Below are 276,616 nucleotides of genomic sequence, written 5' to 3'. Positions count from 1 at the left end.
CCAGCCTGCCCCCCCTCCACACACACACACTCACTTGACAGCGTAGGTCATGCGGTCGGGCCGCATGCACCTCACCATGCACAGCTTCTGCAGCGCCGTCTTGTTCTTCCACTCCTTGGGGAAGACCTCCTTCTCCGGGGTCTCCGACTCCACCAGCTTCTTCCACCGCTTGGCGGACCCTTCGATGTCGTTGTCCAGGTTTTTGAACTCGTCCATCTCTGAGAGGGCCTAGGCAGACCAGTGGTGGGGGTGACTGCCCGCCCGCCCCGGGTCATCCCTCCGTTCACTGAGGAGCAGCTGTGGCCTTGGGAGGAGCGGGCGGCTCTGGGGAAAGAATGACTTGAAACCAGGGGCTGGAGGAGGGTCTCGGGCAGTGTGTCTGGGCCTCGGAGGAGCAGCCTTAGCTTGGAGCTTTTGGGGTGTGTGTGTGGGGGAGGGTCCCCGCCCTAGAAGACCTGGGGCCTGTCCTGCCTCGCTGGGTGGGCCCCTCTCTGCTGGCTGCAGGTGGGCCCGCAAGGACCTAGTGGATGTCACACCCAACAGGAGTACAGAGCTTTCTGGGCCCCAGTGGCCGCCCCTCTGCTCTCCCCTTCCTTCTCTGGTCCCCAACTTCCCTCAGAGCCTGGTGGCTCAGCCCCAGACACCCACAGCCCGGGGCAGAGGGCTCCATACAGAACTTGGGCAGAGACCAACCTTGATCCCGCCCCAGCCCTGGTGCTGCAGGAAGTCCACCGGGGAGACCGCCCCGGCCTTGAAGGGGAACCGCAGCAGGAAGTCCAGCTCCACTGGGTTCAGCTCTCTCTTCATGGATAAGACCTGAGGGCACGCGAGGGCACGCCTGAGAGGGGCCGGCACTCGGAGGTGCTCCCCAGGCCAGGTCAGCAGAGCTCCCAGGGTCTTGCCCCTCGGGTGGGGGCCACACCTGAGTTTTTCAAACTGTGGTGAGATTCACATGGCACGAAGGTGTCATGCTAAGGAGTGTCATTCAGTGGCGCTTACTACCTTCCCAGTGTTGCACTGCCAACGTCACCCCCTAATCCGGAGCCTTCCATCACCCACAAAGGAAGGCCCTCCCCTCCCTCCCCGGCCCCCCGGAGAGCCGGCTACTGTCTCTCTTGGGATTGGCTTCTGGACGCTTCCTGTAGGTGGGCCCATCATGGTTCTTTTCTTAGCCTGTTCTGAGGCTCCTCCTGTGTGGGTGGTATTGGGATGGAACCCCGCCCTAGTGCGAGCAGGTGCCGGACCACGAGCCACACCCGAGCCCAGCTTCATTCCTTCCCTGTGTTGGAGGGCTCCCGCTCTCCCGCTGTCCCGCTGGTGGACGCGGGGCTTGTTGGCCCTTGGCAGTCGTGGCCTCTTGGCTCAGTGACAAGCCTGACCATGAGAGCTTACGAGAATCTGTTCGGACACCGATGTTAGTCCTTCTGGGTGCATGCCCCGGGCCTCCAGCAGGCTTGGTCATGGCACCCTGTCTCCGCTGGACAGCACGGGGCTGGGGTCACAGCTTCCAGTCAGGTGACAAAGGGCCCCTTTCTCTCCCCAAGTCAGACTTTCTTTTGGTTGAACAAAGGCTCCTGGAGCCTGAAGCCAATGCCTCCCGGCCTAGAAAGTGACACAGCCCTGAGGGGCCCTCTCCCCGAGGACAGCACAGCTGGAGAGGCTCAGAGCAAACCTGGGGTTCCAGGCGCAGGAGGAAAGAGGTCTGCTGGACCCACCTGGAGTTTGGTTTGACAGCTGGTTTGCCCTGTGCCGCAGCTGTCCGTGAAGCTGTTTCCGACCAGTGACAAGAGGATCACAGAGGGGCCTTGATCCCCAGGGCACCGGTGAGGAGCTGGGGCTGATGGGAGAGGACTGGGCCACCAGGGCGGAGTGAAGAGACACACTGTGCCCAGGGAGTGCATTCCCTCTAGCTCTCCAATGTGGCAAGAAGGCCGGGCCAGAGGCAGCACCTTGACATCTTGAACTCCCCAGCCTCCAGGACCACAAGAAATACTTTCTGCTGCCTCAGGCATTCTGTTATAGCAGCACGGGCTGACTAAGACTTCTCATTTTAGTCTGAGTCGTACTGTGTTGCCAACCTGGTCTTCCACTCCTGGGCTCAAGCGTCCTCCTGCATTGGCCTCTCAAGTATCTGGGCCACAGGCATGTACCACCGCGCCCAGCTAAGACAGGCCATTTGACCAACATTCAAAAAAAAAACTTTTTAAAAGTATTTCAGCAGGACTGACTGTACATGCAGGAGTACAAACATTCCTTCTTGTAAGTCATACATTTAACTTATTGAGAAATGTCCCCTACCCACTGCGCAAAGCCCAGGTGGCGCTATCTACTCAGCACCACTTAAATGTAACAAAATGACATTTCTCTATAAAGTTACCTTGTATCATTTCCCCCTGGGCATCTCCTGTTAGAACACAGGGGCTACTTCCTTGAGGCCCACTAAATAGAGCCCCCGTGTCAGGCTTGGACTCACGGGGGCCCCAGGACCTGCATTTCTAACAAGCTCCTTGGAAGGGAGTTGCCTGTTACGGTCTCGGGTGTCCCCAAAGAGTGCTCAGAGGTGGGACGACTGGACCGTGAGAGCTGCAGCCTGGTCAGTCCCTAGCTGGAATGGACAGACGGAGTGGTAACTGCGGGCAGGGGGGGGTGTGGCTTGGGGAGGGGGTCCCTGGGGTCATGCCCTGGGAGGGGGCATCTGCCCTGGCCCTCCCCTCTCTCTGCTTCCTCGCTGTCCTTCTACATCATGTCCCGCCTTGCTCTGGGCCCGACAGGAGACTGAGTCTCTGGAACCATGAGCCAAAGTGAACTTTCGTCCCCTCAGTAATTTATTTATTGTAGTACCAGGGGATGGAGCCCGGGGTGCTTAACCACTCAGCCACATCCCCATTCCTTTTTTATAATTTTATTTACAGACGGGGTCTTGCTAAGTTGCTGAGGCTGGCCTTGAACTCCCAATCCTCTTGCCTCAGCCTCCTGAGCTCTTGGGATTACAGGCGTGCACCACTCTCCCTGCCTGGTTATCCTGTTATTCCTTTTTTTTTTTGGTACCAGGGATTGAACTCAGGGGCATTTGACCCCTGAGCCACATCCCCAGGCATTTTTTATATTGTATTTAGAGAGAGCGTCTCACTGAGTTGCTTAGCACCTCACTTTTTTGCTGAGGCTGGCTTTGAACTCATGATCCTCCCGCTTCAGCCGCTGGGATCACAGGTGTGCGCCACTGTGCCTGGCTTTCCCCTCAATTATTCGTGTCGGGTCTTTTGGTCACCACGACTCAGAGCTAGCTCACACAGTGCCTACGGGGCCAGTCCACAGACCACACTAAGCAGCAAGGCTGGACGTTACCTGAAACGTCACTTGTGCCAGAAAAATGAGCTTGTCTCGCTCAAAGAGCCCGCGGGCCGTGTACATGTAGACGGAGTAGGTGATCTCGTCCGTCAGGTTGATCACGCGCTGCTTCACCTCGTCGGCCGGGGGCGTCTTCTGGATCGCCTTCTCGAACACCACATTGAAGGCCTGGGGGGCCACAGAGGCTCGCGGGGCTGACTCTGGCCCTCCCACCCCTGTGGTGGCCTCTGGTTTGTTCTGATTGGGGCGCTGGGGCGCAGGGACCCACATAGACCTCCCTGGGGTGCTGGCGCTGGACTGACCTGCCCTGGCTCCCGCCTATCCCCAGGGGCAGCCTGCACCTGGTCTGCGCCGTGGGTGCACTGTCCCCAGTGCTCTAGGCCCTGCCCTGGAGCCCCACCCCGGAGCCTGAGCAGCCGAGCAGCCAGCAGCCGACCTTGAGCGAGAACTGGTAGATGGGGTCGATCTTGTTGAGGTCATTCAGGATGAAGTAGAGCAGGGAGGCTCGCTCGGCCGCCGGGCGGTAGTTCTCTCTCGCCTCGTTGATTTTGCTTTCTGTGATTTTTGCCTCTTGAACCTCAACACCGACAGGAGGGGCTTGGATGAGACCAGCAGGTGGACAAGCCACCAGGAGCCACAGGCCACAGCAGGTGCTCCACCCTCTCCAAAGTCCCCCGCTCCCTCGGATGTCCCCGTCCCCTGCAGCAGACAGCAGGGTGCTGGGTGCCCTGGTGCTCTTACCCAGCCTCCCCGTTCTCCGGGGCTGCGGGGGAGGGCTCCCTACCTTCTCCTCGATCTCGCTTGCTGTGTGTTTGGTCGTCTCCAGGTTCTCCACCAAGGCCGTGTCTCCCAGAAAGTTCCCGGACGCAGCGGAGAGCCGGGCCAGCAGGGAGTCCTCCAGCTCCTTCAGGACGATCTTGAACTCATTCTGGGATTTGGTGAGGTTGGCCTGCAGCAGGAGCAGAGACTGGCAGCAACCCAGTTAGGGCCTGGCCTCACCCCTGCTGGCCCAGTGACTGCCCCAGCCTGGCCACGGCCACTGCCCAGCAAGAGGAATGGCAGCAGGCCTGCAGGGAGGCCGATGGAAGTGGGGTCCCCTGAGTGGTGGAGGCCTAAGGCCTCCTCTTCTGGAGACCATGGGGTAGAACAGGGAGATGGGGGCAGGACACCTCTGAGCTGTGTGTGGCTACACAGAGCTGGGGAGAGGCCAGGGCAGGAGGGCAGCCCTGAGCCTCAGAGCCAGCCAGGGACAGCTATGACGCCCACTCCTCAGGGAAGCGCTCCACTGATGGACAACTAAGTGTAGGAGCCAAGTGAGGAGATGCCATGGTGGGAGGGTGGACGCTACTGGACGAGAAGGCACAATCCAGTATTTTTGGGCAGCTTTGGAGAGAAGCAAAGAGACACTTGGGAACCCAGTGCCTTCAAAGTCCTGCCCCCCCTGCCCCCCAGCTCCTGGCCCATCTCTGTGCTGCTGTGTGTGACCAGCCATCGGGAATGTTACCTTGAGCTGCTCAAGATCTGGGCGCTCTTTGGCCACCACGGCGGCCAGGAGTTGGTCCTCGAGTCCGTCCCTGGTGACGAGGAAGTTGATGAGGGTGCACTGGGCCTGCATCTCTGGCTTGTAGTGAGGGTTGAAGTACTTGGTGTGTAGGATCAGGCGGAAGTTGGGGTGATACTCCACTTCCTTGTCACCGATCTTGATGAACCTGGCGGGGAGTGGAGACAGGGGTCAACCCAGCCATGGGGACCCAGCTCAGATGGCCTTTCCTACCTGCCCGGAGGCGTGCCCAGGCCAGCTGCTGCCCAACCGCCCCCCTCTGGTTGCTGGAAAAGTGCTGCAGCTCTGCTTGGCCTGGAACGTGGCCTTCCGGACACCTCTGTCCTTGCTCAGTGCCTTACGCACCCCTGGCTGCTCACGGGGCGACCCTGAGCCTTGGCAGAAACACTCAGGCCCAGTTCAGAACACCAGTGCACCCGGCCAGCCCCCTGAGGGGCAGTGGTGCGGGAGCCCCAGGGCTGCTGACCCACACTGTGGGGGGGCTTTCTTCTGGCCCCGTCTTTGCTCCCCCTCTTGCTGATGGAGCTCACTTGGCTCCCTGCCCACCTGCATCGTACCAGGCCCTTCTCAGAGCCTTAGGCCCCATCCTGTGGGCCTGCCCCCTCTGAGTTCTGCCTACACCCCGGTGTCAACGGCTAGCTTCTGCCAGCCCTGACATGGCACACGTACAGTTGAGTTACATGTTTGACACTCTAAGGAGTAGCACAAGCTCAACGCATCGGCCGGTGAGTGGGCAGATGGAACCCGAGAGATCCACAGAACAGAATATCATTCAGCCACAAAAAGGAACGGGGTACTGATATGTGCGACAACATGGAAGAACTTGAAAGCACAGTGCCGAGCGAACAGAACCAGATCCAAAAAGAGCAGCATGCATGGTTCTGTTTCCCTGGAGTGTCCACACGGGCAAATCCAGAGACAGGAAGCAGATCAGTGGTTCCTCAGGGCTTGGGAGGCAGGGGACCTGGAGAGACGCCCTGTGGGTATGGCATCTCCTTTTAGGGCACAGCGCTGTGGAGCTAGACAGAGGTGATGTCTGCACAAAACTGCGAGGGAATTAAAGGCCACCGCATTGCCCGCTTTACTAGGTCAGACTCTCCAGGGCTCCTAGAGAGGGAAGGCATTCTCCAGGTTTGCAAAATGCATAAGAAAAGAAAGAAGAAAACTGTTAAAGGGCCCCGTCTGGAGGGGCTCTCTAGTACCTGGGGTGCAGACTGTCCTCCCTGGACTGCTGCTCCTTCCAGCCTCCCCAGGCACTGGGCCTCCTTCACACCGGGCAGCGTCTGTGCAAGCCCCTGTCCACCCCAGGGCAGTCGTGCCTCCCAGGGGATGCTCCCCCAGTTAAACCTCAGGAGGGACACAACTTACTTTCCCTTTTTAATCGTGTTCCTGCCCAACAAAGGGTCCAGCACGGGGTCCACGGTCTCGCCAATGTTCTCGATGAGCAAGGTGTCCCCTTCTGAAATGGCCTGCTCAATGATGTCCAGGTAGCTACGGGCACAGCACAGAGGCACGTCAATGCAGAGGGGCCTGTGAGGGGGCAGCTGCAGTCCCTGAGAGGTGGCCCTGGGGGAAGGGTGCCCTGGAGGCAGCCTCCTCCTCCCAGCAGCTAACTCGTCCTTCCCTGGGAGGAGCTGGAGGCCGGGGAGCGGAGGGGAAGGGGCTGCTTAAGGCTGCAGGACCAACGCTGCCTGTCCCTGCCCCTCGCTGCCGAGCGCGTAGGAGGGTGGACAGGCCACTCATCATCAGCCGACAGTTACAGCCACTGACTCTCATCTGGGACAGGAACATAAACCACGAGATGAGAAATGACCAGCCTGACGCCTCCTCCCCGCAGGGGCAGCAGTAGTGGGCAAGAGGAAGGGGCCCGCAGTTTTCGCTGCTGGTGCTTTTCCCTGGCACTGGACACCAGGGCCTGTGTATCTGCATCCATGAAGGTCCCCCTGTGCATGTGACAAACACGTCCGGCCGGGCTCTTGGCTCTGGGCCACACACCTCTTCTGCCCCAGGCGGATGGCTTTCAGCATGCTCCCGTATTTGGTCTTGATCCACTTGATCCCTTGGAGCTGGGCGTCCACAATCAGGGGCCAGCGCTCCGTGTTGCACAGGATGGTGGCATTCTCGGTGGACATGCGGTCGCTGGGAAGGCCCTGGTTATTCCAGGTGGCCACATCTGCGTCATCTGTCAGCAGACTCAGGGGGTCCAGGCTTTCCGTGATCGGGATGGGGACCTGTGAGGGCGGGGGAATGTGCCCTGTGACTCACTGGACAGTGCGCTCCATGGTTAGACGCTAGTCGCGCCGGGCCAGCTGGAGGAGACGGCCCTGGTGTCACCCTGAAGGAGCAGCTTGGCCCCACGGCCAGAAGTGACGTCACCATGTCGAAACCCTGAAGGGCCCAGCCACCGCCGGGAAGTGGGGTGCAGAGGGCTGCGTCTGCCCGGGCCTCCCCAGTTCCCCGAGTCACGGACGGGGCTGTGTTTACCTTCAAGCCGTTTATAAAAGGGATCCAGAACTTCTCCATCAGCTCATTTCGGTATCTCTTGGTGAAGTAGCCCACGTAGGAGACGAAGGCAGAGATCAGCAGGACGTCCCCACACAGGGTGATCCCTTGGCTCTTGAAGTTCTCCACCGACTCAGCCCAGCGGACATTTTCAGATGCTAATCCACCGACCAGCCTGGAGTGGGGCGTGAGAGCGGGTCGGGCAGGGCTGCCAGCTGGCCCTCAGTGCTGTCTGTCTCCAACCCCTCGAGCCCTCACCCGGAACAGGGCTCCACCGTGAGATCGCGTTGGAGAAGCTAAAAACGGACCCTGGGGTGTGGTGTCCCCCCAGCACCGTGCCCTGGCCTGTCTATGCTGATGCCACCGGACCGTTTCACCCCCTCTTGGTTCATGGATGGTGAAGTCTGGGCAGGGACTATGTGGCTACAGGACCATGTGGCATTCAGAGGGCACCTGGCCCTGCGAGATGGGAGACTCAGCACACGCGTCACCTTGCAGGCCACCAGCTTGAGGAGGGTCCCCGAGCCTTGATGGCGCCCTGTGTGCCTGCCGCTGTGGCCTGTGTGTTCCAAGCCAGGTTGCCTGGTTGAGCAGGCTGAGGTCTGTTGGTGGCATCCTCTGGCAGCCCTCACTTCTCAGTGGCCCAGAGCAGAGGTCGGTCAGACCCCACGGGGGCAGAGTCTGTACTACCGTGGGGGGCTCCCAGGTCAGGCTGACCCTGGGCAGTCACTGGCCACTGGGCAGAACACAATTAAGAGCCTGGCTCTAAAGGTGACCACGGAGGCACAGGCACTCGAGCTCCCAAGCCACTCTGCCTGCCATGGCCACTGAGAGCCCCGGGTGGTGACTGAGTGGGGCAGGTGAGGCAGGGCCCACGGGGGACAACACACGTGGGGGCTCAGGGCTCAAGGTGGACGTTTCAGATATTGTGGGCTAAATGACGTATGATCAGGGTTAGTGTCACATGCTTCTTTGTGCGTTCCTGATGAGGCTGCTGGAGCCTTAATGTGATGGATGTGGGCCACATTTGCTTCCTAGTGGGCCGCTCTGCCCTGGAGCCCCAACCCCTGAAGCTGGCTGGGCAGGGCCCTGGAAGCTGGCCCACCAGCTCCTGGGGAGAGCGACCTGTAATGACGTCAGCCAGCCCCCCTGCCCCACAGGGTCTGCTTCTGCAGACACAATCAACCTCGGATGGAAAATGTTTGGGAAAAAAATAGTGTAGGCACCGAGCACGCACAGGCTCTTGTCACTGGTCCCTGGACATACAGCACAGTAACCACCTCTGGCTCTGGTACCCTTGGGGTGACCTAGGAGGGCCTCAACTCTGCGGGAGGACGTGTGTAGGTTATGTGCTGCACCCGCAGACTTGGGTGTCCATGGGGAGAACCACGGACCCGTCAGTCCCCTGAGGACCGTGAGGGAGCATGCTGCCCCAGAGCGAGCCCCCGTGGACACAATGTCCAGGCAGCTCTGCCAAAGGTCCAGTTTCCTCAAGGTTGCAGAGGGAAGGGGGGCGGCGGGCCGGCCAGCCTCCGCCAAAGTTCAGAAAGTCACAACATTTCCTCCCTCCAAGGCCTCTGAGGGCTGGTCCCTTCTGGGGGACCCAAGGGACAGGTGAGGTGTCCCTGGGAGCAGCCGCTACCTGTTGGCCAGTGAGATCACTCTGTTGGTGGCGTCAGCCTCCTGCTGACACTGGATTTTCTCCGCAGTTGCTTTCTCGAAGGCTGACGTCAGGTTGCTCAAGTTGGCATTGAGTTCCTGCCAAAACAGGTGGAGAGCTCCTGGCACAGGAGGACCACCCCCGAGGGCTAGGGCTGGCCGGAGCCCCCTGGAGCAGGTGACCCTGGCTTGCACCGGTCCCCCGTCCTGCTCCCAGGCCGTGTCCCCCATCTGAAGCAGGTGCGTTTCCTGCATGCTGGGGAGGGAGCCCAGGCCTGGCACACACCAGGCACCGCTTTACCCCGAGCTGCACCCCAGTCCCGAAACAGGGCCTGACGGACTGCGTGGGCAGGCAGCGTGGGCAGGCGGCGTGGGGCCTCGTGGGCCCACAGGGCGCTCACCGCGATCTTGTTTTTGATCCGGGTCAGCTTGTCCTGCGCCTCGGCCAGCTCCGCGTTGGCCTCCTCCAGGGCCTGCCTCTTGGGCGCCACGTCGCAGTAGACCTCGTAGAAGCGCACGATGTTGATGCACCAGGAGCACAGGCCCGCAGCCGCCGTGGACTTGGAGCGGATGAACTCGGGGTCGAAGGTGGGGTTGCCTTGGTAGGGCCTGTGGGAGCAGAGGGCGCTGGGCGCTGGGCGGGTAGGCCCCATGCCTGCTTCCCAACCCTGGTTCTGGGCGCGGGACGGCCACAGGAGGGGGCACTGTTTTTTTTTTGTTGTTCCTTAGTGATTACAGAGAAAAACATGACATCGGATCTGGCCTCTGAAGCAGCTTTTGGGGTGGAGAATGGAGAGAGGTGACTTGAGTCTCATATTCTAGGTGGAAAGGAAACTAGAGTGTCTCAGGTGTCACAGAGCTGATGTCATCTTAATTCTTCAACTGCCCCCACAGGTAAGAATCCTGGGGTTCCGCAGGACCTGCTGTGTTCACCTCATTTTTCTTAATTTCTTTTTTTTTTTTTTTTGATACTGGGGATTGAAACCAGGGGGTACTTAACCACTAAGCCACATCCTCAGGCCTCTTTATTTTTTGAGACAGGGTCTCACTAAGTTGTTGAGGCTGGCCTTGAACTTGCGATCCTCCTGCCCCAGCCTCCCAAGGGGCTGGAATTACAGGAGTGTGCCACTGTGCCGGCTGTTTTTCCTTCTTACACTTTAAACTATTTCAGACTGACCCAAGGGTGTACAGCAGCTCAACACCATCCCTCACCAGTGGGGGCTGGGAAACACTGGGGTCCCTTGGGGTCAGGGTGGCCTCTGAGGGGGCCCCTGGACAAGGAACATGGGGCATGGGGGGTAGAGAACCAGCCGGAGCGCTCACATAATGGGGCCACTTGTGAGCCTACTGTCTGAAATGATGGGTTTAAAGTGGGGTCCCAGGGCTGGGGCTGGGGTCAGTGGTAGAGCGCTTGCGTTGCATGTGGAAGACACTGGGTTTGATCCTCAGCACCACATGAAAATAAATAAAATCTAATGATTCTAAAATATTATAAATACGTAAGTCAAGTAGGGTCCCCAGGTCCTTGCGCCACCTGAGGGAGGCCACTGAGCCTGTGGGGGCCTCCCTCCTGACATGGCCTCAATAGGGGACAGTGGAAGGAAAGAGAGACACAGGGCACAGCCCTGCAAGTGACCACTCATGTGCACGTGCACCTGTGTGCACATTAGGCAGGTGTGTCTGTGCGTGAGTGTGTGTGCACCTGTGTGCATGGGTAACAGGCTTCTCTGGCAGGGATGGGCCTCTGTGGGCCTGGCAGCCAGACCCAGGGTCAGGCTGGGCCCCGGGGTTTCCTGCTGAATGGGGGGGGAGCTGCCTCCATCTGCCCCGGCTTCCTCAGGTGGGGGAGACAGAGTGGTGGGGTTCCCAAGGAGCCTGGGCCACGATACACCCCAGGACCCCTAACCCTCAGGGGTGGCCTCATCTGCCCAGAGGTCACCTGAGTCTTTGGGTTCTCCCTGCTCAGCTCACTCCAAGACCCCACCCCCAGATAAGCACATGCCTAGGGGCTGCTGTGCTAGGGCTGGTCTGTCCCCAGGGGGCTGGTCTGGGTCAGGGGCTGGTCTCCCAGGAAGTGGTCTCCCAGGGGCTCATCTCCCTCTCAGGGGCTGCTCTGTTCCCCAGAGGCTGTCCTCCCTCCCAGGGGCTGGTCTGTCCTCTGGGGGCTGCTCTGTCCCCCAGAGGCTGGCCTCCCTCCCAGGGGCTGGTCTGTCCCCCAGGGGCTGCTCTGTCCCCCAGGGGCTGCTCTGTCCCCCAGAGGCTGGCCTCCTTCCCAGGGGCTGGTCTGTCCTCTGGGGGCTGGTCTGTCCCCCAGGGGCTGGCCTCCCTCCCAGGGGCTGGTCTCCGAGGGGCCGTCCGGGGGGGGGGTGGCGTCCCTAGCAGGCGTGAGGAGGAGCTGCAGGGATCTGGGACTCACCTGAACGCCTTCAAGCAGGCCTCGGGGATGTGCTCCTTGTCGAACTTCTTGAGGGAGTCCAGGAACGTGTCCACTTTGCCCATCATGATCTTCGCTGCCTTCCAGCTCTTGTCCTTGGGGATCTTGCCTCCGGGGGCGGTCAGAATCATGACGGCAGCCGTGACGTTGACCACAGCGTCCGGCGGGGACCCAAAGGACTTCAGCTCGGTCAGGTTGTTCTGCAGGGGACAGATGGGCACGGGCATTGCCACCCAGCTTGGGGCCAAGGTGTCTCCTGCGGTCCCCTCACCCCCGCTTCCTTTCCGCTCCCTCCCATACCTTGTTCAGAGTGTCCAGGGCCTCCTGTGCGGCCAGCAGGGCTGGCTCCGCCTTCGCCAGGTCCGTCTCACAAGCCTTCTGTTTCTCGGTGACATTCTGGGAAAAATCAGGGGGGGTCCTGTAGGGTCTGCTCCCGCAGGGGGACCAACCCTGCCTGGCGTGGAGGTCTCGGGACCACAGTGTGATCCCCCAGGACGGCCCCCTCGGAAAGTAGGGCCTCCTCGTTCAGGCCTGAGTTTGTTCACGTGCGTGTGTGCATGTGCGTGCGTGCGTGCATGCGTGCGAGAGTGTGTGTGTGCGCGTGTGCGTGTGTCTACATTTGATCTCTGGGTCAGCAGGGACCCTGTGACCTTCAGATGCCCACTAGAGACCAGAGGAGCTGGGAGAGAACAGGCTGCAAGGTCTGTGTCCTGTCCTGGATCTCAGCTAGGCCACCTGCTAGTTTGCGACCTTGGGCAGGTGACTGGCCACCCGAAGCCTCAGTTTCCTGTCTGCCTAATAGGCTTGTGGTGGAGCTACTGACATGAGAAGCAGCCTGTCCTCCAGGGTGGACCTGCCGAGGGAGAGCCTCTGCCACGTGGAGGGAGTGGCCGCTGCTGGAAGACGACGGGAAACCCCTGCCCAGACCCGACCCTGACGACACAAAGGCGTGTGGGGAGGGCCAAGCCACAGTGCAGGACCCCGGGGCCATGAGGGTCTCTGCTGGAGACCCCTGGAGCCATAGAGTGGTCCTTGCCAGGCCAGGGACGCCCCAGGCTCCGGGGGTCTTTTCTACATCTTCAAGGAGCAGCAGGTCTGAGTACCAGGCTCCAGGGGCATCTTCTGCATCTTGTCCAAGTGCAGAGGGGACGCCACCCGGGACAGCTGGCTGGGGCCAGTGGCCTCCGTCTCTCTCAGGCGCCTGGCAATGCCACCTCAGGGGCCTGGCCTGGCTTCGAGGATCTCTAAAAGCCCTCCTCTGGGCCAGCTGCCCCTGGCAGAGCTGCCCCCTGCTGTCCCCTGCATGGGCAGCTCTTTCCTTGGCCGGGTCTCAAGGCCTTCCGAGTCTGCGGTGCGGTCTGGCCCCCGGGAGCCCCCGCTGCCCTGCGGTGCCCACCTTGTTGATGATCTCCACTTTGACCTCCTCCTCGTCGGCGATGGCTTTCTCTTTGCTGACCTTCTCGGTCTCCACGCCGACCACCTGGATCAGCTTGTCTGCGTTCTCGTTCTTCAGCTTGAGCTCAGCCTCCTGAATCGCCAGCGTGGCCTTCAAGTCGTCCACCTGGGGAAGGAGAGACCGGGGACGGCGAGCTGGGGCTGGGCCCACACACCGCCCTGCGTGGGTGGGCACGGGTGGCATCCACGGGGCCTGCACAGCAGTGGGTCGGTGGCTTCCGCCTCCCAGGGACTCGTGGGAAGTCTCAGTTCACCAGTCGTGCCGCGGTGTCACAGGGTCAGAGGCGCGAGGCACCCTGCTTCTCCAGGCACAGCCGAGGCGCCTGGGGAAAAATGTCCCCTAGGTCATGGTGTGGAGGGGCTGTGGGCGAAGGGCCCGGGTGCATTTTCCCTGGTCATGCTGGCCTTGAGACCCAGCCTCCTGGGCCGCAGGGTGGGCAGCTCTGTGGTGGGCCAGGCACCCACCGCGAGACCTCTGCAGCCTGTGCTCTCTGCTGGACCACACGTCTGTCCCTGGTCTTGGTCCTGCAGCACTTAGCCTGTGTGGGACTTTTCCCGGGTCGCCCGAGGCCCACTGCCCACCTGGGAGGCTGTGCTCTGCAGCTTCATGAGGCCATTCTCCAGCCGCTCGATCTTGGCCACCAGCTCCAGCCTCTTCCTGGCCAGCAGGTTCTGGTAGAGTTTGATCTGCTCCAGGAAGGTTTTGGGCGTGGTGTAGTTGTAGCGCCTCTCGGTCGCCAGGTACACCTTGGACATCTCGTTGACCGTGGTGTGCACGTAGGACATGAAGAGGCTGATGGAGGTCTTCACCTCCCGCTGTGGGGAGGAGGGGACAGGCTGGCACCCCCGGGCCCCATCCACATGTCCCCACTCCTGCTGGGTCCCCAGCCTTGCTCTGAGGGCCCAGGGAAGAGGGACAGCTGCTGGCCCCAGCAGATCAGCCAGGTGGGGCTTCCTGAACTCAGGTCCTGGGGGCTGCTAGAGGCCATTCCTTGCTCCTAGGGGGCCACATCTTGGGGACTGGAGACCTGAACCTGTGCCCTCCCCGCCTCACCGAAATGCCCTCCGTTTCCTCCAGGAAGCGAGCGCTGACGGACACCAGGGCGTCTTCCGGCCACTCATGGAACCAGTTGATGGCCGTGCAGTTGACCACGGCAGGGAATTTTCTTGCTCGAATACGCAGGATGGAGCCCACGGGGGAGAAGCACAGGATCACCTAGACGTGGGACACAGGCCGTGGCTCACTGGGGTGGCAGTGCCAGGGCTGTCCCTTCATCTTCCAGCGAGCTCCTCTGGAAAGCGCCGTGGTCAGCAGGCCTCGGTGTCCACAGGCCTGGGGAGCACGTCCTGGTTCTGGGTTGGCATGGTGACTGGGCACCACACTGAGAAGCACTCAGCGGACATCACGGCACTCACTGGCCACGTGAGGGTGCGGGCAACCCTGACCCCTCCCTGAGCACCTCCTCCTTCTGAAGGAAAGGCTGGGCCAGGAAGGGCCAGGGAGTGGCCTCCACGTTGAAGGGTGAGGACTGTGAACAGGAGGCCCGGTCCCTCCTGGGTCTGTCAGAGACACAGAGCTCCTGCAGGCCCCGAAGGACAGTGGCCTTTCCCAGACAAGATGGGGACTCCGGGGGCTCCAGCTGGGGAAGGGGCCGTCCCCCTCATCCTCTGTCCCTTCTCTCGGGGGGCGAGGAGGTTGGTTCTCTGGACGTGCCAATGAACACAGCTGGCTACATGCTCCTCTGACTTCCCAGCTCCCCTGAGGGGAGGGGTGCTCCTGGCCCTGGGACTGGCAGGCCTGGTCAGGAAGCCCGCAGCCTGCAGCACCAAGGGGACTCCGGCCCACAGCAGCCTCCGGTGCCGGAGGGGACCCAGAGGGGAGCTGGAGAACCTGGCTCTATTGCACCAAGCAGGGGAGAAGGACCACCAGCCGATGGTGCAGACTGTGGGTGGACCCTCCGCCGTGGCCACCCTGAGTTCCCAGGCAGAGGAAGCAAAGGCCCCTCTCAGTCTACGGCCCTCCCCTCGCGGTGTTGAAGGCCGCGGCGCGCTTCTCTATGTGGAGATGAAATACTTCCTCTGTCCCGGGTGTCTCCGCCAGCCCCCAGGAAACGAATCTCCAGCTGTCCCCTCCCTGCCACCTGCACATGGCTAACAGCTTCCCGTGGCCTGGGGAACAAGGACCCACCCTGGAGGGGACAGGGAGCGGGCGGCTCCTGCCCAAGGCGGCTCCTACCTTGAGATGCTTGCGCACTTTCTCAATGAAGAACTTCCAGCACGCCTCCCGCGTGTCCATCATGCCCAGGGACTTCACTTGCGGTCGCATGGAGGAGATGATGTTCTCCACTTCATCGTCCGCAAACAGCCCGGGGATCTCCCCGGAGGCCAGCAGGTCGTTGATCAGCACCAGGAACTGCTCCTCGGCCACCTGGGAGTCCGTCATCAGGAACACGGAGGGCACGTTCTTCACAGCAGCCTTTATGTACTGGGAGGCCAGGTCCATCTGGGCCAGACGAGGACATGCTGGGAGACCTTGACCGGCTGGGCTAGAAGCACCTCCAGAGCCACCCAGAGCTGGACACCTCCAGAGCCACCCAGAGCTGGACACCTCCAGAGCCACCCAGAGCTGGACACCTCCAGAGCCACCCAGAGCTGGACACCTCCAGAGCCACCCAGAGCTGGACATCCTCCAGAGCCACCCAGAGCTGGACACCTCCAGAGCCACCCAGAGCGTCCTGGGAAGGTGCAGGGCTCTGGAGGGACCCCTAAATCCATGACAGGAACACAGCCTGCTGCTGGGACAGCCAGGTGCCCATCCATGGGCAGGGCACACACACTGCATGGTCCTTGGCAAGGAAGGACAGGTGAATCCTTAGGAGGTCATGCCAAGGGAGCTGCTGGCGCAAGCCACCCAGGACAGAATCCGCAGGTCCCTGGCACAGAGATGGAAGCAGAGGAGGCGTGGCCGAGGGGGACATGGGGTGCGGTGTAGCAGGGAGAGGGTCTGATTACACGTCAGAGAGTCCTGCTGGTGGACGGTGGTGAGGTGACAGTGGGGGTGACTAAAGCCACCAAAGGGTGAATCATTTGTCACCTATAGGTTTCCACACACGCAAAAGGCAGGAGCCCAGCGACACCTCACGGGGAAACCCTGGGGGAGGCCCCCAGCAGGCACACCCAGGCTGGGACTGGGACCAGCCCTGCGACCCGTGGTCGGCCCTGAGTGGGCCACCTGCGGCCTGACGGGCCCCAGCCCAGCAGGTGTACAGCAGAGCAGCAGCTCGAGTCCAGAAGTCTCAGTGAAGAGAAAGCCCAACAGAAAGCAGGTGGCAGGGACGAACAACCCGCCGTCTTTGAGAAAATCTTGCCCGCTGGCCTGCGTGTGCCCACTGAGAAATGCCTGCCGGAGAACCCCAGCACCGGTGTGAATCTTCAGGGCTTCGCCGACTTGCTAGTGGGGATGGGCCCAGGGAGCTCCACTGCTGAGCTACGTCCCCAGACCTTTTTATTTTGGGGGGGGACACGGCCTCGCTCAGCTCTTGAGCTGCTGGGATCACAGCTTGGCCGCTGCCCCAGCCTTCAATTTTTTTTTTATAAGACCCACGGGCGTCTGTGGTGTTGAACGTGTCCATCACAGGCACCTGAGTGACCCGTCCTCTCCTGAGGAGCGACTCCCGCTCTGTTCAGAGCTCTTCTCGTGGGGCAGCTGACTGGGGCCCGCCTGGGGTCAAAAGCCAGCCTCGAATTCCACATCTCTTGACAAGCTAAAAATCTTAAAAGGCCTCGAATAACAGGCATCTCCTTTACATGGAAAGCTGAAGGCCCCCCGAAGGTAGAGGGCCAGGAGGTGGGAGCTGGGGTCACCCAGACGCGGCTGTCCCAGTGCAGCCTGCGCCTCGCCTCCAGACCCTGCACCCCACGTGGGCCCTCTGGCTGGGCTCCGACCAGCTCCATGTAGGCCACCTGGCCAGCGCCTGCCCCCTGGCACAGGGCAGGGAGATGGAGTCTAGCTCAGAGCAGTCCCGGGTCTCTTCTTGAGCACATCAACCATCCGCTCTGGACTGACCGGGTTTGCTGGGGCTCCCAGGGGGAGCAGGCCTGTTCCCACCGGGGGGGACACCCCTGGGTTACCCCGTGGAGGGCCCAGCTCACACCTCCTTGCCTTTACTACTTGTTCAGAGCCACAGTTCAGTCGGAATGACGCCTGGCATTTTGCTGGAGGGAACGGTTGAAAGGTGACCCTGCTCTGGGATTAGGGCGGATCCTGGGGGGGGGGAATAGGGCGGATCCTGCTGCCTGGGCCCCGCTGCTTTGGAGTTCCCGTTGAGTTGAGTTCTCGTGGGGTTCTGGGAGAATTGGTGTATGGAGCCCGGTGGAGGGAGTGTGTTCCCGGGAAGTGTGTGTGGAGTGCCGGCGAGAGTTGGGGAATAAAGAGTTGCTGTTTGAACCTACAAGGCTGTGTGGCGGCTCGGTTATTTGTGCCCAGCCAGACTGCGGCATTTACTTCCAAGGAGGACGGGTGACACTCCGAGGGCAGCTGGCTGCCAAGAACCCTCACCTTGAGGTCCGGGATGCCATAGCCCTTCTTGAGGGTGATCTGGAACACGTCCAGGGCGCTGATGTAGGCTGCCAAGCGCGAGAGGCTCTGCTTCCCGCTGCCACCCACCCCCACCAGCAGCGCGTTGCCGCGGGGCGACTCCAGGATGCGGTTGATCTTGCAGACGTGCGCCACGGCGTCTTCAAACAGCACCTGTGGAGGGGACCAGGCTCACGGAGGGTCCGCCAGATACGCAGACCCTCACCAGCCCCTGGGCGGCAGGTGCCACGCTGGGGTGCCCACTGGGAGTCACGCAGCCCCCCTCAGCTGTGGGTTCACTTTGCCACGGTTTCAGTTTCCAAAAATATCACGTGGAAAGTTCCAGACATAATCAATTAATGTTTTAAATAACTTTCATTACAGTATATAGTCACAGTGATTCTATTTTGTTGTTAGTTATTATTATTCATCTCTCATTGTGCCTAATTTATTGTTTTCTGGTGCTGGGGATGGAACCCAGGTGCTTCACCACTGAGCTACACCCCAGCCCTCTTTATCTCTATTTTGGGACAGAGTGTCCTTGACCTGCCCTCCTCCTGCCTCAGCTCCGGCAGCTGGGATTCCAGGGGTGCCACCGCTCCTAGCTCTGGCTCACACACGAGGCCTTGTCATCGGCACGCGGGGGGAAACCGGGGCGCACCCAGGGACTGGCGCTCTCTGCGGTCTCAGGCAGCCTCGGGCTCATGGCACCTGTGCATGGGGGCGCTGCTGCGTGGAGACAGGAAAGCCAGTCTCTGCCCTGCGTCCCTGGCTTGTGCCAACAGCCCTGGCACCACTCACCAAGTTCATGACGGCGTTGACTTCGTTGTAGCTGTCCAGGACGTCCACCAGCAGCTTGTTCAGCTGAGCCACGTCGGTCACGTTGAAGTACTTGGGGTCACCAATCCCATGGACAAAGTGGCAGAAGATATTGGGTTTGGCAAACATGTGCTCCTCACCGAGTTCCTGGAAACCAGAGACCCGATACTTGCGTTTCTGCCTCCGCGGCACAGGTATGAACTGGTGTCCTGAGGACGTGGCTAAGGTGGCCTAGAGGCTTCAGGATGCCAGGGACCCAAACCATGGCTGCCCTGGCCCTGCAAACCACGGTCCAATCCCCCATTCGTGGAAGGAATGGACGGTCCTAAGAAGCTGCCCCAGGGAGTGACCTTGGCCAGATGATACCGCTGGGTTGTGTGTGCGAGTGTGTAACAGCACTTCCGTCAGTGTGCACAACTAGGGTGCACCCATGAAAACCGGGGGTCCACATGGACACGGTACAGGGCACGCGGAACGAGGCCAGGGGGGATGGAGGGCGCCCTTCCACCCCAAGTGGTCAGCTCCTTCTCACTTGGGTCCACTGTCACATGACGGAGTCATCCTGTGGGACCACCCGTGGCCATCCCCACCCCAGGGGTCCTTCCCAGAGGACTGCAGTCCCCACTGGCCACAGGCACTCCCTGTCCCCCTTGGAGCCTCCCTGGGCTCAGCAGAGGGAGCTGGTGGCTTGACTTACATCAAAGAACTTCTTGGTGGAGGCCACCGTGACCCTGTGCAGCGTTTCCTGGTCTTTCTCGTCCACCATTTTGTCCCCATACACGCGCTCAGCCTCATGCAGCCAAAGGCGGACAAGGTCCAGGGGGACCTTCAGGATCTCTGCTGTGGAGAACAAGAGTCCCTGCCCCACAGCAGGGCGGTCAGCCTCTTCTGCTGCCTTGGGAAGGGAAACCTCGTGCTGGACACAGGTGGACTGTCAGCGTGGCTGCTTCCCGGAGGACGTGCTGAGCTACAGCACAGCTTCTCCCCGGCCCAGGGAAGCAACCTGCCCCTGAGGCCATGTACATCCCGGCCAGCGTGGGTCTGGCCCTGAAGATGAGGGAGTCTCCTCACTGTCGGGTCAGGGGCTCATTCTCCAGTGGGTGCATGATTGACAAGGAGCCAGATTATCAAAGGACAGTGTTTGGCTCCAGTCCTGCATCAGCCACGTGTTGGCCAAGTAGCTCCGGCAAGCTCAGCGAGGGCTACTCACCAGGCACCCTCTGGGCCCTGGAGCTACAGTGATGGCAGACAGACCCTGTGTTTGTAATGATCTAGAGAAGACACAGAGGCAGGTGAACTAAATAACAAGGGAGTGACCTGTCACGCTGTGTGCTGGGAATGTCATAGGAGGGCAAGGAGGTGGAGGTGTGGTCGCAGCGAGCTGGCACAGCGCAAGGAGACAGGCAGGACTTAGCCTCCTTGAGCCTCAGAGGCCCCTCTGTAGACCAGGAACAAGAGTCCCAGCTTTGCGTGTTGCTTGGAGAGAAAATGGAGCGTAAGTGACCAGACCTAATGCCTGACTCAGACCAAGCAGCCAATAAATGAGAAGGAACACGATCACCACCATCACCACCATCGTCATCCTCATCACTACCATTGTCACCATCACCACTATCCTCACCGTCACCATCATTGTCACCATCACCACCACCATCACCACCGTCCTCACTGTCACCATCACCACCACCATCACCATTGTCACCATCACCACCACCATCACCACCATCCTCACTGTCACCATCACCACCACCATCACCATTGTCATCATCACCACCACCATCACCACCATCCTCACTGTCACCATCACCACCACCATCACCATTGTCACCATCGTCACCATCACGATCATTATCACCACCACGCTCACTGTCACCATCACTGTCACCATCACCACCACAATCACTACCATCCTCACTGTCACCATCACCACCATCCTCACTGTCACCATCACCACCACCATCACCACTGTCCTCATTGTCACCATCACCACCACCATCACCATTGTCACCATCATCACCATCACGATCATTATCACCACCACGCTCACTGTCACCATCACTGTCACCATCACCACCATCATTGTCCCCATCACCACCATCATCAGCATCACCACCATCATTGTCCCCATCACCACCATCATCAGCATCAGCACCATCACCACCATCACTATCATCACCATCGTCAACCCAGCCACTGTCCCACCATCACCGTCACCGTCACCATCACCGTCATCAACCTGCACTCCCTTTGCCTTCTCTCCTGGGAGAGGCAGAGGAAGAGAGCACAGGGGTCCAGGACGTGACCAGTACCTGGAAGATGTTGGAGAGGTCCCTGAGGTTGAAGACATAATGGAACTTGATGGCCGTGGGAAGAAACGTCGAGGTCACTTTCTGATGCAAGGCTGTTAGGGGAAAAGACATGGCTTGTGACGTGCGCCTCGTGGCCTCGGGGAGCACAGAGCTTAACGTTTCTCCAGCAAGTGGACCATGAAATGGTGGCAAAGCTCCCTGAGGAGCAGGGCAGCCTGCTGCTGCTGTGCTGGCTCGTGGCCCCGTCCCGGACTTCTGTGCTCCGCGTCCCCTGAAGCACTTTAGTCACGTATCTCCTGCTGCAAACATTCACCGGGGGAAGTGTGAGGAACCGCCAGCCCCACCCAGCAGTGAGGGCAGGAGCTGGCAGCTTACCCAGGGCTGCAGCCACCAGCTGGCCGCTCATCCTCTGGACCACCATGGAGGCCGAGCGGTAGGACAGGTGCTGCATCAGGATCGTGCTGTAGATGGTCATGAGGGCGTCCTGGCCAGGGAAGCTCACGGCGAACACGCAGAAGTGGCGCTGTCCCGGGAGAACCAGGGTCTTCCGTCAGGCAGCTCTAGGGGACCAGCTGGTGGCCAGGGCCACCTTCTTGGGAGAGGAGACCCCGTCCTCACTGTCTTAACATCATCTAACTTTGGGACATGGTCAGGATGGACAGTTTTCCTCCTTGTGCCTTGCAGGTGAGGTCACATTAACGATTGATCGGATATGAAACAGCCCCACTCACTTCCTGCTGTCGAGAAGCATTTGTGGGGGCAGAGATGTGGCTCAGAGGGGGCCCGGGTCTGTAGCTCAGGTCTCCACATGCCTCCAGTATTTAGGGGTGAGAGCTGTCTGAGCAGGATTGCAGACAGGATGCTGGGTGTCCTACTAAATCCAAGCTTTAGATATGCCACAAATACAAAGGTCTTTTTTAGTCTAAGTATGTCTCATGCACTATTTGGGACATATTTATACTAGAAAGGGCATCTGTGGCCTGGCTGGAATTCGGACTTCACTGGGTGTCTGCATGTTTACTTGCTAGGGGGTCCTAAGGAGGGCTGGCCGGTCACTTCTCCTCCAGCCTCCCTCAGTCTCCTGACATTCTGAAAGGCTAGAGAGCCCCCGAGAACACCCCGAACCAATGCTTTTATTCTCAAGCAAGCCTCAGACCCCAGGCCGCGGCCAAGATGAGTTTGGTTCCTGCTCACCTGCAGTCTTGGATCAATGGTGAAGGATCCGGCGGTGGGGTTCATGCAAGCCACGTACTGACAGTTATGGACATCCTTCAGGGTCAGCTTCTGCCTGTCGTACCTGGGCCAGGGAGACCAGCATGACCACCCGGCCCCCAGGACCGCCGTGAATGGGTTGAAGAATCTCAGTAATACCAACTGGATGACAAAGAGCCAATTTACCTCTTGCTTTTAAGGGAAAAAAATAATATTTTTTTACACTGGGGATTAAACTCAGGGGTGTGCTACCACCGAGACACACCCCCCAACCCTTTTGATTTCTTATTTGGAGGCTGGTTCTCAGTAGGGTGCCCAGGCAGGCCTTGAACTTGCAATCCTCCTGCCTCAGCCTCCCGAGTGGCTGGGATGACAGGTGTGCACCTCCACAACTGGCCTTCAAGAAAAAAATCTCAAACAGGCGGCCGAAGAGTGTCCCGTAATACAGGCCTGGGGTCACATCCTTGCTCCTTACTTAGGTGCGGCAGGGTGCTGGCTAAGTTGGCTAACCTCTGAGGGCCTCGGTATTCTATTTTTGGGTACTGGGGATTGAAGCCAGAGGTGCTCACAGCCCCAGACTTTTTAATTTTGAGACAGGGTCTCTCTAAGTTGCTTAGGGTCTCCCTGAGTTGCAGAGGCTGGCCTTGAACTTGCAGTCCTCCTGCCTCAGCCTCCTGAATTGCTGGGCTTCAGGAGTGCACCATGGTGCCCGGCAAGGGCCTTGACATTCTTATCTGCGCAGTGGGTCCCTGTGGGGACTGCGAGAGCGCGTGCATGACAGGACACGGGGGCAGGCCCCTGGGACAGAGCCGTGAGTGATAAGTGCCTCCTGCCCGTGGACATTTTGGTTCCTGACAGCAGTGCTGCCCAGCGCTCTCCTTACGCCCCAGCTCTGACGGGTGTGTTCCGGGGCCAGCCAGGGCGGTCTTCCCCGATCCCTCTAACTTTTCCCTCCCCTCCATCATTCATTCCTTTCTGGGGTGGCGGTGCTGCCTCGTGCTGATCTACAGGAAACCCCTGTGGATCCGATGTGGACCCTCCTGTCCTGTTGGCCGTCCCATTTCTTCATGCCCTTCCTTGTTGAAGGAGCTTCCTCGGTTTGGATGTCAATCACGGCATTCACATTCCACCACTGGGCGCTGCCTGGGCCTTCCCTGCCCGCCTTCCCAGGGTCCCAGAGGTGTGTTCTTCCGTGGACCTTATACCTGACCTCCCGCCAGAGGGTCTGCACTCCCTGTTGTCCCTGAGTGTCTTTTCCTGCTGCCTCCTGACACCCACCCTGTCACCATGGAGCCACCTGGACCTGAAACTCCAGAGGAATCTTGTCAACCAAGCCTGACTCCCGCCCCCCAGGGTTCTTCAGGTTACACTCCAGGGAGGCGTGGACGCAGGCGTGGACGCAGGCGTGGACCCAGGCGTGGACCCAGGCGTGGACCCAGGCGTGGACGCAGGCGTGGACCCAGGCGTGGACCCAGGCGTGGACCCAGGTGTGGACCCAGGCGTGGACGCAGGCGTGGACCCAGGCGTGGACCCAGGCGTGGACCCAGGCGTGGACCCAGGCGCGGGCGCAGGCGTGGACCCAGGCGTGGACCCAGGCGTGGGCGCAGGCGTGGACCCAGGCGTGGACCCAGGCGTGGACCCAGGCGTGGACCCAGGCGTGGGCGCAGGCGTGGACCCAGGCGTGGACCCAGGCGTGGCCCATGCGCAGCCCCCTGGGGCCTCCTGCAGAACGCCATAATCTCAGCAGAGTTTCCTGGAGTGCTTGACCTTGTGGAGCCCCTTCAAGGGCTTTGAAGGGGCCTGGAGCCGGGAGGGCTGAGCCCTCATCAGCCTCATGGTGACCCCCCGAAAGCCTGCTGGCCCCAACGTTCCTCCGACTCTCCACTCCTGTCTTGGTGCCCTCAGATTCCCCACCGACACCACCTTCTGTTCGTCGGAGATGTTGTGCTCAGGGTCCACGTGGGGCGGCCACCTCGGGTGGCTGTGTTGGCTCCCCAGGCGCCATCCCTCTTACTCCCCTTGGCCACACAGGCCAGCCTGCAGCACCCACGGTCGGGGGCATCCTGCGGGTCCTCCAGCGGGTGCTCTGAGAGCCACTGCTGCTCTGCGGGGAAGGCAACCCTGGAATTGGCCCTGACCCTCGGGAGTGCAGGGACGGGAGAGGCAGCCCAAGCCCTCCGCGGGCTCCTGGGCTCCTTTGGCACCTGGGCATGGCCTGGGCCCCTTGCCCATCTTGAGAGACAAGATGAACTGCATGTCCGGATCTTTCCAAATCGCAAACCTAAGCATGTCGCGCTCTGTCCAGTCTGCCCCAAGGTCCTGGGGACCCCTCTGTGGCTTTGTCACTGCACCGTACCCCTCGCCTTCCATGCCCCTTGGCTGGGGGGGGCCCTCTGCCTGTGCCCAGGCTCACAGAGTCCCCCACAGGAGGCCTGTAGCTCCGCCCCCCCATCACTTGGCCCCGCCCCCTGTACCCCTTGGCCCCGCCCCACAGCCCCCTTACCAATGCCCGTGGTCCATGTGCTGCCGGATGAGGGTGTGCGGGGCCACTGTCCCATACTTGTCCACCTCAGGCATGTTCATGTCGTCGATGAAGTAGATCAGCTTCTTGGTGCCTGGTGGCCCATAGTTCCTCCCCGATTTCTTCTCCAGTGGCTTCTCGAGCACACCTGGGGGGGCAGAGGGTCGACCACTGCCCCAGGCCTGGGCCCTACCCACTTCCCAGAGGAAACGGGGTGGGAGCTGGCTAGGGTCATGATCGCTGAGTGCAGCTGCCCGGGGAGTGGCCCTCAGGGACCTGAGGGAGGCGGGCAGGGGTCTGCGTGCAGCCTCAGCTCCCCCAGTCCCAGAGCAGACAGAACCCTGGGAGGCTGGAGTGGCAGGAAGCTGGAGCCACCCCCTGGGACTGGCCCGGGTGCTCCCAGGGGGACCGGTAGCCTTCCCCTTGACCCCATGCTTGCAGGGAGGTGGGACAGGACACGGGGGGCAGCATGCAGAGTGCGTCCAGCGGGCACCTCACCCTGCAGCATGGCGGAGGTGGTGTAGAAGTTGAAGGGCACCGACTGCACCAGGTACTCGTCTGTGCTCAGCCTCTCCAGCTTGTCGCCCATCAGCACCGACTTCCCCGTGCCCGCGTTCCCCACCAGCATCACGGGCCAGGACTTCTCCATGAGCAGGTCCAAGAAGTAGCGGATGCGGATGGTTTCCGTGGTGTGGACCAGAGAGGCCTGGGGCGGAGAGGAGGGGAGCAGAGCACAGGGGATTGGTTGGGAGCCTGCCTCAGGCAACAAACCCAGCCAGTTCTACCTCTCACTAGCCTGCAGAGCTCAACAGTCTTCTTTCTTCTCTTTGGTACTAGGGATTGAGCCCAGGGCACTTGACCACTGAGCCACGTTCTCAGCTCTCTTTTTCTTTTTGAGACAGGGTCTTGCTAAGTTGCTTAGGGCCTCGCCAAGTGGCTGAGGTTGGCTTGGAACTTGTGATCCTCCTGCCTCAGCCTCCTGAGTGGCTGGGATCACAGTAGGGCACGCGGCTCTCAGACCTCTGAACTCCCGGTATCACGGGGCTGCTGGGGAAAACTGGTTGCGTTTGGACGGGCTGCCTGGGCATGTGTGGGGAGGGTCCGGGCGCCCTGCTCTCGGCCTCTGCGTGGGGTTACCTGCAGCGGGATGTCGGGATCCAGCTCAAAGGCAGGCACTTTGTCTGTCCACGGCAGGAACTTTTTAGTATCAGGATCAATGTAGTAGTCAAAAATTGTTCCCTGAGAGGGTAACTTGATGGTTTTAAACTCATTGATCCACCACCTGCTGAACTCGAGTCGGTAATCTATAAGCTGTTAAAAACCAAAAGCGCAAAAAAAAAAAAAAAAAGAAAGGCCCAGCTAAGAGGGGGGCTGGCCCTTGCCGGGGCAGCGGGGTCCCGGCACGCCCATCACCTGGTCCTGGAACATGGCCCCCCCGAAGGCCCAGAAGCAGGCGAAGACGAAGTACAGCTCGTAGAGCTCCTTGGGGGAGTCGGGCGGCGCGTTCTTCTCGGTGAGCAGGCACTCCAGCAGGTAGAGGATCGTCTGGATGATGGTGATCTCGGGCACCGGCGTGATCCTCTTGAAGCCAAAGCGCAGCTTGTCCAGGCACGTGGGCAGGTACTTGTCGAAGAGGATGGTCAGGTTGGCCTTCTCCGACTGCACCCGGCGCCTCTCGATCCAGCTGCTCACCACCCTGCGGAGACGGGCGGCCTGGGTGTCAGCAGCTACTGCCCGGGGCCCACCGGGCGGCCTCCCTGTGGGAAACGCACCACACCCTCCGTGGGGTTCTGCTGGGGTGGCCACAGTCAGGGCCGTGACCGTGTGTGGCAGTGGGTCTAATGGGGGTACCACCGAGGCTGCTGCACACCCTGAGGGGGCCTGAGGGGACGCTAGGCCAGGGGTCAGTGCTCCCCTCGACTGCTGGCTGGGGGTGCTCAGTCAGCCCTTAACAACCGGGAACACGCGAAGATGGTACCGAGGGCTGGACAGAGATGAGAGTAAGATGCCATGACATCCCTGCAGGGGACGGAGGGGTGGGGATGGCAAGGGAGAGAGGCGGGGCGCGTGTGTGCGTGGGGGACAGCAGGGACAGCTCATGGTGGTGTTTGAACTTCCAGATCCAGCCATGCCTGAAGCGTGCGCTTGGAGACCTGGGCATGTGGCTCTGCGTTTGGCTGCAGTTAGTTCAGAGTCCCCTGGGGAACCAGCGGGTGTCCTGGTACACAGCCCCTCCCTGCCTCAGTGGCGAGGGGTTTGGGTGCTGCAGTCTGCCTGCCTGCGCTTGAACCGGTGGGACTGGGGCCAGCTGCAGCCCGAGGCAAGCTTCTCCAGGGCCTGGATCCAGCTTCTCATCTGTGAGCGGGCAAAGCTCACACCACCCCCTCTGCGAGGACGCGAGGACGCGAGGATGCGTGGGCTGGTCTTTTAACACAGAAGGGAGCCTGCTCCGTGCTAAGTGCCAAATAAGTGTCTGCTAAGAGCGTAAATAGCTTCGGGCTCCCTGAGGTCCGTGAGCTCAGCCGGTGCGTCATTTCCAGGATGGTGCCCAGGGCATAAGCAGGAAGCTCACATTACAGAGGGCAGCGCTGCCCTCCGCAGCCCGCACCGCGTGCCTGTCCGTGGTGCGCTCCCGTCCTAGCTGCTCCCTGTCTCCCTGCACCTCCGCCAGACCCGGAACAGAGAGCTGGAACCTTCGCCCGCTGCACCTGGGTACCCAGGGCAGCGAGGCAGACATGCACAGGGCTGTGTCCCCAAGCCCACGGTGTCCCCCTGCATTCCTCGTCCAGGTGTCCTCGTGGGGGACACTGCAGCTGCACAGGGGGGCTTCTGCTTCCTGGCTGAGGGTGCCCGTCACACCGAGTGCCGTTAGTGCTGCTGGTGCGCACACTTGCTTGGGTTCTTGGGGCACGGCTCCCCCTCTCAGCTGGGTCCAGGCGCTTCCTGTCTTGCCCCGGGAGCTGCTGGGGCATGCCGGGCCCTGTGGCCAGGCAGCTCCTGGCCTGGAGTCCTGCCTCCCCCGCAGCAGTCTGGGAGGGCTGCCGCCACCATCGTCTGGCCCCGTGCCTGCTCCTCGCCCTCCTCGGGGCTCTCCTCCAGCAAGACCGGCTGCTGCCCTGCGCCCTCGGGTCCACTTCTGCCCATGCTGACTCCACTGTCTTCCCTGCCCCCGCCGTCCTGTTGTCCCCCTGCCACCTCCTGTCTCAGCAGCTCCTGCCTCATCATGGTCCTGATGCCCTGTCCACCCTGAGAACTCAAATGTGCCACAGGGACAGAATGGCAGTCCCTCCAAGGACACATCCACCAAACCTCAAGCCGTGAGCTCGTGTGGTCATCCAGGATTGGGGTGGGCCCCAGACCCAGCACCTGTGTCCTGGTGAGGAGGAGGGTGGGCACAGACACTGGAGAGGGCGTGGAGGCCCAGGCAGGGGTGGAGTGACAGCGTCTAAAGCCAAGGATGCCCAGGGCTGCGGTGGCCCTGGGGGCGGGAAGAGCGGCTGGGCAGAGCTCCCCAGAGCCCGGGAGGAGCCAGGTCTGCCTGCACCTTGCTCTGGGGCCGGCAGCACTGGGAGGGTGTGCACCTGGGGTGGCAGCAGCCAGTTTGTGGCCCAGTGACAGCAGTCTCAGTATGCTCCTGATCCTGGGCAAGGGCAGCTGGACAGGCTGGCACCACGGTGCCTCTCACTTGAGTCCTGCCCTGATAGGGCCACTCTGCTCCCCATCTCCTGGAGCCCTGGCCTCACCCAGCTGCCTCCCTGCAGTGGGTGGGGGAGGCGCCCGGGCTCCATCTCCCTCTGTCTCCCCCCGGGATGTGTGTCTGGGTGCTCCTGTGCCTGCTCCTGTGCCCGGCTCGGCTCTCACTGTGACAACGCTCCTCCCAACTCAGCCCCAGGCCTCCTCTCCAGAGAGCCTCCCTCCAGCGCCCCCCCACCCCCCCAGCCCCTTCCTGCTGCAAGGTGTCCCTGGAGTTATGGGGCCGTTCCTGGCCATCGAATCCTGGACAACCTTCCTGTCCTCAGTCCCACGTCCCTGGACACGCTCCTGTTGACCTCCTCCCTTAGTCTTCCTCCCCGGTGTGTGTCCTTTCTCAGGACCATGCCTGGACTCCTGTGCCTCCCCAGCACAGGCCGTGTTCCCCAGAGAGGGAGCGTCCCTTGCCCAGTCCTCGTCTCTCCCAGGGAGTCCAGTTCCCCGGCGTGGCGCAGGCGAGGGTCCAACATGGGGTGTGTGAGGGGTGTGGATGGAGGACTGAAGGGCCACTTCCAGCCAAGGCGCCGCACCTGAGCCTCTGGTTCCGGAACACACCCTGGGTCATTGCTCCGAGCTGTCACTTCTGGGTCCCTGAAATTCCACTGCTGTGCCCATCACTGGCCACATGTCCAACATTGAGTCCTCCGTTTTTCACGATTTCAAGCATTTCTTAAATCTGTGTCTTCCTTTCCCCTCCTGGCCACCCATCATCTATCGGCATGGCCACTCTCTTTTCCAGGTCACAATGGCCGTCTCTGCCTGCTCACCCTCTATGGCCCCACTCCCCTATGCTCAGGGGATGCTCAGGGTGCTGACCCAGCTTCTGTCCACCTCCAGGGCTCTCCTGCCTGGTGCAGCTCTGACTTCATCCTTGGAGGACTCCTTGGAGGCTGAGCCTCTCCCCCCCAGAGCTCGGGGCTCCAGGTCTGTGCAGACAGATGGCTCCACTGCCCACTTGGTCACTTCGTAAACACGTCCACGTCTTGCCCTTTCACTGCTGTGACCATGGAATGAAGAGCACGTCTTACAGTTATAATGAGACGATTCAAAAAGGAAGGAATCAAATGGCCCACTGTCCCGTGGACGGGCAGATGGGGGGCAGTGACATGGCCTGCTGCCCCATGGATGGACGGATGGAGGGCAGTGACATGGCCTGCTGTCCCATGGACAGATGGGAGGCAGTGACATGGCCTGCTGTCCCATGGGTGGATAGGAGGCAGTGACATGGCACTGTCCTATGGATGGATGGATGGGGGAAAGTGACATGGCCCACTGTCCCATGGACGGATGGAGGGCAGTGACATGGCCTGCTGTCCCATGGACGGATGGAGGGCAGTGACATGGCCTGCTGTCCCATGGATGGATGAAGGCAAGGGGCAGTGACATGGCCACTGTCCCATAGACAGATGGGGTGGGGACAGTGACATGACCCATAGTCCCATGGATGGATGAAGGCAAGGAGCAATGACATGACTACTGTCCCATGGACAGATGGGTTGGGACATGTCCCATAGATGGACTGATGGGAGGCAGTGATTTGACCACTGTCCTATGGATGGACAGGGTAGGGACAGTGACATGACCACTGTCCCATGGATGGGGGGGCAGTGACATGACCACTGTCCCATGGACGGATGGGGTAGGGACAGTGACATGACCACTGTCCCATGGACGGATGGGGTACGGGGTGGGGACAGTGACATGACCACTGTCCCATGGACGGACGGGGTGGGGACAGTGACATGACCACTGTCCCATGGACGGACGGGGTAGGGACAGTGACATGACCACTGTCCCATGGACGGACGGGTGGGGGCAGGTGGGCTACTCTGGCCGCCTCCCCTTGCTCTGCACGGGGGGGTGGGGGGGCCAGCCAACCCCACTCACGGGTTCCAGCCCAGGTCCGCGGGGTTGATGTAGAGGATGCCGGCTCTGGAGACGGTGGCCGGGGTGGCTGTCCTCAGGTGGCTGATCTCAAACACCAGCCTCATGGTGCGGTTCAAGGGGATCCGCTCGTTGCTGGCCAGGGTGAGGACCTGCAGGAGACGGGAGCCCGCCTGGGGTCAGCGCAGCTGCGTGACATCCCTGCTGGGTCCAGCAGGCAAGGAGCCGCGGGGAAGTGCGCACGCCCACCCTCTAGCCCTGCCTGGCCTCCACACCCCTCTCCCCTCCTGGCATGAGGACCCCCTGGGCAGCTCTGGACACAGGAGTAGAAATGTCCAGAACCGTGGCCCTTGCGATCCTGGAAGTTCTTGCATTCCCTCCACCGGGTGAGAATCATTTCCTTCCTGAGTGTGTGTGTGTGTGTGTGTGTGTGTGTGTGTGTGTGTGGTGCTGACACGGAACCCAGGGTCTCGTGCCAGCTGGCAAACACCTTTCCACTTCGCTGCACCCCCAGCCCTTTTTGTGTTTAGAGACAGGGTCTGGCTTAGTTGCTTAGGGCCTTGCTAAGCTCCTGAGGCTGGCCTTGAACCATGATCCTCCTGCCTCAGCCTCCTGAGCTGCTGGGGTCACAGGTGTGTGCCCTGTGCCCGGCGGAGGGGCACCTTAAACTGCTTCAGATAACTCTGAAAACTACTTCTCCTCCCAGGCTTCGGCTGTCCTTTCCATGTGCTGCCAGGGACGAGCTGGAGGACTGTCCCTGTCCTCCCGAGGGGCGTGTGGAACTGCGTCCAATGTCTGTGCAGTGACCAGGTGGCCTCTGGCCCTCGTGACGTTTGGGCCCATTCTGGGTCCCAGCCTTGGCCAGTGCTCAGTGTGCATGGCTGGCTGCCCTCATGGCCCCTCCTAAGGTGGCCTGGGGACAGTTCACCTTGTTGTCATCCATGACCGTGTTGAGAGACTCGATCCACATGGGGTCGATGTCCCCATCCAGGACGATCCACTTGGGGCCATCATGAGTGATGTTGGCCAGGTCCCGCATGACGGTGGAGAAGAGGCCTGCGAGGAGGTGGCCGGCTCACTGCCCGTCCCCTGCCCCAGGTGGCCCCCTGTCTGCCCTCCCCACCCCAGGTCCCGCTGCGCTCCCCCCACCTGCCGGGATTGGGAGGGCTGTGGGGACCGGGTACAGAGCCGCAGATGGTCACAGCCCTGTCGCTGTAGAGGTGTGGGCAGCACCCGAGGGGCAGAGTGGGCGAGAGGCGGAGGTGGGGAGGGCGCCAGGCAGAGTGGCTCCGGGCCTGGGAAGCCGGCCGAGGCTGAGGTGTGGGGAGGACCTGCTTTCCCAGGGCCCAGGGACAGAGGCCTGGCCACCAAACAGCCTGCCTGTCGGGCCGCGGGCCCTCGCCCGGCCTCGGGTTCTCTTCCTGCAGCCCCCTCCCCGCCTGGTGGTGGTCCACTGTCCTCCCAGGCTCTTTCCCTGCTCCGAGGGTGAGAATCATCCCACTGGGCACGAGCCTGCCGAGGGCCCTCTCCAGGCAGAGCCTCGGTGAACGGCACTGAGCCTGGTGACCAGCCCGGAGGACCAGGGCCCCCAGGCCGAGCTTCCCACCGCCCGCTCCCGAGGCCACAGCTCCCGTTAGTCACCGTCTTTCCACTCCCTGGTGGCTGGGTTGATGATACCAAAGAGCTCGTCACAGGTGACGGCCTTGGGGTCCAGGTCCACAGCCACCGGCTTCCTCTTCATGTTCTGGTAGGTTTTGTTGAGGGACTTGAGGACCTGGCAAGGGCAGACGTCACTCAGGCGTGCCTCGACACCCACTGCGCCCTCATCGGGGACACACGCAGCCGGTGCAGGGCAGCCTTCCTGGGACCAGTGGGGAGCCCCTCGCTGCTCCTGGCTTGCTCTGGAGTGGGGTGCGGGTGAGTCGGCCGCCCAGACAACGGCTGGCGTGGAGGTGGCCTGTTCACGGGTGCAGACCGCGAGAGCTCTCGGACCCTTGGAACCCGCTTCATTTCCTCTTCCTTCTACGAGTAGTGCAAGCTCACGGGGAAGCACAGCGGAACACGCAGCCTCCAGGGAGGAGACCACCCACCCCCCAGGCCCTCTGAGGGCATCCCCTGTGCGTCCCATAGGTGCAGGCCCCGCTCAGGAAACCGTTTCTAAACAGTTTCTGCCTTTTAAAAAGCAACTTTCCCTGAGGTCCCCCCATGTCATCAGTCTTTGGAAATGACTTTTAAATTCATTCTTACGTTTGCGACGCTGGGGATTGAACCCAGGGCCTGTGCGTGCTTAGGCCAGTGCTTTATCACATCCCAGCCCGAGAAATGAGTTGGACGGCCGCACACAGTTCATCCTGTGGACACCCCGCTGACCACCGGCCTGGGTAGGACTTCCAGGGTCACCGACACTGGTAATGTCACCCTCCCCCTTGCCTGGGCAAGGAACAGGGGGTGGGGTGGGGCTGCCGGGGGGCAGGTGACTGGAGTCAGCCGGGAGGGGCAGGTCCTCAGGGACCAGGGCCGTGACTGTGCCCCCCTCCTTCCTGGCGCAGGCCCCTTGCCTTTGGGGCCAGGACACCACGATGCACGAGGCGGGGTCCCTGACCCTTGGGCCCAGCCCTCCCCGGTGTGCTAGCTGTGTCCCTGCAGGCCACAGGGGCAGACCTGGGACTTGCCGCTGCCCGCGTTCCCGATGACGAACACCGAGTGCCGGACTTGCAGCAGCTCCTCCAGCTGCACCACCTTCAGCACGAAGCTGTCCTCGGCCTGCAGCCGGAGCTCCACCACACTCTGCTTGATGATCTGGGGCGGAGAGCGGGCTCAGCGGCCCACAGGACACCAGAGGAGTGCCCGACCCCCCACCGCGGATGTGTTCGCCAGCTCTGCCCTTGAGGCTGCCGAGGGCCCCCACGGCCGGAACCCCACCTCTCGGCCGGAACCCCACCCCACTGCCCAAAACCCAGCACACTGCCTGAACCCCACCCGGCTCCCCCTGGGACCTGGGCACTGAAAAAGGTGGGGCCCGCAGGGCAAGAGGGGCCGGGGGCCACCCAGGGAGGCAGGGGAGACACTCGGGCCACCCCCCCACCGGGGCTGTCTTTGCCAGGGACCTGCCGGCCAGCGTACAGCGGGAGAAGGGCCTGTCCAGGCGGCTCTCCAGGAGAGGAGGGCCCACCTACCTTCTCAAAGTTCAGGTCTCGCTTCCGAGGCACGTCCAGAGCTGGGAAGAGGTCCCCGATCAGCCCCATGAACACGGGAAGGTCGTCGGTCACAATCTTGGGGATGTTGAAGTCCCGCAGCGCCCTCATGAGCACCTGGTCTTCTGCCCGGGCAGGGTCCCCCCTCTTCAGGGAGCCGGCCACCACCAGCACGGACTTGATGGCTCGCAAGCCCCAGTCGTAGTGATCCTGTGGGGGCAGGAGGCTGAGGGGGCGCCTCCCCACCTGGCCAGCGGGTGCCGCCAGGCTCAGGGTGGCTCTGGGGCCAGTGTGGGGGGCAGGGCGGGGGTAGGGGCCAAGGTGGCCCCGGGACACGTGGAACCCTCCCGGGGCACACACCTGCTTGGAGAGCAGCTCTTTGCACAGGGTGTAGAGTGTGATGAACTTCCTGGCCAGCAGCCGGGCCTCCAGGAAGCCCTCGGCCACCAGCATGATCTCACAGATGAGCTCAAAGTCGGGGACCACCATGGCGCAGGGCCTGGGGGGATGGCGTGGGCTTTGGGCTTCTCCTCCCACCCGGCTCCTGCCCCCACCTGCCCCTTCCCCTGGCAGAGCCCACCTCCCCTTCCAGGCGGCCCACTGCGCTGGCCACCTTCTGGTGAGGAGCAGATCCAGCCCCACCCTACCCACCTCTCCTCCCTGCCACGCCCTCTGCCCTCGCCACCCACTCTCCGGCTTCCTCCCGTGGATGGGCAGGTATCTCCCCTGGGACCTCCCGCCTCGGCAGGACCCACAGCTTTGGAGGAGGCCTTTCCCGCTGCCTGCCTGCCAGGCCCGGACCTGCAGTCCCCACCGCCTCGTCCCCAGCTCAGCCCTGCTCCTCCTCCACTGCCTCCTCCGCTTTCCCCAGGGTCACACACCTGAACAGGGCCTTCAGGTTCTCGGGCAGCTCTGTGCGTCCCGCGTACCCGGGGTTCATGGTGATGAAGATGCCGACCGAGGGGATCAATCTTATCATCTCTCCCAGGAAGTTAAACGTCTTTTTCTTGGCCCGAATTGCATCCTGGACACATTTTACCTAAATGGTTCGTGCACAGACACGTCAGCATGGCAGTGCCCTAATTTGCCCGTCACTTGGAGAAGTGTCATGCAGCCTGTGACCTGAGGCAGCTCCTGTGGCTCAGCAAAGCTCCCCGGGGCGTCCAGGTTGCTGCGGTCGGCAGCTTGCTCCCGGCCCTTGCCAAGTTCTGTTCCAGCCCCAGCCCTTTTTGAATCTGTTCCCTTTGGAGGTCCTTTAGTGGCCACCTCCTCTGTGTCACAGAGCCTCTGAGGCCGTCTGCTGCCGTTGACCAGGTTAAATCCAGAACTCCAGGGATCTGGTCTGCGTTTGGATTTTTGCAGAAACTGGAGAAGGTGGCTGCAAACCTCCGAGTCTCCACTGGAGGGCACCCAACGCCCATGGCTGAAGCCTGGCTCACCCCAGAGCAGAGAGAGCCTTTGCCAGCCAGAGGCACTGGGGCTTCCTCCCTGTGGTCCGCACAGTGGTCTCAGGTCTGGGAACACCTGGCCCAGCACCAAGCCCCTCCTGCCGTTCTATTCTTGTTCCTGCTTCTGTTTGTGCCTCCATACACTCAGTACCTCAATCAGACTCTGCCTAAATATTCTGGGGTTTGTCTGCCAACTTGGGTGAGGGGCAGGAACACTGCTCAATGCCCCGGGGGCCAGGGGAGGGTCCCCAAGGAGGTGGCCAACCGTGCCAAGGGTCAGGTCTCTGCTGCCCATGTTCTCTGCCGGATGGCCTCCAGCCTCAAGGCTGGACACAGGAGCGGGGAGGAGGGGGCCTCTGCCTGCGTTCACTCCAATCCCACGGGCAAACCCACGTCATCAGCTCCTACAGATTAGGAGACGGGGGTGCAAAGACTTTAAATGGCCCCTGTGCAGAGAGCTGGGGTTCACTGCCCTGAGTACGAGCCCCGAGCGGCCCAGCCCTCTTGTGCTGGGGTGTGGGGAGGGGTCTCAGCGCCCTGGCCCTCCTTGCTTCCCCCTCCTTTTGGAATCTCAGCGTCGATCCTGGGGCTGGGGCTGGCCTCAGGTGGCCTCCGAGGGAGGGCGCAGTGGCTCTTGCATCCACAGCCTCAGGACCACTGGGGCTTCTGTTTATAATGTCTGTGGTCCGGAACCTTCCTCCACACTTGGGAGCCGGCCCAGGAAGCTGAGGCCACCTCAGGGACCAAGGCAGACGCACTCCGCGGCCTTCACTCAAGACCGTTAGTCACTAAAGAGGCACAAACACGGCAGGAGCCTGAGCCCCATTGTGCCGGGGCCTTCGAGGTGCCAGCCCTGCTGACCAGGCTCCTCACCCAGGCCTGCCCGCCCACCTGCGGCTCCTCTGCCTTCCCGCTTGGCTCTGCGCAGGCACGCGCCCCACTTAAGGACGGCCACTTTACAGACTGGTGATGCGGCCATCGCTGGGTTCTCCCAACCCGCCTCGTCCCTCAGCGCCAAGGACACCAAGGGAAGAGCGCAATGTCCTCGTCCAGGTGCCTGGAGAGACCTAGAGGTCCCCAGTCACTGCCCTAAACCTGCAGTCACGCCCTCCGGAGACCCCTGAGGCCCAGGACCATCACCCAGACCCCAGCCACCCAGCCACCCAGCCACCCGGGAAAGGCTGGCCCTCCCCATTGAGGGGGCAGCCTGGTCTCCCATCCTGGGCTGCCCCCTGGAGTGAACCCCCTCGAAGCTCGCCTGTGCTCCTGGTCCTGGGCCCGGCTTCATTTCACCGGCCAGAAGTTCTGGTCTCTGGCGTCACCCTGATCTGAGGACCCTGCTCTCTGCTCAGGCTCTGCACTTCCGTCCTGTGCTTTCCCGGGGCGTTCCCAAACACACGTTCCCTCCCTCCCTCCCTCCTCCTCCTCCTCTTCCTTCCCTGACAGGCTCTCAGCACACTTGTCTAACTAAGAAACTCCTATGCACCCTTCCAAGCCCAGCTCTTCGTGCCTGCACGGAACCCTTTGTCCCTCTCCCGTTAGATTGAGCTGTTGGCCCACGGCTGCCTCCATGTGCACTTTAAGTTTGGCTCCAAAGTGTCTCCCTGCATAGGTACCGAGAGCAGTGAACCTTAACATGATGCGTGACCTCGGTGACCTACTCCTGTGACAGGAAGCAGAGTCTCAGCCAGTCACCCTCAGTCTAACTGTCCAAACTGTTCAAACAAGACGGGCGCCAGCTGTGACCAATCCAGCGCCTCCACCTCCCTTCCTTTCCTCTGGCTGTAACCTGCCCATGTGGCAGGCGGGATGGGGACCATTGTGGTCTCCACTGCTGCCCTTTAAGAGCTGTAAAGCTAGATTCCTGGTAGCTTCCTCTTCCTGTACCCCCCCCCCCGGCCCCTGAGTGAAGACCCCTGCATGTCCTTGGTCCTCTAGGCCAGGTCTGTTTGCTGTGTCCATCTCCGCACGTCTCGGCGGGCTGTGGGTCGGGGGCCCAGGGTGGCCTTGGGCATCTTGCCACCCCGCCTGGAGTGCTGCACATCGGCAGGAGGGTCCCTCTGGTGGCTGAGACGCCCCCAGCTGCCAGAGCGGCCAGCTGCCCACCCGAGCAGAGCTGGGCCAGGGCCTACCTGCACCGCGATCACGGACAGGACTTCCACCGAGATCCGGTTGAACTCATCGAAGCAGCCCCAGGCTCCGGTCTGGGCCAGGCCCTTGTAGATGTTCCCACAGGACTAGAGGGCGGCAAGAGGCAGAGGGCAGGGCTGCAGGCCCCGCCACCACCACACGGGGCCAGGCTCAGCCTGGGGCCTCTGGAAGGCCACTCCCCACAACAGGCTCAGGGGCAGAGGGCTGGGAGCCGCAGGGACATCCTGCACCCCGGCCCCCAGAGAGGGCGTCCCTCCCCAGAAGCACGGCTGACTGGTTCTGCGATTCCGCTCTGCGGTGCCCCTCGTCCGGACCTTCCTTCACTGCACGCAAAGGAGGGGTCCCTCTGAGGCGGAGCAGGGCCCCAGCACTCCCAGGACTTCTCTGGACCCTGGGTCACTCTGGCCCAGCTGGATCATCAGGGTGACTCTTGGGGACACTGAACCATGGGATTCCCCTCCTGGGGCACTTGACTTTCAATTTCACTTCTCTAGAACCCGGGAGGCTGGTGACCGCCTTGATGGTCAGCAGGGCCAGTGGACCCTCCTCAGCCTCTGGATAGGGACTCCCAGCGGTAGGGCTCTGACCACTGCCCACCTCCTCTTGCAAGAGGCTGCTGTGGCTGGGCAAAAACTGAGCTCCTCCGCTCCTGTTTGGCCCTTTGAGCCCTGATGAGGCCCTGCAGTGTCCATGACCTATGGCCCTGCCCAGCTGGCCCCTGCTTCCACCCAGCCTCCTGCGCTGCCCACCAAGAATGGGCTGCTCCTCTGGCAGCCTCTGACCTCTGTTAAGGCTGCCTCTGGGGACAGGGGCAGGACATTGGGTCGTCAGCTCCGGGAGCCTCTTCCAACAGGCCACGCAGGGGACACTGTAGCACACGGGGCCCCCGGGGCCCCTAGGAGCCTCCTCCCAGGTCCTCACAGCTGCTGGGACCCTCAGAGCTGCCTGGGGGGCGGCCTGGGACCAGGAGCCCTTCCTCGGCCCTAGTTGGGCACCCGTGGCCACGGCTGCCCACCTTGTAGTCCATCTGCTCCGAGCAGTTGAAGACGTACACCATGGTGCCCAGCGCTCGGCCCAGGTCCTTGGTCGTTTCTGTCTTTCCAGTGCCTGCAGGGCCCGCGGGGGCTCCGCCCATGATCAGATGCAGAGACTGGGTCAGCGTGATGTAGCACCTGCCGAAGACCCCGTCCCCTCCTTGGGTGACCCTGCTGTCCTGCCTCACCTGGTGTGTGGTCTCAGCTAGCTGAGTGACAGCAGCACCCGCTCAGCCCCCGGGGGGTTAAAGGGAGTGGACAGGAAGGGCCTCGTGGAGCAGAGGTGCCGGGCCCTCCTGCACATCTGGGGAGCGCCCTGCGGACACCACAGTCGAACAGGTTTACGCCAAGCAGCTTCTGGTCCCAGTGACTTTGTAAGGCACTCGATCCTCGACAAACTCACCAGGACTCACGGAACACAGCACCCACCTTGCAGGCCCTCAGAGAGGCCAGGTGACTCCCCCAAAGCCACACAGCAAGGGTGCAGAGCCACAGCACCTGGCAGCTGGCGGGTCTGCCTGACTCCAGCCGAGCAGTGAGGAGCAGGGTGGGGCAGGGTGGTGGCCGCGGGCACTCACCTGTCTGTGAGGGGGGTGATGACCAGCCGCGGCGTGTTGCCCAGGTACTCGTAGGAATACTGGATCTGGGCGTCGCAGATGTTGGCGAAGCAGTGTTTCTTCTCCTCATCCCAGCGGTGGCGGAGCTGTGACTGCCACGTGAAGGCCTGGGAGCTCTCCACCTGCAGGGACAGCCCTCGGTCGGACCCTCCCGGCCATTTCCCTCCAGACCCACAGCCACCCTTGCCCTCGCTGCCCCGGCCGGCTCCCAACTGCTCTTGTGCTGCTGGTGAGCTCCTGGGGGAGTCCCCGAGAGGGCTGGGGCGGCGAGGACACCCCAGGAAGGGGCTGGGCCGCCCAGGGCGCGGCTGAACCTGCCTTGGCGAGGATCATCTTGGCCACCACATCCCGGGCGTGCACGTCGATGGTGCAGATGGTCATGATCTTCATCCTGTCGCCGGCGCTGAGGCTCCCGATGAGCAGCGTGATGAGCGCGTTCAGCTGGCTGATCTGCAGGGGGACCGGCACCTTCCCTGAGACCCGCGTGGCGCCCACCAGCGGCAGGCAGGGCCACCCAGCCCGGCTAGTGTGTCTATTTTTTTTTTTTGCATATAAATACCACTGTATGCAACCCAGAACAGGAGGAGACCGTGAGAAAAACGTGGACAGTGGTATCGCTGTGACATGGGACTGTGGGTGAATTCCCTGTATTTTATTTTAAAAATCATCTGCAGTTTCTAAGTATCTAACCATCTGTGGGCTGGGGCTCAGTGGCAAAGCGCTCACTTTGCAAGTGCGAGGCCCTGGGTTCCATCCTCAGCACCACGTAAATATAAGTAAACAAAATAAAGATATCATTGCGTCCATCTAGAACTAAAAATGTTTATAAAAAATATCTGGTGATCTCCAGAGGAGCTACTGGGTCCTGCACTCCCAGGTGGGACCCTGGGAGCAGGCCACTCTGACCCCTGTGTGCGGCCTTGGGGGACAGTGGCCCTGGGGCGGGGCCCACCTGCTTCTTGTTGTAGTCTTTGATGGCGTTTTCATAGCCCTCCTCCAGCCGCGAGAAGGCCAGGCCCACCTCGGTGGTCCACCAGATCTGGGTGCAGGTCAGCGCAATCTGGCAGCAGAGGGGGCAGTGGCCCCGCGGTGAGCGCTGGCGCCTGCGGTTCATCAGGACCCACGCCCCCCCCCCCCCCCCCCCGCTGGCTCTCTCCCATGAGCCTCTCTGCCATCAGCCAGGGGCTCGGCACCTTAGAACCCAGCCCTTGGGCAGAGCCACGGCACGCGCCCACCCTGCTGGGCCCCGGACCTGGGCCGGGTAATCGAAGATCCACTGCTCCCTCGGCTTCTCCTCGTAGGTCACCACGGCCTCTGGAATTTCGTGTCGAAGGGTGGCACACATTCTGTCCAGCACTCGATTGAGCCAGACCTCCACCTGGGGACAGAAGCCACCCTGACCTCAAGGAGCCTTGAGCACATCAGTTCCAAGGATTTGCTTTGGTGCAAAGAAAAAACTCCAGCAAGCAGCTGGTGCAGTGTCCTGTGCCTCTAGACCCAGCGGCTCAGGAGGCTGAGGAAGGAGGACTCCAAGTTCAAGGCCAGCCTCGGCCACTGAGTGAGAACCTGTCTCGAAGTGAAAAGGGCTGGGGACAGAGCTCTGTGGTATACACTTGACTAACACTCGCGAAGCCCAGTGACACACACAAGGAAAGCAAGAAGAAAGGGCCCTCTGTCCTCCTCCTCGTCCTGGGGTGGAAATGTCAAGGAGGCCACGGAGCACAAAAGTGCCCACCTCAACCCTCTGGCTGGCAGCCCGGCCGACTCTGACCCTGGCAAGCTCGTGGCACTAGCATCGAGGGCAGGCGGACTGTTTCTAAGTCAGAGAACAGGGCAGACAGCGAGGCTCAGCCTGCTCAGGGCTGAGCAGAGCTGAGGTCCCCCGCCAGCCGAGGGGCTCTGCCCTGGTGCTGCTGCCTGCTGGTTCAGGGACGCGGGGGCGGGAGGGCCGGGCCACAGGACATGCCGGCCACAAGGCCTTTGGCAAGTCTTATTTGTGTTTTGAAAGGTAAATGCTATGGCTGAGGTGCAGCTCAATGGGGGTGCTCCGCAGGCCTGAGGCCCTGGATTCCGATTCGGCACCAGGAAATCGGAACAGAGAAGGCAAAAATAACCCTTCAACCAACTGCTGCTGCGGGAAGGGTCCCCAGGGGGATCATGGCAGGCTTTCTGGTTGAGTGGTCAGTACAGGTCAGGTCCTGGGGGGAGTAAGTGCCTGTGGGACCGGGAACCAGCTCTGATTGGTGGATCTCTGGCCCGCCCTGTCCCGCCCTGCACCTCCTGTGTCCTTCAGGACAGTGTCCTGCACAGAGGCCCGGGTGCCTCACTGGGTTCTCTCTCCCTGGCTTGATGTGCCCCGTGTCACAGCGCCCTCTGGTTTTGATGGGCAGTTGGGCAGGGGGCCTGGGGAAGGGGCCAGCCGGCGCGTGGGTGGGAGAGGAGGAGGACCCCAGGTGCTCAGGCCCACCAAACAGTGCCGCCAGCGCTCTGGGCAGGCACGTGAAACCCGCGATTCTCATGATGCGGTCCCCCTCAGCATGGTCCCCTTGGCCACACACAAGTCCCGTGACCTTGAACAACCTCCCCCCTGCCCCTCTCCTCAAGCTCTTCTCAGGGCCGTGGGAAAGGCCGGGCTGGGCACTCCCCAGGAGCATGTTCCCGAGGGTGCAGGAGAGGGGCAGTGCGTCCCTCCTCCGAGGTGCAGGGGGCCTGCTGCCACACTCACGCCAGGTCCCGCCTTGGAAGCTGTCACTCACCTGGCCCGAGAGGTCACTCTCATGGTCAAAGTCCACATACTCGTCCTCCTTGCTGTACATCCCCACGCCCACCTTCAGGGGCTTCTCGTCAGCACCCAGTCGGAACTTGAGCTTACACAGGCTGTCGAAGAGCTTGGACAGGTGGCGGCTCACCTGGGCGGAGGGAACCTGCACTGGTCGGGCGGGCAGAGGGGCGGTGCCCCAGGCCCAGACTCTCCTGGGGCAGTTTTAAGGTCTCTACCCCTTCCCCCCCCTCCCCCTTCCTCCCCCTCCCTCCCTCCCCTCCCCCCTCTTCCTCCCTCCCTCCCCTCCCTCCCCCTCCCCCCTCCCTCCCCTCCTTCCCTCCCTCCCCCTCCCTCCCTCCCTCCCCTCCCCCCTCTTCCTCCCTCCCTCCCTCCCCTCCCCCCTCTTCCTCCCTCCCTCCCTCCCCTCCCCTCTCTTCCTCCCTCCCTCCCCTCCCTCCCCCTTCCCCCTTCCTCCCCCTCCTTCCCTCCCTCCCCCTCCCTCCCTCCCTCCCCTCCCCCTCCTCCCTCTCTCCCCTCTCCCTCCCTCTCTCCCCTCCCTCCCTCCCTCCCCCCCTTCCCCTCCCTTCCCCCTCCCTCCCTTCCCCCTCCCTCCTCCTTTCCCTCCTCCCCTTCCTTAGGCACCCTCCCCCATCCTGGTCAAGGCTAACTAGCCGTGGCATGGCCACCTGGAGGAGCCCTATGAAACCAGCTGCCAGGGACGATGAGAAGCCGGGTGGCGCAGTAGGCCCCCTGTGTGTGTCCCCAAACTCCAGGGCTGCGGTCAAGTGTGGTCACTTTTCTTTCCCCTAGTTAACGCCCCTGTCTCTCTCAGAGCCCTGGAGCCCTTCTTCCTGGCTCCCGGGTGGTTATTAGGGTGGTGACGAAGGGTGGTGACGATGGCCGGTGAGCAGTGTCCTTCTGGGCCACTGGCGTCACCCACTTTGCAGAACAGGCGAAGGAGGCCCCGAGGCAGGTCAACTTGCCCAAAGCCACACAGGTGAGTCCCGCCCGGGGGCTCCCAGACGTGGTCCCCCGGATGGTGGAGTTCAGCCCCTCTAGGCGCTGCCTACCTCCACGGGGTCGTTGCCGTTGGAGAGGATGTCCAGCAGGTCGGCCGAGGAGACAAAGTAGAACCGCGGGAAAGCCAGCCTTTTGGTCTCCAGGTACTCTGCCAACGCCTTCTCACACATGGCCAAGCTAGAGGAGCGGGGACGAGGCTGGCGAGCGCCACTCGTCGGGTGTCACCAGCCCACGCCGCGGCAGCTGGACCCATCCTGGAGCCGTGCAGCCTGTGGCTCTCGCGTCCCTGCCGGCCGACCTCGGCCTGCCCAGGCAGGAGGGCACCACCCCATCGCATGGCCGGGGCTCCCCTGGTGAAGGTGCTCACAACCCGTGGCTCTGCACCATCCCCACCGGGGCCTCTGCCACCAGTGCCCCTGGTCTGGCCGCCTGGGGACCCACCTCTTCTTCAGTGCCTCGAGTTTCTCGTAGAGACCTGGCTTGTTGGTGGCTTCCACCACGTTGGGAGTCTTCACGGCGTCCTCCATCAAGGCCTGGGGGGAGCAGGGACCAACCCAGGTGTCAGGAGGCCCGCGTGGCCCAGGCAGCAGCTCCTGGGGTGCCCTGCAGCGGGCAGGCTGGGCTCACCTTGAATTCCTTGTCGATGTCGTCGAAGCGCTGGGAGTCCTCTGGGAGCTGGGCCCGGATGTCTTCCGAGCCTATGAAGATGCTCTCCAGGTGGCTCCAGGTCCTTTGGACCTCAAACCAGATGGAGATGACCGAGTCTGCCATGGACAGCTTCTGCTGCCAGCTGGTCACCTCCTTGAGGAAGTGCGACAGGTACTTGGACATCATCAGGTTCTGCAGCTGCACCTGGTTGTCCTCCAGCGTCTCCACCAGCACCTCGTCCGCCTTGAGCATCATGGTGCCCGTGCGCGGGTGCGGCTCGTGCTCGAATTCCATGGTGGTCCACGTGCTGTCCAGGGCTCTCAGCACCTTTCAGGGACAAAGGGCACTGAGCGTGTGGCACGCAGGGCCAGGGGAGGACTCACGGTTCCCAGGCCACGGCATGAGGCCAGGGCGTCTGTGGTCAAGCCATTCACAGTCGCCATCGGGAGGGAGCACCCAGAGGCCCCCGCCTGCCCCTGATGAAGGGACACACCTGGGTGTCACTCTGCCTTAGGTGGGGAGGAGGAGGTGGACCTGAGTGAGGGAGGCTGGGCACAAGAGGCCACCCATGGTGAGTATGAGGACCCCACGTCCAAGGGACGCCCCTCTGGCACATGGGTGATTTTGATTTAGAAACGCGTTAAAACAGGGGGTGCAAGGTCACGCTGACCTTCCCTGTGCTCCTTAAGAGCAGGAGACGAATGCCCAGGTGGAGGGTCCTCCCTGCCTCGTGCCCACTCGACATTTCTGTCATGCCCGGGTGAGAGAGGGCTCCTGGACGCCCCTCTGGAGCTGGCATGAGCGGGTCAGCGCCGGCTGCCAGGCAGAACCGGCGCCGCGGCAGTGGCTGCCCACCTTCTCCATGCCGGACTCCTTCACGGCCTTGTCCACGATGTTGCGGACCTCGTCCTCATAATTGTGCAGGTTCAGCTGCAGGAGGTCGGCCAGGGTCGTCTCTTCCGACATCTCGAACTTCACCTAGGGAAAAGCAGCCGTGCTCCGCCAGGGGTCGCGCCCTCCAGCAGCAGGAGGGACGCAGCGGACATGCTTTGCTCGGCCCCCCTGCCCCTCGAGGCGCCAAGTCCCGCCTTCTTTCCCTGTGGAAGCATGTGACAGCAGAGTGCACCTAGGACTCTGAGTGTGACCTTGTCTGGAAACAGGGTCTTTGTGGGTGACGAGGATCCTGGGGCCCTGAGGGAGCTGTTTGCCTGCTCCCCAGCCCTGTGGACATGCATCCTACCACGAGGATGGCTGCAATATTTGCAGGGCCCAGTGCAGAACAGACCCTCGGAGCCCGCTGTTGGAAAACCACTGACTTTCAAGATGCTGAGAGCAGAGAGTGAATGCTGGTGTGGCTGCTCTGAGTGCAGGGTCCCCAGGACTGCAGGACGCCGCCCTTCCCACAGCTGACCTCAGCAGCATCAGTCCCCAACCCCTCAGCCAAGCAGCTCAGGCCAGCTGCCAGGGGCCGTCCCTCCACCCCATGGCGACAGTGGTACCTGGGTGGCCTGCATGAGCTGCTGCCAGTGGCGGTCGCGGATGGCGGGGTTCTGCAGCTCGCTCACGGCGCGCAGGGACGTGATGGTGTTTTTCACGGTGTTGTCCAGCCCCACGAAGGCATCCCAGGTTTTCATCTCCTTGTCCAGAGACCTGATGTCCTTGGCAAACTTCTTGCAGTCGATGTCCATCTGCTCCACGTTGATGTCTTTCCACTTGGTGGTCTTCCAGTCGTCCAGGCAGGTGTTCACCTGCAGTGGGAGCCTGGCTTCAGCTCCTCTCTCGAGGGACGCCCGGGGGCACCTCCGTCACCTCCCTGCACTTGCTGTTAGGGAGCAAATTCCAGCAAAGGTTTTTTTTTTTTTTTTTTTCCTGTCTTGAAGTGCTGAGGATCGAACCAAGGGCCCTGCATCTGCCACAGAGCTGCGTCCGCAGGCTCCAGTAAGGAAAGCTTAGAACTAAAACCAGAGTTTGGGAAAGTGGTTAGATGCAAAAAAACAAAACAAAACAAAAAGGATACAACAGTTACTAATAGGGCATTATGTAAAAATGTGGATGTGTAACTGATGTGATTCTGCAATCTGCATTTGGGGTAAAAATTGGGAGTTCATAACCCACTTCAATCTAATGTATGAACTATGATATGTCAAGAGCTTTGTAATGTTGTGAACAACCAATAAACAAAACAAAACAAAACAAAAGACCCCACCCAGTCGTATCATAAAAGCTGAAATTTAAAAGTTGGTCATTAGAAAGTATTTTGGCAAAAACCTGTGTTGGGGCCTTGCGACTGCTGAACGTGATCCAGCTTCCTCTTACTTCTGAGAAGGACCATGTAACTTGCCTTGGCCAGGAAATGTGAGCCCTCCTGAACTTCAAGGCAGAAGGTCTTAATCGGCCATACTTGGCTTGGCGTTCTCTGCCTGCCTTGGCCGTCACCAAAGTGCACCATTGATTCACAGCCTGGAATTCGGAGCCAGCTGGCCCTTGACAGACAGCTGCCCCAGGGACAGCTGCTTGGAATGAGGGTGTGGAGTTCACATGAATGAGAATGTACTTTTGTTGTTTGTAGGGCTGTTTGTTACTGCACAGTAACCTAGCCTATACTGACTGATGAAAGTATCTTAGAAGAAAGTTCATTCTTGACAATATGAAACAAAATAAGTAAAACCACCTGAAGAAAGCCCTACCAAGAGGGTTAACAGAAGATTATGAACCCTGCATTCTGAAACTTGGGGTGGGTTGAAGTTGATTATGAAGCTGGAAACCACCAGTCAGTGGAATTAGAGATGTTCTCATGGGTGCCTGAGGCGGGAAGGCCCGGCTTGCCCCGCATCCATGTTCCTTGAAGGTCAAACTGGGAGTGTCTGCAAGATGCTTGCCCTGAAGGCACCGAGTGCCAGCCCTCCCTCCACCCAGCGGGTTCAGGCTAGCGCCGTATCCTGTGACCCCGCGACGTCCTGGCTCATTCTTTCTGGAGAACCCGTTAATATTTACAGTCGTCTCCTGGAGAGCGCCCCTCTGCTCTCTCCCTGGGCTGGAGGGCTTCATGATGGGACAGGGCAGTGTCCCTTTCTCGCTGGCCGCAGCCGCTCACGAGGAAGAGGCTCGAGGTCACTTAGTGGTGAAGGAGGGTCAAGGGGCCTGGATTCGCACCCTCCCTTTAGGCCTGATGGCCACAAAGCCCCTGACTCCAAGGACCCTCCTGCATGAGGAGAATGGAGGCGCCTGCGACCGTCGACTGTGGTGTTTGTCAAAAAGGAAAGAAAGGAAGAGGCAGAGCAGGAGAGGGGTCTCGCCACGGGGTTGGCAGAGTTGGCCCATCTCCTGTCCAGCCGCCTGTCGGAGGAGCGGAGGGTTTGGTGACTGATTCTAAAGGTCATCAGAAGGATGAGAGGAGAGCTCCCATACTTGTGAAAACAGATGAGCAAAGAGGAGAGAGAATAGCGGAAGCCCACGGGCACACACACGCGGAGAACACGGAGAACGCTAAGAGGCCTCCAGCCGGGCCGACTCCCTCGCCTGCTGAGTCTCGCCTCACCGCGGCCTTCCTGCTGCCCATCAGCCCACAGAGCTGCCACAGGAGATCCCACCTGGACCTGCTCCTGTGGCGGGTTTCCAGGCTCCTGCATGGCCTCTCCCCCCCCAGTACCACCCCTCCCCAGCCGCACTAAATCCCGGCTCCCCTGCATCTCATGAAAAAGGCTGTTCATGGTTTTTAACAAGTTGCCCGTTCCCCCAGTTCCCCCAAGATGGAGCATCCCTGCGGGTTCCCTTCCCGTCAGAGAGCTGAGAGCCCCCGGGCGTGCCAGGGCAGATAAGCAGCGATCCCAGGCCACGAGAGGGCAGGCCACTTCCCCGGCCGCTCTGGGGCACGAGACCCAGAGAGCAGACAGGCAGCTTGTCAGCGGGGAGGGGGGTGAGAGAAAGGGTGGGGGACTTTACTGGAGTTTAGTGCGGGGAGCTCAAGGACGGCTGGGGACGCAGGAAATCGCACACAACCCAGTAGGGAAGAAGTCCCCATGCCACCTCCCTCCTGTGTGGCGAAGTGGCCCTGAGGGGTAAGGGAGTTAAAGGAACCACGCTGCTGGGAGGACTGAGGCACGTCTGGGGACAGACGCCTAGAGAGGAAGCACTCGCCTGGCTCTAGATCGACTATAGACTAAGTCCTACAACCTCATGAATCGACACAGAAAGCACATTTGACAAGATGCAGGACCTATTCATGATGAACACTGAAAATAACAGGGACAGAGAAGAACTTTCACGACTTAGAGAATTACAGCTAACGCCACACACAATAGTAAAGTGCTTTCCCTGGGGCTGGGGATTATGCAAGAATGTTTGAACCCAGCACTCTTATGCAACACAGCACAGGAAGCTCCAGACACCACAAAAAGGCAAGAAAAAGAAATAGGAAGCCATGAAAATTGGAAAAGAAAACCAACCTGTCCCTAGGTGCAGACGACATTATTGTCTATGTAGAAAATCCCTAAGGGATCTACCCAAACCCCTAGAACTGCAAAGTGAGTTCAGTAAGTTCCCAAGGTGAAGACAAACACAAGGCTTCATCCCGTTTGCATAGGCCAGATCAAAGAAGAGGGAGCAGACACTGAGGACACAGCGCCACTCACAGTCCCTTCAAAGAGAACATGAACACTGAGGTGTACACGTGACAGGACGTGTAGAGGGTCTCCGTGTCACAACCACAAAATGCAGATTAAAGAAATGAAACAGGAGCCAAATACATGGAGAGACATACCATGTTCAGGGACGGGGAGGCTCGGCACAGCCGACTGACTCCAAAGTTTCCTGGAATATTGAACAGCCTTGGCACAGAAAGTCAAGTGGGAGGACTTCCTCTGCCTGGTACCAAGCCTGGCCGGACGGGCACAGTGGTCAACCCTGGGTGGTGTGCCGAGGAACAGGCATGAAGATCAGCACGACAGAAGAGAGACCCCGTCAACAGCCCCACTCCAATCCGCCCAGCTGAGTCAGGACAGAGCTGCAAGCCAGCTCAGGGGAGGGAGGACCCACAGCCTTCACCAACAGTCCTGGGGCTCCAACCCATGCCAGCCTGTGAGGGTCCACCTACACCTGGGGCTCCAACCTAAGTGTAAGACGACAACTTCTTGGAAGAAGTCACAGGAGAACGCCTTTGGGGTGGAGGCAACGAATCAACCTATTGATCACCGAAGGCACGATCCGCGAAGGGAAAGGCTGATAAAATAGGTTTTGTCACAGTCAAAAGCTTCTGCCCTGGGACAGGCCATTGAGAGGGTGAAGAGGTGAGCAAACCACACATCCGACCCACGGCCAGTTTCTAGATTACACAAAAACTCTCAAAACTCAACAGAAAAAGACAAGGACAAAAAGGTCCAGTTACAAAGTGGGAAAACCGATGGCAGCTCATTGCAGAGAGGGCAGAGACGGCAGTGAGCGCACGCAGGTGGAGGCCACAGGTCTTTCCAATAGACCTGGCGTGCCAGGATCAGGATGTCTGTGTCCCGCCGCCCCAAACCCCAGGTTCAAGTGTTCAGACCTCAGGCCGAGGCCATGGTGGGTGGGCTAACTAACCACAGGGGGCAGCCCTCCTGAGTGGGATGAGTGTCCTGAGGAAGGACTCCTGAGAGACCTGGCCTCTTGCACCGTGCCGTGACAGTGTGCCATCTATGAGCCAGGAAGCCACCCTCACCAGACACTGAAGCTGCCCTGACCTTGGACTTCCCAGCCTCTGACCAGGAAGAACTAACTGTTGTGCACGAGCACAGCACTCCACCTGGTGTGTGGCCGCTGCAGCTTGAATGGACCAAGACATGCAGTGTTCCTTACCTTTACACCGTGTGAGACGTGAGAGATGTGAGGGAGAATGAGAGGAGGAGGAGGGAGGGAGGAGGGAGGGAGGAGGGAGGGAGGGGGAAGGGGGGAGGAGAAGGGGGAGGGGGGAGGAGGGAAGGGGGAGGGGGGAGGAGGGAAGGGGGAGGGGGAAGAGGAGGAGGGGGGAGGGGGGAGGAGGGAAGGGCGAGGGGGGAGGAGGAAAGGGGGAGGGGGAGGAGGGAAGGGGGAGAGGAGGAGGAAAGGGGGAAGGGGAGGAGAAGGGGGAGGGGGAGGAGGGAAGGGGGAGGGGAAGAGGAGGAGGGGGGAGAAGGGAGGGAGGGGAAGGGGGGAGGAGAAGGGGGAGGGGGAGGAGGGAAGGGGGAGGGGGAAGAGGAGGAGGGGGGAGGGGGAGGAGGAGGTGGCGGGAGGAGGCATAGCAGTAGAGAGAGGCTAGAGGACGCCCCACCCATAAGCAGCAGGGTGCCCTGGAGGACAATCCGGCCCAGGGACCCGGAGACCAGCTGCCAGCCCCAGAGCAGCCCCTTGGAGTCGGGCAGCCTCACGTGGAGCACCCCCCCCCCCCCCCCCCGCCCTTGGTGTCCCTGGGCCTGCCTCCTCTGCCACTCACCATGACGATCATGTCCCAGAGCTCCTTCAGCAGGCGGACCTCCTTGTGGCAGGCTTTGAGCGGCTTGTAGTCAGGGACAGTGACCTCAAACAGACTCCCGGATTTGCACAGCGCCTCCATGATGTCCTCCATGGCCGCGATGCTCTTTTGTTGCTGGGGAGGGAGGGGCCGGCGGGGGCCGTCAGGGCTGGTGCCAGCCCCCTCTCCTGCCCCTCTCCTCCACCGTGTCCTGACGCTGTCCTCCAGTGTCCTCCAGGACAGCGCTCCACTCAGCAGGGCCCCAGCAGACACTGTGCTCCGCTGCGAGCCCTGGCCCTTGCTCTGGAGTGCGGGAAGGGGCCACCTAGCAGGCCTGGCCCGGGCGTTAGGCCATCCGTGCAGGTGCCTGGTCTCCTCAGAGGTCCCCTCTGACTTCCCATACCGTGTTTTCATCTTATTAAAAAGGACGCACTGATGCTGGCTGGCTTTGACAGTCAGAGGTCCAGGTAGGCCAGGGAGGAGAAAGACTGCCCAGACCCTGGCACCAAGTGCCGACCGTCTTCGCCAGCCTCCACGCCCGCGGGTTTTTACCCTGGGATTCAACCAAGTGCAGACTGAAGATATTTGCAAAAAAGAGAGAGAACCTGGACATGCACTGGCTGGGTCCAGACTGACTTTTTCCTGGTCAGTTCTCTAACTACTGCAGTGTGACGACTATTTGAAGGCATTTACAAGGCATCTGGTTGATCCCTAGTCTAGAGGTGACTTACGGGGGTGTGCTGGGTTCTGTGCAAACACTGCAGGTTCCTACGAGGGACTTGGCCTTGTTGAATCTGGCATCCACAGGCCCTGGAACCCACCCCCCTGAGTACTGAGGGACGATCGTGTGTGTGTGTGTGTGTGTGTGTGTGTGTGTGTGTGTGTGTGTGTGTGTGTCCGCCACACATCTGCACGGTGCACAGCTCCATGGGACAGGTAGGGACAAAGCTGGTTCCTGACCTGGGCACACACCTGCACAGCCTTCCTGGCACATGCATGGCAGGGCCCAGCCTGCCCTGTCACTCACTGGAGGCCGTGGCTTTGATCACGTAGCTGTCAGTGCCCCCTCCCCCACATCTCTCCAGTGAGTTCCGCCTGGGCCCTGCAGATGGACCGCTCTGGGGTCGGAGGGAAAGAGTGTGAGCAGACGCCAGGAGGAGGGAGCGCCCCAGCTCTCTGGAAGGACGGGCCTCAGAGCTGGGCACCAGAAGAGCCGGGCTCAGGGCAGGGGAGGCGAGGTGACCACTGGACATCTTGGCGTTCGTGTCTGCTGTAGCTCGCGTTGCTGCTGAGCGAAGCAGCCGTCTGGGCCCTGGGCACCAGGCTGGGAGCAGAGGGACTGGCAGGGTTGCTGCTCTGCTCAGGGGCACCCCAGGCCCTGTGCACCTGACCTGCTCTTGCCCACAGAGCCCCAGTCTGAGTGGGTAGCCAGCCCCATGGACCTGTGAACTTCTACAGTGGACACTGACCATGGACTTGGGCAGTGGGAATGCATTGGGGACATGTAGGAATCCTGGCATTTGGCTGGACACGGTGGGCCAGAGCGAGGAAGGGGTCAGGGATGGAAGGTGAGTGTTAGGCCCAGGTGACGAGGCCCAGCATGGGACAGACACAGGACCAGCAAGGTGATGCCAGGCTGAGGGACAGCAGGTCTGTGAGACTGGGGCACGGACCTGAAGCACAGCTGTAGGCACTGCCACACAGCATGGAGGCCTGTGGGGGGCACGCCCGAGTTTGCATGTCCACATGCACATGTATGCACAATCGTGTGCACACGCACACACCTACACTCATGTACACATGCACACACATGTCCTCACATGCACACACCTATGTACGTGTACACATACGTGCACACACATACACACGTACACCCATGCACACCCATGCACACCCATGCACACTTGCATGCATGGCCCGAGGCAGGCCCTGCTGAGGCTCTTTCTGGATGTGCAGGAGTGCCAGCTGGAGGAGAGCTGGGGCTGGTCCAGGCCGGCAGCCGGCTCCCCGTGCACCTACCTTGTTGAGGGCCTTGTAGGGCTCGGGGCTGCTGAAGGAGAAGGGGGCCTCTCTGCGGAACTTCTCCCTGAACTCCTGCTGCTTGATCTGCAGGACAGCGGTGCAGAGACGTGTTGGCCCAGGCCCACCCCAGCCTGGCACCCCCGAGGGGGCCACAGCCACTCTGCCCCTGCCCCCGCGCGGCCCTGACCCCGTCACCATACCTCGAATTGCTGGCACTTGCGCCGCAGGATGCTGACCTCGTTGGCCTGCAGGGGAGCCACGTTCTGCTTCACCTGGATGGCCAGCTTCTTGGTGTTGGCCCACTGCTCGGGCAGCTCCTGCGGGGCGAGGGAAGGGGGTCTTTTCCTTTTTTCTAAACTTGCTGTTGTGAGATGATCTCTGACACATGAGAAGCTGCATAAGCGGCCCATGGACACCCTTGGCAATGGCGAGCCAGGACGCTGGGCCGTGCACTCTGCTGCCCACAGGTGTCGGAGCCTCCCCTCCCCTGCCCTTTCCTATCGGAATCACACGCACACACGTGTGTGTGAGCATGCGTGTTTGGGGGCGTGTGGTCCTCTGCAGTCTTGCCCCAGGTGGCGATCTGGGTGACCACCACCATCAAGGTAGGACTTACCCGTCCCCTTTCACCTGCCGCCTGGCACCCAGGAAGCTGCCCCCCTTCACGACCCCACCCCTCCAGGATGGCTGTTCTCTGTCCTGGCAAACGCTGCCCTTATCATCATCAAAGGTTTTAAAGGAAGCAAGCAGATTCCTGGCCTGTGAACTCTGCCTACAAACGGAGGGCCGCCCTGCTTCCCCGGGTGGACCAACTTGGGGTCTGCTGCAGCAGGGGCTCAGGCACCGCCCTCACATCCAGTGGCCCCACGTGTGGCCTAGGAGCCCCGCGGGGCTGACCGAGTGCTCCCGTTCACCAGGTCCCGGAGGGCCTAGGACATGATGGCAGAGCACCACGTGTGGTCCCAACCTGACAGGCCCATGGCAGGCTCTCAGCAGCACAGGGTGGCCCTGGCCACCAACCCCAGGGGGCTACAGGGTCCTTCCCCTGTGGCTCCTGGGAGCAGGCCTCGGCACGGCAGAGTTGGTGCCTGGCGGACGGGACACAGAGAAGAGAGAGGAGAGACACAGGCGGTCTGGGAAGGCCCGTGTCCTTAGTGGCCTCGGAGGAGGCTGGGCAGTGCCAGCCCCTGGCCCAGGCTGCCCACACCTTCTTTGATGCTGACAACTGACCACCACTCCATGGGCTGTAAAGTGCTGTGTGAGGGCAGCTTCTGTCCTTGTTCCCTGACCACCTCCTCTCCAGGGGCCTCTGTGACCTGGGTCTCCCCCCACCTCCTTGATGGTGGACCCAGTGTCAGGAGAAGGTGTGGGACACCAGGACCCTTTCAGCCTAACGAGACCATCGGAGGGGACCCCTGGACCCTGGAGGAGCTGCCCGAGGAGGCCCACCTGAAGCTGCAGGTAGGTGCCCTGAGCCCTGACCTCCAGAAGCCTCCTCTTTCCCCAGGGTCCGAGTGCCCCGCCTGCTGCTCCGGGACGCTGTCTCCACTGGGGCGGGCGGCCAGGGCCCAGGGCGCCTACCTGCAGCTTCAGGTGGGCCTCCTCGGGCAGCTCCTCCCCGTAGGTCCTGAGCAGCTCGATGGTCTGCTTCAGGGGCTCGAACATGCCGTCGGTGGCCGCCTGCCTCTCCTTGACCTTCATCAGGTGCCCCATCACCTCCACTAGCCCGTCGTAGTCTCCCTCCTTGAGCGGCTTCTTCAGGCCCAACTGGGACAGCTTCATGAAGGCTTCCAGGTCCGTGAGGCTGAGGGACCAAGGGAACCTCGGTGACAGGCCCCCAGCCCCGGGGCACCACACTGCACAGGGACTGGAGGCCCTCAGAGGAGGGGTCAGTGGTGAGGCCCTGCCTGGAGAGGGAGGGCCGCTGGCCCCCTTGCGTCCCCTGTCGTCACCCAGGCCTGGCCAACGTAGCTGGAGCTGATGTGGGAGTCCCAGCTGGGGGCTGGGTGGGCTGGTGTGGGACGCCCTCTCTGGGCAGCGTGCCCGTCACAGCCCGACTGCTGCCTGTACTTCAGTTCCGGGGCGTCTGCTGGGCTCTGGGCCCCCCAGGGTCTCCCTGGCGTCTGACGAGGACACTGTCGTGCTCCATAAACAGGGGTTGACGGCGGGGACACCACTGCAGGAACCTGCCCTTGCTGGGGGGCTCAGGGCCCGCCCGGGATGTCCTGGCTTCCTTCCCAGCCTCCCCACTGCGGAGCGCGGGTCGCGGAGGGTGGGCGCCTGCCCACCTGTTGACGACGTAGTCGCTCAGGTACCGCTTGAACATGAGGCTCCAGCGCTTGATGGTGTTGAGCAGGGCCTGTCTGAAGGGACGGCAGTCGCACTGCAGCCAGCCGTGGAACACCTTGGCGCTCTCGCACCTGGACACCTCCTCGTACAGCTTCTCGTACGAGTCGATCTGGAAAACCAGCCGCCGGCCGTCAGGATGCCGGCCGCCCTGGGCCTTGGGAGCCGGCGGTGCCTCCTGGTCGGGCTGCAGAGGGCAGCTGCCCGGCTGGCGTGCTCCCGGGGGGCCCTGGTGACAAGGTGTTTTCTCCCCAGGGGGCCTTCTAGCCCACGTTCACCCCGAGAAGGGGGTGGCCTGCCGGGACAGAGTCAGATACACCTGGAGCAGGCAGGGCCCGGAGCTGCAGAGGTGGTCACAGGCTCCCAGGGACCCCGGGAGGGCCAGGTGGCACTTGCTCACAGGCTGTCTCCTCGCTGTGCCTTGGGGTGGCCCGGGGAGGGCTCCTTGCTGGGCACGTCCCTGACCTTGTGCCTCTTGGTGCTCTGACCTCTGGGGCCTCCCTGGGCGCGGGGCTGCAGGCAGCCATTCCCGGGCTCTCCCAGGGCCTGGCTCTCGGGATGGGTGCCCTGCCCTGGCGGAGCGCTTGCCGAGGCCTGGGTTGGTCCCCAACACCACACAGGCACACTGTCCCCTGCCCTCAGCACCCCAGGGTGGCCCCTGCCACTCAAGACAGCCACCGAAGCCCTGGGCCTGTGGGGGACCATGCTGGCCAGCCCTGGGCCTGTGGGGGAACATGCTGGCCAGCCCTGGGCCTGCCTGTGGGGGGACGATGCTGGCCAGTCTTGGGCCTGCCTGTGGGGGACGATGCTGGCCAGTCTTGGGCCTGACTGTGGGGGACCATGCTGGCCAGCCCTGGGCCTGCCTGTGGGGGGATGATGCTGGCCAGCCCTGGGCCTGCCTGTGGGGGACGATGCTGGCCAGCCCTGGGCCTGTGGGGGGACCATGCTGGCCAGCCCTGGGCCTGCCTGTGGGGGACGATGCTGGCCAGCCCTGGGCCTGCCTGTGGGGGACGATGCTGGCCAGCCCTGGGCCTGCCTGTGGGGGACCATACTGGCCAGCCCTGGGCCTGTGGGGGGACGATGCTGGCCAGCCCTGGGCCTGCCTGTGGGGGGACGATGCTGGCCAGCCCTGGGCCTGTGGGGGGACCATGCTGGTCAGCCCTGGGCCTGCCTGTGGGGGGACGATGCTGGCCAGCCCTGGGCCTGCCTGTGGGGGACCATGCTGGCCAGCCCTGGGCCTGCCTGTGGGGGACGATGCTGGCCAGCCCTGGGCCTGCCTGTGGGGGACGATGCTGGTCAGCCCTGGGCCTGCCTGTGGGGGGACCATGCTGGTCAGCCCTGGGCCTGCCTGTGGGGGGACGATGCTGGCCAGCCCTGGGCCTGCCTGTGGGGGACCATGCTGGCCAGCCCTGGGCCTGCCTGTGGGGGACGATGCTGGCCAGCCCTGGGCCTGTGGGGGGACCATGCTGGTCAGCCCTGGGCCTGCCTGTGGGGGGACCATGCTGGTCAGCCCTGGGCCTGTCTGTGGGGGGATGATGCTGGCCAGCCCTGGGCCTGCCTGTAGGGGACGATGCTGGCCAGCCCTGGGCCTGCCTGTGGGGGGATAGTGCTGGCCAGCCCTGGGCCTGTGGGGGGACGATGCTGGCCAGCCCTGGGCCTGCCGACTGCTGGGTCCTTCCCACAGACTGCAGCAGGGCTTCTGCTAATGTGACCCGTGCTCCCCCACCTCCCGACCTGCCCTGGGGTCTGGGGCCTGGGGCCTGCGTGGTCCCCCCACCCCTCCTCTGCACAGTTCCCTCTTGGTGGTGACTGTCCCCTGATCTAGGGGCCTCAGCAGACCATGTCTTCAGGGGTGACACTGGGATTTACACCCAGCCCTGGCGTCCTTGACTGGGGCACTCGGCGGCCTGGGCACACCTGCTCCTGGAACTGCGTGAGGGCCGGCGGCGTCTTGGGCATGGTGATGTCTGTCCGAGTGTCCAGCTCCTCCGCCGTGGGCACGTGCCCGAAGATGAGGAAGTTCCGCATGAACTCCTGCAGGTCGTCCGTCCAGAGGTACGAGTACCGCTCCATGGAGTCCTGGTACTCCTCCGCCTCCTTCATGGCGTTGATGACCAGGCCGGACAGCTCCTCCCGCATCTCGATGAGGTCCGTCTGGTCCTCCAGTTCCGTCTGAAAGAGGGCGGGCGAGGCCGGGGGTGAGCCGCCTGCCGCCTGCGGTTCTGACAGATGCTCCCTCCCGGCCTTGGAAGCCGCTGTGGGTGGGGCAGTGGCGCCCAGCTCCCACGGCCGGGGACGGGTTTGACGCCAGTGTGGTTTCTGCCCCCAGGACCCGGATGACTCCCACGTCAATTCCCTCGTTCCATTCTACTCAGCCCTTGCCGTGTGCCCTGTGCTAGGGTGGACAAAGGAGGGCCCACAGTGGTGTGCTGTCCAGGTGCAGGGCAGACTTCCATCAAAGAAGCACAGAAACAACACCTGCTGGCTCTGACCCTTGCTCTAAGGTGTGATTCGGAGGAGGTCAGGGAATGCCCCTGAGAAACGACCGTTGGGAGAAGAGCTGATGGCAGGCAGACAGAGAGCCAGCAACCAGCCAGCATGTGCCAGGGCCCTGTGGTGCCAAGAAGCAGAGTGGGGAGTGGAAAGCCGTCTCCCCCTGGAGCCTGGAGCAGGGCTCAGGAGGCCTGTGCTGGACTGGATCTTTTCAGTTTTTTCAGTTTTAAGTGACAGATCCCACTCAAGTGGTGTGCAAAAAGAGAACGCTTGGATCGCGTGATTAGTGAGTCCCAAGGTGGTGCGTGAGTGTTCGTGAACCAGGTTTTATTTTCTGTCCCTTCTGGTGTCCTGCAGTGTCACGACCTCCCTGTGGAGAGAGGCTTCCTCTGGAGCAGTTCCTACAGCCACCGAGGCACGGCCTGGAGTGGCCTGTCCTGAGCCCACGGGCCAGTCCTCAGTCTGTCCTCGGGGGTGAAGCTCCACCTGGGCCCCAGGGCGGGTAGGGGGGCCCCGGGGTGCGTGTCTCAGCTTTGGGGCACCCGTCTTGGGTCTGCTTCTCAGTGACTGTGTTGGTCCCCGGCTGTACCTGAGCCTAACACTTTGGCCAGCACTGTGGACCCCACTGGTCAGCTGGGCCAGTGGGAGCTCCCTCCAGCAGCCAGGTGGCGCCAACTCCTCAGACAGACAGGCTTCTCCCTCCTACCGGTCCCCCTGCAGGGCCATCGTCCCCTAGGTCCCTAGGACTTTAGGCTGGCAGCCTGGACCCCACCAGGCTCTCAGCTCCAAGGTCTCCTGCTCCGTCCCGTCTGCCCTCACCCCAACTCCTCCAGGCTGTGCCATCAGAAGCACCCCTGGGATTCTCCGCCACCCAGGCCTGGGTGCCTGGGCCTGCGCCATCTGCCCCCCGTGTGGCACGGGTCAGACTCAGGCTGTCTCTGCCGCTAGCTGGCAGGCTTTGAGAGACCCTTGGCACACAGAGCCCTTCAGTTCTGCAACGTCCCGTCCTGGCGTCCCCAGGGTCTCTGGGACACCCTGTGTTGGGTGCCATGAGAGCCCTGGGTGGGGGCGGCTAGCTCTGTCCACAGCGGCTGCTGGTCTGGGGAAACTCGGGTGGGGGTGGAGGGCAGCCCCAGGCACCGCACCTCCAAGGGCACTTGCTTGTCTTGTGTGTGCCAAACTGTGGCGAGCCATTCTGAACTCTGGGACAGGTTGCTGGGCTCACGGGGGACAGGCATGCCACCTTTCTGTGACTCAGAAGTCACAAGCCCGACTCCGTCTGGAAGATCCTCCCGCCCGTCGGGAAGAGTTCTCAGCTGCACGTGGTAGAAGGTGCCCGAGACCTTCCCCGGGAGTCAGCGCTGTCCTCCTGCGTCCCCACTCACCTCGCCACCCAGGCAAAAATGCACACGCGCGTTCACAAACACCAGCACACACCAGACTGGAAATGCCCTTGTGCGGGGCCATCCCCAGAGTGGACCCACGGGCAGCGGAGACCACATTCCCCACATCCGTCTGGGAGTGACACCCAGGGGACCAGAGGCCCCTGGGGAAGGACAGATGCAGGGGAGGGAGGGAGGGAGGGAGGGAGAGAGAGTTTGCAGTCCTGGGGACTCCGGGCCACTGCTGTCACTGTGCTGAGCTGGGGGCGCCATTCTAAACCCCAGAGCAAGGGCTGCCCACACAGGGAGAGGGCAGGCCACAGTCAGCCACGACTGACCTTGTAGTTCACCTTGCCCTTGGCCAGCCGGGGGATGAGTCTGGCCACGTTGTAGATGTCATTGACCAGGCCCTCAATGAGCGCCAGGAAGCCACGCTCAGAGCCCACCTCCAGCGACGGGTTGAAGGTCAGCCCTTCATCGTTCAGCTCCATGCGGATCTCAAACAGGGGCGCCACACTCTCCTGAAACAAGGGGTCGCGGTCAGGGCCGTGGCTCTGACGGCCCAGCACCGTCCTGGGCACTGTCCGAGGTGAGGTTGGGGGAATGCCCTTCTCAGCAGGGGTCAAGCGCAGGCCCAGGGACCAACACCGCAGGAGCAGGCTGTGTGGGGAGGCGGTGCCCGGGGAGACGGTCACTTGGCCCCAGGCCCACAGCTGCTGACCATACGCTGTGTGGCCTCAAGAAGGTCACTTAAGCTTCAGTTTCCATGAATGTATAAAGCAAGGGTCATCAGTGTGGAGGGTGGGGACAGCTGCTGCCCGGTCTCCAGGTTACTGGGACAACCAGAGGACACAGCCCTGCTGGCTGCCCTCATGTTCCCCGGCTCCTGTTGCCAAAGCTCCCCGGTGGCCGCAGCCCCGTCTGCTCCTGGAAGCCCTGGTCTGGCACCCTGTCACAGCAGAATGGACGAGGAAGTCACGGACCCGCCCCTGGGACCTGCGCTCCTCCTGTCCCCCTCCGTGGCTCCAGCATCTCAGGGCCATGCTATTCCTGTGGGTGACGGGGTGCTCTGACCTGCCTCAGTGGCAGTCCTCAGAGTCACTTGGCAGTCACCATAACGCAGGGGAGTCGGGTGGGGAGAGGGTCACCCTCTTGGAGGGCCCGGGGGCCTCTTGGTGGAGTGAACCAGTGCTCCCTCTTGTCTGGCCTGGTTAGCACTCTGCCTAGCAGGGGATGGCAGGTTCCTGGCCAGGGTTGCTGGCGGGATCCTGGTCCCCACCAACACATTCAGGGGATAGCAGTGCCTGCTCCGCCCCTCCTGGCCACAGGTAGGACCATTCTCTCAGATCCATTTAGGTTTTTTCCAGCTGATTTGTGCTGTTGGCAGACTGAGGTGACTGGGAATTCTGATTTTAATAGGAAGATTTTTATAACTTTTTTTTTTTTTTTTTGGTACCAGGGATTAAACCCAGGGGCACTTCACCAGCGAGTCACATCCAAGCCCTTTTAAAATATATTTTATTTAGAGGCAAGTTCTCTTAAAGTTGCTTAGGGCCTCGCTAAGTTGCTGAGGCTGGCTTTGAACTCGCGATCCTCCTGCTTTAGCCTCCCGAGATGCTGGGATTACAGGTGTGCGCCACTGCACCTGGCACATCCGTTTATCTAGATAAAGAAACTCCACACCACGGTCTCCCAGCCAGACCTCACCTTGTGTTATGGGGAGAGCGTGTGCACGCCCCCCACCCTCTCACACCCACACCTCGGGCTGGTCCTGCCCTGACCACTTACATCCAGGACCATGTTGTCCATCAGGTAATTGAGAGACTTGCGGATGAAGAACTCGAATTCCTTCAGGACCTTGGTGTCGATGTAGGAGACGTAGTCCTTCCAGGGCTGGCTCGACGTGTCTGCTCTGAACAGCTCTGTGTTTTCCTGCAACCAGCGTGTTGGTGTCAGCTCACGGTTCAGTTCACAGGACTCCCTGGGCCACCTCCGTCCTTGTCCTCAGCCTCTCTGAGGTGCCTGACTGTGCCAGGCCGCTCCCTCCCCCTCCAGCCAGGTGTCAGGGATCAGCTTTGACACTCCCTCCCTAAGGCCCTCTTGGAGCAACCCCTACCCATCTCTGCTGGGTGTCCCCCTGTCCCCCACCGGCCTCCCTCTAGCCATCTGTTCATTCCCACAGTGGCACAGACGGCCACTCTGAATGGTTCTGTGCTTGGTGGGCATCCACTTTGAGGCCCAACTTGAGAAGAGCAGGGTTGGCTGTCCTCTCCAGCACCACCCCCCGGACCTGGCCGTGAGCATGGGTCAGCAGGAGCTGAGGGAGGTGGGTGGGCAGGGCTGGGGTTGATGGACAGAAGGACAGGCAGCCCAGCTGAGTCGTTCCCTGGGGTAGCAGCCCTCAGAGCCACACGGGCCATCCTCCCAGGGGACCTGCCATCAGAGCCCACACCGTTCCTCTGCACACTGCCCTGGGGAGCCCCAAGCTGCCCCCATACTGTCTGGAACTCCAGGAGGGAATTCTCTTTTCCAGCTGATGCAAAGCCTCAGTTTTCATGGCTCCCCCCGCCTGGTGCCCAGGCGGAGCGTCCCGTGGTGCCTGTGTCACCCCCTCGCATGGCCTTAACTGTGCTGGCTGGAAGCACCTCGTGCCTGTTCTGCTGCCCACCCTCACAGACGGGAAGCCCGGGGATGCAGCCTGACCCTGGAGAACAGGCTGGTGCAGAAGGGAGGTCACTTCCCTGTGCCAATTCTGTGCAGGGCGGGAATGGGTTCCGATCCCCCGGACAGAGGAGGGCGGACACACCAAGAGTCAGGCTTCCCAGCCCAGAGCCCCAAGGCCGGCTGTCCTAAGGAAAGTCTGTCTTAGGTTAAGGACAGGGGCTGTGGTGGCACTGACCGCGGGTGCTGCCCGCGGGATGAGCTCTCCACCTCTGCCTTCTCTCCGCCCCCCTGTGAGGGGCAGGCCCGTGGCTCCCCAGGACCTCGCGCTCACCGTGACCATGGCTTGGATCTTGGCGCCGGCCTCCTTGACGGCAGTGTAGCGCTTGTTCAGGTTGACCGTCCTCCCGTCCAGGTCCAGCAGGGCCTCTTTCTTGTTGTCCTTTCTCTCAAACAGGGGGTTGGCTGACCAGTCCTGGAGGGAGGGCGAGAGGGCGCAGGACCTGGAGAGGCTGTGACTCTGCCCCCCTTGGCAGCTCCAGGGGAGCCCAGGTCTCTGCGCCTAGTTGGGGCCCTGGGCATCTCGGCCTGACTTCTGACAAGGTTCCCTGAGGGCCTACTCCATCCAAAGGATGACTGAATCAAACACACACATAGCGGTGGGCAGGATGGGGGAGGAAGTGACAGAGGTGAATGGTAACAGAAAACAAGTCTCACAGCCAACCAACCACGGGAGACTTGGAACGGGAGCTGAGCTCCATGGCCGTCCGCGGGATGAGGTGGACGTCCTGAGAGTCCGGCCCACAGCTCACGGGAGGCGGAGTGCTACAGACGCTCTACTGGGCTGTGGCCTGTTCCCGAGGGCCAGAGCCTGTCCCATCCCTCTCTCTACTGCCAGGCTGGCACCGTCGGCCCGCACCCCTCTGCTGAGCTCAGCACTTGGGAACAGAATCCAGTTCCAGGGTGACATGCTGCATGTCCAGGGCCTTCCACAGCAGGGTCCCGTGCTTTCTGCCGCACACGGCCCTGCCCAGGCCTCCCTGCGCGCCCTGTCTCCTTCCCCGGTCCTACCCTTGGGTCCGCTCACCTTCATGGCCTGGGAAATCCCTTCAATGTTCTGCTTCGCCCTCTGCATCCTGTTCTGCAGGTCGTGAAGAACCTCCCGCATCTCTTGGATGTACTGGAACACATCTGAAGACCAGCAGACAGCAGTGTGACGGGAACAGCTCTCCAGGGGCCCTGGGCCACGGCCGGCTCCCCAGGCCCGTCTCCTGCTCGGCAGAGGAGAGCAGCCGACTGCCTTCCCCCCAGAACCCAGGACTCCTGGGTTGCAGCCCGGCCCTGGGCTCCGGTCCCTCCAGCCACGAGCAGAATCCCAGGGATCTGAGCCTCCTGACAGAGCCGCCTGGGCCAGAGCAGCCGGGGAAGAGGTGAGCCCTTCCTCTATCTCCAGGCCGCCTGCAGCGGGCTGAGACATGTCGGTGGGCTTGTTCTCTCTCCCCCGACAATCCCCAAGAGGCCTGTGCCCAGTTCTGCATGTGACAGCCCTGGGCCCTTTGGGACAGGGCAGTGGGTAGAGTGACCCTGGGCTCTGGACCTCAGCCTGACACAGCTGCAGCTGCTGCAGGAGGCCAGGAGGTGCCAGAGCCGCTCCTGGAGCGTCTCGGGACCCGCGTGGGCAGCTGGGACCCCGTGGAGCCCGGGCAGTGGGTGGCCTGGGTACCTTCACTGTTCCAGAACAGCGTGGTCTCAGCGCTGGACAGCCTGTCGTCGATGGCTTCCAGCTCTGACTTGATGAGCGGGTACTCCACGTCCATCACCGTCGCCTTGATCTGCAAGACAAGGGCCTGTTCCTAGCCGAGGGGGACTTGGACCCCAGGGGGGAGAGACAAGGCGAGGACTCGGGCTTCTCCACACCCGGCTGGTCACCAGCATGTAGTTTGGGGGGAATTATATGTAACTTATGTTTCAGGAGATTCCGGTTTTTACAGTGATTTTTGTGACAAAGGATTTGCATCACCATGGGAAGAGATGCGCCCTGTGACTAAGATGTAACTTCTATTTAGAAAACAAAACAACTTTGAGTATTTGTAATTAAATAATTGATGAAATTTCAGACCAATTTTTATTAATTATCATACTGACAGAGATAGTTTAAAAGAGAAAAATGGGGGGAGCGAAGAATAGAATAGAATAGACATCGCCTCTGCTCTCCTGATGTTGGGCAGGATGGACATCACCTGCCCCCTCTCTCAGGCTCTGGGCTCACACTGAATCACCACACTGGCCTTCCGGGCTCACAGCTCGCAGAGAGCAGGCGTGGGGAGTTCCTGGCCTCTGTCGCGACGGGAGACAATCCCTTGCCATGAATCTCAGGTCTAGCTCCCTGTCCCATTGCCCTGCTCTCAGGAGAACCCTCCCAGGGGACCACTGGCCAAGCAACGTGGCCACCCTTCAGTGCTGGAGAAGCCAGAGACACACACAGTCTCCAGAGCCACCTTTGGCCAGCACCTCGACTCCTGCCGAAGGTACAGGCTGTGGACTCCTGACCTCAGCCCCAGAAGACCAGGGGCCTGTGCTGTTTCAAGCCTCCTGCTTCGTGGTGCTGAGCTACAGCAGCGACAGCAAACCCACACTGAGTTCGCACCTGGCCGTCTGCTGTGGGGGCGGGGGTCAAACCTGGGGTCCAGGGGGCACCTGTGTTAGATGTGCCTCATGGTGACTACATGCCTGGGAAAAAAGCAACTAAAGAATATCTATTATTGTTGTTATTATTATTGTTATTTTGTGGGACTGGGAATTGAACCCAGGGGTGCTCAGCCATGGGCTACATCCCCAGCCCTCCTGAGTTTTAATTCTGGAACAGGGTTTCCCCATGTTGCTGAGGCTGGCCCTGAACTTGGCATCTTCCTGCCTCGGCCTCCTGGGCTGATGGGATTACCGGTGTGGGCCACTGGGCTCAGAGGAAAGGTTATTCCAGCTTATGGCTCCTAGGGTTGCAGCCCTGGGTTGACCTAGCTGCTTTGGGTCCGTAGTGAGGCAGGAGGCTGCTCACCTCGTAGCAAGAAGCGAAGGGAGAGAGCAAGAGGCTGGGTCCCACGCCCACTGCTTCAAGGGCACACTCCGTGACCCAGCTTCCTTCCCGTGGGCCCCACCTCCTGAAGGTTCCGTTCCCCCCACCCCCACCCCCACCCCCATAGCGCCACGGGCTGGGGATGTAGCCCATGGTTGACCAGGGGATGCTAAGATCCAAAGCATAATGTCCCTTTGCCACCCTGTGGTTGGGGTCTCTAAGAGAGGGGGTCCCCAGGACAAAGACAGGCGTGTTGCTCTGTGCCCCACCCGCAGGCCTCCCAGGCTCCCTCTGAATCCCTCTGGTCCTTCCGCCAGGAGGAAGGTGCTCTGAGCAAACAGCCTTGTCACAGCCCTGTCACCAGGAGGCACTGTCTGCAAGCCTACCGACTACCACAATGGCAGCCTCTTTGTGACTGTGTGCCCGCGACCCAGGTCTGACACCAGGGGTCCAGGAATTCTTGAACACAGAGCTGCAGGCGGACTGGCCACGTGTCCAGGCACCTCCCCGCTGGCCCAAGCCCCGGGAGACCGACAGTCCCAGCCTGGGTTCCAGAAGTCCCTTCCTCCCCCAATTTAAGAGAGGAATGGAAGTACGTGGCCTTCACGTTATCCAGGAGAAGTTCAGGAGAGGAAAGCCTCTCGGACGAAGTGTGCAGGCCTGCCGAAGCCCAGCGGAGGGACTGCTCCGGGTCCCCACCGTCCTCGCACACCTGACCGTGAGGGCTGGAACCCCGCGTGGTTGCGAAGACACACTGTTGGTCCTCTTCTGCGTCCAGAGCTCACCCCCTGCTTGCTCTCAACCAAAGCCGAGACTTGGCGGGAAAAGCACACGAGGTCGCGGCCTACCTCATTGTACCAGCCCACGATGAGCTCCAGGTTCCCCACGAACTTCCGGAAGGTCTCGTTTTCAGAGAAGAGGTGCTCCGCGCTGCCTGGAATCTCTTTTTGCTGCTGGAAATTCAAATACTTGACTTCTCTCAGGACGGCCACCAACTAAATGGCAAAAGAAGATGAAAGACCACGTTAGCAGGGAAGCTGGACGCAGCAGGAACAGAGGTGGCCCCGGGGCGTTGGCGGGAGGCTGTGTTGGCTCGCAGGTCAGGATGACTTCACCCTAACCGTGGGTCCCTGCCAGCACACGCTGACACATCCCCACCTCCCCGCTCTGGCCTCTTCCTCCCCTCGCCCACCCCAGGCTGTGTGGAGAAAGGCCTCCTTGAGGGCTTCACCTGGGTCCTCTAGGACCCTTCCCCTTCTCTTCCCACCTGGATTTGATGCAGGAGAGCAGGGTGACCCTGCCACTACTGCTCTGTCCCCCAAAGCCATCCCCATCAGGACTGGACAACACCTCCACGCTGCTGATTCATCCGCCATGTCACATGGCCTCCCAGCAGCGGGTCACTTCCACCATGGCTTCCAGGACACCAGACTGTCCTGGTCACTCTTATCACTCTCTTGAAAATCTGGGGATGTCCGTGTTGGAGAGCCAGAGTGTGGTCCTTCTCATCTGGTCTCATCTGACCTCGTGGCTTAAGATACGATCCGTGTGTCCATGAGCCCCACAGGGACGTCTCCAGCCCCAGCTTCTCTCCCCACCTCCAGACTCTCAGACCCCTGTCAGCATCTGCCCTCGAATGTCTGACCCCTCAAATTCCATGTGCCAAACAGAACAGCGAGCTCTCCCTCAGCCTGCTCTGCCTGCCCCTCCTGGTCCAGTCAGCTGATGGTCATTCCATCCTCTGGTCACCCAGCCCCAAACAAGGGCCTGACCCCTCTCTTCCTTCCTACCCTGTACCCAGGCCTTGCAGAACCTCGGGCACCACCGTGGGGTCTGCCACTCCTCACCACCTGCCTGGCTGCCATGTGCCCAAGCCACCACCCTCCGGGCTGGGCTGTCATGTCCCACCTGCACTGCAGCAGAGGACTCCAGGCTCTGTCCAGCCCTCGTGGAGAGGGGTCTTTCACAGATGTAAATCAGGCCCAGCCTCTCTGCCATCTGGCTCAAACCCTAGCCCTATCTTTCAGTGGCCCCTGAGGCTTCTCCTCACCTCGTCTCCACCGCCTCCCCTTTGTCCACTCTTCCCGACCCCACTGGCCACCTTGCTGGTCCTAGAGCATGCTGGACACACTCCCGCCTCTGGGCTCTGCTGGACCCGTGGCTCAGAGGCCCTTGGCTGTACCTCTCTTGGCCAGCCCCCGCACCTCTGGCAGACCTGGACCACACCTAACCTGCACCCCCCAGCCCTCCTGTACCTCTTCCCAGCCCCCTCCTCCAGCCCTGCGGACCCTCTTCACTGCCCTCCCCGTGCACCTGCTGTCACGGGTTGACACGCGGGTGGTATCCCTGCCTCTTTGTGCCATTCCCTCTCTCTCTCTCTTCCCCCACATTCCCTTCGCCTCTTGAAGATAAGCTCCAGGAGGGCAGGGCAGAGACCTTTGATTCTCTGGTTTATTAATTTTCCCCAACACATGCACACAGTAGGTGCTTAGTAAATGTTTGTGGAATGAAAGAACTAACGGATGTTAGTGAAGGGGAGTTTCCCTGCCTCCCTGGTGTTACCCCCACACCCCGACAGGACGGGCCCCAGGCGGCCTCCGCAGGAGCTCAGCGCCCCCGCTTCTGTCCTCTGCACACCCAAGCTGACCAGGTCACAGCTCACTCGGGTGACTTCTCCCCCCACCCTTTTGTTAAATTTTCAAATCGACGTTTTCCTCTTGGGATCAAATGAAAAGTGACCAAGCTTTAAAGAGGGGCATTTTTGAAAGTCTTTTCAAGGACACTACTGTTTTGCCTCGTGTCTCAAATAGATGCTGGACACACTTAAAAATGCTTCAGAAATAAAGTGGCCACCGCCAACGACATCAACAGCAACCTTCACAAATGAACGCTGTTGGTGGGATGGGCCACCTCAGAGCCACAGTGGGCCCTGGGCTCCTCCTGTCCCCCCAGCCAGACCCCTAGCTCCCGGGACCCACCGCCTTGCTGAAGTTGACTTGGAGCAGGCCGGTGGTGGTGTGTCGCTGGATGAGCGGCTGGCCCAGGTTGAAGTGGCAGTCCTCGTCCACCTTGTCCACCCACTGCCTGTAGACCCTCTCGCGGTAGCTGCGCAGCAGCTCCAACATCTCGTCGTATTTCTGGTAGATCATCTTGGCCTCCATGCTGGACATGACCCTGGAATCAGAGTTGGGTGGAGCTGGAAGTCACCAGGCTTCCCTGGGACGGCTCGTCTCGGCAGCCTCCGGCTGAAGCACCAGCCAGCCCCCTGCTTCTTCCAGGCTGATGGGCTGAATGTTCAGGTGGACCGTGGCCAGACCCCGGCATACCACCAGAACTCGGACCCACAGTCTGTCACGGCCAGCCCGGGGAGCCAGCCCCCCAGCTGAAGCCCCAAGTCCAGGAAGCCAACGGTAGCCCAGGTGGCAATCTCCGCGGAAGGCGAGGGTTGGACGGATAACCGCTTCCCTAACTGGAGAAAAGCCGTCCTCAGGTGACTACTTCTAACCAGCTGTACCCCCACCCCGCGGCCATCCTCCACTGCAGCCAGCCTTAGAGCCTCTGCCAAGGGCAAGTGGCCCTGGCTTGGTGGCTGCTTGGTCCTGGCCCACGGCAGAAATAGCCTCAGTGTGTTCCGTTTGGGCATCTTGGAAATCTCCCCAGGCTGGTGGTCAAGGGTGAGGACCCGCCTGGGAGGGCCTTTGGGGGAGGGGGGAGGCCTGCAGGGGCCTCTCTGGAACTTTGTTGTGGAAGTGAAGGCTGGTGGGCGGGCAGCCGGGGATGGCGTGGGCTCAGGAAGGGCCTCGTCCCCTGCGGATGAGGCTGCCCGGGGCCTGGCCAGCTGGCACTCACGGGTGGTCGATGTACTTCAGGTGCTTCATGGACACCTCCAGCCTCTCCTGCAGCCCCAGGCTCCACTTGAGCTGCCCGGCCACGGAGGGCATGTTCTTGTGGATGGGCGGGATGTCGCCCTCTGCAGACGCTGCCATCTGGGCATCGTACAAGAGCTTGGCATTGTCCAGCTCGGTGTCAAACATCTCCAGCATGGTGGAGTACCTGGGCACCACCTCGGCCAGGATCAGGGGCCGCTCCAGGAGACTGCCGCACATGTACAGGAGCTGGGGAGACAGCAAGAGCACGTCTTCTCCAGAGTTCCCGCGTCTTGCCCTGTCCCCAGCCCTGTTCCCAGCCCAGGGCTGTTGACAAAATGGGCAGGGCCAAGCTTTACGATCAAGAAAACACGGACTTTGTCCAAGCAAAAAATCCACTTGGACATTTCTCTGCCATCTGATTGTGGCACCTGCAGGGTCCCGGGTTTCTGTTTGCGGAGCCCCAACGTGCTCGGCTGACAGACCAGTGTGCCCGCTGGCTCTGAGGCCCAGGAGAGCTCATCCCAGGCCAGGGCGACAAGGGTGTGGGCAGGGAGACGAGAACAGCGGCCCAGGCCTGCACTCCTCTACCCGGGCAGCTCTGACGGCCAGAGGAGAGAGGCTTTTTCAAGGGTCCCTCCTCTTGGGAAGACCAGGCTCAGGCGAGGAAAACGACATCGACATCGGGAAGTTGGTTTCACTCTGAAAAGCAGCAATGGTGGCGGGCGGGGGAGGGACGGTGAAGGGGGAGGGTCCAGAGAGCAGGAGAAAGACGGCCACCCAGGGGCCCCTGCTCTCTGGGCTCACCCAGCTGCCAGCGGCCACCAAGGACCCAGTGGGGCCCTGCAGGCAGGCCTGTGTGAGTCCCAGTCAGTCCCAGATTTGGGCTTGGAAAAAGAACCACCACTGTCCCCAACAACGTGCTTTAGAACGGAAGACCTTCAGGCTCTCTACAAAGTCAAGTGGAACAGCCGCGGCTCCTGAGGACACTCAGGCCAGCCAGGCCCTGCTCTCCACGGCCACCTGCAGACACAGGTGGGCACCACCTTCACCTTTTAAAGTCCACCTGAGACAGTCGGGGGCAATGCCACTTCCTGGCTCTTCCCCCCCCCCCTTATTTTCCCATTTCTCTTCCTTCTCTTTTGTGCTCACAGATTTTTTTTTTTTTTTTTTTTTTGGTTTCTGGCTTCTGGGGGGGAAGTCCATCTTATTTCCTTCCAGGAGTCACCTGCACCCACAGGTGTTCTTCACAGGAGAACCTGCACCCAGGCCGCGCGGGCACAGGGGAGTGGAGGGGCTGGAGCGGAGCCCATCCTGGCAGGGCACGGGGCCGTCAAGGGCAGGAGAAGGCTCTGTGTGAGATGCCTGGGGACAGTTGGAGGTCGAGCCTTTTCTGACCTAGCACCATGACAAAGTGGAACTGGACAGTGACTTCCTATGAGAGCATGAAGCTGCATCTGGGCCCTAAAGGGCGGGCGCCTCCTCCAGGACCCAGGGGAAGGACAGCTCTGGGTGGTTCCAGGAACACTTCTAGGCACCTGGCTGCTTCTGAGACCTGCTCCACACAGAGAAGGCCAGGACTCCCGGGTGCTGCTCATAAAGGTGACCCTCCCTTCCTCCCCATCTGCCCACCCTAGGAAAAACGCCCTGGGCAGGGCTCAGCCCGCACCTGGACGGTCCTCCCTATCTGTTGCTCCTCTTGTTCTAAACCACATTTATGGGGGAGAAGCCTCCGGGTGCCTTTGGGGCTGAGAGACTCCCATCCAGGAGAGCGCCCTGCCCTGGCTGTGAGGGGAGCCGGCGGTCACTCCACGTTGTGCCGATCAGCAGGGCCCAGCCCTTGGCTACCCCACGTTACACAGCAACAGTTTGCCATGAGTCACTCCAGGCGACTCCCTTTCCAGGCGGAAGGGCTTGGAAACATGTCGGGGCAAGTAGGTAGCCACCAGGTATTGGACATAACTCCAGCTGCCCAGCGCAACCAGAAGGCACAAACCGAAACAAGTTCATTGCCCCGTCAAAGTATCAAACCAGAAGCACATGAGCGCATGGCTGTATCAAAGCCACATCAGGGAAACGAGGCCCGTGAGCCTGTCAAACAAACCAGACCACCCGGTGAACACATCCCCAGATCCTCGGGACTCCCGACTGTCCCCGGGACTGCAGCTTAGTCATGTCCTGAGTGACCTGGTCCACCCTGCCTGCTCCCCCAGCTCTGGCCTTGGCCCTGGCCATGTTGGAGTGGCCGGTCCTCCCCATGCCTCTGGAGTTCTCAGGCTGGGTTTGCCTCCTCTGGCCAGCTGCCGCCGCTCTTTGGCACCTGTCACCAACCCCAGTCCTTCTGCATCCGCTGTGTCCCTGTGTAAAGTGGGACGTGGGACGTGCGTGTTGCAGACAGAGGAACTGAGATTGGAGTGGGCTAACAGAATGTGTGGTCGCTGTGGTCTCCATACCAGGGAACTGCGAGGACTCGGCGAATTAAACCCGGTGAAAGCCCCGTAGCTGGTGCACCATCGTGATTCAATGAATTCCCATGTTGTGGAAAGACACAAAGGTGCCGAGTCTGTGTTGCTGGCAAAGCTGACGGCGGGGGTGGGGGGTGGGGGTGGTGGTTCCTATTCCCTGAGCCTGTTTCCTCCCCTGTGCACCGGGGAATAACTACTATAAGAGGGGACGTGCCAGCCACCTGGCCAGCTCAATCCTGCGCTCTCCTCCTTGCCCTTTTGTTTCGGAGACCCCGACCTCGGGCTCTCCACCTTGACCTCTTGACTCAGAACCTCTGGGTTAGTAACCGGATGCGGCTGCACAGCAAAGCTCTGCGCTGGAGTGAGCCACCTCCCCCAGCCGCAGCCCCTGGGTCACAGAGCCAAGGCTGCTGTTGTGTGCTAGGCTGGGTCCTAAGTGACCCTCAACCCCACACCTTCAGCAGGCAGGGGGCAGTCGTCCTATCCTGCTTGGGCGGTCAAGATCCCAGAAGGACGTCAACACACCACAGAGCAGAGCAGCGGGGGTGCCCCAAGAAGGGAAGCCGGCTCTCGGCCTCAGCCAGTGAGAGGGAGGAAGGAGCCCGGGGGAGGAGGAGGAGGGAGGGGCCGGGTGGTGTTGGGAGGGAAGGAAGGACAGGAGGAGCACTCCAGGGAGAGTCCCAGCACGCGGCACGGTAAGCCCCTCCTAGGTCACGTGTGCGCATCCCTGTGACAGCAGCGTGAGCTGGACCCCACCCTGGACATCCCATCAGGCTCCGCATCCTCCACCTGACCCCAGGTGGGGTCCGGTCCCCAGGCCTGGCTTTAGCAGGAATCCTGCTCAGGTGATTCAGACAGAGTCCCTTTCCCACCATGTTCCTTCTCTCAGTAGCTTTCATCTCCTGACCCCTCCTGCTCCTGGGCTGTGGGTTCCACTCACCCACGCTGTGTTCAGAGTTGACCCAATTTCTGTCCCCCATTGTCAGATCCTGTTGCAGGGGTCCCTGTAGCCATTGCTATGGGCCCCAGTGAAATCTGCCTTACTGAGATTTTAATTTTTTTCTTTAACCACAGCATGAGACAGCACTGATTTGCACTCGGTGGTATTTTGCTTGGGGTGCCAACCATCCAAGACTTCATTGGTCATTGTATTTGCAGAGCTGCCAATGCCCACGCATCTGCATCTTTACAAAGGATGGTTAAAAGACAAAGGCACATCCTGGTGAGATGTTTGTGCTCAGTCAGGGGCAGGGGGCTTCCTGGGTCCCCAGCCCAGCTCCAGGAAGCCAGCCCTGACGTGCCCCAGAAAGATGGCCAGTCCTGGGAGCCCACGCAGCCAAGCTCAGAGCTGTGGCCCTCCCAGGCCTGTCAGGCCCAAACTCAGGGAATCTCCCTGGTGCGGTGCTAATCAGCCCTCCAGTATGGAGCTCCAGCAAAGGGCAGTGTGATGTTTTGAGGAACCTAGGATTTAGGGGGCTTTCCAGTGCCATCTGCTGCTCAGAGAGAGAAGGCACGAGAGCCCGAGGATTCTGAGACTGACCAGACCCCCAGAAACCACCTTGAGATGCCCGGGCAGTGTCAGCCCACAAGTGACGCCTTGCCAAGTCTCCTTCAGAAGGGGAGCTGGGAACCCCCAAGCAGGTCCTCGCTCTGCAGTGGCCACATCCTCCCTCCAGTGAGTCTTCCTGGCTTTTCTAAAGGAACCTCTGCTGAGAGGTACTGAAATTCTTCTCTTCATGTGCATCAAGGACGCCACCAGTCCTCAGTGGAGGTCCCCAAAGGGGACGTGGGGGTGAGGGAACTCTGGCTGGGAACCCCTGGGGACCCTCTCCTGGAGAGCAGGGGAAGACAAATGAGCCCCCTGAGCATAGATCTGAATCGACCCTTCAAACACACGGAGAGAGGGACAGAGGCTGGACGTGGGGGAACAGACCACAGGCCTTCAAGAGCAAACATCAAAACCGTCTCGTTTTGTTAGAGTCACAGGTCTGGGACGACTCGGTGACCTCAAGTCGGTTCCAGAATCGGCCGTTCTCGAGACTAAAGAACCACCCGAGACCCACCTGCCTGAGGCAGATGATATCCCCACAAAACATGCTCTGCAGACGTCAGCAGCCCTGGGCAGGCAGAGCCAGGCGCAGGCCTCACCTTGGGACCTGCGGCTTGGTGCTGGGTACCCCCCTCCCCGTCACACTGCCTTTCTCTGGAGGCAGCAGATCAGCCTCAGATCAGCCCTGAGCCGGGCTCCTCGCGTGCCCAGCTGGGAGTCTGAGGGAAGGGGTCTGGCTGCGCCTGTCCTGCTGGCTGACGCGGCCCAGGCGGGACTCACGGTGGGCAGCGCCCAGCTCCCCACTCACCTTCGCAGAGGACTCAATGGAGCTGCAGTCGTCAAACGCTTGGCAGAAGATGGTGGCCAGCCTCCTGTCCAGATCTTGGATTTTCGTCTCAAAGTCGGCGTAATCATTGTCAAAACTCTAGAAGAAAATGGTGGGTAGTCGGCCCGTGAGGCCGGGCAGTGGGTGGAGCCTCCCCCTGGTGAGAAGGTCTCGGGTGAAGTCCAAGCCAGGATGCCCCTTGGTGTGGGTCTGCTCCTTGTGTGGTTTGTGTAACACTTTTTTCTGTTTTGGGGACAGTACTGGGCACTGAACCCAGGGCCTCCCGCCTCCTAGACTAGTGCGCTGCCTCGGACCCATATCCCCAGATTTTATTTTATTTTTAACTTTGAGACAGGGTCTCACTGATTTGCCCTGGCTGGACTTGAAGCTCACTCTTCCTGCCTCAGCCTGAGTAGGTGGGACTAGAGGTGTGTACCACCGTGCCCAGTTCCTTGACAACTTTTAAGGTGGTGGACTGCAGGTGGCCTGCTTCCTTCACACGCCTTTCTGCTCCTTGGGCCCAAGCGCACCCGTCCCTGCCCGAGGACTCACCAAGTCTCCAGGGTCCAAGGGATCGTATTTGCACTCGGCAAAAACCTTCACCAGCTCAAAGACCTCGTCGTAAATCTGAGTCACCATGCTCCCCAGGATGTTGCCCCGCACACCCCCGAGCTCGATCTTCTCCAGCTTCAGAAACTCGATGGCAGTTTTGTAGAGATCCTGGTGGGGAGAGGGAGACCCCCATGAGCTAGTCCTCCATCTCCAGCTGAACTCCAGGGTCCTGTGACTCAGCTCACTCTGACCCTAGCAGGGAGGGCCAGGGACCAAAACACCCTGGTGACAAGGCTTGTGTCCACCTGTGTGATGGGCTTTGAAGCTGTTTCTGGGACAGAGAGGGGGGGGGTAGAGAGAGTCGGAAGGAAGGGGTCTGCGCATCGGCTGCGTGTTAGGGATGCGGACAACAGGGGGAGGTGAAGTCTGGGGTCCGGTCCTGACCGTTGCTGGTGGAATACGTCACTCAGTCAACAGCACTGTTCAGAGGCCTCCGTCTGCCCCGCCTGGGTGGCTCCTGAGGCTCCGCCCACTGGGCTTCTCTGCTCTCAGGAACCGTCCACACTGAGCAGCAGCAGGTGGCCCTGGCAGGTGTGCACATCCCTCTTCCTCTGCGGGCTTCTGTCTGTGGACCTGCCCTTCCCCGCGGCCTGTGTCCTTCCTGAGTCTGGTTCCCTCTCTGCTCTAGGCTTTGCATCTCACCCACCCTAACCCTAACCCTAACCCTAACCCTAACCCTAACCCTAACCCTAACCCTAACCTGTTGGCAGGTGCTTCTGCGTGTGATGTTCCTGTTTCCTAAAAGAGGTCCCCAAGGTCCCTAAAGGACACCCAGGTGCCAAGCCCAGGGCCAGGCAGGGTTTAGAACGCAGATGCTCCTGTGGGGTTGGCGTCACTCCCCTGGGGGTGCTGCAGCTTGCTGGGGCCGCCCTTGACCCCAAGAGGCCTAGGATGCACCAACCACAGGGCCACAGGGAACCCAGGTGAGCGGAGAAACAGCCATGTCACCTGCTCTCAGGCTTCGACGGTCAACATGGAGGACAAGGTAGGGAGGCTGGCCCGACTGGCCTGGGCAGTGAAGCCCTTTGCCCCACTCCCAAGACCTCCTCACCCCCAGAGCCTTCATCCTGATTCAGAATCTGCGACACAGGAACCCACAGCCACCCGGCCAGATCGCCGTCTGAATGAACATTTCCATCCCGCGCTCTCAGGGGGCTTCCCCGCTCTGCCTCCCAGAGGCCTGGCTGAGAAAGGTCAGCGCTTTCCTAAAATATCCTATAGTTAACGCTCAGTGGCTCCAGGATTACTCCCTTCCCCATCTTTTGAGTCACATGTGCACAGTTAAAAAAAAAAATCAGCCATGCAGAAGATGGCAAAGCAGACAGCCAAGCCTCCGTACCCCTCCATCTGGACCCTCTTTCCCCAGGGAAAGCCATCCTGGCCCACTTTCAGGCTCTCATCTGCTGTGGGTCACTCTGCGGGTCCACCAGGGCCTCTCAAGTCTTCCTTTGTGATGATTTAGTCACTACCTGCCCTTGTCCTCCAGGCTGCCTGACTGAGTGGCCATTGAACTTGTAGCTACCTGCTCGCGGAGTGAACTCAGGGCAGACGCAACCCAGTGGGTCATTTCTGACCTTGGCAGACAGATCCAGCTGCCCCGGACACAGACAACTGGTCTTCCCCTGTATTTTCCTTACTGGCAGACTTTTCTGGATATTTCGTTTTTTATTTTTGCAATTCTGGGGGTGGAAGCCAGGCCCCCCCACATTAGGCAGGTGCTCCACCACTGAGCCACCTGAGGGTCATTCTAGAAAGGCCGGGTGGGAAGTCGAGGTGAGGCGGAACAAAGCTTCATTTTTACCTCAATGGTCTGGATGCGGTGGAAGAAAGAGTTCATTCTGGAGAAGGCGAGGGAAGATGGGAACTCCCAGGGCACGGGGTCCTTGTTCTTGGGGGGGGGGAGGAGAGAGAGGGAAGCCGTGTTTGCTTCAGACGCCCACCTACCCGACTGCCGGCCGGGGTGCGGTGGACGTGGGTGTTCCCAGGGTGACCTGCCGGGGCGGGGGGCGGTACCTTGAAGAAGAGCTTCATGTTGGAGCAGCAGAAGTCGTAGGCCTGGAAGACCCGCTTCAGGACGTGCACAGACAGCGAGATGCCACTCAGGACCTCCTCGATCTCGCCCTGCAAGCCCTTCAGGACCTCCTCGGGGCTCAGGAAGGTCCGCGTCTGGACAGGACAGAAGACAGACTCCTGGAGAGACGCTCAGGACGAGGAGCCATCCCCCGCGAGGCCGGGGGTCTGCTTCTTCTGACGGGGGACTGTCGCTTGGGCACTTGGCACCACCCAAATGCCAACTGCTGAGCCATTTTCAGGGCACTGAGTGGCTTCCCATACTTGTCCCCTCAGCCTGTGCCAAAGCTGCAGTCAGAATGGATTTGGGTCACAGATGACTAGGGACCCTCCGGGAGCGAGGACTGCAGGCTGATTTGCATGCACGCAGGCAGCCTAGGGCTGCAGCCTTCAACCCAGCACTGATGACTAAGGGCGTGTGTTGAGGGACACAGGAAGTGCCTGGGTCTTGGGGTGCAGGCTCCCTGGGTGAGTCTCCTCCTGCAGTGGAGTGGGCAAGGAATTCCCAGGCTCTGGGAGACCTCCAGGTGGCCACCAGAAGGACCCACCCCCAGGATGCTCAAGCCAACATCCCGGCCCTTTCTCGGTGGCTGGGGAACGGAGAGGAAGGGGGCCAGGCCCGGCCGGGCGGGCAGGCGAGGCTCACCATCTCAATGATCTGGTTGCACAACTCCCGCAGGATGACGATGACCCTGGAGGGCGTGTTGTAGTGCTCCGAGGTGGCCCAGATGAAGGCGATGGTGTCCAGCACCTTGGCAATGAAGTTCGGGAGCTGGAGAGAGACGGGCACAGGCACACGGGGACTGGCTTTGTCATACTGCCCCAGCTGGCCCTGGGCACCCAGGGGAGGGTCCCAGAGGACCTTGTACATCTGTGACAGAGAGAAGCCTGCAGCCCCCTGCCCCCAGGACACAGCCCCCATCATCACACACAGCGTGAGCTTCCCCTGCCAACACACCACGGCGAAGTCGGCCTGTTCCATCTCCTCCAGCGAGATCCGCAGGGGCTTCAGGTACAGAACGATGTCGTTGGCTTCCTTCAGCCCTGAGTGGAACAGGAACAAGCTCTGGTCATTGGGGGGGGGGGGAATCCCGTCAAAATGGCACCGTGCCAAAGTGGCTGGGCTTCCTGAGACCTGTTCCTTCAAGACACGGGATCATTCTTGGAAGGAGGGGGCCGGAAAAGCGGCTCGTGGGGGACATGTATGCCCTCTGGAGTCGGTGGGCAAGGGACCTGTCCAGCCCCTCCCAGGAGGCACGGCTGGCTTCCTCGGGGACTCCCGGGCGGTGTCCCGGGCGCACCTTCGGTGACGTTCATGTAGACGTTCTGCAGGGCCGGCCAGTAGCAGCTTTGGGCTTTCTCCAGGATCTCCACTATTTTGTTTACTTTGGGCCTGTTGAGCTGAGAGAAGATTCGGGCCCCTCAAGTGAACTTGCAGACCCTAAAACGGGGGCAGCCCGACTTGAGGCGGCTGGAGAGGGGGAGCTTGTGCAGGTCTTGGGAGACTCTGGGCAGCCAGCGCTGAGGGGCTGAGTACCGGGCCGAGCCGCCCAGCAGGGACTGGGCCATCGCAGCCGAGCAGAGGCCCTACCTGCTCGTGGATGCACTTGAGGTTCATCAGCCGGGCGTCCCAGAACTGGAACTCAACCTGGGGCAGGGGGTTCAGCCCGTCCAGGAGGGCCTGGGCCGAGTCCTTGCTCAGCACGTCCCGGATCTGGTGGGACCAGTCGATGATAATGGTTTCAATGGCGTGCAGGAGGGAGTTGTCCAGGGAGGAGGGGATCCTGCCAGGCACAAGGGAGGACCATGCTCTTCCGGCCACACACCTGCCACAGCCTCCACCTAGCCTAGCATCCACCTCTGGACCCCCCTGCTGCCTCTTCCTGTCCCTCAGCACTGAATCCTCAAGCCGAGCACGCTGGCTCCCGGCCGTGTGGACGCTGAGGCTTCGTTCACGTGCGTGTGCGGATGGCACTGGGGAGCCACAGTGTGTGAAGGGGTCGGGGGGTGGCTGGAGTCGGAATCCCAGGGACTCCTGTGCTCTTCCTTCCCTGCCCTGTGCCATCTACCCAACTTGGTGCCACCCAAGGTGCCCTCCTGTCCTTGGGTGTTTCAACAGCTGCAAAACACAAAACGCATTTGCCACAAAGCGCTTCCCTTGCCCCAGCTCAGGCGCCTCCCGTCCGGCCAGTACCTCTCCATGGACTCCAGAGCGCCATCCAGGTTCTCCAGGTTCTCGGGGATGGGCAGCAGGGTCTTCCCTTTGATCTTGCCGCCCATCACAAACATCTCATTCTTGAGCTTGTGGACTTGCTTCACGATGTCTTCGGAGACCACCCGCGGCCAGCCTTCCATGTTCTCGCTCTGGTTGAGCAGAGAGTAGAGGACCTGCACGGAAAAGCTGCTGTCGTTCACCCCAGCTGCCCCAGGAGGCTGGGCCTCAGCGCTGGGGAGACAGAGTCCTCCTCCACACCAGGCAGCGGGGGCCATGGGTCGTTTGACCTGGCAGTGACAGCCCAGCTGCCTGGTCTTTGCTGTGGCAAAGCCACCTCCAAAAAGGGAGGCCCACCTTGAAATGGTAGCATCTTGCCCGAAGCACTGTTCCATGTCGTCCAGAATTGCAGAGACGGGCTGAGCTGAGTGCCCAAGTCTAAGGCAGAGTCCCACCCCCAGCACTTTGGGATGTGACCGTAGCTGGATATAGGGGCCTTTGAAGAGGTAATTAGGGGTAAAATGAGGTCGGCAGGGTGGGCCCTAAGGTAAGAGGACCCGTGTCCTCACAAGAGGAGATGGGGACGGAGGCAGGCAGAGAAGGATGACCCTGAGAAATAGGGCAGAGGTGGCATCTACATGCCAGAAGGTGTCAGGAGCCACCAGCCAGCTCTGCCCCTCAGAGTGCCAGTCTTCAGGACCACGGTGGAGCGCGGCCTGCTGAGGCCCAGCCCAGGTGCGCCATGAGCTGGCCCTGCTGCCTGGGACAGGGACCGTGCGCCCCCGTCGGGCCGACTGTGCTCACGACTCTTGGACTCGAGGCTGGGAAGCCCTGTCCATCACCTTGTTCTGGGCCCTGCTGAGTGGCCACTGGGCATCTGATTTTCCCAGGGACCCAGGTTCTCATTCTGCAATGACTGCGGCAGGTCTGACCCCCAGGCATGCCCCGTGCCGTACTGCACCTGCTGACAGGGCCAGGGAGGCTGCAGGACGGCGGCAGAGGGGTACAGAAGATGCCCGCCCACCCTCCTAACTCGGAACGGGGGAGACCTTCCTGCTGGTCCTTGGTGGCCCACTCTAGGTGTCCGGCAGACTCTAACGTGGCCTGGAGAACCAGGGGGTGGGCAGGGCTTCTCAGACTGCACCACCCAGTCCTGTTAGGATGCAGGTCTGTCTGCATTTCTGACCAGTTTCCCGGTGCGGCTGCAGTGTCTCTGGGCTCCTCACTGTGAGTGTGAGGGACAGCGTGGGACCCAGCCCCTCCCGGCCTCCTGGACACACGCACCTCTTCCACCACCGCGATCAGCTGGTCCACGGGCAGAGGGCTTATGTCCCCATAGAGCAGGTTCGTCTTGTAGTTGAGCTTGTTGATGCTCTCTGGCTTCGTCTTGATAAAGTACACCCCCTTGGTCTTGAGGGACTCTGGGAAGCCCAGGCAGGGGACGATCATGCCGGTGACATTGAGCGTCAACACCAGCACGGTGACTTCTGGCTTTTCAAAGAACTCTGTGAACAAGGCCAAGTTCTCCTCGGCTCCCATCAGCTTGCTCCACTTGTCGGGCTTGAACTTGAGGATGAGGGAGGCGATTTCCTCCAAGTACTCGAATCTGACGTCGGGTGTAATGGTCATCTTGGTCCTGGCTCACGCCTCTGGCCTCTGCGCGGCGAACAGACAGGTGTCAGATGCGCTCCCAGGCCCCCCTTGCCCGCCCCTCGCTGGGCCAGTGGCGTTCTCCCACCAGCCCACGGAGCCTGGTTTAGCTGTGGATGGGCTGTGGCGGGGGACGGGCCAGGAAGTGGTGTCCGGGTGCTGTGGCTGGACACCGGCCCTGGCCCTGCTGTGGGGTGTCACCAATGGAGTAGTGTGTGCTTGAGTCACTTGTGGCCATCAAGTTAGTTGGTTAAGAAAGACAGAGAAGAACACTGGAGGAAGACAGAGGAGGTGACCTGTCCAGACATTCTGAAGGCACCGGGGGAGGAGAGGACAGAGGGTGGTAGAAAGGGCCCAAAGAAGGGACAAAAGACACCTCACCCCAGTGCTTATGAGAAGCAGAGGGGGAGGGGCGGCAGGCCACATGCGGGGTGCGGAGTCCAACTGTCCCCATGGGACCCCAGCCGCCGTGGGCCCAGCGGTGCCCTGTCCTGCACCCTGTCCCTTTGGACCCTGGAGCCACTGCTCAGATGCCCAGGGGTGACTCCCCTGTGGCTCCTCCTTTAAGAGGGTACTAGAGAGTTGGGGTGAGGGAGCTCCTTAAAGAACCTACCGGAGGCCCAATGGTGAGACATCCAGGGCCTCACTGTGAGCACGGTGTCTAAGGAAAGGCCAAAGCTCTCGGGCATCAATATATTTAGTATGAAAATATTCTTAAATATCAAAATTAGTGCAAACCAATTCATTTAAAAATATCAGAATTTCCCGTAAAGGGGCTGGGTCGGGGGTGCAGGGAGGTGAGGTCTGCAAAGGCAGAGTGGGGCCTGCCCTGCACCTGTGGACGGACCAGGAAGTCTGCCGCAGTCTTTCCACAGCAGTGAGGGGCCGTCAGCCCTCGGGGGCCTGGGGCCTGTGTTTGCTCTCTTGCAATTGCCACAGTGCAGCTCTGACAAATGGTGGTGGATCCCCCAGATCTGGGTCTCCAGTTTGCCCAAAGCTATTGGTTTCGAGACCGTTACTGTCTGCAGGTCCCGACAGGCCCACGCTATGGAAAAGGGGGTGTTTCACTCAGCTCCTGCCTCGCAGAGGACAACTGTGTCATAAGGGGCAGGAGCAGGCTCTTCAAATGGTCTGGGGTTTGCGTCACTGTGAGAGAGCACAGAGCCACACACAGAAGCAAAGCCCCTCCGATTCAGGCCCACCCATGACCAACAAGGGGACACTCAAGGTCCTTCGGCTGCGTAGGAAGAGCCACATGTGGCACTAACGCACCACGTGCCATCTGTGCGAGGCCCAGGAGGGCTTTGTGCACTTGCTCAATTCGTCTCCGCCGGCCTTGGAGACAGAGTGGCAGAGGGAAGTTGGGGGAGGCCCCTCCCGTAAGTCCGGCCACGTTGGTGGTGCTACTGGGGTTGGAGGAATGTCCTCTGGCTTTCTGATTTCATGGACTTGGACTTTGACAAAATCAACTTTTCTTCCAAGAGTGGGATCAGAATGGGGTCCCTCTCCAGCTCCTCTCTGTGTGGTCCCCCAAGTCCCTCTCCCAGTCAGCTGCTCTCATCCCAGACTGCTGGCCTGCCATCCCCTGGGGCGCAAACCCACAGGTGGCAGTTGGCAAGTAGGGCGGTCTCCCCTCCCGGGACCGAGGCTTCGGGAGGCAGGCAGATGTGGCCATCCTGGGGGCAGGAGCAACTTCTCAGGGAGGAGCCAGTGGGTGGAGGCGAGCCTTGCTTTAGAGCAGCTGGGGGGGTGTGTGCACCAGGGGTCCAGAAAGGGACTGGGCAGCCTGCAGGTGGAGCCAGACCCCTGACCAGCTCCAAACAGGAGCAGGGCCTCTGCTGGGGGAGTGGGGTCTGCTGCCCTCGAGGGCCTGGGCTCCACCCTGTGCCCCGAGGTCCCTCCGCTCTCCTAGACCACCTAACTGTCCGTGGCTGCTCACCAGCTTCTCACAAACGTTTGCTCCTGTCTTAAGCAGGACGAGCCTTTCCGCAAACCAGGAAAGAAAATGGCTCCCGTCCCTCGAGGGCTTCAACTGTCACAGAACTTCTGAAAGTCTCAGGTCACCTGGGGCTTCTAGAACTTTCTCTTTGGGACCAAGTAGCCAGTGGCAGTGCAGCAGATGAGTGACCAACCCCAGCCCACCTGACCCCCCAAGCAGCTTCCTCAAGCCCATTCGGGGGACCGTGGTACCACAAAATGACCACTCAAGGTCCGAGCCTCAGCTGGCACAGATAAAACCCCCAGTGTGCGCGCCCCGAGGGGACAACCAACACAGACCATCGACCGTTCTCAATTATCGGATTTCTCTCACCAATCAGGCAAGTCTGGGAGTCCAGTCTGCAGTGGGAAGGAATGGAATAGATCCCCTGGACTCCACGTGTCTCTGGACAGCTGTGGGACCTGCCCCGATGTTGCGGCCGCAGGATCGGCTCATCGTGAGACATCTCAACTGTGTCTCTGTGCGCGAAGATGAACGCCCTTCTCCCGGCCCCTGCAGGACCCTGCTCCGGGCACACGCACACCTTCCCGCCTTCTCCCTCAGGACGAAAGCTGCATCTCTCTGTGCAGCACCATGTGCTCCCGGGCAGCACCCAGCACAGCTGCTCGCGTCCACCACACCACTGTCAGGGGCGCCCACCTCCGTGTTAGGCACCTGGGAGGACGGGTGCGTTGGCTCCTGCGGCAGAGCTCGGGCCCCTGGCCCCTTGCTGTGGGGCCGTGGGGGAAGGTTACAGCTGCTCACCTCGTGGCAGCCAGGAAGCATAGGGACAAGATATAGGCCCGGGGACCCCCTCCCTTAAATGAAGTCCCACTCCCATTATTTCCACCACCTCCCAATGACCCGTTCAAACATCGACTCCATCCGTGGACGAATCCAGCGGTGAGGTCGGAGCCTCACCCCGTCAGCAGCCAAAGCTCCACCGGAACACTGATGTACTGGGGACCAAGCCTTCAACCCACGACACTCCCTCATTCCCGGTGCCCACCCCTTTTGATGAGCATGGTCCCTCCAGAGTCGGCCCCTGTGGCTGGCCAGTGCAGGCCTTCAGTGAAGGCCACTGAAAGAGCCAAGGCTAGACGTCCTGCTGAAGGGAGTCTGGGACAGCGCCCCCCACGCCGCGTCTCCCCCAAGGTGCGTGGCCTTGGAAGCCTGCCTCCCTCGGAGCCCGTCACTGTTACAGGGAAGAGGGACACATGGGACCACAGACTGTGCTGGTCCCACTTTCACCCAAACTGCACCTCCCAGACTTCTAAGTCCAAGAGCCCCAGACGCCAAGGACTGGACCCCTGGTGGTGAAGTGGCAGACTTGGGAGGGAGTGGGACAGGGCCCTGTGCCTTCTGTTGGAGGTAGGAGTTGGGGATACACAAAGAGAAAGCCAGACTGAGTCTCAGGAGGAGTGGCCACGGCTGCTGGGCTGCAGGGAATGCCCATGAACTCACCAAGTGCAGGTGGCCTCCCTCAGCCACCTGCCTGCACCCTTAGCCTGTGCCCTTGACCCTGACCCTTGCTGGCCAAAGGTAACAGGAGGGCAGTGCCCCAGCACTAGGGAAACCGGCCCCAAGCTCTCAGCTCTGCCTGACTCCTCTGGCCCGGGCCCCCACTGCCCTCTACAAATATTAACAGCCAGACCAGGCCCTGGCCGTCTCCCCCTCTGGACCCGGGCCACACCCCCCCTGGAGTGTGTGCTGCTGACTCTGCCCCCAGAGACGCCTCTGCCCCAGACCCACTTTGCCCTCCCCTGCATGTCCCTCTGCTTTCCTGAGTGAGTCCTGGCCTGTCCTGTCCGTGACGGCCTCGTCGGTCCTGAGTGGTGGTGACCTCTGCTTCCCCACTCCATGCTCGAAGATGCAGAAGCACTCCCTTTTCTAGGGCACCTCGACCTCTCCTTGGGGAGACACCCTCCACACCCTGGCAGAAACCCCGGGCCAGAGCTGCATGTAGGGAGCTGGACCATCTACCTTCTAACTGGGTGACCAGCGGGACAGAGTAATGGCTCCCCCCAGGGTCACAGCTGGGCTGTCATTCACTCCCTTCTTTGTGTCTGACATCATGGCCACATGGGGCAGAGCAGCTGAAAGGGCCCCCTGCCTGCAGCCCGGTCACTCCCCTGTGCTGAGAGGACTTGGAAGGCCAGTTCCATAAAGACACCCCCGTCATTAAGGAGGACGGCAGGACAATCTTCCCCTGCAGCGTCTGCTCGCGGTCAGCGGGGGCCGGGCCATCTGGGTCTCCTTGGCTCCTTCTGCAGCTTCCCTCTGTCGGTGTTGGCCAGGCCACAGGTCCTCATGCTGAGTTGGAGACCTTCGTCCTGTCCTTGCCCCTGGCCTTGGGCTGAAACGGGGGCAGAGCTGAAGCAGCTGGGCGGCCCGGCAGGTCCCCTCCCTTCACCAAGGCGGTCAGGGAGACTCAGCAGACAGTGGAGGCCTCTGGTCCGCACTGCTGCCACGGGAGGCCCAGCTCAGGTCCAGGACAGGTGACGGACAAGGTGCCGAGTGGAGGGAGGGTCCGTGACGGGCGTGATGAAGAGGAGACACGGGTCCTCCCTCGGGGCAGGCCCAGGACTCAGGGGGATGGCCAGGTGTCCAGGGTCGGGGAGACTTGGCAGGATTCTTAGCTAAGACAGGCAGGGCGGGACGAAGCCCGAGGACGGGCCTGGCCAAAGCAGCCCAAAGGAGTGAGCTTCTGTCCAGTCCAGCCTCAAGGAGGGGGCAGGGAGGGCTGTCCCCCAGGCCGAGGGTGCCCCCTCCCCAGGGTGGGATCTGCTGGGGTGGGGGCTGGCACCTGCATCCTCAGGCGTCAGTGGGACCCTCTGCTTCACACTGGGCCTCTGTGGCGAGAGAAGAGGTGGTCCTGGTGCCTGTCACTCCTGCCAGCTCCCCGCGTCCATCAGACCCGGCAGAGGGAAGAATCTGCCTCTGACCACTGAGGCCTCCGGCCCAGCTCTCAGGGCCTGCCGTCTTTAGTCCCCAGACCTTCCTGTCCTCTCAGCCACACACTCCACTTGTGCTTGGCTGTTAGGACGGTGGTCCTGCAACCTGCCTCTCCATTAAGCACAAGTTCCACTCTCCGTCATTCTCAGGTATTCATTCATTTGAGTGCAGGGGCTCCCACTCGGGCCTCCCGTGGCCAAGCCAGCGCTTTCCCCTGAGCTCCACCCCAGCCCTTGTGGTTCTCAGAGCAGGGTCCTGGGACCAGCAGGCCGGGCATCTCCCGGGAGAGGTCACGGTGAAGAGCCTCGGGCCCAGGTCTGCGGGGGCAGAGATTCAGGGATGGGGACAGCAATCCTATCTTAATAAGTCCCAGGAGGGTTAGTACTGACCTCAAGCCTGAGAGCCACTGAGAGAACTTTTTCTGTTTTAAGTAAATTCACTGAAGTTGCCCGTTGTCCTCAGCTGGCGAGACCCTCCTGCCTCTCCCGACTGGACGGCTGCTCACCCGGAGGAAACCCACCCAGTCCCAGTCCACTTCGGCAAGCCCACTGTCTGCCTGAGGAGCAGCTGCGGCCTAGTCCGATTGTTTGCTCCTGTGACTACCAGACCGGACAAGAGCAATGTCAGAGGAGGAAACGTTTATTCGGGGTCCTGTGGTTTCAGCGGTCTCAGCCTGTGGACAGCAGGCTCCATTCCTCGGGGCTGGAGGTGGGGCTGGACGACATGGTGGAAGAGTAGGGTGGAGGGAAGCTGCCCTCATGGTGATCAGGAAGCGAGAGAGAGGTCTCACTCACCAGACACCCCAGTGGCACGCGTCCAGGGTCCCTTCCTCCGGCCACAGCCCACCGCCTCCAGCCGCCACCCAGTTATTCCCTCGGGGGTAAGTCACCAACTGGGTCAAGGCTTCACAACCTGACCCTTCTCCTTGAACCTTCTCCATCGTCTCACACGTGAGCTTTGGGGGTCACCTCACCTCTAAACTGTAACTGGGGCCACGTAAAGCCGGGTTTCTTTGCTTGCCAGCAGTGGAACCACCTGAGAAGCTTCCAGAACTAACAGGGCCGGGGTCAGAGCCGGGGGTCAGGTTTCCCGAGCTCCCGCTGGGGTCTGAGTACCAGTGGGACGGGGCATTGCTGGTCCAGGGGTCAGTGCCTCTCCAGGGTGAGCTTTGCTGTCCTTGGCCTATTTAGGTGAGAAATCGCTGATAAAAGGAATTAGACATTTGGAAGGTTTAACTCAGAGACAAACGCTCCTCCGTGTGCCGCTGGATGCCCGCCAAGTGGCTTCCGAGGAACTCGGAATTCAGAACACCTCCATCCAAGCCCTTGCCGTGTGGGCTGGAGTCCTGGCCGAAGGACTCAGGAGGGTCCCCACAGACCAGGCCACTCGCCCTGAAAGAAAACCAGATGGTCAAGGAAAAAAGAGCTATTTTCAGGGTGGCCGCCCTAGGAGGACAGGCCTAAGGACAGATTTGGGGGGTCAACAATAGCCTGGAGTCACCTGGGGAAGGCAGAGCCATGGCCAGCTGCCTAGGTCGGTGAATCTGGCTCATCACTATCCGAGATGGCCGTGTGGGTCTGATCCTGGAAACGGCCGGTGCCCGGGTGGTTTTGACTTCTGGGGCAGGACATTTGTCTACCAGACCTGTGGCCTGGACTATGAGATAAACTGAGAATGGCTCAGAGAAGGACAGGTCAGAGAGACAAAGGGAGTCCGTCCCTTGGTGTTGGGGTCCTGCTGTAATTGGGCTTGTTCGTGGTGGCTGGTCGCTAAGGGAACAGCCTTGCTGTGGCCTCCAGTCCTAGCCCACGTGGGCTGATTCTGCTGCTGGAGGAAGGGCCACCCACTCCTGGCCTCCCCCTCCACGCCAGCTGTCCAGCCCACCGCCAGCTCCTGCACCCTTCCCATCTCGGGGCACAAACAGGCTTCAGATCAATGCTCCTTGCAGGCTTCACCCCACGTTACAGCTCAGCTCCCCCAGAGCTGGAAAGATCAAGTATTTCTTTCTTAAAAGCATAGACCCTGTGGCTGTGGCTCAGTGGCAGAGCACTTGCCCAGCATGTGTGAGGCACTGGGTTAAAAACATAGAGATGAGAATAAAAGAAAGCAAAGACCCTGTTTCAGTGTGGCGGTGCTGGGGACTGAAGCCAGGGCCTTGTGCATGCAGAGCAAACACCCTACCAACTGGGCTCTATCCCCAGCCCAAGGCCCTGTTTCTTGGGAATATTCTTTAAAGACCTACATTGTCATAGAATAATCTCATCTCAGGGACTTAATCCATAGTACCCCATAGTGCTGAGAATCAGTGCTCCATGGTATCCCAGTGGGAACCCTGGGTTTCCCAGCTCCCGTGAGTGGCTCCCTCCTGCCCCTGCCCTGCTACTGACCTTCAGGCCCATTTTCAGGGGGAATCCAAGTTTAATTCTGAATTTCAGGGAAGGGAGAGCAGGAGCTATGTGGCCTGGGGGCTGCCCGCCTCCTCCCAAGGCCTTCTTAGCTTTGTTTGCAAAACTAAATGTGCCTTGAATGTGATGAGCCAGGAAAAACGGATCTGAACAAGGTCTGGGAATGAAATTCCCTGCCTGTGGTTTGACTCATGAATGTCTGTCTCTAAATCTACCCCAAGGACATTCATTCCACTGGGACAGAGCCCCAACCTCATCTAGGGGGAGGGAAGATTGTCGGAGGCAGGCAGGAGGCCAGTGGGGCCGCACAGCCGGGGCTGCTGACCATGTCCCCTCACCACCGGATGCAATGGCACAATCCAGGTTCAGGGACTCCTTACCCAAGTCAGGATCCCACCCAGCCCGGCCTCCTTCTCCAAAGGCCTCGTTAGAAATGAGGGACCTGGGTCTCAAGGTTCTCCCTGTCTCTGGTCTTTCTTTGGTGATGGGGCAGACGAGTGCAGGCTGAGCCGCCAGCAGGACGGAGCGGTGCCTGGCGGGGGTTCAGGGTGAAGCTGGTGGGTGAACAGTTGGTTGCTAGCCGTGTGCTGAGTGGGGGCAGGGGAGGGGAGACAGAGGGTGGCCGTTTCCTGGGGACCTGTCAGCAAATAAGACCAATTCTCTTTTGAGCTCCGAGAGGGGACTTCCTGCGACCTGGAAACTGATGGGGTTGGTTTGGGACCTGATTTTTCCCGTTCACCAAATGCTTCCATTCAGTCCTCAAGGGTCACTTGGAGGGCAAAGTCTTTTTTTTTTTTTTTAATATTTATTATTTAGTTGTAGTTGAGCACAATACCTTTATTTTTAAATTTACTTTTATGTGGTGCTGAGGATGGAACCAGGGCCTCACGTGTGCTGGGTGAGCACTCTCCTGCCCAGCCCCAGCCCCAGGCCCAGCCCCGGCCCCAAAGTCTTACTTTGAGGTGCTCCCGTCTGGGTCTCCAGCCCTGCCTGGCCCCTGGGTGGGACCCACATTGTGTCTGCTCCCAGGAGAGTCGCAGGAGCGGTGGGAGCTGGAACGCTGCTGCGGAGGTACCGGCCGGTGCTCTAACAGAGCTAGCTCGGTTCTGGGCCCGGTAGGTTGTTACAGGTGTCTTTGGATGCGCAGGAGGACAGCAAGTATTTAGTACATGAAAAATATCTTTGAAAACCATCTGTTTTTTAAAAGTCACAGCCACGTGGTGTATGGTTCCATTTATAGGAAATGTCCCAACAGGTGTCCCACAGAGACAGAGAGCAGAGGGGTGGGAACTGCTGTGTCACAGGGTCCCCTGGGGCCACGGAAAGCTCTGGCCCTGAAAGGACAAGATATGGCTGCGACACCCACGAGAAGGGGGGAAAGAGTGGGTGGGTCTGCCCTCGTGTGCTCCGGCCCAGTCCTCTGAAGGAAGGGGAGCGGCCTTAGTGGAGGGTCTGCGGGACACTGACCCCGAGTCCTGGCGCTCCGGAGGCACAGTGGGGGCCTCGCCAAGCGGGCTGAAGCCTGACCCTGGCCCCGGGGCTCCACCCCCAGCCAGACCCCCAGCCCTCGGCGCCTCCTTAGCAGGTCAGTGTCCTTGTGCTTAAAACGGCTCGCAGGTGGCTGTCCCCAAGAAGGGGAAAGAGGCCAGATGTCCACTCTCCACTTCCGCTTGACATTGTGCCCGAGTTGCCACCGACCATTAAGAAAGAGAGGCCACAGCCCTCCAGGGGCTTTGACAATAACAAAGTGTCACTGGGGGTGTGAAAGAGGGGAGTGTCGTGTCCCTCTGGTGACCAGGAGCACAGAGTGGTGCCACCACCCTGGAGAAGAGCTGGCAGCCCCTGCAGACCCAGAGCTATCGCGGGAGCCCGCAAGGCCACTCTCAGGCGCACAGCCCAGATGCGTGGGGATAGACCCCAGGTTCAGAGACGCATTTTGCCCGGCCACCCCGAGTGGATGAACCCGCGTCGGTCCCGGGACGAGCCAGTAGATCAGAGGCGCTGCAGCCACACGAGGAAGAAGTTCACCCACAGATGAACACAGAGACACTCTGCTAAGCCAGTGCCAAACGTTGATGTCTGTGTGACTCCCTTTAGAGGGAAGATCCGGAATAGGCCACTCCATGAATCATGGCTTCTCAGGACTGTTGAGGCAGGGACTGAGTGGGAGCAAAGGCTTGGGGGCAGCAGGAATTTTTGAGGGATGAGAGAGATATTTTTTGTTGCTTGGCTGGTTGGTTGGTGCTGGGGATGGAACCCAAGGGCACTTTACCTTTGAGCTACATCCCCAGTCCTTTTTAAAAATCTGACTTTGAGTGAGGATCTCACTAAGTTGCTGGGGCTGGCCTCCAACATGCTACCCTCTTGCCTCAGCCTCCCAAGTAGTTGGATCACAGGTGTGCACCACAGCACCCAGTGAAATGTTTTAATATGATTATGGTGATGAGTTCGTGACTGTTCATATGCTCAAAACCATTGAGTATACACTTTCATTGGGTGACTTATGTGGTATGTGAACTCCAGCTCAATAAGACTGGTTATTGGGGCTGGGGTGTGGCTCAGTGGTGGGGTGCTTGCCTAGCAGGTGTGAGGCACTGGGTTCAATCCTCAGCATCACATAAAATAAAATAAAATAAAGGTCTCGTGTCCATCTACAAATAATAATAAAAAAAAAAGTGATCATTGAGGCACCCACATTGGAAAATAAACTGCTTTTATTCACAGATGACCTAATCTTGTCCCTAGAAAACGTTCAAGAATCCGCCAAAAGGCTCTAAGAACTATGGGTAAGTTTAGTCAATAAGTCAATATAAAAAATCAGTTACTTCTCTCTATATAACAATAAGCAGAGGGGATGTAAACTTAAAAATTCTGTCAATGCCAATGTTTCTTAAAAAGATGATAAAATATGTTGAGAGCCACAGCCGAAGGGGCCCCAGCAAATTTCCAGCTGCCAGCAAACTTCTAGCTGCCAACTGATTGGCTCCTCTGCGGTGATGCTCATTGGGCTGTTTCCCCGCCCTTTTGGACCACGGAGCTGCTCATTGGGGGACTTTTTGGCTCCGCCCACAGACCCAGCCAATGGGCCTCAAGAGCAGGAGGAGTTGGGGAGGTGGAGAGGCTGGTGGGAAGCCGTTGGTGGCAGTTGGGCTCTGAGGGGATTCCTGAAGAGCTGTGTGGTGGGGTGTGTGGTTCTAAAAATAAAGTTCGTTTCTTTTGACAAGTGGCTCCTGAATTGTGCCCAGCCAGACTGCGGCAAAAATATTTATGGACGTACGTAACCAAATATCTGCAAACCTCTGTGCTAGGGTCCCTCGACTTGGCAAGGTGGGCCCTTCCAGCAGGACGGTGCACCGTCCTGGGCACGGTGGGGGGCTTGGCGGCATCTTGGGCTCCGCCCACCAGCTCCCAGTAGCCCCCGCCCCCAGTTCCAGTTGACATCCAGGGATATCTTCAGACGGGGGCAAGATGGCCCTCCCTGGGAAGCACATTGTGGGACTACAGAACAGTGCCGAGAGGGAGGGAGACACGGGACAGGTGGGGTGCTGAGCTCGAGGGCTGGGGGGCGCCACGGTGTCCAGAGCTCAGCTCTCCCCAGATCTGGTGCGTCTGGGCCACCTCCCATCAGACATGCCGGGGAACCTGTGAGTGTGAGGCTGGTCTCATGTAGGTGCTCATCTGCTAAATGGTCCAGGGCGCTGGACTGGGAGCCGAGACCTGGGGGCCCTGCGCGGGCTCTCCACAGGGCATCTGTGCAGGGAGAGGCCTTCGGGGCTCCTGTCGGCCCCCCACCCGGCCTGGCCACAGAGCCGGGCACCCCCCCCACCCACACCTGCTCTCCAGGGTCCCCCTCAGCCTCCGCCTCCCGGCCCCACCCAGGGCCCTCAGGCGTGAGCGGGGAGAGGGAGGCTCTTCTACCTAACCCATTCTTCCTAGAAAATGGCTAAAACCGGAATTCCACCTTTAAGAGTTCACAGAAAAACCAAAGAAGTCCAAGTCGAAATGCTGCTTTCACGAGGCAGAAGTTGAAAGACGAGCGTGGGCTGGTCCTCCCTAGTCCCCTCCAGGACCAGCACCCTGGGGACGGGCTCACAGTCCCCTCTCACAGACAGCGCTGCTGAGGGCCGGGGGTGGGGGGTGCTGCCTGGGCCAGCCCTGGACAGGCGCGGCGACCTCAGCACCCCGTGCCCTTCCTTCCGGGTCCTGTCCCCGCCCAGGCTGTGGGCCCCCCCCCCGCCCCACAGAGCAGTGCCCTGTTCCTCTCCTACTTCCCCACTGTGGAGGGTGTGGTCAGGGTCCCTGTGGGGACAGAGCCGCTGCGTCACTGTGACTCACAGGCCTTCTGGTCACATCTGCTCTCAAGCAAATGAGAGGGGGACGCGCCCGCAGCGGTGGCAACAGCTGTGGCTGGCAGAAACCCTGAGCACAGGCTGCCCCCAGCCCCTCGGGGACTTCACAGGGACACCTGGCTGGCCTGCCTTTGGGTCACAGAGGTCGGCAGAGTTTCTGTCAAGGGCCAGAGGGTGTGTCAGACTGTGTGACCACCGTGGGACGCGGCACTGTGGTCAGCAGCGTCCACAGGCAGTGTGTCAACAAACAGGCCGTGTTCAGACAGGACTTCCCCTAGAGAAGCGGGCAGAGGCCAGATCCGGGGCTGCTTCCCTCGTCCTAATTAGAGACAGCGGCCATTCTCACCCATGCCTCCCCTCGGCTGCTCAGAATTTCTTTTCTAGAATCACCCTCCCTCCGCCAGCTGGTCCCACCAAGATGCAAATAGACCAGAGACTCTGCCGCCTCGAAAACAAGACAAAGCCACTCCCTCTAGAGGCCACCTCTGTCCGGCTGCCACCTTCCTCCTCCCTCCAGGTTGCTGACCCCACGAGGCACCTCCCCTGCCAGGGGCTCCCCATCCACCCCCACCTGCCCCAAGCCCCTCTGCCTGGGCAGCTGTGGAGCCAAGCCGGGGGCCATGGGGGCGGGCAGGGGTTCCCAGCACAAGGAGATGTGAGGAGGAAAACCTGCCCAGCGTCCACTGCCCTGCCCTGGGCCAGCTCCCCAGCCCGCGTCTAACCCCAGGCGCTCCTCTCTCCTGCCGGGTCTTCAGCCCCGGGGCCTAGGGACTTGAGACTCTCAGGAGATGCCAGGCTCATGCCTCCCAGTCCGTGGGTGTGCACAGCGGTGGCACCCTCCACCCCAGCCCCGTGGGGGGATGTGTCCTCATGAAGCAGGGAGCGCTCCAGCCTCAGCCCTCCCCACCTCAGCACCCCCTTTGGCCAGGACTCTGACAGAGCTGGGGCTGCAGGGACGCTCTGCTGGGCTCTGGGCCACCTCTCAACGAAGGAGACCCAGCAGCTGCCCACAGGTTTGTAAATGTGAACCATCTTTGTGTTCTGAAATGGACTGATGAAACACACAGTGGAAAGTTCAAAAAGGCGATTAAACAGCATTTCCTGATTTTAAGACCTAATCTGCTGCAGTGCAGGAGACTGTCATCAGGTGGGGGCTGGCGTCGTGGCTCAGTGGCAGAGGGCTCTTGCCTGGCCTGTGGGAGGCCCTGGCTTCAAGTCTCAGCACCGCGTATAAATAAATAGAGCAAAGGTCCACCAACAGCTAATATGTGTGTGTATATAGATGAGAGAGAGAGAGAGCGCGAGCGAGCGCTGAGCCCTTTCCGACTGCAAAGCCTAAGTTGGTTTGGGCCTTTTAGTTTAGGTGCTCTGAGGTACAGGCTGCACGAAGGAGCCTTTGCCCAGTTCGGGGAGAGGACACATGTGTACAGTGGCCACTTGCCGTGCCTGTGACCCCACTCCGCCAAGCCGTCAGTACTGGCACCTCCCCAACTCCCTCCTGCCCCTCTCAGTCCCCTCCCTCACCCACATCCCCTGACCACCACTGACCTGCTCTCTGTCCCTAAGTGTGGCCTTTTCCAGGATGACATGTGAGTGGACCTTGCAGCAGGCGGTCCTGGAGTCCACCTTCCTTCATTGACTGGTGCCGGGGAGCTCCGACCACGGCTGTGTCCAGCAGTAGCCCCTCCTCGTGCCTGAGCAGTGTTCTGCCCTTCACACCACAACTCACCCACCCAGTTGTCAGGTGACGGAGGCCAGGCGAGCGCTGTCCCGCGGAGCCCCACACCAGCCTTCCCCACACACTTGCCCAGGGTCCTGGGAGGGCCTGTCTTCGCTTCTAGGAGTAGGATTGCTGGGTCTGCAGAAGGGGCAGGTGTGACTTCAAAGAAACACTTTCTAAAGGGCTGTTCATTTCACGTTCCCAGGAACAGCCTCTCCGGGTACTACCCATCCTCCGGGCGTGGCGGGATCAGACCTGGTAGATGCAGCGTCTCCATGGGATCTGGTTTCCCTGGTGACCCACCCGGTGGGCCTTGTTTCCTGTGTGTATTCGCCACCTGCATCTCTCCTTGGTGAAGGGTCGGCTGGAGCCTTTTGTGCATCCAGAGTTAAGCTGTTTTCCTGCTGGTCCGTGTTGAGCGCTGTGTGCTCCACACCTCAGTTCTATCAGATGACTAATGGCCAAGCACTTGGCCCAGCCTGTGGCTTCACTTCTCATTCTTAATAGTTTCTTTCCAAGATCAAAAGTTTCTAATTTTGACCAGGTTCAATTTGTTAATTTTTCATATAGCGATTATCATTCAAAAATTTCTCTTAGTAAATTTTTGCAGCTTTTACATAACAAATCAGTACCTGGCATATATTTAAACACACTCACACACGCACAAACTCACAGGATCTCCTTCTGCAGTACAAAGATAACACTTCAACAGCGAATAAGAATATAACTGAATTTGAAGTAAAGTCTTCCTGTAGATTCTACTATTTTAAAAATAGATGTTGGGAATCAGCTACATGGTTCTGTTGATTTTGTTGCCAAATATAACATGACTGTTTCACCTACTAAAAACTCTCATATTTGCACATTTAATTTTCTAATGGCCCCTTAGTGGTGTTCTAACCAACTTGTTAATCATTCAAAAATGCAATGCCTTCCCTTGACTGACTCAGAGAGAGATGGATAGGAACAAGTTAGATTTCAGGGGAAAATGTACTATTGGTAGATGAGATTGAAAGTGAATAACATGGTTTAATTAACAGAACCAATGATGTGACTTCACTCATGTGGTCTTGTTGGGCTCAGTGAGCCCTGCGTGTGTGTGTGTGTGTGTGTGTGTGTGTGTGTGTGTGTGTGTGCGCACGCTCGCCTTACTGGGGATTGAACCCAGGGGTGCTCTACTACTGAGGTAAATCACTTTTTTTTTAGACAGGGCCTCACTATGTTGCTAAGGCTGGCCTTGTACTTGTGATCCTCCTGCCTCAGCCTCCAGAATTGTTGGGATTACAGGCCTGCACCATGCGCCCAGCAGGCTCAGCAAGTTCTGGTGAAACCGCATTGCTCGCCACTAGAGAGTTCTGTTCACTGAGATGCCTGATCGGGAGAGGTGGACGTGACCTCACAACCAGTCCATACAAGGAGCAAGTATCAGACCAGTCTGCCACCCAGAATGACATTCATCAGACGAGCAGGTGCTAGACTGTCCCTGTGGCCTGTGAGCCTGGTTGGCATTGCATTGTGGCTCCAACCTCTAGGTGCTCTGAAAGTGCACCTGAGCAGGTGCAGCAGGGTCTTGTCCCCTCTGGCCACTCATGCTGCCGGGAGTCCCCCAGGAGCCGTGGCTGTCAGGTGACCCCTTAGGTAACCCAGTTGCCAGGGAGCCTGCCCCTGGCGGAGCAGCTGTAGTGAGAAGGGCATCAGGTGAAGGACACTGGTCCAGCTAAGGTCATCTGAACGTGGGGACCAGCCTTGGTGCTGAAGACACCTGGCTCTGCGCGAGGAAGAGCGCCAGGCCCCCAGGACACTCAGGCGGGCAGCCCTCCCTGCAGGGCAGGAGGAAGTCACGGTCAGACAGGATTTCTCTGGACTGTAAGGCAGGGCACACTGGGTTTTCAGCTGGGCTGTTTGTGGCTGCCTTCTTGTGCCTGTTTCTTGAACTCGTGGGGCCAGCTGCCTGTGAGGTCCTAGGCGGGGAGGCTGGAATGTGGGCCAGGGGCCAGGACGCGTCTGGGCGAGAGAGGGCAGGAGCGCGGCTTCCTCTGCTCTTTCTTGGTGAGGAGTCCCGTAGGCTGGTTAGGAGGGTCATTTCCCTGGCCGAGGAAACCCCTGGCATGGAGAAGCTTTTCCTCCTCCAGTGACTCGAAGCCTGTCCCAGAGGGCAGAGGCGTGCGGCTCGGCTCACCCCCAACACACAGGCTGCACCCCAGACCTGCCAACAGCAGAGCAGAGCCGCTGCAGGCCCCCTGGTGCCCCCGCACAAGGGAATGGAGAGAGCTGGGACAGGGGCCACAGGGTGACCCTGGCCAACGTGCCGTGTGAGCTTCATGGGACAAAGCCCCCGGGGGAGGGGGGCTGCCTGGCATAGAATCCCCAGCCCAGTGCCTGGAACAAGAAGTACTTATGCAATAAATTACTGATTAATTAACAAACATAAGCAGAAACCATGAATGAAACATAAAGATTCATTAAAAAATGTGTCGGGCTGCTTTCCCAATCAGGGACGGGAGGGGCCAGGGGCTTTGGTGAGGCACGGAGATCCCGGCCTCGGGGCTGAAATTCATGTTCCTGGACCAAGATAAATCATGACGCTTTAATGCAAGTTTGAAGAAAATAGAGTTCATGCAAAAGATTCATCCCAAGAAAATATCCAAATTTTACATAAAGAGAGGATGAGCCAGGGTCCCACGCAGAGCCATGTCAGAGCCAGGGGCCAAAGAGGATTCAGAATCGGCACTTCAGACCCTCCCCCACCCCAGTTTTTCATCCAAGGAGAACAGCACCCCGCCTCGCCCTGGCCCTGATGGAAGGGGCTCTGAGGCCAAGAGGAAAGGCACCCCACCTCCCTCACATGGCAGGTGGTAGCCAGGGACCCCCTAGGCCCAGAGGTGGTGCTGGACCCCAGGGCTCCCACAGAGGTGAGAATAGAGGAGGGCAGGAGACGGGGTGCGTGCCGCGTATTCGTCAGCATTAGAAGTTCAGGTCAGAGAAGGGAGAAGTTCACTCATAAAGCCAGACGGTTAGCCCCGTGGACCAGCTCAGCCTCACCCGGGCACAGTCTCAGGGCAGTCATTTTCTGGCCGTTCTTTATGGTGTTTTCCAGGCCTCTGTCCCACAATGGGTTGAAATTAAAAACAAAACAAAACTGGTTCTTCAGCAGACGGTTGGAGAATACCAGGGCTGCAAACAAAAGTCAAAAGCACCTGAAAAACACGTTTCTAAGTCAGGCAAAATCCTGGGTGCAGGGTGCTGCGTGGGGCCAGGGAGGGAGGGCCCAGAGGGGAGTGGACCAGGTAAGCAGGGGTGCCTTGTCCTCCTACAGGGGATGGCACCTGCTCTTTCAGGACCAGGCCTCTCTGCACCACTGGCCGAGGGCCTTGGCCTCAGATGGACGTCTTCTTTCCCAGGGAACCTTCACTGGACATTGGCCAGCACCCAGGACTCCCAGCTGTCCCTCCCGATGGCCTGTCTGTGACTTCTGCCTGGCCCAGCCAGCCCTGCAGTCATGTCATCAGGTCTTTGCCATCAGTCTACCCAGGGTCCTTGTACTGGAGTCCAGAGGTGGCTTCAGGGGGTGTTGACGAGCCGGAGTCGTCTTCAGGGGTAGGAGATCCGGTGCTTACCAGCCCGAGGACCACTGGTTGGCCTGGCTGGAATCTCAGAAAACCATCAAGAGCCTGGACTTTTTTTTATCCAGATGTCACTGTGGGCAGGATACCTCCCTGTGGACACAGCGGCTAAGTGTCTGTTTCCTTGTCCCCTGGCAGCTGAGCCTGGTCTTCCTTTGTTCCCAGGACACATCCTGTGCGGGGGTCCCCAGCTGGCAGCCAGGCTGGCCCACGCCCACAGGTGGTACCTGGACCTGTGCATGGGCTGGAACCCTGGGTCAAGGGGCCCTGAGGCCACTCCTCAGCAGCTCAGTGAAAAGAGATGCCCAGATGCAAGGAGACAGGGAACCTGACCTTTCCCTTCTTCTCAAGACAAACGCCCTCTTGTCCCTTGAGTGTAAAGAGACCAGGGGGCACATGGGCAAGAGGACGCAGGAGATGCTGGCACCAGCCCAACGCTGCCAGAGCAGGACAGTGTCCCAGCTGAGGCTCGCCCGGTGCCCTTCACTCTGCCTTAGTTTTCTGTGAAGTAAAGTGACTGGGGACCCCCAATTTCCTCCCACTCGTGCATCCTGTGGCTTAATCTGTGAGACGCCAGGGTCCACCCCACCTAGCAGCTGTCTGGGCCCGTGTCTGGTTCTGTGAGCTATATTCTTGTGACCTGTCTCCTCTGGATGACTAAATGGCTTTGAGGACTCTCAGTCCCTGGCTTGGGGTGGGCCTACGGCCACCTTCCTACCTTGACCGGCAAGGTGAACAGCAGCCCTGGACTCCCTCTGATCCTTGGACACCCGAGGCCCCGTCCATGGGCCTCTCTGGGTTTGTCTAACACACAGGGGGGAGGTTCCACGCAACCTTGGCATCTGGCACTCCACCAGTCTGTGCCCAGGGCTGTGTGTGAGCGTGAGTGTGTGTGTGAGTGTGTGTGTTGCAATAACCAAAGACCATGGATGAGGTGGTTTGAAGCAGTGGAAATGTGTTGCTCACATTCCAGAAGATGGAGAGGCTGAGGTCATGGTACCAGCAGGATGGGGGGGGCGGGGGGCTGCCCTCTACTTCCAGAAGGGCACCTTGTTGCTGTGTCTTCTGGAGGGACAAAGGCTGTATCCTCACGTGGCAGGAATGATGGAGGGGTGAACCCGCCCTCCCGGGCCCTTTATAAATGTTCTAACCCCTCCAGGACTTGCCCTCCCCACGTAATCACCCCGGGAAGTCCCCACCTGTTCAGACTATCACATCAACAACTAAGTTTCCACATGAATTTTGGGGACACATTCAAGTCAAGGCATCCAAGAAACACTGGGAAATGTCTACCCACCCAAAAGGCTGGGGGAAATTGCCAGTGGCCAGGAGGGTTTCCTTGACCTGCAGAACCGCAGACCAGAGAAGTCTCGGAGAGCCACGGCACTGCCAGGACTCCCAGGCAGGCCTCCATGGTGTCCTGGGTGGAAGGTGTCTGGGGCCGTGACCTTACCCCATCTCCTCATTGGTTTTTGAGGGTCTTAGGTAATCGCTGCACCAACATCAAGATCAGGTGGATCAGGGCTGGGGTGGCGCTCAGGGTGCAGCGCTTGCCCAGCAGGCCAAGGCCCTGGGCTCCACCTCCAGCACCACTGAGAACATGGGGGACTTCAAGCTAGACAAGGAGTGTCGATGTGGACCAGGCTCTCCCCTGGCTTTCACTGGACCAGGCTGTCCCCCAGCTTTAAGGTGGACAGACACTTGACACAGCCCATGAAACGCAGAGGGAATCTCCAAAGCTGGGGAAGGAGGTCCAGGGAGGCGCCAGCCCAGCACCACACAATGCCTAGGAGGGGGCTGGGCTTCCAGGGAAGGTAGGAAGCCGAATGCCTGGGCCCTGGGGTACTCCAGACAGAGATCAGGTGGGAGGGGCGGGGGGCAGGACGACAGAGGGTGCTGGATGGCGCCCCGAGCCTGGAGGTACCTCCTGGTCTGTGTTTCAGTGAGGAGTCACCTTGAGGGCAGGAAGACAGGCGTTTGTCCACCCAGAGGACAGGGGAGGGCAAACCTCACAGCGGGGCCTTTACAACAAGAGCCCGTTCTTTCCCACCGGGGTCAGACTTGGGTCAAGGTCTGGGGAAGCCTCAAGTAAGATCTGGAAACCTAACTCCTGCCCCGCGGTTTCCTGGCCTGGTCTTGCCTGACGCTCTGAGGACCCCAGCTTCGAGGTCGCCTCCCCGAGGGCTGTGGCACTCCTTTGTGAGGCGGGATTGCGGGGAGAAGCAGAGCAGAACACGGCTGTCTGCAAAGCCAGGAGGAGGGGCGCCTCTGGCTGCCAACCAGGCCTGCGGGACAGCCTGCCGTCATCATGGAGGAGGGTATCAGGGCGCCCTCCTCCCATGAGCCCCGGGCTCTTGGTTCCGAATCACTCATGTGCGGAAAAGGAAGCGGTAGACCCCGATGGCGCCCACCAGGGTATCTCAAGACTCTGTAGTCGGGCTTCGCCTGCCAGAGCTGCGCCAGCCAGGTCCCGGGCCACAGCCGTGTCTCTGTGACAGGTGTCAGGGCCCCCACTTCAAGGGAGGTGCTTAGAGAGGTCACACACCCACCACAGGTCACACAGCACTGGCTGAGCCCGGGTCAGGGCTGGCTCCTCTGACCCCCAACCTGAACCTCCCGACTCCCCTAAAGCTGTGCGGCTCTTCCTGTCCTCCAGGAGTGTCTGAGACCAGAGCTGCAGTGTGGTCACCCAGGGAAAGAACCAGGGTCCCCTGGTTTCCTGAAAGGCAGGGTTCTCAGGGTGGCTGGAGACACCAGGGACTGGCTGATGGGGACTCCACACCAAGGAGGAACCAGCGTGTGAGCAGCAGGACTTGACGGGGGCTGGGGACCAAGGCTCCTCCGGCCCAAGAGAGGCCAACGGGGACGGCTGGAGGGTTATGGGGCCCTCCTGGGAGGTGGGCAGAGAGCGTGCAGTGATTGCCAGGCTCCTAGTAGGGGGAATCGCTGCCGTGACCCCATCCTTACACGGGTAAGGGTCCTGTAAGATGCACGTTTTCCATTTTGTGGGTGAGGAGAGGGAGGCCCCGGTGGCAGTCACAGGGGCTGTGGACAGAGACTGCGTTCCTCCTTCCTGGGTATCTGTGAGGATCACCCCCACACCCCCCAGGCAGGTGTGGCCACGTGACTCATCTTGTCAGTGAAATGTGATTCAGTGTGGGCGTCACTTCTGGGTGGAAGCCTTCGGAATCAGGTGTGATCCGCCACATTCCTCTGTGGCCAGGAAAGTCGTGGAAGCGCACTCCGCAATGAGCTCCAGTCTGGTTTAGTTTGTTACTGGGGCAGACCTCACCTATCCTGACTGCCACCCGCAGCAGAGTGCCCCGCCCCCATGCAGCTGAGCTAGGTCCTGTCCCGACCCCCTACCAGGTTTATCCATTTACTATCCAGGAAGCAAACGTGAAAAGCTAACATGACAGTAGAGGGCAGAACGCCAAAGTGGGAGAGGGAGAGGGGGCCGCTGGAGGACTTCTCCAGAAGACAGGGGCGCACAGGGCAGGGAGGAGAAGGAAGCCCGCAGGGCCGAGTGGTGGAAGGGCAGCGACAAGGGCAGACTCAGGAAGGAGAGGGCACAGTGTCCTGTGGCAGCTAGAAAGCCGGCCTTGGGCAGCGGCAGTGGACGTACGGTGGGAAGGAGGGGGCGGGAGGGACAGGACAGGCAGGTCTGGGTATTGAGGTCAAGAGTGTGCCTGCCAAGGGCTCAGGGCCCCGTGTCTGAGATGCCAACATACAGCAGTCTCCCAGCGGGAAGCAGGACTTGACAAGTAGGGTGAAGAAACAGGTCTCTCGCATCAGGGCTCGGCCGCCCCTCCCAACAGGACGCGGCATCCGCGTTCCTAGACCTTGACGCAGCCCAGCCTGTGTGACAGGAAGCCTCGCGGGCAGATTCCCAGCCAGGTCTCTGGCTCTCATTGCCCTCTCCAGGAATTCAGCTGCTCCAGCCTCGCTCTCTGTCCCGCGCTGGGGTGGGATGTTGGAAAAGATGAGATGACGTATCTCGTTGCACTCTGTGATGGCTGATCTAGACAGCCATCAGACTATCACAGAAATGCTCAGGGATAAGTATACAAAAATCAATGGCCTTCCTCTATACTCGCAAAACCCTGTTACAAATGGGGGATGCCCCCATGACAGCAGGCGTAAAAACATAATGGGGAAATCAACTCCAGCCCATCTGTGCCCCGGACATCTTGCAGATCTGCAGACGGTGTGCTAGATAGCTATAGCTTGTCCCGGTTAGAGAGGTGATGCTGTGCTGGATTTGGGTCACATGTGGCACAAAATAGTTTTGGTGGTTAAGGTGTTCAAGCAAGTCTGGACCCAAAACTTCAGACTCATCTTGGCTTGGTTTGGAGATCCCTCCCCAGAATCAGGGAGACACACTCTCCATACTCTGCCAGCTGAATCTGATACATAGTAACTGATCTTGTGCAAACACCTCTTACAGGGTGGAATTGAGTCGCAAAAGCAAGGATGTCTTGGAGCTTGTAATATGTAGCAAGTATACTTCACCATTTCAGAGTACATCCTGCCCAATGTTTTGATGTAGCCTTTTCCTTGAGGTCAAAATTCTATGCATATTTATAACTCACGTACTTGATGGTTAGATTAAGTAGCCTCCGAAAGGTTCTGTGTCTCCAAGTCATGCCTACGGACCTGAACTTCTTCCTAGTCTTTAAGAGTCAGAGTGTATTAATCTGTTTCTCATTGCTGTAACAAAGTACGTGAGGCTGAATACTTTACAAAGAGAAGAGTTTTATTTATCCTTCAGTTTTGCAGGACTGGAAGTCTAAAAACATGGCACCTGGTCCGGTGAGGGCCACCCCCAGCTGTCGCATCAGGGCAGATGACACCGTGGCCGGCTTGTGCAACATCAACAAGCACACGGGGAGCCTGGAGCTGGAGGCAGGGAGGCCAGGGGCTGTCTTTGGCAACAGAGTTCACTCTGAGAATGAACAAACTTAACCCTTCTGAGGTGGTCCCCCGACAACCCGAAGATTCCCCACTAGGCCCCTCAACATCGCCATCCTGGGGGTCACACTCCAACACCTGACCCTTGGGGGACCCGCTGAAGTCCTATCCCAACCACAGCAAGCCCTGAGGGGACGTGGCCCAGTGGTAGTGGTCTGTGAGCACGCACGAGGCCCTGGGCTCCACCCGGCACCAGGCAAGGATAAGAGCACAGGGCAGCCAGCCCCCGGGGGCGAAGGCCGGAGGCCCCTGGCCCCTTCCTTCCACAGCGCTCCTAAGGCTGCAGCGGTCAGATTCCGGGAGGCACTTGGCTCCCTGTGGGCTGATCCGCCGCACCGACCGGCTCTTGCTGAGTGGGGCGCCCAGGCAGCGGCTTCTCGTTGGGCTGGGAATCCGGGTTGTCAGCCTCATCTCTCAGGCGTCGCCCAGTCTCTCGGTGCTGGAGAAAGGGGGGTGACGCACGCCCTTCTAGAGGAGACGGGGGAGCAGAGCGTGGGCTTGGAGGCCCTGGCCTTTGCCTGTGTTCCCGCGGGTCCTCCTGCTCACCAGGGCAGACCTCAGCTGGGGGGCAACCTGCACGCTGAGGCTCCCCAGTCCTGCGGCGAGTCACTGAGTGTGGCTGCTCTTGGGGGGCCTGACCAACCTGCTGTTGGAGGGAACGGCACAGGCAACCAGAGGGTGCCAACCAGCTCGTAAGTAGCAGCAAGAGCAGGAGAACGCCATGGGGCGAGGCCTGAGGGGTGTGGGGCCTGGCACAGGCTGAACCTGGGGGCTGCCTCACCTCCCGAGGCCGGGCAGAGGTGCCCTGGAGCAGCTGGAGCTGTCTCTGCACAGCAGGGGTGACTCCGTGAGCATCCCAGCCTGGCCCCCTCCAGTGGAGTAGGCAGAGGCACAGCCTGGAGGCCAGCCAGCAGGTTCAGGGCGGCGGCAGTGCTGGAGGGACTTCACTACGTGGGGTCAGGGAAGTCAGCACCTGACGGTGTTCCCCAGGAAGGTCCCTAGGCCGCCCCTTACCGCCTTGGTGAGAGGAGCATCAATGCATCTGAGATGCTCAGGGTGGTTGTCCACTGTGGCTTGGGGTTGACATGAGGAGGGACAGCCATGCAATTTCAGGGTCCCTGAAGTTGACAGAGTAACAGAATGGAGAGGGCAGGTGCCAGTGGACAGGCAGGCACAATTAGTACCATGATATTTCACCAGTGTTCTTCGGGATGAGCAGAGAATGAGGGTGGTCTGACCTGTGTAAATAAATAAGAACATCCAGAGCTGGCGAGCGGGCAGCGGACACCTGCCTGGGGAACACCATGTTGGGCCAGTTTCACAGACAGACCCCATCATGGGAGTGGTGATGGGCATCCAGGTTTTCCATGGCCCCATGGCTGGGGTGGGCTGTTTGCTCTGGGAACCCCCTGTGCAAAGTCCAGGTTAAGATTGCCCAGTTGCTATGGTGACGACCTGCCCATCCATGGAAAGTCTGTGCAAAGGCTCAGAATTATCAGTCAACCCTGGAAGGCAGACACGAGCGCCCAGGGTCGGGGGGTTCTGAGCAGTGCAAGGTAAGTCCAGGCAGTGCTGCCGCTCCAAGCCTGCCTGCTTTGCAGAAATTTTCCTACAAATAACCTTTTGATGACAAAACCTATATAGTAAACGTGTGCAGCCAGCTCTGGGTCACTGATCTCCACCAGAGATCAGTGTCCCACCTGATCCCAGAGTTTTCTCCCAGTGTTGGTGTTTTTAAGTCCCCACCCGCTATCGCTGATATCTGAATTAACGGCATTCATTGATTGAAGGAGACCGGGGGTGTCCTTGAGAAAGAGCCCTTCAGTGACCCTGCAAGGCAGAGTCCCTACTCCTGCCCCACGGGACTGACAGATGTTCATTAGAGTCTCCTGGGTAAAAGGGACCCGCCTGGCCTCAGTCCCCTGGGCTCTGAGCAAAAAACTTAGACAAGGCAATTTATAGAAAAACAAAATTTAAAAAATCACATCTGACAGTTCTGGAGGCCGGAAGTCCAAGATGGAATTCCGGTTGAAGGCTTATGCTGGCTGCTCATGTGGAAGGGGCAGAAAGGATGCACCGTCCACCCATGGCAGGAGGCCAGAAACACTCACTGTCCAAGAGGACAGAGCCCTAGGGGCCTGAGGGTTTCCCGAGGCCCCACCTCCCAGCACCACCCCCCACAGCAAGCCCAGCTCCCGAGGAGGGAGGGTCTGAGGGGGCATGACACAGGAGGCCTGACGTCATGCTCGTTGTCATGAATCGACCTCGAAAACAGCAAGCAAAACCGTGACCTGAAGTGCAGTCAGAGAGGACAGGTTTGCTTCAACTGAAACGCACCAGGACCACAGCCCAGAGGACATGAGTAGTGAAGGATGGGGAGGGGCTGGACCCAGGAAGCCGCGGACCCTGGCCCAGTGGGACCCCCATCCATGCCTCTTTCCTGCCTTGGTTGGGACACACATCTGCTATCCAGTTCCTGTGGAGGTCCTGCAGCAGGCACGTGAGCCTAAGCAGAGTCAGGTTGGGAAGCGTCGGGAGAGAGCCAGCTGGAGTGAGCCGCCCCTCTCTCCTCTCACAGTAATGCTGTGGAACCCCCTGAAGGTCCACCCCCGACCCCGTTATCACAGGGACCAGAGGCTGCTTGTGCTAAAAGCACTGGCCCTTCACTTGGACCTACAAATGCCTGATGGGTTGCCAAACAAGACGAAGCTCAGCATCTCTGCCTTCACACTGCCTCTGTCTCCTTTTACCACCCTGAACTTGGGGCCCGATTCCTGCTCCACTCCGCACGTTGCCATGTCAGTCATTTAAGAAGTGCTTGTCTACACTGGGGCGCCTCCCCCAAGGCCGAAGACAAGGCCACGTAGATAGTGTCAAGGTCTGCAGGGACATTCTAATCGACAGGTTGTCAACGGGCAGCTTTGACAACTCTGTGTCAGCCAGAGTTCTCTGGAGGGGCAGACCCCAGGATGTGTGTGTGTGTGGTCATGAGAAGGGGACTCATCACACTGGCCTGCAGGGTCAGAGGCTGGATGGCCCCACCTGGCTGTCTGCAGGCTGGACAGCTGGAGGACGCAGTAGCTGCTCAGCCCGAGTGAGACCCCAAGAAGGGCCAGCGAGGCGGCCCCAGTGCAGGCGGCTTTTCTGTCTGGAGGAGGGAAGGAGCTGGAGTCCAGTGTCCTCTGGCCATGGCTGCAGCCGTCCCAGCACCCGCTCAGGAAGAATTGAGCTGGCATCTGCTTGGGCTGCCTCAGTTGTCCCATCCAGACCCCCGGCCTGTGGGACTGAGCCACCATGTTCTGTGTTTGGCAGCTTCGTGTCCCTGTGACCAAAATACCTGGCCACAAAACTTAGAGGGGATGTTGACTTGGGGTTTACGGCTCCAGAGGTTCTGTCCCCGGTTGGCCGGCCGCGTGGCTCTGGGCGCGAGGTGAGGCAGGATATTCCTGCCGAGGACACAGCAGAGGGGGGCTACGTGGCTCATGGCCCTGAGGAAGCAGAGAGCTGAGCAAGAGGCCAGGAAACCAGAGTACCCAAGGATGTCCCCAGTGGTCACAGCACCCCGTGACCACCCAGTGATCCATTCAAATGGTCAACTCATAAATGGAGTGGCCCACCCATGAGGTCATGGGACCCAGAGTCGAATCATTTCACCTCTGAACATTGCTACGTTTCCACCATATGAGCTTTTGGGGGACAATTCCCACCCAAACCGTCACACATGTTCTGCTCCAGACTGCTGGAGTGGCGCCCAACGGCCCTCCGCCTAATCAGTTCCGTCTTGTCCTTCCGACCGGTCCCTTCTCCGAGTCATTCTCTCCTGCCATCACCTTGGGTTCCAAGAACCACCGGTCACACTGACACACATCTTGTGATAAGGCAGCAGTGTCTTTTATCACCTCTGACAAGGCTCAGATGGCCACTCCCGAGAGAGTGACCAACCCGACCGAGGCCTGACCGAGACACCAGCTGTGCGGGTCCCCAGCCTTGCCTTGTTGTCCCCCGGGGTGTGCGCGAGTCCCTGTGGCAGGCGGACTTTCATTCTTCAGGTAGATACCAGGGAGTGCTGCAGCTGGGTCGGGCGGAGGGTGGTCCCCTGCCTAGCCCCCTGAGAAGCCCCCACACCGGTTTCCACGTGGTCACACGTGCTCCCCAGCCCTCACCGCCGTTTGCCTTCTGGGTGCAGCCATGCTGACTGGTGTGGGGTGGAATCTCAGTGTAGTTTTGATTTGTGTTTCCCTAATTGCTGATGGGGTTGAACATTTCTCATCTATTTGTTGGCCATTTGTATTTCTTCTCCTGAAAAGTATCCATTTAGTCCATCTGCTCATTTATTAATTGGGTTATTTATTTATTCATTTATCTCGACGTTAAGTTTTGTGAGTTCTTTGTCTATTCTGGACATCAATCCTTGGTCAGAAGAGTAGCCACCAATCTCTCTCCTATTCTGTAGGTTCTCTCTTCTCGTTCTTGATGGTCTCCTTTGCTGAGCTGCTTTCTAATTGAAGCCATCCCATTGGTGAACTCTTGGCCTTATTTGCTGAGCTTCAGGGGTCCTGTTGGAGAGCTGTTGCCTGGCCTACGTGCTGGAGTGCTGGCCCTCTGTTTTCTTGCAGGAGTTGCATGCTTTCTGGTCTCATTCCTAGGTCTCTGATTCATTTTGAGTTGATTTTTATATGGGGTGGGAGATAATAATTCACCCTCATTCTTCTGAATGTGGATGACCAGTTTTCCCAGCACCATCTGTTAAAAAGACTGTCCTTTCTCCAGCAGGTACGTGTTGGGCATCTTTGTTGAGGATCGGCTGCCCGTGTCTGGGTAGGTCTGTCTCTGTGCCTCCGCTCAGTCCTGTTGGTTGTGTGCCTGTTCATACGCCAGTGTCATGCAGCTTTGGCGCCTGAGCTCTTAAGTGTAACTTGAAGTCGGGTATTGTTATGTCTGCAGTATTGCTTTGGCTATTCTGGGTCTTCCATTTTTCCAAATAAATGTCAGGACTGATTTTTCTAGTTCTCTGAAGAATGCCACTGGTACTTTGACGGAGACTTCATTGAACCTGTGTATTGCTTTTGGTAGTGTGGCCGTTTTATGGTATTATTTCTTCCCGCCTTCCCGAGTCGTCTTCAATTTCTTCCTTCAGTCTTCTGTAGTTTTCATGGTAGAGGTCTTTCGACTCCTTGGTTAAAGTTATGTTTTATTCCTAGGGTGTTGTTGTCTTTTTGTTTTTGACTACTGTGAATGGGATAGTTTTCCCCCCTGACTTCTTTCTCAGAAGATTCATTATTGATTATTCATCATTCATTATTCATTATTGATTATTGATGTACAGGAAAGCTACTGATTTTTGTGTGTCGATTTTGTAACCTGCTGACTTTGAACCTGCCAACTTTATTTACTAGATGGAGCCGTCTTTGGGTGGAGTTTGTGGGATCTTCTAGGATAATATCATCTGTAAACTGTGATAATTTGACTTCTTCCTTTCCTGCTTTTATACCTTTTATTTCCTTCTCTTGCCTGATTGTTGTAGCTAGAATTTCTAGTACTATATTAAATAGGAGCGGTGAGAGTGAACCTCCTGGTCTTGTCCCAGATTTTAAAGGAAATGCTTCCAGTTTCCCCCGTTATTGCGAGGTTGGCTCTGGGTGTTTCATATGGCCCCTTATGGCACTGAGGTAGGTTCCTTCTCTCCCCAGTTCTCCACTGTATGTATGTATCTATCTCATGAAGAGGTGCTGAATTCTGTCAAAGGCCTTCTCTGCAACTATTGAGATGACTTCTATTTATGTGATAAATTACATTTATTAACCTGTGTATGATGAACTATCCTGGCATCCCTAGGATAAAACCAACGTGGTCATACGTAAAATCATCTTAACACACTGTTGTATATGATCTGATAATATTTTATTAAGATTTTTTGCATCTAAGTTCATCTGGGATATTGGACTGCAGTTTCTTCCCTGATGAGTCCTCGTCTGGTTTAGGGGTGAGTGTGATCCTGGCTCCACAGAGTGAATCTGAAGTGTTCCCTGCCTTCCTACACATGGGCCGTCTGAGGAGCCCCAGCGCGGGCCCTTCTTTAAAGGTTCGGTGGAAATCGTGTGAGACACCACCTGCTCTGGGCTTTTCTTTGTGGGAAGTCTTTCTATTACTGCTTCTATCCCAGGGCTGGTTATTGATCTGCCTTCTAGGTCCTTTTAACTCAATCTTGGCAGATCATAAGTATCTAGAAGTGTATCCGTTTCTTCTAGGATTTCCCATTTATTGGAGTATAAATTTTCAAAACAGTCCCTAATCCTCGGGCTTTCTGGGGTGATTTCTCCTTCTTCATCTCTGATTTTATTAATTCGGGTATTTTCTCTCTTCCTCTTTGGTTTATTTTAGTGCAGGGCTTATCCATCTTGTTTATCTTTTCAATGAATCAACTCTTCATTTTCATCCTTTGTATTTTTTAATTATCAATTTTAATTATTGATTTCAGCTCTGATCTTGACTTTTTCCTTCCTTCTTTTTTTTAAGAGAGAGAGAATTTTTTAATGTTTATTTTTCAGTTTTCGGGGGACACAACATCTTTATTTTATTTTTATGTGGTGCTGAGGATGGAACCCAGCGCCCCGCGCATGCCAGGAGAGCGCGTTACCGCTTGAGCCACATCCCCAGCCCCAACTTTTTCCTTCCTTCTACTGGTTTCAAAGGCCTTGAGATGCCTCCTTAGGTCATTCACTGGGACTCTTTCTGCTCTCCTAGGTAGGCACTCAGAGCTATGAATCTCCTTCCTAGAACTGCCTTCACAGTGTCCCAGAAGCCTGACACTTGATATCACTATCCTCATTTGAGACTAAGAATTTTTAAATTTCTCCCTTGATTTCACCCATCTATCCTTCAAAAGTATTATTCAATCTCCATGTGTTTATATAGTTTTTGTAGGTTTTCTGTGTTGATTTCTAATTTCATTCCATTGTGATCTCTTTACACACACACACACACACACACACAACAAACAGTTGCATGGCCTAAAATGTGGTCTATTTTGGAAAAAGTTCCACAAGCCACTGAGAATAAAATATATTGAGCTGTTGTTGGATAAAAAAGTCTACAGATGCCTGTTAAGTCCATTTGGTTTATAATAGTTTTTAGATCCAAACAATCTTTACAGAGTTTATGTCTGGATGACCTGTCTAATGGTGAGAGAGGTGTGTTGAAATCACCCAGTATTATTGTACTGGGGTCTATCTAAGTTTTTAATTCAGGTAGTCTCTTTTATGTAATTAGTGGCACCTACATTTGGGGCATGGGTATTTACGATCCTTGTATCTTCTTGTTGGATTTCCCCTTTATGAGTAGGAAATGAACTTCTTTGTCTCTTCTGATTAGTTCTGGCTTGAATCTGGCTTTGTTGGATACGAGAGTATCCACTCCTGCTTGTGCTGGGCTCTACTTACATGGTATATCAATTTCCACCCTTCCCCTTTCAGTCCGGCTGTTTTTGCCCGTGAGGCAAGTCTTTGGCAGACCACAAACAGCTGGGTCTGGTTTGTCAAGGCTCTCTGCCTTTTAATGGGGGAACCGATACCAATACACTCAGTGCTCCCACCTTGTCACTTCTGATGTCCAACTTGGCCTGGCTTCTCATCTGCTTGTCGACTCTTTAAATGCAATCTGTCCATTTGTGAGCTCCAGGGTTGGCTTTTATTTCTTTTGTGTGCAGTACTTCTCTAAGTTCTGGAGTGCTGGCTTGGTGGTCGTGAGGTCTTTTAGTTTCTACATATCTTGAAGGTTTTTATCTCACCTTAGATTGAGGGGGTAGCTGTGATGGACAGAGCAATCTCGATTGACAGGAGTTTTCTTTCAGAACTTGGAAAACCATTTCAAGCCCTCCTGGCTTTTACAGTTTGTGCTGAAAGATCAGAAGGGATTCTGACTGGCTTTCCTCTAGATATGACCTACCATTTCCCCCTTGAGACTTTAAAATCTCCACCTCTGTTCTCTATGTTACAGTGTAGGGTGGAGGGGTTCTTTCTGACCTTGTCTATTTGGGATTCTGAGTGCCTCCTCTGTCTGAGACTCCGCTTCATTCTCCAGGTTTGGAGATTTTCCTGTCATCATTTCCCTGAAGAGTTTATCCATTCCGTTAACCTCTATCTCACAACCCTCGTCAATTCCAGTGATTCTTAAGTCTGGTCTTCAATATTGCTCCAGAATTCCCATGGTCACTTCTTTTCTTTAACACTGTCTGAACGCTCGGGTCAGCCACTCTGTGGTCCAGCTCTGAGAGTCTGTCTCCAGCATAGTCTACTCTATTAGAGAGACTTTCAAACAAACTTATTGTTTTTTCTGTGTTCTCTTGGAATTCATGGATCGTATTTATAATCACTCTTTTGATTCTCTATCTGGTATTTCATCCACTTCATTATCTCTGGGTCGGTTGCTGGTGAATCATGAGCTTTAGGAGGCATTGTGTTACCTTGTTTTTCCCTATTTCTTATATTCCTGTGTTGGGTTTCATGCATCTGTTGGGGTGGATTTATCTTCCACTCTATGTGTGGGCCTTTTAGGGCATGGCCCTCTGTGGCATGGCCTTCTGTTGCCAAAGTGTCCTAGAGTGACCTAGATTGAGAACCCTCGTGGGTGTATGTCGCAGTCCGGCTGCAGCAAAATAACCGGGGGGTGACGAGCAACTTGTGTAGATTGGTACAGCAAGAGTGGGAGCCGTTTATTGTAGGACAGGAGGGGTATTTATACATTCCACACAGCTTATCTAATTAACATAAACTAGATGCAGCAGTCAGCCAATAAGGAATCTCCACACTTAATGGCTCGCTGGCGTTACTTCACAAACCACTCCCTCTGGCAATATGCCAGGCGCCATCCAGACTTGTGTAGTATCCATAGATTTTTAAATTAATTCTGTTTTTACCTGAGGGTCCATCCCCAGCCATTTCTACTTGTGACCTGGTGATTAGTTTGGGGTTTGTCTCTTTCATTCTCTGTATTAAAGTATAGCTGAACTGGGTGTGCTGGCACACACCCGTAATCCCAGCAGCTCAAGAGGCTGAGGCAGAATTACAAGTTCAAAGCCAGCCTCAGCAATTCGACGAAGGCCTAGGCGACTTAATGAGACCGTATCTCTAAATAACATATAAAAAGGGGCTGGGGTATAGTTCAGTGGTTAAGCACCCCTGAATACAATCCCTGGTACACCCCCCCACCAAAAAAAGGATATATAGCTAAAGTCTGAGTGTCAGCATTTGGTGTGGAGCAAGACACACTGTCTTTTGGCTGAGCAGCAGACTCTACCCTGTGAACCTGTGTCCCTGCAGACTCCCAGCTCTTCACAGAAGAGGGAGAGAAATAGCAACGACTAATGCAAACCACACACAGCATTCAAACAACTACCTGGGGTGCCTACTATGACATCTACAGCATAATAACCAGGAAACAGGAATGGGGGTCGGCAATCGCAACAGCAAAACAGTAAACAACCATAAACTAGATCTGCTTTCAAGTAACACCAGATGTCAACCGTGTCATCCACCCTACTAAGGACTACACGGGAATGGAGGGGTGGAGTGAGAGGAACCAAACGGTCTAAAAGGTGGTAAAATGCGGTTCACTAAGGCAAAAGAAAATGGAATAGGAAGATAGAAGAGATTTTTACAATGTTCAAAAAGTGAACAGAGAGAAGAATGCAGAAGAGATGTGGCAAGTGAGGGTTATAAAGACAGAGAGAGGGGCTGGGCTGGGGCCCAGGGGTCGAGCGCTTACCTCGCCCGTGGGAGGCCCTGGCTTGGATTCTCAGCACCACATACAAAGAAATAAAGGTCCATCAGCAACTAATAAAAATTTTTTTAAAAAGGAGAAAAAACAGGAAAACAAAGAGAGGGAACAAGAAATCTGACTATTCAGAAAAAAGAAGAGAAACAAGAGTAATAAACAAATAAAAACCAACTAAACAAATCACAAACCCTAACCCTGACAAGACAAGGCAAAGAATAATAGCAATAAAAAATGCCAAAAATGAGGGGAAAAGAAACAAATGTGTATTTGTAGATATATGTTCACAAACCAGTCAGCACAGGAAAAAAAAAGAAAAAGAAAAAGAGAAAGAAAGAAAAAAGAAGAACATTCTCGATGCAAACTGAAGGGACCATCTCCACGGAGGGGTCCGCAAGTCCATGAGCTTGACGGTCTGTCTGGGCCCGCCGTGTTCTTCTCCTCTTGGGCCACGTGCTGAGGGACAGCGGGGCTGTGGGTTGTCAACCCCTTCCTCTTTCCGCGTCCTTCACTGAGCTGCCACAGACGGCCACAGAAGCACCAGGTTAAAGATGGAGGGAGGTGAGCTCCCTTCACCTTCCGGACTCCATCCCCGGGCAGTCTTCTCCGTGCCCGTGCCCTGTGCTCTGCTAGCTGGACCCTAGGCCCCGTTAGGTACTTGCAGGGTCAGCTCCGCAGCGGCTGCTACAGCAAGGTCACCTCAGAGGCTCTGGCTCTGCCCCGTGCAGTCTGCTGTGCAGCTCTGGACCGGCTGAGTTCAGGCTGATTTTCGGATATCAGTTTTGTACTCCAGTTTTAATTTTTTTGAGATGGTTTTGGCTATGCTTCGTCCCTCGCAGTTCCACGTGAATTTTAGGCTTTTCATTTCTACCAAAAGAGGCAGCTAATATTTTGATGGGAACTGTGCTGAATGTGTGCATCAACTTGACAAGCATTATCTTAATACTAAATTTTGCAATTCATGAACTCAAGATCTTGATATTATTTAGGTCTTCAATGTCTTTCTATGATGTTTTATAGTTTTCGGCATATAGGTCATGTTACAATAATAAAAAAAGCTGTTTCTAAGTATTTTATTCTTTCTGATGCTTTTGTAATGGGATTATCAAATTTGGGGGGCTTGGTCACTGCTAATGCACCGGATACAACGGACTTTTTACAGTGCCTCGTGGCTTGCATCCTGCTGAATTCCCGCATCAGCTCCAACGCCTTTTGGTAGATCCCTGCACCAGCCGGGCTCCTGCAGTGGGGAGACCTTTCCTCCCCTTCCCCTCTGGACACTTTGCCAGAACACCCCAACTGGACTCACACCAGGCTGCAGTCAGCGGCAAGCATGGCGCCCTGGTCTGCTCCTGAGCCCAGGGAACTGCTTCCTACCTGAGATCTGGACATCTTTATGCTCTGAGGGAAGGAAATCAGAAGGGCATGGGATTAAGGGCATGTGCAAGAGAGGGAGTCACGGGCAGGCAGGACCTCAGGAAGGCGGGCAGGACCTCAGGAAGGCGGGGAGGACCCAGGGAGGTGGGCAGGACCTCAGGAAGGTGGGCAGGACCTCAGGAAGGTGGGCAGGACCTCAGGAAGGTGGGAAGGACCTCAGGAAGGCAGAGAGGACCTCAGGAAGGTGGGCAGGACCTCAGGAAGGCGGGGAGGACCTCAGGAAGGCGGGGAGGACCTCAGGAAGGCAGGGAGAACTTCAGGAAGGTGGGCCGGACCTCAGGAAGGTGGGCAGGACCTCAGGAAGGTGGGCAGGACCTCAGGAAGGCGGGCAGGACCTCAGGAAGGCGGGGAGGACCTCAGGAAGGTGGGCAGGACCTCAGGAAGGCAGAGAGGACCTCAGGAAGGTGGGCAGGACCTCAGGAAGGTGGGCAGGACCTCAGGAAGGCGGGCAGGACCTCAGGAAGGCGGGGAGGACCTCAGGAAGGCGGGCAGGACCTCTGGAAGGCAGGGAGGACCTCAGGAAGGCAGAGAGGACCTCAGGAAGGCGGGCAGGACCTCAGGAAGGCGGGGAGGACCCAGGGAGGTGGGCAGGACCTCAGGAAGGTGGGCAGGACCTCAGGAAGGTGGGCAGGACCTCAGGAAGGTGGGCAGGACCTCAGGAAGGAGGGGAGGACCTCAGGAAGGTGGGCAGGACCTCAGGAAGGTGGGCAGGACCTCAGGAAGGTGGGCAGGACCTCAGGATGGTGGGCAGGACCTCAGGAAGGAGGGGAGGACCTCAGGAAGGTGGGCAGGACCTCAGGAAGGTGGGCAGGACCTCAGGAAGGTGGGCAGGACCTCAGGAAGGCAGGGAGGACCTCAGGAAGGCGGGGAGGACCTCAGGAAGGCGGGGAGGACCTCAGGAAGGCAGAGAGGACCTCAGGAAGGCGGGCAGGACCTCAGGAAGGCGGGCAGGACCTCAGGAAGGCGGGCAGGACCTCAGGAAGGCAGAGAGGACCTCAGGAAGGCAGGGAGGACCTCAGGAAGGCAGAGAGGACCTCAGGAAGGCGGGCAGGACCTCTGGAAGGCAGAGAGGACCTCAGGAAGGCGGGCAGGACCTCAGGAAGGCGGGGAGGACCTCAGGAAGGCGGGGAGGACCTCAGGAAGGCGGGCAGGACCTCAGGAAGGCGGGGAGGACCTCAGGAAGGCGGGGAGGACCTCAGGAAGGTGGGCAGGACCTCAGGAAGGAGGGCAGGACCTCAGGAAGGCGGGCAGGACCTCAGGAAGGTGGGCAGGACCTCAGGAAGGCAGAGAGGACCTCAGGAAGGCAGGGAGGACCTCAGGAAGGCAGGGAGGACCTCAGGAAGGCAGGGAGGACCTCAGGAAGGCAGAGAGGACCTCAGGAAGGTGGGCAGGACCTCAGGAAGGCAGAGAGGACCTCAGGAAGGTGGGCAGGACCTCAGGAAGGTGGGCAGGACCTCAGGAAGGTGGGCAGGACCTCAGGAAGGAGGGCAGGACCTCAGGAAGGTGGGCAGGACCTCAGGAAGGTGGGCAGGACCTCAGGAAGGTGGGCAGAGAGCAGGTCCTGCTTCCGAGATAGGAGGAGCAGTAGGCAGAGTAGCATGGCCTTCGGGGCCAACAGCTGCTCTGTCTTTTGGTGACTTCTCAGCAAGGTGGGGTCACAGGGACGCTGGGGAGGACCTGGGCAGCAAGCGGCCCTCCTGGCTGCCTTGGTGGCTCCCTGGGGTCTGCTGCTCCTGGCACCACAAGGTGTCTGGGAGGCTCAAGTGACTCTGGAGACTTTGCTGACCAAGGGTCACTTCTCCTCTTTAAGGGTGGGCCCTTCGCCTCTATTTTTCCTTGGGAAAAGTAAGGGACAAGCACTAAGCGCATCCCTTTCCTGCTCTGCTCTCCTAACAGCGGACAGACCCCTCCCAACTGACCTTCAAACCACCCTCCTCCCGGGGGCGTGGCGTGCCCTGCCAGGAGCAGGGCTGAGGAGGCCCACCCCACCTCAGAAGCCGCAGGGGACACGTGCAGAGGCTGAGGTGGTTTGGGCAGGTTTGGAGTTTATTTGCTGCAGTTCCTTGGCGCTAGTTTACAAGGCAAAAACAAACAAGAACAATTGGAATAATAATTATTTTTTTAAAAACCCTGTCAACAACTTTCAGTCATTTCTTTATATTTTGACAAAACCTTTTTTTAAACAAATACAAAATAATCTAAAAGGCGAAAAACTATACATGATTATTTACACCTCTGATAAATAGACTAACACTGATCCAGGTGCCTGTCTGTCCAGGAAACACCTGTGAGAGCCAGTGCGGGGGACTGGGCCTGCGGGGGGAGGGGGGGTTCCAGCGCTGGCCCTGACCATCCCCACTTTGGCGGGCCCTGCCCGGTTCTCCAGAGAGCTCAGGTTTCCAGCCTGGACCCCTCTTGCCACTGTCACCTTCACAGACTCCTGCTGAAGTGCCTGGAGCTCCCAGCGGGGCTCAGGCCGGGCAGGCTGCCCCAGCCCCACCGACGCAGGGCCGCAGGGCCAGGAGCCAGGCCTCAGCCCACCAGGTCCCTGTCTCTGCCTGCTGGAGCGGCTCTGCACAGCCTGCCCTTGGCATCTGGAGGGGCATGCGGAGGGGCGGCCGCCACCTGCTTTGCCTGGACTGGCACGCTGGCCCTGGCCTGTGGCCGGAGCTGCCCTTGAGAGTCCCTGAGAGAACGGCAGGAGAGTGCCGAGGGGAGCCAGGGGCGCCAGGCCCACTCCCAACACGGGGAGGAGGAGAGGCAGGCTGGCCCCGCCGCTCCACTGCACCCTGCTGAGCAGACCAGGGGCTGCCCCTCTGGAGACCGCCACAGAGCCACCAGAATAGTCCAGTTGGGGCCAGTTTTGAGGCAGAAAGGCTGAAGGCCAACAGGGATCAGGTAAGACCTACTCCTTCCTCTAGAACGAGGAGCGGAGTTTGGGGAAGGAGAAAGAAAAAAGCGGGCGGGAACCGGCAGGCATCCAGGACAGATGGGACGACCTGCTCACAGTTTTGGTTATTAGGTATTTAGTTCAAGGAAAACGCAGACTTCCTACTAAAGCCCAGCAAGCCTCGGACTCTAGGGAGAAAGACAATAGGGTCCATCAGCGCTCTCCTCTGCTTGGTGCCCAGGCACTGGGGCCGCAGCTCGGCCTGCCCATGCCCGCTGCCCTGCACGCGCACTGCTGTGCCCAGGGCCCTCCTGCCGCAGCCCTCGCTTCAGCCCTGTCGCCCAGGGAAGCCACCAGGCAGAGACTCCCAGAGGCTCAGCAGGCAGCTGGCTGGCCCTGCCGGAGGACCCCGCAGCAGCACAGGGGCCCTCCTTGGGTGGGCAGAATGTAGCACTGTGTTGTTAAAAAAGAAAAAAATAGATCTTTGTAGTTCGTGGCTTCTCTTCCTGTCCTCCGTTCTTAAGCACTGACACATCCCTAAGTAGGTTCAAGTGCAGGCCGGAGCTGCTCCTGGGAAGGACTGACAGGAGTGGGCCTCTGCACTGGGAGGGAGCACCAGGGACCCATGCTTGGCAGGCGCCAGGCCCTTCCCCGCGACAGCCACCCACCCATCTCCCCTGAGAGAAAGCCGCAGAAGCTGAAGCCAGTCTGCAGGAAGGCGGGCAGGTGGCTCCCCTCGCCCTCATGAGGCGGGAGGAGGGCTGGAGCTTCGAGGGTGACGAAGGTGACGTCCTGGTAGTGCTAGTGTCTCTTCGTGGAGGAGACTTTCTTTTTCCGCGCTGCAAGCATCTCGTAGAAAGGGTCCCTGCTGATGGCTGCTCTGGAGAACAGAAAGGGCAAACAGACATGAGGTTCAGGGCCAGCAGAGCGAGCTGGTGCGTTCCAGCGCCCCGCTGCTCCATGCCTGGCAAGGCCAGGCCAGCGCCCACCTGCACCGTCCCCACAGTGGCTTAGGGAACTGGTGGACGCGAGCCAGTTTTCACTAATGATCAAGCTACACCCAGGAACGGAGCCCTTCCCTTCTCATAGCTGCATTCCAATTCAGAGGAGAAACCAAGTCCCACGCTGACCTCTGACGCCCTTGCAACCGTGAGAGCTGTACAATCAAATGCATCACGAGCAGCTGCCCAAGGTGTGGCGTGCCAGAGGCCGTCAGGGCCTGCACCACCCACGGGAGCTCAGTGCTGCTGCGGGGGCTGGTACCGTGGAGGCCCTGCGAAGGGCTGGGCAGGGAGGGGAGTGGGGGTCGCCCTGGCCAAGAGCAGGGCAGCACGGGACAGGCCCGAGGCGCAGGCCCTCCTTGCTGTCTTTCTCAAGATGCGATCCTCTAGTCCTGAGGCTCAGTGGCTTCCTACGGGTGACCAGTCCTGAGCTCAGTCCAGCCACACAACAGCAGGCACTGTGCTAGCGCCCCAGATGATGGTGCCAGGAGCCACCACGGCGCTGCTGAGCCGACTGGGAGCTGTTCACCAGAGTCGATGTCCCCTCGGTCTGGGAACATGTCCTGAGGGGACCTTGACACCCAGTGGCTTCATGAGGGAATCTGGTCATTCCAAACATCTGTCTCACTTTTGGGAGGTGCTGGTTCCTCCTTGGCTGGATGGCCTGACCCTTCAGGAAGTTGCTGTTCCTGCAGAGATGCCCGTGGCCGGCATGTCTACAGGGAACCTGCTGGGAATGGCAGAGGGCACCGGGCTGGCACCAGGGCCAGCGCCACGGCTGCCATCCCTCAGCTGCTCGCTGGCGTGGAGGAGCCCGGGTGGGCTCTGGGACTGTGTGTGACATCAGCGTGCCTAGCACACCAGCCCTCGGTGACGGTCACAGCACTACTGCACTGCGCTCCGCCATGGGCACACAGCCGGACTCTGTTGTGACAGCTGCATGCCAGTGCCACCATGAACTCAGGCTGCTGGGGACCCTGGGAACCCGTGATAAGAAACAAGCACGTCCCGCACCCAACCTTCCGCAGAATCGTCCCATGATATCAGGATCGTTCTCCAGGTCAGCCTCCTCCCTCCTCCTGCTGTCTCCACCATGTGCCTGGGAGAAGCGCCCGGTCCAGACAGAGCACAGACCTGCTGACCAGCGCAGGGCCTGAGCTCCCTGCTGGGCTGGACAGCAGCATGCCCTGGGGGCTTCGCCTGCTGGGTCTGAGGTCCTCACGTGCAAGGTGAGGGTAATGGTCCCCGGGCAGCCCTCCTGTCCTAAAGCACAGCTGGCTCTGGAGCCACCAGGAGAGCTCACAACCCTGGCAGGGGCTTGGCCTCCAAGTGAAAGGACTGGGGAGTCTGCAGGACTTTACAGAGTGCTTCACTTTCCTACTCCAGAAGCAAAAGCTGTGAACAAGATGGACAAACAGCCAGAACTGTCCTGGGAGAAGAGCTGGGGAGGGGGAGAGGAAGGGGTCTTTCAGGGCCCACTCTGGTGAGGAGCAGTGCCGTGTTCACACAGAGAAACACAGTGGTCAACACGGGCACTTGTACAATCTGTGAGAGCAGGCGAATGGGGGTGGGGCAGATCTGTCAAGGCTCCATATCCTGACAGTTAACCATTCACTTGGAAGAACAAAGTGACAACCCTGACCTCAAATCATACAATAAAAAAATTTCATAATGAAAGTTAAGTACTTCTGAAAACACACATTAAAAAGGGCACAAGATACGCAGGTTGCATCCACAACCCAGCTACAGGGGCAGCGTCCAGAGGCCAGGGCTCCAAGCCTCCTTGCAGGTAGGTGACTGAACACTGCTCAGCGGAGAGTTTGTCTGGCTCCTGTCCAGGGCCATTTCCCATACTAGCTGCCACCCAGGGAAGCCACCAAGTCTAGACAGAGTGATGGCTGCCCACCACACCACCCTCCTCCTTCACACAGGAGTCACGCTCAGAGAGACCAGGAGGACAGGTGCGCAGGCTCCACGCCCACCCTCTCGCTGCACCTGCCTCTGGGCTGCAGGAACTTGCAGAGATGACCCTCATGGGAATAGAGACCTCCCCCTCCTCCAGGCCACACCTCCCGTCCAGTCACTACTCAGGATGTAACCCTGGCCCACACAGGTTGAAACACCAAAAATAGACCTGAGGGCCCTCAGCTCCATTAGTGGGCAAGGACAGCACGTGGGCACACCCTTGGGTCCCTGGGGCACATCCTCCCACTCTCCAGGTGACATCACCAAGGCCCAGGTAACAGGGAGACTTTCTAAGGAAAACACGTGGGCAGACTGAGGGTGAGGCCTGGGGGCAGCCATGAGTGAGGGGGACGTGTAGCCGTGCTCGCTGGCAGCCCCCCGCAGAGGGTCAGGCCTCAGTCTCAGGAGAGAGGCCGGCAGGCCACATGAGGACAGGCCCCACACAGGACCTGAAGGGGTGGATGGTGGTGGCAGCGTCAGAGCCTGGGCCCTGTGGCCCTGTGCTCAGCGGGCAGTCTCCCCCAGGCCCACAGCTTCCTCCCGGGGGCAGGCTGGGGAGGGCCTGGCACTGCTGTTTAAGCAGCTGTGTGAGCCTCTGTGCCTCAGTTTCCTCATCTGTGGTTGCAAAGCGTCTCATGGGGTGAACCCATCTCCACTGAGACAATGCCAGCCTGGCTGCGCTCCCCACGGCAGGAAGGGCCCAGTGGGTGCCCCCGCTCCTACAGGCAACCTAGACTAAAACTGCCGGCGGCCAAGCGCCTGAAGGCCTCCGGGGTGGGCTGGGGTCTTGCTCAAGCACCTTGCTCTGGGAGCAGCAGGCACGTGGGCAGGAGGCAGCGGGCACCAGGCCTCACTTACTTCATGCACTTGATCCACTCCTCCTTCTCCTCGGGCGTGGGGGCCGAGATCCGGTACACGGTGTGGTTCCCTTCCACCACGCGCCCGTCGGCCTCCGTCTTACAGGCCTTGATCACCTGGTCTTTATTGTCAGGGATGTAAAGCTCAAAGCAGTTCTGAAACGAGAGGCACGAGAGGGACGGCCCTGCCTTTACCCTTCACCCCAGCCTTCAGGAAACCTGGGCTGGGTGTGTTTCCTATGGAGACGAGCAGCCCAGCGCAGGACGCCTCGGGCCCACTGCGCCACTCGGACTGTCGGGAAGACGGCCTGGCCCGCGCCTCTGCTCCTGCAGACGGGCTGCAGGGCTCCTAGCGCTCCATGAAGCCAAACCAGCAAAGGAAACATGCATGTAAGGCCCGCCAAGGTCACAAAGAAGTCGCAGCCCAGGCCACAGGTGCACGGTGCTGCCATTTGAGGGACGATTTCCACACTGCATGTGAGGGTGAGGGTGACACCCAGGCAGAACAAGACAAAGGAAGCTTAGTCCCCTGTGGCCGGACACTCAGGGGAAAGGGAAAGGAAGGCGACTGGAGGGCACACTTCTCGGGTGTTTCGCAGAAGGCCTCTGGGACTCGGTTCCTTGGCCCGCCCAGTACCTCATCAGGGATACTCACTGGCTTCTTGGAGTCCTCCACCTCCCGGATGCTCAGGTTCTCCAAAGGGATGATCCCCCGGGGCTCCTTATCCTGAGGGCAGGGCCAAGAGGAGGATGTCACCACCCGCGAGGACTCCGGGTCATGAAGCTCCGACAGCTCTGGGCCATCCTGAATCCCAGGGTCTGGAACCCTCTAAGTCCCTTGCAGGTAGACAGCCAGGAGGCCCACAGAGCCTCTGGGGTGAGCCTGGCAGTGAGCTCCTTCCCAGAGAGAGGACCTGCCCTGCCCTCGTCTTTGCTTGGCTCTCCTCCTCTTCTCAGCCCTAAGTCTGGTGCCAGCAGTTTCTAGAAGCCTCCCCAGCCTCGGGCTGAACACCCCCCAGCCTCCTCTCACCTCCCACCCCCTTAAGACCGCACAGCCCTAGAGAGACGTCTGCCGACAGCTACAGCCAGACCCATCTCCAGACAGAGCCGAAAACCCAGCCCAGCACACGGCTCCTCCCGGGGGTGGCCCCTCTGTTCTGAAAGGCTCCTGCCCAGTGCACACCCCCACCGCCAGCACCCGCTACTGTCCACACCTGCGTTGGATCCCAGTCACACAGGCACAAACTCCCAGGCCCACCAGTGCAGGCTCCCTCCCACGGCAGCTCTTCTCACCTTCAGCCAATCGGCTGGCGCTGGCCTCCAACCTCCCCTGAGCACGCCTCTGAATGGCTGTGGGGAGCCACCTGCAGAAGGGGCTACCTCCTCTGGCCTCGGCCCCAGCCACGTGGGGGCTGCGTGAGCACCACCAGGCTGTACCATGGAGTGACCTGCTCTCCCTTTCCAGAGCGAGTGGGGGGCTGCTCCTTCTGTTTACCTTCCCCAATGTCTCCCTCTTGTCAGAAGCTTCTCTCCTTCCACCTCCTGCAGGCCCCGCTGACTCGGCTCTAGTGAGATCCCTCAGGGGCCTCGCATCCTCCACCCGGGCACTTCCTCCTCAGGTGCCCTTCTCCCTCTCTCCTGTCCTCCCTCCCTCCCTGTCCTCCCTGTCCCCTCAAGACCCTGCTTCTTCCTGGAGCCACAGCGTCTCCTGTTCTTCCTGGGCACGCTTGGAACATCCTCCACTGGGCCCTGAGCGGGCGTGGGCCTCTGCTGAGGTGCCTTGGTGGCTACTGAACGGACAGTGGGCTGAGTGCAGCCGTCCAGGTGGTGACAAGACCCTCAGAGCTCTGAAGCATGGTGTCCCTGTCTTCAGCTCTCAGAGTCACTCTGTTTGCTGAGCTCTCCTCTCCCTCCTTGCTCTGGACTCCACAGGACGTGGCCCTAGGGTGGACCTAGTTCCAGCGCTGCGCAGGGCACTGGGTCAGTCTTTTTACCTGGAGGCCCAGCCTTCATCTTGGAGAGGTTTATTACACACCGTCTTGTTGAGGACCACCTCCACGTTGAATTCTTGTCCTCTCTGGAACACGTGGGGCCTCCTGGTCTAGTTCTTGTTTTTATTTTAAAAACAACAACAATAAAAAACACCAGAACTTTATTGTCTTTTTACTCTTCCTGGCAGACTTCCTCGATGCTGCCTCCCGTCTCCCTCCTGGGCTCAGGCGCCGGGCGCGAAGGCTCTCTCCCATGAGTCCTCTTCCCCTCGAGCTCCGGGTTCAGAAGCCTTCCTCAGGTCCTGGGACTCTCCGGCTGTGCAGTGGGGACAGGGGCCAAGCTGGTGGGGCGGTGGACTGGGGGCTCATCTGGGCGGGAGCCTGCACAGAGGGCAGAGGGCCTCTCTCTCCTCTCTCTCTGCCTGAGCAGCTGGACTCTGAGACGGACGGGGACGGGCAGAGGTCAGGTGCCCGGATACTCCTGCTTTTGTAGGCTGTCCCACCCTCAACTGTGCCCAGGGCCCTCAGTCCAGGGACACTTGGTGTCACCCTCTTGAGATGTGGCCCTGCAGCCGGGTATGGAGCTGGTGATGGCCGATCGGCCTTCTCAGCAGCTCTCAGCCAAGTGCCGCGACTCCAGCTCCCCCCCCACCCCAGTGCTCTTGCTTCTAGGGTTAGCTGGCGCTTGAGCCTCTGGAATATCCTTCTGTGTTCCCTGGGTTGGGTGCTGCCGGGGAGCGGGTGGGCAGGCTAAGAGCTGACATAATTTGGGCTTAATGGGGATGTGACCTCATTTTCCCTCTTAGACTGTTGGGCCCAAGTTATCAGAGACACAGTGGCACGATGTGTGTTCTGGACATTGAAGGATTCACACCTGCCTAGAGCGGTGGTCACTACTTTCCCTGTGCCCATCTTGTCTGTCCTAGCACCCTGTTCACCACAGACCTCCCTGCGCTCCTCCCCACAAGGCCAGAGCTCCTGAGTGGACTCGGGAGCACTCCCATCTGTAGGAGCTGGAGGCACGAACCGGGAACCGCTGATCCAAACACTGAAGGTCGGGCTCCTGGCCAATAGGGTGAGGTTCCGAGTACTGGAAGGCTCTTACCTCTAGGGTCCTCATCCCATAAACAGATGCCAGGGGCTGGGAGTGCAGCTCAGTGGTAGAGCCTGCATTCAAGGGGTCCTGGGTTTGATTCCCAGCACCAAAAATAGGTGAATAAATAAGTGAGCTGGACCACCAAGCCTAGGAACAGACACACAGCACTCCTCACAGAGGCCCACCTGGGCCCAGCAGTCACCCGTCCCCATGAAGACAGAATTAACCAGTGTTGACGTCTTTGGCTTATTTGGTTTTTCTTAAGTGCAAGTGCCTTTGTTTTTGTAAAAATAATATTTGCTCATTATAAAGAGCTTAAAATATTGCAGAAAAGAACAAACATCCCAAATCACTATAAATTATCACTTCTGACAGGAGCTGAAGCTATTTTGTGTGTGTACAGAGAAAGAAAAAGAAATAGAACAGGCTTCATGAAAGTGGGCTATTTCACAAGGTGTTTTCATAAAAAAATTCTAATTATACAGAATTTAGTAGGAAAAAAAAACCTGCAGCAAAAACTGAAGTGTTAAACGTCAAAGTAAAGTGTTCTTTGCTACAAGAGATAACTCCTAAAAAACCTTATACAAGTTTAAAAGAAAGTATGAAGAACCTTCAGAGGTGCTGGTCTTTCTTACAGATACAGATTTTTAACACTCTGTGCTCCGGGAGGCGGGGCACCTGCCTGCCGTGTGGCCCCGCCCCTCAGCAGGACCCCAAGCATCACCTGGAGCCCACAGCCTCCATGCAGGCCGCGAAGACCTTGCACGTGGACCAGCACCTGCAGCAGAGTGCTGACCTTGGCGTTCTTCTTTCTCTTCTCTTATTTCTTTTGAAGTTTCTTTCACCATTTTCTGTTTAAAATCCCTTCCTCCTCTGGGCCACCTTGGCCCGTTCTTGTGGCCCGGGGTGCAGCGCTCAGAGGGAAGGTACCACTGTATGCATCAAACAGCTCTTCACCAGGCTTGGTGCAGCCCAGCTCACCAGTGGATGCACTGTGGACAGCACCCATGATCGCTGTTGTGTGAGTTCAAAAGGAGAAGCTCCCCACGTCCAGCCCAAGGCAGGGCGCTCGCCTGGCTCCTGGACCGCGTGTGGCAGGGGCCATCCGTGTGCTGGCAGCAGGCATCCCAGCCTGGGCTTCCTCTTCTTGTGGTGGGCTCTCTCCTGCCCTGAGTGTCCAGCGCCCGGCACCGACTGGAAAGGGCTTACTGGTGCCTACTGACTCTTTGCTTGAGAGATAAGACGCACCCTCAGAGTTCCGGGCGTCATTTCTGGTTCCACCTCTGACTGTTGTTGCTTACTTCACTTCCCGTGGCCCAGGCTGATCCCACCCCGACTGTCCCGCAGCCACCATCTACAGTTGGTCCACAGCAGTTCCTTGTTTAAGTGAGTCCGTTCCTGCCCAGTGGACTTCAGGGCCACTCTATATCTCAGCACCAGTTCATGAGCGCATTTCAGCCCAGGGCTGTTTCTACCTTGGCATCAGGGCCCTGGGTGCGGGTCCCAGGTTCCCCACAGCTGGCACTCGCCCTGTCCCAGTGCCAGTTCTCAGCACCAGCACATGCTCTGGCTGTGCGGGAGTGGCCAGGTGCACCTTAGTGCTGACCGGCAGCATGCGCAGCGCGTGGCCAGCTGTCCCACACGCAGTGTGCAGCAGCGCCAGGCCACACTGAAGGGGTGCGCTCAGGGCCCCCAGGGCTCTTCTACACCCCACGCCCTCTTCTGGTCATTCTTTCCTGGTTGGCTTTTACCGTCCAGTGGCATCTTTCGAGGAGGGTCAGGTGTCCGTTTCCCACCCCTGCTGCTTGATACAGTCCCTGGTGAGCTCTGCAGGGATGGCAAGGTGGCTGCACAGCAGGTGGGGGCTGCCCCCAAGCCCCTCAGAGCTTGCATGCTGGGCCGGTCCACCTTGGCCAGGGAAGACTGCTGGGAGCGGCTGCTTTTCCAGCCAAGGCCGGTGGCCCATGGCTGTTGGCCCTGTGAGGAAGCTCCCTGGAGCTCTTGCTGCGATGCGGCCTGCCATCCTTGTCTCTTCCCTTACCCTTTAAGGGAAACAGACCTCATCTCCAGGCACGTCCTGCCTCTGCCTGGCGGGGCCGCCGTCCTAGGCTGTGCGCAGGCCCTGTCTCCCACATGGCTGCTGTTTCCCCAGCTGCTCCACTCTCTCAGATGGGTCTCCGGGACGGTGGCTGCGGCTGGGCCAGCAGGCTGACCTTCTGGAAGGACCCCTCACTCCTGCTCTGCATGCTGCCCTCCAGGTGCTCTGGCACGTCTGAGTGGCTCTAGATTCTCTTCCCCTCAAGTCTCCGACCTTTGTGTCTCCTTGGTCACTCCCCTGAACATGTGGTGGAGGCCCAGGTATTTTGAATTCTAGCACTTTCTATGCCATCACAATGCATGGCAGGCCAGCTCACATGGTGCAGCCTGAGCACTGCTCTCCTCTGGGTGGTGAATGCCAAGGGCAGGGCCTCCTGGCTGCCCATGACACCCAGGGCTGCGTCACCGAGTGCCACGAGAGTCCAGAACCGCATGACCCTGCAGGCACCTGTCCAGCACTTGTGCAACGCCATTTAACCAGAAGACAGTGACAGAGACCAACAGACGTCCAGACACTGGTGTAGGCACCTTCAGGAAAGAAGGCAACCCGGGGGCCAGCGGTGGACAGAACGCCTTCCCTGCTCGTCTGCTCGGAGGCCCTTGGCTCACCAGGAGAAAGCTCACTCTGTGACTTCACAGACCTGAGGGGCGCTGCTGATACCTGAGGACATCTTCAATGCAGAAAAGAAGCAGAGCCAGCTGCTGGAGCCCAGTCAGAGCTGTGCGTTGAAGGCCACCACCCGCCATTAAGAGAGCCCGTGGGAGGGCACTGAGGTAGCCCTGACCCACGTGTGCAGCTTGGCCCGGGGAGAAGCCACGTCTGCATGACGTTCTCAGTGACGGAGAGCAGGGTGAAGCCCCAGTTCCAGAGGGCAGCCAGGTGCTGCGGCCCAACCCATGAGCTGCCAGGCGGCGGGGCCCTGCTGCCCGAGTACCACCTCAGTGGGACCAAGGACTTCACGCAGTGACAGCCAGGGGAAGAACAGCAGGGAGCGTTCCCAGCTCAGCCACAAGACCCCACCTCACACTGCCGGGTGCCCACACTTCTGGGCATCCACCAGGAGGCCGGCAGAGTCAGCAATGCCAGGCCACTGGTGTGAGCTGCGGCCTGAAGACCGTCACCTGCGGGGCTCTCTGGCGCGTCCCCTTGCTTTCTGTCCCCACAGGCCACTGCCACAGAAGGGAGGAGACAGACGCAGAATGGCGGGGTCCTCCTCCACGGAACAAAGCCCACAGAACCTGTCTGGTTTAAGGAAACTCGAGCTTCGTAGAACTCCAGACGGTCTCAAGTCAGCTTTTACTGATTCGCTTCACTTCCTTTTCTCCATTGAATTTTATGCCCTGAGCTGTTTCAGAGAAACAGATCCTTCAGTTTCTGCTACCCTAGAAAACCTGAATTCTCCAGTTCACCACGCTTCCGTGTCCCCACACGTCCCTCTCAGCAAGGCCACCAACTCCTGCTTGGCAACTGATCTGAGTCCATTCTTTCTGGCCAGCTCCAAACCCACCCCAACACCGAGCACACTGCTCTCTCGGGTCCCTCCTGGAACCAGGTGCTGCTGAGCCATACTCCTGGGGCCAGGGGCTCCACATCCCTGTGAGGGCTCCCCTTTCTGGGGGTCCCCTTAGTTCTCACCTGTGGCTTCAACCCTTCCCCGACCCCAGAGGAGTTGTGGAAGGACAAATCCCACCACTCCCAGGCCCCTTGACGGAGCTTGGTCAGAGTGTTTAGAGGCCTGAGCCGTCCCGTGGACGGCGGCAGGTGCTCACCGTGGTGTATTCAAAGTAGTAAAGGCAGTTGTCAGTCAGGATGAACCAGCGCCTCTTCCAGGTCTTGACCCTGCCACCTACAGAGCAAAGAGAGAGGAGCTCAGAGAGGAGACCCAGCGCCTGGTCCACGACACACGGCACTGTCTTCCGGGGAGGGGCGGGGCAGGGTGTCGGGGAACATTTAGACCACGGCAAAGCTGACACCAGTGACGAGACACAGCCAAGACAAAGCACCTTTCACGACATGAAAGTCTATGGGTACGAGCAGAGCAAGCGTGTCTGGATGACTCCCGAGATGGGTCAGACAGCAGATGAGAGAGAGCATGGCTGGGGAGGACCCCAGGGGTGACAATGACATGTATCGCAAATGTGCCGCGGACAGGAGGAGCAGCCAAAGCCTGCGTGGTGGACACGGGCAGCGCGGAGAGGAGGCGGGGCCCGCACCCTGCACAGCTGGCTGCCACTGACAACCAGCCAGGCCCCGAGAAGGCTCCACGGAAGTGACAGGCGGCAGCGGACGGGGAGGAAGCATGGCAACCTGCCAGTGAGGTCCATTTCCCTGGACTCGAGCCATGTCCCTTCACCCTCTACCCCGCTGACCGAGGCGAACTCCCGCACCAGCTGGAAGCCCTCTGGCTGGTGTCCTGAAAACAAAGCCCTCGGAGTCCTGGGGGAGCATCAACGCAGACTCCCTCACCAGAAAGGAGCGACTGTGGGGAGTGGGGCTGTTGCCTGGCACAGTCTGCGTCTCCATGGAGAGTCTGCTGGGCCGGCGGCAAAAATGGCTGCTGCGAGAGGCTGGGGCCAGACGGGGCTCCCGTGGTGACCGAGCACTCAGTGCTCTCTACTTCCCGTGAGCGAGGGTGGGTCCTGGAGTCACACTGGGTCAGACCCAAGGAAGGGCAAGCTCACTGCCCGGCTGCACGGAGCCCTCTCCCAGGAGACCCTCGCCTGCAGCCTCTGGCCAGGCCTGTCAGGTGAAGGCTCATCTTGCGCCTGCTCTTTTCAGCTCCGCCCTGTCACTAAGTCCTGACACCCTGGGAGGGCCGTGTCCCCAGTGTGCCCCTGGCAGGACCTGGTGGGCACTCTCCTGCCCTTCTTGCCAATGGCCTGCAACAACGGGTCAGTTTTTTGGGGACTCTTTCCAATTGCCAGGACCTGTCTGTGGGCTTGCACAGGGCGCGGCCGGCGGGCCACTTCGGCTCTGTGTGGTCCTGAGCTCTTGCCAGATTCTACGTGGCACACCTGGGTTCCCAGAGGGAGCAGGCCACAGGCCCACAGGCCCCGCAGCCAGGAGGCCCCAGCCAGCAGAGGCCGACCCCACGCACTGGGTCAGTCATATGTAAACATCCCAAGGGTTATGTGGCAGGATGCCTGCACGCCACCGAGGCCGGGCAGACCTGGGTGCCAACAAAGAGGTCACAGGAGAGACCGTCTGCTTTTACAAAGGACCCCTCCCCCATTTCAGACTCAGGGGGGGCTCCAGCTGCCCAGGAGACTGTGCCCCTGGCAGGCCTCAGCACACAGGAACCACCAGCCCAGGCCACCGCCCGTGCACTGTCATAAGACACCACCCCGGTGACACTGGGACTTAGCAAACCATGAAAAAGGTGGGTCAGATGCCAAAAGGAACAGGATGGAAGGAGATCAAGGAGAGGAAGCAGAGCTGCAGGAGTCCCCTGCTGACCCCAGAGGGCTGCGTCACCCTGACCACGCGGTGTTCAGGGTCCTCACCAGGAGCACTGCTGCAGGCTCAGGGGAACGTGTCCAGTGGACAGAAAAACAGACATGGGACAAGCAGACAGATCGATGTGCGCTAGGACAGTCCCTGTGGAACTCACAGGACCCCCCCGCACGCTCCTGTCCCCTCCAGGGGCGCCTTCCCAACACGGAAGACAACCTGACAGGCCCCAGTCACGTGGGGAGGCCCACCCTGGGTCTCTCCCGCTGTGGCTCTGCTCGAGCCGGGCCAAGGCCGAGAGCTGAAGGGTGCCCGGCCTCCCCCGGCCTCCCCAAATCAGCAAATGGGGCGCAGATGCCCTCGACATAGCTCTGAGGCCAATTTGGGATTCTAAGGAGGACTCACTGGGAAAGGAGGAGGGCGGAAAGCACACACCAGAGTCGAGGCTGTGCCCTCCCGCGAGGAGAGGCCTCGGGGCTGCGGGCAGGGCTTGCAGCCCTGGGCATTAAGCTTCACCTGGCACCATTCAGGGCGAGGAGATAGTGCCTCCTTTTCTCATCAAAAGGCAAATGTCCCAGTGTCATCTGCTTCTCAATCCTGGGGTCTGAAGCACGTGGCTTTGGGAAGCCCAGGTCCCATTCTCTCCGTCCTCACTGCTGAAATGACTCCCAGCAGACTGACTCACGGACGTCAGTGGGGATTCACTTCTGTTTTCTGTGCCAGGGATTGAAGCCAGGCCTGCTTCACCACCGACACACACCCCAGCCCTTTTTATTTTTTATTTTGAAACAGGGACTCACTAAATTGCTTAGGGCCTTGCTAAGTTGCTGAGGCTGGCTCTGAACTTGCCATCCTCCTGCCTCAGCCTCCCAAGCTGCTGGGATTACAGGCATGCACCACCTGCCCTGCATCAATTTGAATTAACACAGCACACGCCTGCGGATAATTTCAAGAAAGTGCATTGGGAACCTCTGTCTTCACGAGCCCTCTCTGAGCACGCCCTCTCGCATCACTGTGCTGGGGAAGCTGGCCTGCACCTTGGCATCTGCTGTCCAGTGTACTTCATCCCCATAATGGGAACATGGAGAGCGACCCCAGCCCCGAGCCTGCCCCGTTCCCTAGGGACTGTGCGGTAAGTTAGAAGCAGCATTAACACTACCACCAGCGATTAAAACAAAAAAACCAAAAATAAGAAAATAAGAAAATGCTGCAGCAATGACAGTGGCCTGGGCAGAGCGCGAGCGGTGCAGGTTACATACCTCCTGGAGTTGGGGCGGGGAAAAGGAGAGCCAAAACCATGGGAACATACAAATGAGGGAGAAAAGAAAATTAACACAAAGAAACCAAACCACTTCCTCAACCTCAGAGTGCAGGCATCGGCTGCGCTGAGTCTTCCCGGGGAGGGAGCTGACCCTGCCAAGGGGGCAACCGGCCTCCTGCAGGCCCAGACCTGAGGCGCCACTGAGGACCTGGTCCCCAGGATGCCACAAATCCATTTTTGTAAGGCTAATGGTCACTAGTCTGCCCAGAATCCAGAGCAAAGAGGGAAAGTGACCTCAGGGAGAATCAAACAGCTTTCTTCAGATGCTGTCTCTCTTAAAAGGATGTGCAAGAATGCACACGTGTGTACCCATGAACACACGTGCACGTATGTGTGTGCACAACAATAGACATGTTTATGGCCACACACACACGGACATGCACACAGCCTCAGGGGCTGCTGGTCCCGCCTGCTGCCCCACGGACTCCAGGGAGTGACCACGTGTGCCACGGTGACAACTCCTGAGCACGGAGGGGGAGTGGGATGCAGGGCCCAAAAGCAAGCCTCAGGTCCAGGTAAATGGCTTTTTGGGGGGATGGGTCTCACTGTGCTGGCCAGGCCAGCCTCCAATTCGGGGGCTCATGTCTCCCAGGGGCTGGGACTAAAGGTGCAGACCACTGCACCCAGCTCTATTTTTTTTCTTTGTAAACATATGGGTGCCTCATGAATTTGCATGTCATTCTGGTACAAGAACCGAGATGATGTTTGTTCTAACTTTAGTACCTAAGCTGCCAGGGCGCACACTCAGTGTTAGCATTTAAACAAATCTCACTGCGGGGAAGTGAATCCTAAGTTTCCAGTATGATACCCTTTTACCTCCTCTAACTCCACCCGGTTGGTGGTTTGGAGATAGGGAAGTAGAGCAGGCTGCCTGTGGGGTTAGCGACTTTAGAGACTCTATGGCCTCAGGACTTGTGAAACATTGGCCAATTCAAGAGACACGCAAGGCGCACGCAGCCAGTGAGGTGGTGCTTGGGGACTTATGAATTAAGTCATTATGTCTGAACACAAGAACTTGGGCTCTCCCAAGGAATGTAAGTCCTGCTACCACCTGGACTGGTCAGAAACAAAAGCCCCTACTTCCGCCTTCCCCATGTGTGGGGTGGGAGCGCAGGTCCTAAGGCGCCCCACTGTTCCCGTGGGAGCCAACTCAGCAACACCAGCAGGAGGAAACAGCAAAGTGTCTCCAGAGGCCCACACAGGGACATGGTCATGTCGAGACCACGTGTGAACACGGACGTGTAGGAAACCCTGCACTTCCTCCCCTGGGTCTGCTTTCCCGCCGAAGGCCCTGCAAGCCCTCTGGGGCAGGGGAGAGGAGGACCACCAGCGGTGCTGAGAGCAGAATGGGCAGTGTGGCTGCGGGAGGGCCACTGTGCGAGGATGAGGAGGAGCGCTGGGCCAAGGGGCCAGGCCCGGGGTTGCCATGCACACTGCCTGTGGGAGCAGATGCAGCAGGAAGTGACGATGTGCTGGGCGGGCGGGAGTGCCATCACAACTCTGGGATGCGCAGTAGAGAGATGGACATGGCTGGTCACCCTCCAGGGTTAAGGGGGTGGGGGTGGGGTCCAGGTCCTAAGGCCACTGCTTCAGAGAACCCGGCCATCAATTCTAGAGCACAGGGCCAGACAGGTGTGGGCAGTGCCCTTGGGGCAGAGCCTGTCCTAGTGGCTCTGTGACCCTGGCCGTGCCAGCTGCCTCCTTTCTGGAGGGGGACTTTGTCAGAACAGAGCCAGGCGGACTCTCTGCAGGGTGCTGTGCCCACCCCGCCTCCTGTGGCCTGTCCTCAGAGTTCCTGCCGGGACCCGTGGCCAGGGCTGGACTCACCGAGCTTCAGCAGCCAGCCTTCTCGGTCTGGGTTGAAGAAGGTGTGAGTGAGGTCGTTCCCGTCATCCTCTGGGATCTTAAAGGGCTCGTTTTTTATGCTCTCGTACAGATTCTGGGATAAAAGATGACACTGTATGTCTCTGATTCTAGAAGGATCTCTCCCCCCATTCATTCCACAGGCACTCACTGTGCGCCTGCAAAGAGCACGTGCCCCCCAGGGCCCTGGGACGAGGGGAGCAAGACGGGCACTGCTATTTCCCACGGTGACAGGCAAGCAGCCCTCCGTGGAGGCTGGGGGAGAAAGGGAGGCTGCCTGCCCCTGCCGGAGCCCGCAGCTTCAGCTGCAAACCACCCCTCCTCACTCCTGGTGACATCCCCACCAACACGTCAGTGGGATTCACGGGAGCAAGGGAATGAACCGAGTGGGCACGCCACTCTGTGCCCTCTCTCCCTGTCCCGCCGAGGGCACGGGAGCCACCCGCTAGCTCACCCGGAGCAGCTCCTCAGGCAGGTCCCCCCCGTCGTTGATGCCCCGATTCATGGCGATGAAGCGCTCCACGGTGGGCTTGTCCTTGACGTTGGGGTTGTGCAGGCTGGTGTTGAGCATGATGATGGCGAAGGACAGGACGTAGCAGGTGTCTGGCAGGAAAGCACAGCCCCATCAGAAACACCCCCCAGGAGAGGAGCCAGCGCCACCCGGGGAAGCCCGGCGCCCAGGGAGCCATGAAGTGACCTCTGGGCACGGCCACCTGCAACATGAGGACACAGGTCCATGCCGTCCTTGAGACTAAAAGACACTGTGTTTCAGACTGAAAGGAGAACATGTACATGGCAGGAAAACCCAGCCACGTAGAAAACAGAGAACACACACATCTGCAGTCCCACTGGTTAGCAAACACCTGTTGCTTTACCTCCTCTACTAAATGTGCCTGTGCGTGATACTGCAAGTGCATCTCAGGGACCCAAACTGCAACAAAGTCTGACTCAAACTGACCCGTGTGCACCACCCCCACCCAAACACACGCGTTTACATAGTGCTTTTCTGCTAATCTGGTCATTTGCCATTATCAATAGAATTCTTCATAAAAATGTGATTTTTTTTTAATGGGAGGTTCCAATGTATTGCCTAGGCTGCCCTCAGACTCCTGGGCTCCAGCGCTGCTCCTGCCTCGGCCTCAGCCTCCTCAGAGGCTGGCACTACAGGCACATGTTCCCATGCCCAGTTTTTAAAAATCTGATTTTTCCCCCTTGGTACTAGGGAATGAACCCGAGGGTTCTTCACCATTGAGCCACAACCCCAGCCCTTTCTATTTCTACTTTGAGACAGGGTCTTGCTAAGTTGCTGAGGCTGGCCTTGAACTTGTGACCCTCCTGCGCCAGCATCCCAGGCACTGGGATCACAGGAATGGCCAACCATGCCTGGCTCACATTGATTTTTAGGAGCTATATGTCATAGTTGAGAGGCACCACAATTTGTATTCCCAGGGCTGTAACGCTGGACTTTAGGGTCACTTCAAGTATTTCCTATTATAAATACCACCAAAAAAGTGTCTGTCTGCATGAACCTTAGCCCTCTGTTCAGAGCAGAGCCTGACAGCAGGAGGAGGCCGCTCACCCGTGGACTGGAACACGCCCGAGTTGCACTGGCAGTACCGCTGGGCAAAGGCCTCCATCATGCGGTCGATTTTCTGCGCCTCTCCGGGGAGCCGGAAGCTCCACAGGAACTGCCTGCACGGCAGAGAGAAGGTGTCCAGGACAGGGCCGGGCCCCTGGGAACAGCTCAACTGCCCACGGCTTCCGACACCCCAGGAAAAGGAGGCTGGGCGAGGTGCCAGTCCTGTGCAGCTGCGGACCTCCCGTCCACACCACCGCCACTTCCACCCAAGGCCCAGTGCCCGGGAGAAAGGAGACCCTGGCCTTCCTGTTCCAAAGAACCACTCTCCTCCTCAGAAGACCCCGACTAAAACACAGATGAGCTCCTCCTAACAACTACAGGACAGGCCAGCACACCCACAACTGACCCCTGAAAGTCGGAGAGAAGCTGTGACCCTAGGTTTTTCTTTTCGGAATCTGGGACTTCTCGAGTGCTGGGCAAGGGCCCCACCACTGACCCGCCTGAGGCACCCCACCCAGGGCAGGTCTGGCTCTGTGCTCTTTTCATCCATTAAAGTAACAGGACAAACAATGACGTTATTAGTTCTGCCTATGGCAATGAAAATATCAAAGGACAATTTTGATGTCCCAGAATGAAAAATTTAGTGAAAAAGTGAGGTTTACTTTTTCCTTTCTAAAATGGAATGGAGCACACTGTCTATCTGGGCAAGATATCGAAGGGCTTCTAAACCAAAGAACAGAAAAGACTTCAAAATTGACGGGAGGCTTCCTCGGCTTCCCAGACCTCAAGTTGGAGATGCAGGGGGTCCCACATCCCCTGCCCCCTGAGCACATCACCCAGGGCCCGGGATGGGTGCGGGGCCGCCTGCCGCGAGCACACGCACCGCAAGGCCTGGACGAGGTTCAGGTCGGTGAACTCGTGCAGCTCCACGAAGGCGTGCAGGACCTGGAGGTTGAACTCGTCCCTGTCGGGAGCAGGTGAGAGATGGGCAGGAGCAGAGGTCAGTACCGACCCCGACCCCCCAGGCAGCGTTCCCGCACCAAGTCCTAGGGCCACCGGCTTTCCAGGAGGGCCATCCACACAGTCACTCTGCTTACTGGCTAAACAAGTGTCCCCATGCCCCCTCGACAGACCAGCTGCCACTCCCTAGAGCAGCTCCCTTCTTCGCCCACGTGGCCACTGCTGCCTCCCACCCAGGGCTCCCGCGGCACCCAGCATCACCTCTCCCCCAGGTAGTCGCCGATGGCCGTTTTGTTGAGGCCCTCCCCCTTGTACAGGAACTGGGCGATGTCCTCACAGGTGTCCTTCAGCAGGTCATTCTCTATCAAGAACTGGATCCCCTGGGGAGAGGCGTAGCAGTGTGAGGCCTCGGAGGAGGGTCAGGGTCAGGCTCAGGACACTCAGGTCAGGAGAGGCGGCTTGGAAGGACACCTGTGGTCCACCTGAGCCAGACCCGCCTGGAGGCAGAGGCTCTGCTGCTTCCTTCACCTACCTTCTTAGGGTCCATGTTGAATTTCTTCCTGCCCATGGCTACCTGTTTGTTCCTCTGCATGTTTTTCCTGAAAGACAACCACATGGCCCTCAGCGCTCTGGCAGAGGAGGTCTGAGAGGCACGACAGTCCTCATATGCGGTCCCCTCGCGCAGTGCTGCTGGGTGGCCCTGGGAGGGCAGCAGGCCTGCTGAGCAAGGGCAGGGGACGCCCTGACACAGCTCTGTGCTGTTTCCACCCCAGACCTGCCGTTCTCTTTTTGATGACATTTTTAAAAAAAACTTCATCAAGACACAACTCACATGTCATGTGACACACACACTTTAGGAGTCTGCTTGAGGCGCTGTAGGCTTACTCAGTGGTGTGCCCATCACCATAGCCAGTGCTAGACTGTGTCACCAGCCCCAGCATGTCCCCAGGCCCACTCCAGATACCCTCCCTCCCACCTCCACCCCGAGTAACCATGGGTCCACCTGCTGTCTCCAGTGTGCCCACTCTCGACTTTTGTGAACAGCACCTGGCACTATCTGACTTGGCACGGTCCTGCTTGGCGTGTTCAGGCTCACCCATGCCTGGTGTGCACCAGTGCTCTGTCCCTTCCACCCCACGCACAGACACAGTGTTTCTCCTCCAGACGGTGGGCACTGGGCATCAGCAGCAGGGGCCATTGCGTCTGAAATGCTATGAGCACCATGTGCACCTCTCTGTGTGCATGGACATTCCTGTTTCTCTTGGTCAGAGTGAACACCGGTGGGTCATAGGGCGCATTTGTATTTAATTTCTCAGGAACTGCTCAGATGAGCAGCAGTTTTCTTTGACTGTATTAGAACAAAAAGTGCAGACCTGCAGACACTCCTCAGACAGCCCACTGCACACACCTGCAGCCTGAGCCCGGTGAGCCAGGTGAGCACCTGAGCACACAGGTGTGAGAAGGCTGCTCTCACACACCTCTCCCCCTTGTGGCAGGCTCTGGGCCACTGAGTCACTCAGAAGTTCCAGGGTGGAGCCAAGGAATCTGAACTTTGAAGACTTCCAACAGAAACTTTGGTGTGCATGCAAATTTGGGAAGCTCTGCACTCAATGAGATGGCACTTTACAGTCTCAGAGACACACTTATAAAAGCTTCTGCCTTCAGGAGCACGTTTTCCCTGGCTAAATCCAAGGAAGGAACAGAGGTTCCTGTCTGGCGTGGTTTTAAAAGGGAAACAGAAAACTCTCAAGATGCTAGGAGGCCAGGACCTGAGGTGACAGGGTCCCCAGAGGAACAGCTGCAGAGGGCATGTGCAGCTTCACTCCAGCTGGAACTAACTGCCGAGTCCCAGTGTCTAGAAATTCCTACTGGATCTCAATAGTCCTCTCATCATTTTCCTAAATCCAGGAAGCTCACTTGGCCCTGTATTTCCACCCAAGAAAAACCCTGTTTTGTATTTTCCTGTAACAATGTGTGGCAGCCTCAGAGGCCCTACTGAGCCAGACACGTAACCATGGTGACCCTCAGGGTCCTGCGCCTGTTTGGTCCCTAGTTGAAGGGACCACGCCCCCCAGGCCTGTGCGGTACCGGCCGCTGCCCATGGCTATCTGGACAGAGACTCGAGGCTCACCAGCTCTCCATGACGTCAGCTCAGGCCCCCCGCCCAGCACTGAGACCGCAGCTCCCGCCCAGGCCCTCTGCCGCCCCTGGTCTAGGAGGCCCTCCCCAATCTCCATACCAGTGTCCCCCCCCAGTGCTGCTTCTGCATCACCTGAGACCATGGGTCGACCCCTGCACTTCAGAAGGTTAGGACCCTACAGCACATGGGCAGGTCGTTCTCTTTGATGAAGGACATTTAGGTCATTTCTACACAGTGCTGGCATCAGGCTTGTGCTTAGAACCTTGACAGGAGCAGCAGACCCTCTTTGTACCGATGTGCAGGACCTGCAGGGCAGCTCCCCCTAGGACTTCCGACACCAGAAAACCATTTTAAGTTCCAGAGTGAAAAACGTGTCACCACATCATGGCTCCCGGCTCGACTGCGTGCAGCTGTGGAGAGCTGCAGTCCCCAAGAGCTGGCAAGCTGACTGTCGCAGGTGCCCGGCCACTCGGGTCCTGGAGTCATTTCCTGGGTGCACCATGACCACCTGCAGGCACTCACCAAGCAGATGGTGCCCCGTGTTCTGAACATGCCTGTGCAGATGCCAAAACACACTGAGGTCAGGGGATCCTGGACCAGCACGAGGGGAAGTTTGCTCCCTCGGCGCTCTTCCGTGCTTACCAATGCCTGCGAGAAACACTCCTCTCCTTCAGAATCGGGAAAAAGCCAGTTTCCTCTGTAAACTCAGGCACACTCCACATGCCTGAGCACCCCGCTCAGGAGTCTGGACACGCGTGTGCAGCTGGAGGCCACCACTCCAGCCAGAGCCTGCTCTGCCAGCCCTCTACGTGCCCTGCGCTCTCTACCATCGCAGCTGAGCCTGGTCTGCCCTGGAACCTCGAAAGCCAGCGGTCTGCCAGCCCTCTACGTGCCCTGCGCTCTCTACCATCGCAGCTGAGCCTGGTCTGCCCTGGAACCTCGAAAGCCAGCGGTCTGCCAGCCCTCTACGTGCCCTGCGCTCTCTACCATCGCAGCTGAGCCTGGTCTGCCCTGGAACCTCGAAAGCCAGCGGTCTGCACGCAGGCTCTGCCTCACAGCGGCACACAGCATCTGGCTCCTCCGCATTCCTGAGCAGCCTGGAATCAACGTCCCCGACACTTCTTTTGGTGGACATGTCTCCATTTCTCTTGAGTAATTGTCCAGGAGTTGAGCTGCTGAGCCTCAGCAAGGGTGTGCACAGCTTCCCAGGAGGGCGTCCTCTTCTCTGGCTGGCGCTCATCAGGCCAAGTGCAGCGGTCTCATCCCAGCCGTCCAGGAGGGGGTGAAGGGGCTGCCACGGCAGCCTCCCCTGACGGTCCTACCAAGAGCTGAGCTCCATGGCTGCTGCACACGCAGCTTCTGTGTAGGGCATTCCCACCTGTGCTCACCTGTGCCTTGGGCATCTTCACTACTGAAGTGTGCGTGTGTTCTCTTCCGTGTGCGTGTGTTCTCTTCTGTGTGCTTGGATGGGCACGCTACAAATACCCGCACACTGTGACTTTCCTATTCATACTTTCATAGTTATCTTTTGTAAGAGCAGAAGTTTCAAACTTTGATAAACTCTAATTTATCCATTTCTTTTTTTTTTTTTGGTATTTATTTTTTCGTTGTAGTTGGACACAATACCTTTACTTTATCTATTTATTTTTACGTGGTGCTGAAGATGGAACCCAGGGCCTCACACATGCTAGGTGAGAGCTCTACCACTCAGCCCCAGCCCCAGCCCCTATCCATTTCTTTTAAGCTACAATTTTTCAAATGGAAAGTAAGAAACCTGTAATCCAAAACACCAAAATGACGATCCAGAGCCTGGCTGCCCTTCCTGGGGCCCTGCCCACACCAGGCTACAGCAGGGAGCAAAGGGCGGAGGAAGCCCGACAGGCAGACTCGGGCTCCGAACAGCACAGACGTGCAGGGACCTGGAGACAGCCCACGGGCCACATTAGGAATCAGAAGGCAGCCCAGGAGCCCACTCAGGACCACACCACCAGCATCATGTCGCTCAGAGCAAGACGGAGCGCCAACCCTGGTCAGACACCATGACCAACTTCTGTGCTCTCTCCCCTCTACTGGAGGGAGCTGAAGACAGGCTCAAAGCCTTGCTCAGGGCCCTCGAAACTCTTGGTGGCATTTGTTAAGCTTCCTTTGTACAAAGAAAGAGCGAGAATCCAAATACAAGTAGCGGACAAGAGGGGAAGCCGCATCAACAACGTGAAAGCCTCGGCGCGGGCGGGTCAAGCTTGTGCAAAGCTTCTGCAGGGAAGACTGGCCGCAGAGGTGCGGCCTATGGGGGCCCGTGTGGGGCAAGGACTTTCTCCTCCCAGAGGGCAGGTGGGTGTGTGAGAAGCCGAGCAATGTGGAGCCCAGAGCAGGGCAGACTCACCTCTCCTCTGTGGATCCCAGGTTTTCAATCTCATTAGCAACTTCTGCTATCTCCTCCTTCAGCCTCTGTGAAGAGATGGCCAGCGTTACCAGGAGGGACGCCGCAGACCAGGGATACTTCCCAAGCCCCGTACCTGCTGCCTTGGCCCGAGACAACACGGAACAGCAGGATGGAGCAGTCCCCGTGGGCAGGGCCGGGAAGCCGGCTACCCCAGGCCCGCCACGCCCCCCAGGCACGTACAGCAGGGAGACGCAGCTCCTGCCTCAGAGCTCAGGTGTCCTGGGGAGCACCCACCACCGGGAGGAGGCCACCTGAAGCACATTCTTAGGACAGATCTACAGCTCACCAAGCAGGGTGACAGAGGTCCTGGGCACACTCTCACTCCCAAGGCCTGGTGGCACTGACCCACCCCATGGCTGGCAAAGGGGACATTCAACCAGTTCTACCTTGACCAAATCCACCCTCTTCCCACCACCGTCCCCTTCAGTGGCTCTCAGGATGGAGGGCTAGGAGCACCATTCCACCTCCCCGCCTTCACCAGTGAACCAGGAACTAAAGAATCAGGCCCAGTGAGGAAGCCCCCAACCAGCGGAGCAAGGCGGCGACTGCTCTCACACTGTGGCCGGGCTTCAGGCCTGTCCTCTTCCCAGTCCTCGCGATGTCCAGGGAAATTCAGAAGGGAACACTTGCTGCCCCCGGGCAAGGTCATCCAGCTCTCAGGTTCTAAGGCCTTCCTTCCTCCAAAACTGGGACAGTTTTGAAAAGGAGCCAGGAAACACACTAAGACTACTGTCCCCGAGTAAGAGTTTCTAGGGACCTGAAATCACACTAAGTGCTCCATAAACATCAGCTCCCTCAGCCCTTCTGAGGCCTGGGAGTCCACGACAAGAAGCTCAAGTTCAAGGAACCAAAAGCCATCTGGTGTGTGGCCAGGCTGGGCCCTGCACCCAGAGCCAGCAAGACCGAGGCCACTCCAGGCAGCCACGAGGTGACAGCACAGAGGAACTGCCCGGGGCCACTTCCTCTCCGAACGTCAGCAGTGAGCAGACTTTTGCACACCTAAGCTTGCTGAGAGCCTGCAGAGGGGTCACCAATCCTAGGCTCTGTCCAGAGCTCCAGGTGACACTCTGCGAAGGACACACTTGTGCACAAATGGAGCGTGTCAGCCTCCTGGCAGCCCTCCTACCTGAATGTCCGCCAGCAGCTCCTGCTTCCTCCGCCGAATGTTCTCCAGTTCTTGACGCTCCTCTGCGGTCAGGTCGCTGGGAACTGCAAAGAGGAGGGAAATGTTACTGAGCAAGTTTCCACCTCCCCAGAAACACAGAAGGAGCCTGCAACAGAGCAAAAGAAAGACCAGAGGCCATCTTCAGAAACAACTAACTGCACGAAGCCACGGGCCTCCAGCTCTCAGCAGGTGTGCCAACAAAAGGCGGCCACAGGCACCCAGGAGAGCTGGGAGAGGACAGCTGGCAGGGGCCGGAGGGAGGAGCTGATGGTGGCATAAGGCTGGCTGCCTGGCCACCCCCATTCCTCAGTCCCTTGTGCCCAGGGCTGGCACTGCACCACCTGGTAGAGATAGCTGTGGCAGAGAGGTGGCGTGGGCCATGGGTGGGGAGCAGAGGCAAGCTGAGAAGCCACGTGGGGGGGGGGGTGAGGAGACCATGACTGCAGAGAGAGACACCACACTGGGCAGAGCTCTGCTCCAGGACCGAGGGGTGGTCATCTCGTCTGCTCCGCGCCCTCCAGGGTGGCTTGAATGTCCACATGCACCCTGGCCTCAGAGCAAGGTCTCTCAATTCCAGATCATAGCTCTCACCCGGAACACCCTGCCGGCCACCAAGGATCAAATCTCCTCCTCTGTGCAAAGAGTTGGACAGCTCTGGGTGAGCACGCCACACAGAGCTTTCTAGAAAGCCACAGTCAGCACCTGCATGACACGTCAGATTGAGCTTCCTGTCCCTACCTGCCCATGATCCGCTTCGAAACAGTAAGGGAACAAAAAGAGGACTCTGCCATGACCACTGTCCCAGAGGAGAAGGCCGGCAGCAGAAGGGAGGCTGACGCATTTCCAGAGCCCAGAGAGCAAAGGAAGGGTGCCCATGCCTTCCTCCAGGGCGCAGGCACCCTGCAGGCCATGGCCTGCCACACCCAAGGACTGGAGCACCCTTTATCCCGAAGCAGAACCGCACGGCCCTGCAGAGCAAGCCCCCGGCAGGAGCTGCACCCCACAGCCCTCGGACTCTGGCCCTGTATGGGGGCTCCTGCCCACCCGACTGCGCGTCCCAGGGGGCCGCCCAGGGCGCAGGCGAGGAGCAGGTTGGGAACAGACACCACCCAGCTGCAAGGGGACGGCTGGGAGCAACAGGACCTGCAGAAGAACACTGTGGGAAACACACTCTAACCAACACACCCTCGCCCTCAGGTTACCCCCAAATCAACAGTCAATTGAGGACTGAAAGGTGAAGCTGAGATGTTCTTGTAGAACAAAGAGCAAAAAGAAGAGAACTAAAAATACAAGAAACAAATCTACTCATCTGCAAGTAAAAACTGTCAACTGCCACAGAGACACAAGCGCTCACGACAAACCAGCAGTTCAAGGAGAGGAGAGGGCCAGAGGCCAGAGGCTTGAAGCTGGAGGAGAAAGTGGCCACCCACAGAGGCTGACGGGCAGGAGGACAAGGAGGGGCCTTTGGGTTCCTGTGGAAACCACCTGATCCAGAACCCCCTTGAGGAGAGGGCAAACCAGGGTCTCTTCAGACCCCTCAGAGCAGTGAGCCTCTCTCCTGCACCCTTTCCCAGGAGGTGACTCTGGGGGGACGAGGGACAGGGACAGGGGTCGGGGCTGACTCAGGGAAGCTGAGGCTTCCTCAAGCAGCCCACCGCGCAGAGCAGTAGAGGGGAGCAGGCACCGTGGTCTCCTCCCAAGAAGACAGGGAGTGCTTGGGAAGAGGGGAACAGAAGCCCGAGAAGACGGAAGGCAGGAGGACACTGTCCCAGACACGCACTCTGTGTGGACACCACCCCGTGGTGGACCCCGGGTGAAGGACAGGTGGGAACATGGAAGGGGGGAGGAGAAGGGGGAGGGAGGGCAGGGGAGGGCGGAGGCTGCCCTCTTACAGCATATCCAGGCTGGGGCTGGGCGTTCATTTAGGGAAGTTTGAAAGGTGACAGAGGAACCAGAGTCTAGACAAACCATCAAAAATGGAAGCCAGAAGACGTGCGTGTGCCCACCCCTCACAGGAGGAAGCGGGGAGGCAGTCTGTGACCTCAACACATTGATGAAGACCCCAGAAGATCTGAAACCAGGAAAGGTCTTTAGAGGACTGCCCGGGGAGGTCCAGGAAGGAGAAAGGTGGCCTTTGCGTGCGTCCCGCAGTCAGAGACCCCGCTGTCTGGCTACTGGAAAGGACAGCGCCAGACAGAAGAGGCTGGGCCAACTAGAGCTGGACGGAGAAGCCTCCCGCCCTGGCCACAGGGCCTAGCAGCCACTCCTCCCTCCACCCTCACTTGGTGACCTTGGCTCTCAGTGCTCCTCCCTCTTTGGTCCAAGAGGTCACCTGAGGACTTCTAAGCAGGCCGCTAGATCTCCCTTCTCTGATGGAAGTCACTCTGAGACGGGGACTCTCACACTTGGGCAGGAGCTGCCTGGGCACGAACCTCTCCGGGCAGCACCACACCGAGCTTCCCAGATCATGCTGCTGCACTGGGCAGTGGACACTGCTGCTGCTGGCGCTGGAGGTGGGGCTGCACCTGATGCAGATGGAGGTGGGCCAGCAGCAGTGACCTTGTCGGCTCTGGCCAGGAGGCTTGGCGGGGACTCGGCCACCAGGGTTAAACTGCACACGAGTGCGCGTGGCTGGGGCAGGCCAGATGGCAGGGACACACACAGCTCTGCCTCCCCCAAGGGCCACGTGCTGCGGCAGCTTCTGTGCCAGGGAGGCGGCTGGGAGCCACCAGCACAGTGGGGCAGACCAGGGAGGGAGCTGCGCCCACGCCCACCTGCGCCTGCCCCAGGGGCCAGGGATGCCTGCAGAGGCTAACCTGCAGGTGGGTGGCAGGGTCAGGCTGGGCAGCAGGCCCCCACCTGCCTCTCCAGGGCTCAGTGCAGGAGGGGATTAAAGTGAGGAACCACAGGGACCATTGTGCCTTGTGAATAGAGAGCACACAAGGGAGGCTTTCACCCATTTATTTATTTAAATATGGCTCTCAGATCCTAGCAGCAGGCAGAGCCCCAGAGTGAAATGGGTTCCAGCCAGCACACACAGGAGGGCTGTCTTAAAGGGACAGCGCCCTCCCTCCCAGCCAGGGGCGGGTAACCCAGCACAAGGCAGACTCGGCTCTGAAGCCCTGCAATCCCTGCTCCGCCGCCATGGCAGCAGACCAGTGAGGCACTCTGAAGTCCCATGTAGACACAGCTGTGGTGACAACAGGCTCTGCTCAGCAGAAACATGGCAGCTGCTGTTCAAGCGGAGGGCCCTGGCACCCGTTGGGACTGAGGCCTCCTACCCCCAGGTCCCACAGCCGGGCTTTAAAATATACCAGCGGCCTGACTTTTTTCACTGTAATTATTAACCGATTCCTTTTTATAGCCTCTGCCTCTCTGTGGTAAGAAGGGTCCCTGTCCAACCAGCACAACCAAGATGCGAGGTCAATGAGGCTAAAGGTGACCCAGCCAGAGCGCTGCACGGGGAGGGGCTTGCCCTCCTCTGCGGGGAGCCCCTGGCAGGCAGGGGCCTGGCGTTCCCTGAACACAGCACACGGGGAGCACACACCCAGGGAACCTGGGGAACCCTGCCAAGCACCCCTGCCTCCAGCAGCCGCAGCCTGAGCTCCAGCCCCCAGAACTGACCCCACTGAGGGCAAGGGCTCTGGGAGTCTGCCCACCACCAGGCACTACCCCAGGGCCCAGGACTCCAAAGGCAGGGGCTCCAGTTATAGCACTGGGCACTGACCAACCGTCCTCCTGAAGGACCGTGCAGTGAGGCCTCAAGGAGAGGGTGCAGGCTCACGCACCCCAGGGCCTGCGCCACGCTGTCTCCCAGGGAAATCCAGTGACTCGTCTTCTGACAGAGGCTGACAAACCCAGGCTCTGGCCAGGTCCCAACGCTGGGCAACTCCTCACCTCTCTGGGCCTGAGTTCCACGCCCTGGAAGATGGAGCTGCTGCTCTCCACCATGGGCACTGCTGTGCGGGCCGGGGCCGGGGAAGGGGCTCGCGGGAGACAACAGTGGGCACACGAGGTACCTGGCCAGAACCACGTCTCTCCTGGGGCATACTGAGACCAAGAGCCTTGCTCCTCTGCTTCTCAGCTGGACAGCACACCTGTCCCTTCCTATAGAGCGAAAGCCCCAGGAAACACCTACAGACAGACAATTTCAGGATGAGAGCCATGGCTCAGGCGCTTCACCCAACCTTTGAGACTGGCCTGGCTGGGACATGAGGTCACCTGGGGGTCCCAGGTCCCCAACCCAGCCCACAGTCACCACTGGTGCCTCCAGGCACACAGCAGGGTCGGCCACTTCCAGGAGGTGTGGGGGGCACCTGCATCCCCAGGAGCATGAGCTCTGGGAGGTCAGAAAATGCGAGTGAGGCACAGGTCATGTGCAGCTCTGAGCGGAGGGTGTCCACTGGTGGCGAGCTGGTGGGCTTGGGAGAGTGCCCTCGCTGAGAAATTGGTCTTGCCCTTCACAAAACTCTGGTCATGGTTGTGGGCATGGTCTCTGAGACAGCAAGAGGCAGAGCATCTCGCAGGTACAGGCCACGAGGATCCAAGCTGCGGCACCTGGGGCTTCCCACCTTACACCCACAGGCCCCCAGGACAGAGGTCAGGTCAGAGATTAGGGAAGTGGACGTGGACAGGGGCATGGTGAAGTCTGGGACCCCGAGACCCGAGTCACACTGCACCCTTACACTGCCTTCCTCTGTGGAGCCTTGGGACCCTCCCAACTCCACCATCAGACCCTCCACCTCAGGAGGGAGGTTCCACACCTACTGGATGGCAGGTGCCTGCAGACACACCTGGGGAGGACAGACACTGCCCATGTCACCAGAGCCTCGTGCGGTGGCCAGAGCTCCCGCGTAGCTCAGCAAGGCAGCCCTGGAGGCGGTCGCCCGCAGGAATGGCTAAGAATGGTGCGTCCTCTAGAAACACAGGAGGGTGTGACAGCCACAGTCTTCAGCTCCCAACTCTCCTCACTCTGGCCCCTTTTCCAGGAAACTAAGATCTGATTGTGAAGGGCATTTGAAAGTAAGATGTCACCCCCAACACAGCCTGAGACCCTGTAAAGCATGTTCCCAGGAAGAGTTAAACTAGCAGGCACGGTGCTGCTCAGCACAGGCTGCAGAGAGGCGCCTGCCAGCCGCCTGCCAATGCCACTTCAGGCCATCCTGATTCAGTGCCCAGCAAGCCCACCCAGGCCCCCGCCTGGAAATCAGCTGTCAAGGCTTTCCTGCCACACTCTGCATTTTTGAGGAAGACGGCAATTTTTTTTTGCAGCCTTGGAGATGTCTTCTCTGAGGACCACCTGGACAGCCAGGCCTCAGGGCTCAGGGGGTCCATGTCAAGGGCAGGAGTCCCGTGACACAAGGGCTCCAGCCTCCGTGGACTTCTCTGTGACCTTGGGAACCATGACCCTGTCCAGCACAGCTTCCTCACCACCCCAGCCCTTCTTAATCAGAGGAAGTGTGTGAAGGAGCCCCACCAACTGACTAAGGGAAGGAAGGTGTCTTATTGGGTCCCGTAGGAAGGAGACCCACACACACTCCATCTGAACAGCTCTAGAACTCGAGACTGGGCCTGCGTGTTGGTTTAACCAGCTAACCAAAGGGAAACGAAGTCAAATTCCAAGGTAGTAACAGAAACAAGTCATAAAATTTTATTCTAAAAATGTGGTTAATAAAAACAAAGTTAACATCTGCTTTCAATACAGCTAAGAGCTAAACACAATCATGCCAGGACTTCGTTCTTTCCTAAAACCTTGGTGGGGCAACATAGGACACATCTGGAATGCACCATGGCCCCTCTGAGAAGGAGGGACTGGACGCAGAGTTGGACAGGCTTGGGAGGGCCCTTCCTGCCCCAGCCCTGGAGCCCTGCTCCACCAGGTAGAGGGCTGGGCACTGAAGCTCTGTGCCTGCCAGCTGGGTCACACTGTCACACTGCACAGTTGGGCCACCACACCACTTCTGTGTCCAAGAGGTGTGGGGATTTTAAGAGGTCAGTTCTCTTGGGCTGGCGCTGTGGCTCAGTGGTGGAGCACTAGTGCATGAGAGGCCCTGGGTTCGATCCTCAGCACCACAAAAGAATAAATAAAAATAAAGGCATGTGGTCCACCTACAACTTTAAAAAAAAAATTTAAATATCTTAAAAAAATAAGAGGTCAGTTCTCTTACTTCACCCCATCCCTAAAGTCCACTTTATGTTGGCCCTTAATACAACCCTGAATTTTTCTGTACACTTAAACATTCTCCCTGACTCCCCATGGAAAGGACCCGTCATCAAAGCAGATGCCCAACTCGGACTCCTTCCCATATGTACCGCTGGAAGGGCTGCCCACGCCCAGGGAAGGCTCCAAGGCCCCAGCAAGTCAGCCTGAGCCCCAGCAGCTGTGGGTGGGCGGGCCTAGGGGGAGACTCGCCTTGAATTTGTTCCCCTGCTTTCTGCCATTCTGTTCCTGACCTCACCAAAGCTGGATCCCAGGAATTCGTTATTGGCCTGTTCCCAAGTCTCAGGTCAAGAAGAAACTACACTGAATGTGTGGACACCTACCCAAAGGTGCCAGAGAAAAGCCCTGGGAGAGCGCAGAGGATGGGAATCCAAGGGCGGGCATGCAGAGACTCAGCCGCACCCGTTGGCTCCTGCTGCCGGCAGCTGGGTGGGAGAGGCCGGCAGCAGAGCATAATGGGGGAGCTGCAGACCCGGCTTCTGGCACCATCCTCCCGGCCTCTTACCCTCAGCGAGTCCCCTCTCCTGCAGCCCCAGTATCCTGGCAAGCCGTGGGCAGCGACATCAAAGCCTTGGCCGGTGGCAGCTCTCGGCGTCAGAGGCCATGGTGGCTCTGTGCAGGGATCCCACAGGCCCCGGCTCCCCGGCGCTCCCCCAGCCCTGGGTGCAGGAGCGCTGAAGCAAGGACAGCGTGTGCGTGCCAGCAGAGAGGGCAGGGAGAGGCTCCGAGGAAGACAGAAGCCCACCGCCCAGGGGCAGGTGGAGCAAGCTGAGCCTGGTGAGGAGGCTGCGGAGGCCGGGAAGGCTGCAGCCTCTGCTGACACTCGGCGCGCGGCGCGCACCCGGCGGCTCCGGCAGGCTCATTTCCATGAATGCAACCGCGTGGCCCCGCCCCCGCCCCTTCCCGGCCTCCTGCGGGAGGGGAGGCGTCGCCAGCGCCAGCTCCACTCCGCGGCTGCGCTCGCTTCCCGCAGAGGCGAAACCCGAGGGCTGCGCACCGCGCACCGCGCACCTCGCACCGCACGGAGGAAGCTGACCCTCTCTCAGCACATCCTCCCCCCCCCCCGCAGGAGGCTGGGTCTGCGGAGTTCCGCCCCCTGGGGACAGCCCCAGCCTGTCACCAGGCCGGCAGGCACCCAGCCGACCCAGAAGCTCCCGGAGGGGCTCTAGAGGCGGGTCCACCCACTCGGGAGGCCGCCTCACTAAGAAGGTTTGCCCCACCCTGACTGCGCGCTGGGATCCGGGGCCAGGGCGCCCTGGTGAGAGCCCACGGGATGGCAATATGATATGGCTAGTGACAAGAAACGTGTCTCCAGCAGCAGCTTGCAGACTCCAAGGGCATAAGAGTCACCAAGGGCATTCTCAGACAAGCAGACTTGGGGCCCTCCTCCCCAAGCCTCCAATCCCCAGGCCTAGGCTCCATGCCGAGTGGGCTGGAGGTGCCACAGACCTCGAGGAAGGGCAAGGCTCTGAGTGTGGGGGAGAGGTCAGTGCCTTTTACAAGGACCAACAAACAACAAGAGAAAACACGAAGGAAACCACTGAGCTGGCCCAGGGATCCTCAACAGTGCCCTAGGCACTGTGTGCACTTGGGTGGAGCGTTTTGTGATAGGAGCTCCAGCCCCTCCACCTCCCGTTCACACCCCCCACGACCAAGAACATCTCCAGACATTGCCAGATGTGCCCTACTAAGAACCACCAGGGGATCCTAAGCCCCAACGCCCCTCCCCCCTCCATGGTCTTCTCTCTGGGGATCAGCCAGCTGGGGAATGTGGACAGATGTCCTCTTCACCATGGCAGTGTCCCTACACCTGACCCAGATACTCTGGCCTGAATTCCAGCCAGTGTCAGTGCCGGGGTGTGCTCAGGGCCAGCCCTTGCCCAGCGTGCAGCCAGCCCTGGGTCTGATCCAGGCAGTGTCAGGAGGTGGCCACAGCAGGAACCTCGCCTGTGTCAGAGTGGGGGAACTCGGCTAGTAAGAGCCACCGGCTCCACGTATGACAGGTCCGCCTCAAGCTGCCAGAGGACGCAGGCTTCCACAGACTGCAGGCAGGGCGTCCCTCCCGGGCACCCACTGCCTCCTGTCTCCCTCCCTCCTGCCTCTGGAAGCGCCAGCCTCTGGTATGCGGAGGTCTAGCTCTCTTGGGAGAGGCTTGGACAGGGCTGCCTCCACAGGAACACCCAGGTGCTCCCAGCTCAGCCGTGGAGGGTGGGCCATCCCTTGGGGGCCTCTCAGTCCACATGGTCTTCTCTGAATCTATCTGTATCATCACCATCTGGTCCCGCACCCACTGACCCCAGGCTCTCGCATAGGTGAGATAAAGCTGCTACTTCTCAGAGGTGTCTCACTTCGCAGTCCCAAGGGTCATGTCAGCCTTCTTTGACTTAACATCCCTGGTTTTTATACAAATACTTACACTAGGGACTGAAGACCCCAGCAGGTGAATCCTGCCCTGTCGCTTCCCTCGCGAGACTTGGTGTGACATGCAGGCTTGACACAGCTCTGCCTTCCCAGGGCCAACGTCCACCAAGCAGAGCGTGGACCCACCCCTGGGCTTACAGTGCACCACCTGGGCAAAGGCCTGCGCCTGAGCCCAGACCAGAGGCAGCTGGCAGCAAGGCCTGCCCAGCAAGCAGACAGGTTGGAGGGCGGCTGCGAGCACAAGGCCTGCTGCAGGCCTGCCATGAAGACAAGCCAGAACAAAGGCTGCAGGCATGCCCACAGTCCCAGGAGCAGAGCGAGTGGGCAGTCCACTCACAGAGAGGAGGTGCAGTCTTAAGAAGGACATTCTCAGACTTAGGATTCAGTGATCTTGTTAGAAAAAGTTGACTGCACATAAACCTGTTAGTCACTAAGGAGGACACATGGTGGACAGGACAGGCCTCCAGCCTCCAGGAGCTCCCTGAGAAGGGTAAGGGGCCCTGTAAAACCAATACCCATCAGTGTGCCACAAGGTGCACTGGGACAGGGCAGAGAGGAGCATGGCCCCCAACAGTCCAAGGCAGCTGCACACGAAGCTGGCCTCGCGTCCAGCCTCAGAGTGCAGAAGGAAGGGCAGCAGAGGTGAGGGCCCTGGTAAGAGGCTGGAAGGCAAGCTGGAGCCGGGCTGGCACCCGGAATCTGATACAGGGCTGCTGCACCTTGCTGCTGAGCTGGGGCTGACATGAGACAGCGGGACTCCTGGAGGGCTCGCAGCACGCAGGGCTGGAGAGGGGCTGGAACCAACAGGGAGGCTCCGAGTGGTGCAGAGGTGCTTCCTGCCTGAGAGGCTTCCCCGGCCGCTGCAGGACACTGTGTGTCCATCTCCAGCGTACTCAACAGGAGAGCCTTCAAAATTCAAACCAGAGCCGCCCTTCAACGCTATCACCACAGACGGCAACAGGTTTCCCATCTGATGTGCTTAAAAACACCCAACATGCTCCCACTTAAAAACAAAGACGCAGCCACTTTTGATTCTGCAGAATATAGACATGATTGACAAGAAGGCAGTGAGTGACATGGGCAGGGTGTTAACTACAGCCACCTTGGGTCTACCTGCTGAGACCCGTCTGAGCAGCTTGTCCAAAACCAGGCTGCATGGTCTCCAAGGACACAGTGACAGGTTACGGTGACACCAGGAGGGCGTTTTAGACACGGCCCGAGACCAACGTCCTGGTGAAGAGGCACTGTACTCCCTCCTGTTTGGCGTGTTTTCCCATAAATAACGCTTCTCTACACCCACGCGGTACCCATGGTTTCAAATGTTGTTCCATGTCCGCTTTCAACCTTGACAACAAAACTCAACTCTGAAGCCTCCGTATTTGCTAAGAGCTGAGGTGTGACGCTCCACTGGCACAAGCAACCACCCAAGGCCAGCTGCTTAGTCAGAGCCCTGGCCCCCTGGCCCCTGGCCCTTCAGTCCCCTGCTGAGATCTACAGACTAACTTCAGCCACCTGGCTAAGCTTCTGCCAGAGCCGCTGCCTGTGTCTCAGCTGGGGCTGAAACGGTGGCCGCCCCTGCCCAGCCAGTGGGCAGAGGTGTGCAAGACCAAGGGAGCAGCAACCTGGGCACAGTGGCCATGGCACCGACACACCAGGACACTGGAGGGGCCAGCCTCTGAGCTAGGACTTGAAAGACCAGCAGATTCCCCAAACAGGGAGGCAGAGGGAGTGTGGGTCCTAAGCCTGTAGGGAGCCTGAGAATGTGGGTGCACCACAGGTCAGACCCCAGGGCTCAGGGCCATGGGCATCAGCTTGTGAAAGGCCCTGGAGCCATCCTGAGGAGCTGGGTTCATTGCAGCCAGGGGGGCTCAGCAGCAAGTCACGGGGCATCATTAAAAAGGTTAAAAAAAAAATTGTGGCAATTAGAGAATAGTATCCAAGTAATGACACGGGCTTGTCCTATGTGCAGCACACGGTGCTGGAGCGAGAACTGTCGAGCCAGGTGCCAGGCAGGGTGGAGACAGAAAGCAGCATGTCAACAAGGACTGTGGGTTTGAGATTCTATAGTAGGACGGGATCCGACTCCTCCAAAGAACTCTTTCAAAACCCCCACTCAGCCAACCAGACGGGTCACAGGGCAGAGGGTCTGGCCCAGGCACACTGCTGACACTCACTTGCCTCACCCCTGGGTCTGGGGTCCGGCCAGGGGAAGGCCCACCCCTTCCCTCACCTTCGAATTTGCCTGACTGCCATGGTGTCTCCTGGGAGCATCCTCACTCACAGCCTCCATGCACGTGTGGGTGTGGAGTGGACGGGTGCTCTACAGACACAGGGCTCTGCCTGCACCCACTGCAAGAGGAAGGAGCACTCCTGTCCCCGGCTCCTGTTGCGCAATGAGGGGGGTGCACCACCCGGGCGCCCTGCTCAGTCCAGTCCACAGCGTCCCTTCCCAGCCAAGGGACAGTGCATGTGTGCAGCTGCCAGGGCTTCTGACCCTCAGGTGAGCAGACACAGGACAGCAGGCCTGGCAGGAGGCGGCGTGCCACCAGGGAATACCAGCCACCAGGTGACTCAGGGACAGCTGAGTCACACCGGGTGGGGCCCTGTGCCCTACTTGCTCCGTGTTCTCCACAGAATCGGGAGCACCTCGGCGTCATCACTCCGTCGTATCTCCCCAAAAGAGAAGGTACAACGCAGCCTGGGTGGGTCCCCAGGTCCACCCCACAGGACCACAGGCGGTCAAAGTGTCCCCGGAACTCGGCCCACACACTGGCCCTCCCCTCCTGGGCTGGGACTCACCCTCCTGCTGCGGGGTGTGAAGGACCATCTTCTCAGGCCTGCCCTCGCCTTCCAGGAAGTGGAGCTCACTCAGAGCGGAGCTTCCTGCGGCTCTGGCTGGGTGGCGCCAGAAACACTGGGGCTGTCCGCAATGCGACGGGTGGGAGCTGCTTCCTGAGTGACTGCCGCCGCCCAGGAGCGTCACAGCCACCACCCAGCTGACGGGGCTCGCCACTGCCTCCCTCCAGGCTCTCCAGGTACTGGGGGCAGAATCACTTACACTGCTGGTCCCCTGGCCACCAGAAGACAGCACGTTTCCCAAGAAGGTCACCAAGGTGGCACCAGCACCCTGTTATGAGGTCATGAGCTGGAGGGAGGGAGGCAGGTTTCGGAGGCAGAACCCCGTGGGCCACGTCCATCCTAAAGCCTTCATTAATCCTAACTGATACACGGCAAATGCACACATTTATGGGGTGGAGTGTGAGGATGCCACCCACGCCTACAGTGGCAATGATCCCGGGGTGACTGGGTTCCTCCCATTGCCGGGACCCCCCACCACAGTGCTTCATGCGAAACACAACAGACTGCTGCAAGCTGTCCTCGTCCTCTGCGCTGCCGCAGGCCAGGGCTGGCTCCTCCTGTGTTCTCTACCTGTCATGCAGTCTCCCGCCACACGTGGCCCCTTCCAGCCACTGGTGACCACTCCTGGACTTCTACGAAGCCAACTCCTTAGCTTCTGTGTATGAGGAAGAACACCCAGTATTTCTTTTTCTGTGCCTTGCTTCTTCACTTTGTCCTCCAATTTCCTGTAAGTTGCAAAAATCACAGGACTTTGTTCTTTTTGTGGCTAAGTAACATTCCATTGTATAAACATGTGACGTTTTCCTCACCCTTTGTTGTCAGGGCCACCTTGGTCCACCACATCTCTCGGCTGTTATGGACACTGCTGCGGTCAATATGGCAGTCCCAGCCTCTCCTCAGTATGCTGGTTTGTTCCTCCAATGTCCCCCCAGCGGGACGGCAGGCTCACAGGGCAGGTCTGTCTGTATAATCTGAGGAAGCTCCGTGTTCTTTTCCACGAGGACTGTTCTGCTTTACGTTCCGGCAACATCCCTGCGCGGCTCCTCCACAGCACAGCAGCCATTCTAACCGGGGAGAGGCAGGGCAGGGCACGTTTGGTCTGCATCTCCCTTTTCACTGTACTTGGCCATCTTTGCTCACTTCTGACGGGGTGGGTTTTCTGCTGTTGAGCCCGGCCCCGGGCTCTGCAGAGCTCCCCGCTGTTTCCCGGGCTGTGCACCAAGTCTCGGCTGACACAGGACTGAGTGTCTATTTCCGCCTGTTCCCTATGCTTCCGGGGTCTCGTCCCAGAAACCCCGTGTTAACCAGTGTCCAGAGTGTCCCGTGTTCTCCTAGGTCCGCTTAGGTCTTCACCCATTTTTAGGTGTTTTTACGTGGTGTGTGTGGGGGGGTCACCTTTCATTCTTGAGTGTGGACGGCCAGTGTCCCCAGCACCCTTTACCTCTTCCAGCCCGTGTGTGCCCTGACTGAACACCAGCTGGCTGAAGACGTGACTTTCGGCTCCCCTAGGTTCCCGTCTATGGGTCATTTCTGGGCCAGCACCACACTGCTGTGGTGCTCCTGCTCTGCGCTGTGCCTTGAAGCCCTGTCCTGCCGTGTGCTCAGGGCGGCGCTGGCTGTGGGTCCTCCCCCAGGGTGCCACAGGATGTGGCATCCAGGCCACACCCTTCAGATGCACACATCCTTAGGTGTCCTGTTCAGATTGCTTGTTGGTTCTCAGTCGGGTGGTTTCAGTCTCTCTGCTGTTGAGTTTGGTTTCTTAGGCACTCTGGGTGCCAATCCCCGAGTGGTACAAATGTTCCCTGCCCCCTGAGAGGTCAGGTTAAATTAGGAATACCCACAGGCAGATGGAATTAGATGACTTCCTAGGAGCAAGTCTTTGTAACTGAGGATAAGGGCCGAGGTGGCCTGCCTGGGTCACATGCGCCCAGGGCTGACTACAGACGAAGCCACGTGCCTTTCTCTACTGCAGGGATCCCCAGGAGCTCAGCAGCCACTGGGATCTGATGGTAACCACACAAATGTGAAAAACATTTTGGGTGGCATCCCCTTTCTAATTTCAAATGTGTTGCTTCAAAGGGTTTTATTCTGTGTAGTTTTATCTTGTTCACAAAACACGTTCATGGTTGAAAATCAGAAAACAGTAAGAAGAGTAACACGTTAACCCTACTCCCACCGTGCTGCCCACGGCCAGCGTCTCCCGGGTTCTGTCTTCCAGCTGGTCTCTAACCAGTCCCCACGAGCAGACTTGGTTGCCAATTTCCCTGCCCATCTCACGCCATGTGCACATGTTCTGCCCTCCCTGGATTCCTTCACAGCCTCCCGGGGGTCCTGGCAGGAAGTGGGGGGGCACCTGGAGCCTCCTTGGCGGCACCCAGCCTGGCAAGGCCCGGCCCGTCCAACCCGGGGAGTGTCTATGGGCTGGAGTCCTGAGGCGTGGACACCAGCCCCCACGTGGGGTGCTGCAGGGCAGGACTCCCAATCTCCTCTCCTCTCCAAAGGCCTAACAGGTCCCTGCAGAACTTTTTCAAGGAAAAAACTGTTGAAGCATGCAGGTGTGGCCAACAGCAGAGCACCATCCAAGTGTCCTCCTGAGCTGCAGTGGGCAGTGGCTTCGTCCCCCGCCACACCCTCTTTGCCTGACAATGGTGAAACAGTAACACATACCCCTGTGTTTAAAAACTGCGAGTCTTGCAGAGGCACCTGGAGATGGCAGAGCGCTCTGTCCTCTGTGCTGTCCATCACGATGTATCCCAGTGAATCCCCCATCTGCAGCACCTCCACACTGAGGTCCAGCGACTCCCACTGGACGTCCCTACTTCCTGGTGGCGGCCAACTCCAGCTGGTGACCTTTATGTGGATGGGGTGGGTCACCTGTGTTCTGACTTCTGCCTCCTGGGGCAGATCTGGAGGCAGAGCCCATCCCCATGTGGGCGCTGCAGCTCCGGCAGTCCCCGACACCACTGCACCTGGCTGCGTGTGCGCAGGCGGTTCCCTCCCGTGGAAGGCCATCTTGCCCTCTGCCCTCCTGCTGAGCGACTCTTCACTGAGCTGTATGCACTTGCTCTTAACTTGCGCCCGTCTGGTTGGTGTCTGTCAAACCCGCAACCCTGCCCTCTGCTCCAGCACCCCACCACTGCCCCGGAGCTCGCCCAGCCCCAGGCCCTGTGGAGAAGGGGAAGGTGGGACTCTAGCAAGGAGGCCAAGGCTGGAGACCTCGGGGAGGGGCCGGGCCTCTTCTGAGAGCTGCTGGGAGGAGGTGCAGCTGGGAACTGCAGGGGTGCAGCAGCCCCCAGGGCGAGAGGTGAGGCGGCTACAGGGGCTGCAGGGGGGGCGTGGGGGCTGCGTGGGCCTGGGGCTATTTTGAGGACTCTGGTATCTACTGTGGGTGAGGTGGTGGCCATGCCAGGGCTCTGGACGAAGCACAAGACCTGACTTCCTCTGTAGCGAGACCACCTGGCTGCTGGTCAGAGCAGACTGTAGACAGCCGGGGCAGAGGCTGGGCGGCCTGAGAGGCTGTCTTCACTTGTAAGGAGAGCCGAGGGCCCCTGAAGCGGGAAAGGGTCGTCAGGGCCTTGTGGCCTGGAAACCCAGCCACCTCCTGGGCGGGACGCGCCCTCTGCACAGAGCCTCTGCTGGCAGCCAGCCCCTCCGTCCCTCATGGCCCCCTGCTTTCCGGTCTGGTTCCACGGGTCAGTACCACACTGCTGCCTTCGCAGGGCACATTCTGAGGGGGTTCAGCATGGCCCACGCCAGCCTTCATTCCTGCTGGCCCGGCAGGCCACGGCACAGGCTCCTGGCTGCCCTCGAGCAGGCTGTACCCAGTACCCTCCGCCCCAGGCTCAAGAGCCGCCCGGTCCCCGCCTTGCTTCTCTGCTTCCTGAAGCCAGTGCAGCAAGTGACACTGTTTTCGACGAGGAGCCCCGAGGCACCAAGCCTCAAGCCCGCAGAACAGGCCAGTGGCCACAGAAGCACAGGTCCGCTTGACTCCCAAGGACAGGGATCACGTGGCTCACCATGCATAGGGAGACCTTTCTGAAGGTGAAGGTGGCATCATTAACAGTCCCATCAGCCGAAGGCACACCTCAGGTGCCAAGGCCAGAGTCATGGGAAGGCTGCACTCGTGGGACCAGCACCGCAGCACTCAGAAGTCGCCATCACAATGGCACGTATGCAGCAGAGTAGCCACCACAGCAAAGGACGTGGACAGGCCCGGCACACCCAGGAGGGCCCACACCCTCGAAGGGAAGGGAGTGCTCTGGGCCGTGCCTGCCAGGGAAGACACTCGGGGGAAAGGGCACACTGAAGCACCCGTGGCCAGCGTGAGCCCGTGATGGCACAGCAACCAGCTGTGGCCTCTCACTGACCAGCACACCTCCTGACCGCACACCCCACTGCAGGTGCGGGCGGCTCAGCTCGAGACGCTGTGTGCCTTAAGCCAATAAATGCCCTGAACAAGTGCGACCCTCTACTCCAGCCCCGCCCCCTCTGGCAGTGGATGTGGTGAGAACACACCAACGTGGAATGGCCTGCAGTGACACCAAAAGAAAATGTCGCGAGCATTTACGTGACACTCCAGGAGATATGTTCTTAACCGCAACTCCAGCGTCAGCCTTGACCCTGAGGAGACGGAAACCTAAGCCGCACAGGGCTGGGGCGATCCAGAGAGGCTGCCCTGCAGAGCTGAGACTGGTGGTCACAGGCTAGCGACAGCGGTCCTCAGGCGAGGGCACCTGCCCGTGCCACAGGCAGCTGACGAGAGAGCTCTTGTATGGTCCCGCTGGCCCCAGCTGCACACTCCCCCTGCCTCCCAGGCTCCTGGTCAAATCTGGTGGGAAGCAGAGGGCCAGGGTGTTGAGAGCCACCGCCAGCCACCGCCAAGTCAGGATGGCGCACAGCTGCCACCTGTCCAGGGCAGCCCCCAGCAGAGTGCAGACGCTGCAGGTGGGAGGTGGGTCAGGGCAAAGGGCACAACCTGCACAACCTTAAAGCAGGACACATGGCTGGCTTCCCAGAGTGGGAAAGGGATCTGAAAACACAGAGCAGGGGTCAGAAAGACCCCCAAGTTGTCCTGGAGTCAGAGGGCCGCACCTCTAACCCTCCCCAACCGCACTCGCACCCAGAGCCCTTCACAGAACTACCTCGGCATCCATCCCTCCCCCTCGCCCACTAACCCCGAAGCACCCTGCACCTCGGCCTCCGCCCAGCTCTGACTCGGTGCTGAGGCTGAAGGTCTGAGGTGGACCTAAGGGGCAGTCACAAGACACAGGCCATTTTAAGCCTGCCTACATGTGCTATAAAGTTGATTTCCAGACTAACTCACTGCACACACCAGCTGTCTTCAAAACGCTGCCCTGGCCACCGCTTCTGCCCAGCAGGAATCACCATGCGCAAGGTTCGCCAAACCTTGTCGGGGAGGCAGCCAAAACCCACTGAGGTCTCACCTCGCTCCTCCAGGATGGCAGGTGTCAGGAAGGCAGACAGCAACAGGGGCTGCTGAGAGGATGGGGCACAGGGACACACCTGGTGCAGGTGACTGTGCTCCAGCACGGAGCTTCTCTAGAGACCGGGCACAGAACCGCCGTGCCCACCCGCTCCTCCGAGGTCTTCCCGGGGAGCTGAGGCAGCAGCTATCGCCAGTTCACAGCAGCACTGCTCAGGGCAGCCAAGCCAGGAGCGGCCGGGCATCCATCCACAGCCACGCCACACAGAAAACCCGTCAAACACGCACAGCCCGACTTACGCCATAGTAAGGAAAAGCAAAAGGATGTGATCTGCAGGAAAATGGGTGAAACTGGAGAACGTAGGTGAAATAAGCCCGACTCAGGAAGTGGAGGGCCAAGAGTACGTGTGTTCTCACGGGAAGCTAGAGAGAGAAAGGGGAAGGAGGGGGTGTCCTGTAAACTAGAAAGGAGGTCCGAGCAGAGGGGGGGCAGGGTGAGGAGGGAGGGGAGGGAGGGGTAATGGGGACTGGGATCGACCGGACCTTATGCTGTGCACAGACGGACACGTGGACAGACGGACATGTCATGACTGATGCTCATTCACTTAGCATCGGTCTCTCCTGTCCGGTCTCCATGACCAGTTTCCCCATCGTCTCTTCTTCCGTGGGCTTGTTCTCCTGTTCACACTAGGAGCTTGCTTCGCACAGGTCCACAAGGCTCTGGGAACAAGGGGGTTCTGGCCTGGGGCTGGAGGGCGGCACTGTCCACCAGGATGGGGATGGGGACCCACAGGGGGTTCGTGGGCCCTCTGTGCGCAGGCTGCCTGTCAAAGAGCATCCTCCAATCTCCTTCCTGGGCACCATGGCCTACACACCTGGGGGACGGCATGGGGGTGTGGACGGAGCAAGGACACAGACTTCTGCTCACTGTCTTGGCCTTTGTGGCCTTCCCATGAAATCAAACCTTGGCATTTTTCCAGAGGCCGCCTGGCTGCAGGATGGCAGATCTGGGAATCCCAACTGGCCTCCTGAACACCCTGACCCTCTCTGGCCTCACTGCACGCACGGCTTCAGCCTGGGCCCTCCTTAGGCCTCTCTGGTCCTCTGCAGCTCTGAGCTTGCCCATGGGTTGCCGACAGGAGTGCCCTCAGAGTCACAGGCGTGCCCCCCCAGGCTGGCATGGGATTCAGACATGTAAAGACACAGGAAAGCTCCGAGGGGCACTTCCACCAGGTCACCCAGAAAACAAGGTTTGTACTGTTTCCTTACAGAATGAGGCCTTAACAGTAGCCTCCCCAGACCTGGAAAAGAAGACCCACGCATAAGGAACCAGAGTCCAAGGGATGCCACCATGCCCCGGCACTCTACCTCACGCCCTGCAAAGCCGCCATGCGCATCCGGATCCCCTCAGCCAGAGATGCCTTTGTCAGGAAGAATTTCAAACACTTTTATCATCAGAGAAAAGTCACAGCACATCAGACAAAGGGGGAAAGAAACCTGGACCATGTCCTTGTGTGCAATTGACTGGGTCTCCATTCTTTTTCTTAGAAGAGCCCTGGTGGGGGCTGGCTATGGCTCAGTGGTAGAGACATGCCCGTGTGTGCAAGCCCTGGGTTCAGTGCCCAGCCCCACAGTAGAGCTGAGAGGCAGTAGCCAAGCACAGTGCCCACAGAGGCACGCCACACTCACCCATTCTCAGGACCACTGGGTGCCACGGGGGGGGGGGGGGGGGGGGAGGGTGTGTCTGTGTTTCTGTGCACAGGGAAGGCCCTAGGTGGGCATCTGTGTGCAGGACCTCTCACAGATGCCTGGCTGGTGGCTGCGCTTTCCAGAGGCTAGGGGCCAGGGCTGCTGGTAGACAGCAGCCAGCCAACCGCAGTCCCTGGAAGGACCCTCCACCATAGAGGCAAAGAACAAGCAGCATAGTCCTCGGTAAGGAGCAGACGGTTCACTCAAGGCCAAAACAACCCTCGAACCACACCTGAAAGTGGGCTGTGGCAGTTTCACACGCTGTTCCAAGTCCAGGACTTCAAAACACTGCTTGTGAGTGAAGCTGCAGGAGGAGGCTGGGGCTGCACTGCCCTCTGCTGGCGAAGGGCGGCTGTGTCTGGGGCTCCAGCTGGCACCTCTGCAGGGACCAAGGCCATGAGCATGGGCGGGGCACTTCCGGTCAGCTAGGGCACAGGGCCGTCCACCAGCACTTACTTCTGAAAGGGCCTGCCCGGGTTCAACCCTCACCTGCCATCTAATTTGGCGGGTAGGCAATAGCCCAGAGGAGCTTACGCTACACAGAGGCATTAGCTAGACTGCATGCTGCACAGGGAGACCTAGGGAGAGGGAGCCGGGCAGGTGGCTGGGCAGGGACTGTGGCTGCTGAATGTAGGCAGCACAGCGTGGCCGAGAGGAGGAGGTCTGAGCCTCAGTCACCCCTTCCCATGGTGACTCTGCTGTGAGCCTCCTGCTTCTTTCCATTCCTAGCCATGTGGACGGATGACAGCAGGTGACATCTGTGTTGTCTCAATCATTCCTCCATAGGAGGCTGAGCTCAGGCCAGAGTGACTGCATGGCTCTTTTTAGGACAGTCTCCCATGTGACAGCCTGAGGCTGTCCCTCCTGAAACAGCCTCGTTCACTGACAACACCGTCCTCCCGGTGGTCCTCACGTCACCGTTAGACAATACCACCACGTGTGTGCCGAACACCGAATTCACCCCGTAAACACTGGTCGACGCAACGGCTCGCCTACATGGTGTCTGTCCCAGAGTGGTGCTGGGAAGCAGGCTGGGAGCATGGCACCTCCCCTTGAAGCCTACTGGAGGACACAACGACCACAAGGCACACTGAAGACCAGGCCACGAAGGCCAGGGTGTCAAGCTCACAGGGAAGAACACCAAAGAACCCTTGCTAGAGGAGAGAGGAATGCGGTTTCAAGGAGACCTGTGCTCTGGTAGCATCTGTACCCAAGGGGCACCCTGGGGAGGTTCAGACACCGTCCTCGGCCTCCCTCTTGAAGGATCTAGAGACGGACCTTGGAGTGAGGAGGACCATCTGGTCATCACCGGACAGCACAGCAAGACCAGCATGGCTGGCTCCCAAACCTCGACTCTTGAGACCACCCCACCAGGACGCCATTGTCCAGACACACCTGCACCTCACACTCAGGTAGTGGAGATGCATTTCCCAGGGGTCTGGCCTCCAACCTGATTCTGCTGAACAAATTCTTAGTCCAGTTATTCTACTCTCTTTGGAAAATGTTTTAAGGCCCAAAGTCACAGAATAAATGCTTGTGTTGACGGGACCACACATGCTCTCTCCAGCCAAGAAAGGTTCCATGACCAGAGATGGAAGAAATGCAGATCCAAAGATAGAATGAGCCAGGCCTGGGGATATACTCCTGTAATCCCAGAGATTTGGGAGGCTGAGGCAGGAGGATCACAAGTTTGAGGCCACAATAGGAAACTTAGTGAGACTCTGCCTCAAAATAAAAAAAATACAAAGAGCTGAGATGTAACTCTGAGGCACAGCATCCTAGGGTTCGATCCCCAGTAGGTGGAGGTAAAATAAAGAGATGAAGAATGGCAAGGTCTTAACAAGAACTGGGCTTATCATGCAGTTAGACAGGCTGGCAAGTGTTACGGTGGCTAGAGGGGCAGAGGGCACCACTTGAGAAATGATCCCGTAAGTTTTAAAAGCATATTATCAGTTTGCAAAGAAACAGAAAAACAATTTTGCAGAAATGCAGACTCTCTTTGGTGTCATGGTAACATGGCAGAGCAGGTCCCCTCTCCATCACCATCATCGTCCCTATTTCAGGTACAGCAAGCTTAGAACACCTGAGAAGTGGCTCTGGATCTCCTTCATGCTGCCTCCCGTAGGACCTGCGCTCTGGCCAGAGACCAGACAGACAGACAGACAGCTCACAGGCCTCGAGCACAGTGTGCCTCAACTCTGATATCACCCAAATGGCAACTCCTCTCTCAGAACAAGCTCATGAGCCACTAATGGGAACCAGCAAGAAAGTCCTGCTGAAGTCCGGCCCGTGGCAGTCCTTCACTGTCACCCAACTGAGCTGTTCTTAAACAAAGCTCGATACTGAGTGATCTCGCCCTGTTGTTCTTCAATGCCATGAAGAGGGTGACCCCACCCAAGGGTGAACATGCTGGGGGACTCTCCGCTTGTCTTTAAATCACACAGGAAATATGTGGTAATGGCACTTGTAGGGGAGGGGAAGCCAGAGTGTATAAACACCAACAGTGATGGCCGCCTCACTGCCACCTCGGGAGCCACTGGTGGCCCCAGAGGGACACTGTGTCGTGACACTGCTCCTCCAGGCCTTTTCCTTGTGTCTGCCTGCAATGTCCACATAGCTCCACGGTGCGCTTCTTCCGCCGAGGTCCCACCACGTAGGCTCTCTACCAGTCACCTCTCTCCTGGGTCAGCATCCAGCGCCACCTCCGCTGTTTAATGGGTGCACCCACAGGAGAGCGTGTGCCTGGCTTTGATTCCCGCTCTGCGCCGCAGGCCCCATTACAAAGAGCATCTCACCCCACCCTCCTGCGGCTGTGGAAATGTACCTGGGGAGGGCGTTCCGAGGGCGGAACTCAGTCAACCGGAATGGGCACTGATTTGAACTTCTTACTTTGAGTAATTTCAGACGGGCAGGAAAGCTGTGAGAACACTGGGTCTGGGTGAACCCCCCCAGCTTCCCGGGGTAGCCTCTAATGGAACCGCAGCCGGACTGTGCCCAGGAGTCGATGGGAGCCACACGTGCTCAGTTCTGGCCAACGCAGAGCCCCCTGAACCTGCCACTTTCCTCACTGATTCCCCTTAGGACCCCACCCATGCATCCGATTGCCTCCTTCATCCTTCCAATCTGTGACACTTCCTCCTGCTCCTGCTTCAGGGACCAGACAGAGCTCCGGCCAGGCACTGGAGGCCTGCACATTCCTCACTCTGGACCCGTGTGAGGTCTTCCGATTGTGCTTTTGGCTAGAAGAGCACCAGCAATGAGGGTGTGTGTCCTCCCCGAGCCCCAGGTCGGGCAGTGTGATGCTCGCCTTGCACCCTGGGTCCAGGGAGTCCCAGGCCTCAGCTGTGGCCACGTCTGTCCTGAGGCCAGCATCTTGTCAGGAGGTCCTCTGGGAACAGCACGGCCCTGCCTCTCCTCCCCCAAAACTTCCTGCTAATGTCAGGGTCTGGCAGTGGTGCTGTCCTTGCACCATCTCCACCACGTGTGTGTGCCGGTCACCGTCTGGTGTCACAAGATGTCCCAGGCAGGCTCCTTCAGCACTTCCCCTGCCTGGTCCTGAGGTCAGTCATTTCCACAGGATTCCCCGACCCTTTCACTGGAGAATGGAGTTAAGACCCGGGATCTGGGTGCTGTGTGCACTGCGGGCAGCTGTGCCTGGAGCAGCCGCCACCCGACCCCCCGAGAGCTGCAGCTGTGGTCGGGCCAGGCGCCCTCCAGGCTCAGGCGTCTGCAGGCCTTTCCTGCCCGTTAGGAAGGCTTGGCACACATTCTCCAACCAGGCTTCTGTCCTCTTTCCCACCTGACCTTTTGCTGGCTTGTGGATCCTCCTCATGCATCGTGGCGTGGCCTGCACTTTACTCACAGGGGGCTCCGTCACACTAAAGCCTGGGCTGTGCACTGCCCTCTTCTATGCTCCTGGGTCACGAGTGCTGCCACAAGCCCTGACACACCCACACACCTGAACCAGCACCTGCAGTGCTGTCCTGAAGGCACACCACCTGTTGAGATGCCCTGGCACACGGCAGCCGGCCTGCACCAGTGCTCGCCCTCTCCCCGCCCGTGGCCGCCTCACTTGGGAAGTGGAGGAAGCTTTCTGGCTCGACAGCGTTCCTGTGAAAGTGCCACAGGTGTGCAGCCAGTACTGCCTCTGCACGCTGATTGTTTTTACGCCGACCAATGCCACACCCAGGCATTGGTGCACCTGGATCAGTGCTGCTCCGAAACACAGGGTGGGAGCCACACATGGCGTCCAGGTGTCTGAGAAGCCACACAGAAGAGCCAGAGGAAACAGGCACATCTGCCCATCCAACCAGGGCATCAGAGACGCTGCCCGTCAACACGCCATCCTGTGGAAACACCTGTGCTCTGGGAGCATGTTGCCCGTGCACTGCAGGGGCAGAGGGCCACCAGGTGCAGAGGGCCGCTCCTGGACGCAGCTGCACATTCCCACACAGAAGCAGCAGAGGAAGCGTCCACAGAGCTGGGCGGCCACTCAGGACTGAGAAGAGCCTCTCACAAACCAGAAGCATAAGGCCTCTTCCCAAGGGATAAAGTGCTCCCAGAGCGACCCGCGGTACTCATCCCCTGGGCAGCTCAAAGCCTTCTTCTGGGAACAAGGGAGGCTGCCCACCATGAGTGACCACACTTAGACTTCCATGGGGGACCCCGAACACAATCTTTCTCTACCAAGGACCCCAGAAAGAACTGCCTAGCCAATTAAACAGGCAAGGACGGCATGTGGGGCTGGAGAAGGGAGAGAAGGGGACCGTGCCGTCCACCGTTGGCTTGACGGCCCTCACAGAGAAGGACCCAGGACAGACTGTTGGCCTTGCCATGGAACGTAAGGGACCCTGGCCACACAACCAATGCACAAAGCTCAGAGCGTGCCAATGACAGCAGCTGGCAGGACAGGCCCCAGCAGCAGAGCTAGGACCACAGGAGGCCTCTGTGGACGGAGTGCTCCAGCTCTGCTGAGAGTCACCAGAAACCAAGTCGCCTGGTGCTCAGACGCCAGGACTCCGCACACAGGGCGCCAGCTTCCTCCAGGTGGTGCACAGGAGCCCTGGCACTGCCACCACCACCCTAGCGGGCAGACCTGTCTAGGGATCATGAGACACGGTGGCCCTGGCATCCGACCACAGAGCAGGACCCGTCCCAGAAACACCTCTCCACGTGACGGAGCCAGCAACACCGACCAGTGGCACAAGGGCTGACGCAGCCTTGACCCAGGAGCCAGGGCCAGGAGCCAGCATGAGTGTCCCAGCTGCTCTCACGTCCGTCAGAGCCGGAACCGACGCCTTTCTTTTTGTACCAGGGATTGAACTCAGGGGGCACTCGGCCACTGCGGCACATCCCCAGCCCTTTTTTGTATTTTTATTTAGAGACAGGGTCTCACTGAGTTGCTCAGGGTCTTGCTAAATTGCTGAGGCTGGTTTTAAACTTGCAATCCTCCTGCCTCAGCCTCCTGAGCTGCTAGGATTACTGGTGTGCGCCACCGCCCCCAGCTTGGAACTGATGCTTTTAAATTGGGGTGTGTTCAAAGAGCAAGATACTGCACACTGGTACAAATGGACACGCAACACAGATACACATCAGGAACACGTATGGACCAGAAGACCCTTCAAAACAAAGAAAACTTTATACTAAATTTAAAAAAATGAAGAAGACAGGCTAAGAATTTTTTACTACACAAATTCAGAACACTAACTTCCCACGTGCCCTTTCCTGGGAAACTTCTAGACAATGAGCTCTGGTGAACTTCATGTGCACCCCAGAGCGGGGAACACAGGACCTGGGAACGGGACCCCCGGGCAGCACCTGCAGGGAGGCCCCAGGAGGACTCTGAGGGGAGTCACACCCAAGGCTGCAGCAGGACAGAGGCTGCAGCAGGACAGTGACAGGCGCGTGGCCCAGCAGGCAGAGCCATAGCAGAGCAGGAGGCAGGGCTGGAGTCTGCGGAGGACGCTGGTGATTCCAGAGAAAATGGGGCGGGCAGCAGCTCCAGGAAGAACCATGCTTTCTTTTCATCACCCCGAAAAGAAAGCCCAGGTGCGTTCCTGCCCTCCCAGCCCCTGCGACCTCCACCCACCGGGCACCTGGACGGGTGCGCGTGGCTCTCTGTGCCTGCCTTCTCTTACTTGGCACGGCTATTTGCAAGACCAGCCCCTGCGGCACAAGGGAAACCCACTCCCTTTATGCTAGGTGACCTCCTCCTGCAGGAGCGCACTGCGCCTGCTCAGCAGTCACGGCAAAAGGACACCTAGGTCTCCCATGGTCTGTCTGTGGTAAAGAAGGCCGTGGCATCTGTGCGCACTTTTATGTGGCACGTGAGCTTTAAAACTACATATGTGAATCACATTGACTGAAAAATGTTTTAAAGCGTCTTCTACTTTCCTGAATCCTACCTATTCCTCAGTCCAGCTCCAGGGCCTCCTTCCATGGCTCCCCACTGTGCCCACGTGCCCACGTGAGGAGCAAACAGGCTGCCACCCAGTCGTCCGAGCCTCTCTTCTAGATAGTCCGACTCTAGGAACTACAAGCTGAAAGACTTTGCCATTCTCCAAGGTCAAAGTGTCTCCAGGCACTTTCTGTGACTCCAGGTGACTCCTAAGGCCCACACGACATGGGTCCTGGCCACCCACTGGGAGATGAGGGAATGATTTTGGAAAGTCCTGGGTCAAAGCAAAGTGCTCAGAGATCCAACAAACCCCCAGTTGCTGCAGGGACACTGTGGCCAGGCCCCCAGGACAGCTGCTAGCTGGGCTGGGTATCGCATAGCTGGTGCCAGCACTTCATAAACAGTGTCCAGTCCTGACTGACCTTTCCAGTGCATCATTGGCTTTTCTCTGCACTTCTAACCAAACCCCATCCACAGTTTCTAGAGGAATCATCACAAGAGACTGAAGCACGTCTCTGAGACTGGCTCCAGCAGGACTGAGGCAGAGGTGGGGAAGGTGGCCCTGTACCCTTTCTGTGGACACACGGGATATGCAACAGTGCACGCAGCTTCCTGTTTCCTCTCTCCTGCGCACGCTGGCCACACAGCCTCCCCTTCTCTGTGAAACCGCAGGGCCAGTGTTATAAAACCCGTGTGCTCCACCCTCCTCTTACTCAGCTGCCACAGCAGCCAGGACCAGCAGAGCCTGCCACCCGACGCCTGTGTGACGCAGCAGAGTCCGGAGGCCGGCAGTGGGCCACTGTCTTAAAACAAACTAAACAGGAACCGTCGTCTGGCCTGACCATTGCGTTAGCAGGCGGGTGGCCTCAGGTACACAGCATGAGTCAGAACCCAGTTCACAGCCTATCCAGGCCCAGAGCTCAGCCCACACGCGGAACTGCTCAGTGCACGGAGGCTGGCCTACAAGGCAGGGCTGCCCCTCTGGCGAGGCTCGGGGGGCGACAGATGGAGTCGGCTCTCTCACCACTGAGCCTCGTGCACTGCGGACACCTGCAATCAGGCCCAGTGCTCCTGGTTCACAAGATGTCACTGACAGTCGAGGACGCTGCACGCTAACTTCCCGCATGCCCTTCCCTGGGAAACTTCTAGAGAATGAGCTCCGGTGAACTTCATGTGCACCCCAGAGCGGGGAACACGGGACCTGGGAACGGGACCCCCACGGGGCAGCCCCTGCAGGGAGGCAAGCTCTGGGGGCGGCACTGCCGTCGTCCACCCTTGCCAAGCCTGGCCTCACGTGTGCTGCTCCACCCGCAGTCGGGACGTACTGCTCAGCCAGCTCTGCGCGTGGCCGACAGCAGGTCGGGGTCCCAGGCCCAGCTGCTCTGGTAAGGGCCTTCTCCCGAAGGACTCTGTGCTGGCGGGAGGCCACTCAGACACCACACCACCCAGCGAAGCAGAGGCCCACACAGTGTGCTGGCAGGCCACCCATAGGACACGTTCCATGGGGTGAGAGTTGATTTTGTTTGTCTGCTTGTTTGTTTTTCTCGGTGCTGGGGACTAAAGCCTGGGCCTCCTGCCTCTCAGGACAGCTCCTCCCCGCCCTCTGGTGTAAATGCCAACAAGAGCATCGCCACCCTGCCCCAGCTCCAAGCATGGGGGTGGCCACAGAGTACAGTTTTCATACTGAGTAAGCGACAGGTGAGGGGCAGTGAGTGGGCAGTGCACGCATGGGGCCTGTGTGCGTGAGGCCCATGGATCACGGGGGAGCTTGGAGCACGGGCGGGCTTATGCTACTCGCCACGATTCCAAAGGTCTGGTGCAAAAACCTTATCACTGAGAAAGAAAGGGAGAAACTTAACCTATTCTATGACTCTGCGGCCTCTCCCCTGCCCCCACCTCAGCCGAAGGCAGGGGACACCATCTCCCTCTTCTCCAGTCCCAGGGGAGGCGGACCCCCACTGCCTGATTTCCCCTTCTATTTCTAGTGCATTCATAACTTGGGAAGGAAGGAAAGACGTCTCACTTATTGTCCTCCTCTCTGTAAAGGAAAGCTTTGTTATACCTATTTTATAAGATTTTTACAGAAATTATCTTTTTAGGGGGTTGGGGATGTGGCTCAAGCAGTAGTGCGCTCGCCTGGCATGCGTGCGGCCAAGGTTCAATCCTCAGCACCACATACAAACAAAGATGTTGTGTCCGCCGAAAACTAAAAAATAAATATTAAAATTCTCTCTCTCTCTCTCTCTCCCTCACACCTCTCTCTTTAAAAAAAAATTATCTTTTTAGGGGGCTGGGGATGTGGCTCAAGTGGTAGCACGCTCGCCTGACATGCATGCGGCCCAGGTTCGATCCTCAGCACCACATACAAACAAAGATGTTGTGTTCGCTGAAAAATTGAAAATGAATATTGAAATTCATATTCTCTCTCTCTTTCTCTCTTTAAAAAAAAGAAAAGAAAAGAAATTATCTTTTTAAAGTGCCTAGCAGCCAAGCACGGTGGTGCAGGCCTGTGCGTCCAGCCCTCAAGGGGCTGAGGCGGGGGACGCCCGGCTCAAGGCCAGCCTGGGCAACTTAGCAAGATGCTGTGTCACAAATGCATAAGGGGCTGGGGCTGTAGCTCAATGGCAAAGCACTTGTCTGGTACATGCGAGGCACTGAGTTTGATCCTTAGCACCGCATAAAAATAAACAAATAAATCGAAGGCATGCCATCCATTAAAAAAAAAAAGAGGACCCTAAGTTTGACCCTCCACACTAAAAAAAAAAAAAACAATGCACAAGGAGTGGGGTGTAGCTTGGTGGCAAAGCACCCCTGGACTCAATGCCCACTCCCAAATACACAAATGGCTGCTATGGAGGCAACCTATTCAGGGCTATCACACCAACATGCTGCCAGTGGCTGAGGTGGCACTGAGGACTCTGCCCACAAGCCTGTGCCCTGGCAGGCCAGTGTGGAGGCAGTCGCCACCCTCGCATCTCAGAGCCTGGCCTCCGGTTACATGGGGCACAGCAGTTGGTGCGACCCAACGCCACGGCAGAGCCTCTGGCTACTGAGAGCAGCCCATGCAGACAGACTTTCCACCAAGGTCTCTGAAGAGAAGCCACCAAGGTAACCCAGGCAGTCTTGCACTGAAGTCTCTGAGCAGAAGCCACAGGCCGAGCCAGGCTGCCTTGCACTGGGTCCCAATAGGCCCCCCTTTCTGTACAGAGTGCAGTAACTTACTGCCTGTCAAAGCTAAGTCATGGTCTGTGTGGACTCACTGTCACAGACGTGTATATAAAAGGCCGTGCCAGCCACAAGGGACACAGGAAACCTGAGAAGTCAGGGAAAGCCCAACTGCAGGCCTGAGTCCAACAAACAGCGAAAATCAGACAAAGTCATTTCCAAGGAGAAGCGCACAAGTCTCCCCATGACCAACTCAGGACACCCCACCTGAACTCCACGGCTGCAGACCGCATGCTGCTTGCTCTCGGAGGAATGAGCTTCCCTTCCTGCAAAAGTCAGCGCTCTCCTTTTCCACCCAGAATGGGGGACCTGAGAGCTTCGCCCAGGTCTGATCACCAGGGCCTGTGGAGAAGCTGGCTCACAGGGCTGTGCCTCCAGTGTGCTGGACAGGTGACTTCAAAGTCCAGAGGAGAAGCCCTGCAAGCTGCTCTGGCGCAGACTCCAGGCACGGTTCTCAGAGCAAGCTCATCCCACCAATAGCACTGACAGGGAGACAGCAGACATTTAAAACTGTATCAAAAAGCTAAACGATTAAACAGCAGCCAAGTGCTGGGAAGGGCAAATGAAGCCCGTCACAGGCTGCAGGGGGGCAACAGGACCTCCTGCACATGGAGGCCTCAGAGCCAGACCCCAGGGCCAGCACCCACGTACGGGAACCTGGCCTGGGAAAACAATGAGAAAGGCGGGCTAAGTCTCATCAATGAGAATTCCCGGGGCGATCTGCTCCAGAACCAGGCGGAGACCACTGAGCAACCAAAGGAGTGGCGACTGGTTATCAGGGCCGTCCACGCACAGCACTCCACCAACGTTCAGCTGTGGGCACAGCCCGCACATCCTTGCTGGGTGTGCCAAGCTGCAAGGCTGCCCATCTTTCTGCTGCTGGTGGCACTGACTGGGTCAAAGGGCATAGCAGGCTGGCTCACCACTAGGGAGGGCACTGCTGGGCTACTGCCCAACACAGGGGGCACAGCCTCAGTGTCCCAGTGCCAAGCCCCTCCTTTGCCTGGGAGGGATCCGTGAAGGATCTGGGCCACTTCCCGTCTGCTGCACAGACGGGGGCTCTCAGCTGGCACCTGTCCAGGGGCTGCCTAGCAACAGCGGCAGCTACAGGGAGGGCATCTCCTCAAAGAAGAAGAGAAAACCACACGGAGACACTTGGGAAGCCAAAGTAGGTGGGTAGTTAAACTTGGTAACCATAATAAAGGAGTAAAAAAAAAATCCCAGCTTGGTTATTTTTTACTTCTTTGATCCGTTGAGCCTCTTCTTAAGAACCTCTGAAAGCTCAGCCCTCTAAGGGGAATGCTGAGTAGCCCAAAGCAAAACCACGAAACTCAGAGGACCGCGCTGGGCCACGCACTCGACACCAGCCGGCTGCCCTCCTCGCTGCCCGCAGTCCGGTCCTTACCACTCGGCACCCAGCCTCCTTCCGCCCAGGCAGCCTTGACCTTCCCACCCTCAGCACAGGAGCAGGCCACTCCTATGCGCTCAGGAAAGCCTGAGGGTCCTGAAGGTCAAAGCCTTAAGTATCCAGGGCTGGGACAGGGCACAGGTGGAGCCCCACCCCACACCCAAGGCCCAGTCTTGCCGTGGAACCCCGGCAGGTGCACCTCCATTCACTACTCCTGAGTCCCCTGCAGGCTCCAGTTCATGAGAAACGGCCAAAGGGCAGACCCAGAAGAAATGGTTTTAAAAGATTCACCCAAGTGATTCCACAGACTGGTCAAGTGCTAATCCAAATTGGTCCTAATCCAAATTCGCCAGACCATCAACTTGAAAGAGGTCACTTAAACCCTGTGTGTTCACCGAGTGGGGGCACGTGACTCCTCCAGCTGCAGGGGCACCACGGGACCCGCGCACGCAGACGCCTGCACGCCTACTCTGAGGGTACAGGCGGCGTCTGCCCTCGCAGGCCGACAGCTGTGCTTCTCACTGCCTGGTGCTCTTTTATGCTAAAGGCAAAGAAAAGAAAATCCTGGCCTTGAACCCATGGGCTGAAGCCACCCTCCTGCCTCAGCCTCCCCAGCCGCGGAGGTACAGGTGCTCACCACGAACCTGGCTAGACCTTAACATCTTCAAACAGCAGTGAAATGTAATTTCAGTTTTCACAAAGCTTCAAGCACCTAGCTTTCTAAAAGTTACAGATGCCAAGTGAATCTGATGATATCACTTCTGGAAATCAAAGCCACCCCCTTACTCAGTCACCACTGCTGTCCAAGAGACTACGACGTTTGTCTTTGTACCCTCCCCAGATACCTGTGAAGTGGTTAGAGACAGCCATGCCCATGCCCCCTTCCCAGCAACTCCCTCCCAGTTTGGGTGCCAGGGTTTGATCTGAATCCTTACAAAGGTTACAGAAATGTTCCCCCACACATATAAATGTGAGCCGATAAAATACACGTTTCTTTTTTTTTTTTTTTTTTTTTAAAGAGAGAGTGAGAGACAGAGGGGGACAGAGAGAGAGAATTTTTAACATTTATTTATTTTTTTCTTAGTTCTTGGCGGACACAACATCTTTGTTGGTATGTGGTGCTGCTGAGGATCGAACCCGGGCCGCACGCATGCTAGGCGAGCGCGCTACCGCTTGAGCCACATCCCCAGCCCAAAATACACGTTTCTTAATAATGGATGCTGAGTGGCCCCTCCGCTCAGCCTCGTGTGGCCATCCATCCCTCCCCTCCCTAAGAGCTCAGCCACTGCTCTGAACGTGAGCTTACCCTCTCCTTACTGAGGCTACAGGTGGCTGGAGCTTGCTCCCCTGTAGGCTGGAGGAGACACCTGCTGCTGTCACCCAGGTCCCAAGTGTCCTGAAGTTCTGGCCTTCTCCACCAGACAGATCCCAAACATGGTGCCCCCTCCTTCCACCCTTCTTGCTCCAGGCTGGGATGGAGTAGTAAGGTGTGACCTGTTTTTTGTATAGAAATCAACTGGCCTTGGGGATATGATAACGTAGAGAATTAAAAGTGCTCCAACTTATTTTTCCTTTTTTGGACCAGGGATTGGACCCAGGGGTGCTTTACCACTAAGCCACATTCCTGGACCTTTTTATTTTGAGACAGGGTCTTGCTAATTTTTTTAGGGCCTCATTAGGTTTCTGAGGCTGGCCTTGAACTTGTGATCCTTCAGTCTCAGCCTCCTGAGTCACTGGGATGTAAGGGGTACACCCCTATGCTGGGCTACAAGTGCTCTAACTTCTGAAGTCTATTGAACCCTTTAAACATCACATGACTTTAACCATGTGCTTGTGCCTGTCAGCTGATGTTTTAGTATAACGATGTGTTACTTATGTAATATTTTAAAGCTGAAGTTCAGATCTCTCATTAGAATGCTATATTCAGACATTTATATGTGTAAGGAAATGGGAGATTAAAGCAACAGCAAGCAGAAAAGGGAAAGAACAGTAGTATTTAGCAGAAACTGATTTCTGTATCCTTGAAATCCACTCAGCATGGAAATTAAACCAAGGAACTTAGAGCACAACCCAGGGGGTGGTCGGGGTGGGGACTGGCGTCCAGCTTCTTCCTCCTCAGCCAGGCCCACCATGTGGCAGGGGAAGCCCATCACCAGACACTGTCCTGCCAGGACCTCCCTCTAGAATAGCTGCTCCTTTTCCCTATCCAGACCCATGGTGTGGATTCGCGTCCTCCATCTGAAAACAGGAGCGCTGTCCTTGCTCCCAAGCAGAGTGAGAAACACTCCCAGGGCTGGGGCAGCCACACAGCCTCTGACCCAGGGAACTTTCTAGCGGCTGCTGAGCAGCAGAACACAGGGCCAGGGCCAGGGCCAGGGCCAAGGCTTGCTGTGGCTTCTGCCTTGACTTCCCTGACCCTTGCATTAGGGACAGCGCTTCCAAACCTCGAGGCACTAGAGAAAGCCAGATGGAGCCCACAGCCTTGAAAAGAGGCAGGCCTACAGGAAGGACAGCATTGCTGGCCCCACCAGAAGCAAGGCCCCAGGAGCTCGCAGACTACGTAAAGGTAGCAAATGCATCAAAATGCTCTTCAGCTGACCACAGGAGAGGGAGACTGTCCTCATCACCCAGGTAGGTGCCAGGGTCCTTAAAAATGGAGGGTCCCTGTCAGAGGGACATGAGAAAGACTCTGGCTTTGAAGAGGAGGAAGGGTCTGAGAGCCAAGGAGTGGGAGGCCTCTAGGGCAGAAGAGGCCTCTCAGGGGCTCCAGGACAGTCCAGGCAGAGCCTCGACGTTAGCCCAGGGAGACCGGGCAGACCTCTCCAGAGCTGTGTGGTACTCAGTGTACATTGGTTCAAGTCACTACATCTATGATAGCTTGTTATAGAAGCAACAATGAAATGAATACAGCAGAGCCCCTCTTTTGTCTCTGATGCATGCTGGGGACACGTCCAGCAGATTCCCACGTCAAAGCAGCATTCTACCAAGACGTCCACCAAGACGTCCACCCAGCTGCTATCTTAACCACGTTTAGACACCAAAAAACCCACCTACCAATTTATTTTTTTATTATTTTGATTCCAGGAATTGAACCCAGGGATGCTGTGCAACTAAGCCATGTCTCCAGTTCTGTTTTGTGGGGTTTTTTTTTTTTTTGAGACAGGGTCGTGCTAAGTTGCTGAGGGTCTTGCTAAATTGCTGAGGCTGCCTCTGGGGTTACAAGAGTGCACCACCGCGCCCAGCCCAATGACTAAGTTTTAACCCCTTTCAGGATATATCTGTCAAATGCCTTAATACGTCCTGGATTAAAGTGGACACACACCATAGACCACCTTGCCACAGGCCATGTTGGCCCCAGTGGGTCATTTGCTACACTCACCTTTCACATACAGAATGATCATGGTTTTCAAGTAAATCCCCCTTTTTTAGGTCTGCATTGAAATCTGAAAGGCACAGAAAGTGTCTGAAACCCTCCAACAAGTCAACACGGAGGAACTCGCCTGTTCACCCTGCAGCCAGGGCAACAACCAAGCCTCCAGGTAAACCACAAACAACACAAGGGACAGGAAGGAGCATGCTTGAGGCCAGGGGCTCTGGTCTCATGGTCCGCGGGCATTCCAGGGACTTAGTTTCTCTATAAAAACCAGATGGTTGTGCAGACCTGACGGTTCAGTCAATAAAACGAGCACCATTATGCCAGGGCCTGTGTTAGTATGTGGGCTGGGTCAAATACCAGAGACTAAGCCGCAGAGGGCCAACCACACCGTCCCCAGCAGGATTCAAGGGATGAGCACCAGGGCACCAGGAGAGCAGGGAGGGCCCTGTACCTTCCTAGTGAAGTCCTGTTGAGAGAACAAGGACCTGGGCAAGGGCTGGCAAGGGGAGGGCTGCCAAGGAGAAGGCCCCAGTGGGGCTTCTGAGCACTGCCAGGCTCTGCCCAGGGCACAGGGCAGGGCATCAGAGGCAACAGGAGCTGGACCAGCTGGCCCTCCTGAGCTTCACGGGTGCTCAGGAGCCTCCCAGCTCACTGCAGGTCACTCTTGAAAGCCAGAACACAGGCCAAGGCAGACTCCTGCTGGACAGCCACCTCCCCGTCTCCTGACTCCCGCCCTAGCACCCAGCAGAACTTTCCCTCCCTGCTTGGGACTCTGCAGTCTGGATGAGCGCAACCAAGAGGCACTGCTGTCAGGTCAGGGAGTGAGGAAGTCCTGTTTCTAGTGAGTCATGGGCAGGGGAGGGGGAGACGGGCCAGAGGGGGCGGGCGGGGCAGCAGGCAGAAGCCCAGTTTGCACCTTGGCTGCGAGAAGACCTGGAGGGCCTCCACTGGTCCCCGGCGCAGCACCGACGTTACACGGGGCTCTGGAAGCACCAGCCGGCTCTCAGAGCTCACCGTGTGGGCTGTTGGTCCAGCTGACATTGCTGTGGGGTGGCACCAGCAGGCGTCCCCTGTCTTTGTTTTCTGGGTGAGCAAGCCACCTCACTATTGGGGTCGATGAGGCACTGAGGCCAAGCAGGGCTGCTGCTGCCCTACTCTGCAGTGGTAGCAGACCGCGGCTGTGCATGGCCTTCATTGCTGAGCATTTTCCCACGTAGCCCTCAGCTGCCCCGGGGGGTAGGACCAGACGCTGCGTCCATTTCACAGGTGGGAGAAGACGGACACCCAGGGATCCTGTTCTTCGGAGTCTGGGGCTCAGGACGGGGCTGACCTGCGAGGGCCGCAGGCCTAGGCCCTGGTTCCCTCTGCTGTCTGCCCCTCCTCTCCGTCCATGTGTGCTTCTGCTCTCAGCTCACAGGCTGTGCCTCCTGCGATGGTGTGCGCTCCATTTCCAGACCTCGGGACTTCTCCTGGGACATGGGACTGGGCTGCTGAGCCTGTGTGGGTGACCCCACTGGCAGTGTGGTATGAGAGTCCCCGTCCTCCAGGACCTCTGGGCGTCATGGTGGCAACCTGGCCTTCAGGGCTCTCTGGAGCCAGAGCACATTTTGTGGTCGGGTGACCAGAATTTGTGGAAGAGCCAGGTCGCTGGGTAAAGGCCAGCGCAGGGCAGCTGTGGTTGAGCAGAACTTGCACCTGGTTGTGAGGCCGCCCTGCGTGTGGGCAGGTGGAGTCTGGACAGACGATTTAGGCGGCAAGAAGGAGCAGAAGTGCATGTTTTCTCAGCATGGGTGATGGGAGGATGAGTGAGCCAGGCTGGGGCCCTCCATCGGCACCCAGGGCAGCGCCAGGGTCGAGCTGGCGGGAGTGCACCCAGACACACGGCTGCAGAGGACAGCAGGACATGGGGGGGCATTGGGCAGCAGCTGAAAGGGCCAGGACACAGCCAGATATCGGGCGACTCTCTGTTCCCATCGTGAGGGCAGCTGGAAACTACCTCAGGGAGCCGGAGAACACAGGAGAAGGTAACTTAAGCTGAACAGGCTGCCCGCACATGCGGTCTGCAGCTGCTGTGCACGGAAGCCAGAGAGACAAAAGGAAACAGGAGCCCGCTCCCTCCGGTGACCCCGGGCCCCCAGGAACACTGCTCAAGGCTGATTCAGGATAATTTTCAGAAGGCATATTTTTAAAAAGACTAACAGTCTTAAATATCCCCAAAATTAAAAACAAAGGGTTCCCCATCTGCAGCGCCCCCCAGCTGCTGTGCCTGTCTGCTGTCTCTCTCATTTTGCAGTCAGGTTACCTGAAAGGCAACGCAGCTCACCTGCAAGGTCTCCTCCAGACCTCTTCCTCCAGCAGCCCTCAGAGGGTTGTGCCAAAATGTCACCCTCAGCCACCATCCCTGGGTGCCCTCCCTCCATGTCAACTTCCAGGTGCAAATCCAACTGGTCCAAGTGGCTCCTTCAGGGGACTCTGTGAGTACCGCATAACACTGTACTGTGAACTCCTATCTCAAATCAGACCCTCGTGGAGTCATCCACAGACAGAGCCTGGCCTGGCCTTAGGTCCAGCGACACCTCCCAAGTACATAACCAAACCTCCCTACCTGCCTTCACTGTCTGCAACTGCTTCCTTCCTCCTGCACTCCTGCTGCCCAGGACCTCACCACGTGCTCCCCTGAGAGGTCATGGCAGTTCTGAGGGTCACCGCGCTGCCAACTGGGATGGCACCGTCATAAAACGATGGCTAGGCCCTTCCTGAGGTGTCTGGACCTCTCCGAGTGGCTCAAGCATAAGCAAGTCCTTGACCTCACACCTCGGTGGCTGTCCCCTCTCTGTGACCTGCTTCTGAGCCCCTCTCTTGCAGCTGCTCCAGGCGCAGAGCCACTGGCAGCTCCCGGAGGCCATACTGCTTCAGGCCTCGCCTCCCCTGCTCTCGGCCTATGGGGTGTTTGCTCGCAGCTCCCCTAGTTAGCACCTACTGGTCGGGCAAGGTCCACTCGAGTGCCAGCTCCCCAGGACCTTCCCTGCCCAGTCCAGGTCCCTCCCAACCCACAGCCTGCCACTGCCCTCTGCATCTGCCCAAGGTTTCCGTATGCATGTTGCCACGTCCACTCCGACCCGTCTTCTCAGTGTGCCCCATCTCTGCCTCCTGGAGGCTCAAGGCATCCGTGAGGACAGGGCTGGCATGGCCTAGGTGACGCTTACTGACTGAACAAGCAGTTTCAAATCGGTCCCAGACACCAAGCCCTGCACTGCTCACAGCCCTTCCCCAAGCCCAGCGTCCATGCCCACGTTACCAACGAGAGTACAGACTAACAGTGCCTGCTCCTCAAGCGGAGGCCTCCCTCAGTGAGGAAAGGGGACACATGAGCACACGACAGTCATCACAGGGAGGTGCCAATACCCACCAACGAGCCGCAAGAGCAGCAGACATGACGCGACACCCCGACAACGGAGTCGCGGAAACCCCCTGCCCTCCCCTGGGTGGTGTTTTCTGTAGTCAGTGCAAAGACAGAAGCAAAACAGCAGCACCAGCAGCTTGAGAGGATGTGGGACTCACTTCTGGAACATTCTAAATGACGTTCCACCTCCTCTAGGCCTCTGTTATTGCAACTGAAACTAAGCAACAACAATTACAGGCAACCAAGAAGCAGCGTGAGGCGAAGTGCAAAGCGGAGCGCGGGGCAGGTTCGGGCAGGGCCTCCTTCAGAAGCCCCGTCTTCTCCAACCCCTGCACCACAGGCCAGGCCTCCTCCTTCGCCAGGTGACCCTGCCCCCATGAAATAAGCTGGTTCCCACAGCAGAGGAAGCACCCCACCGGATCCCGGAACACGGGAAGTGTGTATGAAAGCGTTTTTCGTCTAACAGGTGGCACACTTAGAAAGGAGCAAGCGGCCCGCACGAAGGGCGGCCTCCCATAACCAGGCGCAAGTTCTGCTCAACCTACTTCCTCCAGAGCAGAGCTCTTGGCCAGAAGACAACAGATGGTGCAGGGAGCTTTGGTTTTAGGAGAAAAATCAAGGAAAGGCAAACAAGTGACTACAATTAGTCAAAACCTGGCCCGAACTCCAGTCAGAACTGCCTCTACTTCCCACACCTAAAACCTCAGGGTGAGGAAAGGGGCCATCACCCGAAGGGACCATAAAGTGGCTCACCTGCTGGCATGGTGGTGCACACCTGTAATCCCAGTGGCTCAGAGGCTGAGGCAGGAGGAGTGTGAGTCCAAAGCCAGCCTCAGCAATGGCGAGGCACTAAGCAACTTGGTGAGACCCTGTCTCTAATAAAATACAAAATAGGGCGGGGATGTGGCTCAGTGGTAGAGTGCCCCTGCGTTGAATCCTCAGTACCCCGCAAAAGGGGTTTACCTCAGTTAAGTAAATAAGTCATTGTCCCATATGAAAGAGCCAATTCATAATACACAAATAATGCAAAAAGTTCTTTCGACCTAGTTAATAATAAACAGGTTTAATGAGGCACTACTGGTAACCACTCGGTAAGAGTTTTCAGAAAGGCTTTTGCTCGAGCATAAGCAAGTACTGATAAAGTACACGTCCCCAAACACAGTCAGGAAGAGAGTACACTGTATGGTCCTTTTGCAAAGCAAACTGGCACCATGCATCAAGAATCCTAAAAGTGCTCACGCTCTCTGACATGCTAACGTCAGCCCCAGGAACACGGAAAGCCCCGGAATGCGTGACTGTGGTAACCTCCTGCTCTAGATCTTCTCAGAAAGCCCTCACTTCACAACAGTGTGCTCTTTAATAAAAGCGAATTGTTACATTTACAGTGAAGTTTCCAACAACGGGAGCCACCTGTTTCAGAAAACAAGAAGGGGTTGTGCATCAGGCTAGACACCTGCACAGGAAGCCTCCTGCTCCACTGGGGAGGGGGATGGGAGTCGCCACCCAGCCCTGCGCGTGGCCTCCCCCAGGAGGGACCTGCTGCCTTCTGCTGCTCCTCACCAGCCGCTGAGCTGCCTCCCCTGGGCTGGACCTCTCACTGCCCAGCAGCAGCGGCCACACCTGGCACCTCCACTCCATCACACCGAAGCCGAGCTCTTCAGGGCCAACTCCTCTCGTGTGGCGTGAGGGTGAAGTCTGAAGCTAAGGAAGCAAGAGCTCCCACCGAAGCTAGTCAAGAACCATGGCCCCGCGACCCACCCTGGGAGAGCGGAGGCTCTCCACCACCCACCCCAGCTGGGACCTGCGATGGCTGTCTGACAGCACGCTGAGAGGGGCCCAGGGCCCACACCTCCTGAGAGGCCTCCAAAACGCACAACACGGAGACTTGAACATGGGACTCCAGGGGGGTCCCAGAGGCCTGCCAAGAGCTAGAAGTCCCCAAGAAGCAGCACAGGCGTCATCTCCATGTCTTTTCAGGAGAGTGTCCTGTGAGGCAAACACACCTCTTCCTTTTGCCACTGAGAACTGGGAAGTCAGGAAGTACAGCCATGTAGTCGGGAAATACTGGGACTATCCAAAGAAGAAAACAAGCTCAGTGTTTTCAGAGAAAGAGGCCAAGCAGCTCTGGACAACTTGAACACCCTCCCTAAATGTCCAGTTTTTAGATAATCACCAATCCCAAACTTTAAAAAAAAAAAAAAAAGGCTTAACAATTATTTTTCTTGTTCAAACCTCACCAGCCCTCACCCACAGGTCTCCACGGTTCATGGTACAGCGTGATCAGGTCTTCCTGTGATCTTGATAGTCTCCTTTTTCCCAGGGCTTTGTAACAAACCCTGACCCAGCACACCTGCCTCCCCACCGTGGACATGTGGACACGGAGGTTCATGCCTACAGCACAGCTCCTTTCCCTCAAAACCAGGTCCGCTGCTGAAGCACCAACCCAGGCACGGGCACTGGGGTCAGGCCCTGCTCCACAGGTGGGCTGCCCTCCGCTCCCGTGCTTCACCCCACCCTGGGTACCCAGCCCTGCGGTGACCTCAGTGGGAAGGCCAGCCACCATCCTAGGCCACAGGGCTAGTTCTCCTGAGGTCCCCTGAGCTTCCTGGGCCACACCCAACCATGTCCAGACCCTTGGGGAAGGGGATGGAAGGACAGAAGTAACAGATGAAAGTGACCCTGAAAGCTTGGGACTGTGTCTTTGTGTCCTTTCTTCTCACCCTTGCCTTCCGCATCCCCAGACTTCTCCCTAGAGGGCCAAACTGGAGAGAAGAGGGTCACTCTTAGGCAAATGCACCTCAGTAGTCCAGGTACATGCAAATCAACCTCACTTGATGCCAGTCCCCGCTCTCCCTCCACTGGGAAACTCAACTCTGTTGAAACACTGATATTCTAACTTAAAACAGGTTCTATTTCGCCTGCATTCGATAATGAAACTACAACTGAATATGAAGATTACATGAAAGCTGAGTGTAAATTAAGGAAATTCAGAAGCTGAAAAAGTAAAGGACATTTTGCAGATCTCTCTCTTTTTAAGAGGCAACCTTGCTTTTTAGTTGAAAACTTACCTTAAAATTATAAATTCTGTTGTCAACTTGCCTAAATGAAGCTCAGTTTTTGAAAAGAGCAAAAATAAGAAATATGATATGCATTTGCTATGAGGAGTATAGCAGACTCCAAGTACTCATTTTAAATTTTATATAGAAATGATTCTAAAAAAAGAGGCCTAGAAATGAATTAAAGTGAAGGTGCAGTCCCAAACTGATGACACCAGTCCCGCAGGGTGGAGCACTCTGGACAGCCCCGACACGCCTCCCACTGACTGACAGCCTGTGACTTGTGTTTGCTGCCCCGTGCAGATCTACACAGAAACACACAGCGCAGATTCACATACGTGTCCGGCATAAGGACAAGGTATGAAAGACTAACTGTAGATTTTCTGTTTTTCTGAGCACAGATGAGCACAGGTGAGCAAGTCTGACTGGAGGTACTCCCCAGCACGTCTCCTCTCACACTCATCCAAGACACAGCCCATGCACATTCTGTCTAGGGTACACCAGAGGGGACTGCAGTCCAGAAAGGCCTTCATGTCTGCTTCTGAAATCCTCTAACTGGGCCACCTGAGACTGGCTCTCTTTCTTCAGCATATCATGGGTTCCACAGATGGGGTTTATTAATTTATTTACTTATTTTGTGGTTGTATGTGGAGGGAATGCTTTACTTTACTTGTTTGTTTTTATGTGGTGCTGAGGATCAAACCCAGTGCTAAGCAAGTACTCTTCCACTGAGCCCCAGCCCACGCCTATTCTTTTAAAATGCCAAATTCTGGGGCTGGGGTTGTGGCTCCGGTAGGGCGCTTGCCTCACACGCATGAGGCACTGGGTTTGATCCTCAGCATTACATTAAAAAAAAAAAAAAAAGGTTATCATGTCCACCTACAACTAAAACAAATATTTAAAAACATAAAAATAAAATAAATAAATAAAATGCCAAATTCTAAGGCATTTTCCCAAAGATACAAGCTGAAAACCGTGGTGGACTCAGGTAACTGTACCGACATAAAGGCAGGGACAGGAGGAAAAGCACAGTTAAAACATTAGTCTATTAAAAAAACTTAAAGGATGTGAGATTCTCATTATTACGGAAATCAAATATCAAGGAGTTTATTTAGAAGGAACAGTGACGGCCTGAGGGGCCACAGGCATGACACTGCATGGGCTCTCTGATCTGCAGCAGGTGGATCCCATGTCATCTGCCACAGAAAGGGACAGTCTGGAGACAAGCCAACTGTGAACCAGCAGAAGCCGTGGCTTCATGTGATCATCCTAGGTCAGGAGGTACTTTTTGTGGGGTGACCCTATGAGCAGGGAGTCTTTCGTTCAATCTTTTCGGTTCTTTCAAATTTTTAAAAACTGACACTCTAAAATTGTACAAAAGGGAAGATAAACTTCCTTCTCATCTCCCTGTGTGGTCAGCAGGTTTGAAAAAATGTCCACGTCCAGCTACTTGGAAGGCTAAGGCAGAAGGATCACATGCTTAAGCCAGCCTCTACAACTTAAGAGCCTGTCTCAAAATGAAAAAACAAAAAATGGGCTGGGGACTTAGCTGTGGGATACAGTGCCCCTGGGTTCAATCCCCAGCACAGAAAAAAAGGGGAAAAGTCCATGTTCTAATCCCCCAGGGCCTGTGTACTCATCACCACACACAGCAAGCGAGAGATTAAGGCTGTACAAGAAATGAGGCTCCATTCCTTTTCCAGATCCAGGTGGGTATGATGCACTCCAGAGGGCCTAATAAGCGGAAGGCAGGAGGGCAGAGGGATGGATGCTACCTGCACGGTTTGAGGAAAGAAGTGGGCCCCAAGCCAAGGGAAGCAGGTGGCCCTGGAGTCAGAGAGGGTGAGGAAGCCGACTGTCCTCTCCAGCCTCCAAGAGGAATGTAGCCCACATGAAACCTTGGTTCTAGCCCAGTGAGACTATTTTGTACTTGGATTTCTGACCTCCAGCACTGTAAAATAATAAATCTGTGTTGTTTTGAGCCCCTGCATTTGAGTTAATTTGTTAAAGCAGCAATAGGAAACTAATACACCCTGCTTCCATTTACCCCTTCCAAGTACATGACGAGTCATGCTTGGTGGCAAAGCAATCACTGTGTTAAAAGTAACCTGACCAACGGCTTCCTGCCTCACCCAGCGGGCCAGAACACCAGGGAGGAGACAAGAACAAAGCATGGCAGAACAGTGGGATCCCAGGGACGGCAGAGAGACTGGCAGCTGGCAGTACCAAGGAAGCTTCCTAAGAGTGGACAGACCCGGAGGAGTCTGGAGGGGCCAGCGGGTGAGTGCTCCTCCACCACAAAAGGAAAGCATACACTGCTTCTACCTGGAAGGCAAGGAGGGGAGCAGGATAGGCCTGTGCCACAGGGTTCAGGGAGGACAATACCCTGTCCACACATCTGAGGTTCAGGGTTACCAACCAACTCTCTTCAGTAAGCAGTTCCATTATTCACTTGCAGATAAACAGAAAACCTAACAACAAGTGTCCCTTGGCATTTTAACATATCCCTGTCAAAGTGTGCTCCTTCAAACATCAGAACCAGCCCTACCAGGTACATCAGTCAAGAGCCAGCCTTCCTCCCACTTTGCTGCCCCGTGTTCTAAGTTCTGTATTTGTGCTTCCCTATCAAACCCCCAAGTTCACCACTTATCCCACTTGCCATTCTTCAATTACTCAGGGAAACAATGTTAATAACTGACCTAAAGCATTTTAAACAGCCTCGTCCCACTCCTGAGATGTCCAGCTACGGCAGGGGCCAGTGCTCTGGCTGATGGCCAACTGCTACGATGCCAGGAAAATCTGAAAGGAGTTTCTGTCCAATTGAGGGCGACTGTAGGTGTCATTACCCTTCTCTCTGCAGACAGGAGTGCAAACTTGGTCTCCCCCTAGGCGCCCTCAGGCCCCAGGGACAGACGTGGGGACCAGGAGCTGTTTCACGACAGTAGCCAGCAGGAACACGGCCCAGGGTGCCCGGGTCCCAGGTCGGCGAGGGGCTCCCGTCCAGGCTCCGGGCCGCGCCGGCTCGTGTCATTTCGGAACAAAGAGCTGGACCGGGGCACTCAACTTCCAGCACCCGGAGGGCCGGAAACCGGGGCGCGGGCCCGGCGGCTGACAGCGGCGGCCAGACACTCGCCGCCGAGATCCGGGCGCCCGCCGCCCCGCGAGACCCTCGGGCCCGAGGACCCTAGCCCCTGCGACCCTGGCCCCGGCGGCCCATGACGCCGGCGGCGACCTCGGCCCTCCGCGTCAGAGACCCCGACAACGCGCCCCCCGCCCCGGCCGGCCCCGGCGCCACGGCCCCGGCCCGCCGCCCCCCGCCCCACGGAGGCCGGCGCACTGCCCCGCCGCCAGGGCTCCGCGTCCCGCACCACCGTCCCCGGGAAGCACCGGCCGCCGCAGCGCCCGGGGCGGCAGGGCCAGGCGCTCGGCGGCAGCGAGGACGCGCGGCCACACTCACCGTAGCTGTCGTCCTCCTCCATGGCGCGGCGCCGGGCTCCGGCCCGGGTCGCAGCTCTCACCCGCTGCGGCCCGCGTCCCGCCGAGCTCCGGCGCACCCCAGCCCGACCCGGAGCCCCGCCCCCCACGCGCGCAACCCAGCGCGCGCACGCGCGGACCCGGCCCCGCCCCGGCACGAGGCCCCACCCACCAGCCCCCCCCCGCGCGCGCGCGCACACCCCCCCACAGCACGCGGCTGCCTCCCAGGTCCGCCCCTGCGCACGCGCGTCCACCCGAGGCTCCGCCTGCCTCTGGCCCCGCCCCAAGCCGCGCCTCCAAAATAAGCCCCGCCCACGCCTGCCTCTGCGGGGACAAGCAGGTTTCAGGTTTCGGGTTTCGTAAGGGTGACACAGGCCTTAGAGGGTGGCGCACCGGACCTGGCCCACTGCCAGGCTGCCCACAAAAGCCCAAGGTCGTGAGTGCATGGAAGGGCATGGTGGTCCTAGGTGACATCCACCTGCAAAGTCAGGCCCCACCCCATCTTGCCAAGGAGGCCAAGCTATTTGAACTCATTTACTGCCATCTGAACAGTCACATAATGAATGTGAGTTCACTGCTATATTTCTTCACCTGCCCTCCGAATTTACCTGGGTCAAGTTTCAAAGGAGGACATCTCAGCTCCCAGCTTCAGGATTTTAGTGATCCTGAATCATACACCTCTTAGATTCACACGTGTCCGGACTGTTCCCTAGGTGTTTTATTTGCCTATTCTGGGCAGACCAGTTGAGTTGTCTGTTGAGCATTAGCTGGTCATATGAAGGTTACATCTATTCCCCAATAGGTATCAGCAGAATTGATGAACTAATGAACCAGCAAATGAATATCCTGGCCTGTGAACTGAAAAGGAAACTGATGCTGGAGACTGGGGATTCAGCTCAGTAGCAGAAGCTTGCCTAGCTTGAGAGAGGCCCTGAGTTCCATCTCCAATGCCTCAAAAAAAAAAAAGAAAGAAAAAGGAAAACTGAAGTCCAAAGGGGTCAAAGGATCCCATCACACACATAGGAGATGAGATATGATGAGGTGGTAAGTTCCTGTCCAGGATCATGCAATATACCATACAAAACCCTCCTAGCCAGCTGGGGATGTGACTCAAGTGGGCACTCGCTTGGCATGCATGCGCGAGGCTGAGGCATTGGGTTTGATTCTCAGCACCACATAAAAACAAAATAAAGATATTGTGTCCACCTAAAACTAAAAAATAAATATTTTAAAAAAAGAAAAAACCCTCCTAGCCCACCAAGCTCCTACTTGGCCCCTTCAAATAATTCTCTAATGACCAGATGCAGTGGCCTCCACCTGGAGTTCCAGCTACTATGGAGCCTAAGACAGGAAAATCACCCAGAAATTCAAGACCAGCCTGGGAAGGAAGAAGGAGAGGGGAGGGGAGTGGAGGGGAAAGAAATACTCAAAATAGAGGAAGAGAATGTAAAAAAAAAAAAAAAAGGACTAAATGAGACACTGGGACATTTGGGGACCTTTTTCTCTTTCTTTGTGATAAAGAAGAAAATCCCAAAGCTGCCAAATGGCAGCCACAGAAACAGCCTGGTCCCCCTCCAGTGACTCGTGGCTCCCACCCCCACACAGAACAGTGTTGGAGAGCTCCATGGGAATCCCTGGACTTCTGGGGGGTTTAAAGACCAGCCGAAAGTGGAGTAAAAGCCACAAAACTTGTCGTGAGACTCCTCCTGTTCCGAGCCAGTTTTCCTTCCTAAGGCTGCGGGCCTCACTTTGTTTCAGAGCCCCTGCAGTTTTAATGGTCTTAGTCCCCAGCACACCAGCTTACACTTGCCACTTGGGGAACCTCATGGATAGATACAAATGCCACTTGGGTGTGTGGGCTGCTGTCATGCATGTTCTGGAAGGAGACACAGGACAATTAACGGGAATCAACTGGGAAAGGAGAAGCTGGGACTTCCTTGTCACTCTGTGCTTACTTTGTCATTGTCTCTCTCCACCGTCTGGTTTTTAATCGTGCGAGCACATTACTTTTTTATTTTAAAAAATGCCATTCATGGTAGCAGTAGCTTTTGGTTTGGTGCCTGCTGTAAAATTACAAGAATCTTCATTGTAAGGGAGCTTCAAGGTCATGCGTCCACACAGGGCTGCCCTGAGCCTCCTGTGTGTGCCACCGGACAGTATGCCACACCCAGGGCTGCTGGAGAACTGGCCCAAGGCTCTGGCCATGTTCCTAAAAGGTATCAGGACCTCTCTGGGAAGTTGCCATCAGAGAAGGTGTGACCTTCCCACCCAGAGACCTATTTCATTACTGGCCAATCCTAAAATATGCCTTCCTTCTAGGACTCCCCTGCTGTTGATCTGGCTCTCAAAAACAAAGTGATTTCCTCCCATGGAAAAGAAATAAATGAATTGGGGGACTGCTTTTGATCTTCATCTGCTTTTAATTAGACTGTGACCTGGATAAGTATCCCATCTGGACCTGTTTCTCATCCATACATGCTGGACTCCACTCACAATTGATCTCATTACATGTCTATCATTGTCTTCCACTCAAACTCATCTACACTGCTGACTATTTCCAATAAATGACACTGATTCCAACCTATCAGCCTAATGGATCCTGATCTTTCCTTCCAGTGGGTGTGCAGCCTTGGCCCACGCTTCCTGGGCTCAGAAAACTATTCATGCACAAACGAAATTTCTCAGTCTTCTGAACTGCTTGACCCAGAACTTGACAGGCCTGCAATCTTTTGAACTTCTAGGAGAGCCCCTACTGTCCTAGGCATATCCTCCACATGTATGCTTCCTTCAAAAAACTCTAGAATATTAGATGCTTACCTTGTATACCCTATCACCCTCTCTTAAAAGACTGCTTCTGTTGCTTCATTTCCACACATGTGTGCATTTCCCCAATTTGTGGTTTGTTTTTGAGGTGCTGGGAATTGAACCTAGGACCTCATGCATGCTAAGCAAGGGCTTTACTACTGAACTATATACCCAGACCCAAGGCTGATTCTCTTGGATTCATGAACGTAACCTTCCCTGATGTCCCCAGATAGCCTGGTTCCACAGGCGACCCTGTGTCTGTGAGGTGGGCCCAAGTACCTGGTGGCCCCACTGCAGTCTATTCCTATGGGCTTAGATGCAGGACATCTGAATTGATTCTTTTGACCTTGTGAATCTCAGTTGCCTAACCCAGGTGCGGTGGAGCCCTGTGCCTCTGCCCCAAATTTATGTCCATTTGGTCCATTACTTCTCCTCCAGCCCGAGTCACAGGAAGGCTCCTGACATTTCTGAGCTGCTTTCCTCCCTAGCAGTGTACAGGTATGCCTCCCTCCTGACCAAGGCTGGGAAGAGAACAGAGACAGCAGTGTGTTAGAGTCTGTAAACAAGTCAGGATGGCGCCTGGCATTTTGCCAGATAAATGTTAGAGTTCGTAAACAAATCTAGATGGCAGCTGGCAAAATGCCAGAGGGAGTGGTTTGTGAAGTAATGCCAGCGAGCCAATAAGTGTGGAGATTTCTTATTGGTTGACTGATATATCTAGTTAATGTTAATTAGATAAGCTGTGTGGAATGTATAAATACCTCTGTTGTCCTACAATAAACGGCTCCCACTCCTGCTGTATCAATCTACACAAGTTGCTCGTCACCCCCTGTTATTTTGCCCAGCCAGCCGGGTTGCGGCAGCAGTGCTTGGTGCTCACCATCTGCACTGCAGTCCTGTCGGCTAAACCAAAACCCCACGGACCTGGAGACTTGGGGAGGGTACCAGCAGTGCCGTTCACAGCATCGGTGAGCAGGGTGGCTGTTGGAATTGTTCCCTGACATTGCTCCTTAGGACAGAATTTCTCAAACAGCAGGTCATGATTCTTAATAGTGTGAAACAAATACTTACGATTGGAAAACAAAATAAAACAAATACCTCGGTGGCTCTCCCATGTAATAAGGACAACGTTTGCTGGGGTTGCATGTGTGTCTGCTGGCCAGGGATGTGTTATTCCTGACCACAGGTCCCTGTCAAACACACTCATAAGCTGCTCCATTAGGCCCTATCATAATTTGGAAGGGATAATTTGGCTGTCTTCGTGGGACAGTTTAGATTTTCAGTTCTTGGCGGACACAACATCTTTGTTGGTATGTGGTGCTGGGGATCGAACCCGGGCCGCACGCATGTCAGGTGAGCGCGCTACCACTTGAGCCACATCCCCAGCCCGTGGGACAGTTTAGAAACTGAGGCTCACAGAGGGCCAGGTCAAGGGCACCTCCAAGCTGGAGCCGACTGTTTCATTCCTGTACCTGATGCTCACACCCCCTCTGCTGAGCACAAGGAGACCTCAAAAGAGAAGGAGCAGGAGGCAGGATAGTGAGGGACTGGGTGCCTCTCTGGTTTGCTGACACCGACCCAGACCACCACCAACATCCAAGTTCTCCTGAGGACCTTCAGCGTGGGTTTGGGCCTCTCAGGCTGCCTCTGGAGAGCATGTTTCCATGCTGCTGCGGGTCGCACTGTGTCCCACCAAGACACATCCAAGCCCTGGCCCTTGGGCCCCATGAATGCAACTTATTTGGAAGTTATGTCTTTGCAGATGTGATCGAGTTCAGAGGGTGGGTCAGACGTCAACAGCCAGCGTCTTTTCAAGAGGGAAATTTGAACCCGGAGACACATGAGAGAAGCTGCCAAGAGGAAAGGGAGACTGGACCGGCCCCGTGGCAAACCAGAGAATGCCTAGAGCCTCCTGGGAGCAGCAGCCAGGGTCTCTCAGAGAGTCTGGTGAGACAGAGGCCCTCCCCCAGCTGGGCTTCAGATTTCAGAACATGGAGGAAACAAATTAATAGTGTGAAACTTAAGCCATCCAGTCGTAGTGCTTTGTTACAGCAGCTCTAGGAAACTGACACACATGGCGTTAAAATCATATACCTCAGGTCTGCGTTATTGATTTAGGCAGTATTGGGGACTGAACCCAGGGCCTCACATATGCTAGGCAAGTGCTCTACCACTGAGCTACATCCCCAAGTCTCTTAATTTTATTTAGAGACAGGGTATTGTTAAGTTCCCAGGCTGGCCTCCAATTTGCAGTCCTCCTATCTCAGACTCCCAAATAGCTTGGATTATAGGCATGAACCATTGCACCCAGCTTGCATTACCAATTTTAACAAAACTTTTAGATGTTGCTTACCATATCAGATACTGCTCTAAGTACTGTCTTACAATCTCTCAATCTTTCCTAATGCTCATTTTATCTGATTCCTTTTTCAACAATAAATCGTTATTTTTCCTTGCTTTCCCATTCTCCCACTGGGATAAGTGAGGCTGTAGGGGTAACAAGCAGAGGTAGAGTAGACGACTCCTGAGAAGGGGACCCATGAGCACTGCATGAGAGCTCTGTACTAAAGGGTCAACTCGCAACCCACCCGAGCCATGTGCCAGAAGATCGGATGAAGGAAGAAGGGTCAAGGACAAAATGCAGAGGGACCCCCCAGCATATGCACCCTAGAGGAAGCCCAGACATATCTGAGGTCCCACTTGCAACACCCAATGGCCAGCTGCTGCCAGGTAGCCTAACCCACCCCTGCAAAGCCAGACTGTGGCCAGAGATGGCCGGGGAGGGACAGCAAGGGCTAAGAAGTGCATCAGGACACCTGCTTCATTGTAGAAGAACAAGCTCAGTGCCCACCCTGATGGACCGTCCATTCCCTGGAGAAAGCCGAGAGTGGAGGCCTGGGAGCAGCAGCAGCTCCCCCAGCAGCCAGCCTCTGACACTTCCCACTGGGTCGGGTATGTACAGGCCTTTAATCCAGTGTCCTCAGCAAGTTGCAAGGCAGGAGGACCCACAGCCCAGCAGGAGCCACCGGACCCATGTGTGCCAGTTCCACAGCAGGACTGTGAGGAGCCGAGGGGCGCTGGGGAAGAAGGCGCACTTGACCCGTGTGAAAGGCTGCACACACAACCACTTGCCGGCTCCGACGGGGCATTGTCTTGCTTTGAAAACCCCAGATTGTACTTTGCTAAAGCTTGCAATTTCTTCTATGTGTGAGTGGCACTTAAAATCTGTTTGTAATGGAACTTGATTGTATCCAGCTGTCACCAACTGTTCCCATGCCACCCAGAAGGCAGCTGGCCACATGCCACTGTCTGGGCATTTGTTTCAGATAGAATTCCCACTCGACTTCACACAGTGTTTCCACGTGTGAGAAAGACAAAGGGTGGTGGAGCTCCGAGTGGGCAACACAGAGCCGAGTCCACGAAGGGGGATTTCTGAGCTCGGGCTTTGGCGGGCAGTGGGCTGGCAGTGTTCTGAGCAGCATCCAAATGCCTGTCACAGCCAGGCTTCCTCCACGACCTTTTCAGGTTCCCTTGTTCAATAAATATTTCCTGGGTGGCTAATCCTGGGCCTGGCTAGACAACAGCCTTGGTCCCTTGCAGTGGAATATCCAAATGTGGCCACCTATGACAGAAAAGCAGAAGAAAACCCTGGAAAGGGAGAGGAGTTGTAAAGGGATCGTCTACCATCACAGGAGCAAAACCCACAGAAGGTACGTTATATCAATACTAGTTCTTAGCGTGGGGTAATGAGGCTTCACACCATTTTGAAACAGCCATGAAAAAGTCATTGGTGTGTGTAACACATTGATCCCTGCACACAGCTCACAGCAGGCACTTGCCAGGTCCTTAGGCTCTGTGTGCTGAAGCCTGGACCATCCATGGTAAGATGCACCGAGCCAGGTGTGGTGGTGCACGTGAGTGATCCCAGTGGCTCAGGAGGCTGAGGCAGGATGATTCCAAGTTCAAAGCCAGCCTCAGCAATCTAGCAAGGCCCTAAGCAACTTAACGAGACTCTGTTTCAAAATACAAATTTAAAAAAGGGCTGGGATGTGGCTCAGGAATTAAGTGCCCTTGGGTTCAATCCCCTGTACCAAACAAACAAACAAACAAAAAAGCCACCTATACACCCAGAGCCTGCCCAAGAAAGGGCACTGGTAGCCACCTCCTGCCAGCCCCCCTAACCACTGCCCTCCTCACTGAAGCAGGCAGGAGAGGGTCCAGATAGTGTAAGGACACAGCCACAGTTGCCCGGCACAAATCCAACCAGGCATTTCAAAAAACAGCACGGAGAGGCGGTACGACTGACTCCATTCATGAGGCCGACTCCTACGGGGCCCCGTCAGAACCCAGTCTGGACCCACACCCTGAGCTTTCTACAGCAAGCCATGAGTGAACCCCACTCAACCCTCATGGGCAGGCTCCACCTGCAGTTTCCTCTGGAGAAAGCAAAGAGCGTGAGCAATGCCTCGGGTCAGAGTCTACCGAGGGCCAGCACGCTCCTGATCCACCTGGCGGCAGGGGCGGGCCTCCCAGGCCAGCAGGGCAGGACCCAGAACCCTGAGGCCATGGGCTGCAGAGCTGAGAGGTGGGGGCCAGGGGCAGGGGAGCTCCTATGGAAGGCATTCCTGGGACAGAGAGCAGGAAGGCAGGTCAGGAACCTGGCAGGAGGCCACTCAAGCCCAAGAGGAAGATGCCAGGCCCAGGCTGCGCCAGGTGAGAGCAGGAAGCAGGGGGGGCTTCCAGGGCAGCAGCTGGGAAGGCCAACCTCCAGGACGGGTGTGAGCGGGAGAGGCAGGGGAGGCACCCAGGTGCTCTGGCTTCCGATCGGGTGCAGGTTCACCATGTGGGGAAGGAACACAGGTCTGATTTCTCCTGGGCCCCGAGTCTGCCAGTAGGATAGGTAGGGAAAGGCGTGTGGAGGGGTGAACCAATGGAGCCGGCCAGTTTGGGCCAGATCCACATACTGAGTGTCCATTGTTCCAGACTGACCCTCAGTGGGCAGGATAGGAGGCCATCTGGGAGGGGAAAACTGGGAGATCCTGGGAAGAAGCCAGTGACAAATGCCCACTGGGTTTGGGAATTAGGTCACGGAGTGGAGTGACGAGGACCGAAGCCAGCTCAGGGTGTGGAGAGTGAAAGGAGGGAGCGAGCTGAAGCCTAGTGGAGGGATGAGTGGTTGGGGAACCCAGCAGGCGCCAGGCTTCCAGGGCGGACACCCCGGGCCAGCTCCTAAGAGAAGGGGGATGAACCAGGGAGCAGGTAGGACGGAGGGAGGGCGGAGCGCAGCCCTGGAGGAGCACAGGAGTCCCGACCCCCACCAGGGGCTCCTTCCGACAGCTGCAGCCCACACAGGCCCCACAGGGGTTGGGGCGACAGTGCTTCTTCACTCGGGCACCAGACCCCTCCCCACACCCCCATCCCAACACCTGAGCCCCTGGAGGGCCACCGGATGAGGACAGCAGGTCTGTGCCCGGATCCTGCCAGCACAGCCACCTGGGGAGTGACCAGAACTACCCGTCCTCAGGAAGGCCCAATCAGAACATGGGGACATCTGTGTTGACTGGTGCCCTAATGACCCCTGGTGACTGGTGCTGGCTGGAGTCTGAGACATGGGCCTGACACCTCTGTCCAGTTCCACTGGCCTCTGTGGGCAGCTCTGCCCGGGGAGTCTGCTGCTCTGGGGTGCTGGGACCACCAGGCAGAGGGAGGACAGAGCAGACGGCTTCAGCAGCCAGTAAGAAACCATTCGCCTACCAGAGTCAGGCCCACGGTGAAGGGAAACCCTCAGAATAACCCCCGGGATTGGGAGGCAGCTGCAGAAGTCCCAAGCAAGATGGGCAGCGGGGCAGCCCCAGAGCCCTATGGGGCCATGCCAGAGGCAGAGAGTTGGATGGGGCTGTGGAAAGGTGCAGGTATGGGCTCTAGGAGGGGCCAGTGCTGGAGCTGGCCCTGGATCTGATGGGCAGAGGACACTGCACTCCGAAGCCCCTGTCCTGTGCTCACTGGCCCTCCTCCACAGCCACCCCTGCTTCTACTGACACCACCCTCCAGGAACACACTGTCCACCTGCCAGGACCCAGGGCCGGGGATCACAGCACACAGCTCAGCACTGGCCCAAGGGTCATGCTTGCTGCTGCTAACCCTGACCCCCTGCAGTGTGTCCAGGACCTCGCCCCCAGGAGCACCGACAGCTGGACTTGTTCTTAACTGGAAGACTCAGAGCTCACCTTCTGCCCATTTATATCGCCATTGTCTCAAACTGAAACTGTCACCCACCTACGGCCTCCTGAAACCAGAAGCAGCCTGCTACTCCCCGGCTACTCCCTTGACCTCCTCGACTGACTGCCCGGCCAGACCTTCATTGTATGTGCCCCTGACTCCACTTCATGAATGCCCAAGGGACCCTACTTGGCTGCTCACGGGACCGTCAGCCTTACCTGCCACCCTCTGCACTCTACCCCCCACCCCCACCCCCGTGGGGCTATGATGCAGACACTATCAGCCCAGGAGTCCATTAAGCAAATGAGATCCTGTTAACCTGGCCCTGGTGCCCAGCTTGCCAACCAGGACGACCAGGCTTTCTCTGTCACGCTGTGGCCCCCTGAGCATGCTGCTGCGCCCTGCTTTGACACACTGCCCGGCCTGAGGCTCATCAGGAGGCACCGGGCACCCTCCTGGTGACGGTGAGTCGCAGTGGTGCTCACCCAGGCTGGATCCCTCAGCCCCGCCTGCGAGGTCCCATGCACCATGCGAGACTCTCACTCGGCCGTCACACATCCCAGAGTGGTCAGTGTTCAGATAACAGTGACAACAGTGTGGCCTCCCCATAGCCACTGTATCCCCAGTGGTTTGGGGCCACTGGCCACTGCCTGGCTGGTCAGAGGGCTGCAGCAAGGCCCGAGAGTGCCCTTTCCTCCATCTGGAGGTGGCAGTCTCACCTCCAGGCGTCCTCTGCTCTCCTCCTTTGAGCTGTCTGACCCAACCTTGAGGTGACTGGGGCCAAGTCCAGAACTGGGTTTGAGGGACATCTTCGTGGAGAGCGTGGGAAAAGGCCCTGAAGAGGTGCGGGAGGTGAAGGCTGGTGACGGAGCTGCCAGGCAGCACTCAGCAGCACTCACAGGCTCCGCCCAGGCAGGTCAGCTCCTCTCCTGGTTCCCCAGGGCTGCTCCTGCCACTCTAGCCTCCTGGCCACTGGGCACCTCTGTATGACCCTGCCTGCTCCTCCCAGACCTGCCACGCTGGCAGCAGGGCTCAGGACCAGTGCTGTCCAGGAGAACCTAGATGAAGTTCCCAGGTGGTCACAACCCCAGTCCACATGGACACAAGTCTTACCACGCCTTCCAAGCTGTGGCCAGACACTGTTGGGTCAGAATGGGCTGCCAGCACAGCCCTGTGGCCACTCTGCCCGCCATCCTACCACATGCAAAGCAGGCAAGATTCCCACCGGATCTTCCTGCCCCGTTTTAGCCAACAGTGAGAAATGTCATTGGTCACTGAAATCCATTATTTCTCTCATCTTCCCCTAGAGATCCAAATATTAGTCAATGAAAAACCTAAAAAGCAATAAAGCTGGGCATGGTGGCTCACGCCTATAATCCCAGTGGCTCGGGAGGCTGAGGCAGGAGGATCTCAAATTCAAAGCCAGCCTCAAAGTCGAAGTGCTGAGCAACTAAGTGAGAGCCTGCCTCTAAATAAAATACAAAATAGGGCTGAGGATGTAGCTCAGTGGTTGAGTGCCCCTGAGTTCAATCCCCAGTTTACCCCCCACCCCCCCAAAATAGGTCTAATATCTAGAGTATATAAAGAACTAAAAAAAAAAAAAAAGCAACAAATAGAATAAACTGCAGTTAACGGACTGCTTCAAACATCCTTGGTAGAGTACTCACTAAAAACCACCCACAGAACTGAGTGGACCACTCAGTCTCAAACCCTCCTGTTGTCATTCTGTCCTGGACAGGACCCCAGACTGACTGACTTGGAACTCCTAGGCTTAGGCAATCTCCCACCTCAACATCCCATTAGCAGGGACCTGGGGCTGTGGGGGACGCTGGCACCCCACCCTTGACTTGGGAATAGGAGTGGCAGACACGCGCCTTTGTAAAAGTCAAAGGAAAAAGACGTCCGAGAAGGCTGGGGCTGGCTCAGCGGCAGAGCACTGCCCAGCTTGAGCAAGACACTGGGTCCATCCTCAGCACCACCTAGAAATAAAACAAATAAAGGCCTTGTGTACATCTTCAAAAAAAAAGACACACAGAAAGGACTCACAACAGCACATTATTTATTGCACCAAGATCTTGGCAACATCTGGGGCTCCCCAGGCCACTGGAGAGGAAGTACAGCGGGCAGGGAGGCCTGTACACACATGGGTGTGGCCACACAGCCAGGAGACAGCAGGAAGCAGCTCCTCACGATAGATAGGTGAATGGGGCAGTGAGGAACACTGGTGAGGGCCCACTGCACAGGGGCCGTCACCTGCACTCCCAAGCACGAAGGCAAGCTCTGTGCCGAGAGGCCACCATGGCAAGAACTGAGGTCACTAACATGTGCTTACACACCACGGGCACCCAGAACAGGGGGTGGTGGTGGCGGTGGCGGTTTCTGGGCCTCATTCTTCCTGGTCCCTGTTTGGCTGATGGTTTTCCGGGAAGGGAGGGGCTGGCTTCTGCCGGACAGCGATGAGCACCGCAAAAGTCAGGTCAGGCACTCCACCACCTGGGAGAGGGAGGCAGCCCCTCCAGGACAAGGGTTTGCAGCGTGCAATCCAGCGGAGAAGGAAGAGACCCACTTGGAAGAGGGGAGAGCGAGAGGGGAGGTCAATTCTGTGCTAGAAGACAACTAAATTTAACTACAGAACATTACGAAACAAACACAGCTGGGGACGCAGTTCATACAGGAAAGAACGTCAGCGCCTCAAGAGGAAAAGCAAGCCCTGCCCTCCCCAGACAACAGGTCACGAAGCCATGGCCCACTTCCTGCTGGGATGGGGAGCAGCCAACAGATCAGCCCTGGTGCCACTCTTCCTGCCACCTTCTTTTAAAAGGAAATACGAAAACAGGAAAAGAAAACAATCTTCTCCCCATAAAGAAAAAGTAAGTCTTCTTTCTACAGCAGGATCAAGTGAGGCCCCAAGTGTGGCAGCAGAGCAAAATAAAGGTGGCACAGGCCAAGGGCAGAGGTGGGCCCTCCTGGGGAGGCCAGCGCCCGGCACTGTGAGCAGCGCCTGGAAGGTGCCGTCCTCCTAGAGAGCACCTCGGCGAGGAGACCCAGGCCCGTCCAACCACACGTCTGAGACAGGGCTTGCACAGGGGAGGGGCGTGAACAGTACAATCAGCCAGACTCCACGGCGCTCCCTAGACTGAGCACACGGAGCCAGGGTTTGCGTATCAGGGAAACACACGGTACAGGAAGCCACAGGCCTGCTCGAATATAGATGCTCCATATTAAGTAATCAGCTCATGGAGACCTCATCCCCAAGATCACCACTTCTGCAGAGACCCACGGTCACTGCAGCTGAAGGGCAGCGACAGCCAAACCATCAGGAGAGGCAGCAGCCTTGGAAGCAGATGCGTTGGCATTAATTTCAAGGGTTCCCACCCAGCCTCTGCTCTCCACAGAGCCTGGAGTTCCTGTGAGGAGGAGATACTCCGCAAGGGCCAACCCAGGCAGGAAGGCGAAAGGCAGCGATGTGGTCCCTGCAGGACCTTCCTCTCTGAGGCAGACAGTAAGGCGTACAGACACAGGGCGCAGCACGAGGCAGCGCCACCTGCAGGGAACAAGGGGTGCTCGCCAGGAAGAGCCAAGGCACCCTCCACCCTGAGCAGAGGACAACTGCGGAACAGCCCCAGAGCTGGGGCAGACGGCTCTGCCCACCCAGACCCCGCTGTCCATGACCACAAGGTCACTTGGCCTTTCTGGAGGCCCCATAGTGAGCTGTCGGTCTGCGTGACACCACATGCCAGGGCTTCGCGTGAGAGGCCTTTCGTGAATGTCTCCACAGGTTCTGAGCCGTAGAAGCCCCTAAGACGGTGGGGACAGGAGTCCCCTGCCGTGGCAGGCTCACAGTGCAGCAGCCTAGAGGTGACAGGGAGGTGGAGTCTGCTGGAGGCCACTCTTCAGATTCAGACAGAGTTCCCAGGAAGTGACGGCCCTAGAGGGTATGGGACAGGCACATGTCCTGGTGAGGAGAGAGACCTGACACTCCCAGAACACCTTGAGTGAGTCCCGGCAGGACAGGGGTACAGCCCTCGAGGGAGCTGGAAAATGTCACTGGGTCCTCTCCTACAAGGGACAGGCGCATGCACACCAGACAGACACACAGACACACCATACACGCCACAGCCGACCCACAGACACCACGCCCAGAACACGCACACACAGACACACATCACAGACACCACCCCCACAACGGACCTCGACAGCTTGAGCTCAGCGGCGGTGGCTGAGGCTGGTGGCCTTGGCTGGATGAGTCACAGACCAAAAGTTCCGTCTACTCTGAAGCTTCTGGAAAGCATTGAAGTTTCTCTTCTTCTCTCTCTTGAGTTTTTTCATTTTCTTCTCCTACATCAAGAATCAGGCGTTACAATTCTCAGGAGGGCTGCCCTGAGCCCAGTCTCCTACGCGCGAGCGCCGAGGGCTCCCGGGCACAGGGGTGCCCCCACACAGTGAGTGACACCCTCTGCAGGAGGCCTGCCACCCAGCACTGAGAAGGTACCCCAGCAGCGTGGCCCACTCCTGCCCACGGCACCAGACACACCACCTGGAGCTGGCCGAGCCACCTTCTCCGAAGCTTCAAACTGCTATCAGAGTTCAGGACATCCCTGCCCTTGGCCCAAGGTGAGCAACACCATCCTACTGTCAGCCCACAGCCATGTCACGTCCTACCTTCCCTCGATCAAACTCCTCATCCCAGTGGTCAAGCACAGTCTGGGTGCGGGCCAATCTGCTGTCCTCGATGGCATCCTGACTGATCGCAGACGGCTCCCCACTCCAGCTCAGAACTGCACAACACACCCGCCATCAGCACATGTGGGCTCCCAGACCCTGTGGGCCACTCTGACCCTGTGCGCCAGGGAAGCCTGTCTACCCCCACATGTTCAAAACGTGTGAGTGCCACCTTTTGGCAGAGACAGACATGAGAGGGAAAAAGGAGGGGCACAGTGACCAGGACGGTCAACATGGGAACAGCATCAGTGAGTCGGTGAGTCCTGAGTTCTGCATCACCAATCATAGAGCTCGCTTTTTTTCCTTTTTCTTTAGGGACTGAGCCTAGGGGCACTTCGCTGCTGAGCTCCACTCCCAGTCCTTCGTAAAATTTTCATTTTGAGACAGGGTTTGGCTAAGTTGCCCATGCTGGCCTCACCTTGTGGTCTTCCTGCTACCCCCTCGTGAGCAGCTGGGATGACAGGTGTGCACCACTGTGCCCACCTGTTTTTGTAAATCTACGCCCATGTTTGAGAAACAATGTCTCATGCTTGCTCTCAAAATCTGCCTTACAAATGAGGTTCCGAGCCCAGCCTGCATTCGAGGTCAGGAGCTTTCTGCCCTGCCCTCCCCAGCTGGGACCTTGACTCTGCCCACCGTACCTAGAGCTGTGTGTGCGGCCGTCATGCCCACAGACCCCTGGAGCTGCTCTAGATTCCTCTAGGAACAGGACCCATGCTTGCCCACCTGCAGAGGACAGTACCACGTCCTGTCTGGACGTACCTTTGCTCCCGTAGGCCTTGTCAGAGGAGTATCTGAGCAACTCCTGGACCACATCGGGTTCTCGCTCTCTGTTCCAAGGTACAAGAGGAGCCTGTCCTGGCCCTACAGATAGGAGATGAGGGGACTGTCACACACCCCTCACTGACAGCCACCTGCAGAATTCGTGAGGGGTAAGTGCTCACCCACACTGCAGTGCCCAAGTGCTGGTAAGTACTCTACTCAACAGAGAAGGCTGCTGTCCACGTCAGTTCATGAAAATGACAAGGGCAGAAAATAAGAAAAGCCAAAAAGCACAGCCCTGCAGCCAGCAGGAGGGCACACCATGAGTGGACCCTGCCTTGTGGCCACAAACAGCCTGCTACAGTTTAGATCTTAGGGTTCCCCAGAGGCCCACGTCTGGAGGCTTGTCCTCAGGAAGGTGCTACTGGGAGGTGATAGAAGCTATAATAAGCAGGGCTAGGGGGAGGTTCTCAGGGCACAGTGGGACCCCAACTCCTTCCACTAGTTTTCCATGTCCCGAGGTGAAAGCCCTGCTCCGCCACATACTCCTAGCACTACATGCTGCAGACTTGGGGCTGGGCCCCCAGAGCTGTGAGCTAAAACACACCCTTTTCTCCTAATTATCTCAGGCATTTGTGCTAGTTAAAGACTTAATGCATGGGCCAGTGCTCAGCAAAGGCCTCACACAGGACAGGGAAGCACCCCCATCACTGTTGCCACCAGGACTCCTCGAAGCTGCCTGTGTAGTGCCTAGATGTGGAGCATCCCCCAGAGGCTCATGCACTGAAGGCCTAGTCCCCAAAATGGCACCGTCCAGAGGCTGGGCTTGGGCTGTTGGGAAGTCATGGGGTCTCTGACCTTGTCAGTAATCAATCCATTGACATCAAAGTGGACCCTTGGAAGACGGGGTAAGGGGCTGGCAGGTGGGGTGTGGCAGCAGGAAGTAGGTCACTGGGGGGCACACACTGGTACTTATCCTGTCCCTGGCCCCTTCCCCTCTCTCTGCTTTCTGGCTGCACAAACTGAGCTGCCTTCCTAAACCACACCTTCCACCCCAGGCCTAGGACATGGAGCTGCCCACCATGGACGGAGACCTCTGAAACTGTGAGCAGCCTTCATCAGGCATTTTGGTCGCAGTGACAGAAAGCTGACTAATGTGCCCAGAGTGCTCACCCAGACGGTCCCCAGGAACCTGGCCGTTCATACTCCACACGGGGACTGCAGAGACACTAGGCCTCAGCCTCTTGGGGCCCTCCGGATGATTGTTCTCTTCTTCCTCCCGCTGCGCCTCCCGCTTTCTTTTCCTCCTCTTCTTTTTCCTTGGAGACTCCATCCTGGCTGCAGGCTCTCTAGGATCAGGGGAGGAGCAGCTGCAGGAGTCGGAGGCAGCAGTCAGAAGTTGAGAGCAATGCACAAAGACGGGAACCCCAGCACAACAGGACCCCTAGGGTGGCACATCGCTCACTCTGCACTGGCTTAGAGAAGTGGCTGGGTACATGGGGGCTGGGCGCCCACAGCCACACCAGCGTGACGCTAGTGCAGCTGGGACAAGCCCTACTAACTACACATGCAGGCTGCTGTGGCCCCAGAACACACAACCACCCTGCATCTTTGGACATCCTGCTCATGCAGTGATGGCCATGGCTTAGAAGCACCTGTCCTCTCTGTTGTCAGTCACTCAAGGGACTGAGGTCCACCAACAGCCTCAGAGACTACATTTTTAGGATTCCAGAATAGCATATCTTTGTAGACTGCACCCACCTGGGGATGGATTATTTCACTTCTGATTTTTTTTTCTGAAAAATTTTTTGGAGCTGTATGCGGAGAGAATGCCTTTATTTTATTTTTATGTGGTGCTGAGGATCAAGCCCAGTGCCTTACACATGCTAAGTAAGCGCTCTGCCTAGCCCCAGGCCTGATTTTCTTTTTCCCTTTTTTGGCAGTAGGGATTGAACCCAGGGTGCTTAACCACTAAGCCACATCCCAGCCCTTTTTACTTTTTGAGACAGGGCCTTGCTAAGTTGCCCAGGTTGTCCTTGAACTTAGGATCCTCCCGCCTCAGCCTTCTGAGTTGCTGGATAATAGCATGTGCCACAACACCCAGCGTGCTTCTGATTTCTTGATGGAGAGACCGGGGCGTGTCTCTGACCTGTGCTCACCTGGGCCAAGGTGGGTCCTGGGGTAGCTCCACTCTCCCGAATCCCTCCACTCCTCTCCTCCTCCGCTTCCTGCTACTCGGGTGGTGGGCTTCTAGGACGTTTGCCTGTGGCCGTGTGCCCTCTTCCTCCTGTGGATCAGCTGCAAGCTCTGCCTGGTGCTTCTTCCTGCTCTTGGGGCTCCAGGGCTGCCCCCGAGTCTGACCCTCCTGAGGGGCTATGGTGCCTGGGTCCTCTGGACACTTCCTCTTCTTCCTTTTCCTCTTCCTGCGGGGCGCCACAGCTTCTCCCCTGAGGCACTGGGGCTGACGTGCCACTGAGCCTAGTTTCTGGGGCTCTCCTGTGAGCAGCTTCTTCTTCTTCCTAGAGGGGCTCTGAGGGGCCTTGCTGGCCTCCAGTGACGGCTGGTGTGAAAGGGACGTGAAGTCCCCATTGACCTGAGGCAGGGCAGTCCAGGAAGAGGAACGGCTCTGTGGCTCTGAAGTCCCTGGGGACTGGGGGCTACTACTGGTCAGTGATGTAGAGGGAGGGCTAACAGGCGGCTTTGGATGGCTGGATGATCGAGGGATAGGTGACACAGCCCTGTGGGGACAGAGGATGATAAAGAAGGTCATTCTGAAAAACCCACGCAGAGCTCTTCCTCCTGCCCACCTTCATCCCCTTTTCCAAAACAGTCCTTTCCTGTAATTCTCAGACACACATGAATCACACGAATGTGAAGACAGGCTGACGATAGAATCCAGAATCTCTTTAGATCAGAGTTAATGAGAACTGTACGTCATACTTCCTTGAGAGTAAGAGGTCACAGTTTTGTTTTGTTTTTTAACTCTATTGTTTCTGCTCTCTGATTCCAACTTGCTGAGCAACAGTTCAGGAGAGTCCCATCTGTAGGCACGTCTCAGCCCCAGAGCAAGGCAGACCCTGAGGACAGCAGCCTTCTCGGGAGGGCAGGCGCGGGCTGCACCCCGCAGTTATTTTCCTGACTCTGGGCAGTAACTCAGGACCACGACTTGTAAAGCTGAGCTGTCCTGCGAGGTGTGCAAGGGGCTCCAGACCCACAGTGCTCATCTGGCCAGAGCAGCAAGGCTGCCAACCTCAAAGGGTGACTGCACTCAGTAGGACTATCGTCATTGTCACTGTCACCTCAACCAGGGCAGACCACAGCACCATAGCAGTATACACCTGGACCCCAAGGCTGGGCCACCCCAGGTGTTCTCTGGAGTGGTTTTTTTGGTGAGGTGGAGTGAGTAATCAGGGATTGAACTCAGGGGCACTCCACCACTGAGCCCCATCCCAGCCCTATTTTGTATTTTATTTAGAGACAGGGTCTCACCGAGTTGCTTAGTGCCTCACGTTTGCTGAGGCTGGCTTTGAACTCGGCATCCTCTCAAGCAGCCGGGATTACAGGCGTGCACCACCATTCCCGGCTCCCCTGGAGTGTTTTCATAAAGGTTATGTGACAAAGAAACCAAGAGAAAATACCCAACAGATGTCTGGATACTTGTAGACTACCAAGTGCAAAACTACCAGGCTAGGGTCAGGGGTGCACACCCGAGTGGGGACGGTCCCAGGCTGCCTCCAGGGTAAGGTAGGTGGAGTCACGAAGGGAGAGTCCAAGAGGCCATGTCCCTCACCCGTGCCCTCTCTCACGCCTTCCCGGCTGCCCAGGGGTTCCGGTCCCCATCAGCCTCCACTGTCGGGGAGACACTGCTCTGCCCTGGGCGAGCTCCTGTCAGGGCAGCCCACTGGGAGGGGTGGGAGGACTGGGAAGCCTATCCACAGAAGGTCTGAAAAGCCCCAAGGCAGAATCAAGCCTCCCTACTCCAGAAGCCACACCCAGCCAATGGCCAGGAGCCCCGGGGGACCCTCTGAGGGTTGAGGAGGCAGGGCACACTGCTGGGAAAACAAGATGCGACCCTGGCTGGCAAAACGATGGCCCTGAAGGCCTCCAGGCCTCTGAGTTCACTCACAGCCTTTCTCTTCCCATTGAAGCTCTGACCTGGGGCTGGCCAGGGGCTTCAGGACAGGGAAGCCCTCGGCACACCCAGCACCACACACGGGGCAGACAGACAAAGACTGTGACAAAAACAGCAAGCCAGGACACAGAGACCCTCTGCCATCGACCAAGCAGGGTCTGCTGCCGAATGGAAAGGGAGCAGCAGGAGGGGACCCCATCCTGGACCCTCACCATAGGAGAGAACCAATGGAACCCGACAAATGCCTGGATTGGGGCCCCCGCCCCAGCTCACCTGGTTCTACTGACAGCCCAGGTGGAGGCAACGACGGGGTGAGCAGCTTCCATGGGGGAGGTGAGGTCGGAGAATGGTGAGGGGGGAGGTGAATGGAGGTCATTGCCGGTCGCCCTCCGCAGGGTGCTGGCCTGCAGTTATTGACATAAATAAAAACTTGGTGGTCTAAAAAAGGTTTCCATGAGTGAAGAGGGAAAACAAAACAAAACAACAAACAAACAAACAAACAAACAAACAAAAAAAACAAGAAACAAAAACAGAAAAACAGGGCCCAGAAAGGATAAGGGGGCAGGAAGAGAAAACAGGGGAAGGGAGAGGAGGGATGGTAGGAGAAGAACCAGAAGAGTGTTGTTGGTTAGAAACAAAAAGGAAGAAGGAAGGAACTTTAACAAAACCTCAGCACGACTGTGTCGCGCCCCAGCCCCAGAGGCACCCCGCCCCACCTGCACAAGGCCCCCAGGCCCATGCTGCCCCAGTGCCCCTGCCACCACACATGGCCGGGTGAGCCTGGCTCTCGCCCTGGGGCCCATTTGAGCTACTCCACCTGCAGCTGCGATGGAGACCCACCCTGAGCCCAGCCCCAGGAGGACTGAATGATGGACTCCCTCAACCCCCCGCCCCCAGACGGCCCTTCTGCAACCTGCAAATCACCAGGGACACCCAAAAGGCACTTGGTACCTCTGGAATGAGGAATGCCACTGCCTTCAACATCTCCCACTGCCCCGCTATGGCCAGCTGGCCTGAGACCCCTGTGCCCACCTTCCTGGCAGACAGGGCCAGCCTCTTGGCTGGCGGTGGAGACATGAGGTTCGCAGGCTCAGTGGTGGCGCTGCCCAGGGCAGGGGACTTCAGCTTCACCACTGCAGGATCGGCTTCACTTGGTGGTGCTCTGGAGGGACCGGAGGGACAGTCTGTTTCCTGAGAAGCACAGATGCGGACGGCCGTGCCCCCGCGGTCCTGTGGAGCCTTGGCGGGCTCACTGCTGGCAGAGTGCTCCGGGCTAGAGCTGCTAGAAGCCCCCTTCTCAAGGTCCGTGCTCCCGTCCTCCTCCTTCAGCCCATGCCCATTTGCAGTGGCGCTGGCCAGGAGCTTCGGTGAGGTAGAGGGGACAGTGTCTTGGCTGGCCCAGGAGCCCTGCCGATGGCTCCCAGATTCGCTGGTACCAGGGGAGCCCTGAGGAGTTCGCAGGGACGGGGAGAAGTGCTGTGGGGGAGTTGGCTTCTTCACCTTCTTCCCAGGCTCCTCTAGAAGGGTGGGGGTGTGGGGGGGTGTTTGGGAGAGTCTGGGGGAAGGTGACCCCAAGGGCAGCTTTGCAGGAACACATCCATTCTGTGACTTCAGGGCCGGCACAGAGCCGTTCCTGGAAACAGGCACGCCGATCTCCTCGGGGACCTGCAGCTTCCTCACCAGCACAGGGTCTGGTCGCTGAGGGAGAGCAAGGGGAGAGCAGTCAGGGCCTCTGCGGGCGCTGGCCAGGCCCCGCCTTGAGGACAGAGCAGCAGTCAGCAGCAGGCACGAGGCAAAGGCTGGAACGGGTGAGTGGTAAAGTGCTACTGTCCTGACCGGTTTTAGTATTCATGACCATCTTCACAGCAAAGCAGAATGTTGTCACCAAGTGAGAAAAAGTACAAAGAAAAAAGGTCCCAAAGAGTCAACACTAACAGCTACTTCTGAGTGGTCTGGTGCACAGGTGTGTCCCCCTTTGTCACAAGGCCACACCTGAAGCCTCTCCCCAGGTTCTGCTCAGTGATGGCTGCTGGTGTGGTCAGCGTACAGCCTGTGCTGTCTCCTGCTGTGGGGACAGCACACTAGTAGATGAGTCCTTCCTACATTCACTGCAAGTAGATGAAAATACTCTTAACTCTGTGTTTAATGCTTCATCTGGACCCTTCCCTGCTTGACCCCAAAGCTCCAGAAGGCCCCTCTCCACTCTGCACTGCTGTGGGCTTGCACCACTTTACCCTCGTACCCACGGCAGGTGCACTGCAGGGAGGTGCCACCATCTGAAGGAGCTTTTATGTTATAAATGTTAACCTTCTGGGGCTGGGGTTGTAGCTCAGTGGTAGAGTGTTTGCCTGGCATGTGTGAGGCACTGGGTTCAATTCTTAGCACCACATATAAATAAATGAATAAAGGTCCATCAACTTAAAAAAAATGTTAATTTTTCATTGTATCCATTGAAAAGAAAAATTTTGTGTTGGGAATCGAACCCAGATCATTACAACATATGCGTAGCACGCACTACGGCTGACTGTGCCCCCAGCTCCTTGTTCTATAATGTTTTAGTTTCTTTGTTTATTTTTAAGATTTTATGTATTGGGCTGGGGTCACACATAGCTCAGGGGTAGAGCCCTTGCCTAGCATACATGAGGCACTGGGTTTGGATTCTCAGCACCAATATAATAAACTAAATAAACGACCATCAACAATTAAAAAAAATTTAACAAAAAAGATTTTATGCATTCAGTTTTAGTTCAGCCAATTTATACTTTTTCTAAATTCTCTCTCGATTTTAAGCTTAGAATGTCTTCCTTTTTCTAGAGGTTTAATTAGAATGCACTTATATTTTCTTTTGAGATTTTTGGCCTAGGTTTTATTTTTTGTGTTTTTAGTGCTGGGGATTGAACCCAGGGGTACTCCCCAGCCCTTGTTACCCTTGTATTTTTTGATACAGGATCTTGTTAAGTTGCCAAGGCTGGCCTTGAGCTTACAATCCTCCTGCCTCAGCCTCCCAAGTACCTGGAATTACAGGCATGGGCTACCATGCCCAGCTGCCCATATTTTATAATAGTCTATGCTTTGCTGTTTTCTAACAGGAATAAGTCTTTCTATTGCACTGCTATTGAAATGTTCTAGAATACTAGAACTCGCACAATCCTATTTAAAGCAAAACAACATTTATGCAAGCAACTGCAGCATATGTGGAAAACTCTGTGTAATGAAAACACTAATGGTTAAGTGCAACAGCTTTGCAGATGTGCCCGCACAGGATCCCGGGTACCTGTAGCCACCCTCAGGTACAACTCCTCCGCCTGTGGCCCTCCTGACCCTGAGAGCTGTTGCTGATTCTGCAGTTAGATCATGAACTTCAATTCCTACATCAATTCCAATGAGCCTCATTTCCACTTCTCTTTTCTTGGATGCGGAGGGAAAGACAGCTGTCCACATGTAACTACCCCACCGCAGGCTGGAAAATCACTGCTGCCTGCCTGGTGTGGGCTTAGCTCTGGCCAGAAGGAAGAAGTCACTTGGTGACAGTAGCCAGAGCCATTGACTCTAAACGGAAACGGCTAATCACCTTGCCAAGAAAACTGAGTTCTCAACTGCTTCAACAGAAAACTTCAAGTACCCACAAAGATGGCTTCCAGGGACTCCCCGATGGCCAGCATCTTGCCACAGGGCTTCACTGTACTTTCCTTAGGCTGTGCAGACCAAAGTGCTTCCCTATTGCTAAACCACCTGGGCAAACTGCAGACACAACGTCCTTTCACCCTCCACGTGTCCAGCTGCTGGTGAAGGAGCCCCAGGATGGTTATCAGAATCAGGACAGTCGCCTGGCACACACTGTGCACTCAGTGCTGGACTTCAGCTTGGGCGATCAGTGAGCATGTCTGGACAATAGCAGGCCCAGAGAGCAGGACTGATGCCCCTGGGCATCAGAGAAGAGCTGCTGGCTCAGCCTCTCAACGTCCGTCAGCTGATGGCCGGTTGAGAAAACAAAGCTGACAGATACAAAACCACTACCTGAACTCCTCCACTCAGCTAAGCTTCCCCCATGAGAAGTCTGGACATCTGTGATGCATGAGACAGGAGCTCCAAGAGCCGCCCATCACCCCATCATCTTTTTTTGTTGTTGTTCCAAGGATTGAACTTAGAAGCACTTAACCACTTGTCTACATCCTCAGCCACTCCTTTTTTTTTAAAAAAAAACATTTTTTTAGTTGCAGGTGAACACAAAGCCTTTATTTTTATTTATTTATTTTTATGTGGTGCTGAGAATCGAACCCAGAACCTCACCCGCGTTCAGTGAGCTCTCTACCACTGAGCCACAACCTCAGCCCCATCCTGAGCCCTTTCTGAGATAGGGCCTCACTAAGTTGCTGAGGCTGGCTTTGAACTTAGATCCTCCTGCCTCCACCTCCCTAGCCACTGGGATTGCAGGAGTGCACCACTGCTCCCAACCCACCCCATCATCTCAGTACCTTTGCCATTGATGGGGAGGTAGCTACGCCGTTGCCCATGTTCTTCTTGGTATGATCTAGAACCACACTTGGGCGGCTGGGAAGGGTAGAGCCTGCCTTAGAGATGGGGCTCTCGGGACTTTTCTTAGAGCATGGAATTCTGCAGAAGGAAACAAGAAACTTGTACTGAAGTCCAAAGTTACTACAAAATGGATAGCAAGGGAGAATTGGGGTAACTTGAAGTTGAGGTCATGTTTCTTTTTCAGGAAGGGTGAGCAAAGGTAAAGTCAATCAATCAAGCAATCAATCAATCCCCCAACCCCCCGAGGGAACCTAACAGGTCTCTTGAACTCACTCTGCCCTTAACCAACAAGAGGCCAGACAGAGCCTCAGATGCGGCTATGTGGGAGGGCCAGGGCCAAGTCTGGGCAAAAGTCTTCCAAATTAGAGGCTCAAGCACCATAAGGCAAAAGACCCCTCATATGTGCATCCAAACCTCAGCAGGGTGGACAGAGCAGCAAAAACACCTCAGTCACCACACCCTTCAATCTCTAGGTCAGGGAGCAGGCCAGGAACAGGCCCCACCACCAGTGGCCTTCCACGCCCACAGGATTGCGTCCTCACAGGAAGGTGCGCTGCCCAGCTGCCACAGGGCAACAAATCATTTGGGGCGTCGTCACAAGACAATAGATAACTGTCCAGGGAGCTTCAAGGCAGCATCAACAGAAGGCAGAAAGAATCCCGTCCTGCCTCCCCAGGTCTGGCTTTCCTCCACAACCAGAGGAGCTCACTGAGGTCCCTCCTAGGGGTCCAGAAGCATGGCACCTGACTCAGGGACAGTATCTGTCCAACCAAGTTCCCTCCTACTCACTGAGGTCCCTCCTAGGGGACCAGAAGCATGGCACCTGACTCAGGGACAGTATCTGTCCAACCAAGTTCCCTCCTACACTCAATCCCCAATTTCTTCCACACAGGAAAAGTGGGGAGAATAGGGCTCCTCACCGCAGGTAGAAGAGCAGGTAGGCCTGCTGGTTGAGAACCACCTTGACGTTGCTGGAATGGACCAAGGAGTCGTTCATCTGGTACCACTGTCCATTGCTCGCCTGTGCAGCACGGGGTTGTAAGAAACAAAACAATCACTCCAACAAAACAACATGAGGCATCTTATGGGTACCCTGCTGCTGACTAACCAGTAACCATTCCTCAATACATGTGTACCACTTGGAGGCTGGGGGACATGGCTCAGACCTGCCTGGCACACGTGAGGCCCCAGGTTCGATTCTCAACACCACACACACACACACACACACACAGACACACACACAATGTAATGTCTGTACCCTCCAAATGGGACCCCAAATTGTGCTGAGTTCCAATTACTTCCTAATGTCCCTCCTAAAGGGGACTTGGCAGATCTAAGCACCACAGCATCTCCCTAAACTTCTCCAGGTCTAAGGAGACAAGGCAGCCAGCTCTCTAGCACCAGGATGTCCCACTGGCCCCAGAACACTACAGCTTCTATTGGAACTGTTTTGGTTTCTTTTTTATTTTTGGTACCAGGGATTGAACACAGGGGCACTTAACCACGAGCCATATCCCCAGCCCTTTTTATTTATTTATTTTTAATTTTGAGATAGGGTCTTGCTAAGTTGTTGAGGCTGCCTTGAACTTGTGATGCTCCCGCCTTCCAAGCTGCTGGGATTACAGGTGTGTGCCACGTGCCTGGCTGGAACCATTTTTAAAAACATCTTTCCATTCCTCGCACAGAGGCCACAAGGACCTGAACAAAACTGTAAAACATCACCACTTTCCAGAATAAATGTGCAGAGGCTAAGTGTGACTGACACAGCAAGGCCAGATGGCCCCCAGAAGGCAGCGCCAGCCCAGCAACCAGGGAACCTGGGCAGAGTGCAGTAGCACCCACCTTCACGTAGCAGTAGTAGTGCCCGGCATGGCAGCTGTAACCTGAGTGGACCAAGACGGCGTAGAGTCCATACATGACAGGATCGCCGTTACTCTGGGACATATATGGGCGGATGTTGAGGAATTCCGGATAGCCTACATCCTGTTTGAAAATTCAAGGAAGAAGTAGATCATCTTTATCCCTGAATCAATTTGCCTTTCTATGCACAACCACGTGAAATGCAACCTTGGCTGTCTTTAACAAACCGGGGCCCCACCCCACACACATACTGGTCAATGATCAGTGACACAGGTCAAGCAGCCAAGGTGTGAGCCAGGTGCAACTCACCTAGGGGAAATGATCTGATTGTGCCGTTTAATGAATTATAATTGTTCTCTTTGTCACACATCTAAGCTAGCTCTCACACTACCTGGCCCCCACCTATAAAATGAGAAGAGTAACTGGTTCCCTTCCCCTCTCCTCTACAGGAGCATGGCCGAGGGAAGAATAGGAGCACGTACTGGGATCTAGGTCTTCAAAAACAAAGATGCTGAATGGATTCAGCCACTTGCTCTGGTAAGTTATGGTTCTAATAGATTGGGTCAGAACAACACTTATGCCAACATTTAAAAAAAAATCTCCCCCAAGAATATTTACATATTTTAAATTAGATGAGCTTTACAAGCAACTTGAGAACTCTAGAAAAAATGTTTTAAAAAATTATCTTTCCAAAGACAAATGCCTTGCCCCAAACCACAGAGCCAGGCTCTAGCTAAGAACATAGACATCTTTCAGTAAATGCCATTGTGCAAAAAGTAGGTCTTTGCTCCACATGTCACAAAAAGCCACAGCATGCAACCACGCCTGTTTTAGACATGAGACAGAACACGGCAGACCACAGCCACAGTCCTGTGTTCACCAGACTTGCTCTTCAGGAAGCCTGACCTTCCCCACTGACAGCACCTGAGGACAAGCAGCAGCTATGGGGAGGGGTTGGTAAGATGGCAGCTCTTGACCTGGGCTGCGTGCGACAGTGACCTCAGGTTTTGATGAAACACAGGTCCCCGGGCCCTGGGGTAAAGAGCAGGCCAGCTGCAGAATGGAGTGCAGTGAGCACGCACCTTGGTGATCTTCCCCCCACTGGAGTTGGCAAAGCGCTTGAGGGAAAGGGTGAGCACGTTGGAAGTCCTGTGGATGGTGAAGCGCTTGCTGGCGGGGACCTTCTTCTTGCATCTATGGAGATGGTGAGTGAAAAGGTGTCAGTTCACACTCTGAAGAACACCTTGTTTGCACTATGTGAATACAAGAACGACGGACTGTAAGGGAGTCTTCTTAAGTGGGATTTATGCCTTCTACACTCCAAACACCAAAACCAACTTGCCCTAGGTAAAGGAAAGCTACTGCAGGGCAGCCAAGGCTGGAGGAAAGATGAGATGCCAAAGCAAAGATCCCTTACCAACCAGGAGGCCAAACAGATGCACAAGAAAGAACAACTTTGGCGCAACACAGGGAAGAACAAAGTAAAGCAAATGTGGCCAAAAGAAAATAGGCAAGCAGGAAATTACTGCAAGCAAAGCCAGAAGACAGGTAAAAGAAGGAGAGGAAATGGACACAGGTCACCAGCTCCCAAAGCCAAGGGCAGCAGAGCTGGAGAGGAATAAACTGTGCATAGAACAAAAAATTTGAAAAGCAGAATTAAGGAAATATTCTTTAGCAATCACAGCTCTAAAATAACCTACACATAAAGACATGTACCCAACAAGACTGTACAACACCAGAAGACCAGGCGGAGCCCTATGTGTGGAGCATGCCTCTTCTAAGGCTAGCAGGTGGTTCTCGGCCACACACTATCAGTGAGGCCTCGAGCCAGTCCCTTCCCTTCCCTGTGCCTCAGTTTGCCCATCCTGGGCAGTGGGGATAACAGCGGTCCCTACTTCACAAATCAGTACATGTGCAGATACAGGGCACAAGCCACTCTAGAACCAGGGCCATGCCTTTGTTTGTGTTACCGCAAAATTGTTCATGAGACAGCAGGCTACTTGAGAAACACAAGCAGGGGTCACTCTACGAGAGGACAACATGTGCCGGGTCAGCACTTGTCTACACCTTCTGGACAGCCAGGCTTTTCCAGGGGCAGAGGGAAACTTACTTAGCACACATATAGGCATTGTCTCCACTCAGGACATCTGGCTTCACAAAAAGTTCCAGAGCACGCACAATATTTGCAGCTTGCTGAGGAGGAGGAAAACAGGGACTCGAATCAACAGCAGGAAAAAGGCTGACTCAAGAAATGCTGGATTTGGTGTCTTCCAGAAAAGGCTGAGGCAGCAAATCACAAAACTTAATTTTGCATAGAACTGATGCACTAACTGCGCACTCCTGAGATGGGAAAGTCCACCACAAAGGAGCAGAGAGCCAGGCTGTGCCCTTTCTCTGGTGGTGACAGTGACATCTACGTCAGACGTGCCACGTGAATCAGTCCCTTTCAACCAGACTGCAGCGGGATCGGTTCAGACAACTGCAGTGAAGGGAGAGCCCAAGGCCTCGCAATTGCAAGCCCAGCAAACTGAAGGGCCCCAGGCATGCCCTGAAGTCTGCAGGTCGTGTGGGCTGACTACGCTGGCACGCTGCTGCTGGGCACCCAAGGCTCAGTTCACCACTTTTTTTTTTTTCAAATGAAAAGAACACACACAGGAGAAAATGGACAGACATGCAGATGCGCTGCACCCGCGGCAACCAGGGTTCTTTCCTTGCTCTCTCACTCGTCTGCTCTGGCGCCTGCCCCGCACTGCGCTCCCTCTCCTGATGCACACGTGAGCACAGAGCCCCCGTACCCGGATCTCCAGCGCGATGTCCAAGTAGGGGTCATAGGTGTCCGAGACGCTCTTGCACACGGCACACTTCACTGCAACAGAACGAGGAAGCGGTGGGTAGCCCACGTGGGGACCCAGGCTCCAACACCCAGGAGGAGGCTAAGGGCTACAACTAACTCTCCACTGGCTTTTTCGAAGAGGATCGCCATGCCAGTCCCTTGAGAGTCAGAGTTGTGAGAGCTCCCTCTCACCAGCGGCGCTGCAACGCCAGCCCCACTCCTGTGGGCCTGCCCTGACGCCGACAGGCCAGCCTGGTGAGCCCTCTCAGGAGGAGGACAACAGCTCAAGCCGAGGACCTAAAATAGCACCAGCACTCTGTGTGCGTGCTCCAAACTTTTTCGCTTAGAAGTGAGCAGTGGACCTAGCAGGTGACCAGGGCTTCAGAGCCCCGTGACTGCATGCCTGGAGGCTCAAGGTTCCTGAGTCACGCTCCAACCCAATAAGGCATCAGGCTGGGTGGAGAAACATCCCCACTTACCTCGTGACCTGAGGTACCCTCCAAATATCTGATGCACCAGGGTAGTAGCCTGTGTCTGACGATCCAATCTGCAAAGGAGGCCACATGCCCTTGAGCGCTTCATGACACACAGAGCTGTACTCACACTCAGCCCCACGGGACCCAAGAGGCTCTCCCCAGTCAATGCCCTAATCTGTGCCTGAGCTCCCAGCAGTGCCCAGGCTTCCCACAGAGCTCCCTGAATCAGTAGGCAACCCTGCTGCCTGCTCCTCAGGAAACCACAAGCTCAGAAATGCCCTGCATCCTCACCATCTCGCCTCTTCTTTTCAGTCTCAATAAGATAAGGAGGATCCAAACATGGGGTGGGTCTGGAGCCCAAGCCTCCCACACCCTCCCCTGGGCAGTGGAGCGATGGAATGGGCAGGAGCAAAGTCCTTCCATACCCTTCTTAGCTGAGGACAGCAGAGACAGGCCATCCTGCATTCTAATCCCCTAGCACTGCTTCCTCAGCAGAGCCTGGGCACTGAACACCCACTCCTGCCAGCAAAGGCAAGACTATGCACAGCACCCCACGTTGGATCTCTGCTCTTGGCTCCTCGCCCACCCTCTGCATCTGGCTATGAAACTATCCTCCTCCACTACCAAAGAGCTCTGCAGCACCAATCCCACAGCTTTGGAACCTTCTATAGAAGACTGGGGTACCTGCTCCCCTGACTAGTGCCCCCTTCTAGGCCCCTGGCTCCCTCCAGACTGCTCATGGGCATCTCACCCTGAGCCAGGTGCAGAGGGTGCTGCCTCCAGGGCTCCCTTCACACTGTGTCTGCACAGTTTTTGCTGCAGCTTTGCCAACTCCTACAGAGCATGAATTCCATGCCAGGCCTTCACTGACCTAATGCTTCCCAGACTCTGGGAGCTCCAAAATATTTGAGGGACCAGATTTTTGCATTGTTAGAAAGTTAGAATATGTAAAGTCAACTGCTACTATCTACTAGCACCACGATTCATCAAAAGAAGGTATGTTGGGGCTGGGGATGTGGCTCAAGCGGTGGCGCGCTCGCCTGGTATGTGTGCGGCCTGGGTTCGATCCTCAGCATCATATACCAACAAAGATGTTGTGTCTGCCGAGAACTAAAAAGTAAATATTAAAAATTCTCTCTCTCTCTCACTCTCTCTTTAAAAAAAAAAAAGATATTTTTTAAAAAAAACAGAAAAAAAAAAAAAAGAAGGTATGTTTTAACCAAAAACCAGCAAGGACACGACCTCAGAGCACATGCAAACTTGTGGATGGCTCTATGCTGGACAGTCATGGGGAAGGCGTCAGGAAGTTCCGAGGCATCCCATGAATACGTTCTGACCACAGTGCAAGTCACACTCAAATCATCCATGCCACCAAACCCAAAAGGGCCTTCCACCTGCAAGTTAAACAGAACACTGGGCTTTCTCTCCCTACCTCTCTCTAGACCAGTGGAAGTGAGCACCACATCCCACCTGGCACCTGATCTGCCTCCCTTCGTCCAGTGCTGGCCAAACCACATACCTGGACTCTCTCCTGGCCACATGAACCCAAACTACCCCTTCCCCCAGCCCACACCCCCCAGCCTCTCCCATACGCAGACCCTGGCTGAGTGGTCAGGCCTGGGCCCAGCATCAGCTCCTGTCTTGCGCTTGCCAAGTGACTACTCTGTGCCGGCCACTACTCCAGACCCCACAGCCCTTTCACCTGCTCTACAGGCTCTCACCCAGGCCCAGTCACACACCTCTCGACTTCAGCCAAATGAGTTCTAGGGTCACTTCTCCAGAGGAGGTGGCAGGGTGGCTCCCCATCATAAGGTGTGGTCCAGTCCCTGGAGACCACATTTCCCACAGGGTGATGTAAATGCTGGCTAACTGACTTGTCTTCCAACCACACTGGGAGCTCCTCAGACTCAGGATCTCATTTGTAACTTCTAAATTCCCAGCACCTGCTACTAGTTTGGCACTCAAAGGTATTAAGCAAATAACTAGTGCTTGAATTAGATTCCATGAAAGGAGTAGACCCTATCTGTGTGGAGGGAAGGGCTCAAGTCCCTCCAGCAGGGAGGGAAGAGCCCATGAGCAAACCCTCAGATAGTGAACCAGAATACAAGAATCTCACAAAAGATTACTATTTATAAATAAGACTCTCATCCACTGAAACCAGTGGTTTCCCCATTTTAACCACTGCTACAACTCAACTAACCCTTCTAAAGAACAGTCTAGATGTTTCCTACATTGTTTAGGTAAGTATTTTCAGAATATTCAGTTCTCTTTGGAGCCTGGTCTCAGGACCAGTGAACTCAGGGAGCACACAAAAGCACCTCCAACCAGTCGCGGTGGTGCATGCCTGTAATCTCAGGGGCTTAGGAGACCGAGGCAGGCTAAATTGTAAGTTCAAAGCCAGCTTCAGCAACTTAGCGAGGCACTCAGTGAGACCCCATCTCAAGGGCCAGGGGTGTGGCTCAGTGGTTAAGCACCCCTGGGTTCAATCCTTAGTACCCCCCCCCAAAAAAAAGCATTTCCAGATGGTGACCAGAACCCTCAGGACACATAAGAGGAAGCAGTCACTTGCTACAAAGGTGAAGATGCAGCGAACACAGTGTCAAACACTGAACACCAGAGCCCCACCCCCTTCCATCTTCACCCATGAACTGCCACTGTCTGCATCCAAGAAACAAAGTGACTTTAGAAAGACCAGAACTTCCTCCAGGAGACCTGAGAAAGCACTTCCCCTCCCCTGAGCTCCAGGACGGCACTGCTATGGCCTCGCCCTGCCACCCGATCCTGCCACTGTCAGGGGCAGGGGTGCTGGGGTGACAGTCTCGCCCTGGCAGCCCCCTGCTTGGGATCTGGAAGTCCGGTGTCCCACATGAACTCTGCCGTCCACAGAGGAAGGTCGGGAGGTGGAGGGCTGCTCCCTCCCCAGGCAGTGCCACGGAGCGGCACCCCCAGGAGAAGTGGGAGTGGAGGACCTACTTGGCACAGCCGTTCAAGCAGGCCTTCTGCATGGCGTCGATGGTGTAGCGGAGAAACTCATGCGCATCCTCTTGGTTCCCGAAGCGGAAGTGCCGGGCGATCTCTGAATGAGAAGACAATGGGTAGGAAGAGCTGCCAGCCCCACTGCCAATCACCAGGCGCCTCAGGGGAAATGTGCAGCTCTTTCCTTAGTGAGACTGAGGGCTTAAACCCTACTCCTTAGCAGGAAGCAGACGCCACTCAGATGTAAGAGCTGCCAATAAACCAGCTTCCCAAGGCAGCCCAGAACACGAATGAATCCAAACCCTGCTTCAGTGCCACAACCTACACAGGTTCAAACTGCCACTGTGGGTCCGTCTTTCCTGCCAAGTGAATGGGAAATCTGATTCCCACAGCATGCGCTCCTCTGACGCCCAGAAAGACTTGGCATGTCCCCACCTGCACCCCTCCCCTGCTCGCCTGCCAATACTAGACCCATCCTCAACAGGAGGACTTCTCCACCCACCTGACCCAGCCCCTCTCAAAGCCCACCCTTTGGTCCTCACTGCTAAATGCAGTATCTTTAGCATGCAAGGATTCCTAAGACCCCATGCGTGACTTTCTCGGCCGTCCAGCGGCTCACAGTGCCGACCAGAGCTAGTGTTTTGCAGGCATTTCACCATGGGTCCACCCTTACTTTTCAGATCACGGATGAAGGAGACGGGCTTGATGGCGTTGCCACTGTTGGCGAAGGCCTGGACAATGTGGTTCTGCATGATGCACAGCATGCAGAAGCTTCCATGGTGACCTGCCAAATGGAAGAAGCAATGTTAGGACAAGAGCTTTCTCAAGAACTTAGAATGATACCTCCAAATGAGGCCTCCCCAGACCTGTGAAGATCGTCGGCTGGGTGGCAGAGATCCCAGGGCTATGGACTCGGGATCAGAAGGAAAATGCTCCCTTTGCTGGAGAGTGCTGGGGGGTGGCCATGACTCGCCCACAGCGGTAGCTCTACACACTGCACACCAGCACTGCAGGTAGTCACTGGTCATGCCGCACCATTATCATTTATACAAAGGATAAGCTCAACTTTCAACAGGAAGCTCAGAAAAATATCTCCTTTAGTTTCTAAGTTATGTCATTTGGCCAACATTCTTAAGTATTTTAAGGCTTTCTGATGGTTCTTCAGTTTGCACCTCAAATGCAGGTACCTCGGCTCTGCTGTGTGCAGTAAATACCTCACTGCCATTCATCAGTGCTGAAAACTGAGGCTCAAAACAGCAAATATTTTTGGTCTTGTAAACTGTGCAATGTCCATCACAACGGTGCCCTTCTGCCACTGTAATGCAAAAGCAGCCACACACAATATGACAGGTATGCAAGTGCTCAACAAAACCTGACTACAAACCAGGTCCGGCCCACATCCACCTGCTGACCCCTGCTGGATGTAAAGAACTGGCTTCTCACTAGGAACAGACCCAAGTGGCACATTCTTACCTCTACAATTGAGATGTATTTTAACTACAAAAAGATGTACAAAGACTATCATACCACCCAACCCCACTCCATTTTAGGTGTCTTGCAACTAAAACACTAGTGTAAGAGTTGAACTCTCCCAATCCCATCTCTAGGTTCCTTCATCCAGGTGAGCACTACCTGGGACGAGGCCATTCCTGTAGTGTGCACATATGGTGTGTATCCATAAGCAATAACTGCTGTTTGCTTACAAACTCCATCGCTATCAGCAGCCTGGTTTTTACAATACTGCTGTAGACGCAGTGCTAGTCCTGTCACCACTATCTCCCCACGGCATAGCAATCCTGTGAACAGCTGTTTCACATGTCTCCAAGAACATTCACAAACCTAGTTTTCACCGTAGACTTCTGACCTGTCAAACCATATCCATTCATTACATTTTTTTTAAAAATGATAGCAATGGTTGGAGGACTCAAAAATTAGGACTCATAAACTAGAATTAGTAATTTAAAACAAAATAGGGACTTTAAAAACTGTTAAAAGCCCTTCTGTTCAAGATCTAACCTTAATGAGGATAGGAAAGGCGTATGGAAAGTGTGTGTCCCCTCACCATGTGGGAGCCCACTAATGCCCAGCCTCACACAACACCCCTTAAACAGAGCAAGGTATAACCTAAGGTGCAGTTTCCCCAAACCCTGGCAGTGTCTGAGATTAAGTCGTACAGGGACAAACACTTTTTCATGCAATTTATAAAACCATAACTCAAAAGTGACTCCCAGGACTTCAGGGACACTGCTGCTCAGGGCCTGCCTGTGTCCCTCTGGGGTTGCTCACGGGCTGGTCTTCCATCTCACTGCTGCTCAGGAGGCCCCTGGTGCAGTGCAGCCTCCACCTTCAGGGCTCCTCTAGCAGCACTGGGAGAGATAGCGCACAGCCCAGTCCCACGGGGCCCTCTCAGGTATGGGTGGGGTGCAGGGAGGAAGGACCATGCCTCTTCTCCATACATCTTACACAGAATGCCGGGACACTGCATGCATTAATACTTCAGAGTGGCAGTAGCCTCCACTAGGGCAGCCAGTGCTGCTCACAGGAGGAAGAGTGGGCAGTCCACCCAGAGGCACTGACCACAACACAACTGTTCACTCATAGGCCTGCTACCGATCCATGCCACTTACCTGTGCACGTCACCAGGACTTAGAGACGTGACCTACTTTAACTACATTCATCATCACAAAGCAGAAAAATGGCTCAAAAAATACTCGTGCAGAGAAACCCGGAATGGAAGACAGCTAGCTCTGTAGGGAGACAGCAGGAGGAAGATGGCAGCACGACCTCACTGTCTCACTGCCAGAGCCAGAGAGAAACACAAGGACACCTGCCAAAGCACACTCAGAAGGCCACCTGGACAACCTCCAAGTCACCAAGGAGACTACTGGAAACAGGGTGGGTCCCAGTGGGAAGCACCAGTTTCACCCTCGAAGGGCACGGAGTGGCCCCGGCCCTCCGTGGCTGTGTGCACTCACTAATGCTGTTTGCACCATACGGCACCTCCCGTTGCTCTCTTTCACAAGAGAACCCACCCCCTGCATTCAGCACACAGCCCCACAACGTTGCCCCAGCTCTGCTCCTGCCTTCTCCATGCCCCTGCCTCTGGTTCCACTCTCGTTTCCTGATTCTGAACTGTTCACCTATCCTCTTGGTCCCTTTCCTTCCACATACACGTGCACCTCAATGCTCCATTCCCGGTCTGCATGTCAGCGACATGAGGAGGAGTCACACCACCTGACTCCCGGGGATCTCTCCTGTGCAGGACCCTCAGAAGCTGCCTGTCAGCTCTGCCTTGCTCTGTGGTTGGGCTTTTGCTTGCTGTCTTTTGCTGCAGATATTTTTATGATGTTTTCTATTTTTCATTTTAAGACTTTCTGAGGTGGGGTCTCACTAGCAGACCTGAGTGATTCCCCTGCCTCAGCCATCAAGGAGCCAGGACTATACCAGCAGACATTTTTACACCCATGCTAGATCCTGGCTGTAGGAGCAGAATTGCCGGGTGATAGACTTTGTGAAAGTTAATGCCATACTGTTTCCCAAAGCAGTCATGCTAGTTCAGGCTGGGAGTATAAAAAGAATCCCTGAGCTTCATCCTAACAATCATACTGAACCTCTGAACTTTTATGACTCACAAAGGTGAGAGAAATGATACCCTTTGTGATTTTCATGACCTCCTCGAGGACTACCCCGCTGAACATCATAGCATGTGCTTCTTTGATACCTTGAATTGCCTCTTCTAATTTTATCTATTATTTTATTTTACTTATCTATTTATTTGTTTTGGTACTGGTGTTAAACACAGGGCACTTGACCTCTAAGCCACATGCCCAGCCCTTTTAATTTCTTATTTTGAAACAGGGTCTTGCTAAGTTGATGAGGCTGGCTTTGAACTTGTGATCCTCCTGCCTCAGCCTTCCAAGCTGTTGGGATTACAGGCGTGTGCCACCTCATCCAGCAATTTTATCTTTTTTTTGGCAGGCAGGGTGGTAGTGGTGGTGGTGGTGGGTTCCCGGGAATTGAACTCAAGGGCACTAGACCACTGAGCCACATCCCCAGCCCTATTTTGTATTTTATTTAGAGACAGGGTCTCACTGAATTGCTTAGCACCTCACTTTTGCTGAGGCTGCCTCAGCCTTCGGAGCCACTGGGATTACAGGCGTGTGCCACTGCGCCTAGCAATTTTATCTATTTTTTAACAATCTTTTATGTTGATTTTTAGTTCTTTATACATTCTTAACACCAATGCTTTGTTTGTTCATTTCAGGCTTGTAACTGGTCTTTTAATTTTCTTTAACTCACTATGTCTTGGCATTCCCTACACAGACTTTGTCAATGCCAAGATATATTTGTTTTCTGATAAACAGAAGTCCTTAAAGCTAATACATCTGAGTTTACCAATTTTTTTTTAATGATCCATGCTTTAAGTTTTAAGAAATCCCCTAAGGTCAAAAAACTATTTACCGGGCTGGGGTTGTGGCTCAGCAGTAGAGTGCTTGCCTAGCACATGCGAGTCTCTGGGTTCAATCCTCAGCACCACATGTACATAAATAAAATAAAGGTATTGTGTCCAAGTACAACTAAAATATAAATATTAAAAAAGAAAGACTTTAGATAGGAGACTCTCAAAAGATAACATCAGCAGAGTTTTAAAAAAAACTATTTACCTACATTTATTCTAAATGCACTGAGTTTTTCTTTTGATACTGTTTTTCATCCACTCTTCTCTTTTGCAAATGATTGATATCAAAACCCTGTGTCAGTGTCTATCTAGGTAAAGCAAAGTGTTTGTTTTGATTCCAGTTATTAAAATGACAGACCCAAGTACGATTATGTACAGTCAGTCTGCACCTCCACATATCCATGGGTATGTGGCCTGCTTCTGGGCTCTCCGTTCTACTCCACTGGTCAGGACATCCCTCCTACATCTAACACTATGACTGCTTCACCTCTGAGACTATACAGCAAGCCTCTATTTGGTAGAACATATCCCTTCTCATAGACGTCTTCTTCAGAAGTGCCTCTGAGGTCTGGAAATGTTACTTCAATGGTACAGCCCTTGCCTAGCATGTGCCAGGTCCTGGGTTTCATTCCCAGCAAAACACACACCACCAGCAAATAAATGGTATTTTGGCCATTTTTGGTCCCTTGCTTTTCTATTAAATTTTAGAACCAACTGGATGAACATTAATCTACAAATCTGGGGAAAAAAAACAACATTTTCATTAGTACTGGGGACTGAACCCTGGGTGCTTTATCACTAAGCCACATCTTAAGCCCTTTTTACATTTCAAGACGGTCTCCTTAAGATGTTTAGGGCCTTGCTGAATTGAACTTGGGATCCTACTGACTCAATCTCCCGAGTCTCTGTACTACCACACCCGTTGAAAACCAACATTTTTATAATGAGAAGTCTCTCTCCTGTTAAGGCAACTTTCTGTCCATTCAGGTAGGCTGTCAATTAATGTCCTTCAGTGAAGGTTTTCCAATGCACCTCACTAAATTTAGGTCTAGCCTTTATTGCTTATGTTGCTATTTTTTTAAGATAGTAAATTGTTTATTTGGTATAGAAAAATTCAGCTAAATTTTATATGTTGATTTTATGTCTAGTCACATTGCCAAATTCCTCTTGCTAATTTGTCTACATATTCTCTTGATTTCACATGTTTTCAAATTATTATAGTACTCTCCCCTCCTTTCCTATATGCCACTGCTCTGGCCAGGTGCAACACAATCTTTCTTTCTTTCTTTTTTGGCACTGGGGATTGAACCTAGGGGTGTTCTACCACTGAGTTTAATCCCTAGCCCTATTTTTTATTTTGAGACAGGGTCTCACTAAGTTGTTCAAAGCCTAAGTTGCTGAGGCTGGCCTTGAACTTGCAATCCCCAGCCTCAGCCTCCCAAGTTGCTGGGACTACAGGCCAGTGCCACTGCACCCAGCCAGGAGCACCACGGTCCTAAACAGAGGTGGTGAGGGCAGCCACACATGCCTCACCATGATCTGAAGTGTACACTTCCAGGACTTTCTTCTTTAGAATGGTGCTCTGTGCCTTTTGTGTTTTTTTTAGCACTTGTGCTTTTATCAGGGTAAGGAAATGCCCATGTATTACTACTCTGCTAAGAGTTGTATTTCTTTTAATTAGGAATGTTTTCAACTGACTTTTCTCTTTCACTTCATTAATAAAGCAATTAATTGCATAGGTAGCAAAATTAGCAGTCACTTATACAGCACTTTCTGTGTGCCCAGCCCTGCGCTCAGCATTTCACATAGCCACCTGAGCTTCGTGACAACTCTGTAAGGATGATGCTATTCTGCACCCTAGGACAGGGGGCACAGAGAAGGCAGGTAGACTCCCAGCAGGACTGGGAGGCAGGCCTGCAGGCCAGCTCCAGGTCCTCAGCTACAGTGCTGTGGCCCTGCAACTTCATGAGATTTCCTGGCAGCAAAATGCCTTCATAGTCCCCCGCTCATGTTCTGAAAAACCATTCAGTCTGCTAGTATTTCATCTAGAATTTTAAACCTAGTTCATGAGATTATTAATTTTCTTTCTCATATTATCCTTAATTTTGAAATCCAAGTTATAAGAACCTTCCAGAACAAGGAGGGGAATATTTTCTTTTCTGATTTTCTAGATGACTTTGTGAAGAATCGGCATGATTTAGTTCACAGAACTTACCTATAAGGGCTGGGATGTAGCTCAGGGGTACAGCATTTACCTAGCATGCATGTGAGGCCTTGGGTTTGATCCCCAGCACAAAAGAAAAAAACAAAACAAAAAACCCTTACCCATGATATCATCCTAGTCTGATGCTGAAGTCATTTGCTTCATTTTTAAAAAATATTTTTATAACGTTTATTTATTTATTTTTTTATGTGGTGCTGAGAATCAAACCCAGTGCCTCACATATACTAGGCAAGCGTTCTACCACTGAGCCACAGTTCCAGCCCTTTACTTTATATATAATATTATCTGTTTATGTGTGGTGCTGAGAATCGAACTCAGTGTCTCACATATGGTAAGCAAGTGCTCTACCACTGAGCCACCACCTCAGCCCCTTCACTGTCTTTAATAGTTAAAAAGACTCCTCGGACTTTTGATCCTTTTTTAAATCTTTTTTAATTTTGGTACTGAAGACTGAACCCAGGGGTGCTTAATCACTGAGCTCCACTCCTAGACCATTTAACTTTTCCTTTACAGACAGGGTCTCACTAAGTTGCTGGTGTTACAGAGGTACCCCCATCACACCTGGAATTTTTTTTAAGTATTTTTTTTAGATGTTGATGTACCTTTATTTTACTCATTTATTTATATGCAATGCTAAGAATTGAACCCAGTCCCTCACCATGCTAGGCAAGCACTCTAGCACTTAGCTACAACCCCAGCCCCAAGCTTGGCTTTTTTTTTTTTTTTAAACCTTTATTTTATTTGTTTATTTTAATGTGGTGCTGAGGATTGAACCCAGGGCCCCACCTATCACTGAGCTACAACCTCAGCCCCACACCTGGCTTTTGATGTCATATTTTAAATCATTTTAACTTCTACTTTGAAACTTTTTTTTTTAAATACTTTTTTAGTTGTAGATGGACACAATATCTGTTTATTAATTTATTTTTTATGTGGTGCTAAGGATCGAACCCAGTGCCTCACACGTGAGAGGAAAGCGCTCTACCACTGAGCTACAGCCCCAGCCCGAGACATGTTTTATAGTGTACGTACAACACTGGTATACAGAATTGAATATATGTATTTTGGGGCTATCTTTTGCAAACCTTCATTTCTGTTTGTGTAATCACCTTCAGAAGAGTTTGGAGAACACAAACAAACTTGCACATCCTATTCTACAGCAAATCCAATTAAAATGTGGGCTTTTTTAATTTGAGAGGAGGCCCTACGATGTCGTCCAGGCTGGCCTTAAACTCACAGTCCCCTTGCCTTAGCCTCCTGAGCAGCTGGGACTGCAGGTGTGCTCCCCTTCCAGGTGGGTTTTAACAGTTACTACACATCAGCAACTCCACCAGGGTGATCCAGGTGTTATCTTTAACAGTGCCTGAGTGTACGGGTTTCTCTGATGGAGACTGAATGGTTCCACTAGCTCAGTTACCCCGTAATGCCAGCCCCCACTCACAGTTCCGTGCATGCTCCTTGGAAAGCAGGTAGTTGGCCAGAGGCGGTGTGTAGGTCAAGCACTGTATGGTGGAGTTCAGGAAGCAGGTGTTGCCCAAGTTGTGTAGCCCTGCGCCAACTCGGAAAACCCGCTCCCACCTCAAAGACAGGCGCTCTGTGGGGAAGAGCACTTTCTGTGGGGCTGGGACTCCATCACTACCACACGGGCGCTCACTCCCTAAAGAAAAAAGGAACAAGGGAAGAAACGGAGACAAATAAGTCTACACAGGCAGACCCCAAAAGAACCCTAGACATTTTCTTAGCATGTGGTTGGTCAGAACAGCTCACTGGAGGGCACTAGTACCCCCAGGACTGGACACCCCAGGGAGCCAGCTCAGAGTGAGCAGTCACACCAGGGGCTTCCTGACCGCTCAGTTCTAGAATTCAGACCCCTGTGGAGATGAAGGATCTGGGCCTTGGCACAGGGCCCAGTTATGGCCACATGCAGTCTACCTCATTTCTCTACCTCCAAGCTTGGCTTTCAATTCTATTAAACCCAGGGCAAGAGATCACTGGAGGTGGCGGGGTGGGGGGAAAGGGGGAGTTTGTTATGAAGAACCCCTAGGTCACACCATCTTCCTAGAAACATCTACAACCGATGCCCATGGACCCCACGTGAAGTCCAGCACTCCCTGTGACATTCTAGTGCCCACAGTGGGCCCACCACTCAGCCAACACCGAGAGAGGCCTCCCTGCCTGTGCCCTGCATGTCCATACCCTGTCTCCTGGCCTGAGCCTCATCTCCACTCCTGGGGCGACTGGCGCCCTCCGTCTTGGGGTTCAGCAGCAGGTATTTGCTCTTCAAGGACTCTAGCTGGTAGGAGAAGCTCTTGCTGGCTGGCTCGAACTCGATCTTCTGTAAAAGGACCTTCTTGGCGGAGGAGGCCAGGAGTTTTCCCAGTTCCCCATCCTCAGCCGAGTCCTTGCGACCGGGTTTCAGGGCTTCCTTCAACTTATCGACTATTGGCATGGTGCATTCCTGTGGGGACTAGAAGGAACACAAATCTACAATCACTATGTCCAAGGAATAAGAGCTTCCGCTTGGTCATCATGGAATCTAGCCATCACAAAAGCTTCCCTGGTCAGCTACCATCCTACAAGGAAGCATGAGACAGGAAGACACAGACCCATGAGAGTCCGTACTTCACTTCTCAAGATACATGTACAGCCAGGCAAGGTGGCAAGCGCCTATAATCCCAGCGGCTGGGGATTACAAATTCAAGGCCAGCCTCACTAACTCAGCAAGCCCTGAGCAACTCGGTGAGACCTTGTCTCAAAGTAAAAAATAAAAGAGCTGGGGATGTGGCTCAATGGTTAAGCACCCCTGGGGTCAATCCCTGGTACCAAAAACTCAAGACAAGTGCACAAAGAGCTGAGAATGCCCAGGGATAGCATCTGGGCTGCTAGGCCACCCTGCCTCGAGCCCTCAATCAATATACACCAAATGTCTACAAGTCAGGCTATTTCCTTCAAAGGGACAACACAGGGCTCAAGAGCAGGGAAACACTTAGTTGCATACATGCTCTGGTTACTTACACACATATAGCCTTGTAATAAAGGATCAGCACACAAGGGGATGGGCACATGTCTGTAGACCTATGCTCTTCAGAAGAAGGCCGTGGACCACGAGTCTCCTGAGCACGGGAAATGAGGCTAGTCCCCAGCAGAAAACACGCCACCAGACTTAAAGGCTTAGTTAGGAATGCAAAACATCTCAGAAACTGGTTACATGTCAAAATGATAATATTTTGTATATATTGGGTTTAAAAAAATGAAAATTAACTTCACCTCCCTTTTTTACTTTTCCAATGTGGCTGCAGTAAAACTTTTACATTTGTGGCTCTCATCATATTTCTATCACTGTATGTACAAATCATCTAAAACTAAGGGAACAAAACCAAAAAGGAAACAAAGTAATTTTTTAAAAAATGAAGAAGTGAGAAAAGAACAAAGGATCAGACCTGGAATAGCATGTACAAGACACCTAATGTTAGACAAAGTTTCTCCCACCTCTTTCAAATAGCAAGGAAGGAGAAGTAGGCAGGAGGGGATACAAGTTTTAAAGGTAGCCAGTCTGGGTCACTCTGTCATCTTTAACTACCCATCCAGGGACGAGTACTTTTTACAAGATCTCCTGTTCTTGGATTGTAAAATACAGACAAAAACAGGTGGGAAGCTGGCTGCAGGGACTAGAGAGCGGGCTCGTTACACTGGGCCTGCCACCACTGGCAGGTGCAGACTCTGCAAGGAGGGAAATCCCTCCCTCACCTCAGCCAGCTCCACCCACATCACCCTGCTCCCCACCCCCTGTCCTAGCCAAAGCTTAGACTGAGTCAGAAAAACTTGTCCCTGAAACTGCTCACTCCCTCCAGACAAATGAGAGTTCCCAGGGTACCCCGAACTAGGAGTGCCTAGGGAATTAGCTAGTTACACCCCAAAGTCTGACCTAGTGAATCCATGGATCTCTAATTAAGTCTTTCAAATCTCTTACCGTGGGCCCCCTAATTCCATACAAGAAGAGAAATCCAAGGAAGTTATTCTTTAAAAAAGAAAGCACGGCGCTCTGGTGTCCTCACCAGAAACTGCCGAGTGGGGATTATCTGAGACTTCTTGCCAAAGCAACTAACTCAGCTGGGCGCACTCAGCAAACAGGCAAGAAAGAGGCACTCAAACCTTTGCAGGCTCACCTGGGATGCCTGGCCGAGGTGGGCTGCTCCCCCAACAGAGGGGAATCAAGTTCTCTGACTGGGCACTTCAATCCAGGGACTCCCAGAGGATGGCCTGTTCAGTCGCCAATGCAGCCACATGCAGAGTCCAGAAAGGGTGTCAGCACCTGTGGGCAAGCAGTGAGACCATGACCCAGGATGACTCTTCCCTGCTGTCTCTTCAGTCTTTCCATGAATGCTGTGTGGGAATTGCGACCTTTTACCAGGACAAAGTCATCATTAAGGTTAAAGGGATATCTCTGTGGCTAAGCTCAGGATACGTCCAGAGAACTGTGCTAACCAACCACAAATTATTGCAATGTACACACAAGGAGGACACTGTTACCTGCTCCACATCTTTACCCTGACACTCTCCACACCTGCCAGTCCACTAAAGTTTAAATCTTATCTCCAAAGAGTAACGGGTAATAATAAAGTTGTCAAGCTTTTACTTTACTAGGTATAGACTTTAACTTCTATCTATAGTTAATTAATATATAATTAAGGTGCTTAGAAATGTTTACAGCAAAAATTCAAACATACAAAGTATAGAGGGAACATGGCCCCAGTGCTCAGCTTCAGTAGCTGCCTGACCAATCCTGATTAGCTCTCCCCAACCCAGGCTGCTGTGCAGCAAATCTCATACCTTCCATCCCACCCTTAAATAAAACCCTATCAACATCCCCCACCAAAAAACCCCATAATGGAATGAACTCAGAATAAGGGACAATCTGCAAAGAGATGACATCCATTCCTCCAAAACCCTCCCCGAAACGTCACTGGGATTTTTTTGGGTCATGATTTCACACCTTACCATGGCCAGATGAGAATCCTGTCCTGGACCAATATGGGTCCACTAGCTCACGTTCAGAAGCTACCTAGCTAGAGGATTAAGCAAACACTCAGGAAATTTAATCAAATTCCATCATGGATAACAAACTATCTAATGCAGAGTCGAATATTTTCAACAATTTTTCAAGTTGTGGCAGAAAGATCAATATCTCCAACTCCACCTGAAACATTAAGTAATGACCTAAAAACTGCTCACTCTCTGAGGTGTAGGAACCAAGAAACATATTCTTGCAATCACCAGCCAGCCTCTGGTGTGCATCCTTCTTAGCACAGATGCTCTCTGCAGTCCAGACTTCTTGCAGTCCAAGAACAGCTTACAGCTTAGACACACATTTCTGCTTCTGAGATGACTCAAGTGCAGCCTCCTTGTAACAAAGCCTCTTAAATACATTCTCTCCCTCCCTCTTCCCTTTAAATTCACTTCCAAGATAAAATGCACTCAAGATTCACAAGACCAGCCCAAGACAAGAGGGCTGGGGCCTCCTTGGGGCCCCTTAGAGGGGCCTGCCAGACACCCCATGCATCCTGGGCAGAGCCAATGTCTCCTTGGAGCCTGCTTCTTGGCATCCACTGCAGAAACAGGACTATGTGTGCAGTGGGGTACTCTTCCCTCTCCTGTCTGTTTTAGGATAGTACTCTGGTACTAAGGGCTCTAGGGAGCATGTCATACAACCAACCCATCATAAGCAACTGGCACTTTAAAGCCACACCTCCTGCCAGGTCTCATCACTGCGCTCTTCCATGGTGACCATGAGGAAGGTTACCTTCTCGTATCTCACGTCTCTGCTCCACACACAAAACACTCTCAACCCACTTTGACCTAGCCCTGGATAAAGTCTGGTCCCTGGATAAAGGATACTTTTGTGGGTAAAGGCTGCCCAACTGGACACAGTCTGTTACTTTCTCCCCTGCCCTTGGCTCCTACCTGGGTCCAGTTGTGCCCTCCATCCCTGCAGGGTCACAGCAAATCCGTGCTTGGACTGCACAATCCAGGACCCAAGACTTTTCTGAAGACACCACCGACCCCTGATGACACAGCTCTCCCCGGGCCCACACCAATCCCTGCATGGACCATGGCCTCACACCTCTTCACTGAGGCTCGGCCTCGGGCCCTCCCTGAGGTTCTTCTGAAGTCCCTCGGAACCGCGTATCCCCTGCCCCCGTGCTCCCTGGGTCATCCCAAGACCTCTGTGGATCCTCTTGGCCCTCGGTGGGGTCACCCAGAGACCCCAGCGGGTAGCGCATCCCCTGTCACGCCCCACGTCACCCTGAGGCCCTCGTGGACCCTCATGGCCCTCCACTGGGTCACCCCGAGCCCCTCGGAGACAGCGAACCTCCTGGTGCTCCCTGGGTCGTGCCAGGACCTTGGTGAATCCTCGTGGCCATCGCCGGGGTCACCCCGAGACCCTTGTGGACAGAGCATCCCCCAGGCCACCTTGAGACACTCGTGGACCCTCATGGCCTTCCGTGAGGTCACCCCGAGCCCCACGCGGACAGCGCATCCGACAGCGCATCCCCCGGCGCGCCCCTCGTCACCCCGAGCCCCTCGTGGACCTCCGCGGGGTCACCCCGAGCCCCTCGTGGACCCTCACGGCCCTCCGCGGGGTCCTCCCGAGCCCTTCGTGGACACCGCATCTCCCGGCGCACCGCGGACATCCCGGACCCGGGCGGAAGCGCGCCCGCGCCTTCTCCGAGCGCCCCGAGTGCCCTGCGCCCCGCCACCCCTTCCCGCGCCCCAGGCCCGGCGGAAGCCCCCTCGTGGGCCTGCGCCGCGCCCCGCCCCGCCCCGCCCGGCCCCAGCCTAACCTGGCCCCCAGCGGCCTGCAGCAGGCCCGCGCAGCGCTGGCGTCTCCTCGGCCCGGGCCGCACGCGCACCATCCGGGCCTCCAGCGCCTCACACACGTGTCACAGGGACGCTTAAAGGAGTCGCACTTTGCGGCCGCTCTTGGCCGGCACCGAGAGGCCCGGGCTGCTTTAAGAGGCGGGGCTATCTTGGGCCCTCTCCCTGGATCCGCCCACCGCCGCTTGACGCTCCGTCAGCGTCGCCTCCCGGTCCGGAGGTCCCGCCAGCCTACGCAGTGACGCAAGCGCGCAGAGCCGAGACGCCCCGCCCCCGGGCCGTGGCGCGAGCGGTTTCCGCCGAGCTCTCGCGGCACCGCCACTTCCGGGTCCACGGCGTGCCTTTGGGCCGGCGGCTGCCGCTAGCCGAGGCGCAGAGCGGGGGCTCCCCGGGCCGGCCAGCGGAGGAGGGCGGCGAGCCTCTCACGCGCGGGAGGGGCTCCTGCCTGTCACCTGGCCTTGCGGAGAGAGCGGCGCCTGGCCGACTCGGGCTTTGTGCCATTGGGAAGGAAGGCACGCTCGCAGCTCCCCCGCGATGAGCCCGGTACCGGGGAGCTGGCTCCTGGGGTGAGGGATCGGTTTTGGTTTTCAGCTTTTGAAGTCTCTGGATACCTGAGCACGATCCTCCAACCCCAGCCGTCACCTCCGATCGTTTTTCCCTACACGACTGTACGTGGAGGCCTCGGCCGAAGAGTTACAGACGGGGATCGCCTTTGCAATATTTCTAAAACTTCCCTAGCCCTGGACCTGATGGGCTTTCCTGTCCCCTTCTCCAAGGCAGGTGGAGAGAGCGGCCCCTGGCCCGACTTCAGGAGCTACCAGAGCAGCACAGGCATAAACTGTTTTTTTCCAAAAGGTAGAACTTGCGTACATGATCCCTGTGTTCCTTGGCTGATAAGTAGAGTGATGAGCCAGGCGAGACCACAAGCGCATCGCCCGGAGCTGATCTCCAGTCCCTCCACACACCTATAAGCCAGGACTGAAGAGGGAGAGAGGGCATAGATGTGATTGAACAAAGTTCGCCTCACGTTTGTTACTTAGATGCTAGTGTTCTTTGGAAAAGCAAACAAGCAAAAACAAAACTGCAATAGTTTGAGATTAAAATTGTGTCCTCTGTGTAGGAATTCTTTATTTGCCCTGTGTGGTGGGTCACCCTCGTAATCCCAGCAACTCAGGAGGCTGAGGCAGGAGGATTGCAAGTTCTAGGCCAGCTTCAGCAATTTAGTGAGACCCTGTTTTAAAAAAAAAAAGTCTGCAGAGCCATCTCAGTGGTAAAGCACCCCTGGGTTCAGTCCCCACTACCCAAAGGAACAAACAAACCCCATTCTGCTAAAAGTTTTAATTTGAGATTTTACTCTTTGCTTCTTGACCACTCTCCTGTCCCCTGACCAGAGTGGGCTCTATTCAAGGACTCAGAGACAACTCTCCCTATTCAAGTCCTGATACATTGTATAAAACGGGTGATTCCCTGTATGTGTTCTGAGCTAGGAAGCCGGCAACTGGTGGGGAAATGAGGAGGCCTGGGTTTTATTCAGGCTAACTATTGCTTTGCATACTTTTTTTTTTTTTTAACCCAGCCCAGCCTCTTTATTTCTAGATAGATAGGCAGCATGACTTCTGCACCCCACCTCAAATCTACCTTCACACCCTTCTCTGATGTTGACCCAAACCCCACTTCTTTTGCAGGCTCAAACATGGATTTGTCTAACGTTTTATTTGGCTATTTTCATTAGAATACTCCTCTTGATTGTCACAGAATGAAAATCTCCATATCATTTTGTTTCTGAATGTCTTGTTTTCAACAGTCAATTTGTTTCTTGGAGGAGAAAAGTTGCTAAGAGACCAAAATAATTCCCCTATATCAAAGCTCTGCCTCTCACTGTAAAAGATTCAAGGCAGCAGTGAGGCGAGTGAGGGGTCCTCTCACAGCTGGACCCCAAGGCCACAGGCAGACCACCCATCCAAGAACTTCAGTGTTAAGGCAAAGTCTGTGGTCACAGCAAATCACCTGTGATAAAAACGAACACCTTTTTATTAAAGTTAAGTAAGGTAAAGATGTCCACTGGTAGGGTACTTTAAAGATATTTTTAGGGCATTTAAAGGACTGCAATCTTTCCCATCCTATAATCCTACTAATGGACAGAAATAGTGCTCTCCTAGGGTGTGCAGTAACCAGACTCAAGACTCTTCCACCAGCCGTCCTGGTGGCCCCTGACCCCCACCAGCCCCTTGGCTGTCTAGCCTGGATCTTGTATTTGCAGTTAGGACCTACAGTCTGCTGGCTGGCTGCTCCAGTTGTCCCCCTTACTTTCTTTCACAGGGTGAGCAAGTGTGATGGGGACTAGCAGCAGCTGGGCACCCCAGTGTGTAAATCCTCAGATGGATTTAAAATTGTTTACAAAGACCAACAAAACTTGGATTTTTTTTTTCTTAAACTGGAATCAGGGGCACATGGAATTTGTTATACCATTCTTTGTGGGATTTTGTTTTGTTTTTGTGTATGTTTGAAAATCTCCCTAAGAAGTTTTGCTGTTTTCTTTTAAAGTCATATTTGACCTAAATACATCCATAAATGAAATAAGTAGCCATCCTCTGTGTGTTGTTTGCTGAGACCCCTAAGGTGGCTTATAGGTTAAAGAGGCCACAAACTCCAGGCAAAGCCATTTGTGTGACACTGAAAGTCTCTGTGTTACTGTTATGTGCAGCTGAGCCACTTCCCTCAAATATTTTTTTAATATTTTAATTTTTAAAAAAATATTAGTTCTTTGTAGTGCCCCAGGTATTGTTTCACAGGGGAAAACCATCCAAATACCCTGCATGGGTGATGTTAAGTGGATGGTGTTCACATGTCTTATGGAAGAGATGAGGGAACAAACTTTGTTCTGCTGACTGCACTGCTTAGCTGTGTAGAGTGGGAAACAATTCTTCCCACTGCTCCAGAATAACAAATTCTGCATGAAGGCTAGAGGGTTAATTTGTAAAGAAAAGAGAGTTGTTTAGCTCACAGGGAGGCTGAAATTTGGGGAGCTGCATTAATGTGGCCTCTGGTGAGGGCCCCCTTGGCTGCATCCTATCATGCTGGAGGGCATCATGGTGGGAACTCAAGCAAGAGGGAGAGGTCAGAGAGCAGGGAGGGGCCAGTATGACCCTACTGCACCCCATGTCTTAATGTCCACACTGAGGACCAGCACACACAGCTTTGCAGGGCATGCTCAAACCAAACCTACACCACAGCATGAACTGATTGCAGCCAGTGAGGCTTATCTGGGTCCTGACTCAGAGCAATAGAGCTTCAAAAGGCATTCATGGATAATTGGAGATGTCAAAACACTGACTAGGTTACTTGACGACATTAATAAATACTAAGTAGGTGATTAAGGTGTGATAAAAACATTTTGGACATGTTTAAAAATAGTTCTGGCTGGGCGTGGTGGTGCACACCTGTGACCCCATTGACATAGGAGGCCGAGGCAGGATGATCACAAGTTGGAGGCCAGCCTGGGCAACTTAACCAGACTCTTTTTCAAAATAAAAAGGGCTGGGGATGTGGCCCAGTGGTAGAGCACCCTTGTGTTCAGTCCCAGTACCAAAAAGGAAAAAGAGCTGTCTTCCCTTCTGTCTGCCATGTCTTCAAAGCACGATAGCCTCACAGGTTTCCTCAGACACAGGACCCTGTGCCTGCCAGACAGTGCCTGGCCCCTCCTTGAGCTAGACAGTGGCAGTGCTGAACGTCCGAATCAGACACACAGAGCGAACCAGCAGTCTCTTTGATAATACTGTTTATTGTCCATTGACGGAGCGGTCACTCAAAAATGATACAAAGCAGCAGAGACATGCGCAGTCTGCAGGTTGACTCTCCACGACTCTCACGTGCTCCCAGCACAGGGGGGTCTTGGACTTCACATCCCAGCACGAAGAACACTTTGCTCCCCCCACAACAACATAAAAATCCAAACAAAAACAAATGAAATCAACAAAGCTTTAAATTACGGCAGCAAGTCTGATATTCCTTAATACTTATCAAGCAAAGATTTGAACACAACTACGATGTAAACTTCATTTTAAATATTTTGAGTTGCTTGCGTGATGAAAAGAATAAAGGGAGAGAAAAGCAGTGCTTAGAAGACACCATAAATTAAACAATGCCAAATGAGATCCTTCTTCACCTGTACAAATATCATGGCTGTCCACTGTGAGGGTGTGGAGCGGCCTGGCCCTCCGCTGCCACTGGGCACTTTGCTTGGCATGGTCAGAAATCCAAATATAAAGGCCATCTTTCCTGACCAACCTACTCAAAGATACTTTGCAATTATCCGAACCAGAGAATAGAAGCAAGGCGGTGGAAAGAGCAAAGATGCTCAGGAAGGTCTGAAGGGACCCTCCACCACAGGCCAGCTACACGCCACAATGTCCACTCTGGGTCCAATGCTTCCTCGATGCAGAAACCGTTTTTTTTTAAAAGTGCAAGTCTAACACCTACCAAGGGTAATTAAAAAAGAAATCATCATGGGGATGGTTACAGCGGATGTCAGAAACAACCCGAAACATTGAAGAAGTCAGCAGAAACAGGAGCAAATCTTACATATGATATCACCATACAGGAAGCAAACAGGGCGGGGTGTTCTATTGACTGCAGGGGTCTGGTGGTGGTGTATACACTGAAATCACACGGACTGGTCCATCGTGACATCTCACCAACTGGACATCACTGTACAGCATGAAAACGCCCCCAAGGCAGGGGCTGATTCCTGGATGCTCTCCCGGTCTGTCCTAGAAAGGGGAGTCGGCAAGTTCTGTGCTGACCAGGTCCCGGGTGGGCATGGGGGCTGCAGCCCCTCGGGGGTCAGGAGTCTTACGGTTGTTCTGGGGTCGCTGCAGAATAGAACAGGCTTAGATGGTGGTGACTTTGGAAGCATTTTGCAGAAGGACTCTCACGGGGGCCTGGGGCCAGGGTGGGGGGTGGCTGGCTTCAGCGTCACTCTGTGTGTGTGCATATGGTCTATGTTAGCATCATGTGTGTCCCCAGAAGAGCGTATCTTTACAGCATGGGTAGAAGGAGAAAGAAGGCCGACTGTATTGTGACTGAGAAAGTTCTGCCTACTTGAACCCCTATTTTATTGGCATCAGAAGACCATTTCTAGGGAATAAGTCGGCTCCCCAGTTCCCTCTGAAGGGTTTTAAGTGGGTAATCTGTGTGACATAAGAAAGCAAGCAGGCCTTGGCATACCTGCCACTTAGGTTCACATATTATCTGAGAATTCATCTTTAGAAAAATGAGATGTCTGTTAAAACAGGCCACAGTGCCCCGAGGGCCTGAACACAAGCTGCCTGGGTGCCCTGGTTGGGACATCTTAATAAGCTTAGCTCACATCACTTGGAGAAATCTGCACGGAATCATGATTATCTATCTTGGAGGGAGATTTCACTAAGCCTGCCGGGGCACAGCAAGATCATGTCCTCAGTTTGCACAAACAGGGAGCCGGGTGGCCAGCCATACACTGCCCTGGGGGAAGCAGGTGGGAAGGAGGCCAGAGCAACCCGAGAAGCTCAGGACAGAACTCTAAGAGCAGCCGGGCGCACCCCAGCCCTGGACCTGCCCCAGCTCAGGGCTTCGCAGGTCTGCAGTGCAGGACTGAAAGGCCTTGCCTAGAGCTGCAGCATGGCTCAGCGAGGGCCTCTCCCTCCAAGTCCCTGAAGGAGGAATTCTGCAAACTCCCAGGATCGAGTCCTCCAAGAACGAGCCACCAGTTCCAGGGCTACTCCTGGTCCCGAGGGAGTCACACGTGCTAGGAGATTGCGATGGGCCCGGGGAAGATGGGGGACACTTGCAGGGGGCAGGGACTGCCACCCTAGGCCAGAGGTGGACATGCCCCTCTCAGGATGACAAAGACCTGGTAGGCCTGCTACACAGTCTTGCAATGACCCTCAGGAGTTTCTGCAAAACGCACATTTCCAGGCTCTGCCCTAACCAGGCTGGGGAGACCCCTGCAGGCTGCCTGCCTGGCATCTGTGATGGGGACAAAGATGCCTGGGCAGGAAGTCTGTGGGTCCCACCCCTGCCTGTACCCAAAAATCAAAGACCAAGACACACGGTGCCCAGGTGGTGGATGGAGGGAGTGTGGGAGGGACCCTGGCCCATCTCTTCCTCCAGACTCACAAGTGTGTTCAGAGGAAAACGGGGGTGGGGGCAGAACCATACTAACGTGGACCCACTTGGACGACTGTTTTATTCATGCTGTTTCCAGGAAGGGATGTCAGAGCTGGACCAGTCTAAACCCTCGGAGGCTTTTCGCTTGGCCACAGGGCTGTGGTCACCCTGCCTACGGGTCCTCGATGTCGAAAAACTCCTGCTTGGGGGGTGCCGCCCCGCGGTACCACGCACAGGAGCCATCGCTCCTCTTGATGCAGGCAAAGAACTTGGCCTGGTGCCCGTTGATGTTCTTCTCCGTGACCCAGTCCATCCAGAGGCACTCGTCCGGCGAGGAGATGTAGCATGGGATCATGGGGCAGCGGGTGATCTGGAGACACATGCAGGCAGATTTAGTTGGGGACTGAAGAATCAGAGAGGCCAAGGCCACTCAGGGGACATCCAGAGCCCAGCCATGTGCCACCAAAGGTGTTCAAGGACAACATCTTACTGAGTCCCACACTCTCCATACAGGGCAGGCGGCCGCCTGGGGAAGGCCAAGACCAGTCTGCCCCCTCCTGCCTTCCTGTCCACCTTCATTTAACAATGAGACAACTACAGCTAGCCTGCCCTCCTAGAGGTACAAGGACAGCAGCGACAGCAACAACAGAAAGACCCTGTCTCTAAATAAAATACAAAATAGGGCTGGGGATGTGGCTCAGTGGTTGAGTGCCCCTGGTTCAATTCCCAGTTAAAAAAAAAAAAAAAGAAATTTCCTGGAGACAGATCCCTGTCAAATAAGAAGGTCCTTTCCTTACTCTCCAGCGTGAGCTCCGAGATGACAAGCAACTTGCATTTCGCAATGGAACTCTCAGCCACAAGAGGGTCACCACCTTTGTGGCTGTACAGAGATAAAGGAAGAGCTGGCTTTTGATGTCTGCTGGGTGCAGAGCACTGTGCTTGGTGTGCATGTAGCTGACATCATGGGTTTGCAATTCACACCTTGCACCTTGCCCAAGCTAAGGGATGGGCACCAGCAAGAAGGGGAGGAGGCCCCATGGCCAGCTCTGACCAGCACAGGCTACTCCTGCAGCCTGGCTCAGCCAGCACACTCTGGGAACATGGAGAGATGCCCCAGCAATGCTTCCTGTGTTGGGGAAGAGGAAGGGGCAGGGAAGTGCCAGGGCACTGGAGACAGCAGAATCCCAGCCCGGGAGCCCCAGGGAAGCCCTCCCCCGCCTTGGCTGCCTCTGAGGGCTTGCATGGCTACAGTTCTGCCCAGCACCCCCAGCAGCAGAAGGAGACAGGCATTCTCAATAGAACCCACGCATTCAGGGAGCTCCGTGGGGAACTGCCAGGGATGCTGGGAAACCCGCGGAGCCTGAGGCACTGGCTCCCCAGGCTCATGAGGGTCTGCACCTGTATGTGTGTAGGACCAGCCCTTCCCATGCCTGAGGCACTGGCTCACGAGGGTCTGCACGTAGGTCTGTAGGACCGGCCCTTCTCATGAATTCCTTTCCCTACAAGACTTGACTTGCTAGAGGCTGCAGGGACAAACTTCAGCATGCCCACCCAAATCCCCTTCTGCAAATGTCCCTTGTCAGAGATGCAACTCAGGGCTCTCTAGGGACCAGGGTCCAAGGCTGTGTCCCCAGCCAGCCTCTCTTCAGCTCTTCAGTCAGGACCCTGTGGACTGAGGGGCCTGGGTAGCTGGGGACCCATACCCCAGCTGTCCACTTGGAGACGCAGTGGAAGCCGAGGAAGACACAGGCCTGCTCACCTTGCACTCGCAGCCCATCTGGTACCTGTGGTTCAGGCTCTTCTTCTGGGTGGTGCTCAGGGTGTCCCAGGGCACAATGAAGTCACAGAGGGTAATGTGCATCTTGCCATCCCCCTCGGCCTTTCCTGTGGACAGATGGGAATCACGTGCTCAGGGAGAGATCACCTCCTTCCACCCATCTCCCAAATCTGGAAGCAGCTCTGGGTGCTGAGGTTTTTATGAATACACAGACTGTTATATTCTGAGTTTTAAGATGATACACATTCACAGTAGAAAACTTAAAAGCTGCAAGAAAAAAAACAAAGGAAAGAAACCTCCTGTCTTCATTATCTGCTGCTGCCCGGGTCCTCTTCCTCTCAACACTCTAACGCATGCTGATGGACACACCGAGGAGCCTGTGGTATTACAGGTCATCTTGCTCCCGGTTTTACTGTCACCAAGCCATATTTATTCATGAGCATTTCTCCCATTTGATGTCGAGTTTGTAATCCTGCATTTGGAGCAAATTCGTGGAATTTTTTAAAAATTAGAGATCTGCCCTAACTTCCCTTCCCAGGGCACAAGGAGGCACTGTTCCTTGCTTGTTCCTTGACTCAGGACTCTGCTCCCGCCCTCTGTTTGCTGAAGACATCACTGTTGGTGACAGCCTGGCATTAGCCACACAGGGGAAAAAGAACAAACAAGAGTGTTGCAGCGCACGACAGAACCTGACGGCGCCTCTGGAGGTCCTTTAGAAACTGTTCCAGCTCCGTTACCATGGCACCTTGTCAAGAGACACGCAGGCCCAGGGAGGGCGCAGAGCCTGGCAGAGCTGACAGAGAGGCCCTGAGAGGCAAGCAGCTGAAGCTGAACCCTGAGCACCTCTGCCCACAAAGCATCAGCATCAGCTTAAGGACCTTGGGCACAGCTAGCTCTGGAGAATCCACAGATAGAAAAGTACCAGTGCAGCTGGTCGGCCGCTCCCCATCCTGAATAGCGAGACTGCCGTCTGCACCCTGGGAAATACGAGGGGCTTGTGTGGGGTTGAGTGGGCACGGGAGACATCCACGGGGCTGGCATACTGCTCCATGCTGCAACCCCCCTGGGTCTGAATTCTCATGCTTTTATTCTGTGTAAGCTGATCCTCTTACTTTTGGGAGCTCAATTTGCCCTTTTATCTGTTTAGATTTATATGACATTCTGTGAAGGAGAGGGATCAGGAAGCAGTACTACTGCCAGGCTCAGTGGCACTCACCTGTCATCCCCGCTACTCAGGAGGCTGAGGCAGGAGGATCCCTAGCATGAGGCCAGCCTCAGCAACTTAATAAGACCAAGTCTCAAAATATGAAAAATACACACACACACACAAAAACCCACCCCCCAAAACACACACACACTCACACACACACACACAGAGCTGGGAAAATAGCCTGGTGGTAGAACATCCCTGGGTTCAATCCACAGGACCAAAACAAAACAAAAAGCATATTATTACTGTGTCATGTATGCTAAGTCCTATAACTTAAAAAGAAAACCATTTAGGGCTGGGGATGTGGCTCAAGTGGTAGTGCGCTCGCCTGGCATGCGTGCGGCCCGGGTTCAATCCTCAGCACCACATACCAACAAAGATGTTGTGTCCGCCGAGAACTAAAAAATAAATATTAAAAATTCTCTCTCTCTCTCTCTCTCTCTCTCTTTAAAAAAAAAAAAGAAAACCATTTAGGTGGCCTTGCACAGGTCAAAAATAGATACTTGATTATTTCCCCCTCTAGACCTGGGGCCATTTTTTATGAGTTGGGGGTAGAGAAGGAAAGAGTGAAGTAGAGGTGGCCAATGGTCCATCCCTGAGTCCCGGTGTCCTCTGGCACTTACCACCTGTACAGGTGTACCACCGCCCCTTCTCACCCAAGGTCCCCATTACCATAGACAGGCTGAGTTTCCTTTTCAGCCGTGCCCTCCAAATCTCTATGGTGGCTTCTACTGTCCACTCAGCTGGCACTCTTATCCCACCTTACAACAGCATTGGTCTCCTACGCTTCTAGCTCCCAGCCAGGTCACAAGCACAAAGGGTCAGGGTTGTGTTGTGACCCTTTTCGACCCACAGTTCCTTGCATGTGGTCATTTTCCACTGAAAGTTCTCTGACTGGGGTGTGGGCCCTGGCCACTATCTGCTTCTTATCCTGCATTCTGCAGCTGTCTTCCTCTTCCGTCTTGCCCTCCCATCACCCCTGCCTCGGAGGACCGGCAAAGGGAGAAGTGGAGGCGAAATGCAAATTCAGTGTTCAGTGGCCCTCGGGCTGGGCAAGGTGCACTCTTGGGGTGTCAGAGGACACCCTTTAGTCTGATGGAGACTCGGTTGGGCTTCCATGGCCTGGGCATCTCTTGCCACATTTAATTTATGTCTGTCTTGGAAAAAAGCAAAGCATGAGTCTTGGATACAGAAAAACAGGAATGAATTCAAGTGTGTAAGTAAGACTTGTATGTTTACTCTTCCTCTCAGAGAAGAGGACGGGAGAAGAAAATCACAGGCCCGTTCTGTAGGAGTTCCTGGACGCGGTCTCGTGGTGCCCGACTCGACACGTGAAGCTGAGTCACCAGCCTGGGAGGAGGTGGGTCCCCTCGGGCCCTGCGGTCGCTCCTGGGGCCACAGCCAGCCCTGAGTGGCTGACTGTGCCCCGTGATTTCTGGTTAGCCCCTGACTAAGGGACCCATCCTGACTCCAGAGAACTGGATTCGGTTCTGTGCCTCAGGAAGGAAAGGCCAGATTCGCCTGGAGTCACCTGACAGTTGTGCACGTGGCGAGTTGGATCAGAGAGTTTTCTCAGTCACGGGCTGAGTGAGCCGCAGCGGGAGATGGCCTCACTCCTGCTCCCTCCCATGGACGGCAGGACGGAGCCAAGAGCCCTGACTAAGAGAGTGACTGGGTTATGGGCTCAGTCTTGTCACTGAGCTGTCCCAAAGATGGTCCTCGGGGAAGAGACCCAGCGGAGCCCTGAGAGGGAACCTCGTGCTGTCCCAGACACAATCAGTCGCAGTTTTTCAAGGACATCTTCCTACTGAGGGTCCTTCCAGCAGACCCTTCCCCTCATTCTGCCGTGTTGCTACCCAGCTCCCTCGACACAGGGCCAGCGCTGCACCAGCTTTTCATTCGGTGCCAGGACACGCTCACAGGACGCCGCCACCTCGGATCTAAGAAGTGAATTATTAGCTGCCTCTGAGTAAGGCCCGCCCAGGGTGCCCATGCCTCTGTGACCCCCACCTTCTTCCTCACAACCACCATGGGGGCAGACACTGCTGTCATTGTCCCCAGTGCCACCCTAGGCCTGGGAGGCACCAACAGGTGAAGTCACCTGGCCGAGGTATCGGGGCCCGGCTTCCCCCTCTGCATGCACCTGCCCGCTCTGTCGTACCAGCCCCTGCGGCCACACAGTGCCATGGATTCTGCATCATCCTGGAAACCTCGGGACGCTTCTCTGAGATGCTGGGCAGCGCCTCAGTTAGTCAACGGGAATGGTAACAAGGTGAAACCGTGCACGGGGTCCCACAGAGAAGAGCATCACAGTTTTTGAAAACTTAAAAATGCAGGTTCATAAAAAGCAAGATTCCGACACACGCTACGACAGGGCTGGGCAGGGAGGACGCTGCGCTGTGTGAAACAGGCCAGTACCCAGGAACGGAGAGCAGAAGGCGGGAGTGGGGCGGGGAGTGGGGACCTCTTGGCTAATGGGGGCAGCTTCAGTTTTGGATGATGAAGAAATTCTGGAAATGGAGAGTGAGAGTCACACAACACTGTGATGTCCTTAAAGCCACGGAACGGTACACCTAGCAGTGGTTGCAATGGTCAATTTATATCACATAAACTCTACCGCAATTTTAAACAACATACAACGCATTTTAGAAGTGTCTTTTATCCATGGCCAGTGAGGAAATGAAAATGTGCTTTGGGTAACGTGCAAATGGAAGGCAGTCCAGGTGACAGGCATGCATTCCCTGCGAGACTGTCTATTCTAGCGCTTTTATCTTTTTTACAATTTGGACAGATTCAGGTTTTAGCAAGCCTATGAAATATGTGTTGTAGTGAGGTGGTGCACACCTGTGATTCCAGCAACTTGGGAAACTGAGGCAGGAGGATCACAAGGGCAACCTCAGCAACTTAGGGAGACCCTGTCTCAAAATCAAAAATAGAAAGGGCTGGGGATTGGCTCAGTGTAGAGCACCCCTGGGTTCAATCCCAGTACAAAAAAACAAACAAAAAAAACAAACAAGTGCGTTTTTGTACAACTATCTTCTTGCTGAGCCTGGGGACTATCTGATGGACCTGTGTGTGGGGACAGTGCAGGACAATTGGCAGTTGCGAAGGAGGCTCTGATGGACAAGGTGGAGGACGGGCGTCCGTGTAGCCATTGAAATGATTTGGCCTTCTGTCCTGACAGACTCCCAAGGCTCCGGTAGGACTCAGAGGCCTGTGTTCCTTCCAGAAAAGGAGTGAGCCCAACTGATTTTCCTCCCGTGTTCCCTGAGTAAGCAAAACAGAGGGATCACCAGTGGTGAGCCCCACGCAAGGCCCTGGCCTCGCCCTCTCTGTGGCCTGCAGCTCCTGGAAGCTCTCAGGGGCCATGGAACAGGGCAGGAGCCATGTCTGCAGCAGAGTCTGTGAGTCGGGGCTCCCAACCGCTGACCATAACCCAGCTCACCATCCCTCCCCAGGAACTGCCCCAAAGGGCCACGTGGGCTGGACTCTCCATCCCACACAATAGCGGGCAGTGGTCCATGCTCAGGACCACTGGGCAAGGGGCAGTACTGCCTGATCGCAAAGGACCCCAGGAGATGAAAATAGCATCACGAGGGTCCCTTTGCAAAGGAGGCATCTGTCCGAGCTGCCGAGGCACAGCCTCCCGAGCGTGTGCTGACCAGCTGTTGGCCACCTCTGGAAGGAGGCTCTGCCTTGGACTGAGAGCAGCGAGGGTTCTGGGTAGAGGTTGGCTCTCAGCCCTAGCCACACACCAGGCTCTCGGGAGAGCTGTGAAACACGGACACCTGGGTCCCTGCCCTCCAGGTCCTGCTCGGCTGGTCTGCGCACAGCCTGGGCCTCAGGGGTCCTACCAAGTTTCCTGGGCAATCCCTGTGGACGGTCAAAGGAGGGCCACGGGGCGAGGTGTGGGGGCAATGAGAATTCCAAATCTTGAACCAAAGGAGCAAAGCAATAGAAGCTGCTGATCGGGAACCTGGGCCCCACCCATGGGCAGGCAGCCCAGGTCACGTCCTTTGGCAGGGACGTCGCGGGGCTGTGCTGAGGAATGTCCAGCCACCACCCTCCTGGAGGAAAAGCTCAGTTTGGGGCATTTGCTGAGTTCTGGGTGGAAATGCTCCCACAACCAGCTCGCCTGACTGAAAACAGCAACCAGGTGCCCGGGCCACCTGCCGCACCCCGGTTTCCCACGTCTGTAACATGGGGACCACAACAGCACACTCGTGTGGGGAAGCTGTGAGGGTCCTGGACAGAGTGGGCCCCGTGGGGTGTGTGGAAGCGGGTGGTGGCCCAGAGCACGTGGGCACAGGACCTGGGTAGGAGGGCAGCAGTGAGTTGGCCAGACTGGCCCTGTTAGGGACTAGGACAAAAGGGACCCTGGGAAGCACTCCCTGCCACGCACCTGCAATGAGATATTCCTTCTTTCCTCCCACGTCCAGCGAGACCCCACACACTGCCGAGGAGGGGGCCGTGTAGATGAACTCTATGTCCTTGTCAGGGCCTTTGAACATCTGGAAAGACAAGGAGGGCACGTGTCAGACGGGCGGGGAATCCGCTCCCGCCGGCTGCCTGCGCAGACAAGGGCAGAAACGCGCAGGAGGGGGTCAGAAGCCCGCGGCCCTGCTGAGCCGCTCAGCCACCTACCCTGGCCATCGCAGAGCAGGGCCCATCTCAGTCACTTGGAAGGGACTTTCCCAGACAATACTTCTGGGCACCCCCAGAGGTCATTTCAGAGTCTCTGGGCACAGGCTTGCGTCAATCCTGGAGATTCTGGCCCGTCCTCCAGGACCACGACCTTTGTATATTTCCAGAAGTATTCAAAGAGATATTCTGGGCTTTTTTATATTAAGTCTTCTGGGTTTTAATGCTGGGGATTGAGCCCAAGGTTTTGATGACCTACAAACGACACACCCCCAGGATGTTTTGGATGCAGCCAGGGCTACCTGATGGGAACAAGAGCAGAGAGGCACCCCCAGAATTGGGATGTAACCCCAAGGACACGGGGGTTGGTTTCCTTGTGGCCTCAGGAACGCAGCTGCTGTGTGAGCATCTCCCAGAAGCCCACAGGGGGCTTTTTAAAGAGAATCTTAATAAGCAGTGAGCAAACCCACATGGAATGGATCTTCCCTAAAGTCATGGCCAAACAAGAAGTGCCCGGGGTGGAAGGCTCCAGGCGGCGTGAAGGACACTGGCAAGGGGCTGAAGGCCCTTCTTTGGTGTTACTATCCATTCCTCCATGAGACCATGAGAGTGGATTTGCTTTTCTGCTTCAATAACAGAGAGACTTGGGCACTAAGAGACTAGGTCACCTCCTTAAGGTGTGCCACATGTAACAATTAGGCATTCCATTGGTCTTCCGATAAACTTTATTTTCTAGGACCTTTTAGTTTTGTAACAAAGTTAAATACGGATGGCTACAGAACTACCACTATGTTGCAAACTGGCCCTCCGCCAGAGCCAGGAGTCTGCTTCTCTCTTGAGGGCCAAGTTGGTTGTTGTCAACCACGAGAGCATCACGTTTTCCTCCCAGGGCTGGGTTCTGTCTTTCTTCCCTCCGTCTCTCTCTCTCTCTCTCTCAAACACAGGTCTCTTCCCATATGCTCCTGGACATGGATGGTCCTTTGAAAGTACTAACAAACACCACCAACTTGCCCGCGGGCCCGCAGCCCCAGACTCAGGCCCCTTTTCCTGACATACCATCTTCTCTGAGCCGGTCCCACCAGAGTTTCCGTTTCTTTCCACAGTTGGGAGGCTTCCCTATCTACACCTGGCTGCAGGATCCTCTTTCCCCAAATCCTTCTGGGCATGCGGGGCTGCAGGCACGGCCAGGTGCTCAGGCTGTATCTCCTGCTTCAGCTGGGGCAGGAGGCAAGATCACGTCCTTACAGCTGCCCAGCCCACATCGGCCCTGGCACGGAGAGGCTCAGAGAAGGCTCTGTAGATACTACAGACCTGTGTGACGTGCGTGGAGGCTGTGCCACCAATTTGTCACCCATCAAAATAAAGGTGACGTGCTTCTGAAATGATGGAAGTTGCTGGGAACATCCGGTCTCTGCCCGGCTTTTCAGACATTTAAGGATTGAGGAGACTCAGACCTGCCTGCAGCCTGACTTTCTGCCCCACAGGCTGCTGGACTGAGTTCCAGGGTCGCTGACCTCCCTGGCCCTCCACGCCCCCGCGGTGGACCTGGGACGCTGGCCGGGCTGTTACCTTTATCTGTTTGATCTCGTACTGAATCCTCTTGATGGGGTTGCCATAGATGTCATTCCCAGAGTCCACCTCCTTCTCGCTGACCGCTTTGGCCCTAATCACTGCAAAACACAAAGACATAGAGGTGAGGAGATGTCCAGCGTCCAGGCTCTGACCAGGGGCCAGGTGTCCAGGCCTGGGAGGTGCTGAGGCAGGTGAGCCACCCCTGGCCCTGGCTGTAAAACAAGGGATAGAGGACCCCAGACCCTGCCTAGTGCTGGCTCCCTCCTGTCCTGCGGTCCTTCAGCAAGACCCTCCTCTGTTGATGGGCCAGAGGCTCAGTGTCCCTCGTGCCCAGGTGGCCTCTTCAACAGCAGGGTGCAACCACCCATCCTGCCAAAGCTCCCGTCGGTGTCACCTGAGTGCTTGGGGTTCCTCGCAGTCTTTCTGATGCCTAAGGACTGGCTGCAGCCCCTGTCATTCAGGTGGGCTCAGGCGTCCCCACCACCCTATCTCCATGCACTGTTGGCAAACAGCTTGGGGAGCTGAGGCAGAGGAGTAGTCTTCTACCTTAAGGGGCCCCTCCTCGACGTTTCCCCAGAGGGCCGGTGGTGCAGTGCTTATTCACTATGTGCAAGGCTCTGGTTCTGCCCCTAGTGCAAACACACACACACACTCACACACACACCCAAAACAGAAAAACAAGTTTCCCTGGAAATGTCTCTTAGGGGATGCTTGAGAGTGACATGTGTTCTGCGCTGGGGTATGACAGAGAAGGGGTCACGGTGCTGTAACTCACAGGGTACTGACTGTGTTAGGAAATGTCTGCAGGCGGGGCTGGCAAACCTAAGGGACAGATGCCCAGGAAGGAGGCCAGACAGGATGCAACAAGGACCGGGCTGGGAAGGCTCCAGAATGTTTTGGAGCTTGAGGCTACCGAGGGCCACCCCCTCAGGGCTTTCTATCAGCAATTGAGTCAGAACTGGGGTCCCTCCTGGAGGGCCAGAGCTCTGGGCCCGCAGTGCAGGTCGCTCGGGCAGGCCCCCCATTTTCATTTTAAGGTTATCCGTGGGTGGCATGGTCTGTTTTAATGACTTTAAGGGCTTTGTCTTCCAAAGTGCAGTGGACAGGTCACTCTGGGCCAGTGTTTGTTATTTTGCATGTCAGAAAAACAGAGAAACAGAGATAAGAGATTCGTCCACCCTCCAGGGGTCGGCTGAAGTGTCTTGGGAATTCCTGGCCAGGGCTGTCATCTCCCACAGAGGCAGGGAGGTCCAGCCACATGGGAGCCCCATCTGTGTCCGTCCCTCTGACCCCAGAGGTCTGCTCCAGATCCCAGTCTCACCCCAGAGCCCCGCACCACACCCGTGACCTTGGCCCTGGGATCGGGCCCCACTCTCCTCTTCTGCCGGAGCTGAGTCACGGCTGGCCCAGGCCGCAGGTTCCTGTTTCCCAGGCCAAGCCAGGCCTCGCCCTGAAAAGCCACATCTGGGAGAAGCCACCCGACAGGCCACCCCAGCACAGGGCGACCTGCCCTTGATCCAGGCTTCCTCGTTCACTGCAGCCGGACGACTAGAAGCGTGTGTCCCTCCCAGCTCAGACCTCTTCCTTGGCTCCCCACTGCCCTTGCCTAAAACACGAGACCTTTGCAACCTGGTGCCAACAAGTTACCTGGGCTGCCGCCACCCGAGAATCCCTGTGCTAGCCCTGCTGTGCCCCCGACCCATATTACTTCCCTGCCCAATCCCAGGTGTGTGCTTACCTCTAAACAGGCAAGTTTCTCTGCCCCCATTGCCATCTCCCCTCTCAGCCAGAGAACACCTGACCATCCCTAAGACCCAGCTACATCAGCCCTTTCCTGTCTTGCTCTGGGAAGGCCTGTGTCCTGCAGCACTTAGGGGACTCCCCATAGCTCATCCTTCTGCTGTAAACACCTGTCCGCCTGTCTGCTTGGGGCCCTGGGAGAGCCTACTAAGTAGAAGCTGGGTTCTAGATGTGGGACAGCCAGTACTCAGTACACACCCTTCAGTGGAACTGGGCTGAACCTGACCACCTCGGGCCAGCAGCCCATGTAAGGCTGCCTTTGGTCCCTGTGGCCACCTGCCTAATCTATATATCTTATTGCAATGCTGCACAAAAAGTGCTTACGTGAACCAGTAAGCACACCAGGTCGACTCTGTCACAGGGGGCCCTGTGTGTAGCACAGTCAGCTCAGGAACAGACCAGCAGAGTCCACAGGGAGCCCAGCACCCGACTCTGCCTGCTCTAGGTGCTTTTGAGAGCTTCTTTTCGGTGGTCCGCTACTCTGTCCAATGCTTAACACCCAAGGGTGCTCCATAAATGCACCACAGGCAGTCAGAAACAAGCCAAAGGCTGCGCAAACCACCAACAGGCCACATTCTCTCCCTGGTAGGAAGGTTCAAGCATTGGCCTCTTACAAAAGCCGCTGGGGTGTTTCAGGGGTGGATCCCGAGGAGGGACTTTTAGCTGTGTGACCTCAGAGAGTTTCTTTGACTTCCTCTAAAAGGGAGCTAACAACCATCCCTGCAGCTCATAAGGTTGTGGCGAGGGTTGACCGGGAGACTACATGAAAGTGGCCCTCCTGCTGCACAGGCACTGAGGGGTCTGGGCCACTGAGGGCCTGGGCTGCGGGTGCCAAATGCACTCCCAGGGTCTGGATGGGATGCAGCCCCCCCACACCGAGTGCTTGCTCCACTTGGGGCTGCAGATTACAACTTTTTAAATTGTCAGAATTGATTTCCAAGGTAAGACTAGAAGGCTAACCAAAGCCACCAGGTGCCTGCAGGGAAGTGGAGCAGATTGCAAGAATCTCCACTCCCAGCTGGGCTGCTTCTGCTCGTCCACAGGGACCCAGAATTCAGGTGCTTCAGGGTCTCTCTGAATTCTTGGTGGAAAACCATCCCCTCACCCACTTTGCAAAATGAGAGACCATGTGAGGGAAAGCAAATGAGGAACAAGCCAGGCCAAGACAACGCAGTTCTGTGGAAACCTTCCCCAGGCTCTGGCCGCCAGAAATGGGCGAGGCTGATGGCTTTGGTCAGCGAGGACCTGTCACCTGCCACACAGAGGAATCTCGATGGTGACCTGCGAGGGCAGCAGGCACCTGTCTGGGAACGACAGGTAGAGAAGGGGCTTGGTGAGGGTCTTGCCTGTGAAAAGCATTAGCAGCAGACCTGGCCCCAGACAAGCAGTCAGTCCAGAAAGGGCACAGGGAGGAAAACAGGGAAGCAGAGTTTCACTGCAGTGGCAGAAAGGGAAGGAGACAGAGAGCTCTCCAAAAGCCTCTGTCCACGTGCAGGCAGCGGTCATCACTTTGGGCTCCAGGACGGACCACCAAGCCGGCAGAGGAAAGCAGGGCACTCCAAAAGAGGGAGGTGCTCCCTGAGCCCAGGCCATTGACAGGGTAAGTCTGGGGAAGGAACTGCAGAGAGACCCCCACCTGGGCAGAATTAAACCCAAGGCAGGGACATGCTGTGTGCTGGGGTCAGCCCACGTCCTGCCCCTGCAGAAGCCTCCAACCGGGGGACAGGCAGCAGGAGGAGCAAGAGCCTTTGTTGAGATTCTTGTTCTAACTGCTTTGTGCCCCCAAATCATGCCTCCTCCCCACCCCACAAGAGGCTCAGATCTTGCTTTTTCTTCTTTCCCTTCTGCCGTCAACACAACATCTGGGTTTCAGATCAAGGGTGAAACACTGGCTGACGAGTTCGCTGCCAGATGCTGGCTACTGGAACATACAGCCATCGACTTAATTCAAAGCACACGCAACCGCAGGGCCCCTGCCCCCATCCCTTGGGCTGAGGACACCACATGATGTCACTTCCCCTCTCGAGGAGCCTGCAAAAACAATCCCCAGGGCGCCCGGCCAGACCGGGTGGAAAAGAACGGGTGATGGAAAGTCAAGTTTGCGAAAGAGTACCAAGAGGGCGGGCTGTAGGGCGAGCTGTATCCAGCCTCTGAGAGTCACCACCCCCAGACAAACCAGCCAACGCAGGCCTGTCCGAGATGCAGAGCGAAGGTGAGGGGCTGGCTGGAAACCTGGGGTGTCCCCGGCACATGCTATGTCCAAGGGCCACCAGGGTGCAGGACACTCAACAGATTCCAGTCACGACGAGGCCCGGCTGGGTGCCCAGGGCTCTGGGGCAGCTGTTCTCCCTCCTGCACATTCTCCGTCCTGTCTGTCCCCCCGGCTCCCACCATCACAGGGCCCACCGTGCCCGCCAGTCACTCACATACCACCCACGTCTTTTGAATCCCACTGTGTTCACAGATGCATCATGGAAGTTCCTGGAGAACATCACCCACCTGGAGTCAGACCCGAAGGAGAACTGCTTATTTCTTACTTGGCTCTTTGTATCTCTCTGGCAGAATCTCATCCCTTATAGGGGTAGGTACATCCGACGGGGCAGTTCCTGCCAGGGCGTGGGCTCCCCACCCTGGGCACAGGGGAAGCTGTGGGTGTGAAACCTGGCTGAGGCTGAGCCTCTGGGGAAAAGAAGGGACAGTGGCCCACAGTCCCTCCAAACCACCTGTCTACCCCATAAGTGCAGGATCTCCAGGACTCAGAGAAACACTTGTGCAAATGAAAGTCCAAGCCGGGCCCTGATCACCTGTCCACCTGCAGGTGCTGCCTGAGGCTGGATTTGCTGAGTGTCAGCAGAGGGTACTGTCCCCCCAGCCTGCCCACCCTCTACTTAATCTCCTGCTGCTCCCTAGGAGGGGTGCCCATGGGGACCCCTGGGAAAATACCGCCTCCCGCTCATGGCCCACTTGGAGGTGAGAGGAGGAGCCAAATGTGCCTTAGCACATTCGCCAAAGAACCTGCTGGCCCAAATCACCAACCCGTCGTGTCGCTCTGATGCTGGGCTGGGTGCGAGTCCGCCAGAGACCCACGAAACACCAACAGGGGGCAGCAGCAAGCCGCCAGGGGCCAGCCCTGCAGAGAACTCCCCACTCCTAGATGCAAATGCAGTAACCATGGGCCCAGCTGCAGACGTTCACCCCGGGCAGCTGGTCCATTTCCTTGCCCATGGGTAGAATTACATGCCAACCACTTCAGAGAAAGTTAAAAAAAATGTCTTTTCCAGATGAACCCTCACCTCCACTCGCTCCAGGTGAGGATTCGGTGGCCTTTGCAGTGTGGGGGTGCTGCTAGTTTACTGGGGGACTGCAAGTTTACACACCCTTTGTCTCAACTCTCCAGAGAAGAGAGGTGCCACGTGCCCTGCTTCAAACACACAGAGCTCACAGAACCCTGACACTTGGGATCAGTCTCATGTCCCTTTATGGTGGACAGCCACACCACTCAATGGCTGCCCAGGCGGGCCCAGGCTGATTGGCCTCCAAACCTGGACTCCTTTGTCCAAAGATCCAGTTATTTTGGGGGGTGTCTTGGATGCCTCTGCCCCAGCCACCTGCAAACCTCCAGGTCAGGGTCTGAGAGGGACACGGCGCCCCACGGATCACTCCTGGGCCCACCCCTCAGCTCGGGACAGAGGTCCAGTCACACAGCGTCTGACTTCACAGTAAAGTGGCCCATGGTTCAGGGCTCTGCTCTCTGTGGCTGTGGAGTCTGAGGGGCGTGTGACCAAGGCACATCACGGGGCTGTGGAGGCACCTTAAGGAGCACTGGGCCCTCTCTCTGGGAGGGTGTCCACCTCTGTGAGCAGGACAGGCTGACCTTGTGGCTGGAGGGACAGAGATGGCCACAGCTCTGCCAGGAATGGGCAGCTGGTGATCAGACCAACCTGCTCTGGCTCCCAGGTCTCAAGGCCACACCCCTCTCTGCAGCTCCATACCTGGACACAGGTGTGGCCAAGCAGCTCGGAGGTGTCATGAGGAACACACCCGTGCAGGCGTGGTGCCCATAGTCCACAGGCGTGTCCAGTTTCACCTGCCACCTCCGGTGCCACCACCCCCAGGTGTCCTCAGTACACAGTTGGGGACCACCCCTGAGCTCGGAGCTCTGCGTGCCCCGGCTCCTCACAGCTCAGCCCTTTTGGGTCAATGATGGAACACATCTCCTGCAAGTCCAATCCTTTTAGGGAAATGAGGGGGAAAGGGGCTGTCACTCAGTAATTAAAAACAGCCCCGCAGTGGTGGGTGGGACCCAGGGCTTCTTCCCTCCCTGCAGCTCTGAGACCAGACTCTCCTGCAGACACCGCCAGACCTGCTCCATCCCCAGGACCCAGAAACTGGGCTTTCTGGGGAGTGGGGAACGGAGCAGACAGGCCCCTGCAGGAGCCTCTAAACAGCGCCCCAACTGTGGGGCCGGGCTGTGCCTGTCCAGGGTGAGGACACGACCTGGCCACTGTGACTCAGGCCAGGGTGAGAGAAGCCGAGGTTGGGAATTGCTCCCAGCAGATGGATTTGGGGAATGGGTTGAGGGTAGGCAGGGAGGGAGGTGCGGGTGCGAGGTGCAGAACAGGGGCAGATCTGCACCAGGCCCTGGGCCATTTTGCCACCCACAGGCTGGCCCTTGGGGACCTGCCAGGCCTGCCCGCTGCTGGATTCTAGTGTGCACGTGAGCAGCTGTCCGCTGGACGCCCGTCTCCATGGAGACCAGTTCTCCGGCTCGGTTTCCTGCCCATTTGCTTTGGCTCCCTGTGGGGAGCAGGGGAGCGTCTGCAAGATTCAGCTGCACAGAGCAGAGACGCAGCGACTCCGCCCAGCCTCCAGCCACCCGCCTCCCGCAGCCCTGGCAGGACCCCAGCCCACGCCCTGCCACCCTTCCTCCTCTCCCTGCAGGCCAGCGGGACCTCGTGCCAGAGCCTGGGCTCCAGCCCTTCCCGTTCACGTGCTGCTGAATCACTTGAAAAAAATGCAGCGCTCCTGGGAGAGAACAGTGGGGCTTTGTGGAGGCTCTGCCGTCCTCCGCCAGGACCCTGAGCACCAGCCCAGCCCAGCCCTGCCAACCCCACGCCCGAGCCCAAGCGGGCAGAGGAGACAGAGCTTGGAGAGGCGCCCAGGAAAGCCCCGCCCCCCGCCGTCCCTCCCTGACGGCAGCAGCTCAGCAGACCAGGGTCCTCTCCTCACGCTGCTGCTGGGGCCCAGTGTGGCCCTGGGCGGTCACCATTCCTCATCGGCTGGCTCATTTCGGGAACAAACCCACGAGGGCTGGACCCTTGGACTCTTGTTTCAGGCCTGGTCTACACTGACCGTCTGAGAGCCCTGGCCTGTGCCTGGGGCCCTGAGGCATGTGGCCCGTGGGCAGGGCTCACACCCCCAGGCGGCCGTGAGGGAGGGTGGACTCTGTTCCAGCTCCCTGACCACTCCCTTTCAGCGCAGCCCTCCCTGAGCAGGTGGAGAATGGGGGTACAGTCCGGTACGCACAGCCCTGTCTCCTTCCTGGGAAGGCGCTGGGCTGTTCCAGGAGCCATCCATCCACCGCCGTGTTCTCAGGGGGCCAGCTGGAGGCCCCTCAACACCTGCGTCTTTTTAGAGGTCTTGACCTGATCTCTGTTGCCATTTTCCGCTCATTAGAGGAACTACGGCAGGTCCGAGAGGCCCCTGCCCCACCTCCAACGTTAAAAACCCAACTTTCCCATCTCCTTACACGTGTGAGGTCCTGGGCGCCAGCGAAGGCTCACTGGCTGCAGGCGGCTGGTGGGGAAGGAGAGGTGAGGAGGGAGGACCTACCCTGACCCTCAGAGCAGCCCACATGGGGTGGGGCCATGTTCAAAGCCAGGGGGCCCCAGATCTCTCTCCTGGCTTCTGTCCCTGCAACAGGCCTGCCCTCAACCCGGGGACGGCTAACTCGGGGGGCACACAGCTCTGCTGCCGTTCCCCCGAAAACCTCTTGGGCAGGCAGGGAGCCCCGTCCACCACCAGTTAAGCCGTGAAGGCCTTTCGAAGTCACCGTGTCTGGGGAGAAGGACCCACAGGGTGGGATGCAAGGAGGTGAGCAGAGAGCTGTCCGGGTGATGCAGAGCCTCGAGGGGGCGGAGAGGGACGCTGTCCCCAGGGGTGGGCGTGTGAGCACCACCCAGCAGAGAGCTCTGGAACACGAAGAGGCCCAGGGGTGCTTCAGGAGCAGCAGAGCTCAGGTCTGGGTCTCCCAGCCACCCAGCTGCACTCTGTGGACACCTTCTGGGGGCCCAGCCTTCCAGAGCACTGCCCCATGTCACAGCCAAACAGAAGCTAGGGAGGCCAGGCAAGTGGCAGGGGCCACGTGAACCCAGTCTGGACCTCCAGCTCCAGGCTGCCATGAGGCCGTCAGCGGGGACCATCACTTTGGGGAAGACTTAGGGGCACCAGAGAGGCACGAGTCAGGAAGTGTCCTCCTCCCTGCAGCTGTGTCAGGAAGGAGCGGTGGAGAGAGGGGCGGCCAGAGCCTGGGCCCAGGGTGCTGTCAAGGCTTGGGAGGAAGCAGAGACACCCACACCCTGCGGAGTCACCCAGCCCTTGTCGGGCGGCAGGGCCACGTGCTCGCAAGGACGTGTGCTCCTGGTGGAGACAGGTGCACGCCGTGGGGACCCAGGGGGCCTGAGGCTGCCCCGTGGCCCTTCACACCACCATCAGCCACCCAAGGTGACCGAGGGACAGAGCCCCCTGGGCTCCTGCAGATGGGGTGGGAAGGCCCCCTGTGACCCCTTCACAGAGAAGCACAGGACGGCCATCCATCAGCGGGAGGAAAAGTCCCAAGAGGTTGATTTATTACCCTCACCACTGGCCCAGGCCACGGCCAGCCCTTTCCCCTGGGCGTTCTTCCAGACAGGTGGGAAAGTACGGGGTGTCTTGTCCCGCTGCCAGGGGACAGTGTAGGTGTGACAGTCCAGGCAAAGATGAGTCACCCTCCGATGTCTCGAGCCCATCCCCACACCTAGTTCAGCGCCAGTGTGGCCAGGAAGGGGCGACCCCTCCCTTGCGACACCCGGACCACAAACGTTGCCTTTGCAAATGGAAACAAAAACAACCCAGCTAGGGAAGTCTCGTCCACCCTCAGCCTGTGGCTTCCAGGCCAAGCCAGGCGGACCTCGGCCTCACAACGCCCGGGGCCATCCCAGTCAGGCCTGAAGCCCAGGACCCCACCGCTCCCTCTCTGCCTCAGACGGAGGACACTGTGTGGCCCACAGCTTGCTCCAGGTCATCCCATGCAGGGCCAGCCTGGGCCTCAGGTAAAGCCTGGTCATCCCCTGTAGGGCCAGCCTGGGCCTCAGGTAAAGCCGAAGATCCAGTGGGCGCAGGGGACACGATGACCAAGATACAAACAGCCAAGCCCCCAAATCTGTGGGCTGCCCCCGCGGCCGTCCCCGTGAGCACAGCGGTGCTCCGGGTGTTGGATGCTCTCCGAGAACCTGGCTCTGGCTTCTCCGAGCCACGCACACCTGGAGGGCATCCGGCACCCCATGGGGTTTTCTGGTCCCTGTCAGCTATGGTGACACACTTCACTACCCCCTCTGTGTATCCTGCACTGACCCCGAGGCCCATGGCTCTCCAAGACGCATCACTGGGAACATCAGAGGAAGCCCCCTCTAGGGAGCAATGGAGAGAGTGGGATCTCACCACGCCCACCCCACTGACGTGTTCTAAATTCCCCAAAGCACTTAAAACACTTGGTGCCCAAACCTGGGATTAACCCACACAAGCATCTACTTAGCACCCAACTTTCTGATCCAAAGGCACCGCGGATCCAGCTGTCTTTTCAGAAACAGGCACAAAAGCAGCTCCGATCCTGGGAAGGAGGCCCGGGGAGCCTCGGGACGATACCGCCCTGCAGAGAAAATGAGCCACACCTTCGTGTGGCACCGATGAATGCCAGTCCCTGTGCCCAGACTCAAAGAGGACCTCCCAGAGACCACGTGGGACCTCCCACCCCTGGTAGACAGTCCAGAATCGGGAAAAACCACCGGCTGCAACGTCAGTCATACACGGACGTGCTGAGAGCCGGGCTGACCCCGAGCCCTGTGGGGACCTCCCCAGGGAGGAGGCAGGGGTGGAGAAAAGGACAGCAGCACACAGGCACCAGATGTGGCTTCTCAGCAAGTACTGCAGAGCCTGGGTCTGGGCGACAGGCTCACAGTGGTTTGTTCATTACTTTGAAAAATACATGTGAGGTCAATAAGGCTGTTGGTGGACCAATGAGACCAAGGTGCCGAGGTATCCAAGGGCACTTGGAAGAGAAGGGGAGGCTCAAGCACTGTCCCAGCCCCAAGATCACCAAACTCTGGCCCCAGAGCCACCTCCAGCCCACAACTCTCTGCAAATCAAACCACTCTTTCTGTGCCCTCCACGGCTGCTCATGAGAGTCCAGCAGTGGCAGAAGCTGCTGGCCAATCAAGAACATTTAACTCTCTGGCTCTTGGCCTAAAACATTTGCCAACCCCTGTCCCTGTCCCTAAGTCTGCAATTGTGGGGGTCTCCCTGGCTGGATCAAAGGTAAAACCAACAAGCAGGAGACTGACCAAATACCCAGATGCCCACCCCCCAGCCAGCCTGCAGCGGGCACTCAGCAGGGCTGGGCTGCCTTCCTTCTGGTTCTTAGTCTCTCTCTCCTGCTCCTGCCACCCTCTCCCACCACTAAGGTCACAGGAATGAAGTGTGTGGTGGGCTCTAGGCAAAGTTGGCTCCGTCGTTTGAAAGAATGAGAGGTCTCAGTGTCAGCTCTGCTAACATCTTGGCCAGGGGCTAAGCACCAAATGATGTCTCTCTTGAAACTACGCCCCCCTGACCTGGGATGCCCCTCAAATCCCAGCATTGACTCGACTAAAACATCCAAAGGGCAGAATCTCCCTGGAGTTTCCACGTGCGCCCAGGGCCCATGGACACAGCCTTCCCTCTGTGTGCCCCAGACAGGCTGGACTCACTTCCCCGACCCCACAGCCTCCTACGTTTGTGCAAAGGACAGTGTGAGGACACCACTGACCTCTACCCAGGCCACACGTCAGGCCCTACGGACTCAGGGACAGGCAGGCGGAACCGTGATCAGTGCTGTATTTCGCAGGGTGGACCGTCGCCTTTTAACATATTCTCTGAAACTCCAGCAAGCGCTTCCTGGCCTTTTCCAGAAACTGCTCGTGCAACTTGTTTTGCTCTGAAATCTGCAGCTGAATGTCGCGGATCATCTGGTTCTGCTTGCCCTCGTCTTCGATGAGGCTGCTGTTCGAGGAGGAGGTGAGCTTGACCGGGGACGGGGACACTCTGCCCCTTATCTGGTAACTGCTGGGGTAGGACTTCAGGAGGGCCAGGCGCAATCTCCTCCGCTCCTTCCGCTCCTCCTCCAGCTCGGCCGAGTAGTGGATCTCCAAGCTCATGTCTGGGAGCTCCACGGACTCAAAAGACGGCTTCTGCCTCCTCCACTCCAGCTCCAGCCTCGGCGGCTTCTGGGCGAAGGCCGTCCAGTCTGCTCTGTGCGCCTGCTCTGGCAGGTGAGGCTGGGGGCAGCTGTCCATCAGTGTGGCCAGCTCGGAGGCCTCCTGCTCACACTCGGTGCTCTTAAAGAGCAGGTCCTCTTCGTCGATAGCCGCATCCGCCTCGGCCAACGATGTCTGACTTCCGTCCTTCACTGCAGGCTGGGCCATCTGGTGGCATCTGGGGAGTTCCTCCCTGCTTAGTGATTGTTTCAAATCGGTCTTGGATGACTTGGGGGAGACCTCGGCCTCTGCAGGATCCCCAGACTCACCAGCAGGCAGCGACTCCACCTCGGCCGCGCCCTCTTGTGGGGTGTCACTCTCGCACCCCTGCAGGACTGAAAAGACCTGCTCCTGGGGGTCAGGGTCCAGCCTGGACCTTGAGTCGAGGTGCTGACTCAAGTGCCTCTTGAGCTTCCTGTTTGAGTTAAACAGCTGCTCGAAGGCCGACTCCAGCTCTCTCTGCCACCTGTTCTTGGGGATGCACTTGTCTGGAGTCGAGGGGGTCACGGCTTCCCTCCTGTGGGTGGAGCTTGCTGGCCACAGCTGCTGTAACTCCTCCAGTCTGTCCCTGGGACCCTGCTTCTCGGAGATGTTCCTCAGGCCTCTGGCAAAGTGAACGGTGGTGCCCTTCCCGGCCTTCCTCCTCCCCTCCCGGGCTCTCTGCTTCTCCTGCAGGCCCCTGAGTTCTTCCCCCGAGGCCAGGTGTGGCTGCACACTTCTGCCCACCCGAGGGGTCACGGGCTGGCGGCCGCTGCTGGTCTTGCTGGAAGGCAGCCGTTTCCGTTTGCTCTTCTCGGTGGGACCCAGACCCCGGGGTTTGGTGGCCCCCTGCCTCTCGGAGCCCACTGCTTTTCTCTGGGGCTTGGGGCGTCGCGCTTGCTGCCTGGGCAGCTCTTCCTGGTGACTCTTGGGTTCTCGGAGGGCCACTCTGTGCTTGTCCTTCACCTTCGGGGACCTTTCTGCTCCTCGCGGGGCAGGCTTCTCCAGGTCGGCCTCGGCCTCGGCCTGGGCTTCGTTCTCCACCGCCCACCCGGCTGTGGCCCCGCCCAGCACGTGGGTGGAGCAGAGCTGCTCCAGGTCCTCGAGGAGCTGGGCCTCCTGCCACTCTGCCTGCAGCTCCTCGGCCAGCTGCAGCAGCTGCTGGGCCCTCCACTGCAGGTTGGGCCTCCTGGGCAGAGGGCTATCGTCTTCGGGTTCCCTGACTTTCAGCGTCGTGTGCTTCTGCCTCAGCAGCATGACCGAGTCGTGGGGCGAGGAGCTGGGCATCAGGGCTCTCTCTGAGGTTCTCAGGATTCCCGTGAGCTCTTCTTCCCAGGGCAAGCGGCTGCAGCCAGAGTGAGGCTTCTATTGCCCGGGGACCACAGAGGCCACTGCTGTTCACGGGGAACCTAGGAGGGCAGGAGGACACACGCAGCTTCCCGAGCGCTCTCAGGAGAGTGAGCAAGACCCTGGAGACAAGGGCACACGGGAGTCTTAGTCGGGGACACACTGAAGCATGGGCTCCAGGTCTCTCCCCGACCTCTGCCCACCAAGGCCCCTTCTGTCCCCAATCACTGAAAAGTCAGAGCCTTTAGGACAGTGGCTTTCTATAGGGTGTGGTTTGGCATCCAGAGGACATTTGGCAACATCTGAGGATGTTTTTGGAGGTCACACCTGGAGAGGAGGTGCTGTAGGCTGGGCAGAGATGCACAGAATGGGCCCCGTGCCAAAGGGGGAGCTGGCCAAAATGTCAATAGTGCCAAGACGGAGGCCGAGGCACAGGTTAGGGTCCAGGTGAGGGTGGGAGGGTGCCATCGGAAGCACCTGCTAACTCACCTGGGGAGGGCAGGGAGGAAGCATGGCCTCTGAGGGGAGGGACCTTGTGAATCAAAGAGGAGGGGGTGGGGGAGGGGGGAGCTCGCCAGGCAGCGCCTGTGTGCGTCTGTGCATGTTGGTGTGTGCAGACAGACGTGTGCACCCGCCTGCGTGTCCATGCGTGTGGGTGCGTGCGTGCGTGCATGTTTGGCACTTGAATCCAATACAAACCCAACAGAGAGAGGAGCAGGGTTCCAAGTCTTTTCATGATCCCTGGCTCGCTCTCTCTCCGTGTTGACTATCAGAGGACTCCCATAGGTCTCCCTGGCACCAGGAAGGGCCTGTGCTTGCTCAGGCCTACCTAGGGGAGGAAGTGCATGTCCCCATGTCTGTGGCCACTTGGCGTTGATGCCAGCAGCAGCCGGATTTGTGAGCTGCAGCGGCTGCTTCCTGGATACTGCAGGCCAACCCTCTTGTTTTGAGCCTGTGTGGAACCAGGCTCAACCATTTGAGCCAAAAGAGGTGGCGGCACACAGGAAGTAGCAGCCCACCCATGTTCCAGCCAATGTTAACTGCCCGGGCTCCCCGGGGGCACCTGGTACCCCAACAGTTCATGTATTTTGTATTGTAAACCTGGGAGGGAGGGAGCTGTTATCATCCCTGGTTCACTGATGGGGAAACTGAGGCAGGGAGGGAGGGGGACACTTGAGCAGGTCACACAGCTGGGCCAACTGCTGTCCGGGCAGACCACGGCACCACAGTTGGTCACACTGACGCTGGCTTAGACTGAACATGGGGGGGGGGGCGCGGTCCTTGCACCTCTTGGTAAATCGGGCCACTGACTGCAATCATCTGCAAGAGCAGTGGCTGATGTCACGTTCCACAGGGCCAGGACAGCCGGAGGGACAGCTGGGTCTCCACGAAGGTGACACCGAGGCTCAATGGAGAAAAGAACAGTCTGTGTGTGTGTGTGTGTGGTGCTGGGGATGAACCCAGGGCCCTGTGCATGGAGACAAGGCCTCTACCAACTGAGCTGTGTCCCCTGCCCTTTGTGCTTTTTTTGTTTCCAACAAATCACACTGTAACTCTGCACACGAAAAAAGAGGAGTTTCCGTCCTTCATCACCCCACACACAAGATGAACCCACAGGGGGTCGCAGACCTTCACGCAGGGCCTGAGTGCTCAGGAGGAAACACAGGCGGCTCCTTCCAGGCCTTGACTTAGTCAAAGAACATTCAGATACAATCCCAGAAGCTCGAGCCGCAGAGGAGGAAATGGACACACAGGAAAGTCAACACCGCCGGGCTCCAAAAGGCACCCCTGGCCCAGTGAGAATCCGGCATGGATGTACAGACATCTGCAGATCACGCACCCAAGAGCCGACTGCAGCCCAGAACCCTGAACCCCGCTTACAACTTAACACCAAGATGAATGATCTAATTCACAAGTGGGCGAAAGATCTAAGTGGACGTTCACCAAGGAGACAGACTTCTTCTGCAGGCTTCCCACAGCAGCAGTCCTCAGCAGTCCTCAGGCCAACGCCCAGGAGGCCGCAGCGGAAGGCCACTTCACATGCTGGTGACTACAGCCCCAGGGACAGTCAAGGACGGCAAGTGCTGGTGAGGAGCTGGGGACACTGGGACCTTCCAGGCAGGGGTTGGTGGAATGCAGACGCAGCCACTTTGGAAAACAGCTGGCGCTGTCTTTAAAAGGTCAGCACCGACTCACCCCGTGCCCCGGCCAGCCCATCCCTGGCCACACCCAGGCTCCGTGATGGGAGACTTTCCCCGCTCACGAAGGAGCTGCGTTTGAATCTGGGTCTCATGGGTCCTTCCTCTGGGACTGGCCACAGGCGTGTCCAAAGAGGCGGGGAGGGAGCTGGGCTGCTGTGAACGTCCCTTTGTCTGTCTCAGGAGACCCCTGAGAGAGTGGGGCTCATTGCATCCCAAGGAACCAAGTCTATTTTGAGCCGGGAGCGACTGACTCCTTTATTAGCGGGTGACGAGCGTTAAGACGCGGCCTCAGTGACTCCTACAGGAGCGCCCCCGCCCCAAGCTCGGTTCATGACCTACATTTAGGGAGCTTCGAGGTGAAGTCGGGAAATCAGTCAGTTCCACAGCTCAGAAATTGGGGACCCAGGACACCCTAAAGTGTACCCTTACTGCTATGTTCTCAGTGCCTCCTGCGGTCCCTGCTGTCCCCCTGTGCCCTCCACCATGCACCACCATGGGACCAGGACAGGGTCCACTTGGGCCTGTGGCCCTCTGGCAAGGACGCTCACTAAGCCTTCCTGAGCCTGAGGTGGCCAGGGGTAGGAGCCCCTGGACACCCCCCTCCTGGAGTGTCTGCCCCCAGTCTCCTAGGGGCTCCCCAGCCCTGCAGGACAGGCTGCCAGTGCCCCAGGAAGGACACTCACCAGGCGGGAGGTCATGTGCTCTGCTGGCTGACCGTCCTGCACAGGGCAGTCCCCTGGCCACACTCCCGCCCCCTCCCATCCCTGTGGAATATTCTGGACATCCCTTCGAGGCCCCTGCCAAGGAGCAGACGGGCTGCCGGTCACTGCTGCCTTCAACCTGTCTGGGAAACCGCAGCCCTTTCCCAACAGGCACTGCCCTCGGGGCGCCAGGAAGGCAGGGTGGACACCTGTCTGGCCTTCCCGGGGCACCAGAGCCTCTGGGACCCTGGGCCCGTTCTCCCTCCTGCTCTCTGCAGCCCTGTGGCCCCAGCAGCCACACCCAGCCGCTGCCTGGACAGTTGTTCAGCAGGTCTGCACCCCGCCTTGAACCTAACCCCGCCTTGAGGACGCCCCCTACACAGGTAGCGGGGGGCATAGGCCCCCTCCCACAGGAGACCCCAGGGCCTCTGAGCCGCCTGGGCAGCGGGCGTCTGCAGCAGGCCCTAGTGGGGTCCAGGAAAGCATCATGCTCAGGGCCTGCGGAAGGCGCCAGGAACAGGCTGGAGCTCAGAGAGGCCGGGGGCTGGCGGCAGGACGCAGGCTCCTGTGGGCGCCCTGAGCAGGCCCAGCCCCCACTCCTACAGGACAGGCACCTGCTGCCACACACGGGGCAGCAAGGTGGGCATGGCGCAGACCACGCCCACGCCCACGCCCTCAGGGCCAGTTCCCTCAGGATGGTCACACAGCTAAGTGGTGGCCATCGTGACCAAGACTCAGGCCCTGCAATTATGACCCTGCTGCCAGGTCCCCCGAGTGTGACAGCCACGGGGCTAAATCCACCCTTGACCCTCGGAGACACTGACCCTGGCACACGATCGACGCAGCCCTGCCATGTCCTACCCGAATGCGAGCTGAAGCAGGGAGGGTGGCCGCCGTGGGGACTGCAGCAGGACTCGGCTGCCTCTCTCCATCCTTGGGGGGCCCTGTCCTCCCCACTCTGGCTTCCAGGGGCCTCACACACACCCTCTTCTTGGCTGGAACCCATGCCAACATGGCCCCCCGGTGACCCCTGAGGCCGTGTGCCAGTTAACATACAGGGAGAGACAGGGCCACATGTAGCTGGCCAGGAGGACGCGGCCTCAGTGACCACACAACTCTGGCTGATGTCAGACCTGTGTGTGTTCAGCGTCCCCAAGCTTCACACACACCCTTCCACACCAACTTGCTATCCCACCAGGGGTGGATGGCAAGGCCTGGGCCTATCCATGCTTTCTGATGGGGAAGCAGAGACTCAGAGAGGTTGAATACATTGCCTGAGGTCACACAGCTCAAGGGCAATGTTGCAAGGACTCACCTCTGAGCAAGCAGACCCCTAGTCCCAGACTCCTAATCTGCAGCTGGGGAGGCCAGAGCTGGAAGCCACTTCTGTGGCACAAGTGGACTTTGGCCTGGGCTTCACTGTCCTTGCCTGACCTCTGACTTCCCTGGTCCTCCAGTGACCTTGAGAGGCATCTTTGGGGAAGTGATTGGACTGTGAGGCTGCAGCCTAGTTGGTCCACCCTAGTTTGAATGGACTGGCTGGTGGTAACTGGGCAGCTGGGGTGTGGCTGGGGGAGGCGGGTCCCCTGCAAGGGAGCATCTGCCCTGGACCCTTCCCCTCTCCCTGCTTCCTGACCCCGCCATGAGCTGAGCAGCTTTCCTCTGTCCCTCCCCTCACCTCAGGCCCGGAGCAGTGGAGTGGCCGGCCGTGGACTGAGGCCTCGGACACCTGAGCCCCAGATAAACCTTCCTTCCTCCAAGCTGTTGTTCTTGGTTGCTTTGGTCACAGTGAGGCTAAGTTGCCTAACGGCGTGTTTGCAGGGGTACTACAGGGCCTGTGAGTCCATCAGATGGACCACCCACTTCCGGTTCAAATATCCCATTCCTCAGAGCGCTTTACAAGGCCAGGTCTCGACTCTCGGTAAGTCCGTTCGGATTCAGCAGGTCTGGGGAGGGGCTGAGATTCTGCATGTCCAAAGTGCGCCCCTAGGAGACCGATGCTGCTGCTGGCCCACAGACCACAGAACACGTGTCCCCCAGCGGGGCCATGCCTAGCTCTGCCCGCCTCCCCCAGCAGTTACAGAGCCTGAGCATCTCTCACTGAGCTCCCAGGCCCCCCAGCTGTCTCCCTCTGGCCCTGCCCTTCCCACAACACGGCGGCAGCCTCCGCCTACCCAGCCGGCCTGCGCCCATCGCCCACTTCCTCACCAGCAAGTCCCCAGATGTGGCCCACAGCTGCCTGCAGCACAAACACTGGGCTGCGAGTGAGAGGGCGGCTTCCTGGGCCCTGCCCCTGACGGAGCCTACCCACCCCAAGCCACAGGGCAGGGACGTGCTCGGTCCACCAGGTCCCCTGTCATCCTCAGGCCAGGAACACTGAGCCACCCCCATGGCTCCCTCCCATCCTGTCCAGCAACGCTGCATCCCGGGCAGGGCTGGCCAGGCTCTGCCACCCCCAGCACCACCAGCCCATCCTCTTCATGAAATGGACATGGCCTTCCCCCGTCCCCCTCACACTGCCCCAGCCCAGCCCAGTCCCCCTCCCTGAGGACGCAGTGCCCTCCAAAGCCACAAGCAGACTTAGCTGCCCGGTGAGCACCTCTCGGAAACACATCAGTCAGCCACAGAAAGGCTCGGCTAGCTGGCGACCACCACGAGGCCATTCCCACACAGGCAGAGCTTGGGATCTCATGCGTGGAGGACATTCCCCGTCTTCCGGAGCACACACACTACGTGTAACTTGACCTTTAGTTATGAAAGGACTCTGAATTTCTTTGGGATGATAACATGGGGATCTTTTTTAAGAAGTCCAGAGCAGAGATCCTGAAACTAGGTGACCCCAGAATGTGATCTGGGGGCAGGTAAGGCCCATTTAAATGGGTTTCTTACAGGTTCGCGTGTCCTCCCAGGTGGCAGCTCTGCGGCTGCCTCTCTCGACAGCAGCCCGCCCCTCTAGACTAGCCCGCACTGGCACCCACACCAGGAAGCTGGGCCCGCTGTGTGGAACACTGGAGGAAATGGGGCAGAGGCACTGACGGGCCCCGCCATGCACCAGGCACCTGAGTTCCATCGAAGCTCATCCATTCTAAGATGCGGACCCCACAGGACACAGAGGCCCACAGGAAGACACTGAGTCAGCCACAAAACTCCAGCTGGGAAGATGTCTAACAGCTTACATCCTGGCTAGATCTACCAAGAGGAGATGTATGGAACACACCCCAAACCACACGTGGGTCCCCAAATACACGTACGTGAGTATGAAAGGGAGGACGAAAGGCAACCTGGGCCTTACCTGCACTCAAAGGAACACCCAGAACAAGCAGGTGGTAGTCCAGCCAGGCCTGCACTGGCCAGACCTCACCCGGCCACACAGAGGGCAAGAGGACACCAAGGTGCCGAGGGCAACCAGGCCCAAAGAGCACATGCCTGTCCCTAGGGTGTGACCATCAGATGAAATGGAGGGTCAGAGATGGAGGGTCAGAGATGGAGCGTCAGAGATGGAGGTCAGAGACGGAGGGTCAGAGATGGAGGGTCAGAAATGGAGGGTCAGAGACGGGAGGGTCAGAGATGGAGGGTCAGAAATGGAGGTCAGAGGGTCAGAGATGGAGGTCAGAGATGGAGGGCCAGAGATGGAGGTCAGAGACAGAGGAGGTCAGAGACAGGATCAGAGACAGAGGGTCATAGATGCAGGGTCAGAGACGGAGGGTCAGAGATGGAGGTCAGAGATGGGGCATGAGAGGAGATGGAGCGTCAGGGGAAAAAGAGCAACAGGGGAGATGGAGCATCCGCCATGCGGCCTCAGAGATGGGTGTCAGAGGAGACAGTCCTGGGAACTTGGAGGGTGGTGCCTGGCTCACGGGGAGGCTCTGCCAAGGTGCAGGGCACCACAGAGATGTGAAGACAGTGGTGAGCCACAGGAGCTGACAGGCAGATGCAGGTCTAAGTGACTTTCACAAGGTGAGAAGAAGAGTCTGTCCTGGAAGTGGCCATGTGACAGTGTCGAGGGTCAGCATTTCAAAACCGCAGCGCAACTATTGAAACGATTAGGAATGAGCCCAGTGAGAAAGGCAAGAACGAGCGGCCTGGAGAACAAGGGGAGCCCGGGAAGAGACAGCTTTCCCCAGGCCCAGAAAGAAGGGGCAGAGGTCAGCAGGGCAGGGCAGGCCATGGACTCAGAGCTCAGGAAGGGAGTGACAGGACAGGCCGTGCACGGCAGGAGGAGTCCTAGGAACCTGGCACGTTCAGAGGAGGCCAGGCAGAGGCGTTCGCTGGGGCAGAGAAGTCCAGAACGGCACTGAGGTAGACAGGGACATGGCCGTGTGACCCAGGGCAAGCTGCCCAACTTGGGGTGCCTCAGTCTGCTCATCTGTGAAACAGGGTGGTGACAGCTGTGTCCACATCACACGGGAACTCCCAAGAGCCTGGCCAGCTGTTTGGGGAGAGGGCGGTACTTACTGTGTGTGTCTCCAGATGATGGAGCTGGACGTCTGAGAACACATTACAGGGAGGCAGCACATGGGCAGCTGGAAGGAAGCACTTCCTACTGGGCTGCCTTGAAATCATGGGTAGGTAGTGAGAGACCCATCACTGCAGGCATCCAAGCCAAGCCCACATAGAATAAATATCACAAACTGGGTTTCACTGCACTCCTCTGAGTTCTAGCCTCTAAAACCGTGCTCTGTGGGCCCCCACGTGCTGAGCACACCCTGGTGTTTGCTGGTTCCCAGCTCAGGTGAGCCGCTGCACTGGGTTTTGGACTGGGGGTGTCAGGGGAGAATACGAGTCCCAGCCAGGCCCTGATCCTGGGGGCCTGGGACTCTGTGGGTTTGTCCCCCAGGACTGGGCAGTTCTGGAGGTGAGCTGGGCCAGCGGCCTCCTCCACCAGCCTCACACTGGCAGACCCCAAGGTGGACTGACCTCTACACACATGGTCCAGACACGAGCTCGCAGAGGGACCTCTTATGGCAGATCCAACTGGAGCCTCACTAAACACAAGGACAGTGTCCATCATGCACCCCCCGAGCTCAGCACCCTCACAGCTGCTCCAGCCGCCTCCTGACACCGTCCACTCCTCCAAAACCACAGTCAGCCCAGCCCCGTCCCCGTCCCGTCCCGACAGCTCCCCTGCCCAGCCTGCCCCCATCAAACCGTCGGGGAGCTCCCCGGAGCGTGGGGACTTCCAGATGGGCCTTGTGGACCTGTGGCCTGCAGCCTCCTCCTACTGGCCCTTTTCCCACCACCTCCTCAAACAGCCGGGCACAGAAAAGTCCCTCACACCAGATAAGGGGGCAGACACAAGGAGAACCGGTACCCCAGGTGGTCTGCAGGGGTCTCAGGGGCCCACTGACCTCCTCCCTCTCCAGCAGCCCAGCAGCCCCCACTGGCTGGCTCCAGCAGGCTGTTGCCATGGGAACGGCAGAGCTGCTGGGCTGTGACATCACTGCAGGGGTGAGGTTGGGGACAGCGACGGGCCAGACACTCAGGTGAGAGCACCAGCAGCGGGTGATGGGGCCGTGTGGAGGGAGGGTCTGGCGGGGGGCGCTGGCCCAGCCTGGCACCACGTCCCCTGCTCAGAGTCTGGCTCTTCCCCGAGCTCCCAGGACATCCAGGGAGCCTGCTTCAAGGTCGGGCTCCGACAGGGCCTCCCACCCCTTCTCCTGTGGGGACAGCGTCTGGCGGAGGGGAAACGGGCTTCTGCTTCCCACCTGCTCCAGCCGCCAACGTAGAGCCCCAGTCCAACGGTGGGGGGGACTCTTTCCCATCCCCTCCAACCCCCACCTTCCCCCCAGACAAGACACCAAGCATGCTCCACCTTGCTCTAGGGCTGGGGCACCCTCTGCAAACCTGACCATTGAGAGATCTAGTTTGGGGAACATGGCTTCGGTCCCAAGCGGCAAGGCCACCAATTCTTGGGGCTTGTTCTTGGGTGAGGGGGAAGTGAACGGCCTGGATTTGGCCAAGGTGAGAGCATCTCAGGATTCAGTCTCAGGAGAGCTGAGCCTGGGGCCAGAGGCTCTGTCTGAGCTGGGCGGGCCCTGGGAGAGGTCACTGGCCCTTGAGCCAGGGCAGTGAGGCCCTTCTCCCCACGAGAAAGTTCTCCACCAAAGGCCACCCACCCGTTTCTTTGGTCCCTCTTCTCAGCCCTTAGGATGTAAATTTTCTCTGTCAACTAACTGGGCTAAGGGCTGCCCAGATAGCTGGCCAACAGGATTTCTGGGTGTGTGGGAAGGGTATTCTGGAAGAGAGCCACCTTGGAATCCATAGACTGCCTGACCCAACCCAGCACGGGCAGCCATTGTCCCGTCTGTCCAGGGCCGGGACAGAACCGAGGGGCAGATGGGAGGAAAATTCTCTCCCTGCTTGAGCTGTGACATCCAGGATCTCAGGCCTTTGGACTCAGAATGAATCACACCACCAGCCCCCCCACCCCCCCGTTCTGCCGCTTGCAGACGGCAGATTGTGGGACTCTCAGCTCCGTCATGGTGAGAGCCAAGGCCCATAATAAATTCCGTCGTCTGTGCATCTATATTTCCTATTGGTCTTGCTTTATGGAGAACCCTGATGACTAAAGCTTCGAAGATACAAAGTCTGGGGTCCAGTTCTCCTTCCTCTTCCTCTGGACAGTCACCATTCAGCAAGAGAAAGTTCTGGAGAGGAGGGACATAGCAGGGTGGCTCAAAGCCACAGCATGCAGGGCTTTGACGGCGGCTCTCTCAGAACGTCCGGCACCACTTCTGGTAGGCGCCTCCAGGTCTGCTCTGAGCTTAGGACACGTCTGCCGAGCCAGGGCCCTCGGACTCGGCCCTCGAGTCCCTGGTCCCTAGAACACAGCCCACGCCTGGATCAGGCCGCTCTGCTAAACGCTGCGCGTGGAACCGGCCTAAACCAGCCAGGCCTGGAGCTCGGTCTCTACCGCTGTTGACTGCGATGAGACCCACGCTGCAGCAAACTCACGTTCATCACAGCACAGTTAGGAAACCTGCGTTTGTCAAAGGCAGTCCGAGCTCTCAGGCGTCCACACTTCTTTAGTTCCACTTAGAAACCTACACACTTGTCGCCGGCAGAGCGTCCACTACTGTAGCCTGCCCAGCCACGGCCCCGCTGCTTCATGTCCAAGGGCTCCGGCACCCCCTGAGAAAGGTGAGCAGGGAAGACGACCTTGTCACTAGAGGCTTAGGGTGAAAAGTCCCCAGACACGGGGTTGCCGGACACAGGAAGTCTCATTTCCACAGCCCTGATGGCTGCCGCCCGCCCCTCCGAGGCTCCAAAGCTCCGTTAAGGGCTGGGCGGGGGCTCAGTGGCAGAGCGATTGCCCAGCACGTGAAGGCACTGAGTTACATCCTCGGCACCACGTAAAAATGAGTACATAAAATAAAGGTGTAAAACACTGTTTTAAAAAAAAGTGCTCATGGGGCTGGGGATGTGGCTCAAGCGGTAGCGTGCTCGCCTAGCATGCGTGCGGCCCGGGTTCGATCCTCAGCAGCACCACATACCAACAAAGATGTTGTGTCCGCCAAGAACTAAGAAAAAAATAAATAAATGTTAAAATTCTCTCTCTCTCTCTCTCTCTATCCCCCTCTGTCTCTCACTCTCTCTTTAAAAAAAAAAAAAAAAAAAAAGTGCTCACGATCAGATGCCGCCACGCCAAGAGCGTCCTGACCAACAGAGCTCAGGGGTGGGCCCGTCCTGTCCCAGAGCCTCGAGCCAGGATCCACCTCCTAGAACTCTGGCACCTTGCTCAGCCGGTGACCTGGGGCGAGTCATGGCTTCCCCCTGTCCAGACCCGAGCCGCCCTCCGGCCTCCCCCAGAGTCCTTGGGACAAGGGAAGAGCCGGGAGGTGCCCTGCACTGAAGGCCCAGCACCTGGACTTTTCAGCTGTCGCCTGGCTGCCCGGCCCCTGCCTTCCAGAACTGGTGCAGAGAGCAGAGACCACCCTAGGGTCATTCCTTCGCTCCCACCCTGGAGTCCACTGGGCCATGGGGACAAGATGTCACAGCCAAGAGTCAGGGTCATCGAAGCCGATGGCAGCTCCGTACCAGCCCCTTCCCTCAGGGGCCTGGTTTCTCCCTGGGCAGGGCCAGGCTGCTCCTCTTCTCCCCGGGACAGCAGAGGGTTGGAGGTTGAATGCTAGGAGCGCTACAGAGGAAAGCCACCTCTCCCTGAAGATGCTGGACGGGGAGCCCGTGTCCCCAAGCCCTTCAGCCATGAGGTCAACACAGTCCTGAACACACCACCCACCAGGGACCTGAAGCCTGTGAGCGACACCTAGTCCTTTCTCCCAAGGCCACATCAAGTGCTGTGTCCTTGAAGCACCCTGGACTCCACGGCTGGTGACTGAGACCTGGCTGTGGTTGCTCCGGGACACCTCGCAGCCATGGGACCAGGGCACATGGACCCCGGTCTCCCTAGTGTGGGAGGGCCACGTGGTGAGGGCAGGCTCCGGCCCTAGGCCACTGTGAGGCGCAGGGATCAGCTCTGTGCAGCTGCGCTGGGCGCACAGCACGTGCCCCCTCCACGCCCATGGCGCCCCAGCTTTCTTCTGAATCCTCTCCTTGCCATCTACCCCTCCCAGGTCACGGACCCCAGCGGGCCACCAGCCAGCACAGGGCATTCTCAAGCCGCTGGACCGACAGGGTGTGGTGCCTGGAAATGACGAGCACCGGGCGTCCCAGGAGGCCTCCGGCCGACGCAGCACCGTGACCACTCAGAGCACGTCGCCCTCCTCGTGTGGCCTGGGCTGGCGGCTCTGAAACCCCCCTGCTCCCTGGGTTCCAGACCTGGGCCGAGGGGTGTCGGGCGGCAGACACGAGCTTGGGAGCACAGGGGAGCCAGCCTGGGCTCAGGCTGCCACCAGAACGTCACAGTCTTGCACCGTGCACACGGGAGGTGCCCCTTCCTGTGCTGCCTTTCCTCCTAAAGGGCCCTTGGGACAGAGGCCGCGGGTCTCTCTGGAGCACTGTCCGGCTCCTAGAGTTCAACGGGGGGGCAGATGCCTCCCCAGCCCCCAGGCTGTGCACCCTGTGCTCCCCGTCAGCAGCCACGGAGCAGGTGCAACCTGACAAGTGCAGCCGGCTCTCGCAGACAGGGAGACAGGCTCCAAGAGGCACCAAGTTGGGACAGAACCATCCCTGTCGGGCCCAGAGCCCAGCCGTTTCCCCAACACCTCTCCTTCGCCTTTTTTCTCTAAAACGTCCGGCTGTCAAAGTGTGTCCGAAGCCCACCCACCTCCCCTGAGCCCAGAACCGGTGGGCGAATCCACAGCATCTCCAAGGTCACTTTAGAGAATGACCCAGGTGTCCCCTCCTCTCCAGGTTTCCTGCTTGCCTCTAGAACAGGGAGCAAGAAGTGGTGACAGGTGTACCGGCCCAGGAAGCCTACACCTGCGCAGCCTGCCCTTGGTGACAGGGTCTGAAAACGTTTCTGTAAGGGGCCACGCAGCCAGCTTCGTCTGTGAGGCTCCAGCACCCCGGCTCCCCTGCCCAGCTCCACTCTTGCAGGCCAAACACAGCCAGAGACCAGGCATGTCCAGTGGGTACAGCTGTGTTCCAGTAAGACCTGACGCACCACAGCAGGTGCCAGGGCTGTGCGCACAGTGCGACAAACTCTGAAAGGAACCAGCCAGGGTTCACTGCCCTGCCTGGGACCCCGTCACACCAACCTGGGTGCAGTACACACTGCTGAGGCGGGGAACTCGGGCTGCCAGGCCCTTCCTGGGTCAGCCCTTCCACCCCTGGCCATCCCGGGAAGCCCTCCTCTCTGCATGTGCATCCCAAATGCCTCTTCCCGGGGGGCTGGGGACCATGCTGGGAACTGACCCAGGGCCTTGCTCATGCTAAGCCCTTGCACTACCGCTGAGCCACACCCCAGCCCGCACACACGGCCTTTGACTTTAATTGTACAACCACACCCCCTGATTGCAGAGGCTTTAGAAAATGCGTTTAGACAGAAGATCTTTAAAGATCACCCTGATCTCCCCGCAGCCCAGGATTCTGGGGCCCTCCTTCAGGCGGCGTCTGCCCCCCACAGGCGCTTGGCGACTGCACCCTTGTTTGCTCAGGTTTCAGGGCAGCAGCAACCTCGAGTTTCTCCACCGAGTGTTGGATCAATTAACCTTGTTAAAATGGACACCAGGGCGTGGCGGTTTCTGAAAACACCCACTGCACTTGACAACACCAACACGGCGACCACAGGACCCCCCCCCCCCGACACACACACCAGGACACCGCGACACCAGGACACTGGGACACGGGGACCCCGCCTCTGCGGACTGGTGCGCCCGGGCTACTTCGCAGGTCACAGACACACGGATCTGTGGTGCCATCGCAAAGGCCTGCCCACTGTTCCCTGTAAGAACCCACAGCCGGCGGGCAGCCCACCGGCCACACCAGAGTCCAGCAGCCTCTGCCTCCCTCCTCACAGCCTCTGGTTCAACGACCCTCTTCTGTCCAGCTGCTTCTAGCTTCGAGGCCCTGAGCAAGTGCCTTGCTGGACCTGGGGCTCAGCCTGGACGTCTGCTGAGGAGGTGACGCGTGAGTGCCAGGGACGTGTGGGACATGGCTCCCTCTAGCACTTGGCACTCGGTGCCACCACCACTGTCGCTGCTCTTAGTGCCATTGTCACCTCCCTCTCCTGTCACAGGCTCGTCCTGACCAGCCTCCAGGCCCCTGGAGGCACCAGAGCAGACTCAGCTCCCCACCTGTGGGACCACACGTCCTGCCCCCAGCCCTGGTCCCCAGCCCCGGCTGGGAGGTCCCCTGAATGCAGGGGCAGGTCCAGCTCGGCATTGGACGCAGGAAGAGCTGATCCCACGCCCCCTGGACAGCCCACAGCAAGGCTCGGGCCCTGGGAGGCCACCTTCACCCATGACCCTAGGGGGCCGGTTCCTGCCTCCACTTCAGAGATGGAGACGTGGAGGCCAGGCCCCTTGTCCCACGTCCCTCTGCTGGACCAGGTCACAGGCCAGGACTTGGTGTGCGGAGCCAGCCTCCGACTATGCTCTGCAGCCAAGACCAGTGCCCTGTCCCCCCTGGCTCTCCCCCTCCACGCGGCACCTCCCCTGTTCTCTCACGGCCCCTCCCCCATTCTCCACTGTCTGCTGAAGGACTGGCAGCTCCTGCCCAGACCCCACCCTGCCTGACCAGCCGACCAGGAGGGGAGACTGGCCCTGAGCACCACGGGGCCTCCCGCTGGGCGCACCCCTGAGCCCCAGGCCCCGGCTCGAGGCCCATCTCCATCTCCCAGTCCTTCCTGGGTGCAGCTGCAGGGACTGCCCTGCTCCCCGATAGTGCTCTTGCCCCGGTACCCTGCCCTCCCGCCCGCCACCCTGGGTAACAGCTCTCAGGAGGCAGGAAGCAGCCACCCCGCCAGCCTTGCTGCTGCTCCCGGGCTCGAGGCTGACCATGCTCCCGTCCACTCGCCCTTCTCCAGTCGCCCACTCTCCAGTCCACGCCCTCGGCTCCAATCCATTGGCCCCACCTGACCCCAGCCCACCAGGCCGTCTTTGCTGGGCACGTCCCTCTGCCTGCAGGTCCCCTCGCCTTGGATGCAGTCTGCCCTCCGGGCTGGCCCTGAGGGGCATCGGGGAGACAGCCCAAGGTCTGCTCTCCCCCCTCCCTTCCAGGAGACAGGAGCGGGCACTGACTCACTGCTCCAGACTCGGAAGCACCTGCCACAGGACTCTGTGTGAAGTGGGCCCCCAGAAGGCAGCCAAGCCATCGCCACACAAAACGAGACTCTGCTACAGAAGAAGAGGGAGGTCCCCGAGGCAGTCACCCAGGCCCACCCTTCCAGTAGGGTGTGTGTCCTCCTCCCACCAAGGTGTGAGTTGAAAGGGCAGCTGCTGCCCACCCAGGGCTCCTTCCCCAGGAACGGTGCCCACGTGGAAGACAACAAACAGAAGCTTCCAGATCTTTGGGAGCCAAGGCTGAGCCGGTGGGGGGACCCGGGACATGTGAGGGACCTTCCTACTAGAGGAGGCAGAGGGGTGCATCACCCAGGGCTAGTGCCAGTCATCCTGCAGGGAGGGCGGAGACATGGGTGCCGACCTCCTGCCACTGCCGGCTGCCTGCCTGCCTCCTCCTCCCTCGTCCCCTCCCCTGCGTTTTCTTCCTCCTGCTGCACTTTCTCCTGGAACCTTCCGGCTTCCTGGGGTCCCCGCTGCACCTCTCTCAGCTGTTTCTGAACCCGAGAGCCCCCCACCTCCGCCTGGGGCCTGGCCGCAGGGTTCCTCATCAGGACTGGGCGAGGCGGCGAGCAGAGTTGGGGAGCCGTGGGACAGCAGGTAACCAAGCCCACCCGCAGCTCGCACAGGCGCCTGCCAGAGCCGTCCCAGGCAGGAGGAGGAGCGCCGGTGGGGAGGGTGCCCTTCCACACCTGCTCCACCCCAGGCCCCTGCACACCTCGCCTCCTTGGCTCCAGCGACTCAGGCCCCAGTCGCTGCCTTGGCAGAAGGCCTCCGTCCCCACAGGGGACACAATGCAAGAGACACCCACAGTGTCCAAAGAGCAGCCCCATCGGCGGAAGGCCTGGCTCCGCTGAGACCAGATGCCCCCTTGCTTTCCACAGTGAGGGTGGGACACAGTCATCGTCAAGGGCTTGCTGTGAGTTTTCTGGGGTGGCTACACCTTCCTGTCTGGTCCTCTCACTACACACACCGGACCTCCCCCCAGACCCATAGAAAGTCAGGATGCCCTCGGCCCGTGTGCCCTGGACCCAGCATACAGCCATGTGGCCTTGACGGCGGCCCATCTCCAGCTGCGACTGGAGACCGTCAGAGGCTGGAGGGGGCACTTTCTGGAGATGGGAGCAGCCAGCGGCGGAGGAGGGTGCAGTCAGGGAGCAAGACGGCTCTGGGCATCGCCTCCTGGCTGGAGGGGGAGTTTTATTCTCTAGGTCCAAACAGCTCCTAGATTTACTCTTGACACCAAAAATCAGTGGAGGCATCCAGGGTCTGCCAAGTGACCCAGCTGGCTCAGCAACTCCAGCCTCCCCCCGCCCGCGTGGCTAGAGTTACGGTCGCCGCACAGGCCTGCAGCAGGTGGCGAAGGATGCGCTAGAGGAGAGGGAATCGGCCGGAGCCTGCGCAGCACTGCTATGGAGACACAGAGCCTCCTGTTTGTCTTGACCTTCCTGGAAAGGACAGGGACGAAGGGTCCTCCAGGAGCAGGCCAGATGGACCTCACAGAGAAGTCCCTTTGCTGGCCACACTTCCAGTCCTCTCCTAGCCAGAGAGACACCTCCCAGAAATTCTTCCGAAGCAGAGAGCATTCTGTTTCTCAAACCAAGTGCCTCGTGTTGACCCCAGGCTGGTTAGCAAGGCTGCGGCCAGCCAGGAGTGACAGGAGCCAGCCTGTCTCGAGAAACGTTGGCCTTCCTCAGACCCAACGGGCACCCTGTGGTCAGAGTCCTGGTTGCACAAACTCTCCCCAGGGGTGTTTCTTCTTCTTCTTCTTTTTTTTTTTTTTTTTTTTTGTACCAGGGATTGAACCCAGGGGTGCCTAACCACTGAGCCACATCCCCAGCCCTCCCCATTTTTTTTTTTTTAATGTTTTAAGACTGAGTCTAGCTAAGTTGCTGAGGCTGACTTTGAGTTTTTGATCTTCCTACCTTAGCCTCCCAAGCCACTGGGATTACAGGCATGTGCCACCCTGCCCAGCTGCCTGGGGGGCTTTTTAAACTACAAAAGTAGAGGTCTGAGCCAGGCCCTTTGTGTCTACAAATAGATCCCAGCCCGAGTCATCTTTAGATGCCCCCCAGGTAATCCTATTCCCAGGATGAGGAACTACTACTGCTGAGCAAGTCACCAACCCGTGCCCCTCAAAGGAAAATCCTAGAGGACAGACCAGCCACTATGGACCAGCAGGGCCTACCCAGGGCCCTACCCTGGGGTGTCCTCCACTTTTTATCCCAAGTTGGATAAGCAAGGAGGGCAGCCTGGGGCACTGGGTTTAATAGGGCCCTCACCCCAGACTACGTCCAGCCAGAACCTAACCTATTCAGAAATAGGGTCATTGCTGGAGTAATCAAGTCAAGATGAGGTCCTACTAGACTAGGGCTGGCCCTCAACCCAATGGCAGGTGTCCTTACCGGAGGGAGGTTTGGAGCCAGACACATACCCAGGGGAGAGGGCAGTGTGAAGGCAGAGGCAGAGCTTGGCGGGACGAGTCTGTACCCAGAAAATACCAAGGACTGCCAGGAGCCACCCAAAGCTAGGAGAGGCCTGGAATAGGAGCCCCCAGAGGGACCCCCTGCCCATATCTGCATTTCAGGCTTCTGGCCTCCTGAACGTGACAAATCCCCATGTTTTAAGTCCCCCAGGTGTGGTCCTTTTTTACAGTGGCCACAGGAGCCAGACAGGCTGGGCTTTGCAGTGTGACTGGGCCTCAGTGCTGGGACAGGGTTACAAGTTGGGGCTTTATGATGATTCAGTGCAACAATTTGACACCAGTGCCAGGGAATCTAGGCAGGAGAGGGCCTCGAGGCACAAGCAAGAGCCCTGGACCAAACCAAAGCAAAAGCAGTGCCCGGCGCAGTGGCTGCCTTCACCAGCTGGGCAAGGACAGAAGTGGCTGCCCGGAAATTCTCCCCACGCGGCCGGGGCGTGGAGGGCGTCCCTCGCTCAGCTGCTTCTTGCTCAGCTCCTCTGAACCCAAGCCCCAGGTCCTACAGGCTAGTTTCCTTCTGGGCCCCACGACTTGATCAGAAATGCAGCCTAGCTCAGGACAGGAGCCAGGACAGGCCTGCACTTCAGGGACACCCCCAAGGAAGCCCACCCGTGGTGCCCTTGTGGGGAGGAGCCTCTCTTCACCCCCAAATGCTACTGCACAACAAAGTCAAACTGGAGAAGAGGCCCACTGCCCCCACGTCAGGTTTGGTGGAGGGTATGCTGCAAGCCCTCACCACGCCCTGCACCAGGTGGCTCAGCCACGTGGTCCCACAGACAGGAGCTGCTGAAAACTCCCAGGCAGGGCAGGCCAACTGGGGTGGGGACAGGAGCCCCAGAGTGGGCATGGAGAGGGCATTGCTGGCACCAGGAGATGACAAGCACTGGCCTCAGTCAGGGCAGGAGAGGGGTGCCCAGCTTCACAGCAAGGGTACAGGGCACTTGACTGAGAATTAGGAGCAAAATTCAAAGGGAAGGCAGAGGGACTTCGAGGCCCAGAGCCCTGCACCTGAACATGCCCAGCGCCAGGCCTGGAGGGTCGGCAAGTGTCAGCCTGGGTGGTACTGCCTGCGGCACTCGCCCACTTCTGTCTCCTGCTCCTCTGTGGATCAGACCACTTTGCCCCTCCTGCTCGCCAGCCCCACCTTTGGAGGCCAGGAGTCCCCAGGGTGATGGAGATTGGCTGCACAGATCCCAGTGCCCCTCCAGTCACCAAAGCCTTCAGTTTTTGTGGACATCCTGAAAAAAGTCACCCACAAAAAAAACACTCAGGGTCCCGCTCCCTGCCAGGTCCTGTTGGTGGGGCCTCCTGGCCAGGGCACCCAGCAAGGAGCCAGGTCTATGTCTTTCTCGCCTTCCCCCTCAAGCTTGTGGAACCTACCCGGCTGCATGGGGGCTTCCATCCTGCCCCCTGCTTAATGTCTGAGCCCCCCAAAGGGTCTGGTGGGAGGAGCCCCCGCAGGGAATCCCGTCCCCACCCAGTCCGGAGCCCAGGGAAGCCCAGCTCGAATCTCACCTGTGCAAGTTTCTCCCCCGGGTCCCCAGACCTCCAGTCACCCCCACTGCCGCCGTGTCCCCCGCCCCCAGCGCTGGCATCCCAGGGCGGCCGCCTGCCAAAACCCAAGCCCAAGCCTTCCCTGGCTCCCTTTTCTGGGGCTGGAGCTGCTGCGGAATTTCGATGGAATTTTGAGGTCGTGAAGCATCTCGGCAAAGAGAGGGAAAGAAAGGGCGAGACGGGAGGGGGAGAAAGTGCGCCCGGGGCGTCCACTTGCAGGACTCTGGAGGGAGCGGGCGGGCTGCGGGCGCGCGGGCGGGGGTCGCGCCGCTTACCTACGTCTGCGTTGCAGAACGCCTGTTGCGGGTGCACGGGGGAGCAGCTGCAGGCGTCGGCCGGGCGCAGCAGCGTCGCCAGCAGCAGGAGGCCGAGCGCCAGCCGCAGGCTGTGGGCCGCGGCGCCCATGGCGGGCCGGGGTCGGCGGGCCGGCGCCCCGGCGGTGGCTGCTCTCGGCGGCGGGCTGGGGGCCGGGCTGGGGGCCGGGCGGGGCCGGCGCACCCTGCTCACCTGCCCGTGCGCCCGCGCAAACTTTCTCTGCTCTTTGTCTCGGGCGGCGCGGGCCGGGCGCGGGGGCAGCGGGCGCGCGGAGAAGAAAGCGGGGCGGCGGCGGCGGCGGCCCGGCTCGGCTCCCCGACTGCCTTCTATGGATGTGTTTGCTGCGGGCTCGGCCCGAGCCGGGCGTTTTATTGCGCTCCGAGGATCCTCTGCTCCTCCTCTCGGTGGCTGGCGGCCAGTGCAGGCCGGCGCTCCCAGCACCCCTCCTCCCGCGCCTCCCGCGCCTCCCCGGCCCTCCCCAGAGCCCCGGCTTTGTTGTGCCCAGCCTGGCACGGCGGGCCTCCCGCACCACCCGCCCGGCGCCCTGACCCCGCGCTGCGCACCTGGAACGCGCCGCCCGGCCGCAACGCGCGGCCCCCTGCAGCCCCCGCCCCCCCAAATGGCCGGATTCGCGGTGTGGGGTGGACCCTGTCCAGGAGTTGAGACTCAGACCTGTCCCTCGAGGGCCCCAGGCAACCCACCGCCCACCCTTCCTCTCCAGCCTGGCTCTTGGGTCTACACTGCTTTATCTCCTTCCCCCTGTGCAGACTGTAGCCACTGACTGAGCAAAGGGATGTGTGTCCTTTGGAGAGAGGGCCTTTCCCCATCATCCTCCTCCCCCTGGGCTCCTGGTTTTGGTGAACTCCGGGGGGGATTATTTTTTGCAAATGGAGGCCTTAGCATTTTCAGTGTGCCTAGCCAGTTGTTGGAGGGAGTGGGGGGTGGGGTTACTGTGGACCAAACAGGATTTCAACTGGCCATATTTCAGACCAGCCAACAAGAGAGAAGGGAGGGCGGGAGAGCCAGGAGCTAGCAGGATCTGTGAGCCTCTGCTCCGAGTTCCCGCCCTTCGCCCACATCTGAAGGACTTTCCCCAAACAGTTCTGTGTTCCAGGAAGGGCCAAGGACTTAAAGGTGTGGAGGAGGAGAGGACAGAGGGGATGGTGGCTGGCCCCTGTCTACCTGTCAGTGAGCCTGGCCTGCTTACTGGTTTGCAACCCAGCTAGGGGGACAGAAGCCCAGGAAACGGACACTGTTAGAAAACAGCAGTTGCTGGCTAGACCCCGAGGTGCTAGAAAACACTGCGGGCATGGAAAAGCAGTCTCTGTGGCTTCCCCAGGCTTTCAGACAGGCAGCTGGGAAAAGCTGAAAAGGCAGAGTCACTCTTTTTAGCACCCTGACAAATCTAAAGTCACTTTTGGCTTTTGTTAACCTAAAATAGAGTTGCGCTGCTGGTGAAACGGTGTTTGATGCTAACTTTTGGGGAAGTTGTTGCAAGTTGTCTGCCTGTAACCTCTTCATTTTCCTTTCATTCTTTCTTATTACGATTGGGGAAAATGCTGTTGAACTTCACAGAGCCCAGACCCCTGTCCATTTAGGAGACAGACTGGTGGCTCATACGGTGTATGTTAAGGTGATGAGCACCTTGGTGGCAGAGTCGATGTTGTCCCAGAAAGGAGCAGGGCCCATGCACGTTGCACAGAGAGGCCTGAAGTGCACCCTCCCCTAGGGGCTGGCCACCACCCTCACCTGGACTGTGGGTTTCCCTCCCCGGGTCCTGCCCACCTGCACACAATCAGGCTGACCTTTCTCCCCACCCCTCTCCCCAAACCTTTTCTTGACCCCAGTTCTGCTAGCAGAGTACCCCCTTCCTCTGCTGCCCTCCCGAGTTGTCTTCTCTGAACAGCATCTATGCCCCGAGTTTCCAGTTCTTTGCCTCCCTCACCCAGTCTGTTCTCCCTCTTCCCTTCCTCTCTTCTTCTGCTCCATCCTCAAATAATTTGAGCATCCACTGTACCCTGCACACTGTCCCAAAAGCAGGACACTCCAAAGTCTATGGTTCTGGAATAGCACATGGAAAGACCCCAAGGCCCTGAGGCAGGACTGTCCTGCCTTGGTGGAGGCTAGCCATGTGGCCTCAGCAAGGGAGGAAAGAGGGTGGAGGCCGGGGATGGTCAGAGGCTGGGAGGGGACCCACGGGAGGGCAGATGAGGGCAGGGAGGACGTGTGCTTTCTTAGGAGGGAGGAGGGAGGGTCAAGACCTGACACATCTTCTGGAAGTCAGGGTGGGGGTGGAGCAGGCCCCATGAACAGGCAGGACATGGCCACACGCCCCTGTGCTGACCTCCCAGCCTCCTGGCCACAGAGTGATGATTTGACAAACCCTTCCCAGTGGACTGCTGTGCATGGCTGACCCCAGGCTGTAGAGTCCCAGTAGGGGCCGAGAAGGAGGGGGCATCCCAGACACCCAGGCTGGCCCTCTCACTCACCACGGGGTCCCACTCTGGGCCCAGCCTCTGTCCCTGATCACCTCTTCCCCCTCCTGGAATCTTCCCATTCCCCACCCAGGAAACCAAGGAATCTACTGACCCTGAGAAGTAGCTTCCAGCTGGCTCTGGGTGTTCTCACGCTCTGTGCGCCTGGACCAGCAGGGCTCAGAGCAGCACAGACCTGGGGGGGACGGGATCAGGACACCCCACCCCAGGAGCGAGGGAGGAGAGCCCAGGGGTGGCCCCCGTGTCCAGCCTTCTTCACCTCTGGTCTCAGTGTTGGTGGGAGGGCTACAGAGGAGCCACATCGGGGACCCCAGCCCGCCAGGCCAAGTCCCCGGGGGCAGCTCAGGACAGAAGGGAAGCGCAATGCTGCCAGGCCAACATGCCAGAGGTTTGTGGAGGGGGCTTCCAGGCACTCGGACCACACCCCTAGGGACACCAGTCCCACCTGGGACACTCACCCCCTCAAAGAGACCTTCCCAGAACAGCCCTGCAGGACTGTCCGTTTGTCCCTCCCCGTCTGAGCACGCCCAGCAAGCATGTCCCAGGGCGGACCTGGTAAACAGTGACCGTGGCCAGGAGGAAGTGCCCAGGCCTCCTCCAGCCTGCTCCTTCCAGGTGAACAGAGTCAGGGTGCTCTCCG

General features: G+C 57.6%; 5 protein-coding genes and 1 long non-coding RNA gene across 16 annotated transcripts in view; all 6 read right to left on the bottom strand.

Annotated features, from left to right (window-relative positions):
- The window catches only part of Dnah17 (dynein axonemal heavy chain 17), a 91,966-nt gene extending 13,397 nt beyond the window's left edge, over positions 1-78,569 (bottom strand). Inside the window, exons 1-70 of the mRNA XM_078041542.1 lie at positions 78,225-78,569; positions 76,923-77,116; positions 76,320-76,512; positions 76,030-76,129; positions 75,687-75,772; positions 75,375-75,500; positions 74,672-74,824; positions 74,460-74,546; positions 72,599-72,766; positions 72,029-72,145; positions 67,190-67,455; positions 66,319-66,514; positions 64,189-64,335; positions 61,991-62,099; positions 61,355-61,458; positions 60,602-60,742; positions 59,395-59,538; positions 57,945-58,127; positions 55,649-55,903; positions 53,674-53,843; positions 52,967-53,189; positions 51,586-51,702; positions 51,383-51,469; positions 49,346-49,498; positions 44,403-44,651; positions 43,759-43,881; positions 42,883-43,230; positions 42,697-42,788; positions 42,306-42,432; positions 41,231-41,383; positions 39,727-39,852; positions 39,427-39,534; positions 38,793-38,924; positions 38,436-38,596; positions 37,839-37,995; positions 36,805-36,909; positions 34,106-34,263; positions 33,585-33,723; positions 33,207-33,434; positions 32,692-32,829; positions 31,672-31,804; positions 30,959-31,086; positions 30,034-30,182; positions 25,810-26,092; positions 25,534-25,707; positions 24,895-25,102; positions 24,379-24,544; positions 21,858-21,960; positions 21,039-21,186; positions 20,664-20,755; positions 19,052-19,213; positions 18,337-18,501; positions 17,518-17,709; positions 15,196-15,462; positions 14,014-14,175; positions 13,542-13,775; positions 12,901-13,065; positions 11,805-11,900; positions 11,487-11,704; positions 9,472-9,679; positions 9,054-9,169; positions 7,394-7,586; positions 6,905-7,140; positions 6,278-6,400; positions 4,853-5,057; positions 4,133-4,297; positions 3,785-3,925; positions 3,346-3,516; positions 694-816; positions 35-228 (exon numbers count right to left, since the gene is read on the bottom strand). Coding sequence (XP_077897668.1) covers positions 35-228; positions 694-816; positions 3,346-3,516; positions 3,785-3,925; positions 4,133-4,297; positions 4,853-5,057; positions 6,278-6,400; positions 6,905-7,140; positions 7,394-7,586; positions 9,054-9,169; positions 9,472-9,679; positions 11,487-11,704; positions 11,805-11,900; positions 12,901-13,065; positions 13,542-13,775; positions 14,014-14,175; positions 15,196-15,462; positions 17,518-17,709; positions 18,337-18,501; positions 19,052-19,213; positions 20,664-20,755; positions 21,039-21,186; positions 21,858-21,960; positions 24,379-24,544; positions 24,895-25,102; positions 25,534-25,707; positions 25,810-26,092; positions 30,034-30,182; positions 30,959-31,086; positions 31,672-31,804; positions 32,692-32,829; positions 33,207-33,434; positions 33,585-33,723; positions 34,106-34,263; positions 36,805-36,909; positions 37,839-37,995; positions 38,436-38,596; positions 38,793-38,924; positions 39,427-39,534; positions 39,727-39,852; positions 41,231-41,383; positions 42,306-42,432; positions 42,697-42,788; positions 42,883-43,230; positions 43,759-43,881; positions 44,403-44,651; positions 49,346-49,498; positions 51,383-51,469; positions 51,586-51,702; positions 52,967-53,189; positions 53,674-53,843; positions 55,649-55,903; positions 57,945-58,127; positions 59,395-59,538; positions 60,602-60,742; positions 61,355-61,458; positions 61,991-62,099; positions 64,189-64,335; positions 66,319-66,514; positions 67,190-67,455; positions 72,029-72,145; positions 72,599-72,766; positions 74,460-74,546; positions 74,672-74,824; positions 75,375-75,500; positions 75,687-75,772; positions 76,030-76,129; positions 76,320-76,512; positions 76,923-77,116; positions 78,225-78,569 — 11,528 coding nt within the window. The remainder of the gene's footprint in view (positions 1-34; positions 229-693; positions 817-3,345; positions 3,517-3,784; positions 3,926-4,132; positions 4,298-4,852; positions 5,058-6,277; positions 6,401-6,904; positions 7,141-7,393; positions 7,587-9,053; positions 9,170-9,471; positions 9,680-11,486; positions 11,705-11,804; positions 11,901-12,900; positions 13,066-13,541; positions 13,776-14,013; positions 14,176-15,195; positions 15,463-17,517; positions 17,710-18,336; positions 18,502-19,051; positions 19,214-20,663; positions 20,756-21,038; positions 21,187-21,857; positions 21,961-24,378; positions 24,545-24,894; positions 25,103-25,533; positions 25,708-25,809; positions 26,093-30,033; positions 30,183-30,958; positions 31,087-31,671; positions 31,805-32,691; positions 32,830-33,206; positions 33,435-33,584; positions 33,724-34,105; positions 34,264-36,804; positions 36,910-37,838; positions 37,996-38,435; positions 38,597-38,792; positions 38,925-39,426; positions 39,535-39,726; positions 39,853-41,230; positions 41,384-42,305; positions 42,433-42,696; positions 42,789-42,882; positions 43,231-43,758; positions 43,882-44,402; positions 44,652-49,345; positions 49,499-51,382; positions 51,470-51,585; positions 51,703-52,966; positions 53,190-53,673; positions 53,844-55,648; positions 55,904-57,944; positions 58,128-59,394; positions 59,539-60,601; positions 60,743-61,354; positions 61,459-61,990; positions 62,100-64,188; positions 64,336-66,318; positions 66,515-67,189; positions 67,456-72,028; positions 72,146-72,598; positions 72,767-74,459; positions 74,547-74,671; positions 74,825-75,374; positions 75,501-75,686; positions 75,773-76,029; positions 76,130-76,319; positions 76,513-76,922; positions 77,117-78,224) is intronic.
- Positions 78,570-84,146: 5,577 nt separating this feature from the next.
- LOC144375945 (uncharacterized) lies at positions 84,147-86,076 on the bottom strand. Of its 3 annotated transcripts, XR_013435850.1 has the most exons (3): positions 85,911-86,076; positions 85,024-85,179; positions 84,147-84,914 (listed from the first exon to the last, which is right to left on the bottom strand). It is a non-coding gene; the product is annotated as an uncharacterized LOC144375945 (long non-coding RNA). The 3 variants fall into 3 exon arrangements; XR_013435848.1 differs by lacking the exon at positions 85,024-85,179; XR_013435849.1 differs by lacking the exon at positions 85,911-86,076 and having other exon boundaries at positions 85,024-85,898.
- Positions 86,077-113,824: 27,748 nt separating this feature from the next.
- Cyth1 (cytohesin 1) lies at positions 113,825-181,787 on the bottom strand. 3 transcript variants are annotated; one of them, XM_078041539.1, is made up of 13 exons: positions 181,633-181,787; positions 138,580-138,662; positions 137,394-137,458; positions 133,403-133,469; positions 133,132-133,250; positions 132,794-132,874; positions 131,911-132,023; positions 130,786-130,934; positions 130,295-130,407; positions 125,467-125,545; positions 119,168-119,239; positions 118,514-118,668; positions 113,825-115,569 (listed from the first exon to the last, which is right to left on the bottom strand). In XM_078041539.1, the coding sequence occupies exons 1-13, from the start codon at positions 181,652-181,654 to the stop codon at positions 115,491-115,493; spliced, it is 1,197 nt and encodes a 398-aa protein (XP_077897665.1). In that variant the 5' UTR covers positions 181,655-181,787; the 3' UTR covers positions 113,825-115,490. The 3 variants fall into 3 exon arrangements, with proteins under 3 accessions (XP_077897665.1, XP_013217116.1, XP_021586937.1); XM_013361662.3 differs by lacking the exon at positions 181,633-181,787 and adding an exon at positions 145,344-145,709; XM_021731262.3 differs by lacking the exon at positions 181,633-181,787 and having other exon boundaries at positions 125,467-125,543; positions 130,296-130,407.
- A 10,928-nt stretch (positions 181,788-192,715) lies between these two features.
- On the bottom strand, positions 192,716-226,645 carry Usp36 (ubiquitin specific peptidase 36). 7 transcript variants are annotated; one of them, XM_078041532.1, is made up of 21 exons: positions 226,496-226,645; positions 223,820-223,965; positions 221,850-222,120; positions 221,095-221,310; positions 213,644-213,754; positions 212,968-213,070; positions 209,998-210,065; positions 209,481-209,551; positions 208,796-208,878; positions 207,768-207,879; positions 206,668-206,808; positions 205,746-205,846; positions 204,765-204,903; positions 201,322-201,987; positions 200,563-200,693; positions 198,317-198,895; positions 197,331-197,527; positions 196,158-196,259; positions 195,336-195,451; positions 194,865-195,011; positions 192,716-194,601 (listed from the first exon to the last, which is right to left on the bottom strand). In XM_078041532.1, the coding sequence occupies exons 3-20, from the start codon at positions 222,100-222,102 to the stop codon at positions 194,880-194,882; spliced, it is 3,321 nt and encodes a 1,106-aa protein (XP_077897658.1). In that variant the 5' UTR covers positions 222,103-222,120; positions 223,820-223,965; positions 226,496-226,645; the 3' UTR covers positions 192,716-194,601; positions 194,865-194,879. The 7 variants fall into 7 exon arrangements, 5 of the variants coding, with proteins under 5 accessions (XP_077897658.1, XP_077897661.1, XP_077897660.1 ...); XM_078041535.1 differs by having other exon boundaries at positions 192,716-193,238; XM_078041534.1 differs by lacking the exon at positions 226,496-226,645 and adding an exon at positions 226,024-226,337.
- A 3,645-nt stretch (positions 226,646-230,290) lies between these two features.
- Positions 230,291-273,888, bottom strand: Timp2 (TIMP metallopeptidase inhibitor 2). The gene is made up of 5 exons (XM_078041538.1): positions 273,442-273,888; positions 241,874-241,974; positions 240,066-240,174; positions 234,436-234,560; positions 230,291-233,046 (listed from the first exon to the last, which is right to left on the bottom strand). Exons 1-5 carry the CDS (start codon positions 273,569-273,571, stop codon positions 232,849-232,851), a joined length of 663 nt encoding a protein of 220 aa, XP_077897664.1. The 5' UTR covers positions 273,572-273,888; the 3' UTR covers positions 230,291-232,848.
- Cep295nl (CEP295 N-terminal like) lies at positions 241,883-259,934 on the bottom strand. Its single transcript, XM_078041537.1, has one exon. The coding sequence runs from the start codon at positions 254,485-254,487 to the stop codon at positions 252,829-252,831; it is 1,659 nt and encodes a 552-aa protein (XP_077897663.1). The 5' UTR covers positions 254,488-259,934; the 3' UTR covers positions 241,883-252,828.
- Positions 273,889-276,616: the final 2,728 nt, after the last annotated feature.

Source organism: Ictidomys tridecemlineatus, chromosome 3 (assembly GCF_052094955.1).
Source record: "Ictidomys tridecemlineatus isolate mIctTri1 chromosome 3, mIctTri1.hap1, whole genome shotgun sequence".
In the NCBI taxonomy this organism is placed as follows: Eukaryota; Metazoa; Chordata; class Mammalia; order Rodentia; family Sciuridae; genus Ictidomys; species Ictidomys tridecemlineatus.
Note: the sequence above shows the minus strand (reverse complement) of the source record. Positions and strands in the feature narration are given on the sequence as shown.

Coding starts and splice junctions, on each gene's coding strand:
- Cyth1 (XM_078041539.1), bottom strand. CDS start 181,654: ATGGAGGAGGACGACAGCTACG. Junction 138,663..181,632: donor GGAGGAGGACGACAGCTACG/GTGAGTGTGGCC, acceptor TCCTCTTTGCAG/TTCCCAGCGACCTGACCGCA. Junction 132,875..133,131: donor GGCGACTACCTGGGGGAGAG/GTGATGCTGGGT, acceptor TGCTCCCGACAG/GGACGAGTTCAACCTCCAGG.
- Usp36 (XM_078041532.1), bottom strand. CDS start 222,102: ATGCCAATAGTCGATAAGTTGAAGGAAGCCCTGAAACCCGGTCGCAAG. Junction 209,552..209,997: donor AGGGTACCTCAGGTCACGAG/GTAAGTGGGGAT, acceptor GTTCTGTTGCAG/TGAAGTGTGCCGTGTGCAAG. Junction 207,880..208,795: donor AATGCCTATATGTGTGCTAA/GTAAGTTTCCCT, acceptor CCATCTCCATAG/ATGCAAGAAGAAGGTCCCCG.
- Cep295nl (XM_078041537.1), bottom strand. CDS start 254,487: ATGCCCAGCTCCTCGCCCCACGACTCGGTCATGCTGCTGAGGCAGAAG.
- Timp2 (XM_078041538.1), bottom strand. CDS start 273,571: ATGGGCGCCGCGGCCCACAGCCTGCGGCTGGCGCTCGGCCTCCTGCTG. Junction 234,561..240,065: donor GAAGGAATATCTCATTGCAG/GTGCGTGGCAGG, acceptor ATCTGTCCACAG/GAAAGGCCGAGGGGGATGGC. Junction 233,047..234,435: donor AGATGGGCTGCGAGTGCAAG/GTGAGCAGGCCT, acceptor ATGTGTCTCCAG/ATCACCCGCTGCCCCATGAT.